General features: G+C 40.0%; 1 protein-coding gene and 1 long non-coding RNA gene across 6 annotated transcripts; one reads left to right on the plus strand and one right to left on the minus strand.

Annotated features, from left to right (window-relative positions):
* Positions 1-16,746: 16,746 nt before the first annotated feature.
* Mboat1 (membrane bound glycerophospholipid O-acyltransferase 1) lies at positions 16,747-202,922 on the minus strand. Of its 4 annotated transcripts, XR_002395974.2 has the most exons (14): positions 202,760-202,922; positions 140,505-140,650; positions 138,995-139,072; positions 133,867-133,962; positions 114,048-114,103; positions 111,070-111,124; positions 109,467-109,650; positions 108,010-108,202; positions 102,296-102,399; positions 99,364-99,428; positions 97,766-97,898; positions 94,735-94,886; positions 68,015-68,211; positions 16,747-16,947 (listed from the first exon to the last, which is right to left on the minus strand). XR_002395974.2 is itself a non-coding variant. In XM_021260574.2 (13 exons), the coding sequence occupies exons 1-13, from the start codon at positions 202,856-202,858 to the stop codon at positions 16,941-16,943; spliced, it is 1,368 nt and encodes a 455-aa protein (XP_021116233.1). In that variant the 5' UTR covers positions 202,859-202,922; the 3' UTR covers positions 16,750-16,940. The 4 variants fall into 4 exon arrangements, 3 of the variants coding, with proteins under 3 accessions (XP_021116233.1, XP_004847676.1, XP_087037937.1); XM_021260574.2 differs by lacking the exon at positions 68,015-68,211 and having other exon boundaries at positions 16,750-16,947; XM_004847619.4 differs by lacking the exons at positions 16,747-16,947; positions 68,015-68,211 and adding an exon at positions 88,163-88,674 and having other exon boundaries at positions 202,760-202,921.
* LOC110349760 (uncharacterized) lies at positions 178,439-183,115 on the plus strand. 2 transcript variants are annotated; one of them, XR_002395976.2, is made up of 5 exons: positions 178,439-178,501; positions 178,739-178,800; positions 179,817-180,028; positions 182,284-182,442; positions 183,058-183,115. It is a non-coding gene; the product is annotated as an uncharacterized LOC110349760 (long non-coding RNA). The 2 variants fall into 2 exon arrangements; XR_002395975.2 differs by having other exon boundaries at positions 182,284-183,104.
* Positions 202,923-288,358: the final 85,436 nt, after the last annotated feature.

The raw sequence follows: 288,358 nt of genomic DNA on the forward strand, positions 1-288,358 counted from the left end.
CCGGGGATAGGTCTCCCTTTCCTGATCCACTGCCCACACAACTTTTCTTCTCTCCAAGAACATGGCATAGGGTCTCTAAGCCTACATCAGATGTCAACATGGAGGTGCTTTCTCATCTGTGCTCATGACAGTTGCTCCCTTTGTCCCATCAGCATTTCTGGACTTGGCATGAACACTGTTTCTCTAATTCCCCATGAGCCACAGTACCCGTTGTTACTTATAGGGACCAATTGTCAGGTTCAATATAACCTGTCCTTGTGCCTCCCCTGGGCTTGTCAGGCAAGCCCAAACTCAGCCAATGTGCCAGTTACACCTCTAGACATGCCTGGACACATCCAAAGCCATAGCAGCTGCCCAGCCTGGCCTTGGCATCATGTCTTTCTAGCCGCAATCATACTTGTAGATACAGAAATTTTATTTTCTCCTGTGGCCATGTGAGCAAGATTCCTTCCCATGTTCTGGATAACAAGACAGAACCATGGAGGGTGTAGTGACTTTACCAAACTCACCTAACCTATAAGTTACAGGCAACTGCTGGAACCCACACCTCTATCTCCAGAATCTTGCTCTTGCCACTAAGCTCCTCTTAGTCCTCTGAAATAAAGTACAGTGACCACAGAAAGCATTACCAAAGTGAAGGCACTAAAACATTAGCACAGCTGCAAGAGCATTCAGGAGATTCAGGGCTGTGTTGTTCTGTAACAAGAAGAAAGGGGGTTGGCAGCTTCCACCAACAATAAGTATGTTTAATGGTTCTCCCTTCCTTGGTGCACTTAAATCTCAACTGAGAGAAAGTTAAGTAGAGGCACTATAATGCTTTTCTACTTGAAATATTTATCAGTACTAAATAATCAGTACAACAAAGTATATCTTCGTGCTTCTTTCCATTGACATCCATGGTGCACAAAAATATCTAAGTGTAACCAAAGCTGCTATTCCCCTGTATGACAGATTAAAAGTGACTCCTCAAGCTACTGCCAAGTGTAATTGGAGGGAATACGGGAGAAAAGGAAGAGGACCAGATTCTAATCAAAGAGACTGATATGTCCTGAATGTGTTCTTCAAAATTTAAATGTTAAAAAACTGATCCCTGGTGCCGTCGTGTTGGGAGCTGGGCCCTTGGGAGGTAGTTAGGTCAGGAGGGCTCTGCCTCACAGATGGATTAATGCCATTATTGAAAAGGGCAGAAGAAGTGGGTTTGCTCTCTTCTTACTCTTGTTCCATGAAGACACAGCATTTGACCTCCCTTTTTGCCCATACACGTGCCACAATCTGAGGACACAGCAAGAGTCGCAGACACTCAATCTACCACCACCATGATCCAGATCTTCCCAGCCACCAGAACAGTAAGAAGTAAATCTCTGTTCTTTATGGGTCTTCTTTCCAGTTGAGTCTTTGTTTTTTAGATTCTCCTGGGAGTAGTAGTGTGGGAGTGAGATTCACCTTTTAAAAAATTTTTATGCTATTTTATGTATTTACTTATTTTATTGGTACATGTGTGCAATACAGAATGATTTTATTCCTTGTAGGTCTTCAACCAAAGACTCATCAATAACTGTTCCAGCCCAGAGTCATCTCCTGTGCTATGAATTATGCCCCTGATACAGTGGAGCCCCTTAGTCTTATCATCTCTTTTGTGCTACTGTAACATGACACCTGGGACTGGGTAATGTATAAAGAACAGAGAGGTATAATATCAAACCTCAGTTCAATCCCTGGTACCAAATATATATATATATATATGAGGCTAAAGAAAACAAACAAACAAACAAAAACAATCCATGCTGTATTTTGTGTGAGTCTCCAGGAGAACAAAATATTTGTATTATTTAGAAATAAAAATGATCTGTTTAACATTTCTTTTAACAGTTGATCCTACATTTCTTGGTGTCTAATTTGTAAGGCCTGTTGCATCCCTAAGCCACCTACAGCTCCATGCAAGAGCAGTGTGGAACAGCGCGTGTGCTTTGTCATACTGGTAAGAGATGTGTTGGGTTGGGGCTGGTATCTTTTACCTCTGTACTTTAGTACATGAGTCACCATGATTTCTCGCCTTTACAATATCAAAAGACACTGTTAAGAATGAGAGGGTACTCACAGAACACTGCATTGTACAACCCTAATTTCATTGTACCCTAAAAAAACAAGATTCAGGACTTTAAAATGTATAAATTGGCACTTCCATATGAGAAAATTTTGTCTCATGGGAGTGTGTTAAATGTTTTCCCAAATAACATGCACCCTGAACAGTCATTCTTCCTGTCTCCTCTAATTGCACCTGCAGAATTAATGCACGTGTTAGACACACTTTTTGGAGTTTCCTATTTGATCTACTGGGTACCAGAAGGACAAAAATGATTCTTTCTCTCTACTCACATCCTCCTGCTCCACATCAACTCTAGGGGATTGAGTACAGCACTAATCCAAAGAAACACAGAACTAACTGGTATTGGGCAAACTGAATAAAAAAAATAGCAAAGCATAGCATTATATCCTCATCTCACACACCGAAGTATTTTCTAGACTTCTGTCTCCTAATCTTCAGTGTGATAGGAAGGTGTTATAAAATGCAGACCTGAGTTTTAGGACAAGACTTGAGGTCTGGAATTTTTAAAAATGCTCTTAGATTATGCCAATCCTACAGGTTTGTGAAACATACTTTGAGTTTTAAAGTCATAGATTTACAAATCTGTGCAACATGAGAAGAATTTAACAGAAGGTTTCTATAGTCTGGGGGTCAGAATTTCATTCTGTAGTCAATTTAACAAAAATGACAAGCAAGGCTAAATGTATAAAAAATTTAACTTCTGTACAATGAAAATTTCTATATAAAAAGATTAAGGACAGTAAAGAAACTGATAGAATACTACACTTAATCTTAGTCAAAAGGCTGAGAAGCGATTGAAACTGATAAAATGTTCTCAACATATGTAACAAAAATTCCAATCCAGAATATGTAAAGAACTGCTCCAAATCATAAAAGAGCTGTAAGTCACAAAAGAATTTCAATTTGCTAATAAGCATAAAAATGACATCAATCTTACGAGTAAGCAAGGAAATGAGAGCTGAAGCCTCATGAGATATTTCTTACCGAACTAAATGTCAAAAACTTAAAAGCAATACTATGTTAGCATTTTATGAATTACCATTGTTAGGTTTACTACAATACAGCTCTGGAAATCTCAAATAGTGCATGCTATCATAGATTCCATTTTAAAGATGAGAAAATTTATGGTTAGGTGTGAACTGATTTACTCCAAATTACTTCCTAATAATAGCTAGTCCCAAACTGTGGCCACCTAGAAGGAGGTTTGGTTTGGAAGCTAAGAGACACCAGAGTGCAAAGTTTTAATGTCATGCTATAACTCATAAAACAGCAAGACCTATCATACTATTCCATTTATCCTTGTCTGTAATGGTGTCCATGCATTATGCCATATAATAGCTGATGAAAATGTAGAATTCTATTTTGTTTTGATCATACTTTCTTTTGATGTATATTAATAGCATATTTATGTCTACATATAAGTAATTGTGACCACATTGTGAAGTAACTGTACAAAATATTACATAAAACTGTGTATAAGCATTGTATAAAAACAGTTTCACTTAAAAGTACAATCTAAATAATTTCTGAATAGTTTAGCATATGACGGGCTATGCCACAACTTATTCAACAAGTCTCCAACATTGGACATTTTATTGGTTCTCCTTTTCCTTTCTCACACTGTTCTAAATACCATTTGACAAATAAATCAATGTTAAGTTGGATATTATTTCTTTAGGATGCACACAGAAAAGTACAATGTGAATCAAAGAATGCAAATACTTTTAAGTCTTTTGAGAAACATGCACACATATGACATACACATGTGTATGTATGGAAATACAATATATATATATGACCATAAATCCCCTACCAGAATGGTCATGCCAACTCAGGTATACACCATCAATGTCTGAGCATTGCTGTTTTTAAAATGAATAATGTGACTGCTGAAAATTTCACTATTTAAACTATTAGCAAGATTAAACATTTCATAAGTTCATTAACCCACTGGTATTTTCCCTATGTGAAATTTCCAGACTTCCTCTGTCTGTACTTCTTTTGGGATCTGCATCTTTCTTTGCCTATTTGAACACATGTTTTAGATATTTAGAATACTCACTTTTGTCCAAAGAATTTGAGGCAAGTATTTTTTCTACATTTTACTTATTTTTCTTTTTCATCAAAGAACTTTTCTTAAAGACCAATATTCTGCTTTTCTGATCTGCAGCAATTTCTCCTGGCACACATTACCTTAATATTAAATCACAACGAGAGCTTTGGAAGGATCTCCTTTACTGCCTCTCCGTTCCCACATCCATCCTGCTGGATCACACCAGAGTCCCTGTCCCAAATGACTTGGAATCATTTCACGCATGAACTAGACGCCTTGCCTGCAGACAGTATAAATGCACTTGTGCTGATGAATCTGCATGTGTTTATACGGAGAATCAGTATATTTTCTAGCCTTGTCCAGATTAAGCAATAGGAACTACTTAGCTTCCTCTGGATTCTTCTATTAAGGACTCAAGCCCAAGCTATCCTCTTCCCAGGGTTCTTGTCAGTAGATTTTCCCAAAATTCTCTCCGTAATTTCAAATTCTCTTACGAGTAAGTTGGCCTGGAGGAGCTACTGGTTCCCATGCACTCACTTTAACAGAAAACCTTTTGTTTCTTTATCACTTTCCTCTCAAACAGCATGGAAAAACTGTTCCATGCTGTTCTGATCTTTTCCCAAAGCCTCGCCTCCCTCACCTCTTGGGTAGCTCAGCAGAGGCTCCCTCACCATCTTTCCTATTTTTCAGACATAGTGATCTGTGCTGCCAAACACCAGAGACACACCATCCCCTTTGGAGGGTCACCTCTAGGTCATTCTCAAGAAAGGAGGGGTCCGGCTGTAGTGAAAGTGACAGCCAGGAAGCTGGTCTCAAAATAAGAAGTGAGTCCCTGGGGTCAACTCACCAGGGTGCCTGAGAGTGTCACAGATAAAAGTTAAAAAGTCTCTTCAAGGAAAGAGATGGGTTGGCAGCAAGGGTCCTTTGGATGAGTGCCCCCTACTCTACAGGGTGTGACCTCTTCGTCTCCACAGACGGCATCTGAAAGGGTCATCACCCCTGCTTTCACTGTGGAGACTCGGACTTCTCCGGTCTCCGAGGGAATACAGCATGGGGTATGAGTTTCCTCCAAGATCAGTGCCCTGTCTTCACTCTCCCCAGCCCTTCACAATTTGGGGGTAGGTGGAGGGGGGGTGGCTAATAGATCTGAGTCATGCAGCCTTCTGAAAGTGTTAAGGAGAAAGAGAAGGGCCCCAGGAAGCATCAAAATGCTGACATGACCAGGGCTGTGTTAGAACCTGTGCAGGGCGATACGGTATATTTATCAGGCAATTTTCCAAGCCTGCTGGGTCTCCTTGAAGATGAGGCAAACACACAAGCTCCTGGATGTGGTGAATCTCACGATAATGGGAAGATGGTTTACGGCTTTAAGTTGCCTTTGCTTGCTTATCTCTTAGTGCAAGTTGTCCAAGTAGGCACAAATCTGCTTTTTTCTTTAGAGTTTGTACCTTTAGGAAGAAACAGTAGTGACAAGGTCAATAATTAGCTTTCTTTTAGTTCCTCTTTGCCTTAAGCACTTCTCTTGTGCTCTGCTCATTTCCTGCTCTCACTCCTTCTTGGTTCAAACCATTTCCTACTGTCTCACAGAATCATAGAGTATAGAATAAGGAAGGACCTTGGAAAAGGACCCAACTACTTCATTTTACAGGGAAGGAAGCAGAGGTCCAAGGAGGTGAAATGAGTTGCCTAAGATCACACTCCTGGAGAACAGCAGGTCCCTCTAACCGCAACTCCCCTGACACCATTCTTGCAACAGACCACCACACCTCGCCTGTCCACTTTCTGCTCCTCATTCTCTCAGCACCTTAAAGACCTCTAGGCCCAGACATCACCAGAACACACTAACAGGAAGGAGCCCTTCTCTGGCTGTTTCAAAAATGTCAGCAAAAACAAACTTGTACCTTGGATAGTCCTCAGAACCCTCCCTCCCTGCACTCTCGGGTTCCTAACATTTATTAGGCCTGGGGACTTAAAAGAAACCATCGGACAGGGAGTGCTTCTGTACATGGAGACTGTGAGAACTCGAAGGACGAAATGCAACCAAGTCTTTTCATACATTGTGAACAGAACTCAGTGGCAAATTATGCATATTTCTTAAAGCACTCAGAATACCTCCACTCTTAATCCTCTCTTTCGAGCAAAAAGAACAGATGCCTATATATATTTTATAGACAGTTAGGGCAGGACAAAAGTGGCTAACATCTTGGGGCCCTGCAACCAAACAGAGCAAGGTTCAAATTTTAGTTTTGATACTATATGAATGACTTCGGAGAAATTACCCTGTCTCTTGGATCTTCTTTAACTCATCCATGATCAGATGATGGCAGCCATACCTGCTTCATCAGGTTGCTAGCAAAATGTATGAAAACATGAACATGACATGTCTGTCTACACATATGTACAATCATGTAAATACATGAAAAGTGTAAGTGCTTAGTGTAGTGCCTGATGTCAACGTTCAGCAAAGTTTAATCACTATTCTACTAAATAAAAAATTCAAAATTTGCTATTCATATGTATAATTGATCTATTGAAGAGACTAACAATCCATGGGGAAAAAATGGGAGTGGCTTTTTCTTTCCCAACCACAAGTTGCAAACACACTCCTTCAGTGACACCCTGTCCGCTCCTTGAAGGCATCTGAGCTGCAAACCCCTTACTTTCTTTCCCACTCAGAAGAATCCCACTTGACAGTTAGGACTCGCTTTCTGGTGTGAGAACACTAATGCTGCTCCAGTCTCCAGACTTCCCTCTCTGCTGCCCAGCTGCCCCTTTGCTCTTGGTCCTGCACGTCTCTCTCACCTGGCTCTTCTAGGGGAATTCTCCCTTGGAGCTCCTACCTCCAAGTCCCACCACACTCCAATAGGCTGATGCTACATTGCCTCCCACAGTCCCTTCTGTCAATTCTAAGATTCTGCTTCAATGTGCTACATGAGGTGGTGGGGTAAGGGTTACTGGATGAGTCTAGTGACTCTTAACAGCCCGAAAGAAGTAATCCTGGCAGCACCCCCTTACCCACTATCCTGTTCAATTGTGATGTTCAGAACCTATAATTTTCAGTTTTAGGATATTAGACAAAAATTTAGGCAACGGGAAACATTTCATTTCATATCCTGTCACTATGTTCTATGCTTCTTCCAGGGCAATGGAATGTGTCTCTCTGAAGGTTAATACAGTTCTTTCCGGGTAACTCTCTGAAGACAGAGGCCATAACCCTTTGGTTTTCTGAGAAAGATGGCAAAGGGTAATACAAAATGTTGGGAGTTTTACTTTTTAATAGAGCCCCATCAATGTCTTACTTTGGCTGCTTTTAAAGTTTCTTCCAATCTTCCAATTATTAACCCAATACACAGGCAGAAATGTTTGAACACCTTACTAATCTGTCACAATAGCTTTGTTGGGCATTTTTGCTGGAAGTATGGAGTACGTCTTTAATCTGATGAGAAGGTTCTGTTCTACTTCTAGGCTCCTGATAGCTTTTACCATGAACAGCTGTAGAATTTAGTCCAATATTTTTTCTCCAACTAGTGACAGGATCATATGGCTTTTTTCTTTCCTCTGTTAAAATGATGACTTTTGGGGGTGGATCTTCCAATGCTGAACCAACACTGCCATCCCTATAACAAAACCACTTTCTACATCCTGCCAGATCTGACTTCTAAGAGTTTGTTTCGTCAAACAAATTTCTATCTATGTTCATACTGTTTTCTTCTATTATCTTTATCCAGTTTTAGGATTAGCACAATGTTGATTTCCTAAAATGAGGGGAGAAATGTTCCTTCTTTTTTCTGCTTTAAATGTTTGATATAATGTATCAGTTAAAATGTATACGAGCCTGTTGTTGTCATATAGGTCGGTTTTCAAGCTAGGAATATACTTTCTTTAATAGGTGCTCTTCAAATTTTATATTTCCTCCAGAGTTAGTTTCATTAATTTGTCTTCCAAGGTACTTCTTAGAAGTTGTCAAATTTATTTTAAAAAGGATTTTTGTAATATGCTTTCTATATCCTTTTAAATTCTGTAAAATCTGTGGTAATGTCTCTTAGATCTTGATATTGTAATTTTAAAAATGTATAATTGATATTGTGTAATAGGAAGTAAAGGTCTAAAGGAGCAGGGGAAGTGGGAGTGGTAGGGGAAAGGAAAGAAGGGAAAAGAAAAAATATGAGAAGAGGAAAAAAATGGAAACAAAGTCTTTGCAAATAGGGAAGGGTGGAAGGGGTGAAGGGAGAGCAGGGGAAGGGGATAGAAATAAGAACCAAGATACTCGTGTAACGGTACAAGATCCCAATGATGAATGTAACTGTACTGTATACCTAAAATGTACCAATAAACTTAATGGGAGGGGACCACAATAGCCTTGTTGGCATGTGTGAGAAGAAATGGCCTTATGTTTAACCACTCAAGTCTTTAGAACAGGTCCTTGTGTATATGAAGTACCACCACCATAGGTGTCATCTGAGCATCTCCCAAACTAAAGTGTTTCATTTACTCATTTATTCACTCAATGCATATTTATTATTTGCTATGCTAGATTTTGGGACTGAAACAGTGAAAAAGATAGGAAAATCCATGACAGAGCTCATAGAACTCCAAGCCTAGACTCAGGCAAAAAAACAAACATTGTAAATAATGATGAGGAAATACAGTGGATCCTTGACTCACAAATTCAATTTGTTCATGAGGGCTGGTTGTAAGTCAAATTGGTCAACTGAAGGTTCAGACTCCTCTACACAGCCTTCACAGTCTCTCTTCTGTATCAGGCAGATCTCAGCGTCCTTGGAGAGACACTGGCCCAGGATTTCTCAGTTAACCCCACACAGGAAAGGATGCTATAATGGTCTTTCCAGAACTCTTTAAGAGTTAAATCTGTATCTGAGACCATCTGGAAGCACAAGTGCCCAGCATGTGGGTCATAGCTCAATACTTTGGTTGTAAGTTAAAACTAACATTCTAGTTGTAACCCAAGTTGTTCGTATGTCAGGCTGGATGTAACTCAAGAGCCCACTGTAATCAAGACATTACTACTAAAGGAGTTGAGGTTAAGATCTATTTTACATGTGGCTATAGAGAATTATATCTAAGCTGAGGGAAAACAAAGAAATGGAGCCAGCCCAGAGCAGAACAGGGTGAGGGAATTCTAGGCAGAGCTTACAACATAGACAAAAGTCTGAGGAAGAGACGTGCTCAGGCTGCTGGAGAAACTGAAAGCAGAATTAAATGCCTTGATGAAATGCAATTGGAGGTATTAGGGGCTACAGAAAAGGGGAAACTGGGCAAGGATTTGCAAGTCATAAAAAGGAATTTATAATTCTAAAAGCAATTGAAAGCCAGGGCTATGCTGTGAATGGGGAATGGCTTATCTCATTTTTAGACATTATAGCCGATTGAACAGTGGCCCTCAAGAAGATATGTCTAAGTCCTAACTCAAAGAATCTGAAGGTGACCATATTGAGGAAAAGGTTCTTTGCAGATGAAATTAAATTAAGGATCTTAAGATTAGATTATGCTGGATTAACCTTGTGGGGCCTAAACCCAATACGCAGCTATTTTATAAGAACCTGAAGAGAAAACATAGACAGAGACAGTAAATGGAAGCAGAGCTCACAACTATGCCACCAGAACCTTGAAATAGCAGGGAAAAATTCTTTTTCAGAACCTTTAGAAGCTATAGATTTACCAGACTCCAGAACCATGAAACAATAAATTGCTGTTGTTTTATGACCCAGTGTCATAACTTATTGGAAAACTAATGTGGACATCTATTAAAACTGGTGGTTTCTGCTGAGCCACCTTGGAGTGCTGACGTGCCCAAGCAATTCAGATTCAACCACAGGACAGAACTGAAAACTTTAAAAAGATCTTCCTAAAGCTACAGAATGTATCTCTATTTCATCCAAATCAAGCTAAGAACTTTTAAACCATCATCTGCCTTGTGCCATACTATTGGACAGTAGAAAAGAACTCAGTTTCTCTCAAGACACTAAAAATACACACTGCATTGTACACATGTGTATGTGTGGAAATATGTGTGTGTGTGTGTGTGAACGTAGAAGTATGTGGGGCAAGTGTGTCTTTGTATGTGTGTATGTGTCTGATAGAACCCAGAGGAATCAGACCAGCATTTTCATTCACTTCCCTTACTAGAGGGAGTGTTGCCTAACAGAAATGTCTCTTTAGTTGGCTAATGGACCAGAACAAAGGAAAAATGAAGTAAGCCTGGAGCACATCCAGCTAGAAAGGTGATTCCCTGACCACCCCTTTCTCCATCAAAACAACTTTAAAAGACTCACTATCTCCACCAACTTTCTCCAGGCTTTCCCTGATGTTTTAGTTTTCTTTTCCTCTTCTGGCAACATTCAGCTTACTGGCCGACTTGAACTTGGTAGTGAAAAGTATCCAAGCAAATGAACTCAAACCACTACACAAAAGAGGAAGCTGAGGAGGGAAAGGAATGAGACCTGGGTGAGGAGGGATGTGCAGGGACAGTGCTACAGAGCAGCAGATTTGGGCTCCAACAATGTGGCTATAGGTTCTGCTATTCCCATACAGTTCTGCTGTCCTCACAAAGATGGGTTTTGCTTCTCTTGATAGTTGTTTTTGTCAGGTCTCCATCTCTGGACAAGGACTGAATGCCACAGTGGACAGAAAATGCATGCCAGAACTCAAGGATTCCCATCCTGGAAATGAATCCAAAGCTGTTGCATCCTGTGGCAAAAGCACAGAGCAGGGGAAGAAAAATGCTGCCCAGTCGACCCTTCTCATTCTGTTCAGGCCACTGGACACAGCTTCTGCCAGCTCCAAATTCACTTTTTGTCCAAAGAATCAATACACCTATTGAGAGGATGTCCAGGAATGGCCTTTTCTCTGTTTCCTTCTGGTGCTGCCAGGCAGAAAGCCCGGCAGGCTCTGTTTTGTTAGCTGAGCTCCAAGCAGGAGAACAGGACCCCACCCCCCATCTGCATTCAGCGCTTTTGCTTTGTGTCCTTGTCCTCTGCCACAATAGTGCCCTGTTTATTGAGCACCCACCTGTGCTCAGCACCCTGCTGAGTACCAAGGGAAACAGCATAAAGAGCACAGGGATTGCAAGTCACAACAGGATTTCCAGCAGCAGCATCCAGAAATCCTGCATGGATAAAAGGTTGGGTTCTAGTCACCAGGTACCACCTACAGGCATCTTTCAGAAGTGCGTCTTTTGCCTACAACCTGTAGGTAAACTGTTTTTACCTCCTAGTCTCTCAAGTGCATGAATATAAGAATTGTTTAGTGCCTACTTGTTATTTATTTGCTTGTTTGTATTTTGGGTGAATGCGCCTTTTTCATTGATTTATACCTGCTTTCACCCCTCTCTTTTCTCTAGCATCACCCTCTCCTAGTTTTCAGTGTTAAAGACACATCTTTATTCACAGTCACATAAATATATACAAGTATTAACAAGCATACATAGGGATTTTCCATCCCATACTTTTTAAAAAATGCATTTTTACTATATACATTTCTTTTTCCTTTGTAATATCACTTAACAATACATCATAAAGAGTCCCCCTTCAATAACGGACATAGTTTTAATTCATTATTTTTGATAGATGCATTATATTGCGCAGTTAGGTGCACCTAAATGTACTCTATCGCATCTCTAACAATGATCATGGAGGTCACTTTCCACTACAAATACTGCTACTAGGAATGGTGTTGTTCCAAAGTCCTCATTCACACATACTTCATTGTTGAGTGTGTGTTCCTATAGGGATGCTTCCTAGCAAAAGCATCCTTGGGTCAATCATACATTAAAGTACATGTTGTTCAAATGTTTTCCAAAATTATATATATATTTTTTTTTCCTCATTCCCATCAGCAATCAACCAAAATACCCTCTTATTCCTAGGGTTTTAGTACTATTTCTTAAGTTTTGGAAAACAGTTGAATGCATTGAAATTATATTGGCACATCAACTTGGCTTTTCCTGATGATTAGAAAAACTGTACATCTTTTCACAGGTTTATTGACCATTTGACTTTTCTATACCTTTCCTGATTTGTCCATTTTCTCTACTAAGATATTAATTTTTGTAAGTATGAGTTCTTATATATTATGGATGTTGACCCTCTAACATATTTTTCTTGGCATAGAATTTATCACTTACCTTTCCCGTGTCTTACAAGTAAGTGTAAACTTGTATATGTTTGTCTTTACTTCCATAGGTTTTAAGATTACAATCTGACTTAAAATAAGTTCCCTTCCCTCACCTTTAGCTGAATAATATTATTTTATATTTTCCTGCAAAACGTTTTGTCCTTTTAAACTTGAATATCTACTCTATTTTTAGATGTGGACATTTTCTATACAGTGTGAGGGGGTATAAATTCCTTTCCTTCTAGATATGTAATAATTTTGCCAGTACTATCCTTTAATTGCTGAATGAAACACCACTTCTGTCACATACTTTATTAGCTTTGGTCTGTTCCACCAATCTCTTTGCCTTTTCTCATGCCTAAATCACAGTATTTTGATAACTGTAAATTATTAACGCTTTTTCAATACACACTAAATGTAGTGTCTTTGTGCTCTTCTCCACAGTTTTCTTGCATATGCAAATATATAATTTATATTCCCAAACAGCATTTCTTCTAGCTATGTTTCTGTTAGGCTAAAAGTGAAGCACCTGCATATCAGAATCTAATTTTTTAGTTGGAAAGATACATTGTGTTTATATAGCAGGGTATAAAACATTTTTAGGCTGAACACCTAATTTGCAAAATTTTTCATCTTAGCCCCAAATATAATCTTTAGTCTTTGCACTTACTACAAAACTTGGAGAACATATATCTGCTCAGAACACTAACGTAAGAGTATATTATAGTACAGTGCCAGGGATTTACCTCAGTGGTTCCGCCACCAGCCTCGCAAGCACAAGGACCCGAGTTCAATCCCCGGTACCAAAAACACACAAGAGTATATTATAGTCCAGACAACACAAAAGAGAGTATTATGGGATTCAGTCAGACGGAGGCAGAGCAGAGTGGACATACATCTGGCTACCCAGTGTAGTTAAGTCTGCGGGACTGATGAGGAAGTCATTGTGGCTTCAGTTCCACCACTAACTAGCTCAGAAAGCACTTTAACAAGCAACTCAATCTGGGTTCTGTTTCTTCACTTGCATATCAAGTTAGTGTCAACTGGTAGTTTTCACATGGATTCATAATACAGTATTATGGTTAAAAGCACAGATTCTAACATCACCCAGAACCAGATATTCATCTCAGCTTAGCAAGTCCCTGAGTTGATCTGGCATTTTTATTTATTCTCGTAGTTTCCTCGTATTTCAATTTTAGAGGAAAAGAAATATCTCAGGAGGCTGTGTGAATTAGATGAACTAATGCATATAAAATAATTCCCATAGTGTTTGACAAGTAGGAAGCACATAATGAATGTTACTTATTATCATGGCTGCTCTTGTGGGTTTAGAGACATCTTCCTCACCAAGCACTACCCTTCTGTTAGTCAAAGAAAGAACTATTGAGCATTTGTCTACCAATTTGGATTCATCCCCCCAAAAGTGCCTGAAAGCTCTGGATAATCAGGAATATCAGTTTTAGCTCTAATGTGTCTCCACTGTTTATGGCCGTCAGCCCATGATAAGGTGATCTGACTTCTTTTAAAGAATCACTATAGTATCACCATAATTCACCAAAGATGGAAACTCTGGGTGGCTTGGGATATTAAATTCACTTCTGCAGTCCTAGACTTGTGCTCTGTAACTTAATGAGAGGCAGAAATGTCACATGCTTTAAAAAGGATAAATACCACTACAGTGACAACTAGCATGTACAGTATATACCACCTAATGCCACACCTCTATTCAGTGACAGAACAGAGTCTTGAATCCAAGTAATAAGGCTCCAGAACCTTCACCTCTGCATTACCCTCTCTCTGCCATGGTTTTTCCTTGGAATCAACCTTTTTTTCATTTCTGTCTTCCCCAGAATCTGGTTATGCCATCCCTCTGTGTAAGCTGCAACTGGCATTTCCAGCAGTACAGCTTTCCTGCACATGTGTGATATTCTGACACCCTTCTGCTGTGTAGTAAGGAACAATCATGCATCTTGGGTCAGGCACTGTTTAAATATGTTACACACAGTTTTCATTTATTCTCACAATATTCCTATGAAGTAAGCAATGCTATTATCACCATATTTCAGCTAAGAGAACTAAGAACAAAGTAACTAAGTACCTAAGGATACACCACTAATAAGAACAAAGAAAGTTTCAAACCTAGGTAAGCCTGGTTCCAAACACTCAGCTTCAAGCCACTATACCACATTCCCCCAGTGGGTGAACCTATAGTATACTCTGATCACCATCTATAGTAAATGTGGCACAAAGGGAGCATCTCTTCTCACAAGCTTCCATATCCAAGGGAGCAGCACTGCAGCCACATCTGCCTCCCAATCAAGAAAACTTGGACTCTTCCAGGACTTTCCACTCCCAAACTGCCATGAAATACACAATGCTTCTTCTTCCCTCTCCTCTCACAGACTCAAGCTTTGGTCCCAGAGCTGGACATGTCCACCCTGGATGGTCAAAAGCTGTGGTAGGTTTCCTGATGATTGTGCCATATGACTACTGTGGTATGGACAGGGTTTGATTGCTTGTGTCCCCTAAAGGTCATGTACTGGAAGCTTGGTCACCATTGCAGTGTTGACAGGTTGAAGAAGCTTTAAGATGTAGAGCTTAATGTAGAACATGGGGGCATCCTCATGCATGGATTCATAATACCTCAAGGAAATTCTGGCCCTTAGGAGACTAAGTCCTTTGAGAAAGAGTGGGTTGTTATAAAAGAAAAAAAAGGAGCAATGCTGGCCCTACCTCTGTTTCCTGAATCACCATGTAATCTCTTCTACCCATGCACCTGCCACTGTGATGCCATCAGCCACAGGTCCTTCACAAGAGCCAAGCAGATGCTGGCACCATGCTCTTGAATCTCCAGAACTGTGAGCTAAATAAACCCCTATTGTTTATTTTAGGTATTTTGTTATAGCTTCACAAAATGGGCTAATACAAGGATTAAGTTATAGTCATTTCCTTAGTGGCTGCTTAGACAAATGTATTCTATCTTTTCACATGTGTGATTTCCAGAAATATTATGTTTTAATTAGCAAGTCCAGGAGATAAACTCTTCTCTAGGTGAGACTGTTAAGGAAACCAATACTGTATCATCATGGATTTTTCTAGTGAGTGACTATAAGATAATTGCTGTAGTTTGGATTTGGGATGTCTCCCAAAGGGTGACCTCTTAAGAGTGTTGTTCCACAGAGTGATGCTATTGGGAGGTGGTGGAAACTTTAAGAGGTGGGGCCTAGTGAGAGGTCTTCAGGTCATTGTTGGCGTGGCCTTGAAAGGTAGAGCAGGACCCCAGCCACTTCCTCTTTGCTTTCTTTTTTTCCCCTCCTGGACATGAGGTGAGCAATTTTCTTCCCCCAGACCCTCCCCACCAAGATGTGCTGCTCATCACAAGTCCAGAGCAACAGAACTAAGTGAGCATGGACTTGGTTGGAGCATAGGCTACACAGCCATGAGCCACAACAAGCCTTTTCTCCTTATAAGTTGATTGTCATGGGTATTTATTATCATAACAGAAAGCTTAGATGAGTATTAAAAAATATAATGAATATCTGAACATCCCCTATGACTACACATTAAATGGTTTCACACTGACAACTTTAATAAAATGAAATTTATACAAATGAAAACCCACCTTCTCATCTGTATAAGTTCAACTGCTCCTAAAAATTCAACAATTCTGACTATGAGAATAATATTAATCGAAAGTGAAATTTTGGCTACATTTTCTACTTCCATAGGCTTAAAAAAAATAACTTTTCTAGTCTACTGAATTATGGCCCCATACTTTAGGTCTTGTGATGGTCAAAGAGAACATGCTTGTTTTCCTGTGAGCTTGAACATCATATGTCAGGAATAGGCTCAATGATGTCTAGGTCTTCACCTTTCTAAGTCTATTATTTTTGCATATTTATTAAGGCTAAAGACAAGTGCTAGTGAATCTCATGCTTAACAAAATAATGACTTATGTGGTCAGAATAAGCCATAACCAAACCAATAAACTTCCTGGGTTTTTCTTCACTACAAGCCTTTTAAAAATGGCACTGTGTTTGAATTTCATGTTTGAATTTTCAAGTGTCGAAGCCAAGATGAATGAACGCTTCCTTGATGGAAGCCAGTCTGCATTCTTCCTTCTAATTCTTGAATCTTCCCTATAGAACTTCCAAGTGGTGGTCTCTACCTTGAGTCCTTCTAATGATGAAAAATTTGTGATTTCATAAATTGCTGTAATTTTAATGAGCTAATATTTATTTCCTTTCTCCTTTTCCAAAGGCTAAAATACATATGTAATCTCTTTTCCATATAAAATCTTACATGAGTGGTACCAAAAGGCAGCATTTATAGCTATTGTTGAAAGAAATTCAATGGGTCTGTTTAAAGTTATTTGATAGTAATATCTTAAGAGACCAGAATAAGAGGCCATTAGTGCACAAAGAGTCACAAAAGTCCACTAAATCCACAGAGACACACATAAATTTTACCTGTCTTAAGGTGTGGCTCCTCTGGTTTATGTCACACCATGATGAATACAGATGAAGCCTCCAATCTCCTGAGTCTCTGGCTTTCTTTTTCTGTGTCTATCTTTACTTTTCCTCTGAATTCTTCTCTAAGTCCATAGTATTTTCTTCCTCTTTCTTCCTCTACTCTTTCATGACTTTTTCAGCAACTAAGATTTAAAGTTAAAGTTTTATTTTAGTTTATGGTACTTAATGAATAAATTTCACAGTTTGATCTTAATGCCTGAGTGAAATGTTTTGTTGCACTAAAATTTTTAAATGAAAAATATAAAAGCATACATTTGTATTTGTCTATAACTGCATAAAGAAATCCTAGAAATGTATCCCCTAAATAATAAGTTAAAAAGCTCACTGGCCAAGCAAATGTGAGAGGGCTTGTTGTGAGAGCTTTCACTGAATTCTTTATACTTAACTACTAAATTTGTAACTGTATTATGTGTTTAAAGAATTAAATGAAAATATTCAATTATTTCTTTGCCAAATAACCATGCTGAATTTTCCAACTCTGGGTAATGAAAAACCCAAAAGAAAATAATTCCCTAGTCCTAAGATAAATTCAGATTTTATGTTACTTGTCATTTTTGGCATTAGAGTTGAAACAGAAGAGCAATCTCTAATCTCCCTGACACTAAAATTGTTGTCTTATGTTATTTTTTCCTAGAATATTTGTCTGAGCAAAATATATTAAAATCATTTAAATATTTCCTTGATGGGAGCAATAGCTTCAGAGTTGCCTAGAAAGTAATCAGGTATTGCCTACTAAACTTTGATTGAATCATATGTAATGATTACTTTTATGTGTCGCTTTGGTAGGGTCACAAGGGCCAGACATTTGTTTCAACATCATTCTGGATGTTTGTGAGTGAATTTCTGGATAAGATTTACATGTAAATCGGTGGACTTTTGGAATAGCAGATTGCCATCCATTATGCAGGTGGGGTCCTCACCTAATTAATCGAATGCTTGAAGACAATAAAAAGAATGCCTTCCCCTGTGCAAGTGGGAATTCTGCCAGAAGATAGCCTTTAAGCTTGAACTGCAACATCAGCCCATCAGATCTTTCTGGTTCTAAAGATGGACTGCCTTCCCCATTGATTTGTCAGGGCTCTACTATCATGTAAGGCAACTCCTCTCTCTCTCGCTCTCTCGCTCTCTCTCATACATTTATATCCTGTTGGCTCTGTTAATACATCATGCAATTAAATGTACTCATTCAACAAACTAGGGTCCTCCACCGCACATGTGCCAGGTGCTGTGCTAATTGCTAGTGACACAAAGATGACTAAGACAGAGCCCCTGCAACAGGAAATCTATTAGTCATGGGGGAAGAGTTGAATAAGGCAAGGCGGTAAACTGAACTGTTACAAGTGATACCCTACTAGCAAGAGGGACCCCAAGAAAGAGTGGTCATCCTTGGATGTGGCAGTGGAGGGAGCTTTCTGGAGAAAAGGACAGCTGAAGGGATCTTTACTTGCTCCTTTCTGGTGGAAGGAGTGGGTCTGCAGTGTCCACACCTTCTGCCTGGTGACCTGGACTCACTTCCCCACTTTGTGCCTCTGGCCTGACAGTCACATAAGATAACGATGGGACCCATCTGTTGGGCTTTGAGGTAACTAGATACAAGCTTCCTATAAACACTAAGTAGGAGTAAAACGAATAAAGCATACCCATTTTTCTGTTTTTCTGATCTTCTTTCAAAGTTAGTAAATCTGATAACTATTATCTCCTTATATTTATAGAAATCCAGCTCATAGTCTATCAATGCAATATTTTAAAAATCACTCACCAGATATATATTTAAATTATCACTAAGAAGATTGATTAATTTTTGAATGGAAATAAATGGCATACTTATTATTAACTCATTTATTTATTAAAGTTCTAATATGAAAGAAAAAACTATTACCACTCTCCCTTTGCCACAATGCTCTTATAAATCTACATGCCACACAGCATGTAAAATATACACACGATTGTGTACTTTATAGGCTATTAGTTGAGATATTTATATTTTATAAGAGATACACATGATTTACATCTCTACAACTCATGAAAAAAAACAATTTTACCTAAAAAAAATCCATCTTCGGTACTCAAGACCAAAGTATTTCCTCAAATCAATATCAGATTCATTAAGGTAGAATAGGGATTTGAAAGAAAGTATGAAAATTGAAACATCTAAGTGAATACAGGCAGATATCATTAAAACTGAGGTTTTTCAATCAAAAAAACACCAAGGTTTGGAAACCAGAAAGCATAAGCTGTTTAACAGCAGGTTTTGATGCTGAATTTACAGGATGTAAATTCTGCCCAGCACATAAAGAAAATGAGAAAAAAATATTCCCTGAGCACCCCTCTGAGAGTCATAGGCAAAACAGGACTAGGAGAAAGCATAGCAGCCCCTACCAGCGCTTCTAGGAAATATGAAATAAATCATAGATGAAATAAAATATCTGTTTTCCAGCCATCTGGTTCCTGGCTCCAGACAGAGACAACTCCATGTACCCTAAAAGGCCTGGCCCCAGGCTGGTGAGAGGTGGTGGGCACCTTCAAACACGAGCATTCTTCATCCAACCTGGCTTCCATCCGGTGAGAATACACAGCACTCTGACATTGTTTTTCTGGTACTCACAACTTGGTTGAGCAGTTCGGTAGAACCAGGCAGGCACTGGAAGAGTGCTCTCTTACTGCAGGTAGACACATGGTGTTGTTATTACAACAGCTTCCCTTTCTATTAATAAGAAGTGGGGGTAAGGTGTATGTGTGCGTGTGCATGCACATGTGTGTGATGGTTTATCTTTATTCAAAACTAGATATTTCTTCTAAATTGCCAGAATGGAATCACACTTGCTGATAATGCTATAAACAAATAAAAAATTTTTACCTTTCCGTCACACATCCCAAATGATTACAATGAATATATGCAAGGTGTTCAGATTTATAATTTTTTGACCATGCAGGTATCTAGGGACTCTTCCTTCATTTTTACTTCACCCAGTTTATTACTTTTTAGACTTTAAGACAGTAATATCCATTTTTACAAGCACATGGGGACATCTCCCTCAGACTGGGTGTTTGCTGCTCTTATCCTCTCTGGACCAAATGCCCCATGAAGGCAGGGCCTTCATCTGCAAGTCTGATGCTGAGCACAGTGCTAAGAGAAAACAGTCACCTCAACGTTAGTGCAATAGTTGTGTTACCTCATTCCATACTCACAAACCCTCAAGGTAGCCATTTTTATCTCCATTTTACAAAGAAACATGCTTAAAGCACTTAGCTTCCTTACACATAGCCACACAGCTAATCAAGGGGTGATGCAGGTGACATATGTCAACCTTTAACCAAATGTCACCCTTCGAGTGAGATGAGAGTCCTTACATTACTAGTCCTCAATACAATGTAGTTTCATCGTGGAAATTAAGACAAGTGGAGAGCTTGCCCTTGGGTGATGGGTGTGGCTCTTACGAACTGTGAGCATCCTTGGGAGAGGAGTTGGTGGCCCTCACCACTGTTCTCCGGGTCCCCCTAAATCAGCTTGGTTTCATTTATTTACCGCCATCTGCCTAGAAGGCTTTGCTAGTATGAAGCACAAGCCTAGATATGAGTAAGATTTTCGGTAAGAATTTTTCTGATCCCTTTCAAACATCCAAGACCATTTGGGAAGAAATTAAGCAGACACTAACAAAAAGGATCATAGGGAAGGAAAAAGAGCAGTGAAAAGAAGGAAAAATGGTAAAGGGCCAGCACGTATGATGGCCAGATAGCTAAAGACCGCCATCTGCCAGAAGATTTTCCTGGATCAACAGAGCTTTCCTGATGTTGATCAGAGAGGTAAAAACTGGACCTTGGAGGAAAGATTAAGTGGATTATTGTACTTAAGGAAGAAAAGGCAGGGAAGTGGCATAATAGTCTTCAGGTACCCAAGGAGATGACATATTCTTCATTTCCACAGACAGCAAAAACAAAAAAGAAAGAGGCAAAACAAACGTATCCTGAAGCAAAAGGCATTCAGAGTGCCAATAAGAAAGTCTAATTTCATCAGTACCCCGGTGATTCTCAACCTGTTTGGGCTTGTCCTTCCTTGTTTTTGTTTGTTTTTATGGCAGAGTTTTGAAAATCACCCAAGGGGAAAAAAGACTGGGTGACATATGTACACGCACATTAAAATTAATGTGAATTGAAGTGAATTTTGTTGATGGTGACCCAGCCAGATTTTAATGCCAAGCTCAGGCTGATGGGACAGGCGGGCTTTACAGGGAGGAATATTTGAGATAAGGATGTCTCAACACGTTCTTGAGCGGACGTTACCACATTCATCGTGGGCCTTCTAGACAGTCACCACCGCACCCCGACAACAATTGTTGCCCAGCTTCTACTCACTTGGAGCCCTAGTATCTGTCCTTTTAGCAAACCAAAACCACCGTATGCAGATTTTGTATGGAGGCCAATTTCAGGCTGCTTCTGTGTGAGAAAAGTGACGAGGTGTTCAGGAAAGAGGCCAGACCAGGATCAGGCAGCCCTGGGTTCACATCCTGGCTCCTCCTCTTGGCTGAATGAGTTTGACCAAGTATGCAGACTCGGGTGTGTAGGGGTCACAGGTGTTAGCTACTGTCCTTTGTCCTTCTCTGGCATGGAGTCACCATGGTATAGACTGCCACTAACAGAGGGCAGTGTCTCTGTGTGTCTGGGTCTTAAAAATGGATATAAAATACCGGATCCTGATTTGCCAAGTAAAGAGAGTGAAAAACATCAGATTCTCTTCCAAAACACAGTGGTTTATGAAAAATATAAACGATCAGAAGGTTAGTAATTAAAAAGTCTTTTCATGTTGAAGTTAGGGACTGACTGGCACCACAAAGAACTCATCCGCCTCTGCAGGCAGCTTCACACAGTCCCTAAGCCACCCATTTTGGATGTCAGAGGTCCTGGGGAGAAAACCAGTCCAGGAGTTTATTCCAACTTTACTCAGGTGCATTTGTGAGGGTGGCTACTTGCAGCCTCACAGCCAACTCCGTACACACGCGTGTGCGTGCACAAGCACGCCTGTGGGTTTGCACACAAAAGCAAGGAGCTTGGGTCACAGAGACAGGCACTTCCATTATATGTGTTCCAGACATGAGTCTCAGCAATGATTAACAGCCTAAGCATTTCCCTCACTGGTTCTTTATAAATGATTCTTTTTCATCAGCCACAGCTCATCATCATGGTTGTGCCTGAGTCAGTATCCTGAGCCTTCACACCAGCATTCCAGAGTTCTTGTGAGGATGACAAGGAACCCAGACACTCACTAAATGCTGTCAACCCTGAAGATGCTGATGGCTTAATCAAGTGAGGGCTTCACATATTTTCTGAGTATGAGGCCTCCTTCTAAAATGTCAACAACCTGCAAGGACCACCTCCAGCAGAGCAGTTATACTTGCACTCTCTGTTGATTAAGACTAAATAGGACAAAAAGATATGGTACATTTACATAATCACAAAGCACCTACATACAGGTTATAAACTGGGGGAAGGATGACCTCTGTATTCCATCTATGCACAATACATAGTAAGCTCCTTTGCAGTCATTTCATCTCTTCCTAGGGGTCTGCCACCCATTGGCTGGGAACTGTTAACATAAAGTATATATAATTGTGGGTCTGCTGCTTGCTCTGTGCATTTAAAGCACAAATACAGTGTGAAATCAGTAGAAATGAAGATACCAGAAATGATATGGTCTGACCCATCCTGACCCACCTTGAAGAGATCAAGCCCCTTACCAACAGTGGTCTGAGAATGGTAAGGTAGCCTCTTGCTCACTGTGCAATGCAGGCAACACAGTATGCTTTATCAATAGGCAGAGAGAGCTTTTATATAAAAAATAAATATGCTAAATTATCAGTGGATTTGCAGTGATGTTAACCTAACGTGAACTCAGCATTTCAACTTGGTATCACTTTGACTCATATCATCTGTATTTCTAGGCACTCTAATTTGGTTTAGGTATTTATTTTTAATGTGGTTCTGAAGAGCACTATGGGATGAACGTATTTCCCCAAAGGAAACAAATGATGTTAATTCCAAGGGACTGTCACACTTTGCTACAAAGCATACTCTAGAATACAATAAATGATGAAGGAAGCTGAAAACTGATGTTCCTTTTTCTTTGCCGCTCAGTAAAAACTCACTATTGAGTGGGCTTCTGATGCTCTTCCAGGCTCATGAAGCCGTGGTCTGGACCCTGCAATCTCTGTCCTGCATCTTCCAGTGCCTGGCTGTCTGCACTCTGCCACACTGCTCTTTCACCTCCTCATTCTCAATGATCCCTCCGACCCCTGGGTATTTGAACCTACTCCTGGATCTATCTGGATGCCTTTCCTACAGCCATTTCACCAGTTAACTCCCACTCACCCTGAGAGCTCAACTCACAAGACTATGTTCTGTAAGAAGCTTTGTCAGAAATCCGCACTGTGGCCAGCTTCCCCGCTTCCTCCTTGTTACGGCTTCTCCTAGCACCTTTCTCTCTCGCCTTGAACTTCTCATAGTTTCTACCTTACATTCGTTTGGTTATTTTATTAATACAAATCTGCCTTACTGAACTGAACCCACAAGGGCAGAATGTACGTATCCGTTCATCACTGTTTCTCTAATGCCTGAGCTTTGCTCTGCACTTAGGGAGTCTCAGTAACAAGAGGAGCCTTGTTCATTTGCTGAATGAATGAATGAAACATATTCTTTTCTGTATTTGATACAAATAAAGGAAAGGGGAAGACATGACACTGAGATATCCTGGTATAGCTAGAGGTAGTATGGTCATGATGAAGAGATTGGATCTTAGAGGAGACAAATTAATGACTCAAGCACGTTTTAGCTCCGTGACCTTAAGCAAATTATTTCACCTTTCTGAGCCTCAGTTTCCCCATTTGACCAAAAATGAGAATGTTTACCTCAAAGGATGGTTGTGAAGTAAAACTAAAATACATACAAAATAAAAATTGGTCTCCTCCTCACTTATTACCTTCTTATATTTTGTTTTGTGAAAGACAAAATGTGAAGGGTACCAGCCTAACTTGTCAGTGTTTAAAGCCACCCTTCTAACCCACTCCATTTTCCCTTGCAGCAAAATGGGCAGGTTTGCAATACAGCAGGACATGAGATGAGATTGCTAAAAAACAAACATGCTTTGCGTGTTAGGGGTCACGTGCCAGGCTCCTTCCTTAAAGACACTGGAACAAGTGGTCACCACTTGTCACAAGCAACCATTTCATTTATGAACTTTTGTGGATTTCAACAGCCTGTCTTCATTTACCCTCTTGTTTCCCTCTTTCCAAGTTAGTGTGTCATTTTGTAAAAAGCTTCAAAATAGCTTTGGAGTCAAGTTTAAAATAGCATCCAGCGATTCCATTTATTTTAAGGACAAAGACTAATCTGGGCTGTTAGAATCAAGGGCTGTGTTCCCTCTATTGAGCTGGGCGCTAGTGACCTGGGTGTGCTCACCTTGTGTGATCATTCATAGAGCTTTACCTGTTAGATGTGTGCACTTTTCTGTGTGTATGTTACGGTTCATTCCACCTCTGTGGAAAATGTGTTGAGATTTGAAATCACCCTGATCCTCTGTTCAGATGGCTGTAATTTAAACAGAAGGGACCAAAGTCACCTTGTGCTACTCTCTCTCCTTCCATTCCTTTGTCTTCCTGTTCCATTCTCCACCACTGCAGGAGCACACATTCACACACACACACACACACACACACACACACACACTCCATTTACATGCAGCAGCCAGAAAGATGGCTCTAAAATGTCCACTCACCCTCTGCTATGTCCTGAATGTCTGTGTCCCCTCTCCCAGAATACCTCTGTTGATGCCATGCCCCCTCAGAGTGATTGCAAATGGAGGCAGAGACTTGGGTTGTAATTAGAGAGAGGTCTTGGATGAGGTCTTGGACTGGGGCTCCCATGATGGCATTGATGTTGTTATAAAAAGAGAAAGAAAAGAGCGAGCTTGCTCTCTCTTTCAGCCCAGTGAGGACACTAAGAGAAGATTCTGAGTACAAGAGAAAAAGATCAGAACCTGACTATGCTGGCACCCTGATCTCACACTTCCAGCCTCAGGACTATGAGAAATACACTTCTGTTTTCATAGAACCACTCTAGGCACGAAAAGACACCTCCTTTCCCTGAAATCTGGATGCCTTTCCATTTTTCTTAAAGTAAAATTGAAGCCCATTGTCATATCCAACAGATTCTTCGAGATCTGGCTTTCACCTCCTTCTCCAGCATCACCTTAGGGCTCAGAATGTGGGAGTCCTGGGTATCTTAGCTTCTACCCCACACTCTAACACTGTGTGTGGCACATAATAGGTACATAGTTGATATTTGCTGCATGAGGCAGGAACTGAATAAACATCAAACACTCTTTTATTCTTGCCTCTGCTTTTTCTCTGCAATCAAGTCCCCCACCCTGTGCCCAGTTCTTATCAGATGCTTCCCTTCCGGGGCTCTGCCCTAATCATCTACCCTGTTCCAATCCTCCCGGCTGGTCCTGCTTCACTCTGCCAGGCCAGGAGGGAGTTCTGCCCTGCTCCACCCCAGGCAGCCTCCCGTCTGCTGTGGGTCCTGCGGGGAGCTAATTCAACCCGACTGACACCCTGGCTTCCTGTGCTTCGCTCCACCCAGCCCAGCCTTGTGCTTTGCCGACACCCACCTGCTGCCTGGGCTTCTACATGCCACCTGCCTCACACTCCCCACAGCGGTCCCACCCACCTGCTTGGATGCTCCCAGTCTGCCACCAGCGGGTGTGGCCTGCAGAGTCCCCGCCAAAGAGCTCTGGGGTTCTCAGCTCCAATCAGGCCAGTGCCATCTGCCAAGCACTGCTCCCTCAGCTTCCTTCTTCTCCCTGCTCAGTCCCTACGAACCATCTAGATGACTTATAATACCTACTATAATGTAAATACCATGTAAAGGGTTATTATGCTGTTTTACTTAAGGAACAGTCTGCACATAAGCAGTACAGACACAATATTTTTTCTAAATACTTTCTACCCATGTTTTCTTGAATCCTCAGATGTGGAATCTGCAGGACCATGATGCCTGTGATTCCCAGTGGGCTTGGACCACCGAGCAGAGTCCTTCCCCGAAGGAGATGCTAAGAGGTGGAATAAAGGGATGACTTGAGTACACCCCATCTTTTCTTATATGAGAGAAAACAGAGGCCTCAACAACTTAAATGAGTTGCAAAAGTCATGAAACCACTTGGTGTACAGTCAAAGTCCAAGTCTGCCTCCCAGGCCAGGGCTCTATCACCTACATGGGATGGCTTCAGCCGTTCCTTTCCTGAAGAAGTGAGGTAATAAGCCCTATTTATTTTACCTTTGCTTTTCATTTTTTATACTGCTTTAAACAGATTCCACAATCAAAGAGCAAGTTATGCAATTCTGAGCATGAAAAATATACGTTTAGCATTTTTAAGAAGTTGATTACAAAAAACAGAGCAGGGTGCATCCACTTAGGACGCTGCTTTTGTGTTTAATTACAAAGTATGAAATAAATGCAACTGCATGTAGTGCCATCTAGCTGGGAAGAACACATACACACTTTGGTGATTTCCCATCAACTTCCCTCATTCTGCAAGGGTAACGTGAGCTAAGAAGTGCCATTTTTCCATGAGACTTCCGTATCTCTGTAATATACTATGTGGTCTGCAAAACGCACAACCATGCCTATAGTATTTTGTTAAAATATATCTAACATAAAATTTACATTTTAATCATTTTCAAGTGAAATTCAGTGGCATTTAAATTCTTTAACAATGTTGTGCAATATCACCTCAATCCATCTCCAAAATGTTTTCATCACCTAAACAGAAACTATGTTAGCTTTCCATTACTAAAAAAAAAAAGAACAAAACCAGAAATGATCAACTTATAAAGAGGAAATGTTACTTTGGCTTACAGTTTGGGAGGTTTCAGTCAACGGTGGAGTGGAGGAGTGTTACTTTTGGGCCTGTGGTGAGGAAGTATATATCCTGTTGGGAGAACATGGCAGAGGAAGCTGCTGACCTTGTAACAGGAAGCAAAAAGAGACAGAAAGGCCCAATATCCCCCTTCAAGGGCATGCTGCAGCTGACCTTCCTCTCTCCCTAAAGCTCCCACCTCTGAAAGCTTCCAATACCCCCCAACCACACCATAAGCTGGTAACCAACACATGGTCCTTCAGGGGACACCTATCCAAACTATAGCAGAAACTCTGTACTCATTTAACAAAACTTCCCATACTCCTACCCCCCACCCCTTAGCAACCATTCTACTTTCCGTTTCTATGAATTTAACCACTTTAGCACCTCATATAAATGGAATCATACACCATTTGTCCTGCTGTGCCTGGCTTATTTGACTTAGTATCATGTCCTGAAGGTTCACCCATGCTGTAGCGTGTGTCAGAATTCCCATCTTTTTGTGGCTGAATAATATTCCTTTGTGTATCCACCATTTTGTCTATCTGCTCATCTGTCAATGGACAATTAGGTTGTTCCACCTTTTGGCTATTGTGAACAATGCTGCTATGAACATAAGTGTGTAAATATCTCTTTGAGCTCATGCTTCTTATTCTTTTCTGTATTAAGCAGTGGGATGGATACCCTGGATTATATGGAAATTCTTTATTTGGCTTTTTGAGGAACTACAAAACTGTCTTCTGCAAATGCAGCACCATTTTACATTTACACCAACAATGCATGAGGGTTCCAATTTCACTACATTCTCAGCAACACTGATCATTTTGTTTTTGCTTTAATAATAGCTATCCTAATGAGTGTGCAGTGAAGTCTCATTGTGGTTTTGATTGTAGGGTGTGTGTGTGTGTTTATGTGTGTGAGTGAGGTCAGAGCAGAGCAGCTGATTCTCTTGGGACTGGAAAAGAACTCTACCATTACATCCCAAGCCCTAACCTCTCAATAAGGCCAAGACATCAGTTCCCAGGGAGAGGATATAACTCTTGATCTCAACCCAGATGCTGTAAGCAAGTTCATAAGAGTTTACAGAAGCACGTTTATCTGAGAAGCTGGAATCTTTCCATGTCTTTTCAAATTTACTTCCTGAAGATTCTTCAAAACCTTAGAGAAAAAAATAGAGGGAAGTGAGAAAAAGGTAGGAGAATTAGGGTGCACACCAGAACCCAGTGTGGTCAAGGAGAGGAACATACATTATCCAAGTACCTTTGTTAAGGAAAGGGATTAGGCTCCTCTCTCTGAGTTGCCAAAGCAAGTCCTATGAGAGTTAGAATCCATCCCAGACTCAAAGATAGAATCAGATATTAACAAGGGAGAAATTCAAAATCTGGGTATCAGGTTACCAGGAAGGTCAGAACCTCAGAGATTAGAATCTGGAGTGAAACAGAAGCAAATTAACAGGAAACAAGGTCAAAACACTGGAAGGCCTGCTTTGGACTTCTAAATTGGGATCACTTACACAGGAAATTGGGGACAGGAGAAAACTTGAGGCAACAAGGTTCACGATAACTGTGCACACCCTAGTAAGCACAGAGAAGCAGGTCACCAGCATTATAATGGGATCCCATGGCCCCGGCTACACCCAGGGGTGTGGCTTCGTACACCAAACCAACAGCCATTTCTATGGCATTATCCACTCTCTCCCAGAGAGAGACCCTCCAGGTCTTTCCAAGCAGCTGTCAAGCCAACCATACTTGTTTCCCACTTCTTCAAGGGGATGAACAGAGCAAGCAGAGAATTCAGAGCTTCCAACCCTAGATGGATCTGCCCCACTCCTAAACCAACAGGCAAAAACTTAAAGACTGCTATAGGGAGCAATGAACCCTAGACAGACATTAGTAGAGCAGAGAATCTGAGGTTCTCAGATGGCCCCCAGGATTCCTACCTCCTGATATGCAAGCCTATATGGGTATCATGACCTCCCCTTGAACACAAGGGAGCTATGAATACAAATAATATCATCCACAGGTGAAACAAAGATTCTCCAGGGGTCAACCTGACCTAATCAGAGGAGCTTTTTACAAAGATGGAGTGCCAGAAAAACATGACCACACTGTCCTGAAAACGAACTGCCACTGGGCCCACATGAGGAGGAACTGCTGCCAGCCTCCTTGAGCCAAGAAAGTTCCAAGGCCTTGAAATGTACTTGGAAGAGGACCCAGAGCTTCAAGTTAGTTCACAGCTCAGTAACACCTTGACATCAGCCCGGTGAGAGCCTGAACTGAAGACCCACCTGCATCTGGGTTTCTGATCCTCAGAGACTATGGCTATTTGTGTGGTTCTTATACAGCCATAAAAAATGAATTAACCTCACCTACCTGCTGGAGGACTTAGTCGTAAGTTTAACCTGAACCTCAGGTTTCTCCAACTTGCTCTTTGCTGTGGGAGAGTAGATAAATACACATTATAATTGCATAGATCCCTCATGAGACTTTAAAGAACGTTTGGAGAGGTGTAAGTGTATTGCTCAAAGCCACACAGCTAATTAGTAGCAAACAGAGTGACGATACTTAAACATGACCATAACTAGAAAAATATTGCAAAATGGACCTGCAGATCCAGCAACTGCAAGTGTCTTAAACACCATCTTCTTGAATGCCCCCCAAGATGAGGGCAAACTGAGACAGAGAAACTTAAAGGAGTTTGCACTGTTTTTAGCAAGTTCTGGAGCCGCATCAACATAGGTGAGGTCCTCCAACAAATAACCTCTAGCATGAACTGATTTCCAAAGACAACTCAGCACATACCCAAAACCATTCTCTCCCACTTATCCCAAAATAATCAATGGCAAATAAGATGTGTGGACAGTCCAAGAGCTCACCCAACCACCAACCAAGTTGTTCCAGCTCACACAAGACCTAGTTAGGTGGCCATTAAAATAGCCAGGTCTTTCTCCTTTACGGGAAACCTCAGCTACATAGGAGGGGAAAGTAAGAGAGCATGGAGGCAGACATAGACCGACCGGCAGGATTTCTATGCTTTTTTTAGAAGCCTAGAAACAAAAGAAAATACTGCAGCTTTGCTAGTCAAGGCCTTTTTTGTGGAGGTTGATGTGTGTCAGTCAGATGTGGGGCGTGCGTGCGTGTGTGTGTGTGTGTGTGTGTGTGTGTGTGTGTAAAACCGAGGAGCCTGTCAGAGCCTCATTTTCCAGGATGCAAGTCTCCTCCTAACTGATAACACTCTAAATAACAGGTGAGTGACTCCTGGCAGGAGGGAGATTGTCTGACCTCATTGTTTGCCTTCCCCCCCCCTTTGTTCTTCACAAATAAAGGTTTTTTAATAAACTGAAAGGTCCCCGCTCTTGCCTGATGATAAAATGAAAGGAACCAGTGAGGTATAGTACAACGTGGCAGCAAAAAAGGAGAAGCTCATCAGAAAATAACAAAGGTGCAAGTTAAAGATAAGGCAGCTGTCAGAGATTAATCCTGGCCGCCTGATTGTTTTCTTTAATACCAAAGCCTGCAATAGCAAGCGATAAGTTTGCTGAGTAATTTGGTTTTTGGTGAGGAAATAAAATTCAGGTAGGCCCCATAATTGATTTCCCTTTCTTTAGTTTTCTAAACATTAAACAACAACAACAACAGAAACCCCTGCCTCTGCTACACCTCTTTCTTCCAGCTGCACTGCCAGTCCTGTCCTCTTCGCCAGCCCCCCACTTTTTGATCTCAAAAGCTTCCAGAGGGAAAGTAGGATCAAGAAAGCAATGTTCCTTTCTCCCAGCAACACTGGGGGCAATTTAGATGAAATTCTTAAATTCAGGCCTGTTACAGATTTAATCATATCCTCCAGAAAAATAGCTCCTAATCCCCAGGACCTTGGAATGTTGCCTTATTTGGAAACGGGCTTTGTGGAGGTAGGCAAGTTCAAATGGGGTCAGTACTGTGATTCCCATGCCAATATGACTGGTGACCTTACAGAGATGGGGAACTGGACACAGATACATGCATGCAAGGAGGACGTTATGTGACGAGGAAAACAGAGACAGAGTGAAGCATCTACAAACCAAAAGCTGTCAAACACTGCTGGAAATCCCAGAAGCCATGAGAAAGGCATGAAACAGATTCACCCTCAGCAGCACCAACGGAACCAGCCCTTCTCATCACACAGGTAAGTTAAAATGAAACAACAGCATGGGCCCTAGCGCCATATCACTGCTGTTCTTATAAGAACAGGAGATTCGGACACAGACAAGGACCACATTAAGAAGAGACCACATGAAGACATGGGAATAAGCCAAGGAGAGAGGCTTCAGAAGAAACCAAAGGTGCTGACACCTTGATCTCAGACTTCCAGCTTCCAGGACGGTGAGACAATAAACTTCTGTTGTTTCAACCCGATTGGTGACACTGGGTGGTGGTGTTGCTTTGTTATAGCAATGCTAAGAAACTAATCCCAGGTCTATCTACAATATTTGCATGCAGCAAGGAACCCTCACCTCTAACATAAATATCACATTAATCCAAACTCTCATCGGTGTCTTCTAGCAGTAAGCACAAGACTAAAGAAGTCAGCCAAAAGAAAGAGAAACCTTAAGTGCTGGACCCTCTCCTTTCCTGCTGTGTGTGAGAGGATCAGAGTGCCCTCCCTCTAGGACCATGCCACAGCAGGCACGCAGAGCCCTCTGTCAGCCCTCGAGCCAAGGAGCCATGTTGTTTTTCAAAACTAAAAGCTCAGTATTCAGGATTAATCACAGTGCTGGCACTGTATAATAAATAGATGGGTTTTGGATTACAGGTTGGGCACTTGGTCTCTAAAAGGTCTGTCATCACTGCTTGAGGACATGAGGGCACTTATGGACATGGATACCGGTATCAGTGTCCTTACCATATTCACAGACTCAGCCCTACCTCCTCCTTTGTTCCTGAGCAGCAATCTGGCTGGTGGCAGTGTGTGCTGAGAGAATGGCTTAGAGGTAGGATGCTGCACCAGAAGTCCCCAGTGTCAGGCCAAAGGCTGCATCTCCAACTCCTCGTCTCCAGAGTTTACAGAATCCCTTCCACCTCCTTAAGACCAGTGCTCTGTGCTCTTCCAACTTTGATGCGCACAGGAATGGATCAATCAGAGATCTTGTAAAAGTGCTGATTCTGATTTCGAAGCGTAGGCTGGGACTGCAGAGGGCACATATCTAACAGGCACCCAAGGGGCACTGACCCTCCTAGTGTGCAGCCCACTCCCCAGGAGCAGGCTTGTAGCTCAGTGAAGGGTGAAGGTCATAGCTCACAGAGGTGTTGGGACAGTGGCATGGGAAAGGGGCTGCTCCATGGCAAAGCTTCAAGTGGCTATACAGCTCTACAGATACAGATGTTTCCGGGCTGGGTCTGAAGGAAAAACAGAAAAGGAACCACTCATGGGTATGAAGCTGGGGGCTCTCAAATGAGAAAGTGCAGCACGATCCCAAGCACTTGCGCAAACGCCAGCATCAGCACAGCCTTATTTATTGTGACAAAATGAACAGCCCCCAGGTTGCTCATCCAGCAGCTAATTTCTCATCTTATCTATTATGTGAATGAGATGGGAAAACAGTTTCCTGTTTCTCACAGATATCACTGACATGAAAGATACTGAATGAATTCCCCGGGAAGCCATCCAGTCACATCCATCCACCGGCTCACTGGTTTCAAGGGGAGGAACTGATACAACCAGGAGGTTCCCAGATGGAGAAACGGGAAAGAGACAGCTGTGCAGATGCCCCTGTGTTAATATCACCTTGGAAATGACTGAGAAGCTGGCAGATATTTTTTTGCTGTGGCAGATACTCCTTGAGGCCCAAGTGATTGGCCAGGGAGAGGTTCCTCAGCTTTGCACGGGCCTTCTCAGGGGACCTCGCTATGGGACAGGGCAAAGGCTCCCCATGAGGAAGAGAGGCCCCAGCAGCAGCCACAGCCTCCTCCTCCAACCTGCCTCCCACCTGCTCCTCAAGACCCCACCTTCCCGAAGCAGCAGCAATCACAAATCTCCCCCAGAAAGACAATGCCTCTGTTCTGGTAAAACCAAGAATGTCTGGGGAGTCACAGACCTTCATGGGCACTTGGTTCCACTTTCTCACAACGAAGAAATTGTGAGAGTAGAGGGTGGATTTGCCCAAGGTCACCTAGCAGGCAAAGGGCTGAGCATCTGGGGGGCATACAGGTATCAAGGTCTAGTAGAAAGGCAAGTCTTAGATAGGAAGCAACGTCGGGGGAAAGAGAAATCTAAAGTGAATGGGTCCCCCCCCAGCCCCCCCCAATCCTCCTGACTCTGGAGGCCCAGGATTTGGTCTGGATACACAACACATTGGAGAGCAAGTTTAGATGTGGAAAAATAGACCAGGCAAGCCCTACACCGTACGTGAGAGGCTCCCAACTTGAGCAGCTCATTAACATCACAGGGAGGAGGGTTTTTTAAATGCTGGTGCTTTGGCCACACTTCAGACCAACTGAAGCCAAATCCCTCAGACCCCCAGATTTGTGTTACTTTTGGGCCTGTGGGGGCAGAATATCATGGTAGGTAGCACAGGATGGAGCACAGCTGCTCACCTCATGACAGCTGGGAAGCAAAGAGAGACAGGAAGTGACTGTGGTCCCCACAGCCCTTCAAGGACACACCCACAGTGACCTCACTTCCTCCCACTAGGCTCTGCCTCCTCCTAAAGGTTCCTCCACCTTCTACTAGCACTTGGCAAACAAGCCTTTAACCCATGGGCCTCTGGGCAATGCTTATCCAACCACACATAGTCCCTGTGAACTTGTAGTACAGACACTTAGGCCCCAGTCAGGCCACTGAATCAGAATCTGGGTAATTGTTGTGTGTGGTAAAGTCTGAGAACCACAGCCTGACTGCACACTGAAACTATTTACTACCTGGGCCCAGGCCCTGGCCAAATGTATTGGAATCTCTGATGGAAAGATCTGTCATGGGTGATTTCTAGAAAGGTAAGGACCAGGAAGAAGAGACCAAGACACAAAGGTGAGCTCAGAGGCCTCAGTGACAAAGTAATCTGCACTCCAATTTTGCAGAGGCCCAGGTATAATAAGGAAAAGCACCTATGGGTAAAGAAATGGAAGCTGGGGAGGCCAGGTCCTGCTTCACCTCCTGCAGGTCCGCGTGTTGTGTGTCCTGGAGCAAATCACAGCTGATTCCCCTAATGCAAATCTAGTGTCTGATGACTCGATGACTCCGTGTCCACTTTGAGATGGGCAACAGCAGAAAAGTGACTGTACCAGGTAAGTAAGAGGAGTGCTGAGGTATGAATGTCTGGGTCTCCTCTTAAATTCATGTTGAAATGTAATCCCCTAAGCAACAGCAATAGACATGAGGCCCATAGGAGATGACTGGGTCACAAGAGCCCTGCTGATAAGGCATCACACACATGCAGCCTCTTTTGCCCTTTGCCTTCTGCAAGGCAGGGACACAGGTAGCATCTTGGAAGTAGAGAGAGAGCCAGCTCTCATCACACTCAGAAACTTCTAGCGCCTTGATCTTAGTCTTTCCAGTCTCCAGAACGAGAGGAATCAGCACATGCTATTTATAAATTCTCCAGTTTCCAGTAATTTGTTATAAAAGCACAAACAGATTAAGACAAAAAAGCAGGCGTGATACAAGAGATGCTTGAATCATGACTTCGTTCTAATATTTCTGCCACAGCTGATGACCTTCAGCAAATCATTTAACCTCGAAGCCTCAGTTTGCTCATCTGTTAAATGGAGAAAAGAATGGCTAATTCGCAAAGTCATTGTGACAGGTCAAAAACTGAACGCATAAAGCTCTTGATGGTTTTCTGGTACATGTGGTCTAAAACAGTAGCTATAATTAAAAGCAATTCGGTTTCAATTCCATGGTCTTCTGAAGAAGATTTTAAGTTAGTGTTAGACAGATGAGATGTGAACAATAACCTTCTCTCTGAAGGATGAAAAACTAATGTCATGGTTTATAAATAACTCTCCTGGCTCTGGAAGAACATTATCTTTGTCCCCTCTGGCAAGCCTAATTTAATCCACTGCAGTGGTTTCCCATGAATGTAAAAAGAAGAACAATGATGAAGAATATACAGGCAAACATTGGGAGGCATAAAAATCAAAAAGGCGTTAACTGACTGGGAAAAAGGAGAAAGGAACTAGGTTAAAATTATATGAAAGACCCTCTGGATAAATACCAGAGTGAAAAGACAGCTAATTGAAGAATGAGAGAGTTTTCTTAACCAGTGCTAACTGAGGAAAAATATAATTATCTTTGATTCATGAAGATTGCTACAATATGACTCATTTACCAAAACAGTTACTAGCAGAATTACATTTGTTACTGTGAGGCTACCACGTGGGAGCCAGGGCTGTAGTAAACACCAAATATGTTCCACTTTCACAATGGCACCTTGAAGGAGAGCTTTGTTTCTGCCTCTGAGAGACAACTAAGGCAGGGCCGTTTGCAGTTATCAGGAAAACAGAGAGAAAAGGCTAATGCACTGACCCCCACCAGGTTCTGGGAGTGTTAACCGGGCACAACACCACATAGGTCCCAAATGTCTCCTTTTCTCCCAAGTTTTCAGGCATATGGAGCTGATGTCATTTTCTTCAAAGACTGCACACAGACCTAGACACTGGAAGATATTCCTTGTTGTTTATTAGTTGTCTGATTGCTCTTAGAAAGGAAAACCAGCATTTTTCCAATCAAACATTTTCTCTGGAACTCAACTGTGGTGCACTAGCTGATCATTCCCACAGAACAGAGTTGTTTAAAAGTTCAAACCTTCAAGAGTCTGCACAATTATGGGAAGATGAGTTCCAGGTCAGTGCACTAAGCCAGGTGGGAGGATGGATGGGCAGAGGACTCTGTGACGGTTGGAGGGAGTCAGAGGCACCTTGGCCCAACACAGACCTAGTTCAGGGAAGGGGGGAAAATAATGGTGTGCCAGCCATGATGCGAACTGTATGTTCTCTAAAAATAAAATAAACGACACAGGGAGAGATAAAAAGATGCACTTCGCACAAGCAAAAAAAATCTGCAGGGAAAAATGTCCAGAAAACGGCAGGAGCAAAAGGTTTTGCAAACACAAGAGTAATGAAAATAAATATAGCTTACAAGCCTAATGAAGAGCATTTCAGAGCAGGTTGAGGCCCTAACCGATACAAATGAGGGTCATTATCTTCCCTAGGCTCTCCTGTCCAGTGTAGGATAAGAACCATGCAAATAGAAAGGGATGACAAGGGCCGGAATGGTAGAATTAGAACACCTCACCAGACCAAGTCTTTTCATAGGAGCCACCGTTTCATCTCCAGGCCCCAAACCACTTGAGGGCCTGAAGATCTTCAATATAGATGACATTTAGCTGCCCTCATCCATGGGTAACTAATATTTTAGAAGCCACCCACACTACTCCATGCCCCCCACCCCACCCCACACATCAGTACTTCTGTAAGGCCTGGGAGCTAAAGATGACTCCAGATAAAACTCTCTAAGGCTGAGACCAATCACTCACATATTATTTTGACGTGCCTACTGTGTGAAACATAAATGGTTTCATTCAGTCCCATGCACAAACCTACTAGGTAGCTGTTATCAATATCTCCCATTTTAAAGATAAAGATAGCTGAGGCTCAGAGAGTTTGGGTAACTTGCTCAAGGTCAAACAGTAAGTGATAATTCGGAGATTAAAACAGAAAACCAGCTCTAATAAATTGTTTTGGGGGTCAGAATCAGTGGGTGGTACGAATGAAAACGAGTAGCCTGTCACAGACAGGAAAGAATCGCTTAGGTAGAAAAAGCGCTTGATCAAGGGTCCAGAGGCAAAAAGGAGCTTGGGAGGTGTGCGAACCTTTTGGGTATCTCTTGATGACTAACCATTAGCACCCAACCTGTGGCTTACAACATTTGTTCGCACATAGTTTTGCAATTTAGAAGGGAATTTTGGGGACAGTGCATTTTCTGCTTCATGTGGTGTCAGCTGGGGCCACTCAGGTGGAATGGGATGAGCTGCTTCTAAGGTAAATCACTCACATGTCAGAAGGTGGGTGGTGGCTAGCAAATGAGGGGCCCAGCTAGGCCTTGGTTCTTGCTCACACATCCTGGCCACACAGCTGAACTTCTCAGGGAAGAGGTGGAGTTCCCTGTCCTTCTAAAGGCCAGGCCAGAACTAGAACAGGCCCACACCACTGTGTGCTGTTGATCGGTCACAAGGCCAGCCTCAGTTCAGTGTGGGAGTGACAAAAAGCAAAAGCACTAGTGTGGTGGGCGGGGGTAGGGGCCAGAGTGGACTAGAGATGGAGAAACAAGAGAGGGAAGCATCCTGGAACGTGGTGGTGATGGAGAGAGGATTTGCAAGGATTTATTGGCCATGTGAAGGAGTGTGGATTCACTCTTAGTACACTAAGAAACCTTTACTTTGAATCTACATTAGAAAACTGCACAAACCAGATACATAAGGGACTTTATCTTAACATGCAAAACTGCATGTTCATGAGATGCACCAGATTCCAGCTGATCACAAATACAAGGTATTAATACATTGACGTCTTCAAATATGAGCTGCTCCAAGATATCTCCTGTTATGGAGTGACCTGAGTAACATACAGATTCCCAAGATGCAGCCCCAATGCCTGGGTGCCTCACAGGTACCGTACCATGTGGGGAAATGACTCCTGCTTGTTTTTGTGTACACCCACAAACCTCATATACCCTATACTCCTGGAAAGAAAAAGTCAACAGTCCCTCAGTTGGTCAATCACCAGCCAGTGTATCAAAGACTCTCCTCGGGTTCAGAGAGCTCAGCTCTACCTGTGTAATTTATCTATCCACCAAGTCAAACACAAGTTCCTGGCATTTTTGTGTTTTTATGTTTAAAGAACTGTGTCCCTTGGTGGGGATTAAAGTCAAGAGATGAGATAGGAAGAAGGTATAGCTTCCCTCCATCGATAGGGTTAGAAATTCTCTGTACACCAGTGGGTGTGTTAAGATATGATGGAGATTGGAAAGATGCTGCTAAACATATATTAAATATCTTCTGTGCTGAAGTGCTGAAAAATACCAAGATAAGCCAGGCACATCTCAAGTTCTTGAGTGACTAAGTATAATGATGGGATTTATCCATTCATAGGTAGGTTTTTCAATACTGTATAATGTAGTGAGGTTAGTAATAAAGGCATCAAAAGATACAATGAGATTATAGAAGTAGAAGATCAAGCTGAGCTTTTAGGGAGGGTGAGGTAGGAGAAACTTTCAAAAGGAAATGATTTGAAGCCTGAATTTAGGCTAGGACAAGCATTTCAGGCAGAGAAAATATTAGGAAAAAGGTTCGCTCATGTGAGGCATCCAGCGACACAGGTGGATCACTGCATGCAAGTCACAGAGGGAGCGAGTGCTGCACTAAGGAACTTGGCTTTTATTCTCTATCAATGATTTTTAAAGAGGAGAATGACTCAATCAGATTTATGTTTTACATAAATTATTCTGGTAGAAATATAAAGACAGAAAATACTGAGGCAAGACTGAAGGCAACAGGAAGTACTGACCCAATTTGAAAGAGGAATCACGACAGATCTATGGCAATGGTAGTGAGAATGGAAACTATGATATAAATCTGAGAAGAATTTATGAGGCTGGGTTATCAAGATTTAGCAGTTGATTTGATATAAGAAGAGGAAAAATTTATACGACTTCTATACTTTTGAAAAACGAACGAAGAATAAGAAGATAATGGAAATCTTTTTTGATAAAAATATAAAGACTGGAGGATTTTTAACCCTTTGTACAGTATTGCAGCAAACTCTTTAAATTTGGTTGAATTCATCCAACAAACTTTCTGGGGTTCATAATATTGCACTAAATTTGTTGAACCTGTGGTAGGCACATCTCTTAGGATAAATGCAGCCAATACAGTCCACAGATTAAACTTTTAAAATGTGTTTCATTATGAAAAGACAAAATGGCATCAAAGTGACAGATACAATTGTCTTATTGTAGCAATGTGCATTGATCTCAATGAGATATGTCTATTTCTTATTCTCTTACATGAGGACATTACAGCAGGGAGAATTTAGTTTGCTTCATCATGTTAATACATGATCACAAATGTGCATGAGTGTTACTGACCTATCTGTCTTGCACAGTACTAAGTATTCCTGTAACCACTTTGTTTTTCTTGGCTGTATTGAAACTGGTTGTGTTAACCAGACAAGCAAAGTTATTCTCAAGTTATTTACTTTTTTATGTTTACTAATTCTGCTTAGTTGTTGTCGAGTATGTTCTTTTCTCAGATTATTTTCATTGTTCCGATGTTTAAAACATTTTGCATACTGTTTATCATGATAAGACTTCACGAAGTAAATAATTTTGCATATAATTGCAATAACCGCTGACTTTTGAACTGAAAAGAAGGAAAGTGTTTCTGTGCATCTCAGGTTCAAATAAGAGTCTTGTTCTGCACTGTGCTTTACTACACCATAAATGACAAAAAGAAGCCCGGTTTCATGTTTTCATTTAGTGCAAAAAGTCAGATTTCCCCAGTGTTTTGTTGTCTGTTGTACCTGCTGAAACTACAGTAGTTGAATACTGCAGTAGCATTTCAGTTCTCTTTTTTATTAAAAGTGCTCAAAATTATTTTTTAAATGTTTTCAAAAACATTTTATATTAAAAAGAAGAAGAAGACCCAAGGAAAAATGATGAGCCTAGAACAATATGCTGGATTTGAGCTTTCTAGTGGCATTACAAATTAGAGATGTGCAGTGTTCATTTGTATATTTTTATATATTTGTAACATTTTCATGATGTTACTTCAAGGTGATTTTAACTTATCTTCTTGCATATTATACCTGAACATTGATCAAATGATACTCTTTTAAAATATTAGGATTCTAAAGACCTACTCTACCATTAATTTCCGATGATGGCTTCTGAAATCTTAGTATCTGCATTTTATTACTATAAAAACTAAAATATAGAACAGTTAAGTGACTACCCAATGAACAAATGACAGTTCTAGAAATAGCACCCAATATTTTATCCTACCTATTAAATCATACTTCTTGCCAACCTAGACATGCCCCTTTCCACATTAATCTACTTTCAATTCATGACTACTGAAGTCCAGAATGCTTGCTAGTTAGGAATTACAGTTGATTAGCACCTAATAGGCTCTGTTCAGTAATTTCACTCCACCAATAAGGGGGAACTTGAAACTTATAGAACACTACTCTTAAATTTTTGAGGACAGAATAACTTCTGACATGTCATCAATAAAAGGAAGCCCTAGATTAGAACAGAGGTGGGAAAACAAATGTTCAAGAAGAATTTAGCTAGGTTTATGTATAATACGTTCATAATAAATGGCCTTATATTAAATATCTCAGTTGTCTGAGGCCCCTTCCACTTTAAATTATTCCCTTCCATAGCAATTCTTATCATCTGTCTTGTGTCTAGATCAAGGTATGCACATTTTATTTTCTCTACTAAATTCTCAAGGCAGTAATTTTGTTTCATATTTTTGTGTCCTTCAACAGTGTGCAACAAGGCTTTGCCCATGGTAATTGCTCAGTAGGTTGTTGATGAGTGGGGGGCAGAGAATATGTTGCATGATGTCACTAGGCTTTCAAGATTGATGCATAACAGAAGCAAGACTGTCAATTAGGTCTGTTCCTATCAAGGACAGGACCCCAGGTGAGATGAACTTCAGGTAAAAACCAACAGCAATTCTCAAGACCTAAAATTACAAGCCAAATGAAAAACTGTGCATTACAGAAATGCTGCTGTTATGATAAAACAGAAGGAAAAAGATAGGTGCAGATCCCTGCTGTAGCTTCCACTTTGACTGCAAAGAGGAAGATACACATATTTCTCATCAGACCAAAAATACTGACTTGATAAGAAAAAATCTCAAGTGAAAGATATTTGTTTTGTCTATATTGGAATCTCCTTTACGGTGAACTTTAGAGAAAATCTGTTTATTGTGGAATTAAGGGAAAGTCCCAAATAATTAGGGGGCATCATGTGCACCAAAAAAAATGAAGTCAATAACAGTATTCCAATGTGTGTTGTATCTAAACTAAACTACAAAAGTAGCTTTTTACCATTGCATGCAAATGATGTCTGGAAAATAGCCTAGTTTACATAATTGCACAGCTGTGGGCAGTCTGGCTTCCAAAATCCAGGATGCATCTTGATAATATGTGTCAGACCCATAAAAGGGTTAATTCTGAAAACAGCCTCTCTCGTGTACAGATGGAGGCAGAGCGTCATCATCAATGTTTAATCAATCAATAGGCATTTATTCCTATGATATAAAGTTTACATTATCTTCCATCTGGAGCAAGCGAAGGAATAAGGAAGGGGATCTGTCAAAAGCAAAATTGCTTCTTATTAGCTTTGCTCCTGTCATTTCAGTTCAGCTCAGTACATGTTAATCTTTTTTATGACTTAAATAAAGCAATAGAAAGTGATTATACTTGAACCCTCTTGTGGATTCTCAAACACTTTAATCTAAACCCAACCATTTACCCCATGCTCTGAGATGAGCTGTCAGAGCTCTGTCTCATAACATGATCAAATAATCGGCCAGTTGCGCTGTAGGTTCCATTTCCATTACCACCTACCCCAAATCCTGTAGTTCTAGATTTCTCCTGGGCCCTCTCTCTGCAGCAACTGCACCCTGTGTTCAACTTCTAAGGCTGAGAGGTAATAATGGTAGAATGCGAAGAGTGCGGACTTTAGGTACAAATAAACCATATTTAAATTCCAGTTTCCTGAAGCACCTGTGTGAGCCCCTAAATAGTATGTAACCTCTCTAAGACTCAATTTCATCCCCTGCAAAATGGTCATGCTAGCACCTGGCTCATAAACTTGTGAAGATCCAATGAAATAACACATATGAAATACGTGACACATAAAGGCTCTTTGATCCATGCCCACAGCCTCTTCCGACCCTCAGATGAGGTTTACTTGTTCTTTCTATATTTAGAATGGGAGTTTTTCAATAGTATTGCTTGTTACATTTCCTAAATGCTGGCTTATTAATTCACATGGCCAAAGCGTAGTGTAGAGGAGACAAATTTGTAATTTTTTATTTCTGAAAAAAATTGATGAATAAAAAGAAAGGTCAACCAGACAAGTGAATTTAATCACCAAGGAGACAGATAATGTATTGCTTTGACAAATTATTTTATATTATTATGTGTTACTATATGTGTGGTCATTACCATTCCGAGGACGGGAGTGGGGGCTGATCAGTAAAACTCCATGCCTTCTTCCTGACAAAATGAAGGCAGGATAAAGGGGAGAGCACAGGGCCTAAGCATGTGTACTATAGAACACACACACTTTTCCCCATCATACCTTCTTGCCCACATTTTCTTAGTAAAGGAAGAGGTGAATAGGAAGTCTCCTTCTAAACAGGCTCATCCTGTGCCACTAGGATTCTACATTCTCTCCTTCAAGATTAAAGACGTCCAAAGGAAGGGCCTTCAAGCTTTCTGCACCTTCAGTGGCAATCACCTGTTACCTGCAAAAAACTTCCAGGTAAAAAAATGCAGAATGGCTGCCGTTGTTTAACTTCCAAGATCCACTCTGAGTGATTTAGGGCAATACATAGCAACAGTTTTCACAACGCACAATTTAAAATACACAACTCATGTTTAATCCAAAGCTATGTAGGCTGCCCAAGGAAGTAGCATAAAATCAGGAGGTACTAATGAATAATGAGTAAAGCCTCCCTCCTAAACCAAGCCATCCTATGGAAAGTTTTACTTGATGTCACAATCCAAACCATTGTTCACCCACTTGTTCTGCCTCTTGCTGTCCGTATTTCCTACCCTTCTGTCTGCAGGCTCCTAAACTACTAAGTAAACTTGTCACACATAACAAGTTCAACCTGCTGCTTTCATTTGATCTATACATTGCATTACAATAAAAAATTATTTTTTTCTGTTTTAAGAACTAGAATGTGGATTCTGAATGTTCAGTAATTCTTATGTTCAGCAACTCAAGGCCTCATAAAATTGTTCACTGAGCATGCTCATGACATGAAATGAAGCCTGCCAGGGTGAAGCAGCAAGAATTTTATTTGTGCTGGGCCCTCCTGAGAGGTGCAGGAACTGGACAAAGTGTCAACAACCATTCATTGGCGCAGAGAGTCCAAGAAACACCACATTTCCTTATTTTTGTTTAAATCAATTTAAATTAAATTCCAAGTACCTCTCCCTGTGATGAATAGAAAATCAAACTCAGTCATTATCAGAGCTCCCTACTCTCTACCCACAGGCCACACAGGGTCTCAAGCAGCAACAGCCACTGACGGGGCCACACTGGTGATGAGACGCTGGGGAACACAATACCATGTTAGCACCATAGCCCCGAGATTCTGGGATATGGCAGCTCAGCTGCTCTGGCTCTATTCAGGGGCCTCAGAAAATACTTGGCAAACTGGAAGCCCCCTGCCTCTGAGGCACGTCAGGAAGCCATGCCTTCCAAGCGTGTGCCTCCCTTAGATGGCCACCACTGGGGGTACATGCTCCCCACTACCTATAAAACTCTGACTTCCTCCCAGTCCAGTATGAATGATCTTTCCCCACACTTCTCAATGTTCTCCCTCTTCCCTGGGAATATGGAATTTCACCTGAGCTTAGACTTTTCCAAAAGTAAGGCAAAGCTTCTGCTTTTGAGGCACGAGAGGGCAAGCCCCAGATTTCTGTTAGGAATGGAAGAATGAGGTAACTCAGAGAAAGAAGCAGAATTGAAATCTCAGCAAAATATGCTGTCTCATTGGTCTCATAAACAAGCAGGGGACAAGAGTTGCCCTTGACTTCTTGGCCTGGGAACAGGGTGGGACCAACTTTCCCCAGCAAGGAAGTCACAAGAGCCACAGTCAAGATGCATCAGGGACATTGGCTAAGTGTGAGAACTGAGAGACAATTATGGGTGTTTCAGGGCAGTGCCCCTATGTGCCTTCCCACACATCCCTCCGGTAATTCTGGGCATGGGTTCACAAAGCCTGGGAGTAGGAGTGAATTAAATGGAATATGAAATGAGAAAGAGTCATGCTACCAAAAGCACGGCAGAAACCTGCAAACATCCTACCTTTGAGCCTAAAGTCCAACTGGATGTTTGGAAGGACATCATCCCATCCATGGCCAGAACAATGACCAGATCGGTGCCAGCAGAGGGTACTGGGGAGGAAGAAGGGAGCTCTGTCACAGGTCAGTGCGATACCCAGAACCAGCTTGAAGGGGCTCTGAGGACCCAGTAGGACAGGAGAGCTCGTGTATACCAAAGGCTATTGAGGGCCCTGCAATGACGTACAGCAGACAAATGGCAAGGGAAGACACAGGCTAAGCCAATCTGCCCCACACTCAGGCTCTTCCAGAGACCTAAGGGCCTGCATACCCAAACATCTCCCTGCTGGAAGTTCTGCAAAAGACCCCTGTAGAAACAGACTTCTGATGGTCCCCTGTCAAGCATGTATTGCTGGGAAAACTTTGGTTCCACTTACAAACATCAGTAAAAACCACTTCATATTGTGGGAAATGTTAATCTTTGTCAACGACAAGGATTCTTGGTGTGGTCCTCTGTGATTCAACTGAGGTTGAACTTGAACAAATGTTTCTGGGCAAAGGAAACAATGATTAACACATTCATTTATTCAATTATGGCACAGGGTAGCTCCTCAATAAATGTTTGTAGTTACTGCTGTCGATGATAACTTAAATTCTGTTTATAAATGGGTTGTAATGTATAATCATTTCATAACTAAGTCCTTATGCCTTGATGAGAACTATCATTATGTGTAAACATTGACTGAGGCTGACCTTCACACATACCATTGAAATTCAAGTTTATAATCTCCTATTAACCTACAGTAAATGAACTCAACTGGGCCTTTACTACTGGTATCAACGGTGGAGGTGTAGACATCCTCCTATATCCACCTATTTTATGGTCATTTTTCCATACTTAATAGACAATCTGGGCTTAATTCACAGAATCTTTGCATGAGACTTCTGATATGTCTTCATCATTCAGTGACTTCTAGCATTCTTAATGGTGCAAGTGCTCTTTCTGATTCAACCCCTACAGCATGCCAGCAGGAGGCTGGGAGACCAAGAGCCCACCCATGAATAGGTTGGAGAGGCCACTTCCTATTCTCTGCCCAAGGGAAATTATGAATTGCAGTGAAGATACCTGAGCCAGAGGTAAGGAGCTGAAATCCCCTGAGAAGTGAAGAGTAGTAGCTCTTCCTTTAAGAGACAGTCCTATTCTGCTCATGACTGGCCATTACAAGTTTGCCCTGAAACAGAAAGGAGATATGCCAAAGAGGAAGATACACAGAGGGAGGATTCTGAGACTTTAAGTCCAAATGCTGCCCTTTCTACTAGGGGATTATGGTAAAAGGAGATAAGAAAGGCTAAGAAAGCAAGTTGCAACATCAAGGTTCTCCCAAGCACACTTAATCTTTAAGGTAAGGGTAGAATTTTGGAAATATTCAGCAAGGTATGGAACGACCAGCAAACTGCACTAATGATACCTTCCCAGGGTTCAGCAGGGTGTCATGGCCCAGGGGATGGGACAACTCTCATCAGTGGAGATGACCTGATGGGTCTGCTGACATCTCTTCTCCAGTGATGTGCAAGGAGACTCCAGAGAAGCCACATGCTTCAGTGTAGGATGGGTAAGGGGACCAGCACAGGCTGGAGTAGAATGATGATGCTCTCAGATGGGCATTAAGAAAAGGAGCAAATGGCCCAAGCCAGCAATAGGAATCAACACACCAGCCTCCCAAAAGCTAGACAGAACCAGCATTTCTAAAGGATCACAAGGGTAGGAAGCAACAAATCCCAGCTCTTCAACTCAGAAGATTGTGTAGACACAGATGGGCTTCATCTCTAGGGGCTCACATGCTAGCTAGGGTAAGAACAGAATTAAGAAAGGGAAATACAGAGACCCAAGGAGGCAGACTGAAGTGTACACCAGGCTAATTAATTGCCTACCTCCACCCACCCAGTTACTCAGCAGATAGAGGCTTATGATTACCAAAGATCCATAAATACCACTGGGCATGGGTCCAGTAGCTTCAGGAAAATTCTAAATCAGCTGTAAGTGTAGATGGAAGATTCTGAGTCTTGGAAGAAGTCGAAGTTATTAACTGCAAAAAAGATAAAATTTCACTCTTTGATCATATAGTTTTGTATTGTGGTGTGTTATACGTGTATGTATAATGCAGGTTTTTTCTATTTGAAAATTTCCAGTTTATGTGTTTAGGTGAAGAATATTTTGTCTTCTTCTGTCAAGTCTGGGTCATTTCACACATGCACCATTTCTGGAGCACAGCAAAAGAACTCTTCTGCCCCATTCAGGCATTATTCAAGGCAGAAATAGGAGATCTGCTATGTGTCAAGGCAGGCCCAGAAAGAGGAACAGAAACTCAGGAGACGGAGGGGCTGGAGGAGGTAGAGGGAGGAAGAGGAAGAATCTCCTCAGAAGGAGGTCTTTACCAGGTCCAAGAGAGAGACAGCCATGTCACAGCTACAGAAACAAAGAATGAGGCTATGAGGCTCCCATGTCTGGCATGTGGAGTCGATGGAACCATATGAATAGGTTGGAGAGGCCACTTCCTATTCTCTGCCCAAGGGAAATTATGAATTGCAGTGGAGATACCTGAGCCAGAAGTAGAGCTGAAATGCATATCCTACTGGAAACTGTGTGTGTGTGTGTGTGTGTGTGTGTGTGTTCACACAGGTGTGTTTGAGGGAGTGAGAGACTGAGAACAGTAAGACTGCCAAGTAAGAAATCTATGGGCAATGAACATACTGTCAGTCCTTCAACAAGAAAGGCATAGCCACAATCACTCCATACACAGTTTAAAATATTAATCCCATTTTTTGCCATAATTTAAAGCAATTACTATAACTAAATAATACTTAACTCAAACTTTCTTTACATTTTAAACATATTTTTATTATAACTGACACATAGTAATTGTTCATATTTATGGGATATAGTGTAATACTGCAATACCTGTAATACACAATGTGTAACGATCAGTCCAGAGTGATTTCCATATCTACCATCTTAGATATTTAGCATTTTCAAACTTTCCTTTTCAACCTTTGACTCATATACTTTCTTCAAACTAGAAAAACGAGGATATTCTATATAGACATTCTAGTTAGAAACAAATCATGGGTAAAACAATAGCAGTTCTCAAAGTTACTTTAGACCAGGCCATTTCTGTGTGTATGTGTGTCTACAACCACCACACTTTGCAAAAATTAAAACCTACTGGGAAATGGGAGAATGAGGGTAATGTGGTCTAGATGTAACCATGCCAACCTCTCCAAAGCCTGGAACAGTATTCCCCAACTTGCCATGTGCACGTTGGACTGCATCGAAGACTCAGGGTAGTCAGATCTCCCCAAGCTCCTCTGCTGTGTCATTTTCATTCATTCCCCAAGCCCAGTCAAGGGTCTTCACCCTCTTCCCTCTTACTTCTGAATCTCCGCAGCATGACAATCACTCAGAGGCAAGAGAGCCATTGCAAAGAACCATCTGGAGGATCACTGGGATTTTCAGAAAGTACAATATGTTCACAGCTGATTAATCTGATTGAACTGCCATGGGTGTAATAAACATCACACAGACACGCCCCCCTTCTCCAAAACTACTCTCCTCCAGGAGGTGGACTGAACTGGGGAGACAAATAGTCTAAAATTTCCAGCTACATAAATACATTTTGACATCTACTCATTCCAGCCTGAAAATCTTAGCGATTTAAATGTGCTCCCTTAGAGAAACTAAGAAACAATATCCTCTTTAATAAAGGGAGAGTACAGGTGTGGGGACCACACATTTTCATGCTACACCTTTAAGAAAAGAATGAAACACAATGTCCTGAGATAAATTGTCATTTTCCAGAAGCTAGCGTTTTCTCGCAAATTCTTAAGGAAATGTTGCCACCTTCTGGACAAGAGCTCAATAAGCAGCCACCACAACCTTGATAATCCAGTTGCTTATAACCTCATTTACATGGATTAATGAAGAATTTGCTTTGGCTTCTTTTCTATTATCACTATGGCACAACACTGATAGAGTAAAAAAAAAAAAATTGAGTAACTATAAAAGTACCAATCATATAGATGGCAGCATAGAAAACCCATCTTACCAATTCAGCAGGTTCTTCAAAGGAAGAAGAATCAATAACATTCAGTTTACCAGATATTTAAAAAAAAATCTCACAGACTTCCTAGCTAGTAAAAGGTGTATAGACTATTAGCTAGATTTTCTGTTTATAGTGTTTCTAACTAATATTTACTTCTGTCTTTTAAAAATAAGTCCAAGTTTGCCTAACTAGATTTGAATTTTCTTTTTATATATTTTGATAGTTTTAAAGTCATCAGTAATATTTTGAGCATTCAAAACTGACACAGCTGTACTCATCCTGATTGTTTGACTGCCAAATATACTTTCAAAAATAAGGCAGGTAAGGCGGACATGCGAGTTTATTTGAACAGCAATGTATCACAGCCCTCTGGGGAAAAAAATAAGTAGCGAAGAAGGAGCAAGCACGGTCCATCAGTAGCCATTGTCACAGCAATATGCTGCAGTCTTCTTTAGGATGTTGATGCCTGGTGTTTATGCCTCCCTGTGGAGAGGACTGTACGGCCAGGAAGTTTATTGTTGTGCTAGGGCACCTCCAGCACTACTTGCTCTACTCAGCACTGTGTAAACGTATTGTTCCTGCGATACACCCAAGTCCCTCTCACAGAGGGCAAGTGGAAGGCTGCCAATTTCTCTGAGGAACTGTCTCTGAGAGGATGTGGCTAATGGTAACTGACAACCCTGCTCACCCTGTTTGCAAGGGGGGACGTTCCATGGGGAGGGCCCATCTTGCAGTGCCTCTCCCAAACCACTAGGAGATCTGTCCTCCGTTCCCTAGCCCAGGGGGAAGTTGATCCAGAGCTCCATCACCCTGTCAAGGGTGGTAACTCACTCTGCGCTAGTCCACTGCCTCACTTTCCTCCTCATCTATCCTCTGGCTGGAGGCAGCAGTGAGTTCTGTGTGTCTGTTCCAACAAGACAGGCGCGAGGGAAGGAGACTGGCAGACAGGTTTTTTCATCATCCACCAGGCACTTGCTAACTACAGAAACTATCACCCATGAACCAGTGGCCAGGTGCTGCCCTGGGAGAGAGAGGCACTGGGCGGCTGGTGGGCTGCCTCCACGTAAACCTCCAATTACCGGCTGCACTGCTGACTTTAAAAGCACAACCTGACACACTAACCAACTAGCAGCTTTTCAGTGGCTGCAGTGTTGCCTGGGGGTCTGGAGTAGATGGGGGAAAGAGCACAATGAAAACAAAAATGGGGAAAGAGAAAAAAAACACATGCTCTTAGAAATCTTGTTTTGAATTGGGCAGTCCCTGATGCAGAAATGTCTTTGGTGCTGGTGATAATCTGAGCCCTCGAGTGCTAAATTGATTCGCTGTCCTGCAGACACCCAGGGGCGAATATCAAGGAACAAATGCATTAATCATGACAGAGCCTGCGTGTGCCAAGTGCATAAAGACACTGCTCCCAGCAGCGGCGATCGCAGAAACCTTTCTGCAGACCATGCGCTCCCAAGTAGCTCTCTGAAGTCTCACTGCTGAGTGTGTAGTGGGAGGATGCGGGTTGCATCTGACTTTCTCTGCAAAATGCATTTAGAAATAAATGTATTTACATTTAGCCTTATGTTTAAAAGAAGGGGTGGGGGGAATCCTTGGGCCAGAGTCATTACAGATGAAACAAACACAGGGGCACAAACACACACACACACACACACGTATATGCACACACATGCACAAAAGCTTTCAGGGAGAAACAGAAAATAATGTTTTGCAATTACAGTCCACAGCTGCTGCAGCTCCAATGTGCACTTGCTACACAGGTGCAGCCATTATAACAATGAATAGCACACATTAAAGGTGCCATCCATAGGGGTAATGATACTAGGGTTGAAAAGGTATTTTCATTTGCAGCCTGATGTTAGGCAGAAAATAAAATAAGGCATTTCACAGCCAGCCTGATGGCTCAGCTGCCACATGGGAGGCCTAAGCCCGAGATGAATATAGGACCCTTATGTGTTGGTTTGACAGTGGGATCCTGGCTACAGGAGAGTCCACCAAATTTCTTCTTTAGAAAATGATGGCTGGCCATTAATTGGGGAAACTGAGGCTCCCAGTAGCTCATACAGCAGCTTTAGCCTGCATGATTTCTGTTCTGCCTGGCATCTACTAGTCTCTGAGTCCTAAAAATATTGCTAGAAAAATACAACAGAGAGAGAGAGGTCTTGATGCTTGGGAAAGTGGATTGGCTCCCACAGGGAGGAAGCCAGGAGGAGGGAGTGGCTTTGAAACAGCCTCTTGGGCTGTCTCTGGGCCACAATGTCACTACTGTCCACGCCACAGCACAGAAATGTCCAGACCACTGCCCGCTGGAGAAGGATTTGCTGTGGCCAGCCCGCCCTTCAAAAAACCCATAGCCAAACTGTTTTGCTTACCTCTCCTTTTAAAAGCTCAGCAGCAGGACAAACACAGTGCCTCATTTCATTTACTTGCCATAACTTCTCAAATCACGAAACTTTTTACTCTCAGTGGAAAAAATTCATCTTCAGGCAACCTGAACATTCATGCAATATGATAGTAGCAAGAAGCTGGGCAAGAGAGACTAGGGTGGTGACAAGAGGGAGTTTGGGAATCAGAAGACAAAAGATTAGATCTCAGCATGGCCAGCTCTGTTATCCTGAGCAAATTATTCAAGTTCTCTGACCCTCTGCAAAGTGAGGTTAATAGTATTTGCTTTGTATGGTTGTGGCGAGGCTCTAAGGGGATCAAATAGGTGAAAACAACTAACACCAAGCCTGAAACACAGTAGGCACTAAACAAATGGTACTGATTATTAGAGTAGTTTCCATTTCTCCACATCCACTTCCTGGGTGGGTCTAAGTGTTCTAGGCAAGAAAATGGAAACCTGTGTCAAGAAAGAAGAAAAAAGATACAGTCAGCCTTCTACATCAAGGGTTGCACATCTGTGGACTCAACCAATCCCAAGTCAAAAATACTCCCCCCAAAATGCATCTGTCCTGAACATATAGACTTTTTTCTTGTCATGACCTCCTATACAATTGAATATAACAGCCATATACATAGCATTTACACTGTATTAGATGTAAGTAATCTAGACGTGATTTAAAGCATATGGTTATACACAAATACTACACCACTTTACATAAGGGATTTAAGCACCCAAGGATTCTGGTATCTGCAGGAGTCCTGAAATCAATCCCCCTCAGTACCAAGGAATGGCTATATTTCTTAGTACCATCGACAGCTTCAGATCAAACATTTCAGGAAGACTGTTAAAAACATTTTAGAGTTCTGCAGAATAACTCGTTTCCTATTGTCTATTTTTAACAGTGGAGAAATCAAACAAAACAAATAATGCATGTTCTGGAGTGAATTTTAAAATCTAAAGGTCCATTGGGCCCAGGTGGGTATTGGCATGGCTCTGGTGGCCTGGGCATGCTTCCCCGAAGCCCAGGTGGAGAGCCGCCCACAGCTTGGAAGGCTGGAAGGCTGCTGCCCTGGCACAGGGACGTGGGGCACACGGCCCTCACCAGGATGAAAACTGTCCTAGGGAAATGGGATAGGCCCCAGTTTAGCAAGGAAGGTGGATACGCAGGCCTTTTTAGAGGCCTTAAAAGTGAGGAGAGGATTGAAATTAATTTGAAACTTCACAGGAAGCCTGCATAATGAAAACAAAACTGGATTGCAATGCTGGCTGGCACGTTTTGGGTCTGGAAGAGCTCACACAGCAGAGCCTTGGATGGGCCAGAGCCACTGGGGAATTAACAACAACAGAACTATGGTGATTGTGATACTGATGATGGTGGTGGTAGCAAAGGAGGAAAAAATGTGTCATCATCAAGCAGTCTCAGACCCCAGAATCCTGAGGCAGTTTCATAGCATGTTCATTTATTCATTCGACAAAAGTTGTTGCCCATATAGTAATAAGTCACACTGACCTAAGTCCATTAATAAAACATGAGGGCCATACTTAAGAAGCAGAGATAGGAACATAAACACAATTTACAAGATCATGTTAAAGTATTTGACAAAGGAAGACAGAGATGTGGCAAGAAAACTTAACAGGGATACCTAATCCAGACCAGAGTGCTCTGGTCCAGTTATGTAAGAGGAGCTGATATCTAGACTGAAATTAGACAAAGAGAAGATGTGTGCAGGTAAGAATACAAGTCATTCTGCAAAACCCATCACTGTAGTTTGGAATGTAGAGTGGAAAGAAGAGGAGAGGCTGGAGTGGCAAAGTAGGCCCAGCTCTGTACGCGGTGTGGACTAAGGAGGAGCAACCCTTAGGGGAGATCTTTGGGCCAAGAGGAAACACACACACACACACACACACACACACACACAGTGGTGGCCAGATCTCAAGTTGACCTCCAGCAAGGCTCACTTTTTGGGTAGTCCTCCCCCACACTGTGCCAGAGCGTGGCTGATCATCAGAATGTGCCGGAAGTAATGGTACATCTCTTGAAATCAGGCTATAAAACATGCTGCAGTTTCATACTCTAGGATCACTTTCCCTGGAGTCTTGAAGTGACGCTGTGAGACAGCCCACGTGGCCTCATGAAAGGGCTTGGAAGCCTATGCTTCACCCCAGACACCTGTTGACATCCTGACCGACATCCTGACCAACATCCTGACTGCAGTCTCCTGAGACCCCAAGAGCCAGAACCCCCAACTACGGGGTATTCCTAACCTTCAAAAACTGTGGGAGATAAATTTTTATTCGTTAAAGCTGGTTAGCTTTGTGCTAATTTTTTATACAGCAACAGACAGATAATAAAATGAACAAAACATATATATCATTGTCCTTCAGTATCTGGGAGATTGGTTCCAGGACCCCCAAAAGATACCAAAATCCATGAGTGCTCAAGTCCTCTATATAAAAATAGCACAGTATTTGCATATAACCGACGCACATTCTCCTATACACTTTACATCTCTAAATCACCTATAATATCTAATATAAATACTATGTCAATAATTGTTATACTGTGTTATTTAAAGAATAATGACAAGAAAAATCTGTACTTGTTCAATACAGATGAAGCCATCCAAAGCCTGATGAGATTTTTGATCTGCAGTTGGTTGAATCTGCAGATAGAAACCTGCAGATACAGAGGGACGACTGTCCAGTGTACATTACTATGTGAAAAAGGTTATGAAGAAACACATGTTTAACGTGATTCTTTTTAGACATTACAGATTGATATGAATTTATAATGACAGTTTCGTTTTTATTAATCTTTATATCAAGTGAAGCGTAAAAGGAATTTCTTAAATCTAAATCTCCATAAAGTGTCAAGGAAGGCCCCAAACAGCATGAAAGCACATCATCAGATGCACTGCAAAATTAGGGGCTAATCCTCTCCAGCACTGAAAAGAAGTCCAGCCCCTCCCTTGTCCCTGCCTCAGCCGCAGGAGGGAGGGAAGCGGGTATGAGGGGAGCCCTACTATGGGTGGGAGCAAAAGGGAAGCCGGAAGCCACCTTCTCTCACCTGAGGATGTTGACCGGAAGAGCAAGGCAAAATGACGCAGGCCAGATGATTTCCAAAGCAGGTTTTTCGTAACCTGAAGAGCAGAACCCACACCCAGAAAGGCCTGAGTGATGCCAAAGAAACTAGAAGGTACTGAGCTGGCAAAGGGGGAATATGTTCCTGCTCAAGGATCCACAGGCTGGGAGAAAGCCAGCCCTTATATTATGGCCTCAGTAAGAAGAACCAGAAGTCCCAATGGCTGTGATGACACATTCTCATGTAAAGTGCCACAGCGACACCTGCAAGGGGTGGCTGAAGGTGGCCCACCATGGAACCTTTCAGATGGCATGTTGAGGCTGCGTGAGCCTGCTTACCTTCTCACGACCTTAGGCACAATGTCGCTCAGTTCGAAGTGTTTTTGAAATCTTAACACCTGTTCTTTTAAATAGTCTATATTGAAGACAGTACCCATGCTTAAGGACGTATCAGCTTTTTTTGGAGGGGGAACAAGATGTTCTTAAAGAGTACTGCTGGGCACAGTGGCCCCTGCCTGTGACCCCAGCATTATGGGAGGGTGACATGGGAAGATCATAAATTCAAGTCCTGTCTTGGCAACTCAGTGAGATCCTGTCTCAAAATTAAAGTAATGATAAGGAGTACTAGCTATAGATGTTTAAGAAACTCTCCCTGTACACACTACCTCTGAGCATCACAAAGACAGATCATCAATTCCCCAGCCTATGGATAATAAAACACATAGCTACCAATGGAGAGAACATGGGAACAAGTGGGTCTGCCATAGGATACATTGGCAGGACAAAGGTATAGCAAGCAAAGCCCCATGCTTAACTCTTCGTTGACAAAGCCCACGCACCAGTGGACACCCACATCGTTGCTGGGGGATTTGAAGGTGATTTTGAAGGACAATGTCCACAAAGGAGGAAGGGTACAGAGGGCACTTGTTTTATAAATGCTTTTTACAATCATGGAAATGCATCTCAGGAGATTTTATTAAATTCTTTCTAGTCATTGTGTTCAGAAGAAAGCTATTTTATCAAACTGACTTTGAATCAAGCTTCAACTTCAATAAGAATTTGTTGGAAAAACCAGGCACTCAACCCACTGTATGTTTCTATTTACAGGTGCTTACCTAATCCTTCCTCACCAAATGGGTCTCTATATTTTAGATATAAAGATGACATTTATTTTTACTTGTGATAGAGACATTAATGTCAGAACGTGCATACTGCTTTCTCTAGGACACTAAGAAAGCTCTTCGACTCTACAGTTTAAAGTAGAATCTACACCTACCAAGTTACTATTTTCTTTCTCAAGCAGAAGAGTTCCCATTAAGTTTTTCCCTACCTGAAAGAGTGGCTTTTGATCTTACACCCTTCATAAAACAACACAAACAGCAAAACATAGTGAAGCCACATAAAACGTAATTAAATATTCACTCAACTACTACTATCAACACAAAATATGAACTGCTGAGAGATAGGAGATTCTTAAGATAGTTTATATTGACTATTGATTTAATAGCCTTTTAAGTGAAAAAAAAAATCATTGCTTTTCCTTCACTATAAATGTGCAATTCCCTGTAATCTTTCTCTGGGATACATATCGGTACTCAACATACTTAACATTATTGTCACTGAAAATTGATGATAAAACAAGGGAACTTTGTATAGACTAATTTTCTTTACTTTTTAGAAACACCTAAAATTATTAAAATATTTGGGGATTATTCTGTTAAAGAATTTAAAGAAAGAAATATTTCTTCATTCCATCAATTGGCCAGTGGTGGAAGCTGGCATCTATCAAATGACTTTCTCATGCCCGGTCACTATGGTTGAAGTAAGAAGGCTTTCTTTGCCAGATTTCTTGACTTTAAAATCTGGATTCCATTGAAAATTCAGTATGTTTATAGTACATGACAGTGCCTCTCACACTTTCATTTTCTTTGTATAACAATGCTGTTCTCTTTCCCCTTTTTACCCACAAAACCTGTACACACACTTTTAACCTGACAATGGAGCTACTAAAGGTTTACTTTAAAAACTATCACTAGCATGCTTTGAAAACAGATTTATCTCAGTGGTGAAAAACATCAGAGTCTGGAGGACCTGGCTAGAAAGAACAAATGCTTGCTTCTTGAATCTGGCTATTTCCGGCAGGCACTGTGCAAACTGACCCTGGAGTTGTTGATGTGGAGAACAGACCCTAGTTTTGATGCTTCCTGTGGCTTCTCGGCTATAAACGATCCTTGCCAGTGACCTGTTCACCCAAGTTTGTGGACTTCTAGGAATTACTACCTCCTTGTTGTAAGGTCTGTGGCAGGTTATTAAATTTTTGCTTTAAGAAATTTATAAAAATCTTCTCTATACATAAGATTCAGCATTAGGCGCCCCTTTCCTCACCCAGTACAGCCCCCAGGAAGGTCTTTCTTGACCATTGGGATAAGCTCTCCATAGGAAGCCGCTTAGCCTACTTGCTTGCATTGGTTTGATTTATGGCCTTGATGTGATAGGCTTGTGATTTGTAATATATTTAATATTAAAACTTAACTCACTCAAATTTATTCTAATGGGAATAAAGATACTGATACTTTTACACTTTTTTTAGATGGTCTGTTTTTTAGCAACCTAGAGTTTCATGCCTAAACTTCTCCCTTATTGTGGCAAATAAAATTACATATGGATAAGCATAAAAATTTTGGATGGCAAAATAAATCACTGGTATATTGGGAAAAGCACAGATTTTATAGTCAGACAGACCAAAGTTTAAATCCTAGATCTCTTACTTATTACCTAACCTCTCTGTAGCTCTGTTTTCTATGAAACAAGGGTCTACACTCCCTGCCCACCTCCTAGGTATCACTGTGATGTTCCTCATGATGAATGGCATTTGGCTGTGGAAGAGTTTTTGAAACCAAGGACCATTATGTTATTCTGAAAGCAAGCTGGGCATATAGTTGGAGTTCAAAATGTTTGCTGATGAGAATTAAATTGATGTTGGGCTACCAGGAGGTTTTGAGTTCATTTTCTCCCACTTAAGTGACGGTGACAGATTTTCCTGCCAAGTGGACTCACAACAAACAGGACTCTAGGCTCTCAGTAGTAAAACAGAAGAAAAACAGCTCCAGAGAGGGTCCTCAGGATCATCCAAAACTGATTTCAAATTGCTACTCACAGTGTAAAATGCTAGGTTCATGTGTTTATATAAGCTTTTGCCAACTGTGAATTGGACACTCAGAAACACATATGCAAAATAATGGCACTGTGTATCTGGACAAAAGTTCCTCTCTTCTGCTAAGGGCTTTGAAACCATAACCAGCAACAGATATGTTTGTAGGGCCTTTTGCCCTGACAATGTCTGAGAATTTGAGAGCTTGAGATTCCAGCATTAATTTTTCAACCCACCAGTATGGACCATGGACGGTCAGGTCTTCTCTTTGTCATTTGCTTTTCCCATGAAGACTAATGGGGTAAGAAGTATCACTTCCATTTCCAAAAGACATTATGAAGTGATTTCTCACACTCAGAATCCCTTTTTGAATAAGGAAATGCTGTTTGGGACCTTAGGAACAGGGCAGCTATATTTAAATTTTAATTTTTAAATAAATAATACATATTCAGTGTCCAAAAACTATATATGTCATGTAAATAGACACTTCATCAAACAGCATATAAGGACAATAAATGAGCATACCACAGACCATTAAGGAAATTCAAATAAAAACTGTGATGAACTATTATAACTTGCTAAAATGGCTAAACTTTAAAGTACTGGCAGTAACAAATGCTGAGAAGAATGTGAAGCAACTGGAACTCTCATACATTATTGGAGGGGAGGAAAAAAGTACAACTACTTTGGAAGACATTTTGGTAGTTTTCTATAAAACCATACATGCATTTGCAACATAATAGGTTCTTATAAAAACATGTAAATGTTTATAAAAGCTCTATTCACAACTGCCAGTGGTAGGTAACAACCCAAACATACAACAGGTGAGTGGATGGATACGCAAACCAAGGAACATCCACACCAAGGAACCACTTGGTAAAAACAAGGACCAAACTATTGATCGGCACAACCTGGGAAACTCTCAAAAGCATCAGGTTGAGTAAAAGGTCAGCCCCCAGAAGATTATGTACAGTATGCATTTATGTGACATTCTTGAAAAGACAAAACTGTAAGATGTCACAGAGAGACAATCTCAACTGATACAGAAACCCAACCCTGCTGTGACCCAGCGTCAGCTCGGCACTGACCACCCCTCCCAGAAGTTCACTGTGACCCTACAGGCTCCCTTCTCTGCTCCTGCAGCAAATAATTTTAATCCATTATGGCTTCAATTATCTGTTTTCACATCTAAAACTGTTTCAAAACTCCAGGCCTGCTCTCCTTCATCACATCTTTGGGGAGCATTTCAGTTATAAATGTACAGATGCTGCTTGACTTAACCACAGGGTTCCAGCCTAAGAAACCTATCATACATTGAGAGTATTGTATGTGGAAAATGCATTTAGTACACCTCACTTTCCGAACATCCTAGCCCGGTAACACGGTCAGAGTACCAGTTGTTTCCATCTTGACTGTGTGGCTGACTGAAAGCTGCAGCTCGCTGCTGCTGTCTAGCATCACACAAGAAGACTGTCTTGCACATTCTTAGCCCATGCAAAGATCAAAATTCAAAGTACAGGGCCGGGGATTTAGCTCAGTGGTTCCACCACCTACCTTGCAAGCGCAAGGTCCCGAGTTCGCTCTCTGGTATCAAAAAAAACAAAAAAATTCAAAGCACAGCTTCTACTGAATATACAAACCACAAGTCAAACCACTGCTACCTTGAACAAGTCAAGAACTGTTGTCTATGTAACTGGTAACTCTGTAAGCCCTCATGCCTGGCATGGTGTCTGACTCTCACTTTAGAATTCAATCAGTATTGTTCCAGCTGCAGTGTTAGATTCTGCAAAGTGGGAACAATCAGAGATCTTTGCTCAGTGATTTCTAGAATCACTATGTCTCAGTCATAACCTGAAGTTTGAAGTTGGCACCACCTAAATAATGAGCAAAAATGTCATCAGATTATCAGAGCTTTAGGATAGTAGTCGCCTCTATTGCAACCACTGACTTCCTTTTCTTCTTCCCCCAGAATGCAAACATGGCAAACACTTTCATGAAAATTCATGAAAAACAATAAGTCCCTGTCATTGCAAGGAGGAATCTTTGCCTTCTTTGTTCTATTCATCATTTCTATGAATCCATACTCTTACTTGTAACTTTTTTACAGGACACCTTGATTTAAGAGCTCATAAAATCACAGCATTCTAGAACCTCATGGAGCTTGGGAGCTTCTGATTCAGTCTTCCACTTTAAAGAAATGCATTTAGAACTGCTTAAAACAGTGCAAATCTTACCTTTTCACTTAATTACATTTTGCAAATGCTTTGCCGGTTTCAGAACCCAGTGTGTCCTGGGTTTGTGGCGGCGGCTGATGCTGCTTCTGCTGTCTTTGTGTTATTAGCTTTGGCAGTGTCAGCACTGGCAGCTGAGAGCCTCTGATTCACAATCCTGTGCTTCACTTGCCAAGAGTAGACACAACCCAAAAGCTGGAAGCTGAAAGCCCAAAGGAAGAGGGGCTGGTCCCCCATCATTGTGTGCTTTGCAGAGAGGAAATGAGCACCCACAAGGCCAGCTCCTTCCCCTCACCCTATCTCCTGAATGCAGTTTTTCCAATAATTTAATAACATTCACAGGGATATTAGATTAATTGGATTTTAATTCCGAATGACTGTGAAAGCAGAGAAATGAGTCACCAGCTCATACTAATGAGAAGATCTATTAAGGGCTCTTTTCTGATAGACACATACAGCAGGGTTATAAATATTTCATATCCAATTAATTGAATTTTGCCCCCTGTATATGACACTGCCCTGAAACATCAATCAAACAGGACCAGAGAAAGAACAGAGGGACACAAGAAAAACTATGAGCTGCTTTGGAATGGCGACTACATGACCACCAGACTTTCCTACATCCCAGCCCTTGAAATGCCCCCCACCCCACCAGAGAACCCCTGCCATTCACACAGGACCTGCAGAGAAGAGCTGGAAGCATTTGCACCAACTGCAGCTGGTTCCACAGGGCGGGGAAATTAATGTTAATTAATCAGACAGCAGTTTTATACAGGGCTGTGTGCAGAAGGTTATTCGAATCCTGCTGCAAATAGATTTATAGGTGTAATTGCTGTGTTGAATGACCCTCTGTAAATAGGCTCATTAAACTGGCCATCAGTCAAAAAGTCTAATTGAAGCCATGCAGCAGTCTGCAATTGGGAGCATGCAGCTCTTGATAAACAGAGTTCGCCCGTGGCAGCCCACGTTCTGTGCTGTTGAGATAGGGCTGCAGGCTGTCCTTCAGGGTCCTGGCAGCTCCTGCCTCCTCGAGTGCATCATCATCGCAGGAAGCAGAAGCCCGCTTTCTACCCAGCTTTACCTTCTTCCTTGCTGTCAGCCCTCAAAGACCCCAGAGAAGCCTGTGATGGCAAGGACCAGTGGAAATCCTGTGTGAGCCAAAGGACAGAATTTTCTGCAAGGCACAATGATCATCACCTTGCTCCATTATCTTGCCAGCTCCGCCAGGGCTGGCCAGGGACAAGGGTGTGCACAGGTCCCACTGTCTGTATCCTCACACCCCCATAAAGCTCCTGTCAAATTCTCCATCCCCTTCCTTTTATTTCCCCATACTCCCATTTACAGAGAATAAATATAAATGTATTTTTCTCCATACCATGGCAAAACAAAATCAAAAAAGCTATAGTTACAATTGGGAGTTTCTGAAAGCTTTTTGTGATGAACTGTGTACAACATTGTCTACAAGAGTAAAACAAAAACCTGGATACAACCTAAATATCCACCAACAAGCATCCAGGTATCTAAATTTTGACATTTATAGAAAATCAATTACCAAACAAATATTTTAAATGATTTTATATAGAGCATTATATTTATTCATCCAGAAATCTAGATATATGTTTATATGGCCAGATAAAGCAGATTGCAAGACAAATACAATGCATTCACACATACTGTAGCTTTATCAATGGCTAGATATGTAACTTTTTTCATGGTGCTCATCTAGTTGGAAGGATTTTACAAAAAGAACTAAATTACAAATCCTCCTTAAATGTAATCCAACACGATCACGTAAACAGTCTCCTTTGCTAATACTGTTTCTTTTAGGAAAACTTTTCAGTTTCTAGGTGGCTTTCTAGGATGGTTAATTTGAGGTCAACTTGAGTGGGCCAGGACATTTAGTTAGACATTATTCTGGGTGAATCTGAAGGTGTTTCTGGATTTTTGGATTAACATTTAAATAGGTACAATGTGTTAAGAAAATAGCCCTCCCAGATGTGGGAGGGTCTCATTCCATCCACTGAAGGCCTGAATAGCACACTGTCCTTCAGCTGGGTATTGGTCTTCTCAGGCCTTCAGCTTAGACTCAGACTAGAATTTACATCATCAGTTCTCCTGCATCTCCAACTTGCCAATTGTAGATCTTGGGACTTCTCAGTCTCCATAGTCATGTGAGCCAATTCTTTACTTTATTCACATATCTCTCCAATTGGAGAATGTTGGCTGAATTTCCTCTGGAGAAACCTTGACTCATACACTCCCTTTGCTCACTTTTTTTGCCCAGGTGGTGCCCAGGTTAATAAGCTGAGAGCTCTGAGAGCTGTGCGTCATTATTGGAAGAAAAGCTAGGTATTTGGTGATCTACAGAGAAACGTCTGGTGCCTGGGCCAGGGTCCCTTGCACTTAGCTAACTTCTGTGGTCCCCAGTCTCTCTCCAAGTTTTCCCAGAGGGGAGGTTCCTTCCTAGCTGACTCTGGCTTATCTGGGCTTTATGGGCCTCAGATCCCAGGTCTCTGCCAAAGTCTCTGTCCACATTGGAGTCCCAGAGGCCCACCCAGCCTTTGCATCTTAGTCATCAGGCCCCACCTTGGAAAAGACCCAAAGTAGGTCCTCAGGACCACCATCCTTCATCTACCATCTACCTCATACAGTAACTTGGGAGATCAGGAAATAAACCTCAGATCTCCCTCCAAGTGTGGTTCTTGCTGAGGTAGTAGGGCTATGCCCAAGCTGGAGTCAGCATTTGCCAAAGGGATCTCTTCCAGGAGTCCTAAATAAAGTCAAGACAAAGGTCTCCTCTACCTTCCACATTACCCTTTCTTATGAAACATACCACCCCATCTCAGGGACTAGGGACCAGGAGACCAGGACACCAAAAAAAACCTTTTCATCTCTCTCTCTCTCTCTCTCTCTCTCTCTGAAGTTTCCTTCTCACCCTCAACCAGGGCTGTAAGAAAAGAAGTCATTTTTTACCCCCTCCTCCCACATCCTTTCCTCTTTTTGTTTACAAACTGCAAGGCTTGTGAGCCAAGTACTGGAGACTAATCCTCCAGGCCCTTGAGATGCTCAAAAAGAAGATAAATCAAGTTACTTAGGAAACTCTGTCAAAACAACGGCCCATTTACTGCCCTGCCCTCTAATCCACTTTATATGCCAGGAGCTGGAAAATGCTCTTATTCTTAGTGTGCTTCCCTTAAAAAAAATAATAATAATAACTCAACTATTCCCAAGGCAGATAAACATCTAGGGCTAACTTGGGCAAAGGTCCCGAGCCACAATAGTGACACCGAGTTAATATTAACTTGTTACATATCTGTGTATGCATAGAGTCATGTCCAGAAGAATGTTCATCAAATGATAGCATTAACTATTTATAGATAGTGGGATTAGGATGATGTTTAACTTTCCTTATTGTCCTGAGTTCAGCTTTTGTGGGATTTAGAGTCTATTCCTACATTAAAATTGAAAGATATTCCAGATTACATGGATAGGCTCATTCTGGTCCCCAGCACCTGGTGACTACCATTTTACTCTACTTCTATTTAGTTCAGTTTTTCAATACTCTATATGAGAGAATATGAACTATTCATCTTTCTGTGCCTGGCTTATTTCACTTAACATGTTGTCTTCCAGGTACATCCATGTCCCAAATTACAGGTTTTCCTTCCTTATTACAGTTGAACAGCCTCTCTCTCTCCCTCTCTCTCTCTCTCTCTCTCTCTCTCTCTCTCTCTCTGTATTGTGTATATCTCAATCACATTGCCTTTATCTATGCATCTGTTGATGGACACTTTGAATGATTCCATGTTGGCTGTTGTGACTAATGCTGAAATGAACATAGGAGTGTCGATCTCTCTTTGACACTGATTTCATTTACTTTGGATGTGTACCCATTAGTGAGATTGTTATATCATACAGAAGCTCTATTATTAAATTTTGAGAAACCCCTATACTGTTTTTCATAATAGTTGTATTAATTGACACCTAGACCAACAGTACGTAAGACTTCCCTTTTCTCCGCACCCTTGCCATCATTGTTACCAGTCATCTTTTTGATGATAGCCATTCTGACAGATACCAGGTGATATTTCACAGTGTTTTAATTTGCATTTCTCTAATAATTAGTGATGTTGAACATTTTATCATATACTTCTTGGCCATTTGTGTATTTTATTTTAAGAAACATCTATTCCATCCCGTTGTCTATTTTTAAATCAAGTTATTTGGAGTTTTTGTTGAGTTCCTTATATTTTGGATACTAATCTCTTATCATATTTATGGTCTGCAAATATTTTCTCCCATTCCATTAGTTGTCCCTTAACTACTGATTGTTTCCTTGGCTGTGCAGAAGTCTTTACTTTAATGAAATCCCATTGATCTATTTTTGCTTTTGTCTCCTGTGCTTTGGATTCATGTCAAAAAATAATTATTTCAACAAATGTAATGCTTTCTTCTAGTAGTTTTACAGTTCAAGCCCTATGCTTAAGTCTTCATTTTGAACTTCTTTATATATGATGTAAGATAAAGGTAAAATTTCATTCTTCTGCATGTAGATATTCAGTTTCCCAAGATCATTTATGAAAAGACAATCTTTCTCTCATTGTGTGCTCAATACCTTTGTAGGAAATAAACTGACCATAAGTTTATGGATTTATTTCTGGGCTCTTCATTCTGTTCCATTGGCCTATGTGTCTGTTTTTATCCCAGTAATATGCCACTTGTTCTTTTGGCTCAAGATTGCTTTAGCTATTTGGCTTTTTTTGTGGTCTCATATGAATTTTAGAATTGCTTTTTCTATTTCTATGAAAAGTGTCATTGGAATTCTGATAGGGATTACACTGAATCAACAGATCACTTTGAGATATATGCTCATTTTAACAATACTAATTGTTCTATTCCAAAGCACAGAATATATTTCAATTTATTTGTGTCTTCTTCAATTTCTTTCACCAATCTTTTTTTCTGGTGGCTATTGTAAATGGGTTATCATCTTGATCTTTTTTAAAGAAATCATTGTTAATTGTATAGAACTGCTACTGATTTTTGTATGTTGATTTTATATTCTGCAATTCTACTGAATTGATTTATTAGTTCTAACAGTTTTGGGTGCCAGAGTCTTTAGGGTTTTCTATATTTAAATTCATGTTATCTGCTAATAGGGATAACTTAACTTCTTCCTGTCCAATTGGATGTTTCACTTCTTTCTCTTGTTTAAAGTCAACTGATTAGCAACCTTAATTACCTCCACAACCTTAATCACCATTTGCCATGTAACATATTCACACATTCTGGGGAATCAAGATATGAAACTCTTTGGAGAGACCATCATAATGCATATCACCTTCCAGTGGATCAACTGGACTCGCTCCCATGAGATTTTAGAATTGACACTGCAAACTATTCACAATCTAGTTGCTGATTTGATCTAATAAAGTGTGGAGATTAAAAGAGATAACCAGGTTGAATTCTCCATAGAGTTGCAGTCCCATAGCAAATGCTCAATAAAGGTTAGTTGCTGTTGGCATCATTAATTATGCTCAGGATGGGCCTCACTGTATGTGCTCCAGTCTCTCCATTATTTAATGGATTTATTCAAATTCATTGCACTTACTAATAACATTTACTGAGTACTGTATTCACCATATGCCAGGTTATTATGTGCACTTTTATTTAATCTTAAACACATCCCTTTGAGATAATTACTGTTTTTATCTCATAATAAAAAAGAGGAAAGTGGAACATAAAAAACTAAGTCACATGTTCAAGGGCACACAATCCACAAATGGCAGAAGCAGTATCTGAATTTCAGTCTCATAACTTTACCTCCAACCTGCCCCAGTGTCTCTGACAGCACTGTGACTAAAGGAGAACCAGGAGGATGTGAAGGATGTTGTATCACCAGCTACACAATACTTACCATCTTTTTCATAGCAATGGCACATGCTTATTTTGAATGATTCCAAACAACACTGAAAACTTCAGTTTCTATTGATTCCAAGAAGCATTATCAAGTTCGGGGTCACTTAAAACAAAGGATGGGGAGTTGGGAAAAAATAAATTCTGCAGTTAACCTCACAGAGCCCAAGAGCCAAAGGGCACATGGTCTCCCTAGGAACTCAATCAACCAAACCTCAGGAAAGAATTTTAAAGGTGGAATGTATGTTCAATTTTTCAGAAAAAAAATTAGTTGCCTGTAGTCAAATTGGTCACACATGGTCATGGAGGGAGACTCTGCTAGACATTGTGGGAAAAACAAATAATTCATGGTCCCTGCTCTTGGAGAGCTCTCCATTTAGTGACCCAGGTTGCTTCTGGAGTCTCACCCTGCATCGTGTGCACACCGGGACCACACGTGGATCAGTAAGTTAGAAGGCTGCTATCCTCACTTGAGTGCTTGGCTCAGAAGCTGGGCCTGCCATGCCTGCTCCTGGGCTACTCATTTAATACATTCAAGATGCCACCATCACTGGAGGTGGTGATGCATGCATGCCTATAATCCTAGTACTCAGGAAGGCTGAAGAAGGAAGATCACAAATGTAAACCCAGTCTGGGCAACTTACACACAGTGAGACCCTGTCTCAAAATTAAAAAAAAAAAAAAATTAAAGGACTAGGGATATAGCTCTGTACAAAACCCTGGGGTTTAATCCCCAGAATCACAAAAAGATGAAAGAAATTTTAAAAGATGTCACCATCACTGCCAAAGGAAGAATTCTGTCTCTGGTCTTCTCCCAGAGATAATTGCACCAATTCTCCCAAGATATGGCATGAATAATGGAAACGACATGGCCTGTGAGTCAAGAAACCTGTTCTCTTACACAGGTTCTCCCTCTCCTTCCTAACTATGTCATATTACCTCCCTCAGCTTCTGTTTCATCCTCTAAAAAAACAAAGAAAATCTATGCTTTCTTCCTACTATACGTTCTGAGCACTCAGGGCATTGATGACCAAACACTACTTCATTTCACAGCTTTCATAGTGTTATGGTTTATATCTAAGGGTTTGTTGATCTTATTTATTCTTTTGAAGAACCAGCTCTTCGATTCATTCTTTGTATTGTTTTTTTTAAGTTTCAATATCATTAATTGTTGCTCTGATCTTTATAATTTCTTTCCTTGTATTAGCTTTCAATTTGGATTGTTCTTGTTTTTTTATGACCTTGACGTGCATCATTTGGTTACTTATTTGGACTCGCTCTGTTTTTCTGATGTGGGCACTCACAGCTACAAGCTATAAGTCCCTTTTAGGACTGCTTTCATCATGTGCCACAGGTTTTGCTATGTTGTATTGACATTATTATTTGATTCCAGGAACTAATTTCTCCCTTGATTTCTTCTGTGACCATCAATTATTTAAGAGTGTATTGTTTAATTTCCATCCATTTGCATAATTTCTGTGGTTTCTTTTGCCACTGATTTCTGGTTTCACTATGCTATGATCTGATAACATGCATGGGATAAGTTTGATTCTTTTGCATTTACCTAAGCATGCTTTATTAGCTAATATATGCTCCATTTTGGAGTAAGTTTCATGTCCTGCTGAGTAAAATGCATATCCATTGTTGATGGGTAGAACACTCTACAGATATGTATTAAGTCCATGTATTCAAGAGTTTGGTTCAATTTTGATTTTTTTGTTGATTTGATCAGTCTGTTTGTGACAATGGGGTATTGAGATCCTGCACTATAACTGTTGATGTTCATCTGATCTTTTATGTCCAACAGTGTTTGTTTTATGATGTTGGGTGCACCAATGGACTGCAGTGTTGGCAATGCAAATATTGGCATATAGAAAAATCCAATTAATCACAACAACTATGCCACTCTGACAGTAGAAATAAAATCAGCAATAATAATAGTATCAAAGACAAACTGAATATTGATGTGCCCTAAGAACCAGTAATGTACCACCCTTAACCATAAAAGAGATCTATACTCATAGTATAAACACTAAGGCAAACCAAATATTGACATACAGTAAATATCTACTAAATGCAACAACTATATCTCTCCTAACAATAGAAAAGTATTCAATAGTAATAGCATAGAGTTAACTGTCTAAAGATTAATAAAGTTTAATAGTCATACAGTGATACCTCAGTTGTCGAACGGCTCCAAGCTTGGACTTTCCACTACTTGAACATCAAAGTTTGAAAAAAGATCTGTTCAGTGTTTTTAACTTTGCTCAATAGTTGAACCAAAAATCCAACTTGAAAAAACCAGTAAGGGCTGAGAGTGAGTCATGCATCACATCTCCCCGCAGACACAAGGGAGTGACACTTTGGTATAAGTGCCATTCTCTCCAGGACAAGATACAGTGCTTGTGTAATTTTTGGGCCTCAGAACAAAATATTTGGTTTTCCATTATTTATTATGAGAAAGATATGTTCAGTTCTCGAACTTTTCAGTGTTCAAACATGAATTTAGAAGATACTGAGTTCAACAACCAAGACATCACTATTCTACTAAAAACAGAGGGAGTGGGGAATGAGAGTAAAAAAAAATAAAATTCCAAATATTAATGGAAGATGAAACAGAGGAGTGAAAATATGATAAAGGATCCTGTTAAAGAGTAAAAGGAGGGCCAGGGATTTAGCTCAGTGGTTTCACCACCTGCTGCGCAAGCGCAAGGACCCAAGTTCGATCCCCGGTACCAAAAACAAAACAAAACAAAAAGAGTAAAAGGAAATGAATAGAACTAGATTAAAGTAGCAAAAATTAATAAACAAGAAAAAGAGGGCCGGGGATTTAGCTCAGTGGTTTCGCCGCCTGCTGTGCAAGCACAAGGACCTGAGTTCAATCCCCAGTACCAAAAAAGAAAAAGAAAAACAATAGGAACAAAATAAAGGAAAAAAATTAAAAAGAAAAAGGAAAAAAGAAACCCCAAGCCCCAAAAAAACAATAAAGGAAAAAAGAGGGAGAAAAGTGATTCCAAAACAAAACAAAAATGCTTGACTTTTTGAATGAGTGGTTTCTTTCTAGGATCTGCAGCCTTAGAGTCCAGCAAGTCATAATTTTTTCTGCCTAGCTTTATGGCCTATAGATTTGTGAGGTGCCTGTACCCCACTCCAGGGGTCTTGCTGTCCATTTACCCCAGACTGTGGCAACCATCCACACTAAGGAATATCCTTACTCACATTGGTAGATGGGAAAAGCAATCAGACCACTGGTCTCTGCTTGATGTAGACAGCTGAGTGGGATTTCTAGCAGACCATTTGACAATGCCAGCACTTTCAGATCCAGCTGCTTCTGAAAGCCACACTTACCAGGCTTGGCTTCTTATTACAGAGCGCTGGGCCCTGTGTCCTTCCCAGCCTGAGTTTAAACTTCTCAGAAAGTCTACATTTGGCCCACATCTTCTCCAGAGCTGTCTCTGGTGGCTGTCTTTCACCTAAGTCACTGTGGTAAGGTAACAATGAAGATCCACAATCAGGTTGGTTGTTTAGTCAGTATCTCTGCTGTCCTGTGCAGAGGGAAAACAAAGAACATAGCAGGCTTGGATTGGAGGGTGACCACAATCAAGGTACAGAATCCACGGATGTTATGGTTTGGTTCTAGATGTCCCCCAAAAAACTCATGCAGTCATAGGTGGGGCTTTTTCAGAGGTGGTTGAATCTACAGTGTATGATGCTGGGATTAAAGTGTGTGATTACTAAATCAGTACACTGATTGGTTTGCCACAGCCCTAATCCCAATAGCCTGGATACAATAAAGGGGGCAGAAAGATGTTATTAAAGCCCCTTGTTGCTTTTTCTGTCTTCTGTGTGCAATGAACTGTTTCTCCCCTGAAACCCCCCTCTGCTATATGCCACTCTGCCTTGGAGCCAGCCAACTGTGGACTGAAACCTCTATAAACTATGAGCTAAATAAACCTTTCCCCCTTCCACTTTGGGTGTCAAGTATTTTGTCTCAGCAACAAGAGAAAAGTAACTAAGACAAAAGGCATGGAGTTGTCAAAGCCAAATGCTGTGTGTATGGGGGCTTCATCCCTAATCTTTACTCCTTTACGTTGATTACTCAGGTATTTTGTCACAGCAATCAAAACCTGACTAACAAAAGACTCATATCAGAAGATATGAGGCAATCTTAGAAACTTGATGTTATAAATATTTAGAGTAGTAGCTGACTTCTAGGTTCATGTCAGGCAGAAGTAGGTGGGTCGTGTCCTGTGCCTAATTTATAGACTAAACATTACTATAGTTATACAGGTATAGGAAAAATACATAGTATATAGAGGGTTCAGTGGTTTCAGGCAATCACTAGGGCTCTTGAAATATGTTCTCCATGGATAAGGGGGAAAATAATGTACTTGTACTCAAATCTTTAGGACAGATTCTTAGAAGATAAGATTATAACTAGTCCTACATTTGGATGCTACAACTTCTCTATTGCCTGGAAAGCACTACACATTATACAAGCACTCACAAGTGTCACAGTTCTTGTCCTCATATTCTGACTTGATCCAGAGGTACTGCTAACTGCCATCAGCAATGAATAGCAAGCAGGGAAATGTTTATGTTTAATTCTGATGCAGTAGTCAGGGAAGGATGTAGACATCCACTGTTTCTTGATCATCATATCATTGCACATTTTTCTTCTCTTCTTAATTCTCTCTTTTCTTCTTAAACACTTTTTCCCAAATTAAATTTTTCCAAGGTTGACCTTAGAAATTTTCTGTCCCAGGAAGGTTAGAAAGAACTCAAGCATAAAATATAGTCTTTTTTCAATAGTAAGTAGATCTTTGATGACCTTTATAAGTTGTTCTGTAACTATAGTTTGTCCCAGTAAAATTGGTAATTCATATTTTGCTAGAAAATTATGTTTCCTATAGTTTCAAATATGTCATAAAATTGGATATAACATCCTAATATAACTATTTTAACCACACACATACACATGGTCGCATTTCTGTTTTTACTCCCAATCCTATAATATGTTTGCTTTCCTTCTTACCCAGTCTTCAAATGTTGGGCTTTCTTAACCCGCTTCTCCGACTCACTCTTTCTTGACAGCCTCACTCATGCACATGGACTCAGCTATTACCTACATGCTAAACGGCCTCAAACTATTGCCTTCAGCCCTGACCTCTTCCTTGAGCTCTAGAACTACAAACCCACTAGCCACTCCAATAATCTGTGTGAACACTGTGAAGGTATCTTATGTATGTCTTACAAAATGGAACTCAGCAGGTTTTCCTCTAAGCCTGCATCTAGTCTATTACTTCAGCAAGCAGTATCACCATCACCCGTCAGCCCTTCACCAACTCATGTCTATTTCCTCTCCTAAGCACCTCGGGATCCCATTGCTTCTCTCTATGGTCACTGTCACCACTCAGCACCAAGCAGCTGGAAGCATTCTCTTGGCTGACTACACTGCCGGCTAAAATGGCTCCACATATTACCCTTTTGTTCTTTTCCTAATGGCTTCTCTTACTACACCCTATGCAATGTTTTCAATTTTGAAATAATTTCTGACTTATAGTAAAGTTGTAAAATTGTAAAGAATTATTTGTACCCAGATTATTTTACAGGTTTTATCTTGGCTGATTTATCATTCATCATTCTTTTATTCTCTCATTCTCCCCCCACCCCATTCAGTAGATTTTTTCCTATTTGACAATAAGTTCCATACTCTTTTACCCCTAAATATTTTGATATGTAAAGACAGGATATTTTTTTCAATAACCACAGTACAATTATAAAAATCAAAAAATGTACACTGATCTAAGATCTAATCTATAGTCCTTTTTCAAAATTTCCCAATTATCCCAGTAATGTCCTTTATAAGAAAACAGTTGATCCAGAAGCTAATACAAATCACACATTGCCATGTCTCTTTAGTTTTCTTCAACCTGAAACAGTTCTTCAATCTTTGTCTTTTATTACTTTGGTTTTTTAAAAAACTGGATGGATGACATTTATTTTGTAGAATGGCTTTCCAGTTGGGTATGTCTTACATTTTCCTATGTTGTGCTTCAATATGTGAACAAGGCATTTATCTATTGTGCATGTTGGACACAGTGAAGACTTAAATTTTGCCAGAAAGTTAATCTGTTTCTTTCAAAATTCAGAAAGTTGTCTAACCACCCCAATCATAAAACTGAAATGTCAATGATGAAAGATAGCATGTAGAATGTATATTCCTTTAGCAAGAGGTCACTCGGAACTTATTAACCAAGAAACAAAATACCACAAAGTTATAGGCCAAAAAAAAGTTAGCTCACATTAACAAACACAAGCTGGGGAGCTCACAGAAATGGACAAGTCTGTAGAGTCCAAAGGAAAAAATTATAGAATGTTTATATACACATAACCATAGAACAAATTTTAGAAGCAACTTCACTGGTCAGTTTAATTCTCACTTTTTAGAGATGAGAAAATGATATCCCAAGAATTTATTTACATGACCCCATATTACAATGACTTGTTTTCACTTTACCATCATGGAAGAAATTAGCTTAATAATTTACATTATAACCTAACTCACTTAACGCTTAACAATTATTGCTCTTACTCTACCTAAGGGGAAAAGTATTGAGAGGTTACTCACTTTCTCCACAATCATACAGCAAAGTGAGAAGCAGAAACATGCCTTACACAAAGCTCTTTTGCCTGCAACACTTCTGTTCCTTCCAGTCCACACACACCCAGATTCTTTTTGTTTCTAAAGTTAAGGAGAGGGGAGGGCCGGGAATCAATTCAGTATTTGACCCTCTAGAAACAGTCGCTGGAATGTGACATTTACTACAACAGACTAGCACTTTCTGCTCAAAAAGAAGAGCCAAGAGGTTAAAGTGGCGGTGTCCAGGTATGTAGCGTGTATCCATTTGCAGTGAATGAATGAAGCAGAAAGTGAGTATCTGACTTGGTTATTGAACATGCCAGAGCCACCCGAAATTACCTGAAATGGCCACAAGATGTCACTAGTTCACCCTATTTCAGGAAAAGCACATTCAAGTCAAAAGTTTTGGATCATTTGCAGAGGTAAGATTTACCACTCACAATTGAGAGAGTCTCCTTATTTCTCACGTGCTTTGGGATTGCTCCCTTGTTTATCTCAAGTCTATCTCAAGAGACAGTAGGAGACACTGAATGTTCCTTAAGCTAGGAAACGTTAACCATTTACCTGTTTGCCAGGCTGCTCAGCAAAAACCAAGTCGGGAGCCAAGTGAAGTGGTGGACCTTTAGTCACAACAACTCAGGAGGCTGAAGCAGGAAGACACTTGAACTCAGGAGTTGGAAACCAACTGGGGCAACATAGCAAGACCTTATTTCAAAAACCAAACCAAACAAAGTCGGCCCTGACACCTCTCCTTACTCCCGTTGCCATGCTTTCTCTGCAAAGCTTCCTCTCAGCACTTTATTGTAATTCTACCACCTTCATGGCTTTAGTCCCACGGAAACTCTGGTTCAGCAACACCCAAAAGACAGCGTGCTGTAGGGGTTTCAAATTGTGCTGTCTTCTTTCTATCACACGGTCCCTTACCAAGACTGAAGTTCGAATTACTGCTGAGAGTTTATGTATGTGTTCATGTAACTACTCAGTTCACAGCTATCCTGTGCTTACTTATCATTAGAATCCAGTTTATAAAGCCATACTTCAAGTTCTTAAAAGTGTTAAAACACCAAAATTACATTTCAGTGTTCCAACGTGTTAGATTTGGTGCTGACAAAATAAAACTTAAATTTATTTTAAATACTTTATTCATACAAAATCTACCTTGGCAAAATATATTTGTGGATTGTTGTCTTTTAAAGTTTGGAGGCTTGGTGTATTTTGTTACTGTTCCCCACTGAGATTCCTTTTCCCAATATTTTCCATTGAAATTGTTGATAAATAATTTTCGTTAGTGGCAACTTAAGTTTGATAAGCCTGAGAGGGAAGTAAGCTCACTCTGTTAATTTCTTGGTAGGTTTTGGGAAAATTATTCAGCTTTTTAGACCAAAAGAATAGTTTTTCCTTAAAGGTCCATATTTCCTATACAAATATATCCTACTTACTGAGAGAGAAAATAAACTGCTCCTTTCCATACGGAAGATCAAATGCTTCAAAGAAGCAGGCTTCAATGTCCATGGTGTGATGGACTATGATGTATCCAAAGGAATTTCTTACAAAAATAATAGTTTAAAGATCTAAGGTTTGCAACTGATTTACCTTTTAAAAATTAAATAAGCTGCTAGGCCATGTTCAAGCCAGCTCTCATTCTAGCCTCCCTCATTTTCATTTCTCAGTATGCTCACTGGAGCAGAGAAAGAGATGGGAGATTTCACGGCATTCAACATGCTCACACTGTTAAGTTAAATGAAAAATTAGAATTCCAAACACTACAGGAAGTATTAGGCTTTTGTAAAAATAAATGCCTACATAAAAGAACAACTAAAAATAAAAACAAAACTACCAAATCTAAAACTAAAATTAAAAATGTCAGCAGGCACTGGGATAATGGATTCTCTATTCTATTTACACATTTTTAAAATTTTCTAGAAGAAATACTATACTCTGTAAACAAATCCGCAACCAAGTGCCCAAGAATTAGGAAAATGTTTTCCAAATCTATGATGCATTTGCTCACAGATAATTATGCAGCCATTCAAAACAACTTTCAGGAAGTTTCTATAACAACATGGAGAAATGAGTATGATAGGATCTACTTGCAGCAAGCTGAAAACTCAGATGCAGGGCAGAGAATTTCTCAGACAAAGATGTGTCAGAAGATGACAATGGCTGCTTGCAGGAAATGGGACCAAAAAGCCAAGAGCAGGCCTAGGAAGCAGAATTACTTTTCTCTGCATGTATTTTTTTCCACACCGAGTAGACTGACAAAAATAAATAAATAAATCAATAAATAAGTAACAGTCTGCTAAGACCAAGTACCAATGTGAAATAGGACAGCTGTTATACACTGCAGGGGAGGGAAAGGTTCACATAGCCTTCCTGAGAACAAAAGCACCTAGCAGCCTGAAAATGCATTTCTTTACAGTAAGATCCTGAAATTCTGCTTCAGAATACCTACTCTACTACCCCACACCAACCCTACCATATCTCATGTGTGCTCTAAGAAATACAAAAGGCTGTTCACTGCAGCATGGTCTATTGCCTTGGAGAACAGGCCAAAAGTCTGTAAGGCCTGTGGGTCCACCCTAAATTCAGATGTTGAAGTCCTATCCCCTAGTACATGACAATGTGACTAACTTGGAGATGAAGCCTTTAAAAAGGTAAAATGACAATTTTCTGGTGAGCCTTAATCCACTATGATCAGATTCCATAGAGGAGAGATTAAACCCAGGTGCACTGGTGTACACCAGTAATCCAGCTATCTGGGAGGCTGAGGCCAGAGGAGCACAAGTTTGAGGCCAGCCTGTGCAACTTAACAAGATTCTTGTCTCAACGTAAAAAGGGTGGGGGATGTAGCTCAGTGGTAGAGCATTTGCCTCACATATGCAAAGCCATGGGTTCAATCCTAAGTACTGAAGAGGAGGAGGAAGAAGGGAAGAAGGGGAGGGAGGAGGGGGGAAGAAGAAGAGGAGGAGGAGGAGGAGGAGGACAACAAGGACACTGGGAGTGGACAGCCATTTCAGAGATAAGAAAGGCCTCAGAAGAAACCAACCCTGCTGACACCTGGACCTTGGATTTGTTGCCTCTAGGATTATGAGGCAATGATGTTTGTTGATTAAGACACTCAGCCTGTGGACCTTGGTTATGATAGTGCTACCCTAACTAACACAAAGTCCATCGTAGTGGGATAAATAAATACCAACTTGGTTATGCAAACAATGAAGCACTACACAGTTTTTAACAGGACTAACTACCCAAAGTTGTAAAAGATGAGGGTCTTAACAGTGAGGAGTCCAGGGAATGAAGAGGTCCCAGGAACAGAGTCCCACCCAAATCCTAGTGGAGAAAAGAGCTCAAAGCAGCACTATATTGAAGAAAAAGGCTGGACCCCCATGGAAGAAGTATGGAGCCACTGGCTCATTATTAGGACTATTTACAGTGCTGGTCTCTGAATGAGAGTCTCAGAACCTCACACTCAACCCACTTCTCCCAGATCTCCCTCTGCCTCAGCCCAGAAAAGCAATCCTGCCATGGTGCATGGAACTGACTCAGTTTTCATCTGTTCAACTAACACTGACCCAGAACCCCTTTAAGTCAGGGCTTTGCTAAGTATGAAGACATAAAGAAACACAACTTGGAGTTATCAGGCAGCTAGCAGTCTAGCTGGAAAAAAAACAAATCAAAACAAGTCAATACAACTCAAGGGATTATTGGGGATGAGCAGAATCCAGAGGTGAAAGGAGGAGTTCACAGGGAAAACAGCATCCAGTACAATGTATCTTCTCTGTCTGTCTAAAAATGTAGAATCCAACATTATAATGGTCCTAGTAATGAGCCAGTGACTCCATATTTCCTCTTGCCTTTTATTAGTCCATAGTTTCCTTTGGGTATAGTGCTACTTGAAGCTCTTTTTTGCTTTGGTAAGTGCCTACTCAAAGAAAAGAAAAATGAGGTCTAGGGCTGAGGTGCAACTCAGTGGTAGAGCACTTGCCTACCATGTGGAAAGGTTAGGGTTCAATCCCCAGCATTGAAAAGGCAAGTCTAATAGGGATGATGGATAGGATCGAAGTATGTTATACACATGTATGGAAATCACAATGAAATCCATTCATTTGTACAATCTAAATGTACTAACAATTAGAATAATTTTAAAGGAAGGTTTTTCAGGCGGCAGAACTAAGTCACAAGTAGCTCCAGGCTGCTGGAGAAGGGTCCACACAGGGCCAGCTGCAGGACTGAGGAACAGTGGAACCAAGGCTGGTTAAGAGAGAAGGGAAGGGCTTGGGCTTTATGCTGCAGACAGCAGGAGCTAACAGGAGATTTATGAAGAGCAATGGCCTAATGGGTCATCCAGGAAGTCCCTGGAAGCACCATGTAGGGTTGGAGGGAGGAGGTTAGTGGTAGCCAGGCAGAAAACTTGTCCTGGCATATGGGAGCTTTTCCACCCCAGTGCACACATAGACAGTTCCAACCTAGCACTGCAGCTAGGAATGCTGAAAGGTCATTTTGCCTGTGAAGCAAAGACAATAGACAGAAGTCCCAGAATGAACAGATAATTGTAACCAGCAACTGCTTAGACCATGTAAATTTGAATGTCAAAAGTGCTTACCCTGTATGAATTTTGTTTGAAAACAAAAGAGACCAATGGATCCTGAGGGCCATGTGGATCCAAAAAGGATTTTCTCTAGAAAAGTGCTACACTGTCCAGAAAGCGGTCCCCATCTGCCTCCACAGGTTGGATCAGCAGTTATGGTAAAACTACTGGTGAGGCTTCCCGAGCACTGGAGACCACCTGAGACCCAGGGAATGCAGATGTACAGGTGCTTGAAACTACCCAAACACTCACCTGTACACTCATTCTTAAGGCTAAGGGGGACACAGGAAATATAGAGGGCTCCTCTGTAACCCATTTGTTCTGAGGAAGTACAGCTGTGCTGGATGATGTTCAGAGGAAGCAACTCTATTTTTGGGAAATACACTCTAGAGGATCAAAATATGCTTTCATCTCTGCTTTAGAGATTTGTGATGACTCACGCAAGCATTAAAACCGCCATGGCTTAGTTTCCTCAGATGTAAAAAGTGATACTAAGCCAGCAGTAACTCAATTTGGGTGTGCATGAGAATTATGTGCATAGGTAATTAATGATACTGATTCTTGGGCTTAACTCCACCCCAACTAAGTCAAGGTGTCTGAGGAGTGGGATTCTGAAATCTGTTCATAACGAAGTATCTGTGAAGACATCTGTTATGGGCATATCCCCAAGGTCTCTGGCTTTATAAGATGTCTCTGTACTTAGAAATTCAAATAATGAGAAGCACAGCAGACTTCCAATTCCATGGACAATATCTTGGCCAGTTTATCTGTAGATTCCTGGAGACGACTTTGGTTACTCTGGCCACATCTTGTTTCAATCTCTAGCTCCAAGTGCACTGTCAATCTTATTCGATCTATTCTCGTCACTTCTCTTCTCCCAATGTTAAATGAAACTGTAATCAACTGTACCTTCTTCTAAAATTAAAAATATCTCTAGAGGCCTGGAAGTGTAGCTCAGGAATGACCACTTGCCTACCACACATGAGGCCCTGGGCTCAATCTTCAGTACTGCAAATATGAAAATTTGAAAATGTCTCTATAGCTAAAAGAGAAACATTATGCAACAGCCCAGCAATTAGACACCTTCCTGTCCTTAAAGGTCACTCTGACCAACCCACATACTAGGGAGTCTCCTCCTCAGACTTCAAATTTCTGCCATCTGTCTATTCTGTTCCTGAGTGATCTATGCCTAATTATCCCAAAATCCTGTTGCTATCTCTAGCAAAGCAATTTGTTCCTCACAACAAACATCAATTACCTGGAGACCCTTGCATGTCCTAAAATATGTTTAGGACCATCTTAAACAAAAAGGCTTTGAGGAACAGAAGCAATGACAGAAGGTCCAAAATACCTATTCTTTAATATGAACAATTTTGCTTGGCTTCCACTAACCAGTACAAGGGAAGTAAGTTACCATTATCCTGCATTGATATGAATTCTATTGCTCCATTTAGATGACGGAAATAGGGTCGGTCAGCATTTTTGTTTTCAACAACACATCTGTTTTCCAACTCATTGCATGTTTAGCAAGCTCCCTAGGTGGCAGGGTCAACCTGTCTGCATATGGAAAGCACTGAAGCAGGTAAGTGCTGGAGTTACTTTCAGCTTTAAAACTCTTTTCCTCTCTGAAAACAAATGTGCTTCTGCAATAGGAGGTGAAGGGAACCTTGAAGTCAGCCACACCAGGGGGCAAACTGCAGCTTTGCCACTAACTAGATGGGTGACCTTGGGCAAAGTATGTGTTAACATTTACGAGGGCCAGGAATTTAGCTCAGTGGTTTTGCCACCTGCTGCGCAAACGCAAGGATACGAGTTCAATCCCCGGTACCAAAAAAAAAAAAAAAAAAAAACATTTACGGGAGGCCACTATTTTGGACTGCGCTCTTGTACTAAACCCAGTGAGCCAGACCAAACCAGAATGCGATCACTCAAGCTAAAGAAGCAGGTACATCTCCGAAACAGACCTGTTTCCCCTGGAAACAGGAAATTCCACTCTACTTGATTTACTAAAATATGGAAAGTCCCTCAGTTTTAACCCTTACAATAAATCAATAATCTGAAATAACCCACAGTTATCCAATCAACTGCTTTTCTACCATTGTTTCCTTGTTCCTACGTTACAAACCCGCTGTCTGCCCCTGCCCATGGGTAACTCTCATTCTAATTTGTAGAAATGGTAGAAGCTGCCTGAATTAGTGAATCAAAAATAAAAGCCAACTAAATTTGTTGTAATTTCATCTTTTGACACCTGTTAGTTACAGCCTCTGAGACTTGGTTTCCACATCTGTAAGAGGAGAATACTGCCAAGTTCACAGAACTCTAAAATACCAGTGAAAGTATCAATGAATGCTAGGGGTTTTTTCCCCTTACCAAACAGTAGGTCACCTTAGATAAGATTAGGGAGTTAAGACAAAGCTCAGGTGGGCTGGGTCTTTTCCAAGAAAATATCTTTACTCATGGGCTTGTGAAGTCATTAGCTGAGTCAGGAAATTCTCTCTGTGGGCAACCATAAAACCACAAACTGCTACTCTGGTCTGCTCCTGCATTTCCTGGGGCTAACATGTTCAAGGTCAACATGCAATTTCAGGACAAGGGCAAGCTTAACTTCACCTGGACAAAGACTGCGGAGCAGTGATGCTGCTGTCCCGGGTAAACTTTAAGTATCCAGAGTCACTCTAAAGTGCAGACAAACAAGGAGAAGGTAACCAATCGCTTTCTGATGTCTGTAGGCTGGGATTCTCCTGGATAGTCCCACAGCACATGGCTGGCACTCACATCTTTCTCTGCTCACTGTGAGCTTGTCTAGGACACAGAATGTCTTCCACATCTTTCGCTTGCAGTACCCAACAGAGTGCCAGGTCCACACCAGGATATGACACATAAGATAAATCAGTGAATGCATTAATTAACAGATAGATGAATCAAAGAGGTTCAGACTATGTGAACTGGTTGAGTGATTATTTCACATAATATGCTTCCAGAATTCCCTGAAAACATAAGCCTTTATTTTGTAAACCACTTCTGAAAAGCAGAAACAATGTTTCCTGGTGCAAAAGTGGTTCAATCAAAACTGTCAAGTGCAGCGATGCATTAAACTAATTCATTCAATCCCTCATTCATTCAACAAACATTAACTAAGTCTTCATTACATGACAGGCACTATGCTAACTGCTGGAGACAAGAGAAGAACAAAGATGCAGTGCCCAGAGGGCCCAGGTATTGGTCACTTTTTAAAGCTTTCTGTGTGGTCCAATGTGCAGCAGGAGTTAATGGTCGAGGAGGAATACGCACTCGCTGCCCGGGGACCACAGTAAGGGAGAGCACAGCCCACAGTTCCAAGGAGCCACCTGCTAACTCCTCTGTTCTTGTCCCAGTTTCCTCCTCCTGCCGTTTTCTCTCCTAACCAATCTATCAGGCTGAAGTATTTTCCTTTTTGCAACTACCAAGTAATAATAATATTGTTCTTTATGGTAACATTAAAAGTAATCTTAAAAAACACTAAGTTAGAATACAGAGGTACCTTGGTTCAGGAATGGTTTTGTTTGTGAATAATTTGGTTCACAAACAGAAGCATTTGGCAAAATTTTGGTTTCATTTGCAAACTCTCCATCCTGTGATAAACATGACCCTGGCCATCTTTCCAGAATGGACATGAACGTGGCCACCTTTTCCAGAATCATGAAACGAATTAAGTTTGTGAACCGAGGTTCCACTGTATTTCGGCTTTGCCTTAAAAAATGCATTTCTTTTCAACTTAAAAATTTACAATCTAACACATCCTAAGTGCCTATTATATTTAAGACAACTCAGATTTCTAAGATAATGAAAACAGTCCCAATCTTCAGTTTAAACTCCGATCTTAAATGGAACTTTTTTCTATGGGTAAATGGTTCTCTGGGAAGGACACTAATCCCTCCTCTCTGTATTGTTCTGTTAACACCACAGAAAGCCTCACAATAAGAAGCTGGCCATGCTAGTGGTCCTTTCACTCAGTATCAAAGTTTTCTCAGAAATCAAGATACTTAAATTCAGTGATATCTGGTCATAAATCGTATTGCAAGTTCAAACTTCAATGGAATATGGATCATTTCACACACTTCATGCCAATGGTGATATTGATCACTCTCACCATTATGCAAGATGTGCGTTTTTCCTGATCTTGAATTTCCAAATGTTCCTATTGGAGAAAGTGACAAATTTTAGACACCTACATCCCCTCTCCCTACAATACAAGACCTCCTGGGGGGCTGCCTGGTAGGACTGCCCTGGATTTCCTGGTTAAACAGGAGTGTGCTCATGTACTGGCCCACACATACTTTTTTTTTTTAAAGTATGTGTTTGCAGTACCTAGGGTTTCCACTCCTTGCATGAAGTTGGTACAAGTACATAACAAATCTTTGTACCTTTTTTCATCCCTTTTCCTTCCCCTTCACCCCTCCTCCATCTCTTGGTCCCCTTCCCATTTGAGAAAAATCTATCACCTTACTTCCTACTGCCTATCTTTTCTTTGGCTCTTTATATAAAATTTGGGTGCTCATATAAAAGAAACCATGCAATACTTAAACTTGTCTGCCTGATTTATTTCATTTACTATTAGGGTCAAAAGGTGCATCCATATTCCTACAAATGACTCTAGTTTGTCCTTTGTTATGGCAGATTAGTGTAAATACCACATTTTCTTTATTCATTCGTCTGTTGATGGACATACAGGCTGCTTCCAAGATTGAGCTATTATGAATTCTGGGGCTATAAACATGGATATGCATGTATCACTGTAATATGTTGCCTTTAGCTCTTTAAGGAAGATTCCTAGAAGGGGAATAACTGGGTCAAATGGGAATTCTAGTTTTAGTTTTTTGAGAAATCTCCATACTGATTTCCATAACGGTTGTACTAGTTTGTTTCTACCATCAGTGTAGAAAGGTTCCTTCTCACCACAGCTTTGCCAGCATTTGTTATTATTTGATTTCTTGATAATGATCATTCTTTCTAGGGGAGGATGGAACTTTAGTATTGTTTTAATTTGCATTTCTCTAATGGCCAATGATGTTCAGCATTTCTTCATGTATTCATTGGCCATTTGTGCTTCTGTGAAGTTTCTATTAATTTCGCTTCCCATTTTTTGATTGGGTATCCCACAGAAAGAGGTCTAGTACAATCCAGTATCTGCTTGTCCCAGGGTTTCATTTTCCTCTTCCACTTCCCAACATCTTTCACTTCCTGTCAGCTTCTGCTAATGCTGACTTCCTGTCCCCCAGCTTCTACCAATTGAAAATTGAGGGGAGGAATTGTCTGTTCTGAAGTATTTCTTTTATTATTATTCTCTAACATAACAACTATGTATATAGCATTTCTATTGCATTAGGTGTTACAAATCATCTAAAGATGATTTAAGTGTATAGGAAGATGTCCATAGTTATATGCAAATACTGTGCCATTTTATACAAGGTACTTGATTATCCCCTGACTTTCCTATGGCAAAGGAGTCTTGGAACCGATGCCCCAGGAAAGAGAGGAGGAAGGACTGTATTCACTCCCAGCACTAGGATTGGAGAAGTGCTTTAAAAGGACAAGTCCAAACGGCTGTTGTGGCACATACCTGTAATCCCACAAATCTGGGAGGCTGAGGCAGAAAGATCCAAGTTCACAGCCCCAAAGGCCAATTTCTCAAGATCTTGTCCTGTGAACTATCCAGGCCCCCATACCTCCGCCCCCAGCACCAAGGGGGAGAGCTGCCCCCAGCGTAGAGAAGGTGAACCTTCTGAGCCACCATACCACCAACCCAGCGTCGAGGAGATGAGCCACCAGCAGCACACATCTCTTCCCCCCACCCACAATGAAATGAGAAGACACATAAACAAGTCTCAAAACCAGACTTCCAGATCAACTAAACCAACCCCAAAGGGAAACAAGATGGAACAGTCTCACACTCAACCACCTGGACTCCCTGAGCTGGCAGCAAAAGAGGATCTGGAAACAATGAACTCAGAAATAATTGCTCAGATAACAGCAGGGATTGTGCCCATACTGCAGGACATAATTAATAAATCTACAGAGGACACAGATAAAAAAAAAATGGAGAAACTGAGAAACATGATGGAATCCCAACACAGGAAACAAATGGAAACTATGAACCAGATGCAAACAGATTTCCAGGAGATTAAAAACTCCTTTGAAAGTTTACGCAGGAGAATGAGGCAATGTGAGGAAAAAAATCTCACATATAGAAGATGAGATTGCAATTGGTGACCAGGAAAAGAAAAATTTCTTTAAAATGTAAGGGACAATGAGAAATCAATCAAGCAGCTGCTAGACGATGCAAAGAAGAATAACATAAGACTGATTGGAGTCAACAAAGAAACAGGAGAGCGCAGACAACGTAAAAAAACTGTTCACAGAAGTAATGGCAGAAAACATCCCAAGCAGGGGAAAAAACTTGACATACAGATAAGTGAGGCACATAGGACTCCAACTAGCCTTGATAAAAAAAATTTACACATAGGCATATAATTGTTGAGATTCCTGAAACCCAACAGAAAAACAAAGTTCTTCAAGCAGTTAAGAGAAAAGAAACAAATCACATACAAAGGAAAGCCCATCAGAATCACAGCAGACTTCTCAACGCAAACCCTCAAGGCAAGAAGAGCTTGGAGTGATGTATTTCAAGCCCTAAAGGAAAACAACCCCCAACCCGGATTGATGTACCCTGCAAAACTATCTTTCAAAATGGATGGAGAAATAAGATACTTTCATGACAAAGAGCACCTTAGGAACTTCATGAATACCAAACCAAAACTCCAAAAATTTTACACAATATCCTAGGAGAAGGCAATGAGGATCATAACCCCAGGAAGTCCAGCAGAATGAATCCATTGGGCATGACATGACACTAAATGCTAAGAGGGAGAAGCCAACAAAAAGAAAAAGTCATGATAATGTTAAGTCAATATGTATCAGTTATAACCATCAAGGTTAATGGTCTCAATTCACCAATCAAAAGAAATAGACTGGCAGAATGGGTCAAGAAGCAAGATCCAACAAAATGCTGTATACAAGAAACACACTTAATTCAAAAAGAAACTCATAGACTGAAAGTTACAGGGTGGAAAACAAAACTCCATGCAACAGGAACCCAAAAAAAAGCAGAAGTAGCTAGCCTCTTTGCAGATCAAGTGGATTTCAAACCCACAATGATTAAGACAGAAAAAGGACACTACATCCTTGTAAAGGGAACAATCCAAGAGGAAGAGATGATAATCATAAACATATATGCCCCAAATACTAGTGCGCCCAACTATATAAAACAAATAATAACAGACATGAAAATCAAATAAGCACTAATACAATAGTAGTGGGGGACCTCAATACCCCACTGTCACAAATAGATAGATCAACCAGACAAAAAATAAGCAACAAAATACTAGAACTCCATCAAACTCTTGAACAAATGAACTTAACAGATGTTTTCAGAGTGTTCCACCCCACAAAATCAGAATAAACATACTTTTCAGCTGCACACAGGTTATTCTCCAAAATGGACCACATACTTCCTCACAGAACATGATTAAGTAAGTGCAAAGGAACTGAAGTTATCCCCTGTATATTATCAGACCATAGTGCGATGAAATTGGAGATCAATAGCAAAAGAAATCACAAGAATTTCACAAACACATAGAAATTGAACAACATTTCTGAATAACCAATGGGTCACAGAGGAAATTAAAGAAGAAATTGGACAGTTCCTACAATTAATTTACAATGACAATACAACATATTGAAATCTATGCGACACAATGAAAGCAGTCTTACGAGGAAAATTCATGCCAGTGAATACTCATATTAGGAAAACAGAGCGAGCCCATTATACAACCTCATGCTGAACCTCAAGCTTCTAGAAAAAGAAGAGCAGGACAAACCCAAAGCTCATACAAGGGAGGTAATTATAAAGATCAGGGCACAAATCAATGCAACGGAGACTAAGAGGATGACACACAAAAAATCAATGAAACCAAGAGTTGGTTCTTCGAAAGAATAAACAAAATTGACAAACCTTATCAGAAAAAGGAAACAAAAGGGCCAAATCCATGCAATTAGGAATGAAAAGGATGAAATTACAATGGACCCAGCACAAATCCAGAGGATCATCAATACCTACTTCGAGAACCTATACACCAACAAGATGGAAAACACAGAAGAAATAGACATGTATGAAATAGATATGTATGAATTACCAAAGTTGAACGGAGAAGACCTAAAGAATCTAAACAACCCAATATCAATCAATGAAACTGAAAACACAATTAAAAACCTACCAACTAAGAAAAGCCCAGGTCCTGATTGCTTCACTGGCGAATTTTACAAGACATCTAGAGAGGAACTACTGCCTTTAAACTACTGTTTAAACTCTTCAATGAAATTGAAAGGGAAGCAACACTAATGAATTCATTCCTGGAAGCAAGCATTACCTTGATCCCCAAAGCAGAAAAAGAGAACCAAAAAAGAGAACTATAGGCCAATCTCACTAATGAACATACATGCAAAAATCCTTAATAAGATACTGACAAATAGAATGCAGAAGATCATCAAGAAGATCATACACCCTGACCAAGTGGGATTCATGCCCGGGATGCAGGGATGGTTCAATATACACAAATCAATAAATGTAATACACTATATAAATAGAGCCAAAACCACAAACCATATGATCATCTCAATAGATGCAGAAAAGGCATTTGACAAAATCTAAGACACATTTATGATAAAAACCCTACAAAAATTGGAAGAGATGATCTCTACCTCAATCTGATAAAAGCCATCTATGAAAAACCAACAGCCAATATCAGACTAAATGGTCAAAAACTGAAATTCTTCACACTAAAGGAACAACACAAGGATGTCCATTATCACCACTCTTGTTCAATATAGTTTTGAAAACAGCCACAGCAATTAGACAAGAGAAAGAAATAAAAGGAATAAAGTTAGGAAACGGAGAACTCAAAATGTCATTATTTGCAGATGACATGATACTCTATATAGAAGACCCCAAGAGCTCTACCAAGTCTTCTACACATAATGACCAAATTCAGTGAAATAGAGGGATACAAGGTCAACACACAAAAATCAATAGCTTTCCTCTACACAAACAACAGACTCACTGAGAGAGAAATAGGGTAAACAATTCCTTTCACAATAGCATCCACAAAATGGAAATACGTAGGAATTAACCTAATAAAAGAAGTCAAAGCCTTCTTCTCCGAAAACTATAACACTCTGAAAAATGAGATTGAAGATATCAGAAAATGGAAAAACACCCCTTGCTCCTGGGTAGGAAGAATCAACATAGTGAAAATGGCCATACTTCCAAAACTGCTATATAGATTCAATGCAGTCTCAATTGAAATCCCAGCAGCATACTTCACAGACCTTGAGAAAACAATTCAAAAATTCATGTGGAACAAGAAGAGACCTAGAATAGCAAAAGCAATTCTAGCCAACAGAGATATGGCAGGGGGTATCACAACCCTCAACTTGAAACTGTAATACTGTGATAAAAACAGCATGGTCCTGGCAAAGAAACAGACCTGAGGACCAGTGGAACAGATTAGAAGATTCAGAAACAACTCCAGACACACTCAATTAACTCATCTTCGACAAAGGAGCCAAACACCCTCACTGGAGGAAAGATACCCTCTTTAATAAATGGTGCTGGAGAAATTGGGCTTCAACTTGCCAAAGATTAAAACTAGACCTATATCTCTCACCATGCACTAAACTAAAATAAAAATGGATCAAAGATCTAAATATTAAAACAGAAATGCTGAACCGGCTGGAACAGAGGTTAAGTAGAACTGTTGAAGAGGAAAAGATTTTATGAACAAAACCTCAGTTGCCTGTGAACTTGCACAAACAATCAACAAGTGGGATCTCTTCTGCATGGCAAGAGAAACCACCAACAGAGCGAAGAGACAACCCACAATGTGGGAAAACATTTTCATCTGCTGTGCCTCAGACAAAGGTCTACTATCTAGAATCTATAAAGAATTAAAAAAATCAGACCTCCCAAATTTAAAGACCCAATCCAAAAATGGGTATCTGAAATGAACAGACATTTCTCACACAAACAAGTAGAAATAGCAAATAAACACATGAAAAAATGTTCAACATCACTGGTCATTCGAGAGATGCAAATGAAAATAACACTGAGATTCCACCTCACCCCAGAAAGAATGGCTGCTATCATGAAATCAACCAATAACAAATGTTGGTGGGGCTATGGGAAAGAGGAACCCTGCTCCACTGCTGGTGGGAGTGTAGACTGCTGTAACCACTGTGGAAGTCAGTGTGGAGATACCTCAAATAACTAGGACTAGAGGTCCCATTTGACCCAGCTATTCCCCTGCTGGGGATCTTTCCCAAAGAATTAAAAAAATTCATACCACAGTGATATATGTGAACCCATGTTCATAGCAGCACAGTTTGTAATAGCTAAAACTTGGAAATGCCCATCAACTGGAGACTGGATAAAGAAAATGTGGTTTTTTTAATAAAATGGAGTGCCACTCAGCCATAAAAAATGAGAAATTAGAGACATTTATAGCTAAATGGATGAACATTGAGGCCACACTCTTAAGTGAAATAAATAGGACACACATGTGTAAATACCAAATAGTTTCTCTAGTGTGAGAAACTGAAAGTGTAAATAAGGACTAAAAGGTATAATAGATAATGTGAAATAGGAAGAAAGGGGGCAAAGGGGAAGGGGAAGTGGGAGGGGTAGGGGAAAGGAAAGAAGGGAATGGAATTACTGTGAGGAAATGAAAAAATGGAAACAAAGTCTTTGTAAATAGGGAGGGATGGAAGGGTTGAAGGGAAGGCAGGGGAATGGGGAAAAAATAAGAACCAGGAGAGATTATGTAAAGATGCAGATTTCCAATGATGAATGTCATTATTTTGTATACCTAAAATGTACCAATAAAATTAATTTTAAAAAGATCTTGTCTCAAAATAAAAGTGGAGGGGGCTGAGAATGTAGCTCAGTGCAAAATCCTTGGGTCTAATCCCTAGTGTTTTTTAAGGAAAAATGCATCACTTTCATATTCTACTGTCATAAGAGGAACACCTACCGGCATCTCCACCACTACCTCTGTGGCCCTTGGGCAATGAGTAGATTTCTAACTCTCAGTTCCTTCCTCTGCACAGGAAAAGAATCCTTCCTACAAAGCTGGTGATGAAGATTAGAAATAATACCAAAAAACAAAACCTTTCACATGCCTGACACAACAATTATTGAGCATGTTATACTGTTCAAATTATAGGCAGGTGAGAACTTGTTTGTGCCACATTTGTTAAATACACACACACATACACCCACACACTTCTACATATGAAGTTTGGCACAAAAAGCAACTCTTCCTTTAAGAAACATTTCTTTTTTAGAAACATACCATTTATTCAGCAAGAAACTAGCTTTTTACCATCTGATTTAAACACATTTTCTCCTCCCAAGTCATTTGATTGAGGGCACATCATTGCAGTATATATTTATTATCATTATTATTATTATCCACAACATTTAATTCCACGTTTCCTTGTCCTGCATAGAATATTCCCCCAATAAAGTTGCCAAAAGGAGCCACAGCACATTCATAACAAAGAAGACTTGCTGTTTCTGTTTTTCAATATGATGATTCAACAAAAACAAAACTGGGTTGAATCAGTTATGAAACTGGGAAAATGAAAATCAGCCCGTGTATATGTCATGGCCATGATCATTAACACCCCATGCATGAAATGGAGAAAAGAGAGAAACATTTGCTGCTTCTCAATGAACTTCTACATAACTTTAAGTTACTTTTTTGTTTCTTTAAAAGGCATTCTTCTGCCTTGATGGTGGGAATGTCTGGGTGTCTTCTCAGGCCATTCCTGGGCAAGCCAATGAAAGCAGGTGCACATGACATGGAAACAGCGGCCTCTCCCACACATAGACAGGAGCCTTTCTGATTTCCATCTTGGCTCAGTTCAGAAGAAAAAGGAAGGGTTACATTCCTAGAAAAATGTGCAGCCTCACTGCAGGCACACCAGTCCATTCAAGTGTTCGGGTTAGTCATCCTAGCTCTCAGAGCTTTCCAGTACCCTGAGAACCTCCCTCCACGATCTGTCTCCTCCTCCAGGGTCTTCTGAGTGTGGTTATTTTGTCCATAATGTCACACATCATGTCGAAGAGTTTGGAGCTTTCTGAGGAATAACCATGTGTGGGTATATTCTAATTTAAGAAATCCATGATCAATCTTCCTAAGCAATCACCTTCTAACTTCTAAAACCAATGCCTGGATTCCCAGCATCCAGATATCAGTGGCTGGAAATCATGTCAGAAAAGCAAAGACCCAGCAGCCCCAAATGAACAATCTCTGAAGCTCTGGTACATTCTCCACATCCACACCACTGAAAGGTCCTATCAAAAATTAAGACAATTAAGTGGACATGGCTGATTTAACAATGCAAAAAGGCTTTAGAAAAATACTCCCTGAAGTTCAAAAAAAAAAAAAGATGTGTGTAAACATTGCCTCTAAGTAACTAGAGAACCCTTGAGCCTTTTCATCTCGTCTTTCCAATGTTTTGCAATTTCACTTTCTCAGCTCATCTCCGAGGTATCAATCTGTTTTCTTCTTATGAACAGAATTCAGAGTCCGAGGCTGCCTTGGTGCATGGGCTTGTGGTTTGATTGGTAGAAAAAGTATTACCAGGAGACTTATGATATGTAAGTAAAAGTACATGGACCTAGGAATAAAAACACATGAAAATTATATTTTGCAGAAGGATATAAACGGAAAATGTCATATGATCGCATCACCTGCAGGAATGCTCAGTGAATCTGTACCAGGCTTGCCCTGATCTCTTCCACAGATTGGTAGGTGAGCAGACCACGGATGGACTGAAACCACAAAAGTGGGCAAAACAAACCAAACAGCTCATCTTCAGATAGATGTAGTATTATCCCACTGACATAATAAGCAGGCCAAGACAACTCCACAAAAGCCAGAAACACCCAATATTCAAAATCTAAGGATGCACAAGACCAGATTCAAACCCAATACTCTGTCTCCTAAACAGAAACACAACACATTGTCCCATACATTCTTCCTAAGTATTGAGTTCTCCTTCCTGTGTTTTATGAAACGGAAGGATCCAAATTTTGAAAATCTACTATAACCCTGAAAATAAGTTTCATGCAAACTAATTAGAAACAAGTTTTACTTTTGAGATTTATTGACTTTCATTGCAAAAGCATGGTATTTAGCATGGTGCAATGTAGAAATCCAATAAATCTCAGGCATAGTAGAAGAATAAATGTATGTAACTAGAAACAGCTTGCATCAGCATAACTGTTCTAGATCCATTTGGAAAGGCTGAACTTACACTTTCTCCAATGCTTTCTTAAGATTAAAGAAAAATAATGCTAAGAGGGGGGAGTCACAACTGATTTATGTAACACTCGTCTGCTTCTGTAATGTGTCAGGCACGTTACTCGTAGAACCAGATAACTCACATATGCCCTAAATGGCTCAATCCTTTAGCAAAAGGAATGGCTCCCTAAAAATGTCTACATAAGATTCAAGAGCACTAATATATCTTGATTCATTTATTCTTTCACTAAAAATTTATTGCTCACAATGTATAAAGAAAAGTGCTGGGGAGGTAGCTCAGAGGTAGAGTGCTTGCCTAACATGCATGAGCCCCTGGGTTCAGTCTCCAGCATTCACATACACACACACACACACACACAAACTGGACTCTTACAAAAGATGTAAGCCTCTGTCTTTTCCCTTGTGGTATGAAAACAAAACAAGTACAGTGCGCCTTTGGTATTCATAAGGGAATTGGTTCCAGGATGCCCACAGACACCAAAATGTGCAAGTGCTCAAGTCTTGGTGTAGTGTTTGCATGGCACTACATACATCCTCCCTCATACTTTAAATCATCTCTAGGTTACTTATAATCCCAAATACTGTACATTGTAAATGCTGTGAAAATAGCTATTATCCTATATTGGCTAGGGAATAACGACAATGAAAGTCTGTACATGTTCAATAAAGGCAATTTTTTTCCAAATATTTTCAGCCCTTGGGTATAGAACCTAGGGATACACATGGTCAGCTGCACATGATTAATAGTCATTAATCTAGCAAAGCAGTTAACAGTTATAGTAACTGACCATCTAATTTACTGTCAAAAGGACATCATTGAGAGTGAAAGAGGGCTCTACAGTTAAATGCTCTGGCTGAACAAGTATGAACGAGGATCCTCAAAGCAAACTCTAGCTTTCAAAGTCTACACTTCTGTTTTGACTTACCTTTCATATGTGGCCTCCTCTACATACCAGCAATTATGTTAGAATATGCCCAAATACTTTGACAATCAAGGGAAATGAATTTCAATGCCCTAATGAGATTCAGTAACCTATTCTGACTTTCCTTGTTTCTCTAAAATTTTAGGGAATCTTTTATTATGGAAAAACTCAACTCAGCTATAACCCTTACTGAATTATTCTAGGCACTGACCTAGGTGCTCCGATGCAAAGATGAATAAGGCATAGTTTGTGCTCTCAAGGAATCTGCTATTACAGAAGCTTCTGCACAAATCCTACAGTGAATTTAAGAACATGTTATCTAGTTAAAGGCAAATTACCATATTAGGATTTGGCTTTTCAAAACGAACACAAAGAGGTACCTTTCATAACACATTCCAGTATTTGTTAAACTTGAGGCTCACTGGCAAGTTAAAGGAAAAAAGGAGACATGTAAAGCTCATGTTTGAAGACAGCAAACAGATCAGACATTAAAAAGGAAGTGCATCAGAAATTCAGATGTTAAGTGGAAAACAATACACTGAGAAATGGATTTACGGTAAGTGCTGTTCACTGTAGCCCCTAGTGAGGAAAAGACCTAGAAAGAAACTAGGTTCATCTGTACTAAAGGCCAAGACAATTTACCAGATTCAATGGTTCTCTTAAGAGATTCTGAAAACATGTTGCGAGTGCCATCGATCTATAAAGGCTCTGGGCAATACGTAGCAGTTTAAAAAGTTAATTAAAATGAAATTGAAAATCCAGTTCTTCAGTCTCACTAGTCATGTATCATGTCCACATATACTGATGGGTAATGCATAGGATTTCTAAGCCACAGATTAAGAGTATTTCAGTGATTCTAGAAGCTTCTAATGAACAGAGCTGATCTCAATAGGAAATTTACACTACATTCATACTAATACTTAAATATACATAAAAGATAACATTAGGGTAAATCATCTCTAGTGGACCAAATGGGCAGAATAATTGTTTCATTTCAAGCAAAGGTGTTTTGTAAAAGTATTTGATTACTTCTAAAAAGAAGTGGAAAGTTGCTTGATAACAACTGGACTCTGCCCCTTGTTTCCCTGACTAAGTGCAGGAATTAGCATATACTTAGCTGCTTAAATGCATGTTAGCACAAACATGTATTTAACTTAGTCTGATCCACAAGCAGTAATTTGCTTCCAAAATAGCTTCTTCTAAAGAAATTTTTAGTAACTGCTTTACTAATCTTGCCATTAAAAGAACTGTGAGTCTGAAACTCAGGCCTAGCACTTACTTGCTGTGGGAGTTGTAGTCATCCTCTCTGAACCTGCGCTTCCCCGTGTGACAAGTGGGGATAAAGATACCCACTCTCTCTTCAGCCCACCACCCTCCATTATGGATTCTATGTTCCAAGCCCTGTGCTCACCCACTGCCCTCCCACACTCCATGCCTGCTTCAGTCCCACTGTGGAGGCTCCAGGACGGAGCTCAAATGCCACTCACTTTCTCCCGGGATGAGTCAGATTCCTGTTAGATAAAGCTTTGTACCATTCACTCAGAGTACAATCTTAGTGTGATAGAAATGTGTCAATTATCGCCTCTCTTTTCCATCAGGTTATCACCTCCATGGGAACAGGAAGGGTTTTTATATCTCGCTTGACAATATTTCTCCAGCTTCCAGCACAGTGCCCAGAACACTCTGGGTGTTAAATGATACTAAGTTGAATGCAAGTGTTTTGCATTAACGTGGTAAATACAATACATTCCTGAAAAAGTCTCACATGCAGTAATATGTGCATAGAATACTAGGGCTTATAGGGAAAAACCATGTTAGAAGCAGACAACTCTAAACCTATGAGACTCTGTAACCAGAGAGCTACAAACACACTTAGCTCCTATGGCAACAATGGGGACAGCCCAGGCAGACAGCTCAAAGGGCCTGGAGGCTGCTTCTGGAGGTGTTAAAAAGAAGACAACAGGGCAAATGCTGGCTTAAGGGCACTGACCAAATGGGAGTGAAGATGGAGCTTGGAAAGCAGCTGAGAGCCAGAATGAGCAGGATGGAGTGTGTGTGTGCTCTCGAGGGAATCCCAGTGAAGAATGCTCAATCCAGTTATCTTCGTTTGGAGCAGAAATAGCTCCTACCTTTGTAATGGCTGATCTGAGGGCTTCTTTATTGGCTAAAAACTGCAATTCTCTTTCTACTCTTCTGCATTCCTTGCCTAGAAAAATTGTGTATAATCCAGCACAACTTCCATGTTATGCTGCTGATATAACTTCTCAGCATCTATTATCACAGAAACACACACACAGCAGGACGGACTTTATTGATGTGTTTGTTATACAGTTCTCTCCACCTTCTTTTGCTCTAACCTGAAAATATTATCCTAATTAAAGATATTGATACATATGCTGTGTAGTAGTTTCTTGGATCCGTTCCTGACCAGTCCATCAACTAGAGTATTCTCAGCTTACAAATAAGATGTGTTTGTGTAGGTTTGTGTCTGCTGAAACAAATGGACAATGGGCAGATCAACAGGAGAAAAGGCATACAAATTCATGATGTACACAGAGTCACATAAAATCTGAAACTCAAAGAACGGTGGATGGTTGAAGCTTATTACTGTTCTTTTTAAAAAATTAATAAATATTTGTACTGTGTAATAATTATATTCCTCTTGGGGATTTGGTACATATACATATCACAGCTTCATCATTTTTACTTCCCCTTCCCCCCATCACCCTCTCATCTTCCCCTTTCTCCTGACTCCCTTCCCATCTCCACAAAGTCCACTTCCCTGTTTCCTATCATGCACCTTTTATTTTGCTCTTTATATTATTTCTATTTTGGGTCTCTCATATAAAAGAAACCATGTGATACTCAATCTTCTGTGTCTGACTTATTTCACTTAGCATTATGGACTCAAGGTCCATCCATTTTCCTAAAAAGAAATCAACTTTGTCTTTGTTTATGGCTGCATAGTACTTCATTGTGTGTGTGTGTGTGTGTGTGTGTGTATATATACATATATTTTTTTTCTTTATCCATTCATCTGTTGATGGGCCTATAGGATACTTTCCAGATTTAGCTACTATGAGTTGTGCTGCTATAAACATGGGTGGACATGTATCACTGTAATACAGTGTCTTTAACTCTTTCAGAAAGATACTCAAAGACATGCAAGTTGAAGCTTAAATATCTTCTGCATAGAGGAAAGGGATGGGGGAACTGTAGGCAATTTTAGAGGAAAAATAACAGTTTAGAGATGATGCATGAGCCTGAAGAATAACCCATGGCCTGGGACAAGGTTTCCCTGGGCTCTGGGGGTGATGCCAACTCTAGTCTTTCTTCTGCGGATTAATCTCCTGGAGGACCCAACCTTTAGGTAGGCAGAGGGACTTCAGAGAAAGCCTCTTCTTATATTTTGGGAGGAAAAGAAGGGCAAGAGAATAGGGAGGGGTGGTCAGAGAGACTTTGGTCCTCCTCTAGTTCAAAGCATTCAATATGCCAAGACATCATATTTTGAGGTGTCATTTCATGAGCCCCAGCAATAACACCATTTAGTTCTAAGTCAATTGTTAAATATATGATGTTCATAATTTAACCAAAAAAAGGCTGTGCTACCCATCAGCTAATACAAATTAGCATGTTTTGAGTGCAGGCCATGTACCAAGTGCCAGCCAAGTCCTCTACATGTTCTCCTCATTCAATTCTAACACCAAGGGCTTTGAAGTGGATTCTATTCTTAGGCACCTTTTACAGTGTGGTCATACGATCTGTTTTCAAGACTATGTGCTCAACCATTTCACAGTAGTAGAAAAATGTGACTAGTTAAACACAAGCACAAAACAATAAAAGTTAGCAATTACAGGTCAGCAGTTCCTTCCTGTGGAGCACAGGTGTTTGACTATGAGGGCCTGACAACCTTTTCCTAATGGGCCCTGGTCTGTGATGTGCACCACCTTCTCCACCCTGAATTCTGCATATTCCCCTCTACCAGGGCATCTGGGAACATAACTCCCCATATACATCCGCAGAAAGAACCTCACCTCAGGGAAGCACACAGCCTTGCAAGAGTGTATAAACAGACCCATCCAGCAGCCAGCAGCTCCCTGGATCCTGCTCTCGTTTCCATCCTGCTAGGAGAACACCCCATGACCTCCAACACAACTCAGTTCTCAGGAAGAAAAGCAAAGAGCAAGGAATTCACCCTCTGAATTTCTGATCTGGGTCCATCCTGAACATACTACCTGAGCATCTCTTATTAGCATTGTGAATGGCTTAAGAGATTCTCATCGACCTTCTTCAAAGGAACTGATATATGTGTGTTGGTACCTCTGGGATAGCCACTTCCTTTTAAATCTTCTGTGGGCCTTTTTCACACTGAAGTCACATTTAGACATCCTTAGCACAATCTCAATACATTGGTTCTACTTACTGATCCCTAAGTCAAACAGAAAACACATAAATGTACTAGACAGCACCTGAGAGCCATGGGCACTTACTTGTATAAACTGATGGTTGGTTCAACTGCCAACATAACAAAGGGTGCTGCTATGTAAGAGACAGCCAGCTGAGTGGTAGCCCAGGTCACTACGTCATAAACAACCTTCAGAGCTTTGGAAGAATGGAAGTGCTGTCTGTAGTTGTTCCTCACCTGCAAATCAAGGAAGGGAAGAGTGGGGAGAAGAGAGTAAAAAATAAAGCAACCTTTACTCTGTGCATGCAGGCAGAACACCACCAGAGCACAGGCTGCAAGAAATGAACCAACCGCCTGAGTTCTATTTTCAACTAAAGACCCCAAATGCCTTTTCTTATTAAAATAAAAAAAATTCACTGCAAAAAAAAAATGTTTTTTAAAAAAAAACTTTTTTGAACATCTCTCAAAGGAAAGTGCTGTTTAAAAACTTGGCCCATTGCCTTGATTAATTTTCTATTTATATGCATTCACATTTATATTCCTAATGGCACCAATGGATTTTTTTAGCCTGTTCTTTCATTTAGTTCTTTCATTTTTTCCATGTCAGTAAATATTAACCTCCATTATAATTTTAAGTGAATTATGGAAAAGTTAGTTTATCTTTCGACCCATTGTTTTGCTGCTATAAACAATTCTTTGAGGCATAGCCTTGTAAATAAATCTCTACTCTACTTCCTAATTATTTCCTTTAGGTAATGGTAATACAAATAATATTACTATTACTAACAATAAAAAGTTACATTCATTGGTATGTTTATGGTATGCCAAGCCTGTACCAATGCTCTACATGGATCAATAACTTATCATGGAAGCATCATTTTTACCATTTTACAGGTAAAGAAATTGTATCTCAGGTAAAGAGACAATTCATTGAAATGGAAAATGGTAGATCAAGGATATATTCCTTTTTAGGTCTTCTGACAAATGTGCCTAGATTTGCCTCCAGAAAGACACCTAATTTCTATATTTAAGAATCAAAGGCAATGCTGAAAACAATGACTAGCTTATGGGCAATTGTTACTGTTTGCATCTAGATGCCCCCCACCAATCCTCATGTGCTCATATGTGGGGTTTTTTGGAGGTAGCTGGATCTAGGGTGTGTAAACATGGATTAAGGGTGTGTGATAGCCCACTGATTTATTAGCATGATTCTGGTTGTGGCTGGATAAATTTACTACAGAGAAAATACCAACCCTGGGGTATGAGTGGAACCAACCAATACACTCACAGCCTCAATGGAATAAAGAGGGTAAGGGAGGCTTGCTGTTGCTGCTTCCTACTTTCTGTCTGCCCTGCCATGGGCTGTTTCTCCTCTGCCATGCCCTGCTGCCATGCCTCCGTGCATTGGAAGCAGCCGACTGTGGACTAAAACCTCTGCAAAATGTGAGCTAAAAGAAACCTTTCCTTGTTTAACTTGTGGGTATCGGGTATTTTGTCCTAGCAACAAGAAAAGTAACTAAGATAGCAGTTAAGCCCCAAAGCAGGAAGGGCTTCTGTGTCCAGGGCTACCTAGTAAGCTGTGGACCCATCTCCTCAGCTTTAAGTTCCTGAGGACAGAGACCAGGGGTCCATCCATCAGCAGTGTGGGTATGAGATTTTACTAGGTAACTTCCAGAGACCTAAGACTTTATGACTGTTGAGTTCATTCTTCTACGGAAAACAATGGCAGCTTTGTTCTATCAACTTACTCTCTCTATCCTCTACCTAACTTACTTGTAAAAAATATTTCCAACCTCTCCAGAAGAAACTATCTACATGAACCAAAGCCTTTATGCCAGTTTGAGACCATGGAAATAAGATATTTTAAGGAATAATATTCTGAATATATTAACAAGCAAAACTCTGACCTTTATTTCATAGTTTGTTCTGGCCACCTGTTCTTTAGTTTTCTTTCATAATCTGAGTAGGTATATGAATGAGAGAAAAGAAAATGTCTTCCCTCTTTTCTATGTGCAAATATGTACAGTATGCATTTTATTTTAGAGGTTTAAATCAGCATAGATAGCAATCAGTTATCCAGCTTGTTCACATAGAGCTTCTGACACACTTCCTCTAACTAAAATAGAAATTCCTCAGAAGAGGGAATTTTGTTCATTGTGGTAGGTAGCCCGTTACCTATAGCACTGATTGACAAAGGGTAGAGTTCTTGAAATATTCAGGGAATGAATAAATTTAAGCAAGAATGAATAGCTATACTGGAGCTCCTAAATTCTTATCTAAAATATAGTTCAACAAATGTCATTAAAAGCCCTTGGCATCTGAAATAAGGCCACAATCATGATCAAAGATTAAAATGAAATCAAATACAAAACTGCATTTGACAATGAAAGCACTTTGATTTATAATTACTTCTACACATGTCCATCTTCTTTGAAGGGAGTCATATTTTTCATTTCTTTATTATCTTGCTTTATAACAAGCAAATTGCAGGAAAAATCTAGGACAAACTAAAAGCTCTTTAAAAAAAAAACCCTGAAGAACCAAATTTATGAAACTCACAAAGCATTTTATACAAACTAAGCTGGATCAGACATGAGAACAGAAGAGGTTAGATCAGTCTCCAACAGACACAGTTCCTATGGATACTGTCTCATTGACTACTCAGTGACTTTGTGAATTATTCCCAGGTTTAAGATAATGAAATGAGAAATTAAGCAGGGTATAGACAAACTGCAGTCCTACAGAGCCGACATTAATTATCATTGGCATCTGCAATTAGTCAACTGTGTATATTCATAACCTGTAATTCATAACCTGTAATAATGTATTCATCTTCAAGGTAGTAAATATTGCTCCAAAAATTCATTTTCTTTTACAAATATCCTCTGTAAATGACATGAAGGTAAAACATTTAATCAGTTTTGTTATGTCCATAACGTAAGTTCCCATATATTGAAATATGTCTCTAATGGGAAGACTTCCATATATTGTCTGATTTTTCAAAATATTATTCCCACTGTTTCTCCCATCCCTAACTCTTGCTAGGATCTAAAGGATAACAGATATACAGGCATCAGATTAGTAAAGAAAGGATCCTACATCCAAAGGAAGCTTACCGCTCTAGCTGCTAATGTGACAAGGACTCCAGTTAAGAAGGTAAAATAGTACCCGGGATAGACACCATGCCACAGAGCAGACAGGACGAAGGTTAGCACCGTAGGGTACCATGGAGTGCGCTCATAACAAACACTGTGAATAGAGGAAAAAACAACAAACCACAGATAAAACACACCAGAAACTTCAAGCTATACCTGTTTCTCTTTGGAACAGACTGCACAGAAATCATCGGACCTATTGTTGATGGGGTGTCTGCTTCCTGAAGGATTTGCAATGAAACCTGCATAGCTCTCGCTTCCTTAGCACTAGCTGACAAGCAATTCAAAAGATTCAGATTTTGGGCCATTTTGGATTTCAGAGTGTTAGACTGGGGATGCTCAACCTCTATTGTGGTGATCTAGAAAATGTCAGCAAACAAATACCCAGGAGTTCTTTGGCTCTCTGTTTATTAAAACAGTGATAAAGGATCCCCCCACCCCCCAAAAAAACCCTCCATTGACAAATAGTCAATGGGTTTCTAAGGAATCTATCACATGGTTTATGAAATGAGGACTCAAATAAAAAACAGAAATTCAAACAGTTATTATCAATCCATCACTATACACATTGTCAAAAGCTATTGACTCACCCAAACTAGGGATTAGGGATTCATAAGAGAATATATTTGGGCAGAAAAACACAGAAGTGAGAACTTATTTTCAATATTTCTTTTTGAAATAAGAAGTAGGTACACTTTTCATTTGTTTTTTACTCTTTGATTTTTTGTATAAATGAAATATTTTATTTCTAACATTTTTAAAATATTATTTTCTTTTTTTATGTGCACACATGTATATTTAGTCATGTGAGACAGTAAACTTGTATTGGAGACTGATTCTTAATACTTTGGATTATTTGGTATAAAGAAAAAGATGTTTATGTTAAAGTTATTTGTAATATTAATTAAATGTAATGACATTTAGACCAAAATGCAAAAACTACATGTTCAGATCAATTTTCAGAACACACCACATGAGCGTACTTTAATGCTTAAGATTTTGATACTTTCTCTCCAATTGTTATGATCGGCACATTCACCAGGTACAGTTTGCTGACCTTGAGGATAGCACAGTATTAGTTCCCTAAGAAGAAATGGTTCTCGTTTTGGAACACGTAGGAAAACCAAAGGACAGAGAAACATTACCACAAATACCAATTTAAGAAGCAGATACATCTGGAGCACTAGAAAGCTTTCGATGCAAAGCATGAACACAGCATCTTCAGTGATTCCACGCGGACAGCAACCTTCCTGACAGCTGAGCCATGACTCCTCTAGGTAGCAGGCAGTGTAGTATGGAGGCCAAGCGCCTCCTAATGGAGACAAAGCATTTGGGCTTATATTTATCACTCATGAGCTGTAACTTTGGGCAAGTTACATCACCTCTCTGTGTTTTATTTTCCTCGTCTATAAAGCAGAGATAAAGACTACTGACATCCATGAGATTGACAGAAGGGATAAATAAGTGACAGAGGTACACAGTAATGGCATGTCCACTATGGATCTCATCTGAATAGGTCCCAGTGCCATGAGTAATGAGGTCATTTTTGTTTTCCTTACCATTTTAGCCAAGCTGCTGTCTGAATATTCCAGTTTTCTAAGTATATTTTGAGACTCGTGGCAGTCTAAAAAGAAGAAAATAACAGCCATCATTAGCTTTTTTTAAAGAAATAAAACAGCTCCAGGAATGGAAAGTCCTCCCCAGAACTTCCTTGGTGGCTGATTCGATGTGACATTTCAAAAATCACTACTGAAAAGGAAAAAATAAATCAGCTGTTCCATCACACACAGTAAAAATTTCCAGCGCTTCTAAGATTTTTCTTGCAACTAAAACTTGGCTTACAACATCCCAACTCTTCTCCAAATTTATTTTTCAAATTATAGGAAAGCTGAAGGAGTGTTTCTGTGGGTTTCCTTTCCATTCTGATTTTTTTTAAGAAAACTAAACACTCTAAAAGGGGATATACCACAGGAAAAGTTTAATTGTGCAAATTTAGTGCCTTAACAGAGACAGTTTAAATGTATTTGTCATCTTTGCACTACGTGGCCATGTACAAACCAGGTCAGGCTTGTGCAGTTAATTCTATAAATAGCTATGCCGGTTCAAATGCTTTAAACTGTGTCTGGAATAGATATTTTATGCATGAAGGGGTAACAATACAGAAAAGAAAATGAAGAAATATCACCCAACTAGCAAAGATGAAGTCAATCCAGCACCACGGAAGAGACATCTCAAAATAAATGGATTTTCTCATTCCAAAAAAAAAAAAGTCTTATCAAAGTGGCAATAGTGGCAATTAGGAATTGTGAGGCCCACAATTTCAAAAGAAAGCACAAAGTGGAAATGTTATTGTTTTCTAAGTTTCTTCCACCATAAGAAAAATTTGTATAGGCCACATATTGGCCTAATGTGACATCTTTAGAAGGGAAGGAGGAGAAAGGAGAGAGGGAGGCAGGAGGAAGATAGATGATAGACGACAGACAGATGGAAGATAGATAGATTTTTATATTTTAAGTTCTTATTTCAAAGCTTTAAACAGTTTTGCTTTTTTGTTTGATTGTTTGTTTTTGAGACAGGGTATTACTGTGTAGTTCGGGGTGGTCTTTGGAACTCACTATATAGCCCAGGCTATATAGATCCTCCTGCTTCCGCTTCTAGAGTGCTGGGATTATAAACGTGTCGCCATGCCCGGCTACAGATTTATCTGTATTCCTATAGCTAATAAAATGCTGTAAGCAGTTACCTTAACTAAATCAGACTTCCTTATCTTTTCAGCTCCTTGTCCAATGTCAGATAAAATGAAAACCCAACTTTATCCTTCTGCTTTTCTATCTAACTTAGTAACTTAGCCCTGGACCCTGAGCCCCCCCTGCCTGGAGCAGAAGGTCTTTAGGTGCATAGCTGGGATACACTGGTGGGCAGCCAGCTGTGGAGGGGAGCCCCTCTGAAGGACATTGACCCAGCCATAGCCTGCGACTTTGGAGAGAGAAAAGAATTTTAGTAGGGAAAAGAAGGAAAGTCATTAACATATTTAGATTCTGTGACATCATCTATATGGGAAAGAGCCCCTCACAGATGGTCTATACTGCTTTTTCAAAAACTGGGGAAGGTATTCTGAGGGCTGGAACTCATCGTCTCTGTGTCAGGGTGCTGCTTCTTGCCTTTCACAAGGCAACCAATGGGAAAATAATGATTGTTCGATCAGAACAACTTCTAGATTTTTGGCCACATTCTCACCACATTTTCCTAGGCCTTCTGCCAACAGGAAGCCATAGATCCTCTAGAATTATCAAAAAAAAATCACTATTTTACTCATAGTGGACCCTCAATTAATATAATTAATATTTGCTGAATCTGACTGACCTCAAATAGCACTATGAATTGAAGTTGAACATACAATATAATTTGGGAAGATAACAGCCTCAGTGCTCCTGCATCTTTCTCCTTGTTTGCCTTTTGGAGTAACAATGATTCAATACAAGGAGGAAGAGGAGGAAGCAAAGGAGGAGAAAAGAAAATCTAACCCAACCCACAAATCCCACCATGTTTTGTTAAGTAAGAGCAGATCACGTTTCCCAGAATGCAGAAAGCCTCGGGCAGAAGGTGGAGGTTTCACCTCGGCTCCTTTTGGCCTCATTTCCACCAGTGCATAGGCGGAAGGTGCTCGGTCTCCACACATCTTCGGCTTCCTACTCTCCATGAACAACCCTTCTGCCCAGACTCTCCAAAGACATTGTGTCTGCCCTGGGGAGGTGGAAAACCCAAACCAAAAGCCAAGATGACTCAGCTGACCAGAGAGCCAATGCTTCTGAGTGTTCTCCCCATCCAGCCGCAAGGGGCAAAAGCTCTGTGCCCAGGCATTCCTGTCCACCCAGCGCTAACAAAGCAAAAGAGACCAAGAGTGACGTGGTCCAAAGAGACCGTGTCTGACTGACAGTGAAGATACAGAGAGTCACAGTGCAAGAATAAAAACAGGGAAAGAGAAAAATCACACTATTCTAGTGGCCTAAAAAATACTGTCCATGACAATTTTTCTTAAAAGCAAACAGATTATAATTGTTTCCCAAGGAACCAGGGAAAACACTTGGAGGTTTGAAATCTAAATACAAGAGCTTCCAGTTTGTGTTCTGGGCTGAAATAAATGTGAACAAGAGAAAATGACATTTGCCCTTTCTAAGCTGAAAGAACAAGAATGTAAATAACTCAAAGATTTTTCCTGGCCAGCTATTTTTCAGACTTTAGGTGTCATTATTGAATGATCAGAAGTATCAAGAAAGTAGGTATTTTTGTTCTTAAAGAAAGAACAAAATTCTAAGATACAAGATATCCAGGAGGCTGCCAGGCCTGGTGTATCTGAGAGCAGCTTGTCTTCCCTCAGATGTTCTGATGAAGAATTTCAGCAGCACCTGAAATGCAACCCAGCTCACAATGAAAGCAAACTAGTTGCTTTAATCACTATGGAAGTCTGATTCAAAAGCATTACACACTCACCTCAATTTTCCAGATGTTTAGGTTAGAAAGCAGGTCCCAACAGGAATTTCCATTCTTATCCACTCCGCTGAACCCAAAACCAGCTGCATTATTCACTGCATCAGCTGCGGTTTTCAAAACAACACATTAGGCTATGGAACAAAAGTCATGTTGCTGCTTTAAAAGATACCAAAGACCTTCAACATTGAGAGATATGTGGTAATTCCTTAGAAAAAGAACAACAATAAAATTAAAAGACTTGGTATCAGTGTGAACCAGAAAAATATTTTTGGTTGTTCATGACTTTGATTTTTATTCATTCATTCCATAGCATTTAGTGAGCACCTGCTAAGAGGAAAGGTGCTAGATGGTTGTAGAATGGAAAAAATGAGAAAAAAATGAGAACTGGAGAAGCTAAACAAAAAGGTAAACAGTAGGATTTAGAGATCAAGTTCATATGAGGGGAGAAGGAGGCAAAAATACACCTAAGTTCAGAAGTAGACCAGAAAAAATAAAGGACTCAGTAGAAGATCAAGAGTTGTAATTGCAGATGGCAGGGCATTTTAAGAAGCAAACTAAGTTAAGAGGAGAACCAGCTCTGGAAGAATTGGAGCTGACCATGGACATTTCAGACATGAGTTGCCAGAAGGACACTGGAGCTGTCCAAGTGCAGTTGAGTAAAGTTTAAAACCCAAGACAAGGAACAGAACTAGGGCTGTGAATTTGGGCCAGGTGCAATGGAGGCCCCACGTGGACAGAATGATCAAAGCCATCTAACCCATAAAGTCATTCCAAATGCTTCTGTATCGAACATCTTTACCTTCCTCACTGACCTACATGAACAAGCCCTCACTTACAGTGACTATTTCACCTCTAATCGATTCCTCAATAAAGTGTCTTTGTAATCAAGTATCAATCTGATGAACCCAATGCACTTATGATCAAGAGGCTAATTTTCTCTTTTCATTTATCTTACTTTAAACCATTTTAGTATATTTTCTTTAAGGAAATAAGCAAACTAATTGAGTCACAGTACAGTAAAGTCTTAAGACCTGGAGGAGATTTTAGAGAAATACTTCTTCGAAGAGGTTGAGTCCAAATCAAGATGGCCTTTGAAAGAGTTAACTCTAAAATAATAACCTGTTCTGGGCTGATAGTGAGGCTCAGTGGATGGGCACTTGCCTCCTAGGTTCCATCCCCAGCACTACAAAAACAACGAAACAAAAAAGAAACAAAGACTTTGTACTATGTTTGTCTGATTTATTTTTGGCATAGTTGATGACTGAAGGTTTGCCTATCTCAGGCTTGGCCTCACTATACAGTGATCTGGTTTCTTTTAGAAGAAAGGATGATCTGGGCTTGGTAATGCATGCCCATAACCCCAGTACTAGGGAGGCTGAGGCAGGAGGACTGCCTGCTGAGTTCGAGGCCAGCCTGGGCTACATAGTGAGTTTAAGGCCGGCCTGAATTACAGAGTGAGACTCTGACTCAAACACATACAAAAAAAAATAAGAAGGAGAAGGACAAGAGGAAGAAGAGGAGGAAGAGGAGGACGAAAAGGAGGAGGAGGAAGAGGAAGAAGAAGAGAAGGAGGAAGGGGAGGAGGAGGAGAAGATGAAAAGTCCTTCTGCTTCCTTCTCCCAAGCCAAATGGAGTGAAACTCAGTAGAGAAGAGAAAGAAAAGCAAAGTGAGAGTGTGCATGTACCCAAAGGTACATATGTGGTTACATACCCAAAGGTTATGTATGTGGAACAAATTTGCAAATTGCAGAGATAAATAAACTGGGAGAGGAAGAACCCCAGAGGTCTGTGTGAACAACGCAAAGAAAAATGGACTGCCCAAGGCTGGGATCAGCATTGCCACAACATCTAGGTTCATTCTTCCACCTCCCATTTCATTCTGGCCTACCTGGTCAGACCTAAAAGAGCAGAACAATGATAACTGTGTGTGTGTGTGTGTGTGTGTGTGTGTGTGTGTGTGTGTGTCTGTGTCTGTGTTTTCACTGGTCACGCTTTTTCTAGGACTCAACACCCTACAGGCATTTCTCATTTAATCCACAATGTCAAGAGGTTGCTAAGAGTGACCTCCACAGCATGCTATATGCATGTCCATGGGATTCATCTAACTCCTAGAAACCTATTTCCTAAGTATCAAATGAATATAATGACACCACCTATTTGAGCCAGGCATGGAGAGCACACCTATAATCTCACAATTGAACAAGAGGACTGCAAGTCTGAGCCCAACCTGGACAACTTAGCATTTAGCAAGACCCTGTCTCAAAATTTTAAAAAGAGCTGGGGCTAGAGTTCAGTGGAAAGGCCCTGGATTCAATTCCCAGTGCTGGGGTGGGGGAAGCAGCTGTTTAAAGGGGCTGTTGGAAGGATTAAAAGTACTTAGCACAGGGTTGGGATGTAGTTCAGTGGTGCCGCGCCTGCCTGGCAAGCCCGAAGTCCTGAGTTTGATCCCAGTAATGCAAAAAAAAAAAAAGTGCTTAGCAGAATGCCTGAATCAAGATGACACTCAAGAAATCTTGGCTTCCATTATTATTATTATTATTATCATTATCATTATTACTGCCACCCTTAATTAGGCTATGAAGGGAACTGAGGTTAGAGATGTTAGGTAGGCATTAAGACGAGTCAAGTGGTAAAAAATGCCAGAACCAGGATACTAGAACTCTGATTCCATGATGCAACAGGTTAAGAGTCACCCTGAAAGACAAATGGGGAATGACCCTAAGTACTGACTCTCAGAATAATCAAACCCTTCACACAACCCTGGATCCCACAGTTTGTTTTTGTCCCAGAGCAGTTGGAGATTCCAAGCTCCTAGTCCAAAATTCCATGCCTTGTGCCATGAGTCTAACCTATTATTACAGATAAATTCTGGATATTCATGTGTTGGAGTTTATAATCCTTAGAACACAGCCTAGGCTACAGTTGTGTCTCTCTAGTACAAATTAGTAGCAGGGAAATAACCAGAATTATATGCTAAATCCAACGAAAATAGTTGTATTATTTCAATATAAACAGTATCTAGAGCTAGGCTAACAGAGTGTAGCTCAGCTGAGATGCATCACAAGGCCAGCTTTAAGGATTAAATTTATAATCATGTGTAATTACTACATCAATTATATGTAAATGGTGCTTTAAAGAGCTGGATAAAACAATTATTCGGTTAAGCAGTTTAAATATTCCCTGATATACTATTCATTGCTTCTTTATTCACAAATAATACAAAGGTTAATTTCAGACTAGCCCATGTAATCTAAACTGTAACAAACTTCCAATTGAGGCCATACAAATTAATGAAGCATTTCTACTGAAGCAATGAAAAGAAGATAAAGAAAAGATTTAGAAGAGTTGGAAAAGAAAACAAGCTCAGTCTACACAGAAAGGGTCGCTTGTTCACTCCAAACATCTTGGGAAACCCCAACAGGGCAGAATGGCACAGACACCCCTGTTCCTGGAGGGAGATTCATATTCTCTCTCTCTCTCTCTCTCTCTCTCTCTCTCTCTCTCTCTCTGCTGTATGCATGCACATGCACACACATGCACTCTCTCTCAGGTTAGGAAAACTACTGATTATTTGACATAGAAAAATATGCCATGTGCCAAGAAGGGTTCCAATCATAGTAGATATAAAAACTACATATAAGGCCTCACTACAAAAGAAATGATCATTTTTAAATAATAAAGCAATAGAAGAACAAAGAATAGATCAAAGGAAACTTCTGAAGCCTTCCTCAGTGGCCAGTGTGTATTTATCGCTGTCTCTGCACTGCCACCGCTGGGACAGCTCTTGGCATGTGCTGCCTGGTTACTGTGCAAGTCTGGGTTCCCACACAGTGTCACTATCTTGAGGTAGGGACAGTCTCTCACCCAGCTTTGAATTCCTACCACAAGGGCTGATTAAAAAAATATAATATTTGTTTAAATTTTAAAAATGTATTAAAGTAAAAGACACATCCATCCCCTCAAACTACTCCCCCTCACTTTGAACACACTTGTCCCATTGCTCTTGCCACTTTCTGAAGCAGTTCTGGAAGTCCTCTTTCCTGAGTGTCTTTACAAGGTGAAGTCAGAAATATGGTGAATGATGCTGCCAAATGCCATCCAACAATAAAGCAGGTTTGTAAAAACATTATAGTGTGTCTTCATCCACCTTATTCAGTGGATCTGGCACCATGAAATTTCTGGCTTTTCCCCCAAAGTCAAATGACCATGAAAGGTAAATGTTTTGAATCAATTCAGGACATCAGGGCAGCCAGGACAGCATAAATAAAGACATTGCCATAAGAGGACCTCCATAACTGCTTCAAAAAAATGACAAGAACAATAGGTTAAGTGTTCAAAGGAAGGGGAAGTATTTTCAAAGAATTAATAGCAGTATGACTTTTACTGTGATATTTTTACAATTTAAACATTTACTGTATTTTTCATACCTCCTACTACTAAGCCTGATACTCCACAAAAGCTCCTGGAATTAAGCTGAAAGTAGCCAGAACCAAGATGGTGCACATTACAAATCTTAGAACTGCTCCAAATCAGGTCTTTCTGACTAAATGTTATGTAAACATTGCATCGGGCTGAGCTTGTGCATGAACAATCTCACTGTTTAACCTGGGGAAGGGAGGGATGGGAAACCATTGGCTTAATGCGTATAGTTTCTGTACGGGGCGATGGTGCGAGATCATGAATGAACTTAATGCCACAGAATTATACATACTAAGATGGTTTAAACCACATATTTTATATTACATAGTTTATTACAGTAAAATAATACATATAGTCTATTACAGTAAAATAATAATCAAAAAAGTAATTTGGTGCCTCTAAACTTTGGTAGCTTAAAACCTGAAGCATGAGCTAAAAGAAGAATAGCATCAATTAAGTGCTTTCCCCCATTCACAGGATATTGGCTAAACATTAAGAATGGAGTTTCATAATCCATTTGACTGAAGAACCCAAGTCACTGCTCTCTGACACCCAGCACCAGCTGAGATGTTAAACTTCCTTCTCAAAAGGGCCCTGGGGTGAAACAGATACGGCTGCTATGCCTTATCAAAATCCTCCACCAGCCACAGTAGGTACACAGAGGGTTTATCGCTTGCTTTAAAGCTTTAAAACAACTCCGGTCTAAAATTGTTTAACAAGAAAGAGATAAAAGCTTAATATTGAACAAGTTCCCCCACAGGAAAAAAAAAAAAAGTGTGATAAACCAAATGAAGTTGAACTTTTTATGTTAAAAAATGAAAAGAACTTCATGTCAGTTCTTTCTAAAATGCAGTGCTTAACCAACATTTTCTTAAAGAAGTGTGACTTAAATTAGTGTGTGATGGTAAAATAAACTCAGTGTGCACCCTGTATTACATAAAATACAGGAAAATTACAAGAAAGCCTGATTATTCTGGAATTTTCACCTAACTTTCCACTGCACTCAATGGCCAAGTTTGATGAATGAGCAGAAGCTTTAAAGTTCTGCAGCTGTTAATGACATTGGGTTTAAATCACAGCCAGAATTGGTTTTCCTCTTATCACAGGTAACTGAGTTCACAGAGGGTGGAGCAGAAGAAGGCTAAGTTGTAAAGTATAAAATGAGACTAGCTCAACTGCCCCCATTATGGATTGGATTATTTTCTTTTTTTAAGTGATCCAAAATGTTCTTGCTAAGGCATTCAAAGAATAACACCGTATTCCTCATTCACTTAAGGCCACTCTATCCAACTTACCTAATGTCCATGCAAAATAATACTTGGGCTTTGCGGCTTGCATGACCACATATAAGTAGAAGAGCCGAGTCAGAAAGTCTGCTTTATGGACAAACCAGTCATCAGCAAGGCAGGTGATGGGGAATGTCTTTGTGAGTGTCAAAAACAAAAGGAGAGACACCAAGGTGACGCACAACTTTTGTATCACAGCTCTCTGGAAATGGGAGAAAATCAGTGTAACCACTCAGAAGGCTCAGAGATGACGGTGATTTGGAGACAGGCACATTAAGAACACTGTTGCTGCAACAGCAGCTACAGCATTATTCCTAGAAGGAGGAGCAACATGTATTTTTTTCTCATGACACAAAACTGATGATGATGATTAGGGCTGTATTCAGATGCAGAATAAACACTTGAGACTGAATATATCCAGAATGGAAGAAATCTTCTTTCAGCATATGCTTCCAACAAAAGATGCGACTGTTAATCTTGGCACGTCAATTTCTCCAAACTAAGAAACAACTAGCAGACTAGTAAAGCATGTTCTTAGGCATGTGTCTAGATGGAGGTACTACAATATGTCCCTCTCCCATACCTCTCTAAAACTGTTCCCCTGCTGTTTCTCAGCCAGCCTGCTGTCATTCCCTTCCTCCATGCTTCTGACTTGCAGTCAGCCAGTCTTTGACTGGACCTTCTGAGACCATGAGCTAAATTAAACCTCTCCTCCTTTAAGCTATGGTGTCAGGTAATACAAAAGGTAAGTGATTTCATTATCCAAGATGTAAGAAAAATGGCTAACAGCACAGAGTGGCAACTTTCCACCAGAAGGAAACAACCATTTCCTTCTACTCTGTGGCCAGCAGAGCCCAAAAAATAGGTTTGAGTCAGCAGCCAAGAGAGCAGAGGCTTGGGTACCAGGAACTCTGTGAAGGTGACTGAATACCAGCACATGGGGAGGTAGGGGAAAGCTTTCGTCTTCTAGGAGGGTTCATATGTTTTCTGTTCTGGGGTTAGGAGGCGCTGAGTTTTTTAATTCCTCTGGACACAGTGATTTGGCTCAGTTTCTGTAACATTCCAGGAAATGTCATTCTACAGATCTGTAACTTTCACCTTCATAAAAACAGACTTTTATTTATAATATGGCATTACAACATCCCCTTCTCAGAGGGCAAATGGAGGATTAAGTGAATGAATATTTACAAGGTACTAAAGACAGTTCCTGGCTCCCAGCTAAGTATTCCAACACAGAAAATTTTGTACTGTAAAGAAATGTCAATACTGGTATTTTAAGCAAATGCTTAAAAACTGGGGGAAAAGTTATTGGCTAAGCTTTCTTCATCTTCTTTTCTTTCTTCTTTTTTTCCTTTCTTTTTTCTATCCTGGCTTTTTAATTGGAAAAGTTATTAGTGAGAGTTAGGTCTGGCAGCAAAACTCCATTCTCTGGACCTCTGACTAAACACTTGGCACTGAACACTTACATTTGGAGATGGCTCCAGCAAGCTGTGGAAACCTTTCTGTTTCCAGTTCACACCCAGCAACTTCATGTGTGTATGTCTCCCTTCAATGAAGGCTACGTAGTCCTTGAAGTTGTTACAAGGACCAGCAATGACGCTCATGAAATTGAGAAGGTAGCTTAAGTATTCCAAAAGAGAAGGTTTCACTCTGTGAAAATAATATTTAAAAGTTGAAAACTTTTCAATCCTTAATTTTTCTTCAGAATAGGCAAGTAATTAAATCATATAAACAGCAGTTATCTCTGTATTGTATGTGATAAGACCTTCCCTTGTTCTGTTTTCTAGAAAAATCCACCTATGTACTCTTGTTGAAAGGAAAAGTTCACGAAACGGGTGGTTAGAGACACAGAGCTGTGTGGCGCCCTCTACTGGTGATGTCGGCTGTACAGGCTCAGGGCCGGGTAGGGCAGAAGCTACTCTGGAGCTGAGAAATGCTCTTTTCTCTTCCCTCTTTTTTGTCTGCGGTACACAACGAAGGTAACAAATGTAAGGCAGGGTGAAAACCTGAACTAATGTTAGCTGATCGCAATGCTTTCAAATAGGAAAACTCCCTCCTGACCACCAAAATAAATACACAACAAAGGATGAGTGGATCTAGTTTCCACTTTGCAGAGGCCATACAGCCCCACAGCAGTCCATTGTCTTGCTTTGTCAACCAGGCATTAGGCCCTGAACGAGAGACCAGCATGGTGGCAGGGAAACACTCTAGAGAGAACTGAGTGGCAGTTGGGAGCCTGTTCTAGAAGGACAGAAGTGCGAGAAAGGCTTCCAGAAGGGCCCACTGCTAACCAGCCACTGGGATTACCCCCACTATCATTTATGCTCCATAATGCTGAGCAAAGAACTTGATTCATTAGAATCTTCCAATGGTTCCTCTTTGCTTCCAAGTCTCGATTCCTTAATAAAGGAACCAGCTGGGACCCTCCTTACTTATCACAGTTGTCGCGATATTCTCCTGCAGCTGGGGCTGTATCTCCCTCCCTAGCGTGCTGCTCACAGGCCCCTTTCATTCCCAGGTAGGTGTTATTCTCTGCTACTTTAAGACACCTGGCCCTCCTTCCTCTCTAACACTGCTCAGCTTTCCAGTACACATTTACACTGGCCAACGCCCACTTCCAACTTCCCTCTATTCCCCAGAGCATTTATTTCTCCTTCTGTGCTTCCTCTCTTTTTCCAGGCGTTGGCGCTTTAACACACTGACATGCACTAGTAAGTAGCTGTTCTTGAGGGTCCCAGAAAAATTCACAATAAAAGTAACTGTGGAGTAGACATAACAACTCTGATGAAGGAGAATCTTGTAGAACTAACAGAGTTACAGATTCAATTACTCCTTGCCCTAACAATCCAGCTTCTGGGAAACTGTCCTACAGCTAGACGCAAACACAATTAACATGACTCATGCACAAGGTTACCCATCACTTACCATCTGTCAAAGCCAAGACTGGAAGACACTCCAAGTATTTATGAATAACACATTCATTAAATAACATCACAAATAATGGAATTAACCTATAGTTATCACAAAAATGAGGGAAAATCTCTAGACTGAAGTATATCATTAACTCACTTCACAGCAAGTCGGTGCTGCTCAGCAGAGAGGTCTTCAGCCCTTCGACCTAGTCCTATGAAATACAAAAAAAAAAAAAAATTTACAAATATGATGTTGGAACTGAAGTAAACAATGCTAGAAGAGTCTTACTGAATTCAACTGGCAAACAAATTATTATTGCTTTATAAATCATAAAGAATCCCTGTTTATCATTTTTTAAAAATGCCCTGGGGGTCTGGAGCATGGCTCTGAGGCAGAGTGTGTGCTTAGCATTTACAAGGCCCTGGGCTCCATCCCCTATGGGTTACGGGTTGGAGACCCTGCATCAAAGAGCTACTCATAAGTCTCAAAGGGCGTGCTCTACAGGTCCCTGTGAAAAAGGGGGGGGGGGTGTTCAAAGGTTCCTTCTATTTAATGTGCATAGCATGACATGGACCTTCCCCATCACCTCCCCTTACCACGCTATGATTTCAACAGCAGAGAGGTGAGGTTGTCTTTCACAGGCTGCACTAGTTTCAATATCTCCAGATTATGCCTGTGCAGTACCTTACACAAGCTGAGGGGACTGTGGTGGGATATAATGGGGATAAAATGAGGACTTTCCTCGTCCAAACAAGAACAATGTAACCCTGAACGCAGGAAAAGCACAAAGGAATTGTCAGATTGTTTTCTTCTTCAAATCTATCCACAGCAGATGAAATCGTATGTTCGCTTCATATAAAATTTACCCGTTAACCAGAAGTCAGAGAAACAAAAACGTTGTCTTACAAGCAATACAAGTAAGCCAACCCCAAAACTGTGCATTCAGTTACGACTAATTATGGTCCCTAACCACAAAAGAAATCCAAGATGTGCCCAAGAGAAGGCAGAGTGCTTCCGGAATTTCCTTGTTCCTCCCACACACAGGAAGAAGAGAAAAAGGCAAATAAACATTTTGCTCCATATAAAGGATGCTCCAGAAAATATGGAAAACTAAGAATACCTTGAAAAGTAAAATTTAGCAGGGCATGGTGGAACATGCCTGTAATCCCAGCACTCTGGGAGTCTGAGTCAGAAGGACTGAGAGTTGGAGCCCAGCCTGACCAACCTGGCAGTTTATTAAGTCCCTGTCTCAAAATGTAAAAAGAAAATTTCAGGATGCAGCTCAGTGGGAAAGCCTTGGGTTCAATCCCCAATACTGCTTAAAAAAAAAAAAAAAAAAAAAAAAAAAAAGACCAAATTTTTTCTTTTTTATGAAAAACCAAAATTTTTTTTTTTTTTGCTTAAATTCTTTTATTGGTACATTTTAGGTATACAATACGTTTACATTTATCATTGGGTGCTTGTACCTGTACATGATATATCTTGGTTCTTACTTTTTCCCCATTACCTGTACACCCTTCACCCCCTCCACCCCTTCCTATTTACATAGACTTTGTTTCCATTTTTTTCTTTTCTCATGATTTTTCCTTTCCCTTCTTTCCTTTCCCCTTCCCCTCCCATTTCCCCTACCCCTTTGGACCTTTTCTTCCTATTTCAAATTATCACTTATCCATTTTAATTGTCTTAAACCTTATTTAGACTTTCAGTTTCTCACACCAGAGAAACTATTCGGTATTTACACATGTGTGTCCTTTTTATTTCACTTAAGAGTATGGCCTCCATATGCATCCATTTAGCTATAAATGTCTTAGTTTCTCGTTCTTTATGGCTGAGTAGTACTCCATTTTATAAAAAAAACCCACATCTTCTTTATCCAGTTTCCAGTTGATGGGCACTTGGGCTGGTTTCAAGCTTTAGCTATTACAAACTGTGCCACTATAAACATGGGTGCACATATATCACTGTGGTATAATTCTTTTAATTCTTTTAAGACCAAATTATTTAAGCTAGAGATGGTGGAACGTGTTTGTAAACCCAGCTACTTGGGAGGTTGAAGGTCTCAACAAATAGTACATTATCTGGCCATCTTAGGAAGTAAATCAATTTTAGCTATTGGTTTATTTTGCTAATGTTAATCTACAGCCACTACCAAGTGGAGTTTCAGTATAAATAAGGCAATCAACTCACCTCCCGCCTGGGATTCTTTGACTATGGCACTGAAAAACCTCACATCCTGGGAACACCCCCAGTATTGGGCAAACCAGGATGGTTAGTTACCCTAGAAAGGCTCCATTCTTAGTATAAAATTACCCAGTTCTCTACAGAATGAAGAAAACACCAAGTATGAAGTACGGATACCCTGGGTCAAATAAAATTTAATCAGCTCCCAAGCTTTAAATAAAAACAAGAAAACTAGCTATCAGAGATAAATCTTCTCAACCTGTCCACATATAAAGAAATTTCAATAATCAGAAGAATTTGCCAGACCAGTACAAACCCACAGAATATACGTTTACTAATTGCACCTGGCTTCCGCCCAGTTGAAATAATCTTCCTCTCACCCCAGGAGCCTAGTTTTAACAGTGCAAATCACATGTTCTGGCCATTTCTAGGAAGTGCAGGAGTGAAAAATAACGTTCAGTTTTATACAAACAGAAGATCTGTCCTAGTCCCAGCTTTTCATAGGGTCAGGCTAATCTCATTAGATAATTTCCCAAGCCAAAACACTAGCATTAAAAAATGATTAAGCAGCCAGTGCTATTTCATTTTTTATTACCTTGTAAGCTTTTCAGAGATTAAACTGAAGCAAAAAAAGGAGGCCATTTTGTAACAGATTCGGAAAAGAAGGTCAGAAAGTGTCACAAATTAACTCTAAAATGTTACAAAAATAACTAGAAAACCCACTGTTCTCTGAGCAAATATTTTAGCAAATACAGAAGGCAGATTCGCATGAGAAATAGTGGGTATTCCCTGAGAAAGTAAAAGGCTATGATTAAAGAGGTCTAGAAATTCTAAAGAAGATAAAGCAGGATCTTCCTGCACTTGTCTGGACTTTGGCCTGCATATATACATAAAAGAACAACTCTCAATGTCAGGCTCACTCTGAGAACCAAAAGGAGGGTGGCCTTTCTCACCATCATGAACTTGGAAGGCCAAGGCGGTGATCTTCTGGGTGACAATCATCAGAGGCCTAGAAGGAAAACAGGGAAATCAGACTGGCCAAAAGAAAATAAAAAAAGCTACAGAAGAAAACTTTTATTCTACTTCTTTGCATGGTGTTTTTTCACCTTGAAGTTTATTAAGCAAAGTACAGAAACATTGAATTAAAAATATTCAATTTGTATTTCTCCTCCATGTCATTTTAAATAAAGATATAACAACACTGAATACTAAAACCACACTAGACAGTCTCTCTCAAGCTGTGAAGCCTCAGACCAGTGCTGTACTAGCAACAGTAGCATAGCATCACCTGGAGAAAGGCAGTCCCTCAGACTCCAATGTAGATGGGAAAACAAGGCTCTATTTTAACAAGATCATGAGGGAATTCAAATGCACATTAAAGTGTGAGAAGCCCTGGTCTGGGAGATGCCTAAGCCAGTGCCCTGGTTCCACCTGGAGAAGGGGGCAGGGGGAAACAAAGAGGACACACAGAGACAGAGAGACAAGACACACACACTCATGCACACACACATGCATGCATACGGTGTGATGAAAAACACCTGTGGTGAATGATCAAATTCTTTTTATTTTTTTTATTTTTTTATTTAAGTACTTCGAATACACTTATCCCATCATCCTTGCCAATTTCTGAAGCATCTCTGGAAGTCCTCTTTCATTGGTTCTTTACAAGATGTGACTCAAAATACAGTAAAGGGTGCTGCGGAGTGCCATCCAGTGGAAAGGCAGGCTCATAAAAAACAGTGCACTGTGTCCACATTCACCTCATTCACCAGTTCTGCCACCATGCAACTTATGGCTCTTCCCTAAAGTTCAAAATGACTATGAAAGGGAAGCAGGCAGGAGAGTGCAACTAAAGACACTCACAAAAGAGGACTTCCAGGGCCAGGGATTTAGCTCAGTGGTTCTGCCGCCTGCTTCCCAAGTGCAAGGTCCTGAGTTCGATCCCCGGTAGCAAAAAAGAGGACTTCCAGAACTGCTTCAGAAAGTGGCAAGAATGATATGTGTTTGAAGCAAGGGGGAATATTTGGGGGGGATCAACACATCCCTGCCACTGGTAGTACATACATGACTGTCCCATAATGCTCAATGGAATAGTCATACATGTACCACTGGTAGTTCAGAGCCACCCAGCAGGGAGACATACTAATTACAGCCCCGTTGTGAAAGTGTTAATAGCAATTGTCTTATGTCTTTTATACTCACGTGGTTGTGGTGATGCTCATGTAAACAAACCTGTTTAGAAATGCTTACAAATACAAATACCTACCACTAGGTTACAATTGACTACAGCACTCAGTACAGTAACATGCTGTACAAATTTGTACCCTAGGGACAATAAACAGGTTATACCTTACAGAGTAGAAATGTAGAAGGCTATACCACCTAGTTTTATGAAAATAACTTAATATATTCACACAAGGACAAAATCACATAATCATACATTTTTCAGAATGTGTTCCCAATGTTAAGTGACACATACCTGTACTGCTTGCTTCATCCAAATATGCCCTAATGTGCTTTGTTCTATCAAAGGCAATTCTTCCATGCACACATAGTAAAAGATGTATTTATAAAATTCAGCTCCCTATCAACAAACCATTTAATGACATAAATTAACACCAACCTTCAGTTCATAAAAGCCATAATATAAAATCTTGCCTCAGAAGTGCTAACCATATAAAAAATGGATTCTAGGATAGTTCACTGAGGGTAACAATAGTCTTTTTAATGAACAATGATGGGACAACTAGGTATCCCCATAAAAAGAATATAAAAATTCAAAAATGGATAAAGACTTAAATGTATTTCCTAAAGCTATAGCACTTTTAGGAAACTAGGTACTGGTTTTCTTTTGGCATAAGGACAAGCAAGAAAAGAAAATAACAGATTAAATGGATATCGTTAAAATCTAACTTTAATGATTCAAAGGACACACGCCAACAAGAAAGTAAAATGATATTTCACAGAATGTAAGAAAACATTTGAAAATCACCTGTCTGGCTACAATATATAAAGAGCTCTTATAACTTACTAGACAAATAACTCAGTTCTAGAATGGGAATAGAATTCGAGTGGATATTTCTTTAAGAGGATAAGAAAATGGCCAATAGGCATCTTTTTGTTGAAAAGATGCTCAACAGTACCTAGCCATCAGAGAAATAAAAATCAAAGCCACAATGAGATACCATTTCACAAGTACTGGGATGGTTAGAATTAAAAGGTAGGGCCGGGGATTTAGCTCAGTGGTTCCACCATTTGCCTCACAAGCGCAAGGACCCGAGTTCGATTCCCAGTACCAAAAAAAAAAAAGGTAGACTATAACAAGTGTTGGCAGGGAGGTGGAGAAACTGGAGCATTACTCACTGCCTGTGGGAATATTTAATGGTGTGCCTGCTTCAGGAACAGTGTAGCAGTTTCTAAAAAGGTTAAACATAGAGCTACCTTATGACACAGCAATTCCCCATCTAGGTATATGTCCATGAGAAATAAAAATATATCTACACAAAATGTACATGCCTGTTCAGAACAACATTACTAATAATAGCCCAAAGAAATAATCCAAATGTGTATCACCTCATGAAAAGATAAATAAAATGTCGTAAGTCTATGCAATAGAATATTACTTAGCACAAAAGGGATGAATTACTGACATGAAGGACAACATGCATGAACCTTGGAACATCATGTTAAGTGAAATAAGCCTACTGTGCAATTCCATTTATACAAGGTGTCTAGAATAGGCAAATCCATGGAAAAACAAAGATTGTAGGGAATGGGAGGAAATGAAGAAGGACGACTAATCCATATGATTTCTTTAGAGGAGTAATGAAAATGTAAAATGAATTGTAGTGATGTTGTACACTGTGAATTCACTTGCTGAATATGCTAAAAAAACTATCGAACTGTACACTTTAAATAATTTACCATATGTGAATTGTATTATCAATAAAGCTGTAATAAAAACATTTAAAAATTGAGCAACATACAGTGTTGCGTGCCTGTAGTCCAAGGTACTTGAGAGGCTGAAACAGAAAAAAATCACTTGACCCCAGGAGTTCAAGACCATGTCTCAAAAAAATTTTTTCCCATTCCTCTCCCTCTCTTCAGCCCCTCTTCCCCTCCTTATTTATAAGAGCTTTGGGCCGGGGATTTAGCTCAGTGGTTCCAGTGCCTGCCTTGCAAGCGCAAGGTCCCGAGTTCGATCCCCAGTACCAAAAAACAAACAAACAAACTGTAAGAGCTTTGTTTCCATTTTCTCTTTCTTTTTGTGTTTTTCTTCCTTTTCCCTTTCTTTCTTTCTCCCTCCCCCCTTCCTAGTGCCCCTTCCCATTTGCACATTTTCTTCCTATTTCACAATTTGGTCCTTATTTACATTTTCAGTTCCTCACACCAGAGAAACAATACAATACTTAACATGTGTGTCCGATTTATTTCACTTAAGAGTATGGTCTCAAGGTGCATCTATTTACCTAGAAATGTCTCAAGTTTATCTTTCTTTATGGCTGAGTAGTACTCCACTATATAAAAAAGCCACATCTTCTTTATCCCTTGATCAGTTGATGGGCATTTGGGTTGTCTCCAAGATTTAGCTATTACAAACTATTCTGTTATAAACATGAGTGTGAATATATTATTGTGGTATAATGCTTTTAAGTCTTTCAGGAAGATACCAAGAAGGGGAATGACTAGGTAAAATGGAACCTACAGTCTTTTTGAGAAATCTCCATACTGATTTACAATTTTTTGAGAAATCTCCACACTGATTTCCACAGTAGTTGCATCAGTTGATATGCCTACCAACATTGGAGAAGTGTTCCTTTTTCCCCACAGCCCCTCCAGCGTTGTTACTGGTTGATTTCTTGATAATATCCATTCTTGCTGAAGTGAGATGGAATCTCAGTGTTGTTTTAATTTGTATCTCTCAAATGACCAGTGATGTTGAACATCTTTTCATGTTTTTATTTGCTGTTTGTACTTCTTCATCTGAGAAGTGTGTATTCATGTCAGATGCTCATTTCTGGACTGGGTCTTTAAATTTGAAGGGTTTGGGTTTTTTTTCAGTTCTTTACATATTCTAGATATTAGTCTTTCATCTGAGGGAACAGCTGGCAAAAATTTTTTCCCACTTTTTTGGTTGTCTCTCCATTCTGTTGGTGATTTTTTGCTGTCCAAAAGCTTTTTAATAAGGTGAGATCCTATTGCTGATTCATTGTAATTTTTTTCTGTGCTATCAAGGTTTTGTTCACAAAGTTTTGGCCTACTTCTCTGTCTTCAACAGTTCTACCTATTCTCTATTCCAGCACATTTAGTGTTTCTGTTTTAAAATTTAAGTCTTTGCTCCACTTTGATTTTAGATTAGTGCATGGTGAGAGACATGGGTCTAGTTTTAGACTTCACCATGTGGACAGTCAGTTTTTCTAGCACCATTTATTAAAGGACCTTTCTTCCAGTGAAGGTGTTTAGTCCCTTTGTCAGAGATAAGGTAGCTCAGTGTGTTTGGAGTTGTTTCTGCATCTTCTAATCTGATCCACTGATCCTCAGGTCAGTTTTTTTGCCAGTACCACAATGTTATCACAGAAGCTCGGCAGTATAATTTCAAGTCAGGGATTGTGATGGCCCCTGCCTTGCCTTTGTTGCTATTCTAGGTCTCTTTTTGTTCTAAATGAATTTTAGGAATGTTTTCTCTAGTTCTGTGAGGTATGCTACTGGTATTATGATTGGGATTGCATACAATTTTAGGACTATGACCATTTTTGCTATGTTAGCTCTTCCTACTCATGAGCAATTTTCTGATAACCTGTTCAATCTCTTTTTTCAGAGTACTGTAGTTTTCAATGCAAAGATCTTTTACTTCTTTGGTTAGACTGATTCCTAAGTATTCCATTTTTTTTATGTTATTGTGAAAGGCATAATTTCCTTAATTTGTCTCCCAGTAAGTTTATCATTTGTGTACAAGAATGTTACTAATTTTTGAGTGTTGAGTTTGTATGTAACTTTGTTATGTAACTGAATTGGGTTACTAAATCAAGAAGTCTATTGGTGGAGTTTTTGGGGGGTCTTCTTTGTAGAGTATCATGTCATCCACAAATAACGATAATTTAACTTCTTCCTTTCCTATCTTTATTCCTTTTCTTTCTCGTCTAATTGCTCTAGCTAATGTTTCCAGAACTATATTGAACAGGAGTGGTGATAGTGGACATCCTTGTCTTGTTCCTGACTTTAGAGTGAAAGCTTTCAGTTTTTGTCCATTTAGAATGATGTTGGGGATTTAGCTCAGTGGTTTCACCGCCTGCTGCGCAAGCACAAGGACCCGAGTTCGATCCCCGGTACCAAAAAAATAAATAAATAAAAGTAGCAATAGAATGATGTTGGCTGTTGGTTTGTCATAGATGATTTTTATCAGATTGAGATAAAGACTATCTGTTCCAATTTTCTGTAGGGTTTTTATCATGAATGGATGTCGGACTTTGCCAAACACTTTTTTAAATCTGTTGAGATGATCATATGGGTTTTGTCATTGGCTGTATTAATATACAGTTACATTTATGGATTTCCCTATGTTGAACTATCTTTGCAACCCTGAGATGAATCCTACTTGGTCATGATGTATAATCTTCTTGATGATTTGCTACATTCTGTTTGCTAGTATCTTACTAAGGATTTTTGTGTCTATGTTCTTTAGGGTTGACCTGTTGTGCTCTTTTTTGGTTGGATCCTTCTCTGGTTTTGGTATCAAGGTACCACTTACTTCCAGGAATAACTTTGGGAGAATTGCTTCCTTTTCAATTTCATTAAAGACTTTGAAGAGTAGTGGCATTAGATCTTCTCTAAATTTTCTGTAGAATGCAGCTGTGAATCTAACAGGACCTGGACCTTTTTTGTTGATAGATTTTTAACTGTATCTTCAATTTCATTGACTGAAACTGGGTTATTTACAATTTTTTTGTCTCGATTTAGCTTTGGGAATTTGTATGTATCTAGGAATCTTTCCATTTCTTCTGTGTTTTCCATCTTAATAGAATAAAGGCTCTCAAAGCAGGTATTGATGATCTTCTGAACTTCTGCAGGATCTGTTGTGATTTCACCCTTTTCATTACTAATCAGATGGATTTGAGTCTTTTCTTTCCTTTTCCTGATAAGGTGGGCTAAGGGTTTATCAATTTTACTTAATCTTTCAAAGAATCAACTATTTGATTCAATGATTTTTTGTACTGTTTTCTTTAGTCTTGAGTGCATCAATTTCTGTTCTAATCTTTATAATTTCCTCCCTCGTATGAGCTTTGGGTTTGACTTGTTCTTCTTTTTCTAGAAGTTTGAGGTTTAACATTAGGTTGTTTATTTGTGCTGACTGTGTTTTCCTGGCATGAGAGTTCACTGACATAAATTTCCCTCATAGGAATGCTTTCATTGCATCCCATAAGTTCCAGCATGTTGTTGCAGTATTATCATTTAATTCTAGAAACTGTCTAATTTCTTCTTCAATTTCATCTGTGACCTATTGGTTGTTCAGGGGGTTGTTGTTTAATTTCCATGTGTTTATGTAGCTTTTGTAGTTTCTTTTGCCACTGATTTCTAGTTTCATTACACTATGGTCTGATAATATGTATGGAATAATTTCAATTCCTTTGCATTTAGTTAAGCATGTTCTATGAGCTAGTATGTGGTTTATTTTGGAGAATATACCATGCACAGCTAAGAATGTGTATTCTGATATTGAGGGGTGGAACACTCTGTAGACATCTACTAAGTCCATTTGTTCACAGATTTGGTTCAATTCTGGTATTTTTTTTTTGCTGATTTGTTTGTCTAGTATATCTTTCTGTATGTGACAGTGGGGCATTGAGATCTCTCATTATAATTGTTTTAGAGCTTATTTGATTTTTCATTTGTTAATATTTGTTTTATATACTTGGGTGCACTGGTATTTGGTCCATATATATTTATGATTGTTATCGGTTCTTCTTGGAGTTTTCCCTTAACAAGTATATAGTGACCCTCTTTGTCTCTTTTGATCAGTCTTGGCTTGAAGTTCATTTGCCTACCCCTGCTTTTTTCCAGGTTCCTGTCATATGAAGTATTGTTTTTCAACCTTTGACTTTCAGTCTATGAATTTTGTTTTGTTAGATGTGTTTCCTGTATGCAGCAAATTGTTGGATCTTGTTTCTTGATCTATTCTGTCACTCTGTTTCGATTGGTGAATTGAGGCCATTTACACTGACAGTTATAACTGATATATATTGGCTTATCCTTGTCATATTAATTTTCCTGTTGTTGGTTCCTGTTGTTTGCCTCTGTTTAATTGCTTGCCTTGCCTGGTGGCACCTTTCTATTGGTGTTCTTGGAATTGTGGTCTTTGTTATCTCTTTCTAAAATATTCTTCAGAACATTTTATATAGCTCATTTGGTGGTCATGAATTTCTTCAGTTGTTCTTTATCTTGGAAGTATCTTATTTCTCCATTGATTCTGAAAGATAGTTTTGTAGGATACATCAATCTGGGTTGGAAGTTATTTTTCTTTCAGGACTTGAAATACTTCACTCCAAGCTCTCCTTGACTTAACGGTTTGTGTTAAGAAGTCTGCTGTGATTCTGATGGGCTTTCCTTTATAGGTTATTTGTTTTTCTCTAACAGCTTTTAACATTCTGTTCTTTTGCTGAATTTCTGGAATCTTTATTATTATATGCCTTGATGTAGATTTATTTTGGTCATGGCTAATTGGAGTTCTATATGCCTCACTTATTTGTATGTCAAATTCTTTTTCCATGCTTGGGAAGCTTTCTGCCATTACTTCTGTGAACAGGTTGTTTTTTATGTTTTTTGCAGTGACTCGTGCTTTTTCATTGATTCCAATCAATCTTATGTTGTTCTTTGCATCATCTTGCAACTGTTGGATTGATTTTTCATGGTCTCTTGCTATTTTTAAGAGACCTTTCTTTTTGTGATAACTAACTGCAATCCTGTCTTCTAGATTTGATATTCTGTCCTCACTTTCATTCATTTGGCTTTGGAAACTTTCAGTGGAATTTTTAATCTCCTGGATATCTGTTTGGATCTGTTTCATGGATTCCATTTCTTTCCTATGTTGGGCATTCATGGTTTCCATCATTTTCCTAACCTCCTCTATTTTTTAAATTTATATCTACTCTAGATTCACTGAGCAAGTCCTTCATTATGATCATCTTTTTTTACCTGAGATATTATTCTTATTTGATTTTCTCTACAGCCTCATTCATCTGTTTATTTACTTCTGCTGCTATCATTTCAGGAAATTGGGGTGGGTAGCTTCTGATTTCCTCTATCTCCTGGATTTGTCCTCAGTGGGCTAGAGGTCTGGGGGTGCATTTTGCTTGTGTTTTGTCATTTTCTACTTTTTATTCTAATTTGTTTTCAGTGTTGATGCTTGCAAGTTTCTTATGGTAGGTAGCTTTATCACTAGTATTGAGGCTTCCCTAGGAAATATTTATTCCTTAGATATGTCTTCTAGGTGTAGCTGGATCTCAGCCTTTGTGTCTGTCCCAAGATCCTACCTTCCCAATTTATTAGGGATGAGAAGTTGCTATCTATTTGTCTCAGCACCCAGTCCTTTGGTACTGGACTATGGTGACAATTATGACCCCAGACAATCACAGTGTTGTCATACAAGGGAGAACAACTGATTACAAAGGTATGGCATCCTGGCTAAAGTTGTACAATTAGCAATAACAATAGCATCAAGCACAGCCTAGAAACTGACAAACTGTGGTAACTATTATTTCGGTACCTTTAACTATAAGAGCAAGATCTATGGCTTTATTGCAAAATCCAACATAAACCAGGAACTTGTATGCAGTGAGTTTCTCTTTGGTAAAGTGATTTTACCCTGTGAGGGGGAAATTTAAGAGTAACGGGACAAAACAGCAAGGTAAGCAAGGAGAAATATAGTAGGAGCAAGGCTGATGGACAAAGGAAGATCACCCAAGCTTTGGGAAACTGGAGAAGAGGACTGGAGAGAAAGAATGATGGAGAAAGCAAAAGAGTATCAAAGCGAACCAGAAAGCCTAAAGATAATGTTCACTCACATGAAAATATCAAAATATCAAGACACAAGGAAAGAGAAATAGGATGGTCCTAACTAAACAAACAATAAAAGTAAAAAACTAAACAACCAAGAAAAAAAGAACATACAGAAAAAGGAAAATGAAACAAAGAAAGATCAAAAAAAAAAGGAAACAATAAAATTCCTCTGGTGCCCACAGTTGTGTGGTAGTGTCTAAGTTAAAGCCCAAATCTCTGCTGGGTAACCCTGCCAAGTCTGAGTAGGATTAGTGCTTGGTGCAGGGCTGATCTTGGCCTCTGGATATGGGGGCTGGGGCCAGTCTTCAGCCAGCAGCTTTCTGGACAGCCCATCCACATCTCTTTACACTGTTTGACTGCGATGCTCTCCCAGTTGCTGCGGTGTCCTCAGACAGAGGCAGGCCAAGGCTGCTCCCAGTCCCATGTATAGTTGGCCCCTCCCCAACTTTGCACAGCCTCCTCTGTTCCTCTCACACGGCTGGTCACAGGGTGGACGAGTGCTGACTTCACTTCCCACTCTTGGCCCGCTGGCTCCAGGCTACTTGAACCCATGATGGTGATCCAAGTCCCTCTCTCTCTCCCACTGGTCACTAGGCAGGAGGGGTCATGCTGTTCCACTCACTACCCTCATCATCGCCCCAGTCCCTAACCTTGTTGTCGCTAGACGTTTCAGTTAGTTAGTATCTTTAATACCTCTATTCTTGTCTATTCTTGTTTATCTAAGTTCATTCAAGCTGCCATAACAAAATACCCAGAATTAGGTGGCTTACATTTAACTTTGATAGAAATTTTCTTACATTAGTGGAAGCTGGAAACTCGGCAGTCAAGGTGTTGGGAGATTCAGTGCTTAGTTGAGGACTTGCTTTCAAGATGGCTATCTTTTTATAACCACATTGGTGGAGGGGTAAAGGTGCTTTCTGGGGCTGCTTCTGTAAGACCACTAATCCCATTTGTGAGGGCTCAAACCTCATGATCTGATCTAATCACCTCCCAAAGGCTCCACCTCCTAATATCACAACCTTAAGGATGCAGCTAACATAAGAATTTTGAACAGGACATAAAATTTGGACTTTAGCACTGTTCAACAAGTCAAGATAAAATCCCACTGCTCTACCATATTTTCCTTGAAGTCTAAGTCTCGCCTAAGATTTTCTGGCCTCTATTCTTGTGATTTTTTTACATAATTTACAGCCTTTGAGCCCAACAGATTGATAGCTTATTTATTTACAAGGCTGAGGCTTGATTCAGGTCTTATGACAGCATCACAGGGTCATCTGGGTGCCACACAGCCCCTAAGCCCTGTGCTCAGGCCAGACGCAGCACACAGGAAGACAAGGGCAGACACAAAACATCTTTTGGCCACATCTGACATTTATCATACTCATCTACTTCACTCTGAGTCCCCTTTCTTATCCAAATTTTTCTCATCCTATAACACTTGTAAATTTTAAACCATAATTATATACTTAAACAATAAACTATTTTAAAGAAAGTATCAACAACTACCCTTTGAAATTTTCACACCTATGCCTAACTTTATATCTCATTTGCAAAAGCCCAGTGGTCAATGGCCATCACTTAAAACAGGATTCCTGACACTGTGCAAGAAGCCAAGACAAGGGGAAATGGGCCTGACTGTAGAAGAAGAAAAGGGTGTCTGGGCACTGCCAGAACCAGTGAGAATAACTGCAGCAAACAAGGCCACCACGCCACCAAGTGTAGCACGACATGACCACTGCTGATACTCATTTAGACCATGCCCTTTTATATTGAAAAAATAATTGCTCTTCCAGAGCACCGAAGTTTTGGTCCTAGAAATAAGGGCTACAGTATATCAAAGCTTTTTCATAAGACTACCTTGATCTTACAACCCAATATAACATTATAGCTCACCCTCTTGATTTTCAAAGAGACCTCTGACCAACAATATGTAACAGAGGCCAACAGCTCTTTTCTTAACAGGGTTCACTCACATCACATCAAGGTATTTTCCAAATATGGCTATTAAAGCATAATAGTTTTCTCCCCAAAGACTTTTGTCTTCTTGTTTTGTGTCTGGAAGTTTGAAAACCTTAGGAACCACCCTTCTTATGCAAAGCCCAGCATATCATGTTTTAACTGTAAGGCACACTCTCTGGTGACCACATTATCTGCAAATCATGTAAGTTCCTACAATGTATTTAACTCACAACTTTATACTAGGACCTTAAAATACAGTGAATACCTCAGTAAAGAGACAGAATGTATCATAGACTTAGCTTGCCTTTCTGGCTCTGTAGAAATACATTTGTTTTCCTCTAACTTCTGTTAAATATATTCCATGACTGGGCATTGTTCAGCAAACTATTTAGTAGTCTAATATTCACATATCTGACTGTCATGAGATTGCACCTATCACACCTGCTGCTAGGGGAGGTCCCAGCCCCAGCTGCTGTGTTCTGATCTCACTCACATGTTCAGGCAGAAGCCATGGACCCTTAGGCTGCTCCCAGCCAATGACTGGGCACAGCAGAAATATGCTTCAGAAGGCCACTTCTGTACAGCCATCCAACAACTCTCTTCCTTCTTTCTTTCCCTCTCTTCTTCTCTGAAGTCAAACCTGCATTTCAGTCAGAAGGCTGTCTCAGTCTCATCCATCTCCCCTTCACCCATTTCCCCTGGCCAGCAGGGAATATATCTTACCCCAAAAATCTTTTACACATTTGTTCCCATTTTGGCATCTTCTTCTCAGAAGATCCAGATTTGGGCAACACATAATAATGGACAGCCACAGCAGCATGAATAACTACTGATTCAGTAAGAAATATGTACCACAAGGTCTATGTAAGAAGCATGTGTTGTCATGCCCTAGAGAAGACATCCTACTTTGGAAAAAAAAAAATACTAAGAACCTATGGCTCCAGTATTGTTGCATCATGACTATACTTTCAACAACATACTGCTTGTGTTTTACATATCAAAAGAAGTTTCCAGCAACTTAAGAAACAACTCACACATGCAACCATGGCTTTAAAAAGCACAATGTACAAGTAAGCTGTGCTAAAGCCAACTGAAACGCCACAAACTAGAAGTAGAACCTGTTCACTAAAAGGAAAATAAGTTTAGCATCCTCCTACGTACTTACTTTTCTGTGGGTATAAGGAAAATCTGCATAACATCTGGCTCAGAGCACTGCCACTCAGAATACTTTTTAATTAGTAAATTTCATTAACCTTGTGGATAGGTCAAATTAAAAAAATTTAGATTCAGAAGTTACTAAGACTGAAGAATCAAATCCTTAGAGCTACTGACTTAGGATAAAACTTAAATTCCATCCACATTGCATTTCAATTGAAATGTGACATAAACACATTTGTTGGTTTATAACTTGAATTTATGTTCCTTTTTGGCAAAAACACAAAGCTCATACGCAAGCACATACAATAAGCGCAAAGAACAAAATCAAGGGGAGTCTCAGAAATAGCTCCTTCACGCAGGGGAAGAATTTTCTGAAGACAATGAGGCCTTCAAAGTTAACCTGCATTCAGATTATGCCCCTCCTACCCCACACCCCACCCTCTGACCTGTATACACCTGTCAACCTCAGGCCCTGCCCCTGGGTCCCCGGAACCATCTCCCCAATCTGAAATCATGCCATTTCGCCCTTTCCCTTTTGTCCTATGATTTCTTTCTTCATGATTAAAGAAAAGCCAAACAAAACCATATTTTTCTTCTTGAACCTAACATTACTAGTATAATTTGTTAAAAAAATAATAATATATATATATGGAGAAATGAAGTAAAAAAAAGACATGCAGATGAATATATTTTTGGAATAGAAAGATAGAACAAGGTCAATCCCACAACACACACACACACACACACACACACACACACACACACAACCATTTCAAAGATTTAACTCCTAAGCCAGGCATAGTGATAACATGCTTGTAATTGCAGAACTCTTTGAGAGGCTAAGGCAGGAGGATCTCAAGTTCAAGACAAGCCCAGCAACTCAGTGACTTAGCAAGACCATGTCTCAAAAAAAAGGGGATAGAGGTGTAGCTCAGCAAAAAGGCCCTGAGATCAATCCCCAGTACCACTAAATAAATAAATAAATGTAATCTCTATACTTTGGTATGCAACTACAACAAAATCATCAATTCTTTATTTAATGACACAAACCAAAAATATTTGGTATAACTTTACTGCAGAGTTAAAGTCCAGGTGACTGTGCTAATTGAAAAGCTGACACTGGCCTGAAGAGAAATGTGAAATAGGTAAATTTTGAAATCTGTTTGCAAATACCTTTTTTTCCGTATTCTATAACCCAATTATTTGAACATACTGGGCTGGTCAGGTGGGGTGACTAGGATGTTACAAAGCCACAGAGGAAAACATTTCGCTTGGAACAACAGGATAGATGATGTCTGTCCATCACCAGCGGGGACAGGTAAAGAACATTTCTTCTATTATGCTTCAATAAGATAAAGAGAATTCAAATGGCCATCTTCCAATAATCACACTGGCTGTAGTACACCATAACTTTTTAGGATGCATGCAAATACATTTAAATAACATTCCAGATTCCTCATTATGACAGCAACATAAATAAGGAAAATGACCATAATCATGAGTAATACACCCCAGACAGAACCTCTGGATTAACATTGTCATTATTTCCTCCCACTCTTTTTCTACACATGTCCACATTCAAAGAAAAACTTCAGTCTTGACAAATACATGGGTATTTGTCTTGTGATTTTTATAATCTTTGAAAACATCATTTTCAGTGGAGGCATATTAGCACCCTGATTTGATCATTTACCTCTTTTAGATGAATTAAGAGGCTACCAGGTTTTCACTATTATTGACAACAGTTGAATATCCTATGAATAAATTTTATTTCCTTACAGTAATTTGACTCCTACAAATTTAGTATTCTATGGGAAAATTCTTACTTGAAATTTATAGCAAAATTGCCTTCCAGAAAGGTTATACCAATTTATACTTCTACCAGCAGTGCATAAGAGTTTGCATTTCATGTTTTCAAAGACACACCGGCAACCTGAATTGTGAACATGATGCGAGAGCAATTATTTGCCTGAATCTGGCCTAGACTGGAAAAAAGAAGTAAGAAGTCTTGCTGCTGCCCTCAAAGAAAACTCAATTTGTACCCTTCTGTGAGCAAAGGAAAAGAATCAGCTCAGTATCACAAACCTAAAAGGAATCAAGTGTCAGGTTTGTTACAATTGTTGAGCTTCCCCCCAGGAAAAAAAGTGTTCTAATGCTTTTCATAGCCCAAATTCACACCAAAAAACATAAAGAACACTCACCACTACAGGTATTGATATAAACTGTATTACCAGCACTAGGAAAAGTGTATTTGGTGTGTTACCTTTACCATTAACGCCAGTCCAGCCCATGGAAACCTGATCACTTAGAATTTCAAGTCCTGGAATTACCTAAAGTGCAAGTTTATGTGTTCTCAGAAAGTAAAAGCATATACAGATGTTCTTTGACACAAACACTAATCACACTCAACCCCCTTCAATTCCTATCTGGGCTTATTCTAAGGGCAATGATAAAGTGTGTTCTGCACTTTAGAACTGCACACATGCTCACCAGAGAAGTTACCTCATCAGGCTGATTTACAACACCAGGTTCAAATTCAAAACACCATCTCTTCACAAAATTCTACACAGTATGTCAACTGAAATAAGTAGCAGAGTTAAATCACTTCCATTCTGAAAGAGAACATGTGGTCGTTTCCATGACTGAAATGAGACTAGACACTTGTAAAGAATCTCTAATTAACAATTTTTGATGTAAAACATCTTGTCAATTTCAGGTTGGTATGTACCCCTCACTTATGTTGACTGGCCTCTCCAAGAACAAGGGTTTATGTCAGTGAGGCACTGTGGATTTACAATGACAGGAGAAAATAATACCGTTTAATAATGATCTATTAAAGCAAAAACCAGTAACAGACCTTCTAAGAACTGGACAATATGGCCATTCAGCAATCAGGGAAGTAAATCATGTGTGACATTCAGGTAACAGACACATTCTCTTTATATTCCTTACTTAAAAACAGTGTCCTTTCTAGTTCAAACATTCTGCAGTTTTTGTTTATAATGTCATATTTCGTAATTTGAGGAGATCCAAAAGAAATGCCACAGAATAAACATTACTTGAGGAAATTTATCAAGATGCTGCTGGTACAAGTGAAGCTGACAAAAACTGACAGCCATTCTCCTCAGCTGTCAGATCCCAAATCCAACACATTTCACAAGCACATGGTTATTTCCCCCAAACGCTCACTATATTGCCCTACTTTGGTAACTTTCCACAATTTTGATTATACTAAAAATGATGTGAAAAACTATTCAAGAGTTTATGGTTTTAAATATAGCAAAAGGAAGAGGCACAAGGAGCAACCACAGACATGGACAGTAGAGGTGCTCTTACCCCACACAATCAGGAACGCGAGACAGCTGTTAATTCATCCAAGGTACAGAATCATAAAACAATGGATGTGAGTTTCTAATTTATCACAAGCCTGGTGGCTTACAACAGGATTTATTTTCCCTCACAGCTCTGGAGAAGTCACAGAGTCTTAGAAGTCACAGCTCTTAGAAGTCCAAGACTAAGATGTCAGTAGGGTTGGCTCCTTCTGGAGGCTCTAAGGGAATCTGCTCCATGCTTCTTCCTAGCTTTGCATAGCTGACGGCAACCCCTGCCACTCCTCGACATTTCTTGGCTCACAGCTACATCTCTCCACTTTGTGCCTCCATCTTCACATGACCATCTTCCCTCTGGGTGTCTATGTCTGCCTTCCATGACCTTCTGCCTATGACACTTGTCATTCTGGATCTAAAGTTCACTCTACTCCAGTATGACCTCATCTTAACTAATTACAACTGCAAAGACCCCATTTCCAATTTAGGACACAGGTTATGGATGGACATGAATTTTGGGAGGACACTACTAAGCTCAGTATACAATGGTATGGTCATGTTTTAATTTTTTACACACTCATTCTGCAGTCTTTGCTCACTCCTCTCTCTTGTAACCATGCCTCATATATACAGGGTTCCCAGTCAGTGTCTGTTAATGAAACAATGAATGTTTGATACAGAGCGAAACCCTTCCTTGCAGTATGGATCTGCTGAATGAGGGCATCTCTCTTAACAAACCCACCCACCATTCTTGTCATTTCTTCTAGCACACACTAAAAAAGTAAAGAAAGATGGATACCTGAAAAGCTATCTGAGCAAAGAATGCTTATAATGCATTATTCTTTAGGTTCCTCATCCACATTTCATTCAACGGCAATTATTAATATACTAATTTGCTTTGATGGCTTTCCAAAGGACCCACCTTAGTTATAGAGAAACCGTCATCTCTCCTCTCACATCCATATACAATCAGCTCATGCAGAAGCTACAGTGGTAAATTTATGTGTCATTTTAACCGGGTTAAGGGATGCCCAGACCACTAGTAAAGCACTATTCCTGGGTATTGTGAGAGTGTTTGAATTAGTAGAGTGAGTAAAGAATATCTACCCTCACTAATGTGGCATCGTCCAGTCCATTGAGGGCCTGGATAGAACAAAAAGGCAGAGGAAGGGTGAATTCCTCCCTCTTTTTGAGCTAGAACATCCATCTTCCCCTGCCTTCAGACATCTGAACTCCATGCTCCCAGGCCTTAGACTCAAAGACACCTGCAGTCCCCACCCCAGATTCCAGGCCCTTAGCCTCAGACTGGGGGTCACATCATCAGCCTCTCTGGTTCTCCAGCTTGCATGACATCGTGTCCTCCACAATCACATGAGACAATTCTCACAACAAATCTCTTTATACATACACACAAACACACACACAGTTGTATTTGTTCAGTTTCTCTGGGAGCCCTTGCACAAACACACAAGTACAGTTGGAATCAAGTCTGGAAATAAACACATATGATGCTAGATAAGCAAACTACACAAATAATGGGAGCGATGCCATGGGTGCCAGCTACCTGGGTATCAGCTCCACACCCCAGGGAGCTGATGACAATGACTGACAAGCCACAACAGCACTGACCAGTGAAAGCCAGGTGAGAGACTTCCTGCCACCCCATGTCCAAAATGCATGACTCCAGGGCAGAGAGGACAGGGTGTAGTAATAAGGAAGGCTTTGTAAAGATGAGATCTTTGAATTATATTTTTTTAAATGAAGTGAGAGATTTCCAGGTTGGCAGAGATGGGAAAGGATTTTCTGTTCAGGGCATAGACGTGTGAACTTACCCAGAGAGTGTGGACCATGAACTCCACATCGAGCAAGGGGAGTAGGAGGTGGCAGGAGAGGAGGCAGAGAGTTGGGCAGGTGCAGATTAGCATCTGCTCTGTAGTTTGGAACCTCATTCTCACAGGTAATGGGACAGAGGGGCAAGGTGGAGGGAAGGACAGCCAGATCAGCAGGTGCTGGACACTATGATTCAGGATGGTGGCAGCAGGCATGAGAAGCAGTGGATGGAGTCTAGTGACAGCCAGGCTGCTGGCCTGATAGCACCTGGTGACACAGGGATGGAGGTGATAGAAGAGAGGGAGGTAACTTTCTGAGACCTCAAGGGTACCTGTGTCACATTTGTGTGCCCCAGCAGAGCCATTTCCTCTGCCTGGAATACCCCTCCTGCTGCCTACAATGCACAGTGCCTCTGGCAGCTGGTATTGTGCCTAGCATATCAGCAGCTCAAAAACTGTTGCAGAAATGAACAAACACTTCTAGCCCTAAAAAGACAGGATGATATGTATCAGAAACACATAACAATGTCTTAAAGACTAAAGTCAAAAGATTTTTGTTTAAGTGGGTGTGGTGTCACATGCCTGTGATCCCAGGACTCTGGAAGGCTGAGGCAAGAGAATTGCAAGTTAGAGTCCTGCCTCAGCAACTTAGCAAGATCTTGTCTCAAAAAATATAAAGGGCTGGAGATTTAGATCAGTGTGAAGGCCTGGGGTTCAAGCCACAGTACAACCAAAAAGACAAAAAATAATCTTTTGTTCAATATCCTAACAAATATGGTTTATAAGGGAAGTTTGATAATAAGAATGGGTCTCCTGGAAACAGCAAAGGCGGGGGGGGGGGGGCTGGCAAATACCAGAGTATTTATTGTACCACTTATTGGCCACCTATTAAGTGCCAAGAATTCTTTTAAATATGGTAGAGCTTTGGGGTGAAACCAAACCAAAAAGTTCGTTGATTAAACACTATGGGGACTTGTTAATGCTGTAATGTCCTGGCTTTGCTGCTCCCACATTTTCCATGTTTTACTAACACTATAGAAAACTTTAAAATAGCATTTATGAACTCTTTTCAGAAAATCTGAAGAAGTATGCTTCATGATGTTGAGGGAGGGACACATGGCTGGAAGAAAAACATATAAAATCCAAAATGCACGCCGGGCCTGATGACACACACTTATAATCCCAGCATTCTGGGAGGCTGAGGGTGGATGATGACAGCAAGGTCAAGCTCAGCCTGGGCAAATTAGTGACTTATCGAGATCTTGTCTCAAATAAAAAATAAATAAAGGGCTTAAGATTTAGCTCAGTGCAAAGGCCCTGGGTTCAATCCCTGTACTGCAAAAATTAAAATTAAAAAACTGTTTAAATCCCAGAAGCCTACAGGTAAGAACTGTTACATGAAAGACCATCTGAGACCAAACCACAGTTGTGCAGATTTAAATGTTACCTCAAAACAATACTCTTTTGCCTTTGTGAGCCTTCTTCTGGTGGGACAGCTTAGTTGCACAATTTATGAAGTTCACAGATAGGAACTGTGAGTTGTAACCATTTCTTCCTCTGCCTATGCACCAACAGACCACTGAATCAGATGCAACTAACCTCAGGAAGATCTCAGGTTCTCCCTGACCACAGGCTGCTGCAGAGAACAGACCAAGCTCCTCAGGAAGTAATGTGGCTAATACACCTGTCACCAGGAACAACCCTGCTTTAGTGTTCATTCCTCAAGATTCCTAAGAAGTTGTTCCCAAACTAAACTCAACAGAATACAGAAGTTTCACTGATCCAGCCAAGTGATCATGGCCCACCAACTTAAGGCTCTAGTGATGGACAAGATTTTATAATCGCATGGTGCCCTCTTACGCTGCACCAAGCATTACCCTTGTAGTTGCTGGAGGTCAAGGGGGTTAAGGGGAGGGGCCAGGGCAGCCAGGGGACACCCAAAGGGGTCAGGGTACCAGCTATCTATCTAAGCTAGCATGGAAGAATTTCTGTATTATTAACTAAGAGATGAGTGTCAGCCCTGTGTTACAGACCTTAGACTAGGAATTAGCAAAATTTCTGTAAAGAGCCAAGTCGTAAATATTTTAGGCTCTGCAATCCCTATTTTCCATTATAACTAACTCAGCTCTGCATTGTAGTGCAAAAGCAGCCAGATAAAAGATATAAATAAAATCTGTTTGTGTTTCAATAAAAATGTAAAAAAAAAACCAAAAAACAAAAAAATAGGCAGTGGGACAGATGTGAATAGGGTGTAGTCTGTGACCTTTACCCTACAACACAGTATAGCTAATAACCCTACAGAACAATCAAATATTCAGTCTCACCCTCATTACACAGTATCTTACCAACTGGTTTTACCCGGCATGATGATTCTTACAACCTTCACGTTTATAGACCCTGAGAGGCTGAGTCAACAGTCACCCTCCCCCACAAATTAAGATACTCACCCAGAAAAATCTGTAGTGAGAATTCCATAGTGGAAGATGTATATTCGGCTGATGTGGCATATTGTAAGGTATCCCATGGCTACAAAAAAGGTGTATCTAAAACCAAAAGCACAGATGACTGGATTATTATGCATGACAATAATGCACTCAATACATGTTCCCTTCTTTCTCTCCTTCACCCGCTACATACATATGGTCACAAGACTTCTCTGCCCAACGACATCACAGTCCATCCCCTCCTCACTCTCCAACCCATGCTTCTCACCTGGACCACACTGGATGCTCTCAGCCTTAACAGCATAAAGGAATCACCCAGGCAGCCTCACAAACTACAGTTGCCAGGGGCTTTTCCCAGACATCCTGGTTTAATTGGTAGTAGGTGCACCAGGCAGGTGTATTCCAGTTGGCACCCAGGACTGGGAACCACAGACCTGTAAGGTCTGGCACGTGATTCTCCTCTTCACAAATCATCACATTTTACACGATGATCCTCACAAAATACAAATCAGCACCCAACTGTTGATCCCTTCTCTTGACTTCCATTCCCTTTGTTTTCTTACCACCTCTCTGGATAATTCTTCCAGAGCTCATTGTTCAGCTTACCTTCCTCCACCTATTCCTTCAGTGTGAAATGCTCTACTCAGGATCCTCCCCACCCATGCCTCAGGCTTCAATTACCACTTACTAATTAGCATTCCCTGGCTTCCTTCAGAGAGGTAGCCCAGACCTCTACATTGTATGAAGTAGTAATACCCAAATAAGCAACACACAGGTACTTACATGCACACTTTTATCATTTATAACATTTATCAAATTGCAGTTACAAATATATGTGGTGATCTGTGCAATGGACTGATGTGTCCCCCTTCCCCCTCTAAAAAAACTGAAATGTTGAACCCCCAATGCAATGGTATCAAGAGGCAGAGTTCTTGGGAGGTTGAGGGTGGAGTCCTAGTGAATGGGATTAGCTCCCTAATAAAAGGGATCCCAGAGAGGCCTTCCCACCCTCTTTCTGCCATGTGAGGCTACAATGAGAACTTGGCCATCAGACATGCAGAAGAAAGCCCTCACCAGAACCCAACCATGCCAGCTAACCTGAGTTCCATTCTCTAAAGAAATGAGAAACACTCTCTGTTGTTTACAGGACACCCTGCTATAGGGCACTGCCACAGCAGCACAAGCAGACCAAGGCGCTCTCTCTTTCCTGACTGTGAGCTCCATGAAGGCAGAGGTGGCCAAGCGCATTTTGTTAGCCATGGTAAGTGAATGCTACTCTTATTACAAGTCTCCAGCAGATCCTACTGTCTTGCCAAATTAAAACTCCTGAACTCGGTGCCATGCACAGTGCTTCCCAAGCTCTACCTCACCTTTCTAAACTCATCTCTAGTCCTGCTTCAGGTCCACCTGACATTCAAATAACTTGGATCACTCATGTTCCACAATTGCATCCTGTATTTTCAAACCAGATTTCTTCCTGCATGCTTCTTCTTCTGCTTGCAATTCCTTTCTCCATCCTATAGCCCATCTGGAAACTGTCTACCACATAAGGCTCAGCTCAGTGTCACTCCTTACTGTCACTTGGCTTGTCTTGCTCCATCCATCCCAACCCATCTCCTGCTCCCCCCACTCCCAGCACAATTCATTACCCCAATGTCTGCATCTTTCTAGTGCCTCATGATAACTCATGTAATTGTAGTATTAAAAATTATCTACATAGACATCTGTTTCCCCAACTCACTGTGACCTTGAGCATACCAACCATTGGCTTAACACATAGGACAGGTTCAGTTACATTAGTAGAAATAAACTGAAATGAACACATATATTAAACATTTTAAATGATTCAGGAGCACATCAATGCAGACATAAATTAGGAAGGTCTAACTTTTAACATGTATCATAAAACAGGGAAGATGAGGGCCGGGGATTTAGCTCAGTGGTTCTGCCACCTGCCTCACAAGCACAAGGACCCGAGTTCAATCCCCAGTACCCCCCCCCAAAAAAACAGGGAAGATGAATATCTTGATATTAGATTATATTGAAATTCATATATTCACATTAAAATAACACATGAAGACTAAGTCAATTCAAGGAATGGTATAATAAGGAAATAAAAATTCTTTCCATAGCAAGAGATATTCAGATAACAAGCATGAAAGAGTTCTATAAACTCTAAAGCACTATATAACCTTAAGTTTTCTTTACCATTATTTAGGATGATGTTTGCTATAATTTAAATATGAAGTGTCCCCCAGTGACTTCTGTATCGAGGGCTTGAGCCCCATGCAGCAATGTTCAGAGGTGGGATGGACTGATGCATTGATAAGTTCCTGAGTGAATGGGCTATTAGGAGGTGGGACCCAGCTAGAAGAACTAAGATGCTAGGGCAGGGGGCCTTTGAAGAGTACATTTTGTCCACAGCCCCTTCTTCTCTGGCTCTTTCCCTCTTTTTCTGCTTCTTGGCTGCCCTTAGCTGAGCAGCTTTCCTCCACCACACCCTTCCTCCAAACAAAGGTCTAAGAAGAACTCCCTTAAGAGCTGAAGCAGTAGAACAGAACTAGACCTTGTTGCCTCCAGCAACCCTTCCCTTTCTCCACCCATTGCATCAGCTCCAGGAAGCAGCAAGGGGCAGATTCTTCCCACCAGGTGAGATGCAGCCAGGCCTGCTACTTCCCTTTGTCCACAACAGGAGTCCACCCAGACCTTCCCCTGCTCTGAGGGGAAAGCAGGGTTGATTCAATTGTTGTAATTAGATCCCAGCTGTCAAGAGTGCAGCAGAGTGCTGAATCCTCATGCAATAGGGCAATGCATTCATGCCCTGGCCAGACCTGAAAATCTCAGGAAACCAGGAGTGGCTGAGGAAATACGTATTCCACAGACAGACTAACAGGAGCTCAAACCCCAGCACTGGACAAGTAAACCATGGTGTGAGAAGTTGAAAGAGTGGTTATTTCAGAAAGAGGGTGCAGCAGAGATCAGTACAGGAGGGATGGTAATATTCTATTGACCTGGGGCTGGTTACATGGGTGTGTTCATTTGGTGAAAATTTCACCCAACAGTGTATTTATTCACCTCTCTGAGCTCTCATTTCCTCATCTCAGGGAGAAAAAAATTACATTTCATAGAGTCGTCTTAGGGACAATATATTTGAAATAATAAAATGAAATAGTAAATGATGTACTAAATAATGAAATACATTAAAAAGAGTCTGGCCTATGACTTGTTATAAAGCAGAAACTCCAGAATGGATAACTGCACCACTAAGCTCTCACACCTGCTCCAGGTGCTTCACGCATGGTAAACTGAGGCCTGTGAGGCCCGTAAAACATAATTGCAAGGATGAGAACACAGGTGATAGACACCCTCGAGAACTCTCTAAAAAATCCTGAGAAACAATCAGTTCAGAAATGGTTTAGTTGCATATGGCAACAAATACTAATTCTCCCCTCCTCCTCCCAGCCATATGACAGAACTCTTACTCCTGGCTCAGGGGAGTAAAAAGAATAACTCACAAAGAATCAGGAAATCACAATCTTGAAGATAACTTGCATCCAAACTAGTATAAATCCCAACTTGTGTATAGAGAACCTGTGTGACCTGTCAAGGTGTCCTAACTCTAGTCTAGTGCTTTTTCTCTGAATCAATAGAGTAACTTTGGATATTTTTTAAAATTTACACTGAGACCATCCATTGGGAACTGTGACCCACTCCCTCCCCCTGCAATGCTGTCAACCACACAACCAAACAAAAGGGGAGGGACTTGGCACCTTTCCTTCTTAACTGTTATGGAAGAGCCCTCTGCTACCACAGTATTACTGTGATGAAATGGCCATTGCCTGCTGTGAACAGCTCAGCTCTGCCAAGGCTGGAAAATTCAATTCCCAGTCACCAAAGACTGGGGTCTGCCATGGAACAGGTATGTGTGCAATTTCCTGATCCTCTGAAAAATGGGCCACACCCATCAGAATAACACAGGTAAAGGAAGAGCTGAGAAATTAGAATATGTAGATATTAGGAATCAGTTAGCAAGATGCAGTAGTTATTAATTATTTAATTTTTAAAGCTTTAAAGCTTTTATCAGCATTGTGTCATATGTAAAACACACCAAAACCTATTCTTTTTAGATTAACAAGACAGATTTCCTATTTCCTTTCTGGAAGGAATGATACTATCCTTTTCAAGGATGGCACTGAGAAGAGAGATGATTAAAATTCAAATGTTCAGAACTCATTCGGATTCTAAGTTGAATGAATGTAAAGCTTAAAAGCATGCAAAAATATTTTCCTATGAAAATCATAAACTTATAACAAATAACCATAAAATTATAGCCCAAAGTTAAATGTCGATGTTTTTAAGAAAGAAAACTATTGTGTGGACGGTCTTATTAATCAAAGAGCTTTTCTGAAGAAAAAAAAAAAAAGGCAAAAGGCATCTGCTTTTGAGAGAAGCCATCAGAAAAGGGTAAGTGCCTTTTGAAAGCAATTTATTCATTCCATAAATACTTATGGAGCCCTTACTTGTGCCAGGTATTGTTCTAGGTTTTGAGGATGCAACAGTAAGCAAAAGAGAAAGCATTTGTTCTCATAGGACTTACATTCCAGTATCCCCAGAAGGCAGAGTCAGCACTGAGTTCCGAGTAAGACTCTGGGAAACAGACAAAGCAAAGCAGATACCCCGGGCATCTCAGTGGAGAATCCAAGCACGGAGCCTTCTGGGTAAAGTAAATTACTACTGTACTTTAAAATCAAAACATCATAGCAGAAGTTTCTTTTTTCCAGTACTGGGAATCGAACTCAGGACCATGCACTTGCCAGGCAGAACAGTGCTGCTGAGCTACATCCCCGGCAGCAGAAATCATTCTTTCTTTTTAAATACTTTATTGTAGAGTCTTGAAGTACACAACTTATTAAGTTTGGATATATGTAGTCACCCATAAAACCAGCCCCAAATTCAAGACCCTATGCAACACTTCCTAGAAGGTTTCTGGTGAAGAACCATGAGGACATATCCTAGAGAAGCTAAGATTTACTACTTGTGGAAAATGGTAAAAGAACACCTTCCCCTTGGAAATACATTTCAAAAATCACACACGTAAAAAAATCTCACTTTGCATTGTTCAAGGTCTTACCTGTGAATATTGGATACACTTGTGGTGACCATAATTCCATAACACAATAACACCAGCACAAAAAGATGTATAGAATACCTTTAAGACATGAGGAAAGGAAGGGATGCTGAGTGTATTTCATGCTAATATACCTACTGGCTACTCCACCTCCACCCCTAGCCCCACCAAAAAGCAAGTGATCAGTTTATTCATATTGATGTAAAGAAATAAACCAAATATTGTTGTATGTAACTAAGATAATTATATCTTGAAGTGACACCAGGACATCATGACCTAGTTTGCCAAATGTAGCACTAATAATTCAGGAACCCATAAATGGAATGCTTCTACCTTTCTCCATATCTATATACAACTGGGGAGCCAGAGAAGGAGTTCTTTCTTTGGGACTATATTTTTTCAAAAGTACCAATACCAAAACCAGGCTTTGCCAGGTACCAAGACTTTTACCCAGTGGTTGATTCAAAAGACTCACCTTTTCTCAAATGTTTGTTGAAGACTTAGGAGCAGTATTCTAGGGCCCTGAATAAATTCACAAATTTCCTGAAGATATACTTCTAGACATATTGCTTTCTAAAGCTTCTCCCCTAAGAAGTGCCATCCCAGGGTATTTGCCCAGCTTAACCTAGCAGAGAAAAGTCCAATCTACCATCTTTAACATTCTCTAAAGAAAAACTCTAAGTCCCTAAAACCTGCACTAAAACCAGGGTTCTACTAGAAATGCAGGACTGGCACCAATGTCTTCAGCAGGAATACCACAAATACACCAATGTGTGCAAAGGTCAGGAAAGGTTCCTTCTTGGAAAAAATTAAATGTTAAGGCATCCCACTTGCATGATCTGTGGAAGTCCACTCTTTTTTCTTTGGGAAAATTGACTATTTTTAGTAGTATGTGTTTGCAATATATTCATCATGTGGAATTACTACATATATATAGCACATTTTAAACCTTTTTAGTTCCTTTTGTCTTTTCCTTCCCCTGTCCTTTCCTCATCCTATTCCCAGATCTCCTTCTAATTTCCACAAAATCTACCTCCATGTTTCCTATCATCTATCTTTTGTTTTTTTTCTTTAAATTATTTATACATTGGGTTTCTCCTATAAGAGAAACCATGCAATATTTAAAGTTCTGTGTCTGGTTCATTTCACTTAATATTATAGTCTCAAGGTGCATCTACCTACAAACAACCCAAATTTATCCTTCTTTATGGCTGAGTAGTACTCCATTGTGTATATACACCATTATTTCTTTATCCATTCATAGGCTGATGGACTTACTGGCCACCTCCAAGATTCAGCCATTATGACTAATTTTAAGAAAAAAATCACTGACTTCTACTGACTAGTCAGTTTATTGTTTCAATTTTCTTAAATAAGTATTTCATAATTCATATTCAATTCACATCTCATAACATGGTATCTTATAATACTATATTATATTTCTTACCTTAGTTCAATGCCAAGAATATTGCCAAAAAACACTACCACTAGAGTTTACAAGATTCATACTCACCAGCCAAAGCAAAAAATGACAAAATAAATGCCCAGAATGGTGGCAATTGCATGTCGGACCTCGGAACTTGTTTTCCCAGGATGTAAGTAGATGCGAAACCAAAAAGCAGCAAACAAGGCAAAGAGCTGGCAGGCCACGAAGTTAACCTATGGGGAAACAGAGCAGAGACCTTTACTGCCTTGCCTCTCTGTGAATTCACCTTCATGTTCTCAGGGTGCCACCTGGAGAAGTAAGTCCAGGTGGGGATGCACCCACAGTGGCAAGTGCCTGCCGAGCCTGCAACAGGCCCCGGTTCCAACCCAACATCACAAAAGTGACTTTCTCACACTTCCGTTTGGTGAGAGACAAGAAAGATCATCATTCCTCATATGGTGTAATAAATTATGGGCTAACAGTTTCTTCTCAGCCCCTTGAAGCTGGGCCAAGGCTATTTTCCCTTCCACAAGCAAGGAGCTTTAAATATAAAGGGCCTAAGCTGTGAGGTCTGTTGCTAGGTGTCATTCCCCATCTCAAACACTGTCCTAAGAGAAAGAACGGCAAGAGAGTTCTCTTGTTTGGTCCCTAAGAAGTTGAAGTCTTTTCCAAGATGTTTTCTGATTTCAAATTGGCACCAACTAAGCAAAAGAATTCCTCGAATTCAAGCTGTGACACAAAAAGAGACACAGCCCTCCAATAAACTTCCAGATCCAAGCCCAGTCAACTATGCAAAGTAGATACCAAATTTCCTTAGAAAAAAAAATCTGTGCTATATCTCTCAAGAATATTTAGCCTGGGAGGGGGGGTTAAAGCTGTGTGGTTAAGTGCTTGCCTAGCAAGCACAAGGCTTTGAGTTTAATCTGCAACACTGAGGAAAAAAGAAAATTTTACTTAAAAGTAAAAAGAAAGCAATTCCCTAGAGCCTATAGGAGTTTTTAAAAAGAACAAACAGCCAGGCATGGTGGCACACTCATGAAATCTCAGCATTCTGAAAGGCTGAGGCAGGAAGACTGCCAAATTCAAAGCCAGCCTGGGCAAATTTACAAGACCCTGTTTCAAAATAAAAGAGGGCTAGGGGCCAGGGATTTAGCTCAGTGTTTAGGCTGCCTGCCTTGCAAGCACAAGGACCCAAGTTCAGTCCCCGGTACAAAAAAAAAAATGAGGGCTGAGGTTGTAGCACAGTGTGAAGGCCATGCATTCAATTTCCAGTACGATATTTAAAAATCAAAAAAAGAGAACAAACAAACAAGTATCTTTGCAGGTTGAATTTACACAAATCAGATTCCAAATACCGAGAGGAGGTGAGCCACTCCCAGCACCCAGGAGGAGGCTTCCAGGCCGCCGTACCACCCTACCAAGCTCAGAGGAGGTGAACTGCTCCTAGTGCCCAGGACAAGGTTTCCAGGCCACCAAACCACCAACACCAACACCACGACCACCCCCAGTGCAGAGGAGATGAGCTGCTCCCAGAGCCCAGGAGGTGGCTTCCAGGCCGCAGTACGACTCCCCCCCACCAGCAAAGGAAGTGAGCCATAAGGGCTCCAGCAGCACCACCCCCCATCAAAATGAGAAGACATGTAAACAAGCCTCAAAACCAGACTTCCAGATCACCTAAAGCAACCCGAAAGGGAAACGAGATGGAACACTCTGATATGCAACCATCTGGACTCCCTGAACTAGCAACAAAAGAGGATCTGGAAAAAAAATGAAATCAGAAATAATTGCTCAGATAACGGCAGAGATTGTGCCCATACTGCAAGATATGATTAATAAATCTAGAGAGGACACAGATTAAAAAAATGGAGGAACTGAGGAACATGATGGAATCCCAACATAGGAAACAAATGGAATCAATAAAATGGATGCAAACAGATTTCCAGGAGATTAAAAACTCCAATGAAAGCTTATGCACCAGAATGAGCCAATGTAAGGACAGAATTTCAGATATAGAAGATAAGGTTGCAATTAGTGACCAGGAAAAGAAAAATTTCTTTAAAGTATTAAGGGACCACGAGAAATCAATCCAGCAGCTGCTAGACGATGCAAAGAAGAATAACATAAGACTTATTGGAGTCAATGAAGAAAGAGGAGAGAGTGCAGATGATATAAAAATAAACTGTTCACAGAAGTAATGACAGAAAACTTCCCAAGCAGGGGAAAAGAATTTAATATACAGATAAGTAAGGAATATAGAACTCCAACTATGCCTGATCAAAAAGATAATCTACACATAGGCATATAATAGTTAAGATTCCAGAAACTCAACAGAAAAACAAAATTCAACAAGCAGTTAGAGAAAAGAAACAAATCGCATACAAGGAAAAGCCCATCAGAATCAAAGCAGACTTCTCTAAACAAACCCTCAAGGCAAAAAGAGCTTGGAGTGATGTATTTCAAGCCCTAAAGGAAAACAACCTCCAACCCAGACTGATGTAGCCTGCAAAACTGTCTTTCAAAACTGATGGAGAAATAAGATACTTTCATGACAAAGAGCATCTTAGGAACTTCATGAATACCAAACCAGCACTCCGAAAAATTTTAGACAATATCCTAGGAAAAGACAATGAGGATCACAATCTCAGGAAGCCCAGCAGAATGAATCCGTCAGGAATGACACAACACTAAATGCAAAGAGGAAGAACCCAACAAAAAGAAAAAGTCATGACAATGATAAGTCAATATGTATCAATAATAACCATCAATGTTGATGGTCTCAATTCACTAATCAAAAGAAATAGACTGGCAGAATGGGTCAAGAAGCAAGATCCAACAATATGCTACATACAAGAAACACACTTAATTCAAAAAGAAACTCATAGACTGAAAGTTAAAGGGTGGAAAACAATACTCCAAGTGACAGGGACCTGGAAAAAAGCAGGAGTAGCTATCCTCTTTGCAGATCAAGTGGATTTCAAACCAAAATATGAAACACTTCTGGTCCCAAGAATTTCAGATAAGGGATAGTGAATTTGTACATACAAATCTATTGCGAACATGTGTTATCATTCCTCTTAAGTAAAAACTTAAGAACAGAACTGTTGGTTCTTAACAGTAATACAAGAAATTTCTATATTGTTTTCCAAAATGGTTTTATCATTTTACATTCACATTAGCAGTATTACAGTTCTAACAGGTTCACACCTAAGCTGACATTTGTTCTTCTAAAACTTTTAAGTTCATCTCCCTAATGAGTGTATAATATGATCTTGTTATTATACTGATTAGTATTTTTCTGATTCTAGTGTTGCACACCTTTCCTTCTGGTGTACAGGCTATTTATCATATTCTTCTGTCTACTTCTTAATTGGGTTGTCTATTAATGAGCTGTAAGAGTTCTTTATATATTCTGGCCATAGGTTGTACATATTATAAATATGGTCTGTTTAATGACTTCTTTTCATTTTAATGATGTCATTTAAAGTTCTAAATATTGATGGAATCTCATTTATCATTTTTTTCTTTTATATATCATGTTTTTAATATCCTAGGAAACTCTTGCCTACTCCGAATTCATTAACATTTTCCCTTATAATTGCTTCTTAAAGTTTTATAGTTTTAGTCTTTCATATCCAGGTTCATAGATCCTTTCAAGTTATTTTTATGTATGGAAATAAAAGGTTGAGGTTAATTTTTAACATACGGATACCAGGTGTTCTAGTACTATTTGCTGAAAACACTATCTTTTCCTCTGCTCTTGAGTTGAGTTTACATTCTATAAAATGTTAATGTTAAATAATCTTTCAAAACTCAGTGGACTATATATGTGTGGTTCTATTTCCAGATTTTCTGTTTTATTCCAATGATCTATTTGTCTTTCCTTATGCCAACACTGCCTTGATTACTGTAGCTTTAGAAGAACTCTTAAAATTAGGTACTAAATGTCTTCCAACACTGTTCTTTTTTTCTTTTTACTTTTCTAGGTCCTTTGTACTCCTACATAACTTTTAAATTTCAATATCCAATTCTTCATTTATAGCAAGTATACATAGACTTGAATTTTTATATATACCTTGTGTTTTCTAATCCTGCTAAATTCAAGTACAAGTTTTAGGGGCTCCTAGAGATTTCTTAGTATTTTCTCTGTAGATGATCATTTCATCTACATACAAAGATTTTACTTCTATCTTGCCAATCCTATGCTAATTGTGTCTTTTTATTGCCAGACTATTTTGGTTTGGGCCTACGTTTCAAAGTTTAATGGACAGAAGAAAAGTACGCATATCTGCCCTTGTTCCCCACCTTAGGGAGAAAGCATTGTATCTTTTCCATTCATATAAGGCATTTTTGCTGGAAGTAGGCAGTACATGTCTTATCTGTTGAGAAGGTTCTGTTCTACTTCTAGTCTCCTGATAGCTTTTACCATGAACAGCTGTAGAATTTAGTCCAATACTTTTTCTCCAACTAGTGACAGGATCATATGGCTTTTGCCTTTCCTCTGTTAAAATGATGACTTATGGGGGTAGATCTTCCAATACTAAACCTCTGCCATCCCTATAACAAAACCACTTTCTACATACTGCCAGATCTGACTTCTAAGAGTTCATTTTGTTAAAAAAATTTTTTATCTATGTTCATACTTTTTTCTTCTATTATCTTTATCCAGTTTTAGTATTAGCAAAATGTTGATTTCCTAAAATGAGGAGAGAAGTGTTCCTTCTCTTTTCTGCTTTAAATGTTTGATATAATTTATCAGTTAAAATGTATATGTGCCTGTTGTTGTCATATATGTAGGTTTTCAAGCTATGAATATACTTTCTTTAATAGTTGCTATTCAAAGTTTGTATATCCTCCAGAATTAGTTTCATTAAGTTGTCTTCCAAGGTACTTCTTACAAGTTGTCAAATTTATTTCAAAAAAGATTTTTGTAATATGCTTTCTATATCCTTTTAAATTCTGTACAATCTGTGGTAATGTCCTCTAAATTTTGATACTGTAATTTTAAAATGTATAATTGATATTATTTAATAGGAAGAAAAGGTCCAAAGGAGTAGGGAAAGTGGGAGAGGTAGGGGAAAGGAAAGAAGGGAGAAGAAAAAATATGATAAAAGGAAAAAAAATGGAAACAAAGTCTTCGGAAATAAGGGAAGGGTGGAGTTGGTGAAGGGAGGGCAGGGGAAGGGGAAAAAAATAAGAACCAAGATACTCATGTAATGGTACATGATCCCAATGATGAATGTTACTGTATTTTGTACCTAAAATGTACCAATAAACTTAATGAAAAAGAATTCCAAATACATTAAGTGGCCTAACCATTAATAGAGAAGTAACTCAAACTCTTTAAAATATTCAGAATGAAAAGTTCAGCATCAATCCATTTGTAGAAAGCAATTAATAAAAAAAAAAGATTGAAGATATGAATAAACCCTCAACATTGGCATCAGTGGCTTTTCATGCTACAGTAAGCTGCAGCTGTTAGTGAAATTCATTAGGGCTGGACCGAAAGGTGGGGGTAGCAACACCAGCTCCAGAGAGGCTCATTTTGTCTTCCCAGTAAAATGCAACAAAAATTCAGACCCCTATAACTTTTGGAAAATACAACTTTCAGAGAATTTTTATTTAGTTTTCAAAAGTTGACTGTTTTGAATTTCCTCTCTATTTGAAATTTTGCCTTGCCAATCTTCCCAAAACTCTGTTCCCAATATAGCTCACCTTTACTTTTTCCCTTAAAAGATTTGGCGAAAGTGACTTATGAGCTTTTCTTGCAAGATTTTGTCATTAAACAACCAACAACTATCATTCACACACACACAGAAATAATCATCTTTTAAAATGTAAAGGAATCAGCAAATGGAAGATCAAAAGACTGATTATCTGTTGGTGATCAATCACATGTTTTTCCATTCTCTCAGCTCAGGGCCCAGCCCTTGGCCAGGGTGGCCATGGAGTAATGGGCTCCATTCTTATGGGTCTGGCCAGGAATTATTGAGAACCTGTACTTAAGGAATGTTTGAGGGAAATGACAGTGGTTTGTAAGTGTGTAGTTCCTGGGTCAGCAACATCAGCACCATCTAAACCCCTGTTAGAAATACAAATTTTCAGCCAGGCACAGTCACCCCTCTCTATAATCCCAGCACTCTGGGAGCCTGAGGCAGGAGGATCATAAGTTCAACTCCAGCCTGAGTAACTTAGCTAGACCCTCGCTCAAAATTAAAAACTTAAAAGGGGCTGGGGATACACCTTGATGCAAAGCCTCTGGATTCAATCCCCAGCACCACAGAAGAAAAAAAAAGAGAGAAGAAAGGGAGGGGACGGGAGAAGTGGAGATGGGAGGAGAGGAGAGGCCTTCATGTCTGGAATCAATTCAAAATACTTACCCTTCATGGTCATTTTGACTTTAGAGAAGACCCCAGGAGTCGCATGGTGCTAGTTCTGGTGAATGAGGTGGATGGGGACACACTGGAATGTTTTTAGGACTGTGCCTTTTCATTGGATGGCACTCAGCAGGAGCTCCCACCTTTTTTGATCACACTTTGTAAAGACATAAAGGAGGGCTTCCAGAACTGCTTCAGAAAGTGGCAGGAATGATAAGACAAGTGTGTTGAAAGTGAAGGGAACTATTTTGAGGGGAATTAATGACAATGTGTCTTTTACTATAGTATATTTTTAAAAATTGAAACATTCACCAAAGGTTTTGATTGCATGTCATATAGGATCATTTGAAACAGGGCCAGAGCTGGTGAGGATCCCCGGGGCATGACCGCTACTGCCCAGGGAGCCCCAAGGGCAGAGCCCCACAGGCAGAGTGCCCTGGGCTGACTGAGCCCAGCTCTGTCCAGCAGGCCATGCCCACTTGCAAAGAGGGCCCGGCCACGGCCACTTGCTACCAAGAGCCAGTGATGATCCCCATCCCGGGCACGCCCACCAGCCGGCTGCAATGGCGCCTACAACAAAACAGCACTGCCTCTCCCCACCTTCTGGCCTCTTGGCTGTGCAGCTAACTGCTTCCGTAATACAGAGGCACAGGGGGACATAAAGGCCATTGTCCTGAGCTGCAGAAGTGAACAACAGAGAGAGGGCCTCCCTCAGGCTCCCTGAGGAAAACTGAAGCCCACTGGAAAAGTGAAGAGAATCCCTGCAATAAAGGCACACGGGACCACCGTACTTGGTAAGTTGGAGGGATCATCACTTCCCATTTGAACCTGGACTATCTTCAGGGGAAAGGCAGCTAGGACCTGCAATAGAACCTTGCAGAGTTCAACCCTTCAGGAGGACAGGGAGCTCAACTTGGGACTTGCAGCCAGAAATCTGCCTGAATCTCATGGGTCTGGGACTGGCTTACTGAGACTCATTGACTTATAACTGTACACTGCTGGCCGTGTTGTCTATTGTGACAGCAGAGACATACCCTGAAGGAGGCCCTTCACTTTTATCTTTTATTTGTTATTTTTAAACTTACCACTATTTTTTTTGCTCATATTTTTAATTTTTTTTCTTCTTTTTCTACTCTTTTAAAATTTTTATTTTTCTCTTTTTTCTTCCTTTTTTCTTTCTCTTTCTCTCTCCCTTGCTCCCTTGCTATCCCACATTGTTCTTCATCTCCCTTTGTGTTCCTGTTTTGGCCATAATTTGGACTGTTTCTTTATTTTTCTTTTCTTCTCTTTCCTTCTCACGCCTGTGCCCTCTGGCCTCACTGCTAACCTTCCCCTATCCTTCTACCTATCCCTCCCTCCCCAACTCCTTCTAACTCCCCATCCCAAAGGGTAAAGTTGCTATATTGAAGAGTTTATTCACTATAAACATATGTGGGGTTGGTCCTTGATATTTATTTCATTCACACAGTTAAAGTTGATAGATTAATAACTACCACAAATTGTCATTTTCTAAGAGGTACTTGATGCTATTGTATTGCTGATTGTATCACTTGGGCTAAGGTGTTGTGATTGATCTAATCAGTTATCCTTCCTGGTATAATGAAAATGAGACAGCCTCAGAGTCATTAAAGACTCAAAACCTAAAGACCAGCTATATCTGGAAGACACCTCTGAGAAGCAATCATTCCATAAGGGTTCTAATTACATCAACAAAGATACTTATAATAAGCAACTTCAAAGTATCAACCCAGGAACTAAACCAAGGACAGTACAAAAAAAAAATATTTAAGTAAGGCACAAACTCAGACTTCCACCCCACAAAAGGCAAATTCTGGGGTAAACAAGGTGGAAAAGTCTGATAATCAACCACCTCGATACCCTGAACTGATAGCACAGGAAGTAACAGAACAGATGAATGAGGCTCTAGAAAAATTCAAAACAGAAATAATCTCCCAGATAACTACAGGGATGGTGAACAGAGAGAAAGACATGATTAGAGGCTCTAGAACAGAAGCAGATAAAAAAATAGATGAGCTCAGAAACATGCTGGAAGCCATGATTGCCCAGCATAAGAAAGAAATGGAAACCATGATTGCCCAACATAAGAAAGAAATGGAATCCATGAAACAGATTCAAACAGATATTCAGGAGATTAAAAACTCCACTGAAAGCATTCAGAGCAGAGTAAGAGAATCTGAAGATAGACTATCAGATATAGAAGACAGGATTGCGGTTAAGGACCATGAAAACAGAGATTTCTTAAAGATAGTAAGGGACCACGAGAAATCAATCCACCAGCTGCTAGATGATGCAAAGAAGAATAACATAAGACTGATAGGGGGCCAGGGATTTAGCTCAGTGGTTCCGCTGCTTCCCTTGCAAGCGCAAGGACCGGAGTTTGATCCCTGGTACAAAAAAAAAAAAAAAAGACTGATAGGAGTCCACAAAAAAACAGGAGAAAGTACAATTGACATAAAAAAAAACTGTTCACAGGAGTAGTAGTAGAAAACTTCCCTGACAGAAGTAAAGAATTGGGCATACAGATAAGTGACTCCAACTAGCCATGATAAAAAAAAAATCTATACATGGACATTTAATAGTTAAGATCCCAAAAACCCAGCAGAAGACCAAAATCCTACACGCAGTTAGAGAAAAGGCACAAATCAACTACAAAGGAAAGCCCATCAGAATCACGGCAGACTTCTCAACACAAACCCTCAAATCAAGGAGAGCCTGGAGTGAAGTATTTCAAGCCCTAAAAGAAAATAACTCCCAACCTAGACTGTGTATGCTGCAAAACTATCTTTCAAACTCAGTGGGGAAATTAGATACTTCCACGACAAAGAACACCTGAGAAATTTCATGAACAACAAACCAGCACTACAAACAATTCTAAGCAATATCCTTAAAAAACACAATGAAGGTCACAACTCCATGAGGCCCAACAGAGGGAAGGCACCAGACAAGGCAAGAAACTAAAGGGAAAGGGGGAAAAAAATAAGAAATAAAAGAGCCAACAACAGCAAAACAGCGTGACAAGGATGAGTCAATATCTATCAATTATAACTATCAATGTCAATGGCCTCAATTCACCAATCAAAAGAAAGAGACTGAAAGAATGAATTAAGAAGCAAAATTCAGCAATACGATATATACAAGAAACACATCTAACTGAAAAGGAAATTCATACACTGAAAGTAAAAGGATGGAAAACAGTTCTCCACGCAACAGGAACCCAGAAAAAAGTAGGGGTAGCAATCTTATTTGCAGACAAAGTAGATTTCAAACCAAAACTAATTAAGAGAGACAAAGATGGTCACTACATCCTTGTGAAGGGAACAATCCAAGAGGAAGAGATGATAATCCTAAATACATATGCACCAAGTACAAATCCCCCCAACTATACAAAACAAATATTAATGGACATGAAAAATCAAATAAGCACTAATACAATCATAGTGGGGGAACTCAATACCTCACTATTACAAATAGACAGATCATCTAGACAAAAAATTAACAACAAAATTCTAGAACTGAACCAAGCTATTGAACAAATGGATTTAATAAATGTTTACAGAGTGTTCCACCCCACAAAATCAGAATACACATTTTTTTCAGCTGCACATGGGTCATTCTCCAAAATAGATCACATGCTAGCTCATAGGACATGTTTAAGAAATTGTAAAAGAATTGGTTACCCCCTGTATATTATCAGACCATAGTGCAATAAAATTGGAGGTCAATAACATAAGAAACCACAAAACTCCCCAAAACACATGGAAATTGAATAACACCCTCTTGAACAACTAATGGGTCACAGAGGAAATTAAGAAATTAGACAGTTTCTACAAGTAAATGATAATGCCAGTACAACATACAGGAATCTATGGGACACAATGAAAGCAGTTCTACGTGGAAAATTCATAGCAGTGAATGCCCATATTAGGAAAACAGAGAGAACTCAGATAAATAACCTAATGCAGAACACCAAGCTCCTAGAAAAAGAAGAGCATGACAAATCCAAAGCTCATACAAGAGAGGAAATTATAAGGATCAGAGCAGAAATCAATGCAATGGAGACTAAGAGAACAATACAAAAAAAATCAATGAATGAGTTGGTTTTTCGAAAGAATAAATAAAATCAATAAACCTTTACCCAACCTTATCAAAAAAAGGAAAGAAAAGGCTCAAATTCATTTAATTAAGAATGAAAAAGGTGAAGTCACAACAGACCCAGCAGAAATCCAGAGGATCATCAATACCTATTTTGAGAACCTGTACTCTAATAAAATGGAAAACACAGAAGAAATGGACAGATTCCTAGATACATATGAATTGCCAAAGTTAAATGAAGAAGATATAGACATTCTAAACACTCCAATTACAATGAGTGAAATTGAAAATGTAATAAAAAATTTACCAACAAAGAAAAGCCCAGGTCCTGAGGCTTCACTGCTGAATTCTACAACACATTTAAAGAAGAACTATCACCATTACTCTTTAAACTCATCAAGGAACTTGAAAGGGAAGCAAGCCTTCCAAATTCATTCCTGGAAGCAAATGTTACTTTGATTCCAAAACCGGGGAAAGACACAACCCAAAAGGAGAACTATAGGCCAATCTCCCTAATGAACATAGATGCAAAAATCCTCAACGAGATACTGGCAAACAGAATACAGAGGGTCATCAAGAAGATCATACACCCTGACCAAGTCAGATTTATCCCAGGGATGCAAGGATGGTTCAACATTCATAAATCAATAAATGTAATACACTATATTAACAGAGTCAAGGACAAAAACCATATGATCATCTCAATAGATGCAGAAAAGGCATTTGACAAAATCCAACACCGATTCATGATAAAAACTCTACAGAAAATTGGAATAGAAGGTCTTTATCTCAACCTGATTAAGGCCATCTATGAAAAACCAACAGCCAACATCATACTAAATGGTCAAAAACTGAAAACTTTCATGCTAAAATCAGGAACAAGACAAGGATGCCCACTATCATCACTCCTGTTCAATATAGTTCTGGAAACATTAGCCACAGCAATTAGAAAAGAGAAAGAAATACAAGGAATAAAGATAGGAAAGGAAGAAGTTAAACTGTCATTATTTGCTGATGATATATTTTATATAGAAGACTAAAAACACTCCGCCAAAAGACTTCTAGACTTAATTGACAGATTCAGTAGAGTAGCTGGATACAAAGTCAACACTCAAAAAACAATAGCCTTCTTGGGCCAGGGATTTAGCTCAGTGGTTCTGCCGCCTGCCTCACAAGCACAAGGTCCCAAGTTTGGTCCCCGGTGCCAAAAAAAAAAAAAAAATGGCCTGTTATACACAAATAGTAGACTCACTGAGAGAGAAATTAGGGAAACAATTCCTTTTACAATAGCATCCAAAAAAATGAAATATCTAGGAATCAATTTAACAAAGAAAGCAAAATTCCTCTACACTGAAAACTACAGCCCTCCAAAAAAGGAGATCGAGGAGAATATAAGAAAATGGAAAGATATCCCTTGTTCCTGGGTAGGGAGAACCAATATAGTGAAAATGGCCATACTTCCAAAACTACTATAGAGATTTAATGCAATTCTGATTGAAATTCCAACAATATACTTCACAGAACTAGAGAAAGCAATCCAAAAATTTATTTGGAAGCAGAAGAGACCTAGAATAGCAAAAGCAATTCCAGGCAACAGAGACATGGCAAGGGGTATCACAATCCGCAACTTGAAACTACTACAAAGCTACTGTGATAAAAAACAGCATGGTAGTGGCAAAGAAATAGATCCGAGGATCAGTGGAATAGATTAGAAGATGCAGAAACAACTCCATACATACTAAGCCATCCCATCTTTGACGAAGGAGCCAATCGCCCTCATTGGAGGAAAGATAGCCTGTTCAATAAATGGTGTTGGAAGAACTGGATTTCAACCTGCCAAAGATTAAAACTAGACCCATACCTATCATCGTGCACTAAACTAAGATCGAAGTGGATTAAAGAGCTAAATATCAAGACAGAAACAGTAAACTTGCTGGAAGATAAGTTAGGTAGAACTCTCAATGATGCTGGCATAGAAAAAGACTTTGTGAACAAAACTTCAGCAGCATGGGAATTAGCACAAAGAATCAACAACTGGGACTTCATCTTATTAAAAAGCTTCTGCACTGCAAGAGAAACTACCAAGACAGCTAAGAGACAACCTACAATATGGGAAGAAATTTTTAGCAACTGTACCTCAGACAAAGGTCTACTATCTAGAATATATAAAGAATTGAAAAAAAAATCAGACCCCCCCAAATTCAAAGACCCAATTCAAAAATGGGCATCCAAAATGAACAGACATTCCTCAGACAAAGAAGTAAAAACAGCAAATAAATATATGAAAAAATGTTCAACATCACTGGTCATTCGAAAGATGCAGATGAAAACAACAGTGAGATTCCACCTCACCCCAGAAAGAATGGCTGCTATCAAGAAATCAACAAATAACAAATGATGGAGAGGGTATGGGGAGAAATGAACCCTTCTCCATTGTTGGTGGGAGTGCAGACTGGTACAACTACTGTGGACATCAGTATGGAGATACCTCAAAGAACTAGGGCTAGAGGTCCCATTTGACCCAGCTATTCCCCTGCTGGGGATCTTCCCAAAAGAAGTAAAAGAATCATACCACAGTGATATATGTGCACCCATGTTTATAGTGGCACAGTTTGTAATAGCTAAAGCTGGGAAACAGCCCAAGTGCCCATCAACTGGAAACTGGATAAAGAAGATGGGGGTTTTTTAATAAAATGGAGTACTACTCAGCCATAAAGAATGAGAAACTAGAGACATTTATAGCTAAATGGATGCATATTGAGGACATACTCTTAAGTGAAATAAATAGGACACACATGTGTAAATACCAAATAGTTTCTCTAGTGTGAGAAACTGAAAATGTAAATAAGAATTAAAATGATTAAAATGAATAATTGATCATTTGAAATAGGAAAAGGTCCAAAGGGGTAGGGGTGGTGGGAAGGGAAGAGGAAAGGAAAAATTATGAGAAAATTTAAAAAATGGAAACAAAGTCTATGTAAATAGGGAAGGGTGGAAGGGGTGAAGGGCGCACAAGTAATGGGGAAAAAAATAAGAACCAAGATGCATCATGTACAGGTACAAGCACCCAATGATAAATGTAAATGTATTGTTTACCTAAAATGTACCAATAAAAGAATTTAAGGAAAAAAAAAAAGAAACAGTGCCTGGCACTATTAAATTCTTCTACATCTGTGAAATTAACACTTGCACAAAGTGTGCGTAGAATAAGTTAAATACGTAGTTAACTACTGTGGAGCTGTTAAAAATCTGTTTTCCCAGCCTCCTCCCTGCTTGCCTCAAACTAAGTTCATCTCCCACCAAAATTGGGCATCTAATTTGGACAGAAATTAATATGCAGTCACAGAAGGATGGGGCTCTCAAGGAACTCAGTGAAAAATAAAGACATCAGAATTGAGGCTGAAGGCGCATCTGAAGAAGGCCAGGCTTCAAGATGAAGACACAATGGCCAGGCCTACATGCCTCCAAAGGATAAGCAGTGACTTGGAATTCTACTGTAATTAGCACCACCTGGTCCAGGAAGCCCAGAAAGGCATCAGTCAACCAGGTAGATGACCAGAGCATTAGATTCATCCCTTTCCAAAAAGTCCTTTTGCTCATTCCACGTACCCTTGCTACAGGACCAGTTTCCCTATTGGATCAATATTAGCTAAGTGGCTATACTTGTAGTCTATAGGTTGATGGCAGTTTGATCCGTGCTATACCCACATTTTGACTTTGCTATATAAATAACCCCTGACAGAGGGCCTCGGTGGCCACCCCATTGTGGACCCTATTCCAGAAGCTATTCTTCTCTCCTCATTTCCAGTTAAACTCCCCTAACTTCTTCCTTTGGTTCTCGCTTCATTCCTTGATGTTGTGGGATCATGAACTTGGCACATGTGACATCTAACAGGTCAGGAGTTGTATTTCTCCTACATCAAGCCTGAGTCTTCTGCATCAACTCTTCTACAAGAAGATGCAATATAACCTAAGACAGAGTCAATCTCTGGATTTTCAGCTCCTAAGTAGAGTTTTATAAACCTAAAGCTGAAAAAAATCTGAAAATCAAAGTAGTTTCCAGAAAAAGAATAGGGAAAGATAATATTTCCTTTTAATTCTAAAAGCCTGTCTTCATAAATCAAAAGCAAAGCTAAAAAAAAAAATTAAGTTTCTATTATAATTGTGGAAGGAAGAAAAACTCTGAATGACAGAAAGGCTATTTTTCTGCACAAAATCAAGCATTTGGTCAGCAGGCTTCGGTGGGGGGGCCCTAGTCTCAGGGCACACAGAACTGACACTGAGAAAGTGGGTAAGAACCAAGACCACAGAAACTAATGGGATGCCTGGACACATCTGGAGACATGATGGAGACTAGCCAGTTGCCTGGCTTCTTGGAGAGCAGCCAAAGGAGGCGGCAAGCCCTGAGGGGCAACACTACTTCCAGGAGACTGAGTGGGTATGAAGCACAGACCTCCACACCACAGGGTCCCCTTCCAGGCTCTGGGAAAAGAAGAGAGCAGGGTGAGGGCTGGCAGACCTGACAAGGTCTTGTCCTGCAGTTGAGACCACTGACTGTGAACCTGCCATCCAAAGCTACTGAAAAGGGCTGCAGGCAGCAGCATCTGCAGCAACGAAGAGCCCAACAAGACCACAGGCTGAGCTGCACCTGTGCAGAGGAGGTAAGAACAGATGCCCTCAGAAAATCCGCCCACCCTCAGGGCTCCAGCTGATGCCATGGACAACCCTTCAAGGTAACCAGGCTTCCACTGGAAGCAAACTGCCTAAAACTGGCAACTGTAGCTTGGGAGCTACATACCCTAAATTCAGTGAGAGAAATTAAAAAGTTATTACATTTTTGGCATATCTGTGTCTGTGGCTGTACATTTTAAACCCAATACTATTACCACTATTAAAATGTGCACAAAAATTTTGCATGAAAAACATTCACCTTAACATTATCTCTAGTAGCAAAACGAAGGAGACTAAAAGTTCAACAGTTATAAAGATGCTGCTCAGAATAAGAAACAACTAAAGGAAGTGCCTGCACTACCATCCTTTTCAAAAGGAATATTGTGGATTTGCTACCAGACATAACTTTTGACTAATTCTTGTAAATTTATTCATTAGATGATAAAGAGCAAAATGCTCCCCAAAAATACTGAGGCATTATTTACAGAGAAAAATTAAGTAAAAGCTACCTAAATTGAAGATAACAGCAGGATAGTAACCAGTGGTAAATCTTCTGGATATGATAGTATGCCATCATTAAAATTGATTATTATAAAGCAGCTATAAAATGAAAAACATTTACTATAACTAGCAAAAAGTATAAAATATAAAACTGAATATATAAGTACAGAATATAAAACTGTATGTATAGTTACAACTATGTTTAAAAACCCAACAGTAACATATGGAAAAAAGCAAAGTTAATATATAAAGTTGAATGACAATTATGTCAGAGTAACAGGAATCTAGGAAATTTTTAAATAAATTTTTTTTATAATTTGGAACTGTAAAATCCACATGAAATTTCTCATACATACACAAACACAACTGGGCCACTCTGAAAGGCTCATCATGCCTATGACTGATATTCAAATCTATCTTCTACACATAAAAATTCCTCATTTGATTCTATTTACTCTATCCTCAGGAATGCTGTTTTAAAATCCACCATAGATAAAGATTAGAGGACTTGGCCATAAATGGAAGAAGTCAACCTGCAAAATATTTCATCTTGAAGAAAAACACATTACATACAGGCAGCAAAATACCAAGAGTAGCAATGTGGGTGGCCAAAGGGAATGAGAAGTTCTGCAGCATGATATTCTTTAATAAACCCTTCACATTTAAAAGGAACATGTGCAAAGTTTTTACTTTTCTACAGCTCCCCTGCCTCCAGAACAGCAAAGAAAGCTGTACTTTCATTCAGGATCTCCAACAATATGCCGTCCACAATTAAAGTATTGTGTGGGCCTTTCTGCATAAAGAAACAGTAGACCACAGCTGTTTCCAACACATTCCTCAACACAAGCAACACTGGCGGAATTCAGATTCAGCAGGAGCTCAATTTCCACAGCTCTTGCAAGATTTCAAAGTCACTGCAAGGAAATAAAAAGCATCCCCAAATGTTTGCCTTCTTGTTCCACCAACCCCAATTAAACTGTGCTGCAGATTTCAAACATGAGCCTTAAATCTTTCTACTCTCATGTGCTGCTACAAAGGCATTATTGGGAGACTATGGAATTCCTGGCTTCCAAAAAACTTTGTCAGGAGGTAAAAATATCACCTTGCTCCTAATGAAGAGATGTAAACATGCTATTTTTAACAAATAGCAAATATTAACAGGCCAAAATTATTTCTCCTCCTAAGAAGTTTACCAGTGGCTCACCAGTGAGGTGCAGGCAACTGTCCAGGCCTGGAAAGTTTTTCTCAGCAACACTGCCTTATATGTGCCAAAACAAAACCAAACTAATTAAACAATTCCTTATTTAAAGGCAAGCTATTTTTTCAACACAAGGAGTAATCCTTTGTATTGCCCCCACTGCTAAGTGTAATTAGGGAAGAATACAAAAATGTTATTCCCTTCTGTACCACAGAACAATAAGGGTTTGTACCATACTCCACTTTCAAAGAGGTCCTTGTTTTACTTTCATTCCAAACTCCTTGGAATGTCAGCAAGACATGTTTTTAAATCTGTAATAAGGCCTTTTTTTTTTTTTTTGCCAAGCTTGTGGATAAACAAATGTTATTTAAGATGGATAATCAGTGCACATAACATAACCGAACAAACTTCTAATTGATATTTCATCTCATCATAACCATACATGTCTTTTATTGAGTGCTTAACTTGTGTGGTACACAGGGTTAAATCTTTACTACATGACTCTACTGAAGCCTTATGAAGTGGCTTGCTCCCATGCTACACGGAAAGACAATGCAAAACATTCTAAAGGCACAAAATTTGTAAGTGGCTGGGGTTCGACACCCAGCCTGAGTTCTTACCCATACTTCTGTACTGCCTCCTCTCAACTCCCAGCATTCTCCCCACAAATCCCACCACTCAGGGAGAAGTTAGCAGCTGCCTATATTACTTTTCTAAAACTGCCATAACAAAGTACCACAAACTGGTGGCTAAAACAACAGAAATTTATTGTCTCGAGATTCTGGAGGCTGGAAATCTGAGCTCATGGCATCAACAGGGATGGCTTCCACTAAGGCCCTTTCGCTTTGGCTTGCCATGTACACACATGCTCCTCTGTCTGTGTGTATGTGTGACCTAATCTCTTCCTCTTATAAGGACACCAGTCATACTGGAAACTGGGCCATCATAATGATCTCACTTTCATTGCCTCTTTGAAGACCCCATCTCCAAATATAGTCACATTCTCAGGTCCTAGGGCTTAGGCCTTCAACATGTGAATCTAGCCCATAACACTGCCCAATAAAAATCCTCTATTCAACCACATGAAATGAAACAGACTTCACTGCCCTTCTCCCACTGGTAGAAAGTGAGCAGGGCCCAAACCATAGGCCGTGTGGGACGCTGGGCGGAAGCTGGAGCCAACTGCCTGGAGGTGCCACAACCAAAACCCAGCTGCTGAGAGAGGCCTCCAGCCACTGCCCCTGTACCACCAGAAGCTTGTGAGCCTATGATGAGTTAAGCATCTGGGAAGAGCTCATTATCTTCTGGCATCTGTCTCAAACACACAAGTTCTAAAGCAGAGATGACCGGCATCTATTGAGCATGTATTATGTGCCAAAGCCTTGACAAACACTGGCAGATATTCTAATGCTTCATATCTCTCATCTCATTTAATCTTCTCAACAACCCTTATTGTCCTGTGAGAATCTAAGTGTCTAAGCCCTCAAACAGTTGTAGGGAAGCATCCTGAGTCCAACTGAGGCACAGAATGTGTGGTGTGACCGTCTCTCAAGGTCTGTTTTATATAAAGGCAGATTGAAGTGACCTGGCCAGGACTAAAGTGATGGTTCTTTGAGAGTCATTCTCTCTCCCCTCCCTTTATCTATTTCTCACATACCAAGCCGCCTCCTCCACCAGTTCCAAGTAAGTCATCAAGTCCCTTTGGAAGGGGTAATCCCTCTTACCTTGGTTAGAGTTTCAGTTGCAGAGAAAGACTTCTGGCTTTCTTTATCCTGTAAATTCTGTGCCATGTATATGAGTTATGATTTAGAATGAAAACACTTTAAGTACTGATTTCAATGGATGGGGGGAGGGGTTATGCTGTCTTGTTAGCCATGATAAGGAAAAATCTTAAAATACGTAGGCAATCGGGCCAGGGATTTAGCTCAGTGGTGCCGCCACCTGCCTCGCAAGTACAAGGTCCAGGGTTCGATCCCCGGTACCAACAACAAAAGAAAGAAAGCAAAAATATATGTAGGCAATATATTCTTAGAATCACCTCCAGCTTGCTTCTCACCTAGAAATCGTATCCTTATAATCCTCTGCCCAGCAGACAGGGAAGACTGAATAAAATTCAGGGCCATATAAGAGACACAAAATTCAGAACCATGTAGGAAAACTTGTTCACTAACATGTCCACTCATCTCCACTGGAAACAAAATTCCTCCATTAGAATCAATTCCATTGGTAGCCAGTTAATAATAAAAATAGCTAGAATTTATGGTCAGGAACTGACCTAAATCCTTTTGCTTATATAACTTCTTTCATCTTCACAACTCTGAGGTTCTTTGAGGTATTCATTTTATAAATAAGGAAATTAAGTCACAAAGGGATATAAAAATGTATCCAAGAATCACACCCTTAGTGGCAACAATAGGATTTAAACTCAGAATCCTGGTTCCTCAGCCCCTCTGCTTGCCATGAAGCGAGCATTCATTTAATTCAATCTTCCTATCCAATTCCAACATCTCATTTTCCTGCCAAAGAAACTGGAATCCTAAGATACTAAGTGACTTGGCCTTAAGCATACAAAATGGAAGCTGTGTCCTGTATGTTAGTCAGTTTCCTGCTGCTATCACAAATACCTAAGATAAACATCCTAAAGGAGGAAAGGTTTCTTTTGGCTCAGTTTCAGTGGTTCCAGTCTATAGTTGCTTAGCACTGTTGCTCCGGGCCTGTAGTAGTGCTGCGCATCAAGGTAGGAGGTAATGGTGGATGAGGCCTGTTCTCCCCATGGTGACCAGGAAACAAAGGGAGAGGAAGGCCCAGCGGCCAGTACTCCCCTCAAGGGCACACCCTCAGTGACCTACCTTCCTCTACTTAGCCCCCACCTCCTAAAGGTTCCACTGCCTTTCAACAGTACCAAAGGCCTGGGACCAAACTTTGAGCCTCTGGGAGACAATTTAGATCAAAACAACAGCATCCTGACAGGTCTAACATGCATTCCAGGGGCTCTCCACCATCCCTGGATATGGGGTGAAAGTAAAACAAGGTGCAAGAGTCAGTGGGGACCATCTAGAAATAAGGGTCTGAGTGAAGAACCCAGGAGCTCCAGAGGGAGCGAGGGTTTCATACCACTGATGAGGAAGTGGAATGTTTGGGGACAACTTTATCATCCTGACTGGTGCTTAGAAGTATCAATTTTATACCCAGAAAGAGATCACCAGCAACAGCAGGTATGTATGCATATGTGTGCATAATATACATGTTTGTAATATTTATACTACACTTAATGAAATATAAATATGTATATATCTAATACATTTCAATGTATGTGTATGAAATTATTCTGTTTCATATATGATATATATATGCATAGGTGTGTGTTTTATGTATATATGTGTAAAAATCCAGACATTTTTCTGGTGACCACGTCCACCCAGCTTAGCTTGGAGTCACCTTCTTTTGATCCTCGGGGCTGCTACTACTTTCAAGATTATGTAGGACAATATATCCACAAGATTGTAGTGGGCATTAAATGGAATGCGAAAGTACTCTGTAAACCATAAAGCTCCACAAATACTACCTTAACCACAAACTCTAAAGTCAACTAACTAATAAGACCACTCTAAGACGATGGCTCCCTCAACACTGAACACTAGAATCAACTAGGGTGCTCTATTTAAAAACTGAAATAAACTTTAATAACTGACATTAATCAGGTTTTGTTTTTTGAAAGGACTGATGTTGCCAGGGATTTAGCTCAGTGGTTTCGCCGCCTGCTCGCAAACACAAAAACCCGAGTTCAATCCCCGGTACCAAAAAAAAAAAAAAAAAAAAAAACAAACAATGAAAGGACTGATGTTAGCACCATTAGGTGCTGGAGTCCCACTCTGATCATTTCTTACAAGTTCCCCAGGTGACACCACTAGGCAGCCAGGGCTGAGACCACAGCTGCAATTCACCACCCCACTAACCAGGGAGTAAGAGACAGTCTGGGGTGTGTGTGTATGTTACAGCAATTAAAGGCATAAAATGAAATAAAGATGTGAGAATCTTAGACTATTAGTAATTATCCTGCCTATGCCTTCATCTGTGGATAAGGACCTGGTCCATAGACAGAAACAGTTACCATGGTGGGGATCTCCTGACTCTATGGATGGATCTGTTTCTGCTTTTGCATTATAGACTCAAAACTAAATCATCAATGTGAACTATGACTTTATTGATCAACAAGCTGGGACTGCCATCAGGCTAACATTCCCTTCCCACTCCATCCAACCTGTTTCATGAATCGGCAGAGGGCTACAAGAAAGGTTCAGCTAGAGCAAAATAAAAAAGATGGTAAGTGTCTTCCTTACTTTTTCTCGTTGCTGAGACAAAATTCCTCACACCTAAAGTTAAAGGAGGAAAAGTTTATTTAGTTCACAGCTCGTATAAGTTTCCGTCCATAGCTGGCTGGCTCCAAGGCAGGGTGGCACAGCAAAGGGCCACAGCAGAAGAGAAACAGACCATGGCAAAGCAGTGCAGGCAGAAGGCAATAAGTAGCATGGTAGCAAGCAACAAGTGACCAGCGACAAGTCTCTTTATGTCCCTTATATCTTATCTGGATACCACCCTTAGGGTGGGTGGTACTCACGTTCTTAGTCCTACCATTGCATCCTTGATTCCAGCATCACACACTCTATATCCAGCCACCTCTGAAAAGCCTCATTTGTGACTGCATGTATTTAGGGGACATCTAAATACAAACTGTAACAGTAGGAAACTGGGGGACAAACTCTGTGGAGATGGAAAGGTGATCTGGAGAAGGCGGGAGGGGGAAGGAGGGGATGGGGAGGAGTAAAAAATGATTGAGATGCAATATGTAAATGTACTAATTCACCAAGATGATTACAATTATTATGTATCACAACACATACTAAAAGGTCTTTTTTAAAGAATATTAAACCTTCCAGATGGGAAGGAGGGAAGAAAGGGAGGAAGGGAGGGAAGGTTAGGTTAGTTATCATTTAAAAAGGAATAGGGAAGCTAGGCATGGTGATTCATGCCTATAATCCCAGCACTTGGGAGGATAATCCAGGAGGATCATCATGAGTTCAAGACCAGCCTGAGTTTCACAGTAAGTTCGAGGCCAGTCTGAACCACACAGCAGTGAGACCTTGTCTCAAAAACACAAAAAAAGGAATAGGAAAACCAATTGGTCCATATAGAATGGGCAAACACCATCCAGGCTAATCAAACTAATATCCTATATTCCAGGACTATGAATGAAACACTATAAGAACTTCAGATCCTTCTTCCATACATCTAGTAAAAATACACCTAAATGAAGTCAACAAGAAGCCGCATAGTTTATTTTCTCATCTAATTTCATTATAAAACAAACACCCACTCTAAAAGTGAAGAATACACAGATGTACTGTGTACTGAGATGAAAAAAGCTCAGTCACCCTTCCCCAACCTTCTACACCCACCAACCTTCCTTCTTGGGAGATCAGATACTTTTTTTCACATTTGTAAAAAAAACCAAAAATATACTCAGATACTCTGGTTTCTCTTTCAGTTTAATATAACCATAGTATAAAAACTATCCTGTCCTTAGATTTTTCATTCAACTAAAAAGATGGACATCTTTCTGAGTCAACTCATACTGAGCTAACTTGTACTTTTAAAAACTGCTTAGTATTCCACCCTGTCAGGCTGGGGTATATGAACATTCCTCAGTCCTTTGACTTTCATCCAGAACAGGTAATTTCCACTTCATTTCTTAGGAATGAAAGTATGGAAGGACTATTTCCACCCTCTGTCCATCCCCCCTCAGGAAAAGAGTGACTTTCCCCTGGGAGTCTGTGAAGCTGCTCAGCGGCACCAGGAACTGAGTGGATAACGCAGCCTTACTGAGAGATAGGAAACCGACTGCAGCCAGGCAGCCTCATTACTAAAGGTAGTATTTTCATGTCCCTCTGTCTGTTTCCTGGGTCTTATTTCCAAATCGGTTCCATACCAAGGAGTGAAAGCAGGGTGGTATTTATTAGTTCTCAGAACTCTGACAGTATGGATATGACACAACTTACCTATCCATTCTATAACTTCCAAGTCTTTCCCAGTTTTTATTACAAACAGCACCATAAAAACATCCTTGGACCAATATCCTTATGTACTTATGTACTTATGAGTTTATGTCTGTGAGATAACTTCCTAACTCTGTCAAATAGTCTATGTATTTAAAATTGTAATGAATATCGCCAGTGACGTTTCCCAGAAGTTGGAGCCATTTTTCTCTCCCGCCAGTCACATATCAGAGTGTGCTGCCCTAACCCTTGCCAACACTGGAAGTGTGAGTCTGCTTTATTATTTCAGTCAGATGGTAAAAAATGATATTGCACTGATTTCAATTTGCATGTGTCTGACTACTGGTTGAGCACCTTTTCATTTAGTATTGGCCTTTGGCCAAAGAGTTTATTGGCCACTAAAATAACATTCTCATGCATTTACTATAAAAGGGATGAGTTTCTCAGATGAACAAAACATAGATTTTTTTTTTTTTTTTTTGGGTACCGGGGATCAAACTCAGTACCTTGTGTTTCCAAGGCAGGCAGCGGCACCACTGAGCTAAATCCCTGGCCCCAAAACACAGATTTTAACCAACAGTAACTGAGAGTTAGTCACGAGTTAGAACACAAGCTATAAAATCAGACTGCTTGAGAAGGAATCCCACCCAAACTGCTAACTGTGTGATCTTAGCCAAGGGATTTAGCCTGTGTCCCTGACTCTTCTATTAAATGAGAATAATACAGCTACACTCACAGAATTAAGTGAGTTAACATGTCCAATGATCAGCCTGGTGCCTGTCACAGCATTAAATGTGGAAACGCACACTAGATACTATTATTATCACCACCTTTGTTTCATCAAACTGTTTACCCCACACAGTGTGTAGGGTAAAAGCTCAATGGCACTACACAGAGTTGATCAATCTCCCTGCACATCCTCCGGTGGAAAGAATATCAAAGATGAAAAAAATCCTTCCCCCAAATCAGATAGCCTAACAAAATAATGAGCTCACCATGACAAAATACCTGAAACTAACAACTTAGAGGAGGAAAACTTTATTTTGGTTCAGTTTCAGAGACTTCAGTCCATAGTCAGCTGGTTCCACTACTGTGGGCCTGCAGGGAGGCACAACATCATGGCGGCTGGGCATGGTGGAGGAAGGCTGCTCACCTCCTCAAGCCAGGAAGCAGAGAGGGAGGAGCCAGCGCTAGAGAAGAAGGGACCTGGGATGAGATACAGTCCTCAAGGTCACAGCCCATAATCCACTCCTTCACCTAGGGCCACATCCTGTTTCCATCACCTCCCAACAATACCATTCAATTATGATCTCATCATGGACTAATCCACTTGATTAAATCAGAGCCCTCCAATGCAATAACTTTCTAAAAAGCCCCAATAACTTTCTAAAAAGCTCATAAGCTGGCCACCAAGTCTTCAGCATGTGAATTTGGGGGGCGATTTCAAAGTCAAAGCATAACAAGCTCCTGCACAGCCAAGGAATTGGCATATCCTAAATATAAAAAGGCAACTGGTCCAAATGAGATTTTGGTTAACAATGGTGCTTTAAAGGGACCATATTTATTAATCTTATTATTTGTTTTAAAATTCTTAAACATTTACATCTACATTTGATACAGGAAAGTAAATCAAAAATAACCCCGATCAGCACCAATCAATTATACTATGATAATACAATGTCATATTTCTTATTTTAACACCCCCCCCAAACATATATAATGTATTTGGTTGTTTCGTATCACTGAAGAGGTAGTAAGTACAAATATCATCAGCGTTTTCCCAGTGGGTAAAATGAAGAGGTTAAATAGGTTATTTAAAGAGGAGAAAGACAAAGGGAAACAAATTCCCAAGTCATTTGTTTCCCCAACAATCTATTTTGTCTCCTAAACAAAAACAAAACAAACTCCAACTTAAACAGTTTCTTTCTTGGTGTACTTGAGTAAAGCCTTTATCATTCCAAAAAAAGTGCTTTCCATAGTTATACACACTCTCCTCTTTCCAGCTCTATTGTTTTCTATTTAAGATATCTCTATGAGTGAGATCTTTGGGGACAATGGAAAATACAGAACCAGGGCTATATTTTCTTATGCAACACCCCAGGGTGTAACCAATTATCTTAGTATGTTGCAAAATTCTCAAAAGTCTCAAAACAAAATTAATTTCAACTTAGTTTAATTTGAAAATAAAACACACTGTCATTTAGCTCTTACAAATCAGAGATTTTTGGGGGGCTAGCTGGGATACAGCCCAAATGTCATAGCTCCAAGAGTAAAGGTACCCAAAGTCCTGTGGCCATTCTGGAATGAGGGATTGAGATTCTGGCTGGTCCCTAGGAACTAAGGAACACCTATTATGTAATCACCTTCTCCAAAATACGTGTGTATAACAAAAAGGAAATCCGATGTAAACCAAGAGTCAAAGTAACTGCACATCCATTTCACCTTACCCTACTCAACAGCAAAGCTGCTGACAGTTTTCAAAGACGGGGAACAAGTGCCAGGCATGGTGGCTCATGCCTGAAATCCCAACGCTCAGGAGGCTGAGGCAGGAGGATCGTGCTAAGTTCAAGGCCAACCTGGGCAACATGGTGCATTCAAGAGCAGCCTGAACTACATAGTGAGATCATGTCTCAAAAAAATTAAAAAAATAAAAAAAGATAGGAAACAAGTTACCAACTATAGGTTAAAAATTGCTTTTAAATAATAACCAAGGGTTTTTTTGTTGTTTTTTTTGTTTTGTTTTGCGGTACCAAGGATCGAACTCAGGACCTTGCACTTGTGAGGCAGGCATGGTGCCACTGAGCTAAATCCTCGGCCCACTAACCAAGTTTTCTATTGGTGCTTATTAATTACCCCACTTCCCATCTATCTACAAAAATCCTCCCACCTTCCATCTCTCTATAACAGTGGTGGGAAACCTATGGCACATGTGCCAAAGCAGACTGTTTGTATCATTGAAAGCTCTGCTCTACAGAGTTACAGGCAAAGGAGAAAGATTTGGATTCTTAAAATTCAACTCCAAAAGATCTCTAAAATCATAGTTCCAAGCTTATACTAGGAATTCAAAAAACCTACACTGGAAGGCTGATGTGTTAGCATGGAATGTTTTGGAGCCATAGGTGACTTTATCAAGAGTGGTCATCTCTAAGTACAGGTGTCACTTTTTAAATTATTAAAGTCACCAAAGCATGGTGATGCACATCTATAATCCCACCACTTGGGAGGCTGAGGCAGGAGGATCACAAGTTCGAGTATCATCTAGGCAACTTAAGGAGACCCTGTCCCAAAATGAAAAGAGGGGCAGGGGGACTAGAGATGTAGCTTAGTATGGAAGCCCTAGGTTCAATTCAAAAAACATAATGAAAAAAATATATATCCAGTTATTTCATGTACATCTGTTTAGATGTAATTAATACAAAATAAAGCTGATGATCTCTTTCAGATCAAATCCACACTCCCAACTTAAATGGAAAACATCATAGCTAACCCCATTAATACAACCTAGGTAGTATTACTGAGAGCAGAAAATTCTTTTCCAACTTTAATGAAGGAAAATAAAAGACAATTCATTAATTATGCAGTGGAATAAGCTTCTATTTAAAAAAAACCAAAAAAACCTGATTCCTAGGGCTGGCTAAATTTCACAGACTATACCCATCAAATCCAAAGGGGGTCTGCTGCCTGTTCTCTCAACTCTTGCTCTCAAAAGCAACCAGAATGGGACCTGGGATTTAGCTCAGTGGTTTTGCTGCCTGCTGCACAAGCGCAAGGACCAGAGTTCGATCCCCGGTACCAAAAAAAAGCAACCAGAATGTGAAGTGAGCCTTTCTGCCTCTCCAGTTTCATCATTAGAAGGATCTTAAGTTTTTGTTCCAAGAAAACTCAAAAAAAAACTTACAAGGAAAAATCACATAAAATATGTATGTGTATATAACACTGATCATTAGTATAGTTGATAATTAACAGTATATTTAATATCAGTAATATATTTAATAGTAAATATATGTGTGTTTCAACATAATAAGAAAACATAGCACAGGAAAAAAAGACAAAAAGGGCAGAAACATGTGAAAGTTCTGTTTCCCTGGATGAATTCCATAAAGAAAAGGTGAGTTCTCAACCACCTCACATAAAATTGAGATTTTTGTGGCTTCTACATAATAGAAACCATTATTTTCTAGACAGCTGCTTCAATAAAAGAGAAAAAAAACTTCTGGAAGTAAAGCTAGGATTTAAATTTCAAAATTCCACAAAATAATCAGAGAGTTACAGAGGTTTTTAAAAGATAGCAAAATTTAATGGAAATATTTCATCAGAAATGATTAATGACTCATTTTGGAAAATACTTGAAATAGAGTCAAAATACATGTGGCTATTTGTGAATAGAAGGGTACAAAAGAGAATTAGAATGATATTTGACTTAAAGAGATGTAGACCAGACAACTTTTTAAATCTGAGTACTACAGGCAGGGCTAGCCAGTGCAGGTGAGTGTTTAGGAACGGTGGATTTAAAGCATGGAGAAAAGAGAAAGACAAAAAGGATGTGGTAATGGTCACTTCTTCACAAGACAGTTATAAAGCTCAGCTGAGATCTTAGTGTGGATACCACAGTGTAAATAATAAAAACTCTACACAACGTCTAATTGCGTTTCCAATAAAATATGAAAGTCTCATTCATAGGAACCTAGTAGCTTATTACTCCTTGGATCCTCAGCACACCATACAGTGTCTGACACATAGTAAGTATTTAATATCTAGAGAGTGAATGAATGCATGCGTAAAGAAAGCCCGGGAGAAAAAGCTGGAGTACTTAGATGATCACAACAGATACTACACATTGGCATTCGTAACCACTTGTTCCAAAGATGAATCCCAACTACCCCTTCTCCTTTCTTTGCTTTCCCTTAAGTCACACCCTAGGCGAGTAAAGACAGCATTAAACTCAGGTATTCTTCTTCACTCACGGGAAGACTCTTCAGCAGCTCCCCCAGTCCCATGGGCCAAGCTCACAGGACACAGGCAGCCCCAGCTATGGGACCTCTGTGGACTCAAGAAAAATGGGACTGACAATAACATCAGGTTTTCTGCAGAGTTTATGTCTTTTAAATAAAATGAGAGGATTTGAAAGAACCTTAAAAATGATGGTACTATGAACCTGAAAAATGATGGAACCTTAAAAATAACTCCTGTGGTGTGCTCTGGATTTATCCTGCCCTGAAACGGGTGGACACACACAGCAAGGCATCAAGGCAAATTTTTTGAAAGGCGCATTACGGGGGGTATGCCATGTCCATGGTTTTTTTTTTTAAAGTATTTCTATTTATGAACTATTAATTTAATTTTATCAGTTTTATTACATTAAACAATGTATACTTAACAGGAAAATAAAATATCAATAAAATATTAAATTAATATGTAATGAGTGTTTAGAACAAACATCAACATTTTCAACATCAATTGTTTACTTGCTTACAAAATATAAAAAATAACAGCACAAATTCTCATGTGAACTACAATGAAAATATAAACAAAACTCTACCACAGAAATCCCTTGCTTCAATTATCACACCTAACACAGTCTTCAGACTTGACAACAGCATATTCCATAGACAAGTCTCCCCTGCACTGACGCACATGTGCTTAGCTTTCTTTTCCTTTTTGGCAGGCCATACTTGTTGCTTCTCTTGTCTTCCTCTTTTGTCAGGAGCTTCCTATTATACTGGACAATGCACACTTAGCAGGAAAATAAAATATTAAATTTTTAATATGTAATGAGTGCTTAGAACAAACATCAACATTTCCAACATTAACTGTTTACTTACTAAATCCAAAAAATAGCAGCAGAAATAAATTCTTATGTGAACCTATGATGAAAGTACAAATAAAATTCTACCACAAAAATAATCTTTACTTCAATTATTACACGGAAGGCAGTTTTCACACATGAACACAGCATGTTCCATATACAAGTATCACTTACACTGATAGCACGTGTGTTTTGTTGTCCTGTCTTCTTTGGTAGGACATACTTGACATCTTGCTGGTCCTCCTGTTTTCTTCGGAGTTTCTTGTGATGTTTCACCTGTTGGTTCACCGGTCTGCTCCAGAATTCTTTTGCAGAGTTATTTGGGCAGATATATATTGTTCTTCCTCTATGAAACTGATCATTTATCAATTCTGGTCCCAGTCCTCTAAGTAAATTTCTCCATGATATTTTGTGCTTGTTATTTTCTTTATAAACTACGAAACTATTTATGCCTGACATGTTTAGAATAGAATAAAACACAACCATTGGCCAATGCTTTCTGTCTCAAGTGACATCATAGCTGCTGCATAACTCATCGACAACATCTACTCTGCCTTCTGCTTTGTTGTAAATGTGACCGTTTCTGGCTTCATTTTTGTTGAGGATTCACTACCAATCTTTTTTGTTTGGTTGGTTGGGTTTTTTGAGTCAGAGTCTTGCCATGTAGTCCAGGCTAGCCTTGAACTCTCTATGTACCACAGGCTGACCTTGAATTCACAGGATCCTCCACCCTCAGCCTCTTGGGTGCTGAGATTACAGGTGTGCAACACCACACTTGCCTTCACTACCAATCTTATCATCATGGTGTAACAATGACAGTATCAACACTATTTTGGTTTTCCTCCCCATAAGGTACTCCAGGCTAGCCTGGATCTATGTAGCACAGGCTGACTTGGAACTTACAGGATCCTCCTGCCTTAGCTGCCCACCCCTCAGTGCTGGGATTACAGGCCTACATTGTCATGCCTAGCTTCATTATCAATCTTACTATCATGGTGTAATGTTTACAATATCCATACTACTTTGTTTTTCTTTGCCTTATAAGGGACCAATGTTATGTCTTTATGAAATCCAAAAATCTACCATACATTTCTCTATTGTGAAATTGCAACTTTTTGGGGGGAATCTCTGCTTTGTTCTTACAGTTTCTGTGCTGGTCAACTGGTGTTCTTTTAGCAAATGTAACATCAATGGGTAACTAGTGTACCAGTTTTCTAAAGTAACATTTGGGTGACTTTTCTTTTTTTTTCCGGTACCCACAATCGAATTCAGAACCTTCCACTTGCAAGGTAGGCACAGCGCCACTGAGCTAAATCCCTGGCCCTTGGGTTACTTTTTAAACAGGTACAAGTCTGTTCATAATGTCATATGGTTTCTTACTGCACGAATAAAGGTCTGGTGGCTGAGTTCCAGGATAAATTTCTAAATTCAAGGTGTAAAATGTCTTTGCATCCACCAGGGCATATATTTTTTGTACCGTATTTGGAAAGTTCACTTGGCACATATTACCAAAAGCTTCAACAACCACCAAATGATGCAAGTTGTTCATCCACTGTCATGTATTTGGACAGTGGATAAAATACTTGGCAGTTAGAAACAAAGCTTTCAAAAAATGAGCAAATAGCAGCCAAATTGTTGGATTTTTTTTTTTCTTTCTTGACAGGTCTTTTTGTCGTCAAAATATAGGCAGTTTTGAAGGAAACTAAATCCCTTGAGTTGTCATTATTGTTCTAAAAATCTTCATGCCACCTCTGTCACTTCATAAATCCTTTAGATTCGGATGATTAGAATGATAAAATCCTGCTATGAAGGCTTTTAGTTCAGATAGTGAGGTGTCTTGATAAATATATTTGAGTTTCATTATTGGTGCATTTAGAACATTTTATTTGTATCATTATTACTGTATTTCAAAACATCTTGCAGCATGATGCCCCTTAAAATGGAGTGAATCCTTTGCTCACCTTCCAGAGAGTGGGGCTGCATTTGCTCTCCCAGCATAAAAATTAAGCCTATCATATAGGTATCACCATGGTTCAGATGCAGTTTGCTCCCCAAAGTTCATGTGCTGGAAGCATGCTTGCCAGTGTGGCGCTGCTGGGTTGTCTTAGTCACTTTCCCAATGCTGAGACACAACACCAGACACCCACAACTTGGGCAGAAAAGGTTATTTTGGCTCACAGTTTACAGCAATGTCCCCAGCCCATTACCTTATTCATCTGTAAAACAGACATATTCCCCACCCCATCCAGATAGATACATGCAGTTTTCATAAATTAAGATATGTAAGATATTATCCATGTTTTCCAAAAAGTAAGACCTAATGGAGAATAATCAGCCTTGAAAACTAGAGATCAAAAATGACAGCCCCAATCAGCCTGTCCTTGCCTTACTGCCATTACCGAGTAGCCAAGCAAGGCAGGGAAGGAAAGAAAAAGGTAAATAAAGCCAGCAAGGATACTATTTTTGACAGTGATGATTTTACTTTGGAAATGGCTACTTTGTTAAAGCTATGACTTTAAACAGTCCCAAAATAAGAGGATGACTTGTACTACTCATTTTTATTCCATTTCAAAGATTATAAAGAGGTCTAGCTTCATAATTATGAATTAGAATGACAGAACTTGACAGTTTACAAAGATGTTTTATACATATAAGAAACTCCCAAATTTTTAAACAATCAAACCTACCCATCAAGAGTTACTATCACTACTCTGAATAGAACAGGGATAAAGACCCTACAAAGGTGAGGTTTCAACAATGAAAAACAGGCCAGTACTGAGTCACCTTCTGCCAGCAAACTGGCCTTTGATCTTCAGGAAATGACATTTGTTCCTGCTTTATATTCTTATGAAGCAAACAGAAGTGCTCCAACTTACCTTGGGAATGCTGTGATAGCAAACACGCCTATTTCAAACACCCCTCCAAGAAATGCAGATACAGACAGCAAAGGGAAGAGCAGTACTGTGTCTTCTCGTGAAACCTAACAAATGCTGCTGAGGCAATCTCCTGAAACAGCATTCTCTAACATTTTTCTCTTTTTGTTCTTTCACTTTTGTTCCTTTCCCCAAAGTTCAGTCTGTCTGCTGCTCCCCCACAGCCGCATTTCCTCCTTCCTCTTATTCTGATGACAATTTCTCTGAAGCCCTGATGGCAGAACACAAGATAACTGGGCAAAAATATACACTGAATATTCCATTTTTTAAAAAAATCTTAATACAGAAAAAGATACCTTGGCATTAATCCACCTCAAAATACTCTCTTTGGCTTTGAATACACTTACCCCATCGTTCTTGCCACTTTCTGAAGCAGTTCCGGGAGTCCTCTTTGCTGAGTCTTTATGAAATGTGATCAAAACTGCAGTGAATGCTGCTACTAAGTGCCATCCAAAAGGCAGGTTCATAAAAACATTACATTGTGTCCTCCTTCACCTTATTCACCAGATTCAGCACCTTTCAATTTCTGGCTCTGCCCCAAAGTCACAATGATCATGAAAGGGAAATATTCTGAAAGGATTCAGAACATCAAGGCATCCTCCACAGCACAATAAAAGACACTCACAAAAGAGGACTTCCAGAACTGCCTCGGAAAGTGGCAACAACAATGGGATACGTGTGTTCAAAGCAAGAGGAAGTATTTTGAAGGGGATTAATAGCAATGCTTTTACTGTAATAAATTTTTAATTCAAATATTTACCTTACTTTTCAATGAAACCTTGCACAATTAATTTTCTCAATGGTGTAAACCCTAAATAAAAGTTTCCCTGGGAACTCTGCTAAGCCAAAATGCAACTTCCTGTGTTCTATTGTGGCTTTCCTATTTCTGTTTTATAGTTAAATTGGACCATTCCACAATATAAGCAGAAGTGAGCGTCTGCTACTACTAGTTAGGTCCTAGGAATGTACATTCTATGAGAAGCAGAGGGATGAAGTGAGCAGAGGGATGCCTGCCCACAATAACACAGGACAGAAAAGTCCCTCCAAGCATGTTCAATGAATGTACTTCTAAACTGTCCCACACAAGAGCACCTCCCTAGCCGGGCATGGTGGCATACACCTGTAATCCCAGCACCCTGGGAGGCTGAGGCAGGAGGATCACAATGTGCTTAGCCTGGGCAACTTAGCAAATTAGCAAGAACCTGTCTCAAAATAAAAAATTAAAAGAGCAGGGGATGTAGCTCAATACGAAGGCCCTGAGTTCAATCCTCACTGTCACTGAAACAAAACAAAATAAAAAGACCACCTCCCTTCTGAGCACAGGCTAAGCATTCCATGGCTACCTCCTGAAATGAAGCCCCAATCCTGCCATCTTTATCAAATGGCTAAGATCCTAGAAACATTCAAGTGTCAAAAAAGTTCCCCAGAATTCTGGAAATAAATATTAGAAAATGAATACTTGCTATTGTTTTGTACATGACAGTCCTTCCAAGGGCACCTGGCATCAGAGTGAGGGTATCAGTTCCCTAATCCTGGGTCTGTCACTGAGTACCTCTGTGACAGGCAACCGTAGACTGCAGTCAGTGTCTAGTATGACTCAAGACTGCACCATGAATCGCATGCCCCAGGCATCAGGAGATCACATTCATGACTTGGAAGGTTCTTTCTAACTCAAAAATTCTTACAACTGCTTAACACTTAGGCTGGAGTCAAGGGAGTTAGCTTAAGAGAACAGGCCAGTTGCCATCTGACTACTAATGATTGATTCAGTTCATGAAAAGTCACTGATTCTCTATACAGATGGTATGTGCATAACTATATTGTCCTGGCACTCGGTATGGGAAGGGGGCAAGGCCATCCTACCAAACATCAACTCATCCTCAAAGCTCAGCTCGCCAAATACATACTGCGTGTCTAGCAGGTATTAGGGACTTCCCAATGGTTAGATTAAAAAGTAAATAAAGCAGCAACTTCCCTCCAAGACTCAGGGACAGGCAAGCAGACTTTTCCTTCCTCTTAATGATTACTGCAACTTGCTTATGCCAGCCTACTGCACCTGTGACATATGGTCCTGTGCCATAAGTATCTATCTCCCTGTGTCATCTCCATTAGCATATGGTCTCTTCCCTGGAGAGAGGAACCTTACCTGATTGCTTTTTGCATTGCCCAAACAGACACGTTCACAAGCTCTTTTCAACACACCCCTCTTGTACCTTGATCTCCAACTTGCTCAGATTTTGTTCTCATTCCTTTCTTTTTTCTTTTGGTCGGGGCGGTGGGGTTTCAAACAGGGTCTCACTGTATAGTTCAGGGTGGCCGTGAACTTACTATGTAGCCCAGGCTGGCCTCGAACTCACTCTGTAGCCCAGGCTGGCCTCAAACTCAGTGATTCTCCTGCCTCAACCTCCCAAGTGCTGGGATTTACAGGCGTGCATCACCACACCCAGCTTCCCTCTCATTCGCTTTCCAAACACTCCCACTTGCCTTCCCTACTTTCCATTTGCATACATTCTCCAGTTCTACCCATCTTTCTGCCTCATGGCCTTGCTATTTTCCACCCTTTGCTCACCCTTCCTATCTCCTGATGGCTTCCCTGGGGTGGACTCAGGCCCCACAGGCAGCCAGCTAACCCCTTTTTTGCTCCAGTACATACCATGGCTCTGGATAACTTCTGACCTCTACAGAAACAGCTGCTCCTATCCTTTACCAACTAAGCTCAAGACCCACCAATACTTAGGACCACCCAACAAAACTCCACTTTGACCTGCCCATAACATTGCTGGAATTACTAGAGCTTGAAAAAGAATTCCTGACCTCTTAAGTATGACATCAAGTCTTCTTTCTACCACTTAAAAATCAATTGCTTGTTACTTTAAAAAAAAAAAAAATTCAGAAACACATAATTTTATCCATGGGCAAATGAATTTAATTAAAACTTTGACTTAATAATGACTTCTCTTGAGGAAACTTGCAAAATGCTTTAAATTGGACCCATAGAAAGGCTTAATTCGAATTTAAAATTTAAGAATTAAAGAAAGTGAAATGCCCAGAAACCAGTCTGATGTAGCCCAAACTGAGTTTAATGAGACATATAATTAAAATAGAAATACTAGCAAATGATTACCTTGAACCGATCAGTTTTAGGCAGTGCTAATGATAGGGTAAAGTAGGAACTGGATGATTTCGTCTTGCCTGCTTCTCAGCTGCCAAAAGACTTGCCTGTTGAGGGCTTTTCCCGGTTTGGCAGCTGCAGCTGGAAGGGATGAATTATGAATGACAATCTGGCCACAAGAGAGGCCACCGTGGCTGCTGCTGAGGCGATACCCTGCTCCCAAGTACCACCACAGGACAAGTCAGAAGGATGGGACCACTCCATGACACAGCAGCAAGCCCAGCACCCTGCCCATGCCTCGGCCTAGTGCAAGACCCTTCCTTTCTTCCTTCTTTTCAGATTCCTTTTCTTTTTCATTTTATTACCATCTCCTTTCTACCTTCCTCTTTCTCCTGCCCCCACTTATTGAATTCTCTCCGGCTGGCCCTTTCTCTCAACTGTTTTCTTCTTTCTTGAATTCTAAAGCAGAGGAACAGCAGTTACATATTTATTCAATTACATCAATATTCCCAGAGAGGCAGTCTCTGGCTTCAGGCACTGCACTACACAGCACTAGACTTACCAAAGTGGCAGAAGCTTGGGTATCCACCTTCTAGAGAAAGCCATAAAACAACAACACACACATGAGATACAGACCCCGTGGCTGTTACCCGGGACAGCTCCCATCTGCAGTGAGCAGATGATCGCGGAGGGACTAGGTGACATGGAGAATGTGTTTGCCAAAACAGAGCACTTGGAAAGGGCATGGGTGTATGGATTTATGGTTGAAAGCTTCTGATTACTGCAAGATTATTTTACCTCTATAATGAACTTAAAGGAGGGATGCTGGCACATCCAATTTCTCACAGACGGGACGGCCTGGGCTTGGGAGTCAGGGATTTGGGTTTAAGTCCTTGTTTACCTAGATAGATGGCTGGTGACCTTGGGTAAATTGCGCAAACTCCTTAGTTATAAAACAGGAGCATGAATGCTTACTTACTTCCAGAGTTAAGAGAACCTGAGTAACACGTGGAAAGTGCTTGACATCTATCTTAGCCCATCTGTGCTACTACTAAAGACAACATTTTAGACTGGGTAATTGATAAACATCAGAAATTTATGGTCCAGAATCTGGAGGCTGGGAAGTCCACAATTAAGTGGGCTCATGTCAGGGGACAGCTCATTCCTCATAGATGGTGCCTTCTATGTGTCCTGAAATGGCAGAAGGGACAAACAAGCAGAGCATTCATGACCTAATGACTTCCCAAAGGCCCATCTCTTAATACTACTGCATTGGGGATTAGGTTTCAATATACAAACTTGGGGCCAGGGCGGCTGCAGACATCAGAACATAGCAGTATCTAGCAGGCTGTCACCTTTTCTCCTGTGTCTGTACATAAAGAAGGACTTCTCTTTCTAGAACACCCAAAAGTAATCTTCCTCCCTCTGTTCTTCCCTCTTCTTGTCTCACACTGCCCAAGGAAGAGAGGAAGATGCTTCCATCCTCTGGGCAGAGCAGCAATGTGGTGAGGATCCACTCTCTGTCCCTCATTCCTGCTGCCTGCCTGCAGATGTGTGGAACCTTAGCTAAGACCTGTGTGTCCTTCTTCACTGATGAACAGCCCACATGAGGGGAACAGGGCAACCTTCAAACCCTGACAATTATCATAACCATGGACAATGACAGAAAACTTTTCACTGCTGGAGAAATTTCAGAAAAGAATTAGCATTATATTTATATAAAGAATAAGTGACTACGTAGTGCTCTTTAGACATGAAATTCCCCTGGCTTTAGTTTCCTCTCTTCCAACAACAGGTAAGACTGTGGCCAAGGAGAACTTACCATCCTCTGCTTACCTTTGTTACTGTCTCACTCAAGGTGACTGGCAGGCTGCCCTGTGCTCAAGTCCAGAATGGAACTAAAATAAACTGTTAACTAATCCACAGTAGAATCTACCTGGAAACAACAATATGCTCACAGAAGAAAGAGGTCTACAAGGGTTCCAACTAGAACTATAAAATAAAAAGCTAGTAACTAAGGCTATGGAATGATGCCCCCAATGCCATAATTGAACAGGTGCCACAACCAGCTGAACCAGATACAGCCACTCGATGCCCTTGGGTCCATCCAGCTCAGCACATCATTATGACCAATGCACCCACCCAGCTAGCTCCCTTTGCTCCTGATTAATCCTGAAATTTTCTGAGAAAGTCTTTTACAAGTGGTGATTGAAATAGATAGTAGATGCTTAAATTTAAAAAGTCATTACAGTAAAGGACACATTGCCATTAACTCTCTCAAAATACCCCCCTCACTTCAAACACACTTATCCCATCATTCTTGCCACTTGCTGAAGCAGTTTTGAAGATCTTTGTTATGAGAGTCATGATAAAAAATGTGGTGAATGCTGCTACGTCCCATCCAACAGAAAGACAGACTTGTAAATACATGATGGTGTGTCCTTATCCACTTTATTCACCAGATCTGTCACTGTGCAACTTCTAGGTCTTCCCCAAAGTCAAACGATCGTAAAAGGTAAACATTTTGAATTGATTGAGAACATCAAGGCATTCACAGCAGCACAACTAAAGATACAAAAGAGAAATTCCAGGACTGCTTCAGAAAGTGACAAGAATTATGGGATGAAGGTGTTTGAAGCAAAGGGAAGTATTTTGGGGACTAACAGCAATGTGTCTTTTACTGTATTAATTTTTTTAAACATTCACTGTGTGTTTAGAACAGAACTCACATATATGCTAGAAATGCAATGACCAACTAACATCATTCAACATCTTCATCCTGCTTATCAGTTGTCTTAGTCACAGGAATTGACTAAAATAGCACTCTGTTGGGTCGATGTCCACCCCTGAGCCCTGGCAAGTGTAAGCCTACCAACAACAATCAGACTAAGAAACAGCTTAAGACGGGGACTCGGACAACTGTGATTCCATCAAAGTATTCTGTTCATAATACTCTGGCCCCAAAGACTCAACACTCAGCTCCAAAACATCATTCTCATCTCCTCTACTAAAATTTAGCAGTATTTTAGGACTCTTTTTAGCTTTGGACCAGTAATTAACAGCAAGATGGGCCCAAAAGAGGCAAGGTCCTTCGTGAGCCCTACACAAGAGCATGTCAGGGAACTGTCCGAGTGGTGGTGTTGACAGGGAAGTCCAGCCTGGTCCTGATGATCACAATACCCCTGGTCCAATGCAGATGGGGATAGAGGGTCAGGCAGAGGATGGGACACTGTCTACTGTGATGTCATATCATGGTAGCTGGGTGGAGAAGACCTGGTGATAATCCAGTATAGACCATGCTGGAAGGCCACATTGGCAAACAGGTAGGCATGCGTAAGGTAGTGAGCAGGACCTGGTACTAAGACAAGATAGAGGGTTAGGACTCCATCCCTGGATGGATGACTGGCCCCTGTGTGTTTATAAGACTCTTCAAATTTTGGGGTGATCACTTAGTCTGTACCTCCCCAAATCACCCTCCACCAACTGAATTATGGTGAACACAGGCCCAGCAATGTCTCTTCCAGGCTGAAAGCCTTCAGGTTCACCCCTATTTTCCACAGAAAGAAGCCAACTCCTCTTCACCCTACTCCATCTCTACCAGGAAGGATTTCCCTCATTCTCGGTATGCCTCGTTCTACCTCTACAGTACCTATGAATCTAGCATTTTAATTGTAGTGTGTGTGTGTGTGTGTGTGTGTGTGTGTGTGTGTGTGTTAGCAAAGTTTAACTTCTCTATAGGCAGGGAATAAGTTTTATTCATCTTTGGAAATGTGGTGGTTAATTTTATGTGTCACTTTGGCTGGGTCAGGATATACAGATATGTGGTACATCATTATTCTAGAAGTTTCTGAGTAGAGTTTTGGGATTTTTTTTTTTAAATAAGATTAACATTTAAATTGGTAGGCACTGAGTGAAGCAAATTATCCTTATAATATGAGTGGGTTTCATCTGCTCAATAGAATAACTTATTAGAATAAGACTGACCTCCTCCAAAGAGGAGAATTCTGCCAACAAGATGGCCTTCGAACTTGAACTGCAACCTTTTCCCAGGGTCTGCACCAGGCCAGCCCACCTGCTGTCTTAGAACCTGCCAAACCTCCACAGTCATTTGAGTCAATTGCTTAAAATAAATCCATCTAGATAGATAAATAATCAGATAGGTTACTGTTCTCACACATCTTGTTGGTTCTATTCCTCTGAAGAACCCTAAGACAGTAAGTGTAGTGCCTAGGACAATGCTTAGTACATGGTAATAGGAATTAATGTTATTCTTTAGGATCTAATCACTTTCAATATTTTTTCATTCGATCCCTTTAACAAAACTATGAGACTGGTGTTACTATCTCCACTGAACAGATAAAAAGACTAAAACTTATAGAGGCTCAGTAACTTGCCCAGCCCTGGTCTATCTGACTTGCTGCCCCACATCAGTAAGTGACTGGAAGGAAGGAAGTGCGCTACATTTTGCTGACAGTACAATCTTGCTTGTGTGAGGAGAAGAAAGGTGAACAGAGAGGCCGTGGCTTCACCTGCTATGGATGCCATTATCAAGCATACATCTTGTGTGGCCATGGCCTGGGTCTTATCTCTCTACTCTGCAGCACTTGAAAACCCTGAGCTTCCTCACTTTTCCTGCAGGCTGGGATGAGAGCCTGAGAAACAGAGAAGGAGCAATTGAGCACTGTGGAATGGAGAAGAAGATGCTGGCTGGAACCAAACTCACCAGCAGGGGCTTCCCTGGCTGGCTTTGGGTCTCTGGGTCTGGAGGGACTGCAGTGAGGTGGGCCTGAAACGCTGTCAGTCCCTGCAGAACCTCTGAAGCAGCACACAAATGGCTCCCCTTGTGCAAGGTAAAGGGTAAAAACTGTAGCTGCCTCTAGGGCTTATCCAGAAAGAAAATAAACTAACAAGAAATTCAGAAGAAAAACCATAGGACCTTGGGTCAATCCCCGCGATCAGTTCAAGTTCATTTAACAGGTTCCTTGCTCTGACATACAGACAGCAAAGCATAAGCCCTTGGGCACCTTGAGCTGTTCAGCTTTAAGCAAAGCAGTCTGTAAATATGGTTACAAAGCTATTTACCAAGTCAGTTGGAAACGGTTATTGCAAATTTCAACATTTTTGGAATTAAAAATAACCTTGAACACTTATTCTAAAACATCTCTGACTACCACAACTTGCTCATTCAGACATTAATATAAAGTCCTCCCAAGGACTTGAGAGAGAATTCCTAAACTTCCAGGAATGTTTAAGCACCAAACAACAACTCCATTTGCACTAACCTAATTCAGATGTCTAGCCTTCCCAAGGAATTGAACCCAGGGAATTCTGAATGACATCCCTAGTCCCCTTTTATAAACTCTGTAAGACAGGGTATTATAGTTAAGATCTAAAATATCCCCCACATTTCATGTGTTCAGAGGTGGGGCTTTTGGAAAGTCACTGGATCTTGGGGGAGCTATGTTTACTAGTGGATTCATCCATTGAAAAGTTCACAGCTGAATGTACTATTAGGAGGCAGCCCTGTTAGAGGAGGTGGGTCACTGGGGGCATGTGTTTGGAGGGCATATTTCTTACTGTGACTCTTCCTTCTCTTTCTGATTCCTGGCTGCCATGAGTTGGGCAGCTCTCCTCCACCATGTCCTTTCTACCATGTCATTTCTACCTTGGAGCCAGCTGACCATGGACTGAATCCTCTAGAACTGTGAGCCAAAATAAACCTCTCCTCCTTAAGTTGTGGACGTCTGGTGTTTGTCCCAGAAACAGCAAAGTGACTATTACAAAGGGTCTCAAAAAGTTGCCTCACACTTGCAATCCTCCTGTCTCAGCCTCCAGAGTAGCTGGGATTATAGGTGTGCACTTCTAGTCTTAAGTGTACCCAGCCTATAGCCTTATTAAATGGTCACATTTTAGTGACTCTGAAGAAATGAGCACAGTACTAAGTATGCTAAATTGGAAAGAAAGTGGACTTTGCTGTCAGATACCAGTTCTGCCAGTAGCCAGCTGGGTGTCCTTGGGCAAACAATCAAATGTCATTAAGCCTAGGTCTTATCTGTGAAAGGAGGAAGGGAATAAGATTATTGTTAGGATAATTCTTAAAATTCCCTAATGAACTACACACATCACATCTGGCACAAGCATCAAAATGGCTCCTCCGCACTCACTTAATAGGAAGTGTTCACCAGGGCGAGCCTCTCACAGAATTCACTTTGTTCTTCCCACTTCTCTTCTGAAAATAGTTTAAATTATTATTTCACAGATATAAAACAACTGACAAAACCAGAAGAGATTTAACTGTCTCCGCTTTCAACAAAGAGAAGTCACTAAGCACGAGTCTCTGGATTAACTAATATGAAAGAATGAGCATAAAAAGAATAAAGCCCATTGGTCAGGTCAAGGAAAAAACTTAACAGAAGGAAGGTTCTTCTTCTTAGGATTAAAAGTAAAACTGAAACGCTGTATGGGGCATAAAAGGTAACTAGAAACTGGAAAATCAGCTCAATGGCTGGATTAAAGGCTGTTCAGAGATGCCCCAAGTCTTGGGAGGAATAGAAAAGTTAAGGACAGTGAATAACAAAACACATATCCAAACTCACAGAGGCTGCCTCAGCTTGGAAAGTTGGCTGATCACCATGGGAGACATGAAATTCCTGAGTAAAAACATAGAACAAATCCCTAAAGGAAATCAGTGCTAACCCCTCACACAATATTCAGAGTATGTGTACCCTGGAAAATTGTGCTTCCTCTTGAAGGCCCTTAGCACATCTTAGTTTATTCTGAAGGGCACATTAATTGTTTAGATTCACTAAGATTCTGACTCAGAAAGACCGGGGACAGGGCCCAGGGATCCATGTGTTTAAAAGCTGCCCAGGTGACTCTGGAGGTGATCAGAGTCTAACAATCAGGTCTGTAAGCCGTGGACATTCTGAGTGCCCTGAGGAGCCCTTAGGTCCTGGAGACTTTATCTGATCCCTTCCATTTACTTGGCTCTATCTAAAGAATAAATATACACAAACTAATTTTCACCCAGCACTCCTCACTTGAATGAAAAACCAAAGGCAGGGCCATTAAGCAGGAACTTCACACTTCTTGTCTCTCCCTGCAGGTGCTGTCAGCTCACAATCAACTTTCCAGAGGAAGCAACCCTCTCCCAGGCCCTCTGGGACCAAGTTCTGGATCGCATGCCCTTTCACATACAAAACTTTCCTTGGTCCTCCCTACCATCGCCTCTACTTCTCTTTTTCAAGACCACCAGATTTCCCTGGTGAGCAGTCTACACAGACAGCTGCTTCCCCACGCCTCCTAAACACTCTGCAGTCTGTCTTCACTGCTTTCTACAACTTTCTTCTCCAAAACTTCAACACCCTCCTCTCAGGGCCAGGAACACCCTCTCACCCCACCCCGCCCTTGCTGCGTTCTCAGTGGCCTGGAACTTCGGCCCTCTGTCCCGGGCTCCTCCACTCACACAAACTGCACAGGGAGTGTCCCCAGGGGAGTCTCTCCAAGGTCTCAGCATTCCTTTCTCTGGAGCTTATCGCCTTTCCTGGTTTCACCTGCCCTTGGGGACCAAAGATCCCTCAAGACTCTCACTGCCAGCCAGGGATTTCTCTCTTCCTCACAGGGCTCAAGCAGAAGCCATATTTCATCTCCCTATCAATCTCTGTTTCCAGTCCCCCTGCTCCTTTCCAAAGTATTCCCACTCTCCAGGACATTCAGGACTCCAAATTCCTGTCACTTCTGTCCCCTCCATCTACTCATACCTGTAGCTTTATTGGCTTCAAGACTGGAATGCCCCCCCCAAACCCACCACACTGTCTGCTGTCCTGCACCATTTCTTCATTCCTTAGCGTCCTAACGCTCTTTCTTTTCTTTATTCCAGTTGATACCATTCAAGCTTTCTCCCCACCTCAGTAAAATTAAAATAAATGCTACAGTCCTACTGATTCGGGGCCAGGACATTTTTATTTTTATTTATTTATTTTAAAGATTTTAATTGACCAAAATTTATATGTATTTATCATATATAACATGTTTTGAAGTAGGTATACAATGAAGAATGAGTAAATCAAGCTAACTGACATATATTTTACTTCACACTTATTTTTCTGTATAAAGTAAAAACACTTAAAATGTACTCTCTGCAGTTTTCAAGAATACAGTACATGGTTATTAACTAGGGTTGCCATGTTGTACAAGAGATCTCTTACACTATTTTTCCTGTTTAAATAAACCTTTGTGTCCTTTGACCAATTTCTGCCTCCCACTTTCCCTCCTCCAGCTTCTGGTAACCACCATTATACCTCCCACTTCTCTGAGCTCAACTTCTCAGATGTCACATATATGTGATATCATGCAATGTTCATCTTTCTGTTTGCTGGCTTATTTTACTTAGCACAATATCCTCTAGTTTCATCCATATTGTTGCAAATGACAGGATTTCCTTATCTTGAATGGCTGAATAGCAGTCCATTATGTACCACGTTTATCCACTGATAGCTTTGATGAACTCTGTGCATTGGCTTTTAGGAAAGGCTTACCTTAAATCTTTAAATGTGAAGATTCTGTGCTTGCTTAAAACAATATGGATATAGGCATGGTGGCAGTACATGCCTGTAATCCCAGCACTCAGGAGGCTAAGACAGGAGAATCAGGAGTTCAAGGATAACCTAGGCTACATGGCAAGCTCTAGGCTGGCCTGGACTACACAGTGAGATCCTATCTCAAGAAAAAGAAAGGAAGGGGGAGGAAGGGAAAGAAGCCAGGAAGGGAGGGGTGGAAGGAAGGAAAATTTAAAAGTAAGTTTCTTTCACCTTCTCCAATCATATGGGTGATTGAGAGGTTCAAGCTCACTGTGACTTCTGTCTACAGTTTGGTGACTATCATTCCAGAACTAGATAGACAGACAGACAGACAGACAAAGTATTCTTACCTTTTTAATTTAAATGGGACATGGGGGCTGGGGATTTAGCTCAGTGGTGCCGCCGCCTGCCCCACAAGTGCAAGGACCCAAGTTCAATCCCCAGGACCAAAAAAATAAATGGGACATGGGATCATAATGTCCACACTGTTCTACAATGTACTCTTTTATTGAGTATGATGGACCCCTGTCAATCTCATTTTCCCTGACACTCTGACTCCAGAACTTGAATATACCATAATGTAATCTAACTCTGGCTCTACTAAACATTTAGGAATCTTTCATCCTCAAACTCGTTGAGAAGTTACCCCTTACGTCACTGACTTGCTTCTCGCAGTTAATACTAAAACATCCATCACTGTGGCCTGGCAGCTGGATAAGGAGAACTCGGGCAGGCAGGCAGGGATGTCGTGAAGAAAGGAGGTAGTTAGCAGTGGTGGCAGTCCTCACCACACAGCCTCTTCTGTCACACCACCAGGGATGCGGGACTCCCAACTCCAAGGGGATCACAACTCTCCTTAATAACGCCACTGTATGGTGGGCTCCAGCCGTGGGTATTTAATTTGCTGAGGACACAGCATAATTATTCTCTCCAACTGCTATCAAATGGTATCTAAGCCCTAGGGCTGCATTTTTTCTTTATTTCTTTTTTCTTTTTTAGACCAGGTCTTGCTGTGCTGCCCAGGCTGGCCTCAAGGCCCTAAGATCAAGTGACCCTCCTGCCTCAGCCTCCTGACTATGAGGGATTACAGGCACATGGCACCATGGTTGGCCACTTGCTCCAGCTATCCCTCCTCATGAAATAGTTGTGTTCAAGGCCACACACTTTCCTGCTCACCTTCCTTCAGCTACCACTTAGTTTGCTAACGTCCTTCCTTAAAAGTTGACACCCAGCTTTAAGCCACGAAACACCTGGAGAGAGCTGTAACTTGACCTGCATAGAGGGGACTGTGGTGGCCACCTGCCCTGCTGCTGTATCACCTGCTATGGACAAGAAAGCAAAACGAGTCCCCTGGGTCATTTCACCACACTGGACAAGCCAAATGGGACAGTTGCAAAACTGCTTAGTCACCTGACTCATTCCCAACATTTACTCAGATATCCTCTGAGTCATCTCTGCTTTCAGGCTGTTCCTACTGTACTTAGGCATACATGCTAGAGTAGGTAAGAGGCCAGGGTTGGAACTCAGATTGCCGGATCCAAATCCAGACTCTACTGCTGACCAGCCATGGATCCCACACCAGTCACTTACTTCCCAGGGGAAGGGAGGAGTTTTATGAAAAAAACGTTATTTCCCACCACACACAGTTGCTATGTGCCTTAGATGAGATAATCCATGTAGCGTAGTTAGCACAATAGAATAACATAGGAAATATAAAAGTATTAAAACCTCTATTAGCACTATGACCAAAAGGTAAAGACAGAAATACTCCCACATGATAGAGTAAAATAAGGATGCCTACAGCCCCTGCTTCTCCGGGAGCAAAGCTGTATTTTTCTTTTCATTGGAAGAGACAGAAAGAAGTTACATCTTTTATATATCCAAACTGTTGGGAAGTAGTTAAAAAATAATGGCATAGGCTCTGTTTTAGAATACAGCAGCTTTTTTTTAGAATTCCCACAGGCAAAGCTACTCTGGTGGCTATGAACACATCAAACTAACAAACCCAGCAATCAGTGATAAGAAGTAATCTTTACCTGATTAAAAGGACCATTCCTTTAAAAGGTTCTTTCATGCCTCGGTATATATTACACTTACATTTCAGATTAGATTTCCACCTTCCCATTTCACTACAATCAAAGGAATTATTCTTTCCATCTTTCCCCCTTATCTTCACTCACCACCTTCTTCTGTCCCATCTTTTCTGCCTTCAGGCACCTTAAATCCCCTCATCCTTCATTATCCCCCAAGTCCAGGCTTCTTTCTCCTTCTAGATATCAACTGAAAAACCAAACTTTTCCTCCAAACACCACCCACACCCACCTCTCTGTCCAGGCATCCTTTCCCTACATTAAGGCAACCCCAAGGATACACGAAATCCTAAGTGGTTCAGTGGAGTAAGACCATGGTCCAACCTAGACCATTAAAAAATAAACGCCTGAAAGACAAGAAACCTGTGTTTCCTAAGTTTAGTGCCATGATAATATGAAGGCTTTTTCTCTATTAGCTTCAAAAATATCATGAGTGGACAACAGAGAAATAACAGCAAACATTATCTATATGGTGACTAAGCAACCCATTCACTATAACCTTTCCCATGGATCACCTCTCTCATTTGATTGTCACAGCAACCCTGCAATTTGGGTATTATCAGCTCATTTACAGATAAGAAATCAAGCTCTGAGAGTTTAAACAGCTCACTCAAGGTCACATGCCTAATAAAAACTGGCTCTAGGCCAAGCATCAAGCTCTTCACAGTTCTATTCCAGTTATTCCCACTACCACAGAGCAAAGCAAATTCACACAACACATCTCAGGAGGAAACTCAAATGTCTATTGCACAGCCTGAGTCTAAAGTTTTGTCTACTTTTATTCAACAGTTACTCCATTAGTCCTTGTTTTGGAAAAACTCAATCCTAGTATATGAGAACCAGTCACAAAAACCAGAAGGCTTCCTGAGACCAAAGACAGAGGCAAATTTCTTTTGGATCCACAACTGCACAAAGTATCATTTATTAAAGATTTCCAAATGGAAGTGTGTCAGAGATGGCAGCAAAACAGGAGAGAAAGAGGTTTGTGTGCTAAGCTTGACCCAGGAAGGCCAAGGCCAACTGGAATGTTCGTGATTTCTCTCAAAAACTACTGCCACATCTAATGTCCGTTAAGCAACAGTCTGGGTATCAGTGGCTTGTATGAAACACTTGGCTGCCTATCTTAAGGACTTTGTTTGTCTCACTGGGTTTGAGACATTTGCCAGGGTCACCTGGCAGGCAATATGGCAGTTACAACCAAGATGGCTGCAGTTACATCAGGTTGGATCCATACATTCCTTATGAGCAGATTCGGCATGTATTCTCCTGGCTTAAACAATATGTACTAGAATGGTTCTGTAATAAGGACAGACTAAACAGAGAACTGAGAGGCAGAAGAGCATTCTGAGGTCAAAACTCAATGAGGGAATGGATATCTCAGTGAGCAATCGCAAATGTATGAAAGGTTTTATTTGGGTATATTTCTGCGGTTTGATATCATGGAGAGAGAAGTGTTTCACTTATTAAGCAACTAGTCACTCATGAAAATTACCCAACAAGTAGCCTGAAGATTTAAAACAAAAGAAGACTACTTTACATCTTTACTGAAATCATTTAGTATGTATGCAAACATTTTAATGAAGCCAACTTTTTAAAAAAGTAAATAAATCTAAGTATAAACATATACCAACATAAGTGGATGCTAACTTTCCATTCTTCTGACTAAAAAATTCTCTTAAAAAAAAAATACTGGAGACTGAGGCAGGAGGATCACTGTGAGTTCCAGGCCAGCCTGGGCTACACAGTGAGTTCAAGGCCAGCCTGAACTACACACCAAGACCCTGTCTCATAAAAGAAAACAACAACAAAAAAGAAATACTGATCCTAACTTCCATTTCCAACAATACAGCAAGCCGGATGTTCTCAGACACAGCACAAATAATGATGCTAGGTTAGAAATAAAAATCATCATTTTTTTAGATAAACTTTTTAATAATAGTTTTAGATTTACAGAAAATACATGGCAATAGTACAGAGAGTTCCCATACACTCAGCTTACGCTATTAGCATCTTGCATTAGTATAGTGCACTTATCACAGTCTATGAACTGGACTGATACATCATCATCATCATCATCATCATCATCATCATGACTGTTATTTAAAATTTACAGGAAGCCATTGTTTTGGATGAGGATCCTAAAGTGGGTACCAAAACACCAAGCTAAAAGTCAAAGTGGAATCACTCATATAAGTGACTGAAGACCTCTCCCAGCACCAGGCCAATTTCAATTGGCATGATACTGAAGTTTATCCTCTGCTTTAATTCTCATACAAAAAAATCTGAAATAACTTGATGTTGATTAACCAGTTATTTTCCTATTACTCTGTTTAATAGTACTGAGGACTGAACCCAAGGCCTCTGGACTGAGCTACATCCCCCGTCTTTTTTATTTTTCATTTTGAGACAGGTTCTCAAGGAGTCACTAAGTTGCCCATACTGGGCTCGAATTTGCAATCCACCTGCCTCAGCTTCCCAGAGTGCTGGGATTAGAGGTATATGCTAACATCCCCAGTTTCCCATTATTCTACCTGCTGCACTTTGGATCTTAAATGTCACCCAAAAGGCCCATGTGCTAATGGCCTGTGGCACTACTGATAGGTGGTAGAACCCTTAGGAGGTCACTGGGAGTTTGTCCTTGAAGGGGATTGTGGGACCCTCCAGCCTCCCCTCCCTGTTTCCCAGCTACATGGGGTTAGCAGGCCTCCTCCAACATGCACTCCCACTGTGGTATGTGTGGCAATGGCCCCAAAGCAACACAACCAAGAGACCTGTGAAACCATGACTCAATAAATCTTTCCCCTTTGTAAGTTGCATATCTCAGGTACTTTGTCACAGCAAAAGAAACCTAGCTAACACACTAGCTCCTTGTTTCTACCTTAAAAGAAAAATATTGAAAATGACTGACAGGCTTAGTGTTTCTGCTTTTTTCATGTCTGCTCTGTGTAAAGCCAACCTCTCTGACTCAAGTATTTCCCTATTCTAGAATTGAAAATAAAGCCAGAAATAAATAAATAATAGGAAAAAATTTTTAAAGCACGCACATTTTTTTAAAGTCAATACAATCCCTAAGTACATTGTTGTATTGTTATTCTCTGACATTATTAACCAAAGGCCACCCTTTATCAGGTGTCCTTTGTTTTTATTTAATGTTCCTTTCCTCTTCCAGGGTCCATCTGGGACTCCACATCACAATCATGTCTCCTTAGGCTCTTCTTGTTGTGACAAATTTCTTGGACTTTCCTTTCTTTTGATGACCTTAGCAGGTTTCTTTCTTGCGTATTAAGTTCCTTCCATGTATACTACACACTTAATGTGACTAATGTTTACCTCTTAAGATAAAGGTTTATCTCCTAAGGTTAGAGAGCTGGAGGTACAACACCATACTGTGTTTACATGTTATATAGTTTGTGGGACAGAACACTCTCTTGTCCTTTTCTCCACAAATTTTTAACTTTTTATTTTGTAGTAATTTTAGGCCTATGGGAAAGCGGCAAAAAATAGTACAGCGTTCCTACATATTCCTTACTCAACTTCGCCTACTAATATTAACACCTTAGATGACCATTGTCAAAACCAAAAATTAACATTGGCACAATATTTTCTTCTAATTTAAAAAAAAATTAAATATATTTTATTAGTGTCTATTCATTCTATAAAATATTGGGTTTCAATGTGGTATTTTCATACACGCATATATTTTGATCACATCCATCCCACATAGACCCTCTCTCCCTCTTCTTCCCCTCCTCCTATCTAATTACAGTCTACCTCTACTAAATGCACATTCCACATATTAGGGAAGTCATGTGATACTTGTCTGAGTCTGGTATATTTCACTTAACATAATGATCTCCAGTTCTATCCATCTTCCTGCAAATGGCATAACTCTTCTTCTTTATGGCTAAATATTACTCTGCTACACATACATACCACATTTTTTTCTTTATTCATTCATCTATTGATGACACCTAGGCTACACACAGCAATATTTTTACATTTTTGAGGGGTTTTCTTAGTTTTTATTCTTAATTAACACATAATAAGTGTACATATATGTGGGGTACAGTGTAATGTTTCAATACATGAATATATGTATAATGATTAACTCAAGTAATAAGCACATCCATCACTTCAAATATTTTTAACCTGTCTGTAGCAGGAATATTTAAAATCCACTCTTCTCCTATTTTGAAATATACAATATACTGTTACTTGACCTAGACAATTTTAAAAGGTATTGGTCAAGTATTTTGTAGAAATTCTTGGTTAGGATTTGTCTAGTATTTTTCTCATAATTAGACAAGGGTGTATGGTTTTTGCAAGGAAGGTTACAGAGGTACACCCAGGGCCTCAGGCAGGCTAGGCAAGGCTTCTTCCACTGAGCTACGTCCCTACCCCTCCATTCCCACCATATCCTATTAAAGGTGGCATACTGTCAAGCTGGCTACCACTGCTGATGTTGACCTTGAGCACTGGGCTGAGGAACAGTTTGCTAGGTTTCTCCACTCTCCCCACCCACTCTCCATACTGTTCTCTGGGGAAGGAAGTCACTGTGACATCTAAGGAATGGAGAGTACGTTCAACTTCCTTAAGAAGACAGTGTCTACATAACTTACTTGGAATTCTGCAGAGAGATCTGTCTAGTCTCTTTCATTTATTTACCTATTCAATCATTTATTTCTATCAGTATATACACATAGAATGCTTATTTTATACTTTGAGTTATAATCTAAAACTTTTATAATCTGTATGTTATAGATCTATAATCTTTCTTTCTTTAAGCTATACTCCCGTAATCCTTATTTATATGGTTGCCTGAAGTGTTCTAGCTTTGTCCAGTTTCAATTGGTCCTATGTCCACCTGACACACCATTTATCATTTATGACTTTATTTTTGTTTTGTCTTTTAGGACTTCCATACTTTCTGGTAGGCTCATCTTGTACATTTCCCAGCCCAGTCCTAGAATTGGCTATTTCTTCAAGGAGCCCTGGTTTCTTTTATTAGAGATGGCATTCGGAACCAAGACCTAGGCTTATATGTACCCACTGTTCACTGGGTGCCACTTCTTGTAGATCCCTCAGCTACGGAGCAAAGGAATATAAGTGTGTGCCCTTGGGCCCACATGTATCTATAAATATATGTAACCACCTGTATTTATATTAAGATAATCCCAAGTTAATACCAATGTTCTGATCATTCCCGTGCACAAATGAACTGGTAAGAAAGAAGAGAATTCCCCAGAAGTCAGACACACAAGAAAGAGAAATCAGAGTCAAGCCCTCAGTGTCAGTGTTTGACCTGGATCATTTCTTTCCCAGGCCTAGAGCTTCCAGAGAAAGTTCTAGATGGAGGCTGTGCATACAAAAAGCATGTCTTAGAGCCAGGACCCTTCCTCAACCTCTAGAAGGAAACATATCATGGGGAAAAGCTGGCTCTTCCCAGAGGGGGCCTGCAGATGTGTGTTTATTCAGGCCACACTGAGCAGAGGGGCCGAGGTACCAAGGCTCCTATAGGATCTAGGGGACGGGAGGCCTAAGTTTACATGCCCTGTACAGCCAAAAATAAGGTCCAAAGCAGGAAATGAAGTGTAAGTGACTCTGGATTGAGAGAGTGCCAGGTACCTGGCAGAAGTAAACCCGTATTCCTTCAAAAGGATTGCACCTTAACCCAGTTCTCAAAGTCTTCCCACAGGTGAACTAAAACAAAGCATAAGCACCCAACCGAAAAATCACAAAAAGACTCCTGGAAATGAGAGAAGCCAGTCACAAAGACCATGCATTGCATGAGGCCGTTTATATGCGATGTCCAGAACAGGCAAAGTTATAAGGAGAAAATGTACGTTAGTGGCTGCTGGGACAGGGAAGCAAGAGAGGGGTAGAGAGAGACAGAATCTGGAAGAAAGTGGCACTGCTAATGGGATGAGGCTTCTTTTCAGAGGACAGAAAGGTAGTTAAATGGTTGTACACCCTTGTGACTATACTTAAAATGCTAATTTTAGAGTTTCAGTAGGTGAACCATAAGGCATGGGATCCTCATTGAGAAATTGATAATTCAAAAAGGCTGGAGTTTAATAGTTTATGTAATAATGTTTTGTTTTGTTTTGAGTTTTTACAAGCCTGCTCTGGTGATATGAGAACTTTCCCTTGCTCTAAAGAGAGTTCATTAAAAATTAACAGAACAAGGCAGTTCTCCTGGGCCATCAAGTTCAGGGTTGATGTCTTCAGGAAATGAGACACATTAGTGTCCCACCCATCCACAGGCGCCTCACCAGCATTCTGAGGTCTGCATGTGGCTTCTGCCCTTCTTAGTCATTTTTTCACTTATTTAATTTCATTTCCTTTTGTTTAGCAATCTTCAGCCTCATTGTTGTCCTTCTAACTATTTTCCTGGCTCCTTTCTAACTTCCCCAATTCTAAAAACTGCAACCAGGACATGAAGCTAGATACATAACTACTCCAATAAATGTTTGAAGGTTGCCAGGTACACAGAGGTAGCTTTTCCACTCTCATAAAAAGTCATAAGTCATCCATTTACAATCCACAACCCTCCTCCAAGCTGTCCCTGCAATTTTAACTAGCTCAACACACAGCCATAATTCATTTTTTGTTATGATGAAACAGTCCCGCCCTGTGTCTTGGTGAAATGATTGTCTTTAGTGTACAGCCTATCTTTTAAACAAAGATAACAGAACTGGCAATGAGATAAAGATATACCTAAGACACTTCAGATAGGTTAGTGGAAAGATAAAACATCAATTTAAATTTGGCCACTTAGTAAAACCTAACTATAAAATTTAGTAATCATTAACTCAGCCTGAAAATAACAAGATAAAATAAGATCGACATCTTCATCTCTTTGTAAACCATCGCAGGCCCAAAAAAAATTTTTTTTAATTTTTTAGAAAATATTTTTGTTTTCCCCTCACAATTTACATAAAATTGTTCTATGAATATAAGGCTAGCTTTGCGGATTTTTTTTTTTTTTTTGTGGTACCAGGGATCGAACTCAGGACCTTGCGCTTTCAAGGCAGGCGCAGTGCCACTGAGCTAAATCCCAGGCCCTGAATATAAGTCTGTATCAATGTTGATCTGATTCTCTTTTGTTAAGTAACCTGCAGGTAAATGAATGCTTATTTTCAGAGACAATGGATAATTTTCTTCCAGAATGAAAGAAGGAAACCAAGCACCTCCACCTCCCTAAGGGACAAGAAAGAAAGGACCCTCTCTACCAATCTTCCTCCCAGAGTGACATACAAGTCCCTAAGGCATCCTAGCTTTACCTTGATAAGGAGGTGAATGAAGAGAGAAGATTTCAGATACATTTCATTTGGAGAAACTTTTTAAAAAGTAAAATTTACAAGCACAATCCTTTTAACTAAATTCACTGACAAATGGCGTAACAGTCTTGGTTCCTGGCCTTTACCCTGAAAAACTGTTTATTGTTAAAACCAACCCTTTCTTGCTACTATTGAAGGTCTTGAAGTCACAGAGTTGGTCTGGTCTGGTTCACTCTGGTCTGGTCTGGTCTGGTTTGCTTTGTTTTGTTTTTTGAGACAGGGTCTCCCTATGTAGCCCAGGCTGGCTCGAACTCGCCTCAGCCATGGAGCGCAGGGATTACAGGACTGTGCCACCATGGCCAGCTTAGAGCTGAACTGGTCTTAAAGAGAATCTTTTCCAGCATCTGAGGACACAAGGAACTTCCAAGAAGGGCTTTGGTGACCCGGCTAGTTAAGGGCAGAACCGTTTCTATCCCTGAAGGGCGGACAGGTGGTGTCCAGAGTCACTGCCCTCCATCTGCAGAGACACTGGAAACAAAACAGTCTTCTGCCTCCCTGAGCTCACTGTTGTCCTCTCACAGGTCCCAGGGGAAGGGGCACTCAGCTAGGTGAGCACAGGCCCCTTCCCAACCCTATCACCCCCAACACCAGCACGTTCAGTGAGTACTCCTGGGAGGTCAGAAACCGCCTTCAGAAAGGGAGTCAGATGTCTCTAGAGCTCTGTGTGTGCAGGTATGAATCAATCCCGATGAGCCATGGTAAGCCAAAAAACAAAACAAAAAACAGCAAGAGGTGGAAGAAACATAAACCATCACTAGTGTCAGAAAACAGAGATTCTGGGTATCAGTAGCTATAGCCTATCACTGAAAAAATGTAACTAGAGCTGCCATGGGGGTAGGAAACTGTCCAGCCAGGAAAATGGGGGCCAGACAGGGCGAGAGACTGATCTTTCATTATTTATCCTGTGACTTTGACGTTAAGCATGTATGCTACCAAGTCAGAGGATTTCCTAATCTTCAGCTGTACAAAATAAAAAACAAACCAAAAAAATAGATAAAACATAAAAATTTTTAATGTAATAAAGAGAGCAAAAATTAATACTATGGGGGGAGTCTCACAAACAAAGACATCTTGGACCAGGGAAACTCACAATTAAAACAATTCATGAAATTTCCCAAAATGACTATGGAATTTAGCAACTTCCTCTAGTGCTTGGCAAACCTTCGCTGCATACCTCTGCCAATTCAACTGCCTCAGGTCAGAGTTATGAAATCACAAATGAGACAAAGTATAGAGGAAAAAGAAAAAAAAAACTGCATTTTAAAATTTTTAATTAAATTCCTTGTTTGAAATAAGAGTTTAGAACTTCAGCATGAATTATTCCAAGATCACCTACTTGGGCTCTGTGTTGAGATTTGGTAAATAAACCTAAGAACTGAATATGTATGGTTAACATGATGGTTGGGGGAATCCCCAGAAATATTAGATCAGAAATCTTGATTCAAGATTTTTTAAATGTTTTAAGGTTACTGTGGACTTTTAAAACCATACCTCAACCCAGATGGATATCATTAATAAGAGAAAATTAACCACCAATAACTTTAAAAAGTTACAGAGTTCTACCATTACAAGGAAGTTGGTAAGTGATTCACCAAGAGTACATTTTTTTGGATAACTAACAAAAACAATACAAAATAGGTTAATAAGTTCATCATGTTGGGATAGTGATCTTTTAATAAAGCATGTTTTTAACCAACTTCTACTACTTGAAGTTACTTTTTCCACTGAGTACTCTCTATTCTGCTCCTGGCAAAACTACTAGAAATTGTTAATAAGACTGCAGCAAATTTTCCTTTTATCTTGTTTACTAAAAGGGCTGGCTGGCTTAAAATAGAAGGTCTCAGGAGCACACAGCCACTGTTACTAAAAGACACATCCTGAATTCTTCTTACAAGCTACTTTGGTACAAAAAATATATATATATTCCCAGCTTATATCTCTGTAGATACAATCTTTTCATGAGATTTTTCCTCATAAATGTAATCCAGAGCCCATATTACAGAACACTGAGAGTACCCTATAATGTGTGACTTGGCTTTGGATTGCTAAAGGAAATTTCTCCATGTTGTTCACACAAATCTGAGACAACTGGAACAAAAATGATAGTAACGTCTACACTTATAATTGCCAGTAATGACTATTTCAACTGCACACAATGAAATGGGAATGGAGTAAGTTATAATTAAGCAACCTCAGATTAACATTTAATTATCAGCAATTGAGCCATAAATTAACTTTCAAATTAGAAACAGGCCTATTCAAGCTGCGCACAGTGGTGCACACCTGTCATCCTAGGTATTCAAAAGGCTGAGGCAGGAGAACTTCAAGTTCAAGGCCAGCCTGAGCAGTTTAGTGAGAACCTGGCTCAAATAAATTCAAAAGTGCTGGAGATATAGCTCAGTGTTAGAGGGCTTGGGGTAGCACAGGTGAGGCCCTGAGTTTATTCCAGTATGAAAGAAAGAAAAGAAAAGAAGAGAAAGAGCAGGCACAACTGTACTCCCGGCACTCTAAGAGCCTGAGCCAGAAGGATCACAAGTTCAAGCCTAGCTTGGACAACTTAATAACTTAGTGAGACCCTATCTCAAAATTTAAAAGTCAAAAGTTAAAGAGCTGGGGATGTAGCTCAGGGTGAAGGTCCTGGGTTCAATCTCCAGTGCAATAAATAAGTAAATAAGGCTGGGGATGCAGCTCAGCACTGCCTCAGTTTACCCTCCAATCCTGGGGGGTGGGGAGGGGGTGCTGTTCAACTTGAAGTTAAGGCTCCAAATAATAAACAGGCCTAACTCTGTTGATAGAAAGAATAGGCTCCCAATTTCATTGTAACTTATTCATTCCAAACCAAGAATGTAAATAAAATTCCTTTTCTATTCAACAAACAAGTATTTGGTTCTTACTCTGTCCTAAGCATACAGAGGAGCCTCACCTTCACTCTCCGTGGTGTTAAGTAAGAGTTATGGGCGGCCACAGTTTTGGTCTGAGGTCCAGCACTAGGCCCAGTAGACTAGACCAAACCAGGATGGAGTCACTGGTTCCAGGTACCACATAAACAGAACGAACCTGAAAATGGGCCAGTTTTCAAAGATTCACAGCCATCAACAGAAAGAGGCCCAGACAGCTGGGGCTGGCACTGCACACCTGTAATCCCAGCACTCTGGGAGGCTGAGACAGGAGGATCGCAAATTCAATCTCAGCCTGGGCAACCTAGTGACTTAACCCTGTATCAAAATAAAACATAAAGGGCCGGGATTTAGCTCAGTGGCGCCACCCCTGCCTGGTAAGCACAAGGTCCTGAGTTTGATCCCCGTTACCAAAAATAAAATAAAATTAAATAAATAAAAAATACAAGGCCCTAGGTTCAATCCCTAGAATAAGAAAAGAAAAACATAAAGGCGGGAGGGAGGGCAAGAGCCCCAGTGGACCCTTGCCCCCAGGTTAAGAAAATCCAATCATTTTAGTCCCACAAGTAAACTGACTGAAACGAACACTCGGCTTTTTGTTTCTCATTTCTGCTTCCTGTGCCAAAGCTCACCTCCTCAGCACAGCTCAGCAGAGCACCTTTCTGTTTTGTAAATAGAATGCAGCCCAAACCATGAATCGGTCATGAAAGACAATCCAATTTTTACACTGGATTCCTTAACATTTTCTTCTTTGGTAATGGTCACTACCACAAGGAAAGGTACCCTTTTCTGGAGTCTCTGTGCTTGTGCATAGACAGTTTCCTCCTGGGATACTACTCTAAGTCTCTAAGTGCTCCCCCGGGTCCCGCCCTACACAGCCCCCTCCATCCCCCCCACCCAGGCAGCCATTCCCAGAGATTCCTGTACCCTTCTCAGAGGCCCTGAGGTGCCCGGTCCCCTGTCCTCAGGCAGAGGTGTGGCACTCTATCTTCCCTGGAGTGCTGGGATTGCTGCATTATAAGGGTTTCTGCTCAGGACAAAAAGTTAAGTGCTTCCAGGTTTACAGATCCTCAGTAAGCCCAATGTCCCCATTCTGGTCCAATATCCTACACACAGCACTCAAAAAGTAACTACTGAAAGGAGACTTCCAGACTCAGGCAGGGCCTGAAGACCAAGAAATAAACATCTAAGGCATAAGCAAAGCGACACAATAATACAGCAAGGATAGGGAGCTGTGACGAGTGGAAAGACTGGGCTGTAGTTTACAAATCAGAAATTTCAAGGGGAAATGGTGCCAGATGTTTACCTTCTGTAACTTTGGTATAATGTTTATAAGCTATGAGGAGCCATTATAAAAGTGCTGGCTATTTGTTATGAATGCCAATAAAATGTTCACTATGGGCAGCAAGAATGTACATTTTCTTTCTAGAAATCCAAAAGTACTTTCAACACAAATGCAACTATTTAAAGGACAGTTTCATCTGCCTTCTTCCTTGTATAAGACCAGGTTCTCACTCAAATTTGATCTTCTTTCAAACTACAGGAAGATGCTGTGCTGAATACCCCTCAGCTGCCTGTATAATACAGTTTTCAGATTTCAAAATAAAGTTAACTATAGCAATCACAAAAGGAAGAACTAAGGGAAAAACAAAGGGCTCCCTTTGAAGGAGACGGAAGGTCAGGGTGACAGGCAGCAGACAGGACAAGATGATCACAGGGCCCAAGGATGAACACTCCCGAGAGGAGAAAGTGTGTAGGCGGAGGCTGGAAGGTGTGGAAGACACATCCTGGGGATTGAGCCCAGGGGCCTGGTCCAGAGCTACAGCCCCAGCCCTTTTTATTTTTATTTTGAGGCACTGGCTCGCGAAATTGTCCAAGCTGACCACAAATTTTCAATCCTCCTGCCTCAGCTTCCCGATTACAGGTGGGTAGCACCATGCCTGGCTCACACGCACACCACAGGTAAGGGAGCAGCAATGGGCGAGGAACCCAGCCGCAGAGGCAGCTCTGGGTCCGTCCTGCCCCTGCCTCTTCCCAGCTGCAGTCTGCAGACAGGTCCCGTAACCCAGGGCGGGTGCTCCTGAACTGGAAATTTGGAGAATAACTCTTAGCTGTATCTTACAGGTTCACTGAGATGAACACACAGGAGCTGGCTAAGTGCCAATGGCACAAGCATTCGATATACGAGGTTGATGGTGTCTGTAAGTCAGACAGGTAAACTGAGGCATGTGGTGAAGACCAGCTGTTGTTCACAGCAGGAAGGTTAAAGCCACAGGGCACACTGGGCCTCTGCTTTAAATACCGGGGAGCACATGGCCACATCAGCACTCTGTGTCCTCCCTTCAATTACTGTCCAGTCAGGCCGCCAGGCTGTGACACTGGCCAGTACTGTCCAGACTCGGAGGCTGTGTGTGGGCTGGACGAGTGGGGGTCTGGGCTGACGGACACCCCAACTCCATCATCCCTGCCCCTGCAGCTGTGTCACAGTCTTGCCTGCAATACATCCACAGCCAAGCTCTCCGAAAGCTGCCTTTCACCTCCCGAAGGTCTTCAGAGCCACAGGTTTTCCACCACATTAATATGCAGCTCCGGGAAAGCCTCAAACTCAAAATCGGTCAGTGGGACCGGGGGGCGGGGGGCATCTCTGCCCACAGAGACTTTTCCGCTCATCCCCAGCCCGCAGGCCCAAGGCCAGCTCTGCTTCTCACAGTGCAGCCATGCGCTGCTCTCAGCTTCCTGTCCTGCGTGTCTCATCTCAACCCGCCTTCCTCCCGCCCACCGCTGACCTCCCTTTGCTCCAGTTTAACACGGTGACAGCAGTCCAGGTCAGAAGGAAAGGGTCAGAGCTTTCCAGAACCCCACTGCTGCCTCAGGCCACTTTCATCTACTATCCTCCTCCTAAACCTTTCCTCCCTCCAGACTCTGCCCACCCTCCTCACATTAAATGCGATAATGTGAGCAGAAGGACAGGCTGAGGGCCTGATCACAGAGCATGTCACATGCTCTCTGGACCTGCTGCCAGAAGCCGCCCATGTTCCTGGTGATTTTAGGTGCCTCACAGTCTTCTCCACCTCCATCCAGCCTCCAAATGCACGCGGCAGCTCCAAGGTGCATCCGGCAGACACGCCAGCCCCTCGGCTCGCTAAGCTGTTGCGACACTCACCCCTCTCTCGTGCTCACACCCTGGCTGTCACCATCACTCAGAAGAGCATCACCAGAAATCTTTCCTGGGAAATCCCAGCCCTCAGTTCTCTCACCAACTCTGCACCTGTTCCTCTAAGCCCTCATCTCTAGATGTTTCCCTTTTCGCTGTTATCACTTCCAACTACTTGTCAGCATCTTTCAACACCAGGCTTAACTCTCCCACAGCCTTGTCTGAAAAGTTCCAACTGTCTGCTTCACTTTTGCTCCTGGAAGATGCTGAGAGAGAAAAGGCAGACATGGGCACATATTCATGCCTCTGAAATGGATGCTTCTCAGCGGCTGGCATATACTCAGGGACCCATTATATGTCGCCTGCTCAGCTCCTTCTGCAATCCTCTCCACCACTACTCTAAACCCAGCTTGGTGACACACAGCTATAATCCCAGCACAGGACACAAGTTCGATCCTAGTGTAGGCAACTTAGTGACTTAGCAAGACCCTGTCTCAAAAAAAAAAGGGAAGGGGAGCTGGGGATATAGCTCAGTGCAAACAAAGGCCCTGGGTACAATGCTCCAAACCAAAAAAAACCAAAACCGAAAAACTAAACTTGTACTCATCCTCAAAATCCCTGCTACCTCCCCCCTGGTCTACAGAATAAGTCTGCAAACTTTAGCCTTCAGGCCAAATCCAGCCCTCTGCTGTTTTAATGTGGCCTGCATGTTACAAATGTTTTATAGCTTTAAAGGACTGGAAAAAAATCAAAACAAGAAAATTTTATGACATCATAAAAATTCATGAAATTCAAATTTGGGTGTCCGTAAGTAAAGTTTCATAGGAACATTGCTATACCCTATACCCGTTTACACATTACCTAGGGCTGTTCCCATGCTACCAAAGGCAGAAGTAAGCAGATGTAACAAAGACTGTGTGGGCCACAAGGCCTAAAATGTTTACCTATCTGTATAGATCCATGAGAATGCACCATTTGTATACTTACATGGGCCTCTCATCTCCTCCCCTAGTATATAAACTCTTCCACAGTAAGAACCTGGGTTTGGTTTTTTTTTTAATCCTTCTATTTCTACCACACGGCCAGGTACCTGGTACTAATAGGATTAAATAAATACTTAATTGATCTAATAATGACTTGCAATGTGAGCTGGGCTTTCAACAAAGGGCAAGACTGAGATAAGAAGTGGAGGTTGGCTTTCCAAGCATGGCCAAGGGAACCAACCAAGTGACCTGCACTTGGGTAGAGAAACCGAGGCCACAGGCATCCACAGAATAATCACAGCCCACTGCTGGTGTCACCATCTGTTCTAAGTGCCAGGTCTATAAAGCTGGTCTTTACTCACACAAAATTTGGGGTGCTGCTAGGTAAAGATATCCTTGGCACCCAAAATTCCCCACCACCAAATCAGAAGTCCCTTAAAACCTGGACAGTTTCCTTTTCAGGTAACTGAAATATCCTTTGAGCACCCTGGTTCGTGAGTAAAGAACTTACTATCTCCCACCTGAGTCTTCTTATTATGAGCACCCTTAGATCGGGATTCCTGTGTACAATCAGGTCTATAATGCGGATGTGAAATCCTCTTCTCTTATTAGGGACAAATGGAGCACAGCGATTCGATACAGAGTTTAGGAAATGGATGAAGAATGGGCTGCGCCTACAGGTGCCGCATAGAGAAGTCTGCGGAAACCAGCATTTGGAAGCAAGTCCTTGTCCACTGAGCAGACACAGAGCTCCCTCGGTTAGTCAGACATTTCAGATACAACGCTTCACTTAGCCAGGATGAATTAGGCAAGAGCTTTCCTTTCCCATTCACAGAGGATGAAATTTGTCCCTAATCATCTTCTCATGCCTTCTCTACTTTATTATGATCGCAGAGTGTGTCTGTAGGGAACTGTTTACCAGAAAGAGAAGAGGACTTCACATCCGCGTTATAGACCTGATTGTACACAGGAATCCCGATCTAAGGGTGCTCAGAAGTTACGAGAATACATAAGAAGACTCAGGTGGAAGATAGTAAGTTCTTTACTCACAAACCAGGGTGCTCAAAGGATATTTCAGTTTTTGCAGGTAACAAACAGCTTGACAGAGGCCAACCCAGAAGCTAAAATGCCTTAGCATCTGATACCACTCCCAAGTTCCTGATTTTCTGGATTTTGCAACTGATGAGAAGGCAGTAGTCAGATCCCCGGGGTAAGCCGGGCACGGGGTGGGGGCGCAGTAAACAGTAGCTGAATAAGGCAGATGCCCAGGCCTCACTTCCTCATTGCTGGAAGGATGTGAGTGGAAAGGGCAGCAGGTACACTCTTGTTAGAAGAAAAGGAAAATGAGTTGTGACAGGAAAGGGAAATAAGCCAGGCAGAAACTCAGCAGGAGACAAAAGCTCTTGCAGGGTGAGCCCTCCTCCTCCTCTGGTGCGTCCTGCCCGGCCTGCTTCAATCCACACCCATAAGTACACACCTGATCTAGCCTGAGGCAAAACAAAAAGGAAGCCAGCCTAAACCTGAGGAAGATTTCTTACTGGACTGCTGCAGCCATCTGTAAACTTTGCTTGTTTTTGGTTGTTTTGTTTGGCTTTCTCCATATTAGAGACTGAACCCAGGGCATTTAGCATTGAGCTACATTTTTCTTTTTGAGGCAGGTTTCACTAAGTTTTCTGGGATGGATTGGGCTGAGCTTGAACTTTGAATCCTCCTGCCTCAGCCTCCCGGAGTGCTGGGATTACAGGTGTTTGCCAGCACCCCTGGCTGCCATGTGTAATTACAGTCGTACCAGATAATTCCTGCACAGTGCCAGTAACTCCTCCAGGGCTGCCCTTCACCACTAAGCTGTTCTGCTCCTAAGGCTCAGCCTCAAGAATACAGACTAAATAAACCAGGCCCCCAGAAAACCACAGGATCCTGTGTGTGGCTCCTCCCTTTCTGAAGGGCATCACAGTGGTTAGAAAATAACTGTCACCCGACTGGACAGCTCTCACATCTTAAGTCTAAAACCCTGGTGTCTCCTTCATAAAGCTCTGGATGACAGTCAATATATTAATCGGGTCTATATTTAAAGTTGGATCACTCAAGTTAAAAGTAACCACGACTCCCCGATGGAAGAAACACTTAATTCATTTAACAGACTACTTCAGAATTTGATTATAAAACAAAACCAAATTTAAAAAAAAATTCAGGCCAGCGGGGCATGGTGTGCAGGCATGTAATCCCAGCACTCTGGAGGCTGAGGCAGCAGGATCGAAAGAAAGCTCAAGTCCACTCAGGACAACTTGGCAAGGGCCTGTCTCAAAATTAAAAACTAAAAGGGGAGGGGGCGTAGCTCAGTGAGAAGGCCGAGTTTCAGGGGAAAAAAAGTTGCAGAGAACTTGCTGCAGGGTGTACGAATATCTTTCACAGTCACAGAAGAAAGACACTAAGCGTTCAGTCGTGCACAGCTGGCAGCTGTGACAAACGCAGGCCGGGGGTGACGCCCCCCACCCCGACCTCACCCCCGACCGCCCGGCGGGCAGGCCCTGCGGTTACCTGGTCCAGCGGGATGCGCAGGAGCTCGCTGAGCGGGTGTAGACAGGTGGAGCCCGTGGTGCGCGGGGACAGACCGGCCGGCGGCGCCTCCGCAGCCATCCCGCATCTTCGGAGCGGCTGCCCGGCCCGGCCCCGCCACAGCTCGGCGCTCCCGGCCGCGAAGGGGCGCGCTCTCGGACGGGGAGGGCGGGGCCGCGCCTTCCCGCTCGGCTACACTCGCCGCCCATTGGCCGGGCAGTGGGCGGGGGAGGAGCCAGTCTCGGCCACGCCCCGTGCTCCGGCACCGCCCTGCTCTCCGCGCCCGAGGTCCGCTGCTCCCCGCCCGGGTGCGTCAGCCTCCGGCCAGCACCTCGAGGGTCACGCCCTGTGTCGCACCAGCCGGTGCTGGGCTCTGCTAGCCTCTGATCCCTTCGGATGGAGATTATTGACCCCTCCTAGAGACGGCTTTTCCTGGTTTACCGTGAGCACGCACGGTGGCGCGTTACTTCCTGCCACGGGGCCTGGACGAGGGTTCTGGGCCCCTTCGCTGCGCCTGCTCTGCTCACAAACACCGTTGTGGCTCTGTACTTGGGAAAGCTTTTCAATTATTCAGAGATTTTAAGAAACATAAAAAGCTTAAATCGGGCGTGGGGGTGCGCCCTTGTAGTCCCACCTAACTCGGAAGGCTGAGGCAGGAGGATGTCACGAGCCCAACAGTTTCTTCTGATCAATCTAGATAACATAGTGATAGTTTAAAAAAAAATTCTGAGGGCTGAGGATTTAGCTCAGTGGTTCTGCTGCTTGCCTCGCAAGCTCAAGGTCCAGAGTTCGATCCCCGGTACCAAAAAATAAATACATAGTCATTTCAATTAAAAAAAAAAATTCTGAAGATCTCTTTCCAGGAAGTGCTGGATGAAGAAGTTTTCAGGTAAGCATTACCCTGGAATAATGGGTAGAAAGCCAAAGTAACGTGTGCTCCTTGCCTGTAAGGCTGGCATTCTGGGAGGCTGAGGCAGGAGGATCGCAAGTTCAAGCCCAGCCTGCGTAACCTAGAAAGACCCTGTCTCAAAATAAATAAAAAAGGGTTGGGGAAAATCTGTGCCAAGAATCCGGATCCAGTCCTCAGGACTACAAAAGAGAAAGAGAAGGAGGGAGGGGAAAGAAACAGCTTCTGTGGCCGCCAGACTCTGCTGGGAAACATCTGGAAGCTGCCTCTGAGTCAGGGCAGTGACTTGGGACAGACTTAGGAATGTGGCCGCCGGCTTCAAACTGAACTTCAGGCTGTCAAACACTGGCAGCCACTTCCTCTCCACAGCGGGGCTCTCCGGGTTCCTTCACCAGAGCTGCCCGAGTAGTGTAGCGCCGGCCAGGCTTCTCGGCCCCTGCCAAGGAGCAAGGGAAGGAAAACACCCGGAAAGCAGGCCACAACCTCTGCTTCGCTGCTCACAAGCCAACCTCATCCATACACACACCTGCACGCACGCACACACACACAGGCACAGAGAGAAGACTAACCTACACACTCAAACACATAATCCTGGAAAATGAACAGAGTTAAAGCAAAGTGCATCTTACATTGTGCAAGATCACAGCTTCGGTGAGGTATTTGACATCAGAAGGGACTTGAAAGCCATTTTCACAGAGAGAGAGAGAGAGAATATCAAAAGTATGCACTTACAGTCCCAGCTACTTGGGAGGCCAAGGCAGGAAGATCACTTGAGCCCCAGAAGTCTGAATCCAGCCTGGACAACATAGCAAGACCCCCAATTCAAAAAAGAAAGAAGGGGAGGGAAGGAGGAAAGGAGGGAGGAGAAAGGAAAGAAAGAACACTTAGATGTGAATGGCTAGGAAACAGAAATAGACAAGTAGTTTGGGTACTGTTATCTGAAGCAATGCTTCAAACCATTCATATTTTCCAGAAACAGGATTAGCCTCTTTAGACTTCAAAGAATGATCTTTGCAAAGGCATAGATTTTTTTTTTTAAAGAATTAGTCCTGAACAAGTTTTTTTCTCTCTCCAACAAAGCAAAGACTATAATCAACTTTCAAATTGTTCTTTTAAAATGCAGTAAGAGCTGGGCCTGGTAGTATACACCTATGATCTCAGCATTCTGGAGGCTGAGGCAGAAGGATTGCAAATTCAAGGCCAGGACTATATAGCAAGTTCAAGGCCAACCTGGACTACATACCAATATCCTGTCTCAAAAAAAATCCAGTAATGGTTCTGCTGCTTGCCTTGCAAGCGCAAGGACCCGAGTTCGATCCCTGGTTCCCCCCCCCCCAAAAAAATAAATCCAGTAAAACTATGTATGCTTAGATTTTTACAAATAAAAGAACATATAACTCAAAACTTAATAGTTCTGTTGATACTATTTGTTATGGCTTGTGTCTAGATGTCCCCCCGAGCCTTACGCAGTCATACGTGGACTTTTCAGAGGTGGCTAAATCTGGAGTGTGTGGTTCTGGGATTAAGAGGGTGGATAATGGAAGGCCCACCCTGGATGTAGTGAACCCTGGATGGCATATGAAAGGAGGCTTCTGGTGCTGTGGCTGCCTCTGCCACTTTTTGCTTGCACACTACTTTGCTGCTTTGCTACCTTCCTGCCTTCTACCCACCATGAACTGTTTCCCCTCTGCCAAGGCACTCTGCCTTGGAGCCAGCCAACTATGAACTGAAACCTCTACAAACTGTCAGCTACAATAAACCTTTCCCTTCTTAACTTTGGGTATCTTGTATTTGGTTTCAGTAAAGAGAAAATTAACTGAGACATTATCGTACAATGAAAGCTAAAATGACTATGAGAAGACATAGACCGGAGAGGGGAGAAGTTACACTATGGATTAACAAGAGTTTTTTGTTAGTAGAAGTTTGGAGTACATGATGTTTATATTCATCTTAGAGAGTGAGTATACATACTGAACATATCTTAATTCTTTTTATTCCCCTTCCCCTCCTTACTGATCTCCTTCTTCTCTAGATCCCCTTTCCCCATTTTCATTACTACTATTACTATTCCTTTCAGTTCATGTTTGAGACATATAAAGATTTCATTCATTGTGAGTAGTTGGTATTTAAGCTTGGGTGTCTGATTTATTTCATTTAACATTATGTTTTCTAGTTATATCCATTTTCCTACAAATGTCTCTTGTTTATCCTTCTTTAGAGCCAAGTAGCTCCAATACATATAGATACCACATTTTCTATATCCATTCATCTGTTAAGGAACATATAGGCCACTTCCAAGATTTAGCTATTATGAATTGTGCTGCTATAAACATGGGTGTACATATATCTCTGTAACATGAAGTCTTTAATTCTTTTGGGAAGATACCTAGAAAGGGAAATAACTGAGTCAAATGGAGAAATTTCCATATTTTTTATAGTAGTTATACTAGTTTACATTCCCACCAGTGGTCCAGAAGGGTTCCTTTTTCCCTGCAGTCTCTCTAGCATTTGTTATTATTTGACTTCTTCATGACAGCCATTCTTTCTGAGGTAAAATGACATTTCAGTGTTGTCTTGATTTGCATTTCTCTTGTGGTTGTGATGTTAAGCATTTTTCATGTATTTATTGGCCATTTGTAGTTCTTTTATGAAGTGTCCGTTCATTTCATTTGCCCGTTTTTCATTTGAGGCTTTATTTTGGGGATCTAATTATTTTGAGTTCTTTATATATTCTAGATATGAGTCCTCCTTCTAAGGAATCAATGGAAAATAAATTTTTCCCATTCTATAAGTTGTCTTTTCCCTCAGTTGGTTGCTTCTTTTGTTGTACAGAAGATTTTTAATTTAATATAACCCCATTTGTTGATTCTCAGAACTATTTCTTGTGCAAATGGGATTTTGTTCAGAAAGTCCTGGCCTATTCCTGTATGACTTCAAGAGTTTTACCTGTCTTGTCTTCCAGAGAGTTGTTTCTGCTTTAACATTCAGTTCTTCGATCCATTTTGGTTTTATTTTAATTCGTGGTGAGAGATATGGGTGTAGATTCAATCTTCTGCATGTGGATAGCCAGTTTTCCCAGTAACATTTATTAAAGAGGCGATCTTTCCTCCAGAGTGTATTTTTGGCCCTGTTCTCAAAGATCATATAGTTGAATGTACTTGGAGTTGTTTCTGCATCCTGTATTCTGTTCCACCGATCCTCATGTCTATTTTTGTGTGCCAGTACCATGCCTTTTTTTTTTAATCATTGTAGCTTTGTAATATAACTTCAAGTCTGAGGTTGTGATGCTTCTCACTTTGCTCTTTTCACCCAGGATTGCTTTTGCTATTCTGGGTCTCTTCTGGTTTTATATAAATTTTAAGATTTTTTTTTCTAGTTCTGTGAAGAATGCTGTTGGAATTTTGATTTGCTAAGTCCATATATCAAGTTTGATTTGCTAAGTCTGTATATCAAGTTTGGAAGTATGGCCATTTGACTATATTAGTTTTGCCTATCAGGAATGAGATATGGTCCCATTTTCTGATATCCTCTTAGAGTTCCTTTTTCATAGTACTGTACTGTAGGGTACATCCCAAAGGTCTTTCACTTCCTTAGTTAGATTAACTACTAAGTATTTAATTTTTCTTGGTGCTATTTTAAATGATATTTTCTCCTAATTTCTTACTCAGTCTGTTCATTATTAGTGTTCAGGAGTGCTAGTGATTTTTGTGTGTTGATTTTTGTATCCTGCTATATTACTGAATTTGGTCATTAATTGTAAGCATCTTTTGGTGGATTTGGGGGGATCTATGTAGAGGATTATGTTATCTACAAATTCCTTTTTCTTTTCTAACTGCTTTAATGTGAGTCTTTTCTCTCTTCTTTTTGGTAAATTTGGTTAAGGATTTATCTATTTTTTTATTCTTTTCAAAGAATCAGCTCCAATTTGTTGATTCTTTATATTGTTTATTTAGTCTCAATTTCATTACTTTCTTCCCTGATATTTATGATGTCCTCCCTTAAACTTGATTTGGGTTTGGATTCCTGTTGCTTTCTAAGTATCTTGAGGTTCATCATCATGTTATTTATTTGAGTTCACTCTGTTTTTCTAATGTGAGTATTAACTGCAATGAGCTTCCTTCTTAGGACTGCTTTCATTGTGTCCTGTAGGTTCTGATGTGTTGTACTGGCATTGTCATTTGCTTCCAAATATTGTTAATTTTCCTTTGATTTCTTCTGTAACCCATTGAGTGTTCAGCAGTGTGATATTAAGTTTCCAGGTGTTTCTAAGTTTTTGGTGGTTTTTGCTGTGATTGACTTCTAGTTTCAATGCACACCAGTCTAATAGTAAACATATGGTTTTGATCCTTTTGTATTTATTTAAGCAGGGTTTGAATGCTAGTATGAGTTCTACTTTGGAGAAAGTTTCATGTGCTACTGAAAAGAATGTGTATTCTGTTGTTCTGAGATGAAACACTCTATAGATATCTATTAAGCCTATTTGTTAAAAGGTGTTGTTCTACTCTGATATTTCTTTGTTAATAATTTGTTTTGCTGCTCTGCCTCTTTGTTAAAGTGGGCTATTGAAATAATCTAGTATGATTGTATTAGTGTTTATTCAGTCTTTTATGTTCCACAGTATTTGTTTTATGAAAGTAGGTGTTCCAGTGCTTGGTGCATATATATTTAAAAGTGTTATCTCTTCCTGCTGGATTATTGCCTTAACTAGTATGTAATGACCTTCTTTGCCTCTTCTAATCAGTTTTAACTTGAAGTTTGCTTTATCTGAGAATAACATTGCTACCCCTTCTTGCTTTTCAGGTGCTCATGCATGAAATAATATATTTTTTGTTAGCTGGGTTTCTTGAATGTAACAAACTGTTGGATTCTATTTTTTGATGCAGTCTGCCAATCTGTGTCTTTTAATAGTGGAATTAAGGCCATTAACATTGAGAGTTATTACTGAATAGTGCTGACTTATTCCTGTCATTGTATTCTTTTTGCGATGACTGCTTCATTTTTCTTTCTTATTCTTATTCTTCTGGTTTTTTTCTTTTTTGTCTATTTGCCTTGCTTGATGTATTCATTCCATCTAAATTTTAGGCTCTGTTGGCTTCATTTCTCTAGAATATCCTTGAGTATTTTCTGGAGAGCTGGTTTGGAGTTTATGGATCTCTAAAGTTGTTCTTTTTCATGGAAGGTCCTTATTTCTTCATATATTTTTAACGAAAGTTTTGTAGGATATGTAAATCTGGGTTGGAAGTTGGCTGCTCCTAGGACTTGAAATACATCACTTCAAGGTTTCCTGCCCTCTAAAGTTGGTGTTGAGAAGTCTGCTGTAATCCTAATGAGTTTATCTTTATATAGGTTTTGTTGTTGTTATGTTTTTTGTTTGTTTGTTTTTTGTTGTTGTTTTTTGGTACCGGGGATCAAACTCGGGACCTTGTGCTTTCAGGGCAAGCAGCGGCACTACTGAGCTAAATCCCCGCCCCTTGTTTGTTTGGGTTTTGCTTTTGAGATTCTATTTGTTTGTTAGACACCTGGAATTTGACTAAGATGTGTCACAAGGAGCTTCTTTTCTCATCACAGTTGGTTGAGGTTCTGTATGTTGAAGCCTTCTTTATACTTGGAAAAGTTTTTTTATGATTTCTGTAAAGAGATTTTTTTATTCCGTGTGTGCTGTTTTCTAGTTTCTCCCTAACTGCAATTAGCCTTAAATTGGTCTTCTCAGAGCTGTGTAATAGCAGTTGAGTAAATTTTTCTTGTTCTCTTATCATTTTTAAACCGTCTCTAAGTGATTTGTCATAATTTACCATTTTTGCTCTCAATTTCCAAAACCTTGTCTTCACATTGGTCATTTCTGCAATTTATAAATTCTCTACAATATTCTTATTTCTGTTATTTCTGTGGAATCTCTATATTTGGTAAAGTTGTCATTCATGTTTTGTACTATTTTGGTCAGTGCTTGCAAATTTTACTTGTTTCTCTCTGTCCACATTGGTTATTTTGTGTGATAATTCCATGAAGTTTTGGGTCATGTCATCTTTGAACTCACCAAGTTTCTTTACCTCTTCTTTAATCAGTTTGTAAAACCCTGCTACCTGATTTTTGCTTTTCTCTCCACTAGGGCCCCTGGATTTGCCTTGGGAGAGTTGGGACAGCTTGGAGGAGGTCTTTTGTTGCCTTATTTTCCCTTGTTCCCATTATTGAGTAGAGCGAGGAGAAATTATAGTTTTATAGTTGATATGAAGATCTTTGTAGTTAGATATTGCTTTCCAGTGTTAATTTTTAGCTTCATTTGTCCAGAGAGCGTGTTCACCCCTTCTGATATTTAATTTAAATGGTTTGTACCCTGTCACTGTGTTTTGAGGAAAGAATTATTACTGATTATAACAGCAGCAACAAATCCAATCATACATCACTTATATGTGTTAATCCTAGCATTTACACTTCACCCTTTATCAGTACCCTTTATAGCACATTCTCTGTTGGTATTAGCTGTTAGTCTATTGAGTGGAAGAAAGGAAGGGCAGAGATGGAGGGGTGAGTGAAAGGAGTGTAAGTTAGTAGAAGAAAGGGTAGATAGGAGAAAATAGGTAAAAACTTAGATAAGGGCTCAGGTTCTGCGGCAGGTTTTTTATAGTTGGAATGAAGTGCTAGTGTTGAGGGTTTTAAGAAGATATTTGTGAGGGTGAGGATGGGATGTAGGAGGAGGGAGGTGTAATTCGGTTTTGAGGAAAGCTACAGTGTTGCAGTAACCTGTTGATATATTTGTGCACCTATAAAGTGGAAAAGAAGCAAGGGAAGACAAGGAGCTAGGTAAGATAAGGAAGAGCAAGAAGAACAGAATAAAGAGAACAGAAGGTTAACACGAGAAAAGGCAGGTGTGCCTGAGAGGGTGCAGAATATAGGGGAAAACTTGAAGAATTTTAAAAGTGGGAGAAACAGATGGAAAATAAGGAAATGCTGTTGCTACCGAAGCTAGAGTTGAAGAAACAGGGAGATGAAATGAGCAGAGGGAAAGAAAATTAAACCAAAAGCTGACGGGAACCCAGATCAAACACTACAATGAGAAAACGTACGTGCAAGTCCCCCATGGCTACTGTACCCCATGGCTGCTCCCCGCTAGCTTGTTGATCCTCTCTCTGCTCAGAGTTGGGGAGCTTCGCTTGCCAACTGTGAGTGCTGGTGAGGGTGTCAGCAGGCTGCACACATCCCGCTGTTTGGGGTTGCGGGGCGTGATGGGGAGAAGGGGCCGCTGTGTGCAGAGTCTGCGGGAGGACTCCAGTCTCTGCAGCGCTCACAGGACAAATAGGCTTCTGTGGACAGCTGTACCCTGGACACATTGCTCTGTTTTCCTTCATCTGTATTTCTGTTTCCATCCTTTGTCAATTGTGGATTCCCAATGATAATTATAATATTTTAGATGTAACTTTTATAAAGTCATTTCATGTATCATTGGTGATAATCCATGTGGTAATTATGATGATGTCTGTTACAGATAAGAAACCAGGTTTAGAGAATTTAAGTAACTTGGTTGTATTTAATGAAGTTAATTAAGTAAAACACATCTGATTCCAAAGCCTGGGCTCCTCGCCATTATATGTTGCCTCCTCTGAAACAAAGCATTTCTTTCTCTGTCAAGGGGCCCACGTACATATCTGATACAGGCTTGTCATTCCTGTGAAACAGGCAAAACGCTCACTGTCCAAAAATGAGAGTCTGAGGGAGATGCTGCAGGGATGGTGTCCTGTCTGCTTCTCTCCACGAGAGAGTGACGTGTGATATCAGCCAGACATGGTGGTATATGCCTGATGTCACAACTACTGGGAAGGCTGAGGCAGGCTGGACAGTTTAGCAAGACCCTGTCCTAGTTCAGTGGTACAGCACTTGCCTATCAGGCATGAAGCTCTGGGTTCCACCTTCTACGCCAAGAAATAAATAAAGAATTAGGCTTGATATTAACATCAGTTTTTGTATTCTCCTTTATGGAGCCAGCTCAAATGGACATTCTCTAGCAGATCCACTGCACATCCTGATGGAATTAAAGGCCAGACACAGAAAACTCTGAAAAACATTTTGGCACATTCAGGAAGGCTACATGTAACCCTAGACTAATAAAAAGCCACACCAGTCACATGCCAATACAGACCCAGCCAGAGACAATCAAACAACAAATGTGAATCAAGACCATGTTCAACATTTACAGAGGTTTAAACTCTCAAGGAGATAAAATTTTAATGATACATTCAGTCAAGATTCAATCAAAGATAATCACCAACAAAACTGAATTAAAACTATGTTAGTGGTAGCACATGTAAAAATAAAATTGTCTTTTTTTTTTTTTGATACTGGGGATCGAACTCAGGACCTTGAGCTTGCCAGGAAGGTGGAGGCACCACTGAGCTAAATCCCTGGCCCTAAAATTGTCATTTTAATGATGTATTTATGTAATGCTACCCATATTCACAGTGCAAATTTGTTTGTATCATTTCAACTACTCTTTGAGGTTGGGAGGGTGGATAACACTGCCAGTTACCACTTTTATTATTATATCGTCATCTCTGTTTTATGCAGAAGAATATTAAATTCCTGGTCACTTGTGGCTAGCTTTTTCAGCAAAAGTAAAATTCAAATTTTGGTATTACACTGTCATTTTTTAAAAATTTTTATTAATTTTATTGATACATTCAATGTATACAATATAATGACATTCATCATTGGAAATTTACACCTTTACATAATCCACCTTGGTTCTTATTTTTCCCCCATTCCTCTACTCTCTCTTCAACCCCTCCACCCCTCCCTATCTATTTTTTCTTTTTTGTTTCTATTTTTTCTTTTTCTCATATTAATTCCATTCCCTTCTTTCTTTTCCCCTACCCCTCCCACTTCCCCTTCTCCTTTGTACCTTTTCTTCCTATTTCACATTATCTATTGTACCATGCTGTCATTTTTAGTTATACAGAATCTTTTTATTACACTAAAGTCCACCTTCAGGAAAATGACAGAAATTGTTGGTAGCATAGGACATTAAACCCTAGGCTTGACATTTGACACCTGATCTGTAAAATGGTCAAAATGGGCCCAAAGGAAGATCATCTTTGTTTTTTGAGCAGTTTCTTTACACATTATCCACAAAAATTTAGGGGATTTAGATTTTGTAATCAGTGCTCCGTTTCTTTGTGTTTTAGCTCACTTATCTGTGATTACATGGAACACAGACTGCTGCCTACATGTCAAACATATTTTCCAAACTTGGGGTCACAGCTAAACATTGTTTGTATATTGTCACATATTCAGAAAATGGAGAAACTAATCTAACTGAACAGCTACCAATTTTAACTACGATTGCAACGTTACTACATTCCCCCGCCCTTATGAATACTGAATCATTGAGTCATTTGAGATAAATCAGCATAAATTATCTTACTCAAGAGGGGCTGATATGTCCAAAGACAGAATTTGCAATAATATCCCAACCTCAGAAAGAAAACAGCCATGAGGAATGCATAATAGAAATTAGTTAAGGATACTTAGATGCAGAAAGAGTCTGCTAACAACTCCATTAATAAAAATGCTCAGAACAATATTTATCATATGATTTTGTGCAATTTCTGAGTGGTCAGTACTTGAGCCTAAAAGTTAGACTAGGGGCAGATAATGAAAACTCCAAACACCCAATCTCTAGAGCAAAACATAACTGATTCTAAAAATAAGTACTGCCTTTTTCTAGTATTGTGACTTTGAGCAAATCAATTAACTTCCTCCTCTATAGCATCTTTTTTTTGGTACCGGTTATTGAACTCGGATCCTTGCGCTTGGGCGGCAGGCGGCAAAACCACTGAGCTAAATCCCCAGCCCTACTTCCTCCTCTATAAAAAGGGAATAAATATAACCATCTCTTTTGGCTGGTGTAAGAACTGAAGGAAAGATAATATGCGAAATAACTTGTCACAAGGTAATTGATTTAAAAAATAACTGGCTGAAGGTTACCCTTTGTGAGCTCACATTTTATGTTTAACTTTAGCCTTTGGGGAAGGAGGGATTCCTAAAGTGCATTTCACATGCCCTGGCATCCATAAACAGTGATCATAACTGAGTTATTCTTGATGAGTCTGGTGTTGCTGTGAACATGAATTCCTGCAATTCACTGCTCTCTTGGATGCCATTGACCCATCAAGTCCATCCTTGCACTCAACTTCATCCAGAGAGGTAAGTTTCTCAATTACTGTGTCTATTTTCTAGTCTTTCCAGATCATTTGTCACTTCCATTCCTGCTGCTTTGGTTCTCCTATGACCTGGGGACCTCTACGGATTGCCTGAGAATCAATAGACTTCAGCAGAGCACCTCAAGAGCTCTGGAAGAAATGAAGTCTGGTACTTCAATTTTAAAATGATAAACTTTATGCCATTCTACACTGGGCATTCAGAGGCTTTCTATTTTTTTCTTACTACTTGCTTCTTTGGCTAGGTTCCAAATACTTACTATTGCCAAAGAAATGTCCTGTGAATAATAAAATGTGATCAAAGATAATGTCTGAGAATGTAGAGATAGACAAAAGCCGACTCTGTGAGGATTCCATGGTTGGCTGCAGTAAAAGAAAAAAGAAATCCCAGCTGCAGCCTCTCCTAATGCCCCTGGAGCCTAAGATGCTCTGGGCCCTAAGGTGCTGGGACCTCAGTCTCCTCCTCTCCCACCCGGTCCCGCCATGGGGGTTGTTGCTGAGGCCCTGTTGTCTCAGGCTGCAGGGAGCGCCATAGTGTTGGCACTTCAACTTCCTTCAGTCTTGTACTTTGACCTTACTCCTCCCTCTCTCTTCTGCAGCACCATGCCCTGTGCCTGTGACAGTACCGAATGCAACAGTGCTTTGGAATCAGTGGACGGATGGTTTCCTGGCCATCAATGCAGGCAGCCAGACTCGAGGCTGTCTCCTCTATTTTTCACCAGAGTCCTCATGACCCAGCTTATTGTTCTGAGCCTGTCTAGCTATCAGTCAACACACTAGCCTGGCTAATCCTTAATGCTGAGTATACTGGGAAATTTGTTATTTATAGGACTAAAGCAGGTATTTTCCCCTATTCACCAGACTCTTCTCACATACTCTGCCTTTCAGGTCATTTCTAAACTTTTTTCAGTAGTTATTGGTCAATGCTGCCAAAGCATCCTATAAAGCAAGTGTTGATGTCCATAGAGATCACAAAGCTATCCTAGTGGGTACTCGTCAATTTCCAAGAGGACCCAAACTCAGCTGATCACAGGACTTATTTTGGGACTGTCCTTCAGAATTGGCCTTCCCCAGATTACAGGCTTTCCTTTGTGAAGAAGATTCAACACTCAGCAAAAGTTCATTGAAGGGCTGTTATTTATAAAGCACTATTCTAGGTGTTCAGCTTATATATCAATTGACAGACCAAATCCCTCCCCTCTTCAAACCTACACTCTGCCAGGGGAAGAGATAAACAAAAATTAATATTATGTCAGATGATAATAAGTGCATAGGGAAAAAAAGGATAGTAGAATAGAGAGGCTGATGAGGCCAGGGTAAATATGTTACAGTATTTAACAGGGTAGTCAGAGTTGTCTCATTAAGATGATCACATTTAAACAAAGACCTGAAAGAGTTAACCAACTAGATTTTTATGTAAAGAGGATTCTAGAAAGAAGAATTATCTAAAGCAAAGGCCCTAAGACAGGAAAAGGCCTGGCAGTGGGGAGAAATAGCAGTCTGGCCAATAATGCTGGAACAGAGTGAGTGAGAAAGGAAAGAAATGAGCCAGCGAGACAGGGAGAGGGGGCCTGTGGGGATCTTGGAGCCCACTGTAATGACCTTGCATTTCCTCTGACTGCCATGAGGAGCTACTGCAGGGATCGGAGCTGAGGAGTAAAATAATCTGGTTTCTATTTATAAAAATCACTCAGGAAATAGACACTGAAGGAGGCAAGGATAGAACAAGGAAACTAGTTAAAAGGCTATTGCAGGACTCCAGACAAGAGACCAGTGTAGAATTGAGGGGCTGGTAACAGGACAGGTGAGAAGTGATTAAATTCTCCATACAAATCTTGGGAGATCATGCTACTATAACAATACACCCTAGACCAAGTAATTTATAAGCAACAGAAAATGCTCACCATTCTGGAGGCTAAATCCAAGAATCAGGTGCCAGCAGATTTGACCTAACCACTTCCCAAAGCCCCACAACCAAATACCATCATATTACAGACTATGTCAAACATGAATTTTGGGGGCACATATTCAGATCAGAACATACTGCTTCATATGACATTGAAATTAACACCAAAAACAGAAAGCAGCCAATCCACTTTGGGTTCTCATTTTTTTTTTGGCACCCAGGAGTGAACTCAAGACCTTGTGCTTTCGAGGCAGGCAATGGAACCACTGAGCTAAATCCCTGGCCCATCTCATTATTTTTTATAACCACATATTAAAAGAAATGATAGGGAGGAAAACAATCACTTATACCCTTTTGAGCTTATACTTTGCAAGTTATTTGCATTAGTATTAAACACAGTAAAAAAGCATTTAACAATTTATACCTAGCAAGAATTCACAGCACTTCCAAGCATGTTAACTTGCCAGCATCTTTGTTTAGCATATTCATGTATTAAGTTGAAGTTGACAGAATCATATCATGCATATGCTTGTGCAGACACATATGGATCGTAAATCTAACCAAAATCTGTCTTATGGAATTCAGATAAATCAACCCAAGCCTAAGATTACATATTCTGTGCAAAGTCCTATGAAAGCTCATTTTAATTACTTTCTCATCCCTGAGACACAATACCTGACTTGAACAACTGTAAGGAGGAAAGGATTATTTTGGCTCATAGTCTGTTGAGGGTTCAGTCCGTAGTTGGCTGGCTCCAAGGCAGGGCAGAAAGGCAGAGGAACATGGTAGAAGAGAAACAGCTCATGGCATGGACATGGGAAACAGAGAGAAATCAAGGAAGGAGGAAGGGATATAGGTGCAGGCCATGCACCAATGACCCACCTCCTTAGACCAGAATTCTCTTCCCAAATCACATTTAGTTATAAACACAGCAGTGGACTAATCTACTGATGAGTATCTTACCCCATCATTCAATCACCTCTCCAAAACTCTACCTATGAGTAGAGTACCTATGGGGGGAGGGGAGCATCTAGGCATAAACCATAATGTAGCTGTAAGATTTCGCCAATTTATGGAAATTTCTCTAATCTCAGCCCTTGTTCCTTATCTTCCTGGTTCCCACTCTTTCACCATCCACATTTAGCATCTGTTTGTGTCCATTTGCTAAAGACGTAAAAGCACCAGAAAATCCATGGTGCAGATGTTCAGAAGCCTTAATATTAAATATCTGACATCACTATTTTTCAAAGATCTTTCAGCACCCCTTCCACCAGCAAATTTTGCATAGTACTCCTTTCTCTACAGATGCAGCCCCAGTTCCCTCTCTTACTTTTCTCCTTCCCACCTCTTTCATATTTTCCCTCTATACCTGAACTCCTTCTCCCTCTCCTACTCCTGCTCCAACTCCTCCTCCTCCTTCTGTGTGATGGGGATAGAGAACTGCATGATAGGCATTTGCTCCAAATTAAACCTCTCCTCCTTCAAGTTGTGGGTGTTTGATATTGTATCTCAGCAACAGAAAGATAACTAATACAGAAAATTGGTACCAGAGTACTAGGGCTGTTGCTATGACTCTACCTGACTGTGTGGTTTAGAAGCCTGTGGAACTGGTTTTTGGGAAGAATTTAGAAAGGTTTGGAGATGCTAGCTAGAGAAGCCCTAGAATACTATTATCAGAGCTTGAAAGATGACTGTGAGGGCTGGGGATTTAGCTCAGTGTTTCTGCTGCCTGCCTCACAAGCAGAAGGACCCGAGTTTGATCCTTGGTATGAAAGAAAGAAAGAAAGGAAGGAAGGAAGGAAGGAAGGAAGAAAGAAAGAAAGAAAGAAAGAAAGAAAGAAAGAAAGAAAGAAAGAAAGAAAGAAAGAAAGGTGACTGTGATCAGAGTTCAGAAGAATAGAACGCTGATAGGAAAAATAGAATGATGAAACTCCTGAGCCTGGACAACAAAGGCCAGGCTCAGGAGGTTTCACAAACACTCTATTGGCAATTGGAATAGACGTCATATGTGTTATGCTATGGCAGAAAATTTGTCTAATTTGCCCATATCCTGATACTTTGTAGGAGACTGAAATTAAGGATGGTGGACTAATTGATCTGGCAGAGGAAATTTTGAGGCAACTCAACATTCAGGCTGTGGCATGGATACTGCTGCTGTTTTTAGCCAGACTTATAGTGAGAATTGGGAGCAAAAGATGACCATAAAAATTTGAAAAACTTGAATTTTGGCCCGGAAGGAACCTGATGTAAATTTGGGGCCAAGAGAAATGTGGTTGCTGAAGAAATTAGCACCATTAAAAACAAACCAAGTGGGCCAGGGATCTAGCTCAGTAGTGCCGCCACCTGCCTCACAAGTTTGATCCCCAGTACCAAAAGAAAAGAAAAAAGAACCCAAGTACTTTGTTCAAGAACAGCAAGAAAGATGCCTCAAAGTACCTCAGAAATTAGCAAGATGCCACCCATCACAGACTTAATGGTGCAAAATTATAAACCTTTCATTTGAGAAATGAACCCTTGGGACCTCTGTTTGAGAAGGGTCGCCTACAGAAATGATTCCCTGGGGTTCATTTCACCATACTCAGTCATCCAGGCACTCAGAGGCTGTTGTAGCTGTAGTTCAAAGAGGCCTAGACACTGATCCTACTAACAAAAGACCTTTGTGGCATCCACTTGATACTGGACTTCCAGGCACACAGAATCCAAGAGTTGTAGGGTCAAGGAGGCTTCCAATCAGATCTTAAAGGAAGTCCTGGGATGTCAGGCAGGGACCTTCTAAGGGAACAATGTGTGAAGCTCTGAGAATAAAGTCAAAGATGCAGCAGAGACCACAGAAAGTCAGAGATTCCAGGAACATAGAACATCTACCAAGGACAACTGCAGCCTAAGAGCCTGAGACAGAGGCCATGTGAGTTGCAACTGGCAAGACCATAGGGGTAGGGCTACCCAAGCTTTTGGAACTCACATTTTACCACCATGTGCCAGGACTTAATGTTTGCTCTACTAAATTTTCATCTTAATTTGATCTGATTCTTTTCTATCTCCCTACTCCTTCCCTTTGGAATGGGAATATTTATCCTGCGCCATTGTACCTTGGCATTATGTAACTTGTTTTTAATTTTTACAAGGGCTAACAGCTAAGAGTCTCAGAAAGAGTTTGCCTTGAGTCTCAGACTTAGACTTTTCAGTAATGCTGAAGCTATTAAGACTTTGGCAATTCTTAGAGCCGAACTAATTGCATTTTACATAATGAAGTAGACATGAGCCTTTTGGAATATTGTGGTTTATACTTAAAATGTCCCCCAAAAGTTTCATGTGTTCAGAGATGGGGCTTTAGGGAGGTGACTGCATTACGGTGAGCTATACTCATCAGTGGATTGATCCATTGATGAGTTGAAGAATTCATAGCTAAATGAGCTTCTATAAGGTAGGACCTGGTTGGAAGAAGTATGTCACTGGGGGTGTACATTTGGAGGTATATCTCCCTTCCTGGTTCCTCCTTTTTCTGCCTGTTTCATGGCTGCCATGAAATGAGCAACTTTCCTCAACCATACCCTTCCACCTTGATGTTTCCACCTTGGAGCTAGCCAGCCATGACTGAATCCTCTGAACTGTAAGCCAAATTAAACCTCTCCATTTTTAAATTATGGAAGTCAGACACTGTGACGCATCAACAGGAAGGTGATTAATACACCATAATAACTTTGTTCTCTTCCTTCCCTAGCCAGTTTTTGACATACTCCTGCATCAGCCTCTCAAGTAGGTGACCCTACAGGTGCATGACACTGCATCTAGCCCCCAACTCACTTTCAAAACCTGAGGAAACATACTGGGAAAGCTATATAAAAGTACATGAGTAAGAAATATTCAGCACTAAAAGCTTGGGTTTTTCTTCAGGTACTAAAATAGAAACATACCTCTTCAGTTTGGCTAAATACTCTCTTCTTGGTTGTGTCTTTTACTGAAAATAAGAATATCTTGGTCAGCTGAAGCAGAATAGGCAAGTGATTCTGACTCTTTAGAGTAACTGAAATATTTTCAGGGCTTGCCAAGATTTTCAAGTTGACATTGGGTAAAACCCAAAGGTAAAAGTTGTATGAGATTTCTTTCAATTCTGGTATCCGATATTAAATGTAGTAGTAAAACCCTGTCTTATCATTTATATTATAAAATTTTTATAGTTACAGTGATTCCTTATCTTATTCTACACTATAAAATGCTAACTATTTTTATCTCCTATTAATAAAAAATTTAGGTGGGGTTTAGGAGAGGTGATTGGATCATGGGGGTGTGATACTCATCAATAGATCAGTTCACTAATGAGTTATAGTTAAATGTGATTTGGGAGGTGAAGCCTGGTTGGAGGAGGTGGTTCCCTTGAAGTATGGCCTAGAATGGTCTATTTCTTTCCTTCTTCCCTTGACTCCTTTCTCTGTTTCCTGCTTATCTTGCCATGAGCGATCTCTTCTCTGCTGTGCCCCTTTTCCATGCCACTTTGCCTTGGAGCCAGCTGACTATGGACTGAACCCCTACAAATTGTGAGCCAAAATGAATTTTTCCTCCTTTAAGTTGTAAGTATCAGGTTTTGGGTCTCAGCAATGAGAAAGTAACTAAGACACTTGGTAACCAGGTAAAAGAATATCTCTGTAGTGTATATTCAGGACTGAATATTCTTGGGGTCATAAGCTGAATATACATCCATCATTACCAGATAAAACCAAATTGTTTTTCCAAAGTGACTGTTTACAAATTATCCCCCACAACAGTAGTGTGTCAAATGCCAAATGCTCCATGTCCTCGCTAAGACTTGGTATTGTTGGTCTGTAATTTTCACCACTCAGAGAAGGTGATGTGTTTTTATTATTTTTTGTTGGCAGTTATGAAGTTGAGTATCTTTTAATTTGTCTCTCGTTCATGTGTCCTCTTCTCTGAAATGTTTATTACTTTTTGCCTATTTTCTATAATTTCATTTGTGTTTTATCTTTTTTCTCAATTTTAGGAATATTTTATGCTGTGGATACTAATATTGAACATTTATCTGTCATAATTTTTACAAATATCTTCTCCCAGCTTGTAGCACATTTCATTCTCTTCTTGAGGTTTTCAATAAATAGTCTTAATTTAAATTTATTTACACTTACTCATCTCTTCTATTAGTGCTGTGTTATAATTAAGAATCTTTCAGCCATATTTGTGGCATACATCAGTAACCACAGACCTCTGGTAGGCTGAGGCAGGTAGATCATAAGTTTAAGCCTGGCCTTGGCAGTTTAGCAATTTGGCAAAACCCTGTCTCAAAAATTAAAAAGTAAAAAAGGGCTAGAAATGCAACCCAGTGCAAAGGCCCTGAGTTCCATCCCCAGTACTGGCAGGAAAACAAAAGAAACTGAGCTTCCAGTTTGTACAATGTGCACTGTGGGATTTTCCAGCATCCATTAACACATAACCCAATCCCTCATAATAAATCCCTGTCTATCTATCTATCATCTATCTATCTATCTATCTATCTATCTATCTATCTATCTATTCATCCATCCAATTGGTTCCATTTCTCTACAGAACCCTGAATAAACCAGGCATAGTGGTGCACGCCTATAATCTCAGAACTCTGGGAGACTGAGGCAAGAGGATCACACGTCTGAGCCCACACTGAGCAATGTAGCAACTTAATAAGACCATGACTCAAAATAAAAAGAATAAAAAGAACAGGAGATACAGCTCAGGTGGGAGGCCCTGTGTTCAATCTCCAATACCACTAAACAAATAACCCTGGACAAAATAGTTGCTTATTTTAAATTTAGATCCAAATTTAAATTCTTATCTCATCTGTACTTAATTCTTGGGTATGGTGTGAGCTAGAAATCACATTTCTTTTTTATTTTCTACATTGATAATCAGATTTCCAGAACCTTTTAGTAACTTCTCCTTATTCCCACCAATCTGCAATTCCAGCTCTATCATATATCAAGTGGTATTTATACATTGATCTGTTTCTAAGTTCAATATTTTATCCCACTGGTTTTCTTGTCTCTCTCTTTTTTTCTTCTTCTCGGTACCGGGGATCAAGCTCAGGACTTTGAGCTTGCCAAGCAGGCACAGCGCCACTGCTACATCCCCTGCCCTCTTACTTATCTACCCTGGGCCAATATTACAGCGTTGTCATTACTACAGATATGTTCTCAGTTTTGGTGTCTGGTAGGGATGCTCTCTGATATAACTCTTCAGGAGCATATTGACTAATTTGGGACTTTCCTTTTCCATACATATATATTTTAGAACCAGTTCATTGGTCCCTTGGGATCTGTTTGAAGTTGTGTTTAATTTATTTCTCAATTGGAGAATTTGAATCTTTATGATATATGTAGCCTTCTTTTTCATGAGTATGATATTTCTTTTCACTTATTCAAATTGTTTTAAGTCTTTGAATAAAATAATCATTTTCTTCATGAATGCTTTCATCATGTTTATTAGATTTGTTCCAGTCATTTATATTTTTGTTGCAATTATAATTTTTTAAACCTTACATGTTCTGTTTGAAATTGGTATTGAGGCAGGAGATTATGGCATGGCAGGCTGGAAGACAGGATGTAACCTGTCAATTACAAAGATCTGCTGCCGAGGACATGACAACAGGATGTGACCTGTCAATCATGGCCAGGATGCATGGGCAGAACAACTTGCAATGGACTGGATCTGGGACAGTAGAAAAGATGGCACCCATTGATTTCGCAGCCACTGTGACCTTCATGTTTTGCTGTCTTCCTGTCTCTGCAGCAGTCCTTCCTGTGTGCAGGACATACTTTCAACTCTCCTTGCCTTGTTTGCTCTTTTTTATTTACTTCTTCCCTTTTTCTTTCTTTACTTTAAATAAAAGTTTCATTTGCCTGTTCATCAATTGTCCCAGCCATTTCTTTGGGCAGGACAGAAAGAGACTGGGCTCACTGGACATCTCAACTTTAGGCAACAGTATCATCTTATGTGTAGCAATATTTTACATCCTTATTTCTAATTTCATTTATTTGATTTGTATATAGATTCTTAGTGGTTTTCTTTTACTTTTTTTCCTTCTTTTCTTTGTTTCCCCTCCAATACTACGTGTTGAATTCAGGGCCTACACACTGAGCTATTTCCCCAGCCTTCTTTTGTATTTCAAGATAGTCCCTTGCTAAGTTGATAAATTGCCCAAACGGGGTTCAAACCTGTGACCCTCCTGCCTTAGTATCTCAGAGTGTTGGGATTACAAGCCTGTGCCACCACACCTGCTTGCTTTTGTGTTTTCTATAAAGACAATCATAATCTTCTTTTAAAATGTTGTAATTTACTCCTTCTTTTCTAATCCTTCTTTTCCTATTTCTTTTTCTCATCCTATTGAGCTGGCTGGGACCTCCAGTATTTCATATGGAGTTTGGTAAGACGTGGTACTTCTCAGGGTGCTTTATTGGAGAGAATGAATACATCAATATGATACAGTATGATGGGTTATGATAATATTTGTATAAAGTATATGGAAACTAAATAAAGTAACATTTAATTCCTTCTTAGAAGGTAACAATCAGGCCTAGCCATGTGTGTATCATGTAGATTAAAAGTACCCAGGTACTAAAAGTAGGTTAAAAGTAGTTCAGTGGTAGAGTGCTTGCCTAGGTAATGCCATAGGTAATGCCTTGGGTTCCATCAACAACATCACAAAAAAGTGTAAATTAACATTTTACTATAAGCATTCATAGCATCTATTGAACATGTATTTATAGCACCCCTACCTGGCATTGTCCCAAGCCCTACAAATTCAATACAATATAATACACACACTGTTCCTGCTCTCAGTTATTAATTGAGTGACAGGAAGGGGAGCCTATTTCAAGAGTGAAACATTTTTGTGTCAACTGGACTCTCCAAGAAAATAACCAACATATGGAATTCATATGTAACCCATGACAGATACCGTGAAAAGAGTACATTGGTTGAAATTTTTGAGCATATTGATTTAAAACTTACCTTTTAGAAATTCGTAAACACTATTCTTAGTTTTGCCAAAGGAGAAAAATAATAAAATATATTTTCTTCCAATGGATAGAACTTAACCACTTAATACGCCCCGTGTCACTCAGGCAGTGTTTGCGTATGTGCTGACTATTCCGAGTATTGCTTGGGCAGGTGGCATTTCAACCAGTCAATTCTTGTACTGAATACATTTGATAAAATTGTTTTTATATTTTCTGTTATCTTATAAAAATTAATGAAACAAAATATGCAATTTTTGGTCATCGTGTATTTAAATAATTGGACTGATAAGTGATAAAAGCATGTGAAAAAAAACCCTGCCAAGATTCTACATTCCTTGCCTTAACTTCTGTTCTTTCTATAATAGTATAAGATTCCATATCAACCTAGCCATCCTCTCACTCATATTGTTTGTCCCTCTCTTAAAAACCATTATACAAAACTGGAAATAACCCCTAAAGTGAGAAATGACCTGTGTAGAAAGGATGGAGTTTATCATCAGCTGTTTTGAGAAGTTAGAAATATTCCTTTCATACACAAGTAAATTTACACTGTTTCATTTCATTCCTCCAACCTACTGTTATATATTTTAAGAAATCAGATCTCAGCTTACTATGAGTAAGAATTTCTACTCAAGAGTCTACTAGGTTCTGTCAGTCCTGTACTTATCAATTAGCTCTTTGGTCATGTTTTCATCATTTATTTTAGTTATATACAAATGACAGAAAAACCAATTCAAGTATCCTTAGGCAAGTAAAAAACAAAAAACAAAACAAGGAGACTTACTGACTCACTCACTGAATCTTAAGTGATTAGTCAGACACTGAAAAACCCAAGGGTATGCACACTCCAGACACATCGACATTTCAGGGCCTCAGAGTTTTCAGGATTGGTCTTCCACCATCTTGAGCTCTTGCTTTCCTCACAATGGCTCCATTCTCTTGCAACATACCCTCTAAGAGGGCAAGATGGCTACCTACAGCTTCAGGGCAGCCTCCCATCCTCTCAGCAACCAGAGGTCTCTATTCTCCCTCAGAAATCCCAGGATGGAATCTCATTGGCTCTGGGTGGGTCATGTGTTCCTCTCTGACCCTAGCAAGGCATGCACCACTCTGACCTAGCCTGTACCACATGTCTGTCTGTGAAGCTGGAGGTTGAATTAGTTCATCCTCATCCTTTCAGACTGAAAGGCAGGGAAGGGTAGCTTTCCAAGAAAAAAAATAGGGTTCTCCTACCAAAAGGAGAAATCAGTGTCAGCCTATCAACAAAAACAGATGTCCGCTTCAGCTCTAAATTTTGAATATATTAATCCCTGTTAGTTGAGCCCATTTTTCTAATTCTGATGTCAATGTCTTCACTAGCTCTCTCTCTCTCTCTCTCTCTCTCTCTCTCTCTCTCTCTGGTTCCGGTCAAATCACTTAATCTTTTTGAATTAATTTACTCAGTGTAAAATGAAGGAGAGAAAAAGGTAAAATATTCACTAAAGGTATTTCCACGCTTAATTTTTTCATTCTGCTGTATATGTGTTAAATGAGTGGAGGAAAACAAGACTTTAAATTTATTGCTCAATTGAAAGCAAAGACAAAATTAAAACTCCTGAGGCTGAGGGTTTGTCAAGTATACAAGCTCCCTGGGCATCTAAATTAAATTCTAGCAATTGTCATTGAGTACCAGTGATCAACTATTGTGCAAGTATTCTTAAAATGGAAAAAGGCTTTGTGGAAGTATTCAAGAGATGAATTCTTATTTCATATTTGCAAATGATCATCAAAAAAAGATGGGGTCTAAAGAAATAGTTTTAATTGCAGCCTCTCCTTTTTTTTTTTTTTTTTGGTACTGGGGATCGAACTCGGGTCCTTGAGCTTGCTCAGCAGGTGGCGAAACCACTGAACTAAATCCCCCGCCCTATCCTCTCCTTAACTTTCTCTCTCTCTCTCTCTCTCTCTCTCTCTCTCTCTCTCTCTCTCTCTCTCTCTCTCTCTCTCTCTGCTGGGCCTGGTGCAGACAAGTACTCTATCACTGAGCTACACATTCAGTCCAGCTCAGATTTTTAAAAATGATATTCAGGAAAGGTTGAAGAATGGGAAAAAATAAGTTCAAGCAAAACAAGTAAAGAAAGATATTGATCTATAAGATATTCTCTTGATATCACAAATGTATGAAATTAAAAAGATAGGAATTAGATAACAGCTGGCATCCAATAGCATCTCCCACTATCTAGTTATGTCATCTTTTGTTTGTTTGCTTTGTTTTTTGGTACCGGGGATTGAACTCGGGACCTTGCGCTTGTGAGGCAGGTGGTGGAACCACTGAGCTAAATCCCTGGCCCTAGTTATGTCATCTTGACAGCCCTTAAACAAGTTTTTGTCAGTGTTGGAGAGCAATCCCAGGGCCTTGCACATGCTAGGCAAATGCTCTACCACTCACCTATATCCCCAGCCCTCCGAAAATGTTTTAAACTGTAAAGCACTGTATAGACCAGTATTCATTGTGGAGGTGCCACACTGAAGTGTCCAGGTTAGGTGGTGCGTGTATGCTGGCACCATTTCCTTCATAGACATCATAAATTTATGTATCTGGTGCAACAGTTTCAGATCGGTGGCAACAAAATGCCTTATCCTACAAAATCGCTGCATTGCAACCATTTCCCACAGGAGCTATCTTGAAAAATGAGAGACTTTTTCTTTCTTATTTTCACAAAAACCCCCTTATAAGCTAGCAGGGTTCCTGTGGTCGTTTATTTCAATTAACTCCAAAACACAGAATATACTAGTACATAGAAACTATAGAGAAGTGTGTTTGTAAGAATCAAGGCTCTGCAAACAGAATGGACAGAGGAATCCCCCTGTTCCTCCAGGAATTCAGGCAAAGGCTGCTAACATTAGTGAAGGATACTATACTACAAATCCCTGGATCAAGTACAAAATTCGAATTGATCATCTCTACAAGAAAGTTAATGTTTTCTCAGCACCAATGAGGTGCTAGGTAATCCTTCCACTTGCTTCTCACACTGCTATCTTACTAAATCCTGATGAGAGTCCTTCAAAGTTCAGTTTTTGCATTTGCCACTTGAAGGATGAAAAGATCAAGCAGCTACCAAAATTTATATAAAGCCAGTAAGTGGCAGCAAGTGGACTGTCAGAACCATTTTCTGACAGCTGCTAAAAAAGAGTACCACAAACTTAGTAAAAATTTAATGGCATTATAATCCTACAATTCTGTAGGTCAGAAGTGTGAGGCAAATTTCACTGGGTCAAGATCAAGGGATCCATTCCTGTCTGGAGAATGTGTTTTTTGCCTTTCCATCTTCTGAAGGCCACCTGCAATCCTTGGCTCCTAGCCACGTCCATCTTCACAGTCAGAAATGGCCAGCCAAGTCTTTCTCACATCTCCTTACTTTAACACTGACTCTTCTGCCTGCCTCTTACATCCTTTAAGGACTTCAGTGCTTATATCAGGTCCACCTGGGTGATATCCCCAGTGCAGGTCCACTGATTAACAATCTTCATTCTTTCTGCTACCTTCATCCTCCCTTGCCGGGTAACCTAACATACCCCCAGGTTTCAGAGATTAGGATGTGGATCCCCAGAGTCTATTGTTTGATCCACACAGACTCTAAAGCCCGTATTCTTTGCTTTATCTCATACTCTCTCCTCACATTACTTCTTAAGTCCTTGCCAATTCTAGATGAAGATTCTGGGAGAAAAATAAAAGACAAGGTCCCTGCTCTTAAGGAGCTTCCAGTGAAGTTGGCAGCAAGGCTGCCTTGTGCAAACCTAGGGCTCAGTGCAGCTATGTAAGTAAGCAAACAGGCCACACTCAACCCACAGCGGCTCCTGGATTTTCTTTGGGGTGGGGGTGGGGGTACTGGGAATCAAACTCAGTACTTTGTGCTTGCCAGGCAGGCACAGTGACACTGAGCTACATCCCCAGCCAAGTGGCTCCTGGATTTACAAAATCCTGGGCTATGGAACCTCCAGATAGTTACCCATCACTTGATGAGGCTGTATTCTGAGAAATGTGTCATTAGGTGATTTGTCATTGTGCAAACATCATGGAGTATCCTTGGGCAAACTAAGATGGCTACACCATCAATGGACAATATGAAGTCATGCATGTGGTCCATCATTAACAAAAACATTATACAGCTCATGACTGTATAATTTTTAGTCCTATCACTCCTGGAGTCATAAAGACAGTAATTTTTTTTTTTTAGGTACTTGGGACTGAACCCAGCACATTAACACTGAGCTATATACCCAATCCTTTTTTCTATTTTTTTAAAACAGGGTCTAAGTCCATAAGTTTGCCCAGGCTGGGCTGAAACTTGCAACCCTCCTGCCTCAGCCTCCCAGAATGCTAGAATCACAGGTGTTTGCCACCATGCCAAGAAAGTAACTTTCTAACATTGCAAACACAAATGGAGAAGGCACAGAGCTGACTTGAGGCTGGGCAGGAGAGGGAAATGATGGCCCAGAGCAGGGAAGAAGGGGCAGGTGTTGAGGGGCAGTGGCAGAGTGAAGTCACACAGGCAGGAAGGTCCTGGAAGGTGGCTGAAAACAAAGGACAGCAGAGGCAGCAGAAAGGATCAGGTCAGAGCTGAGAAGCCCTCTTGGGGTTTCCAACTGGAAGCCCTCAGAATGCTTCCACTGTGTCCTGGTGATGGCAGCAAGTGTAGAAAAGACTGAGCCTTAGAGACTGAGAAATCAAATTTTCGGTGAAGTGATGAAGACTGTAAGGTTTTTCTTTTAATTGGCGTATAATAGCTGTACATAAAATAAGCAAGAACACTTTAAAAGAAAAAAGAGGCTTTTGAGTACAGCTGGCTTGAGGCGGCAGTGCCAGCTTAAAGAAGCCCAAAGCTGGAAGTCTTCAGAGAGGGGTTCTCCTGTTATCTATCGGCCCTCTCACATGGAATGCTCTTCTTTCCCTCTCAACAACAAATATCCTCCCTAATTAGAAAATTGCATTGATTTGGGTTCTCTCTCTCTCTCTCCTTTCGTTAGATTGGCTAAGAGTTTTTCTATTTTGTTTATTCTGTCATAAACCAACTCTGATTCATTGATTCTCTGTATTGATTTTTTGGTCTCAATTTCAATGATTTGTGCTCTGATCTTTATAATTTCCTTCTCTGTATTAGCCTTGGGTTTGGATGGTTCCTGTTTTCTCAGACTTCAAGGTTAATTATTAGGTTATTTACTTGGTTTGCTCGGTTTTTGTGATATGGACCTTCACAGCTATAAACGTCCCTCTTTGGACTGCTCTCATTGTGTCCCATAAGTTCTGGTGTGTTGTACTGGCATTATCCTTTAGTTATCTAGAAGCTGCCTTATTGCTTTCTTGATTTCTTCTGTAGTTCATTGTTTAAGAATGTATGGTTTAGTTTCCATGCATTTGCATAATTTCTGTGGTTTCTTTTTCATTGATTTCTAGTTTCACTGCATTATGATCTGACGATATGCATGATATAATTTCCATTCTTTTCTGCCCTCTTAAGCAGGCTTTATTGGCTAGTATGAGGTCTTTTTTGGAGAAAGTTCCATGTGCTGATGAGATGCATGTGCATTCTGTTGTTGTTGGGTGGCACACTCTGGAGATACCTACTAACTCCAGTTTTTCAAAGATTGTATTCAACTCTGATATTCCTGTGTTGATTTTTTTCTATTTGATCTATTTCTGATAGTGGAGTATTGAGGTCCCCCAATATAATTGTGTTTACATTTATCTGCTTTTTTATATATAGTAGTACTTTTTTATGAAGTTGCATTTGCTGTTGTTTGGTGTATATGTCTTTATAATTGTCATCTCTTCCTGTTGTGTTGTTCCCTTAACTAATATGTAGTGAATTCCTTTGCTTCTTTTGATCCGTTTTGGATTGAAGTCCATTTTCTCCAAATACAGGAAAGCTACACCTACTTTTTAGGGGGTTCCTGTTGCAAGGAATATTGTTTTCCATCATTTGACTTTTAATCTTTTAGTTTCTTTTTTAGGTTAAATGCATATCTTATATATGGCATACCATTGGATTTTGTTTCCTGATCCATCCTGCCAATCTGTGTCTTTTGATTGCAACATTGACACCATTCATATTGAGAGTTATTACTAACAGGTATTTATGTATTCCAAGCATTGCCTTATTTCCATTTTGCTGATTCCCAAACTTCTTCTACTTAACTTCTCACCTTACCTAGTGCATGCATTCTATTATACATTTTTTCATTATTACCTTCTTTGTCTCTTTCTAGGATATCCTTCTGAATTTTTGGAGTGCTGGTTTGGTAGTCATGAATTTCTTTAAGTGCTCTTTATCATGAAAATAATTTACTTCCCCATCATATTTAAGATAGTGTGCAGGATATATCAGCCTTGGTTGGAAATTATTTTCTTTCAGGGGTTGAAAAACTTGAATTCAAGCCCTCCTGGCCTTTAGGTTTATCTTGAGAGGTCTGCTATAATTCTAATGGGTTTACCGTTACAAAGAATTTGTTGCTTTTCTCTAACTCCATTTATGATTCTGTTATTGCGTTGAAAGTCCAGGATTTGGGATATGATGTGTCTCAGATGGATATTTTTCTCATGGCTATTTCAGGTACTATATGCCTCACTTATTGTATGTTAATTTCTTTCCCTTTATTTGGAAAATTTTCTGCTGTTATTTCAGTAAGCTGGTCTTTCATGCTAGTTTTGCTATCTTCTGACTTTCCACTAATTCCAACTAATCTAGAGTAGTCTTCTTTGTGTAATTTTTCATGTTCTTTTGTTCTTTTTAAGCCATCTCTCAACAATTGGTCATCAACAACAGCCCTGTCTTCTAGTTCTGACACTCCGTCCTTACATCGATCCCTCTGCTGTCCAGACTTTTGATAGAAATTTTAATTGCTTGAATTTCCACTTCGAGCCTTTTTAAGGATTCTAATTATTTTCTATGCTGCTCATTCATATTTTGCATCATTTTGTTTAGCTCTACTAGCTTTTTATTAGTATCTTCTGTAGATTTGCTGATCATTTTATTTACTTAGCACAATATCTATTTACTTATATCTTCTGTAAGCTTGACAAATGCCTTGTTGGTCTGTTTTGGTATCTCCTCTGACATCATTTCAAATAATTTTGGAGTGTAGCTTTTGTTTTCCTCCCCTTTAATGCCCCTTGGGTCAGCTTTGGGGGTGTTGGGAGTTCTTGGAAGCATTTTCTTGGCTTGTCTTCTTGTATTTCAATTTTTTTGTTTGTGTTGAGGCTTGCAGGTAAATTGTAGTGGAAGTTTTGTTTCTAATATGGAAATCTCTTTAGTTAATGTGTACTTTTCAGTGGTATCCCCTGGATGTGGCTAACTATTGGCCTTTGCCTCTGTCCCAGAAACTAACTATTTCCATTTACTTGGGATGGGAAGTTGCAGCATATTTGACTCACTATCCAGTTCTTAAAAAATGAGCCACAATATTTTTACTGACCACCAGGCAGTTAACATATTGGCATCCCCAAAGAACAAATTAATACCAACAGCTACATCACCTTGGGTATAGTAATAAAATCAGCATCAATTATACCACCAAATACAAACCGAGTATTGAAAAATCCGAAGGACCAATAATGTACCACCCTTAACCACGGAAAAGAGATCTATAATTCTAGTATGAATACTAAGACAAACCAAGTATTGGCCCACTATTGATCTGCACTGAATAACTATTAAATGAAACAACTCTACCTTTGCTAATAATAGAACAGTATTCAACAGCAATAGCATAAAGATAACTAGCTATGTGGAAATTCATGAGTCTTGGTAGTTATGCTGGTAAAGATAGAGGGGAACCTGAAAATGAAAAAAGCAAAATTTGAGAAATTAACCAACAGGATATGAGAAGGCAGAGAGAAAAATGAGATGTGGGTCCTTTTGAGGAGTGAAAGGAAATTAACAGAGAACAGTTGCAGGAAAGAATGGACAAGGCAAGAAGAAAAATGATTAACTGAGAGAAAAACACAGGAAATAAAAGAAAGATAAAAAGGAAGAGAATAAAAGTTGAAAGAGGAAAATGAAAAAAAAACTAAAAAAGGAGGAAAAGGGGGAAAACCCTAAACCCCTAAAATACCTGAGGCAGGAAAGATAAAAATAATAAAAATTTTAAAGTTAAAAAAAAAGATTGAATCAAAGAAAAAATTCCAGTGTTTTTGAGTGAGTGGTTGCTGTCTAAGATCTGCAGTCTTGAGATCAGCCAAGTCATGGGGTTTTTTTGTTTTTGTTTTTTAATTCTTTTATTGGTACATTTTAGGTATACAATATGTTTACATTTATCATTGGGTTCTTGTACCTGTACATGACGTATCTTGGTTCTTATTTTTTTTCCCATTACCTGTGCACCCTTCACTCCCCCCACCTTCCCTATGTACATAGATTTCGTTTCCATTTTGTTCTTTCTCATAATTTTTCCTTTCCCTTCTTTCCTTTCCCCTTCCCCTCCCACCACCACTACACTTTTGGACCTTTTCCTATTTCAAATTATCAATTATTCATTTTAATCTTATTTACACTTTCAGTTTGTCACACTAGAGAAACTATTCAGTATTTACACGTATGTCCTATTTATTTTGCTTAAGAGTATGACCTCAATGTGCATCCATTTAGCTATAAATGTCTCTAGTTTGTCATTCTTTATGGCTGAGTAGTACTCCATTTTATAAAAAAACCACATCTTCTTTATCCAGTTGCCAGTTGATGGGCACTTGGGCTGCTTCCAAGCTTTAGCTGTTACAAACTGTGCCACCATAAACATGAGTCATGTTTTTATTGCCTAGATTTAGGGACATTGGGTTATTGAGGGTCCCTTCCTGCACCAGAGGGTTCCCTGTCCGTTCGCCCCAGACTGTGGTTACCATTCAAGACAAGCCATGGCCTTGCTCCCATTGGTAGACGGGAAATGTGATCAACCCTCTGGTCTCTGCTAGATGTCAGCCATGGAGCAGGGGTTCAACGGACTGCTGGAGTTAATGTTGACAGCCATGGGCTCTGGTTGCTCCCTTTTCTTCCCAGATTTTGTCCTCATCCAGGAGCAAGTCATCTGGTTAGTCCTCACCTCTGCTGCCCCATACCAGAGAGAAGCAAAATGTAGAGCTGGCTTGGAGTTGATGGATGGTCTCACCCATGTAAGTGGGGGGGGGGGGTGTTGTATGCCCAGCGTGGACTTGCTTGCTCAAATGGAGGAGGGTCAGTGAGCATTCAGAGTTAGCCTCTAAAAGCTTCCTTGTCCTAACTGGCTCCCTACTATCTCAGACACTACCTGTGTCAGAATCATCCCAAGGGATTGCTAAAGATGTGGATTTGGATGGGCCGGGGATTTAGCTCAGTGGTTCCGCCGCCTGCCTTGCAAGCGGAAGGACCCGAGTTCGATCGCCGGTACCAAAGAAAAAAAAAAAAAATAGAAGATGTGGATTTGGATGAGGAGTGAGAATCTTCATGTCTAAATCAGAATAGCTGAACTTGAGGACCAGGAATCTTTCTTTTAAATAAGATTCTCCAGGGAAATGAAGTTGGGAGGCCCCATGGCATATTTTCTTCACTGAGAGGTTGGGAAAAATTAAGTTGCACCTCACCATCAGGTGATGAGCAAGGCCAGGTGGGGTTGCTCCACTTGCCTGGTATGCACAGGGCCCTGGGTTCCATCCCCAGTGACACAAGCAAACAATGAAAAACAGGTGAAAAGCAATGAAAAAGGAGTAAGAGGAAGAAAATGGAAGGAAAAAATAATTGTTGATTTCTAGTATCAGACAACAAAATTACAACAATTTGGTTTAAATGTCTTAATTGACTTTATCTGCAATTCTAGAATCAAACAATATTTTATTCCATGAAATAGAACAAGTGTTGCAAAGGGCTGAACAAAGAAGGTTGGTTTTACAGGCAGAGAAGGGCTGAACAAAGCAGAAACAATGATGCAGAAGGCAGATTCGTCATTAGTTTTCATTGTATGCCAGTGACAGCAACACAGAACAAGAGAATAAGGGTTAACATCAGGTTGTTTCAGGTTACCTTCACTGCATAAGGACTAAGGGAGAAGGAACTTCATTAGCATATCAACTGAAACTGGTCTGTTTTGGAAATTGGCTGTTATCTCTGTAATCCTCATTTCTCAGAAATTCTGGAGCAAGCAAGTTAGTTTCGGCTTGGTGATGGCAAAAATTGGCATGAGTAACTCCATTTTAATATTTAACCCTGACATTCTAGTAGGAACGTTGAAAAAACCATCTCCTATAATTTTTATTAAACTTGGGCAATGTGGTAGTGCAAACTGAAGTCGTGAGAACATTAAATGTGGTTGCTAATGTCACTGTAAAAGATAAGCTAAGGTACATGGAGTATAAAAACGCAGAGTTTATTTGAGCCAAAGGAAGCATGACCACTCAGGTAAATACAAATTCTAGTTGTTTAGAATAAGTACTCTTAGCTGGCATGGTAAATCTACTACTCAAGAGGCTGAGGCAAGAGGATTGAGAATTTAGGTCTAGCCTGGACTACACAAAAAATTCAAGGCTAACCTGGGTTGTACAATGATTCCCTGTCTCAAAAACCAAATTTAAATCCCCTCCAAAAAAATGCTCCTAAAATTATATCCAAGGGATCTGGTTTTATAGATTAAGGTGAGAAAAAAACACCAAGAAAGAGGTCACAGCAAACTAATGATTACAATTACATTGGTGTACAAGAATAGCTCAGGGTATGGATTGATCGTTGGTCACTTATATTACACATTCCAGGTAAAATACAGTGACAAACAGAAGCAAGGAATTCTCCAAGTTATTTGCTTCTCTAGTAGAGGAGGTACTGCTACAAAGAACTAAGTTAAAATGGTTAAGGATTAAATTAAGCAGATTATGAGACTGGAATCCAGGAGGGAAGGGCTGTTGTCATACAACCCATGTCTGCCAGCCTGAGAAGTCTTCAGATCTGCTTTCTTTATGCCCTCACTAATAAACATTCTGGCCTCCCTACACTGTCTGCTTTCAGACCTAAACTTTTTTTGCCACCAACTGTGTAATAAGCTATTGGTGATAAGGACAGAATTGTATTTTGTTCATTTAAATGACATTAATTTAATCATTGCCCTCTAGCTATAGTAAGGATATATATTGATTGCAGTGGGAACAAGAACTACTAACAGCAATTAAAGAGCACATATATTCCCTCAACCATATCTTTACCTATGCCTTTGTGGCTGGTATTATTTTTAGGCAAATCATTAGAAAAGTGGGGCTGGGGAAATAGCTCAGTGGTAGACCATTTGCTTAGCATGTGCAAGGCCCTGGGTCCTATCCCCAGCACCAACCTCCCAAAGAGCACTACATGGATGCACATTGGACACAATCAAAAAGTTTTTCAGCTGAGAGAGAGAAAATGAGAATAACAAATGTGTTGTCACATTTGCCATTACTGTTGTTATTCCAGGCTCTGAATGTGGTTCAGGATTCAAAACCTCTTGACAAAAGTAGGAATGCTTTCATATTTCCAACTTGCACCACAGCTACCTAGTATATTTTAGTGTATTTTATAATAAGTGTGGCCATTCCCTTGTGTGCTCCTTTGTGTGTGCTCAAGCCAAGTGAGAATTCTGTGCTGGAAATCAATTCTTTTCACTTTTTGCAAACTTCCCTAAGTGATATAATTGAGCTATCTAATTCACAAAATTTGTTATATATCTTATAATGAACTAGAAAAGTGTGAAGGTTTCCAAAACAAAAAAAACAACAACTGTTTAAGGAGCTAAAATGCTAATTGACTTGATTGGAACATTACACATTGTATACATGTATGAAGATGTAAGCAGCTCTCGCCCTCTCTGGATTCTTGCTCTGAGGTGAGGAAGAAAGACACAACAGAACAGCAAGAGGTGGGGAACAGACTGGGGTGTGGTTTATTAAAAAGAGCAGAGAAAGGCTTTCACGAGACAAGGAGGGCAGTAGGACACCAAGGAAGCACCTCAGTCTAAGAGCTTGTATACAGCTCTTTGACACACTCAAGAGGACGGAGGACTTGTGAAACTGCAGGTTTGACACTGTTTCCTGCTGTTGCTTGCCAGACTTCTTATCGCCAGTAGGTTCCATCAGTTCTTTGTCATTTGTACTCTAATTTTCCTCAAGGCTTATCTCACCTTCCCTTAGTTTACTTAGTTTATTTACTTTGTTCAGGTCTTTGCCCTTTGTCTCTTTATTACTTGGTCTCAAAATTATCACATGGTACTGCTTAAATATGTACAATTATATGTCAATTTAAAATATAGGGGAGAAGGAAGAGGGCAATGTGCAGTGAGGCAGCATTTCACAATCTCTTAGGAACTGGACTTGGAACACCTGGAAAATAACAACTTAGTGAAGACAAAAGGAAGGAAAACTCCAGAAATTTAAAAAGTGACAGGAAAACTAAAAATCACACAGAAACTGGAGAAACTGAAGATGATGCAGGGAGAAGAAGGAAGCAGTCTGGAACACTAACTACAGCTCCTTGGAAGGAGAACTTGTCTCCATAAACATAAGATAAGCCTAGAGTGGGTAGGTAGTCCCAGCAAGAAATAACAGACTGGCTGGCAGTACTAGCCCCAAGGAAAGCATACAGTGATTACAAACTGCAAAAACAGTGTGGGGATTTTATTCTGAAAGTAACTCCTTCTGCATGACAGGTTAGAGTTGAAGAAGAGATTCATTGCAGCATACACCAAGTTTGAGAGTGATTAAGTGGGAGCCATTTTGGGAAAGGGTTAATTGTTTAAGACTGAGCTTCTCCAGGAATCAGAAACCACAGAACAACTACACTTCAGGGTTCCTGAGGTTACCCTACCACAGTGACTGGGTGGGAGACAGTCACAAGACACAGTTGCAGCAAGGACAGAGGCTAGACATAGGCCCGCTGAGAAATTTAACTTCAGGTCAGGAAAGATGTGGGGCTCCCACTCTCTGTGGCGAGAAGCCAGGCCAGTTGCATATGGTTTCAGAGGAGCTTGGGTCTGAAAGTGCTGACATCACAGAGCTCAAGGGTCTGTTTGCTTTCATGATTGTCAACATGATTAGGGATATGCCTCAGCTTGGACAGTCACCACAGTCTTGGGTGTATGGCCAGAGGAGCCTCTAGAGTGGGAAGGAACATCTCACAAACCTACAGGCTCTAAAGCTAGGTGGAGAAAAGAGTGACTTAATTTATATAGAGGAACATGGAACTTGGCAGTGGCTGCAGTGAATACAGCCCAAGGGCAAGCACCATTGAACATGCTCAGCAGGAAAAGCAGGGCAGAATTCAACATTCACACACACACAAACACACACACACACACACACACACACACAGAGTGTGGAAACAAAATAGAACTTAATAGTGATTTTGTTTTTTTGTTTTTGATTGGATCCTTTATCTCACTTTCTCTCTTACTTGTATTCATATTCTTTTTCAAATTTTGCTTCTTTTATTTTCCACTTACTTCCTTCATTTTTATTATTACTAATATTAAGCATTATGAATTTTCAGATATTTAGCTGGCTGTATGCTGTTATTATTGAATTCTTTTCTATTGTAATGGTGGTATAGTTGCTGCATTTAGTAGATGTTCACTGTACATCAGTGTTTGGTTTGCCTTTATGTCTAGATTATTGCAGATCTCTTTTCTATTTTTAAGGATGACAGAGTGGTAGCTTTTATTCATTCTTATGGTATGTCAATATCCACTTTCCTTTGACTCTATTATTGTTGCTGATTCCTTTGCTACTGCCAGTGGTGGCAAAGTTGTTACTCTTCATTGGTTAATATTGTATTCTGATATCTGGTTTGTATTTGTGTCATCAACATTACACTGATTTGTTTCCGAAAAACTAAGTACTGGGCCAATTTCTCCTCCTTCAAAATTAATGGAGGTGGTTGGGTCTTGGAACAGAGACCTATAGTTAGCCATGCCTAGAGTGCATCACTGAAAAGCAGAATGTAACTAAAGAGATCTCCATATTGGCAATAAATTCTTTCTACTATTATCACCAACAAACCTCAGCATGCACAGGCATGTACAGACACACAATACATGAAAAAATAAGGTAACAAAATGACTCTATAAACTTCCAGTTCCCCCAAAGCTGACCCATGGAGCATCAATAGGAAGGAAATCAAAAGTCAAATGACTGAATTATGTGAAATGATAAAATAAGAGATTAAAAAAAAATAAGATCATTATGGTATTCAGTAAGCTCAAAGAAGATATAATTAAATAGATAATGAACATAATAAGCAAAATGATCAGCAAGTGTACAAAAGAAGCTAATAAAAGCTGAGCTACAGCTGGGAATTTACCTCAGTGGTGCTCCACCTGCTTCTCAAGCACAAGGTCCTGAGTTCAATCACCAGTACTAGGGGGGAAAAAAAGCTGACTTAAACAAAACAATTTAAAAAAACTGAGGTGATCAGCCCGCTGCAGACAGGCAGGTCTGCGCATGCCCTACTGAGGTCACGAGTTGCATGGAACACGCTGAATCAGCCCGCACCCTGGCAACAATCCACTGGACACCCCCCTACTGCTCCTCTGTACAGCCACCTGGTTCCACACTACAAAGACGCAGAGGACACTGGACCACCAGACCATGGTACTGAGTCCCACCACTCCTGTCCCAGAGGAAGGGGATTCTGGGCCACCATCCCTCCTGCCACTCCTGTCCCAGAGCTAAGGGCTTCTGAGCCACCATCCCACTGCCCCTGGTCCAGAGGAAGGGGCTTCCCGGCCACCATCCCTCCCACTGCTCCAAGCCCACAGGAAAGGGCTCTTGGGCCACCATCCCTACCACTGCTCCTGGCCCCTGTCCCACCTCTCCCAACTCAGAGGAGGTTATCCATGCAGGTGCCAACAGCTCCCCCCCCACACAGTCAAAATGAGAACATACATGAATAAGTCTCAAAACCAGACTTCCAGATCACCTACAGCAACCCCAAAGGGAAATGAGATGGAACACTCTGATACTCAACAACCTGGACCCACTGAACTGGCAACAAAAGGGGATCTGGAAAAAATGAAATCAGAAATAATTTCTCAGATAACAGGAGAAATTGTGCTCCTAGTGCAAGACATGATTAATAAATCTAGAGAGGAGCTGAGGAACATGACGGAATCCCAACATAGGAAACCAGTGGAACCCATAAAGCAGATGCAAATAGATTTCCAGGAGATGAAAACCTCCACTGAAAGTCTACACAGCAGAATGAGCCAATGTGAGGACAGAACCTCAGATATAGAAGATAAGATTGCAATTAGTGACCAGGAAAAGAAAAATTTCTTTAAAATAGTAAGGGACTATGAGAAATCAATCCAGTAGCTGCTAGATGATGGAAAGAAGAATAACATAAGACTGATTGGAGTCAATGAACAGGAGAGAGTGCAGATGACATAAAATCTTCTTCACAGAAGTAATGGCAGAAAACTTCCCAAGCAGGGGAAAAGAGCTTGACATACAGATAAGTGAGGCATATAGGACTCCAAATAGCCTTCATCAAAAAAATCTACACATAGGCATATAATTGTTAAGATTCCAGAAACTCAACAGAAGAACAAAGTTCTACAAGCAATTTGAGAAAAGAAACAAATCACATACAAAGGAAAGCCCATCAGAATCACAGCAGATTTCTCAATACAAACCATCAAGGCAAGAAGAGCTTGGAGCGACATATTCCAAGCCCTAAAAGAAAACAGCCTCCAACTCAGATTGATGTACCCTGCAAAACTATCTTTCAAAATGGATGGAGAAATAAGATACTTTCATGACAAAGAACACCTTAGGAACTTCGTGAATACCAAACCAGCATTCCAAAGAATTTTACACAATATCCTAGGAACAGACATTGAGGATCACAACCCCAGGAAGCAAAGTAGAATGAACCCATCTGGCATGACAAAAAAATTAAATGTAAAGGGGGAGAACCTAACAAAAAGAAAAGGTCATGGCAATGACAAGTCAATATGTTTCAGTTATCACCATCAACATTAATGGTCTCAATTCACCAATCAAAAGAAATACACTGGCAGAATGGGTCAAGAAGCAAAATCCAACAATATGCTTCATACAAGAAACACATTTAATTCAAAAGGGAACTCATAGACTGAAAGTTGAAGGGTGGAAAACAATACTCCATGTGACGGGAACCTGAAAAAAAGCAGGAGTAGCTATCCTCTTGGCAGATCAAGTGGATTTCAAACCAACACTGATTAAGAGAGATAAAGAAGGACACTACATCCTTGTAAAGGGAAGAATCCAAGAGGAAGAAATGACAATCATAAATATCTATGCACCAAACACTAGTGTGCCCAACTATATAAAACAAATACTAACAGACATGAAAAGTCATATATGCACTAATACAATTGTAGTGGGAGACCTCAACACCCCACTGTCACAAATAGATAGATCAACAACTACACAAAAAATAAGTAATGAAATACTAGAACTCAATCGAACTCTTGAACAAATGAACTTAACAGATGTTTAGAGAGTCTTCCATCCCACAAAATCAGAATGCACATTCTTCTCAGCTGCACATGGGTCATTCTCAAAAATAGACCACATACTCACACATAGAACATGTTTAAGTAAGCGCAAAGGAATTGAAGTTATCCTCTGTATATTATCAGACCATAGTGTGATGAAATTGGAGATCCATAGCAAAAGAAACTCAAAAAATTTCATAAATATGTGGAAATTGAACAACACACTTCTGAATAACCAATGGGTCACAGAGGAAATTAAAGAAGAAATCAGACAGTTCCTTCAATTAAATGACAATGACAATACAACATATTGGAATCTATGGGACACAATGAAAGCAGTCTTACGAGGGAAATTCATAGCAGTGAATACGCATATTAGGAAAACAGAATGAGCTCAATTAAACAACCTGATGCTGGACTTCACGTTTCTAGAAAAAGAAGAGCAGGACAACCCCAGAGCTCATACAAGGGAGGAAATAATAAAGATCAGAGCAGAAATCAAAGCAATGGAGACTAAGAGAATGATACAAAAAAATCAATGAAGCCAAGAGTTGGTTCTTCGAAAGAAACAACAAAATTGACAAACCCTTAGCCAACCTTGTCAGAAAAAGGAAAGAAAAGGCCCAAATCCATGCAATTAGGAATGAAAAGGGTGAAATGACAACAGACCCAGCAGAAATCCAGAGGATCATCAATACCTACTTCCAGAACCTATACACCAATAAGATGGACAACACAGAAGAACTGGGCAGATTCCTAGATACATATGAATTACCAAAGTTGAACGAAGAAGACCTAAAAATTCTAAACAACCCAATATCAACCAATGAAATTGAAAATGTAATTAAAAACTTATCAACTAAGAAAATCCTGGGCCCTGATGGCTTCACTGCTGAATTCTACAAGACATTTAGAGAGGAACTGCTGTCACTACTGTTTAAACTCTTCAGTGAAATTGAAAGGGAAGCAATACTCCCAAATTCATTTCTGGAAGCAAGCATCACCTTGATCCCCAAAGGAGAGAAAGACCCAACCGAAAAGGAGAACTATAGGCCTATCTCACTAATGAACATAGATGCAAAAATCCTTAATAAGACACTGGCAAACAGAATGCAGAAGATCATCGAGAAGATCATATACCCTAATCAAGTGGGATTCATCCCAGGGATGCAGGGCTGCTTCAATATATGCAAATCAACCAATGTAATACACTACATCAATAGAGCCAAGGACAAAAACCATACGATTATCTCCATAGATGCAGAAAAAGCATTTGACAAAATCCAACATGCATTTATGATAAAAACCCTACAAAAATTGGAATAGATGGTCTCCACCTCAAACTGATAGAAGCCATCTATGAAAAACCAACAGCTAAGATCATACCAAATGGTCAAAAATTCAAATCCTTCACACTAAAATCAGGAACAAGACAAGTATGTCCACTATCACCACTCTTGTTCACTGTAGTTCTGGAAACATTAGCCACAGCAATTAGACAAGAGAAAGAAATAAAAGGAATAAAGATAGGTAATGAAGAAGTCAAATTGTCATTATTTGCAGATGACATGATACTCTATATAGAAGACCCCAAGAACTCCACCAAAAGTCTTCTAGACTTAATAACCAAATTCAGTCAAGTAGCTGGTTACAAGGTCATCACACAAAAATCAATAACTTTCCTTTACATGAATGACAGACTCACTGAGAGAGAAATAGGGCAAATAATTCCTTTCACAATAGCATCCAAAAAACTGAAATACCTAGGAATCAATTTAACGAAAGAAATCAAAGACCTCTTCTCTGAAAACTATGGCACTCTGAAAAGAGAGATTGAAGATGATATCAGAAAATGGACAGACATCCCTTGCTCCTGGGTAGGAAGGATTAATATAGTGAAAATGGTCATCCTTCCCAAACTGCTATATAGATTTAATGCAATTCCAATTGAGAACCCAGCAGCATACTTCATAGACCTTGAGAAAACGATCCCAAAATTCATTTGGAACAAGAAGAGACCCAGAATAGCAAAAGCAACTCTAGGTAACAGAGACATGGCAGGGGGTATCACAATCCCCAACCTGCAACTCTACTACAAAGCTACTGTGATAAAAACAGCATGGTACTGGCAAAGAAACAGACCAGAGGACCAGTGGAACAGATTAGAAGATGCAGAAACAATGCCAGACACACTCAGTCATCTCATCTTCAACAAAGGAGCCAAACACCCTCACTGGAGGAAAGATAGCCTCTTTAATAAATGGTGCTGGAGAAATTGGGCTTCAACTTGCCAAAGATTAAAACTAGACCTATATCTCTCACCATGCACTAAACTAAAATCAAAATGGATTAAAGATCTAAATTTTAAAATAGAAACTCTGAACCAGTTGGAACAGAGGTTAGGTAGAACTCTTGAAGGCATCGGTGTAGGAAAAGATTTTATGAACAAAACCTCAGTTGCCCGTGAACTAGCACAAACAATCAACAAGTGGGATCTCTTCTTATTAAAAGGCTTCTGCACACCAAGAGAAACCACCAGCAGTGTGAAGAGACAACCCACAAGGTGGGAAAAATCTTCACCTGCTCTTCCTCAGACAAAGGTCTACTATCTCAAATCTATAAAGAACTTAAAAAGATCAGACCTCCCAAATTTAAAGACCCAATCTGAAAATGGGCATCTAAAATGAACAGACATTTCTCAGACAAAGAAGTAGAAATAGCAAATAAATACATGAAAAAATGTTCAACATCACTGGTCATTCGAGAGATGCAAATGAAAACAACAGTGAGATTCCACCTCACTCCAGAAAGAATGGCTGCTATCATGAAATCAACCAATAACAAATGCTGGCGGGGCTGTGGGGAAAGAGGAACCCTGCTCCACTGCTGGTGGGAGTGTAGACTGGTGCAACCACTGTGGAAATCAGTATGGAGATACCTCAAAGAACTAGGACTAGAAGCCCCATTTGGCCCAGTTCTTCCCCTGCTGGGGATCTTCCCCAAAGAATTAAAAGAATCATACCACAGTGATATATGTGCACCCATGTTCATATCTGCACAGTTTGTAATAGCTAAAACTTGGAAACAGCCCAAATGCCCATCAACTGGAGACTGGATAAAGAAAATGTGGGGTTTTTAAATAAAATGGAGTACTACTCAGCCATAAAAAATGAGAAATTAGAGACATTTATAGCTAAATGGATGCACATTGAGGTGATACTCTTAAGTGAAATACATAGGACACACATGTATAAATAATGAATAGTTTTTCTAGTGTGAGGAACTGAAAGTGTAAATAAGGACTAAAAGGTATAGTGGATAATGTGAAATAGGAAGAAAAGGGGCAAAGGGGAAGGGTAAGTGGGAGGGGTAGGGGAAAGGAAAGAAGGGAATGGAATTAATATGAGAAAATGAAAACATGGAAACAAAGTCTGTGTAAACAGGGAGGGATGGAGGGGTTGAAGGGAGGGCAGGGGAACTGGGAAAGAATGAGATCCAGGAGAGATTATGTAAAGGTGCAAATTTCCAATGATGAATGTCATTATATTGTATCCCTAAAATGTACCACTAAAATTAATTTTAAAAAAAAGAATGATCAGTTTAGCAAAGGATTAGAGTCCATGAAAACATGTCAAATAGAAATCTAGAAGGCCAAATTTCTATTGAAAGTATGGACAGCAGAAAGTGACCAATGTGAGGAGGGATTATCTTAACTAGAAGATAGGGCTGTTTTAGGTGACTATATCCTCAGAGATCATAGAAAATAGATCCAACGGCTTCCAGATGATGAAAAAAAGACTAATCTAAGATTAATAGAATTAATAAAAAATCAGAAGAGAGCACCAATGACAAAAATAAATTCCTTCATACAGAAATTATAGCTCAAAGCCTTCCAAATACGGTGAAAGGATTTCACATACAGGCATATTTAAATTCAAATAGCTATAATCAGAAAAAAACTTCTCCACAACATATCATGGTCAAAATCCTAGAAGTCCAACATAAGGACAGAATCTTAAAAGCTGTTGCAAAAAAGCAACAAATCATTTATAAAGGTAAACCCATTCAAATTACAGCAGTGTTTTCAACACAATCCTGAAAGCCCAAGATAGCTTGGGGTGAAGTGTTTCAAGGCCTAAAAGAAACCCATTTCCAGCACAGACTAATAATTCCTACAAAACTATCTTTCAAAACTGATTGAGAAATAATGTCTTTCCATGGCAAAGAGCATTTTAAGAAGTTCATAACCCGGCCGGGGATTTAGCTTGGTGGTTCCAGCGCTTGCTGCGAAAGCACAATGTCCCGAGTTCGATCTCTGGTGCCAAAAAAAAAAGAAATTTATAACCGACACCCCAGTGCTCCACAAAATTATCAAGGATATCCTTGAGACAAAGAAGTTAATGATGCCAAAAGGTCTGGTGGGATGAACACAACAGGTATGATAAGCAGTTAAGGAGGAGGGGGCAGGACACACACACACAACAACAGGAAAATAACATAATGACAAGAATAAGTCAATACAGACTGGCAAATTGGATCAAATAACAAAACACAATATTATTCTGTATACAAGAAGAATATTTAATCCAAAAAATTTGTAGATTAAAAATCAAGAGATGGAAAATATTCCATGTAATAGAAGCCCTAAAACAAGCAGGAGTAGCTTTGATTGCTTCTACCTGTGTTTGGGTGAATAAAGGTAAGATGAGCCAGACACTGGGGGTTTCTCTCCCAACTAGGGCAGAGCCTCCTGGCTGCCTGCATGTTAAACTGACTCTGTGTCTCTTTGTGATTCATCCTCATTCACCCCCCAGTCAGGGAGAACAAAGTAGTGGGGTGAGGTCCCCTATAAATAAATACATCAAAAACTGGTCAACATTGCTGGCCATCAGTGAAATGCAAATTAAAACAATATTGGCATTTCATCTTATTCCAGAAAAAAAATGATTATCATCAAGAAAGCAAATAATAGGAAATGCTGGCAAAGCCTCAGGGAAAAAAGAATCCTTCTACATTGTTGGCAGGAATGTAAACTAGTACAATCACTGTGGAAATCGGTGTGGAGATTCTTCAAAAAACTAAAAGTAGATATTCCATTTGACTCAACTATACCCCTTATAGGTATCTTCCCCAACTATTCCCCAAGTACAAGTATTCCCCAAATATATCATATTACAGTGATATATGCACACCCATGTTTATGGAAGCACAACTCATAATAGCTAAATCCTGAAAGTGACCTATATGTCAGCACATCATGGATAAAGATGAGATTGGGCATGTTCAGGGTGGTATGACCATAGACAAGATGAATAGATAAAGAAAATGTGGAGTTTATATACAATATTATATTTATATACAATAAATTTGAGTCATTTGTAGGAAAATGGATACACATTGAGACAATGATCTAAGTGAAATAAATCAGACACATGAGCTTAAATATCACATTATTTCTCTTATATCAGAATCCCAAAGTATAAATGAGGAGCAAAATAAAAGATAAATAATAGAAAGCAGGGAAATAGATCTTTTGTAAATTGCAAAGGGACCAAGAGATAGAGAAAAGGAAGGAAGGGGAGGCAAAGGGGAAGTAAAAAGAATTAGGATGTATTATGTACATGTACCAACTCCCTACAATGAATGTATCCATTATGTACTGTAAATGTGTACTAATAAAAAATTTAAAAATCAGTTCTATGCTCAGCAGTGCATGTACATAACTTCAGTATTCTAAGAGGCTGAGGCAGGAGGACTTCATGTTTGAGCACAGCCTGGGCAAATTAACAAGTTAATGAGACCCTGTCTCAAAATAAAAAATAAAAAGGGGCTGGGATCTAGCTCAGTGTGAAGGCCCTGGCTTCAATCACCTGTAGCAAAATAATAACAATAATAATAATAAAACATTAGAATAAAAGATTTGTTGAGCTACTTTTTCAAACGTAGGTGGGCTCCTCCTATATGTATGGACTAGAGAGAAATTGCTATTGCTCTCCATCTTTCACTATTTTAACTTTTGTATCATTGTTTATTTTTTTAGTCAATCCTACCTATCCCCCCCCCCCATTCTCAAAACATTCAACCCTTGAGTCACTTATTCTCCAAGGGCAATTTCTGTCTCAGTGTGTGTTGCTTTAAACCAAAGTTCACAGTGTTGGCTATGGGCAGGGAGCTTTTTAAAAAATACTAATGCCAATGCTCTATTCTAGGCCAATTAAATAAAAATCTCCTAGGGTGATCCCCACCAAGATATAGACAAGCTTATTCTAAAAATCATATTTCAAATTCAAATGACCTCAGATAGCTAAGACAATTCTGAAAAGAAGAATAAAGTAAAAGCTAAGACAATTTTGAAAAGAGGAATAAGTTGAAGCAGTCATCCCACCTGCTTGTAAGGCTCATGTGGCTAAAATAATGAAGACAGTATGGGACTGACGGAGAGACAGACAAGCAGACACATACATGGATAGGAGCAGAATAGAGAATTGAGAGCTAGACCCACACAAACACGCCCACTGATGCTGGACACAGGTGTAAGAGCGATTCATTTGAAAAATGAACCTATCCTCTTTTTATCCTGCAAATTGAACCTGGGTCCTTCATTGAATTCCCTGAAAATTTTTTATTTATTATTTAGAGACAAGGTCTCTCTAAGCCACTAAGTTGCCCTGGTGAGGCTTAAACTTGTGATTGTCCTGACTCAGCCTCCCAGAATGCTGGGATTACAGGCATGTGCTACTGTCTCTGGCTAAAATGGGCTTTTTCAATAAGTGATGTTGTGGACAGTTAGACTTTCATAGGCAAGAAATGAACCTCACGCTAAACCTCATACCTAGTACAAAAACTGAAAATGTATCACAGGCCTGCCTACAAAATATAAAACTACTAATCTTATAGAAAAAAAATGGGAAAAATTCTCAGGTTCCAAAGTACCATCCATTTTCACTCATAACACTAAATTATGGGGTTTTGTACACCACTTATTCAACTCTCCAGATACCAACTGGTCCAACAACTTGGTTCAATTTTATAGGTAAGGGGCTCCATCCTACAACACTGCCCCCACTTTAGATGCCAACTGTTGCTGTATTTCTAACTAGCTATGAATCAGAAATTTCTCTGAACCCTTCCTCCAGTTTGATGATTTATTAAAATAGCTCACCAGCTTTTTATAAAATGAAACACTCACCTTACAAAACAGCAACTCTACACTTGGGAATTTATGCCACATAAATGGAAACTTGTATTCACACAAAAACCTATACACTCAGGTTTGAAACAGCTGCATGGATAGCAGTCTCAAACCTGAAACAGTCCCAATAGCTTTCAGGGAGTGCATGATTAAACAAATGCATACATTCACAACTTAGAATACTATGTAGTAATTAAAAGGAACTGGGTGTTGATACATGCCACAACTTGGATGGATTTCAGATACATTTTGCTTAGTGGAAAAAGTTTATATCAAAATATTACATACGCCAAAAAATAATTACATATAGTATGATTCCATTCACTAAAGGTTCTTAAAATAATAAAATCAACAGATTAATGTTTGCAAGGAATTAGTATGAGGGCACATGTGAAGGCACAATTCTATATGCTGTTGTAGTGGTGATTTGTTATGGCTTGTATCTAGATATCCCCCCATAGCCTCAAGCACTAAGAGATGGGGCTTTTCTGAGGTGGCTGAACCTAGGATGTGTGATACTCAGATTAAAGGAGTATGATAACTAAATTGGGTTAGCATAGTTCTAGATGTGGATAATTGAGGCCCACCCTGGGTGTGGGTGGCACCAATCAATACTCATAGTCTGGATGAACCACAAAGGGAGGCTTGCTGCTGCTGCTGGCTGCTTTTTTATGCCTACCCTGCCATGGACTGTTTCTCCTCTGCCATGTACCTTTGCCATGCTGCCCTGACTCGGAGCCAGCCAACTATGGACTGAAACCTCTACAAACTGGGAGCTAAAATAAACCTTTCCTTCTTTAACTTTGGGTATCAGCTATTTCTGTCTCTGCAGCAATAAAAGTAACCAAGACATAATTACACAAATCTACATGTGTGATAAAACTGCTTACCACTAAACACATGCACACACACAAACACGACCATTTGTAAAACTACTGAGATCTGAATAAGCTCTGTGGACAGTACCAATACTACTTTCCTACAATTGACACTGTATTAGAGTTATGATGCAAGATTTTCATTAAGGGAAACTGGATGAAAGGTACAAAGGTTCTACCTCTCTATGAATTTATTCTCTTGTAAGAAATATTCATATTTTTCTTCCATTTACTTATTTATTCAATCATTCATTTACATCCATCATGGACTCATACCAATTTTACACTTTCAATTCTAATTTGGTATTTTGTTATTTAATTTATTGCACAGAATTTTACTAAAGCCTCCAAAACTTGTTATAAAGGATGGAGAGTGTGTTAGTCAGCTTTCTATCACTGTAACAAAACACCTGACTAACTTTTCTTTCTGCAGGGGATTGAACTCAGTCCAATGCATGTTAGACAAGCACTCTATGACTGAACTACATAGCTACCCCATGAGGCAATTAACTTATAAACAGAAAAGTTTTTATTTTGACCCATAATTTTGGAGATTTCAGTTCATGATAGATTTGTCCCATTGTCTTGGGCCTCTCATACACATCATGGGAGGAACATGTGGTAGGGCAAACTGCTCATCTCATTAGTGAGGAAGTAAAGAAGGGAAGAGGAAGAGACCAGGGTCCCATAATCCTCTCTGAGGGCACCCCCTCCCTCAGTGAATGAAGGACTTCCCACTCGCCTGATCTCTTAAAGGTTCTACTGTCTTCCAATAGCACCATCCTGGGGACCACACCTCTAACACACAGATCTTCGAGGGACATACAACATCCAAACTATAGCAGGGAAGAGATACATGGGATATCCTAAAAAAGAGATTTTAAAAAAGACATCAGACATACCTGAGTTCAAAACCTGGCTCTGCCATTTACCAAGTAACTTTTTGTCAAGTTATTTGTACTTTGTTTGGTGGCGGGGGGGGGGGGGCGGTGCTGAGGATCAAATCTAGGGCCTTTGTGCATGTAAAGAGCACACTTTACCACTGAGCTATAACCCTAATCATATATGAACTTCTGAGGCTCAGTTTCTTCACAATTTAAGTGTAGGGTGAGAACTAAGTAATATAATGCACACAAAGAAAAGCTTAGCACAGTATCTCTCATTAGAAGCACTCAATTGTGTGAAATATCAAGAACACTCCACAACTACTTTATGAATTTACTGATGCTATATCTGGTAGCTATCAGGAACCTCAGGTCTATGATATAACAAACTGTACTGAGAAGACCTGCCAAGTCACAGAACATTAGTGGTGGAGTAAATGCCTCATGGGAGATTCAGACATTTCTAATGTGCTTTCCCTTAACCATCATCTGCCCTCACATCAAAACCATACTGTGAGACAAAAGGACCACAAAATAAAATAAAAAGATGGTCAGGTATCCTAATTCAGTATCTTACATTTGTCCTTTTTTCCTATACATTTGGCTTTTCATTTTTGTATCTCTGACAATCTAACCTTGATGTGACATTTTGCAAAGCCACAGGTTCCCACCAAAGGTACCAAAGGTTTTGGTACCTTTCCTAGGCCTTAGAAAGGCATTCTTCAACACTGTGGTAGCCCAATTACTTGAGAAGTAGCCAATGCCCCGCAGTGAAGGACCCTGCTCTGAGGGGCTACTGTCTCACCTGCCTCTCTGCCCTGCCCCACCATGCACCTGATCACGACTCCATCAACAAGCTTTGGAATGCTTAAGAGAAGTTCTGCAGTTCCAAAATTCCCTCTCCTTCCACTACTCACTTTTTCTACCTCCACTAATTGGCTGGAAGTTCTGGCCACTCTTTATTGCCATTTTTTGTGGTGTAATTTCCCCAGCAGTTAATCAAAACCATGATACAAGAGTGGGTGTGAAGAATGACTTGATGACTTATAAAAACGACTGAGCCTTCAGAGAGCCTGTGCAGGTGTTTTATTATGAGGCATTTCAAGTAGACAATAAAGTAGGGAGAAGAAAATAACAGGATCTTAGTCACCTCTATCTAGTTTTAACAATTATTCTAATTTCTCCATGTTTGCTTCAGATGTTTTGGAGGAAATAAAATACCACAGATAAAGTCGAGGTCTTCTATCAGCTGTTCTTGAAATTGCAGTTGCTATTATTTTTTATTTTAAAACTTTAAACTTAAATACCTGGGAGGGCACAAGAGTCATAAATCTGAAAACAGCATTCCAAGGCAAAATGAAATCCTTTCCATGGTCTATGGGCTTTAATTTAGCTAGTCATAGGACCACTTTTCCTTCTCATTTATGAGATTTTTTTCAAAGATCTCAAAATTGAAATTAGAATGTTGTACTCAGTATGCTATTACGTTATGACAAAAGATCTAAACTTGCTTCGATGTTCCTACCTGCTTGCATTCTAATTTCTTAAAAATTTAAAATACCCAAAGACATCATGGAGGCCTATGTAACTGTACAAGTTAAGATACTTGAGTTTATATTTTATTTCCTTGAAGAGTAGCCAGTTAGAGCTGCAAACTAGCTAAAGGCTAAAAACAAACAAAAAAACCAACAGCAAAAAACAAAAACAAATATCTGTTGATGTTGCTTGTGCTCAATTGAACTGCTTCCTATTCAACTCATTTTTATTTTTCACCAAAATCTGAGTGCTCAATTATCTACTGATTCATTCAAATTTACATAACTCAGGGTGAGACCTGAGCAAATTTAATAACTATGTGTTTTTGTCACTAACATAATTTTAGTAAGCATCTGACATTTTGCAGCCTATAAAACTGGCTAGAAATTTAGAACTTTTTATCATTTTCCAAAGACCCATTTGGAAAGTCTAGACTTCCCATTAAGTTCACTAACTCAAATTATTCTTTGAGAAAGAAAAGGTATCCAAGTTGCACTGGAGATTAAACCCAGAGCCCTCATACTGAGCTACATCCCTTTTTTTCCCCTCCCTAGGCTCCAATCTGTGATCCCCCTGCCTCAGCCTCCTAGAATACTGGGAAAATAGGCATGTGCCACCACACCTGGCTTATACCATGCCATTTTATTCAGAGACGAGCAACCATGGGTTTTGATATCCATGGTGGTCCTGGAACCAAGATGGATGCTCAAAAATTGTTAGAACTAATAAATCAATTCAATAAAGTTACAGGATACGAAATCAAAGTACAGAATAAGCAGTGATTCTATACACTAACAATGAACTATCTTAAATAAAAAGAAAATAGCAGGCCGGGGATTTAGCTCAGTGGTTCTGCCACCTGCCTTGCAAGCACAAGGACCCGAGTTCGATACCCAGTACCAAAAACAAAAAAAACAAAAAAAAAGAAAAGAAAAGAAAAGAAAATAGCCACTTACAATAGCCACAAAAATAAAATATTTAAGGAAAAATTTAACCAAGGAGGTGAGAGACCTGTACATTGAAACCTATAAAATGTTAATGAAAGAAATAGATGAAGATAAATAAATGGAAAGATATCTCATGTTCATAGACCAAGAGTTAATATTGTTAAAATGTTCATACTACAGATTCAATGCAATCCACATTAAAATTCCAATGACATTTTTCACAGAAATAGAAAAAGCAATCCTAAAATTAATATGGAACCCCAAAACAAAAAGTAAAACAAAATGCAAACAAAAATAGCCAAGGCAATCTTGAGCAAAAAGAACAAAGTTAGAAGCATCACATGATCTGATTTCAAACTATGTTACAAAGCTATAATAATTAAAATAGCATAGTAATGGCATAAAACTCTACACTTATACCAATGGAACAGATCAGAGAACCTAGACATAAAATCTACACATTTAATAAATGTCAACTGGTTTTTGACAAAAGTGCTGAGAATGAACAATGGGAGAAAGGATAATCTGTTCAATAAAGGATATTCAGAAAACTGGATAACCATATAAAAAAGAATGAAACTGGACCCTTATATCATATACAAAAATCAATTTACAATGGGTTAAAGACTTAAATGTAAGACTTGAAATTATAAAACTGCTAGAAGAAAACAGGAGAAACTATATAACATTGGTCTCGCCAGTGGTAGCGAAACTATAGCATTTGTGTTATTTGTTTTTCTTTTAAGACAAAAGATGTTAATGTATGATTTGTTTTTTTCTAAACTAAAGCTTCATTATTCAGATTTAATTTGCAGTATTGGTACTCTGCAATAAATAAGTGGGTTTTGGGTTGCCATTTAGGCACTCATCTCTAAAGGGTTCACCATCACTGATCTAGGCAATGATTTTTTAAAATTTGACCCCTAAAGTTCAGGCAACAGAAGGAAAAATAGACAGAAGGAAACACACTAAAGAGTTTCTACATAGCAAAAGAAAGAATGGACAGAATGAAAACACAACCTATGGGCTGAGAGAAAATATTTGCAAGTCATACATCTGGTAATATCCAAATTATATGAACAATTCTAACAACTTAATAATAAGATAAGTAACCTGATCCTACAATGGGCAAAGGACCTGAATAAACATTGGTCAAAAATTATTTACAAATTCCCAACAGGTATATAAAAAATTCTCAGTACCAGAAGTCATTAGGGAAATGTACCTTAAAACCACAATAAAGTTTGGCCTCACATTTGTCAGGATGACTATTATCAAAAAGATAAAACATAAATGTGGGCAAGGATGTGGAGAAAAGGAAACTCTCTTTACACTATTAGTGGAAATGCAAATCAACACATCCATTATAGAAAACTATATGAGGGTTCCTCAAAAACTAAAAATAGGGGCTGTGTGTGTAGCTTCCTGGTTATCCAACTATAGAAATTATCCCTGAAAATACAGCCTTAGCTTCCTGGTTACCATGCATGAGAGCCTAGTTTCAATCCCTAGAACACACACCTAAAAAATAGGATTACATATGATCCAGAAATCCTACTTGTAAGTATTTATCAAAAAAATTTGAAATCAATATGTTGAAGAGATAGCTGCACTCCCATGTTCATTACTGCACTATTCACAACAACAAAGTTAGGGAGTCCGTTTAGTGTTCATCAGTGAATAAATGGATAAAGAAAATGTAATATATCTACACAATGGAATCCTATTCAGTCTTTAAAGAGAAAGAAATTTTGTCATTTGCAATGACATGTATGAACCTGGAAGACCTTATTCTTAGCTTTTAAATAAGCCAGGCACAGAAAGACAAATACATGTTCTCACTTACATATATGTGGAATGTAAAACAAAGTTATAGAAGCAAAAAGTAGAATTGTAGTTACCAGTTGCTTAGGAAAGGACAAACAAAGCTAAAGGGCACAAAGTTTCAGATAGACAGAAGGAATTGTTTTGAGATCTAATGCACATCTTGGTGACAATAGTTAATAATACCGCAGTTTACAATTCAAAGTTGCTGAGAGTAAATTTCAAATGTTTTTATCACAGAAAATAAGTATCTGAGGGCCCAGGATTTAGCTCAGTGGTTCCACCTCCTGCTTCGAAAGTGCAAGGTCCTGAGTTAGATCCCTGGTTCCAATAAAAAAAGAAAATAAGTATCTGAGGTGCTGGATATGTTAATTAGCTTGATTTCATAATCTTACATTGCATATATACAGCATAACATCACTTTGAATCTCATAAATCCACACTGTTATTATTTGTCAATATGTAATACAATTTTTAAATTGTAAATTTAAAATTTAAAATTTAAATTTTCAAAAACAAACTTATTCTGATAAAGCATTGTGGCCTCTAAGAAGGAAATCACCATGAGCATGTAATCTCTTTCTCCACCTAGAGGTCAAAGAGTAAAACTCTTAATCTCTCCAAGATATTTCCCAGGGTTCTTAAATCTTCTAAACTGTACAAAATATTCTATTTTCCTCCATACTGTAATTCTTATAACACTTTGTTCTTCTTTTAATTTGTCATTTCTGTCTATCTTCTATGATAGTTATTTGTGGAGAAGTCCCACATCCCCTTCCAGTCCCTGAGTATCTGAGAGACAGTTATATGTCTCACCCTCCCCACTCCCACTGTTTATTTTTGTCTTCCATAGTCCCAAACTCAAAAGTTTCACACCAAGGAAAATGAAGGAAAGAATGGTTGGATGAACGAATGCTAATTTGAAGATTTTTTCTCAATCCTCCCCCTTTGTTCTTGGTTGTTTAAGAAAGGACGGTGATCATGAAAGGACATTCTTGGGAGGTGGTCCAAGGCAAAGTGGTGGGGACAGATGGAAAGAATGCGACCTTGGAGATCTGATTCTTGCCTTTCCCAATTCTAGTTTCACCACTAGCCAGTCAGGAAATCTTTGATAAGTGGCTTACTTTTTCTTAACCTTGTTTTCCCTTTCTCTTAAGTAAAAATAACAATATCTATCATGCCAAGGTGGGTGAATATTATGTCATATGGCATAAGAGAAAGCACCTTGCTTTCATAGCAGATAAAAAAGAATGATAGTGATTGTTCCTGAGGAAAGCACTTGCTCACAGAAAGAAGGAAAATCCAAACTCCTGGCCTAGCTCTGTCACAGGCTGATCTGCTGTGCAACTTTGAGCAAGTCATTTCCCCTCTCTAGGCTTCCCTTTTCTCATTTGCAAAACTGAAAACTTGTGTGTATAATCTTTGCAGACTTTTCCAGCTCTGTGATTTAGAAAATAAATGTTTAACATATCAATGCATTGCCATTGTACGTTGAGGTTGAAGAACTCCATAATTTCTCTTGTTCTTTTTAATAACAGCACAGTTGACACATTTATAGTAACCACTACTTCTGAGAGTTGTTTCACTCCATAAAAAACAAGAATCCAATTTTTTAAAAAATCTACCAATTTTTTAAAAAATATGATACCACTCATTAAACATGTCTTCAACATACTTTTGCTGAATGAATGAATGAATGAATAATGCTTTAGTAGATGTTTGCCAAAAGTTCCAAGAATAATAATTCACATTCCTTTCTAGGTTGGATTCCTTATAAACAGCTAGCTTAGCATTTTTTTCTACCAAAATCAGCTTTGAGTCACTGATATGATTCATAACTTTAAAAAACAGATTGAACCTGAAATTACCCTGGCAGGAAATGAGCTAAGGAGCACAGATCAAGTGAAAACGACAGGCCTTCTGTCAAAAAAACAACAACAAAAAAAGAAAATTCTTCATTTCATTTTCTAGTTTCTGACATGAAATGAGGAAATGTCAACAAGCAGCTTTCTTCTCATGTCTCTGATTATGTTGGCTGAAGTAGAAAAAGCAAACCCAAAGTATGGAGCTATTAAAACCCCAGGATCCCAAAGGCACATTTTCAGGTGTGGCTGGCCTCCACACTTCACCCCCAGATGAATCACCCCCCAAAGCTCACAGAGGAGGATAAGTTGACATTCCCTGGGTGGGTGAGAAAGGTACCTACCTACCGGGGAGTCAGGTCCGCCTTGACCCACACACACAATCATTAGTGTCAGTTGGAGACAGACTGAGATGACATCAGAGGGGAGAAGATGAGCCAGCACAACCAGCCGTGCTGGTGTTCTTTAAAAATGGGGCAGTGGTAGAGGAACGAGAGTCGAAGGCAGCATGGGGAGGGGCACCTGACCAATGGAAGAAGATGAAGGCCTGTTTGAAGAAGGATCCCCAAAGGTAAGAAAGAGTGGTGTCAGTTCCCTGCTTTCAATATTCTCTCTGCAGCCCAAGCTTCTGGTGATATCTGATGCACTGCTGGTGTTGTGGCTGGTGTCTAGATGTCCCCTCAAAGGCTCACCAAGTCTTTTTTTGGAGATGGTTGAATCTTGGATTGTGTGTTGCTGGGATTAAGGGTGTGTGATTACTAAACCACTACATGGTAATGACTGACTTGGCCCCACCCTAATCCCAGTAGTCTGGATGGGATAAAAGGGGCAGAAAGGCGCTGTTAAGGTCTCTCTTACTGCTTTTGCTGCCTTTCTCCACCATGAACTCTTGGCCCTCTGCCACCCTGCCTCAGAGCCAGCTGATTAGGGACTGAAACCTCCATGAACTGTAAGCCAAATAAAGCCTTCCCCTTCAGCTTTGGATGTCAGGTGAGTATTTTGTCTCAGCAACAAGAGAAAAGTAACCAAGACAGTTGGGAAGCCACTTTACCTTTTCCTGAGCTATGTTCCTATGAATAATGGCATATCCTTGTATTGGTTCATAAGTCCATAAAATAATCAATCTAGGAAAGTAGAGAAGATACTCTGGGAAAAATAGAACATGAATAAATAGGAGGGGTTAGTTTCAGCCCTCAGTTAATACAAGGAAGTTTCCTGGCGCCTACCCTACAGTGTGGGTAAGAAAGTTTCCTCCCTGGCACTCAGGCTCTAGGTAGTTCACTCTCACTCCTCTCTGGCTACCCCTGAAGGGCAAAACTGTTTGGAGTTCCTGCCCTCCTTCTAGATCACACTTCTGGTGCCCAAAAATTCCCTTTCCAAATGGCCCCAAGTAATCTTGGAGGCCCGCATTAGTCTCCTCTCTGGCTCTGGCAGACTGAGCAGCTAGAGTGCCCACCTCACCCTGAGATCGTGTGGTGTGGGGGGATAAGCAGCTGTTGGGAGGTGGTGGAAGAAGGATAGAGTTTGCCTCTGCAAAGGTAGGGTATCCCCACATGTCCCGTGTCCCACAAGGCCTCTACAGTGTGTGATGGAACCCATGGTAAGAAGAGTGTGGCCAGAGGTGGGGTGAGGACTAGAGCAACACTCTTCATGTTACCACATGTCAGTGGGTAGTCAGATAGATAGATAGATAGATAGATAGAGCAAGATAGTAGATAAACAGGAAGTAAAGAGATCTTTTTTAAATGAGACGAGAGAACAAGAGATGAAGGAAGACATGAGAAAGGAAGGGGAGAGAAAGGGGATGAAAAAAGAAGAGAATTTTTTGTTCTCTTTTTCCTATTAAGTTTATTGGTACATTTTCAGTATAAAATACAGTTACATTCATCATTGGGATCTTGTACCTTTACATGAGTATCTTGGTTCCTATATGTTCCCCTTCCCTTGCCCTCCCTTCACCCCCTCCACCCTTCCCTATTTGCAAAGACCTTGTTTCCATTTTTTTTCCTCTTTTCATATTTTTTTCTTTCCCTTTTCTCCGGTCCTCTACCCCTCACAATTCCCCTGCTCTTTTAGACCTTTTCTTCCTGTTACACAATATCAGTTACACATTTTTTAAATTACAATATTAAGATCTAGGAGACATTACCACAGAATTTACAGAATTTAAAAGGATATAGAAAGCATATTACAAAAATCTTTTTTGAAATAAATTTGACAACTTCTAAGAAGTACCTTGGAAGACAAATTAATGAAACTAACTCTGGAGGAAATATAAAATTTGAATAGCCCCGATTAAAGAAAGTATATTCCTAGCTTGAAAACCTACCTATATGACAATAGCAGGCTCATAAACATTTTAACTGATAAATTATATCAAACAATTAAAGCAGAAAAAAGAAGGAACACTTCTCCCCTCATTTTAGGAAATCAACATTGTGCTAATCCTAAAACTGGATAAAGATAATAGAAGAAAAAAGTATGAACATAGGTAGAAATTTGTTTAACAAAACAAACTATTGGAAGTCAGATCTGGCAGGACATAGAAAGTGGTTTTGTTATAGGGATGGCAGTGTTGGTTCAGCATTGGAAGATCCACCCCCAAAAGTCAACATTTTAACAGAGGAAAGGCAAAAGCCATATGATCCTGTCACTAGTTGGAGAAAGAGTATTGGACTAAATTCTACAGCTGTTCATGGTAAAAGCTATCAGGAGACTAGAAGTAGAACAGAACCTTCTCAACAGATTAAAGACATGTACTCCATACTTCCAGCCAGAATGCCTTATATAAATGGAGAAGATACAATTCTTTCTCCTTAAGGTGGGGAACAAGGGCAGATATGCTTACTCTTTATCTGTCCATTAAACCCTAGTCCCCACCAAAATAGTCTGGCAATAAAATGACACAACTAGGGTAGGATTGGCATGGCAGAAGCAAAATCTTTATATATAGATGAAATGATCATCTACAGAGAAAATACTAAGAAATCTCTAGGAGACCCTAGAACTTGTACTTGAATTTAGCAGGATTAGAAAACACAAGGTACATATAAAAATTCAGGTCTGTGTATACTTGCTATAAATGAAGAATTGGATATTGAAATTTAAAAGTTATGTAGGAGTACAAAGGACCTAGAAAAGTTAAAAACAAAAACAAAAACAAAAACAGTGTTGGAAGACATTTAGTACCTAATTGTAAGACTTCTTCTAAAGCTACAGTAATCAAGGCAGTGGTGGTGTAAGGAAAGACATATAGATCATTTGAATAAAACAGAGAATCTAGAAATAGAACCACACATATATGGTACACTGAGTTTTGAAAGATTATTTAACATTAGCATTTTATAGAATATAAACTCAATTCAAGAGCCAAGGAAGAGACAGTGTCTTCACCAAACGGTACTAGAACACCTGGTATCCGTATATAAAAAATTAACCTCAACCCTTTTTTTCCACACATGAAAATAACTTGAAGGGATCTATGAACCTAAGTAAGAAAGCCTAAAAGTATAAAACTTTAAGAAGAAATTATAAGGAAAAATATTTATGAATTCACAGTAGGCAAGAACTACCTAGGATACAAAAAACATGATGTATAAAAGAAAAAATTGATAAATGAGATTCCATCAACATTTAGAACTTTAAATGACATCATTAAAATGAAAAGTAGTCCTTAAACAGACCATATTTACAATGCATATAACCTATGACCAGAATATATAAAGAATTCTTAGAGCTCATTAATAGACAACCCAATTAAAATGTAGACATAAGAAGATGATAAATAGCCAGTATAGCACAAGGAATGTTGTGCAACTCTAGAATCAGAAAAATACTAATCAGTACAATAATAAGATTGAATTATACACTCATTAGGGAGATGAAGTTAAAAGTTTTAAAAGCCTTGTCATGACTTTCTTTTTGTTGGATTCTCCCCCTTTGTGTTTAATTTGTCACGCCCAATGGATTCATTCTGCTGGGTTTCCTGGGGTTGTGATCCTCATTGTCTTTTCCTAGGGTATTGTCTAAAATTTTTTTGAGTGCCGGTTTGGTATTCATGAAGGTCCTGAGGTGCTCTTTGTCATGAAAGTGTCTTATTTCTCCATCAATTTTGAAAGATAGTTTTGCAGGGTACATCAATCTGGGTTGGAGGCTGTTTTGCTTTAGGGCTTGAAATACATCACTCCAAGCTCTTCTTGCCTTGAGGGTTTGCGTTGAGAAGTCTGCTGTGATTCTGATGGGCTTTCCTTTGTATGTGATTTGTTTCTTTTCTCTCACTGCTTGTAGAATTCTGTTCTTCTGTTGAGTTTCTGGAATCCTAACTATTATATGCCTATGTGTAGATTTTTTTTGATTAAGGCTAGCTGGAGTTCTATATGCCTCCCTTATCTGTATGTCAAGTTCTTTTCCCCTGCTTGGGAAGTTTTCTGCCATCACTTCTATGAACAGTTTTTTAATGTCATCTGCACTCTCTCCTCTTTCTTCATTGACTCCAATCAGTCTTATGTTATTCTTCTTTGCATTGTCTAGCAGCTGCTGGATTGATTTCTTGTGGTCCCTTACAATTTTAAAGCAATTTTTCTTTTCCTCCTCTCTGATTGCAATCTTATCTTCTATATGTGAAATTCTATCCTCACTTTGGTTCATTATGCTGCTCAGACTTTCGATGGAGTTTTTAATCTCTTGGAAATCTGTTTGCTTCTGTTTTATGTATTCCATTTGTTTCCTATGTTGGGATTCCATCATGTTCCTCAGCTCCTCTCTAGATTTGTTAATCATGTCTTGCACCATGAGCAAAATCTTTGCTGTTATCTGAGTAATTATTTCTGATTTCATTTTTCACAGATCCTCTTTTGTTGCCAGTTCAGAGACTCCAGGTGGCTGAGTATCAGATTGTTACCATCTCATTTCCCTTTGGGGTTGCTATAGGTGATCCAGAAGTCTGTTTTTGAGACTTGTTTATGTGTCTTCTCATTTCCATGGGAGGGGGTGCTTCTGGCACCCATGCGGCTCAGCTTCTCTGCCCTAGGAGCTTGGGATGGCAGTGGGGGAGCTTCCTTCTGGGTGCTGGGACCGGCTGAGCATCTCTCAAAAAAGAAAAGAATTTAAAGGGAAACATGATGAAAATAAAGCTCTTGCAAATGGGAAGTGTACCAAGAGCTAGAAGGAGAAAGGAGGGAGAGAGAGGTAGGGAAAGAAAAAGGAAGAGAAAAAAAGAATTAAAATATTGTATGTACATGCACCAACTCCCCACAGTAATTGTAATCATTATGTACTGCAAACAGGTAATAGTAAAATGACAAATAAATAAAAACATTAAGTAATCTATGAATTCTAAACTGGACCTTGCTTTCCAAGTACATTGAAATTATTCTTGTCGGAAGACTCCGAATCACCCTGCTGCAGACAGGCAGGTTTGCCCATGCCCTACTGAGGTCCTGAGTTGCACAGAACACGCCGAATCAGCCCGCTGCAGACAGGCAGGTCTGTGCACATCCTACCAAGGTCCCCAGTTGCACAGAATATGCCAAGTCAACCCACTGCAAACAGGCAGCCACCTGGTTCCACACTACAAAGACCCAGAGGACACCAGACCACCAGACCACTGAGTCCCGCTGTTCCTGGCCCAGAGGTAGGGGCTTCCCAGTCACCATCCCTCCCTGTGCTACCAGCCCAGAGGAAAGGGCTTTTGGGCCACATTCTGTCCGGCTGCTCCTGGCCCAGAGGAAGGGGCTTCCAGGTCACCATCCCTCCCACCGCTCCCGGCCCAGAGGGAGGGGCTTCTGAGCCACCATCCCACTGCTCCTGGTCTAGAGGAAGGGGCTTCCTGGCCACCATCCCTCTGGCTGCTCCCAGCCCACAAGAAAGGGCTTTTGGGTCACCATCCCTACCGCTGCTCCCGGCCCCTGTCCCACCTCACCCAGCTCAGAGAAGGCAATCCGTGCAGGCGCAAAAAGCCCCCTGCCCCAGTCAAAATGAAAAAACATGTAAATAAGTCTCAAAAACAGACTTCCAGATCACCTACAGCAACCCCAAAGGGAAATGAGTTGGAACACTCTGATACTCAACCACCTGGACCCACTGAACTGGCAACAAAAGGGGATCTGGAAAAAATGAAATCAGAAATAATTTCTCAGATAACAGGAGAAATTGTGCCCTTAGTGCAAGACATGATTAATAAATCTAGAGAGGAGCTCAGGAACATGATGGAATCCCAACATAAGAAACAAATGGAATCCATAAAACAGATGCAGATAGATTTCCAGGACATGAAAAACTTCATTGAAAGTCTACACAGCAGAATGAGCCAATGTGAGGACAGAATCTCAGATATAGAAAATAAGATTGCAATTAGTGACCAGGAAAAGAAAAATTGCTTCAAAATTATAAGGGAACATGAGAAATCAATCCAGCAGCTGCTAGATGATGGAAAGAAGAAAAACATAAGACTGATTAGAGTCAAAGAAGAAACAGGAGAGAGTGGAGATGACATAAAAAAATCCCTTCACAGAAATAATGGCAGAAAACTTCCCAAGCAGGGGAAAAGAGCTTGACATACAGATAAGTGAGGCATATAGGACTCCAACTAGCCTTGATCAAAAAAAAATCTACACGTAGGCATAAAATTGTTAAGATTCCAGAAACACAACAGAAGAACAAACTTCTCCAAGCAGTCAGGGAAAAGAAACAAATCATAAATGAAGGAAAGGCCATAAGAATCACAGCAGACTTCTCAACACAAGCCATCAAGGCAAGAAGAGCTTGGAGTGACATATTCTAAGGCCTAAAAGAAAACAGCCTCCAACTCAGATTGATGTACCCTGCAAAACTATCTTTCAAAATGGATGGAGAAATAAGATACTTTCATGACAAAGAGCACTTTAGGAACTTCGTGAATACCAAACCAGCACTCCAAAGAATTTTACAAAATATCCTAGGAACAGACATTGAGGATCACAACCCCAGGAAGCAAAGCAGAATGAACCCATCTGGCATGACAAGAAATTAAATGGAAAGGGGGAGAACCCAACAAAAAGAAAAAGTCATGGCAATGACAAGTCAATAGGTTTCAGTTATAACCATCAATGTTAATGGCCTCAATTCACCAATCAAAAGAAATAGACTGGCAGAATGGGTCAAGAAGCAAAATCCAACAATATGCTGCATACAAGAAACACACTTCATTCAAAAGGAAACTCATAGACTGAAAGTTAAAGGGTGGAAAACAATACTCCATGTGACAGGAACCTGAAAAAAAAAGCAGGAGTAGCTATCCTCTTGGCAGATCAAGTAGATTTCAAACCAACACTGATTAAGAGAGACGAAGAAGGACACTACATCCTTGCAAAGGGAAGAATCCAAGAGGAAGAGATGACAATCATAAAAATCTGTGCACCCAACTATATAAAACAAATACTAACAGACATGAAAAGTCATATATGCACTAATACAATTGTAGTGGGGGACCTCAACACCCCACTGTCACAAATAAATAGATCAACTAGACTAAAAATAACTAATGAAACACTAGAACTCAATTGGACTCTTGAACAAATGAAATTAACAGATGTTTACAGAGTCTTCCACCCCACAAAATCAGAATACACATTCTTCTCAGCTGCACATGGGTCATTCTCAAAAATAGACCACATACTCACACATAGAACATGTTTAAGTAAGTGCAAAGGAATTGAAGTTATCCCCTGTATATTATCAGACCATAGTGTGATGAAATTGGAGATCCATAGCAAAAGAAACTCAAAAAATTTCATAAATATGTGGAAATTGAACAACACACTTCTGAATAACCAATGGGTCACAGAGGAAATTAAAGAAGAAATCAGATAGTTCCTTCAATTAAATGACAATGACAATACAACATATCGGAATCTATGGGACACAATGAAAGCAGTCTTATGAGGGAAATTCATAGCAGTGAATATGCATATCAGGAAAATGGAACGAGCCCAATTAAACAACCTGATGCTGAACCTCAAGCTTCTAGAAAAAGAGGAGCAGGACAATCCCAAAGGTCATACAAGGGAGGAAATTATAAAGATCAGAGGAGAAATCAATGCAATGGAGACTAAGAGAACAATACAAAAAATCAATGAAGCCAAGAGTTAGTTCTTTGAAAGAATCAACAAAATTGACAAACCTTTAGCCAACCTTGTCAGAAAAAGGAAAGAAAAGGCCCAAATCCATGCAATTAGGAATGAAAAGGATGAAATTACAACAGATCCAGCAGAAATCCAGAGGATCATCAATACCTACTTCCAGAACCTATATGCCAATAAGAAGGAGAACACAGAAGAAATGGACAGATTCCTAGACACGTATGAATTACCAAAGTTGAATGAAGAAGACCTAAAAATTCTGAACAACCCAATATCAACCAATGAAATTGAAAATGTAATTAAAAACTTACCAACTAAGAAGAGCCTGGGCCCTGATGGTTCATTGCTGAATTCTACAAGACATTTAGAGAGGAACTGCTGTCACTACTGTTTAAACTCTTCAATGAAATTGAAAGGGAAGCAATACTCCCAAATTCATTTCTGGAAGCAAGCATCACCTTGATCCCCAAAGGAGAGAAAGACCCAACCGAAAAGGAGAACTATATGTCAATCTCACTAATGAACATAGATGCAAAAATCCTTAGTAAGATAATGGCAAACAGAATGCAGAAGATCATCGAGAAGATCATGCACCCTGATCAAGTGGGATTCATCCCAGGGAGGCAGGGCTGGTTCAATATATGAAAATCAATCAATGTAATACACTATATCTACAGAACCAAGGACAAAAACCATATGATTATCTCCATAGATACAGAAAAAGTATTTGACAAAATCCAACATGCATTTATGATAAAAACCCTACAAAAATTGGAATAGATGGTCTCTACCTCAAACTGATAGAAGCCATCTATGAAAAACCAACAGCCAATATCATACTAAATGGTCAAAACCTGAAATCCTTCACACTAAAATCAAGAACAAGACAAGGATGTCCACTATCACCACTCTTGTTCAATATAGTTCTGGAAACATTAGCCGCAGCAATTAGACAAGAGAAAGAAATAAAAGGAATAAAGATAGGTAATGAAGAAGTCAAATTGTCATTATTTGCAGATGACATGATACTCTATATAGAAGACCCCAAGAACTCCACCAAAAGTCTTCTAGACTTAATAACCAAATTCAGTCAAGTAGCTGGTTACAAGATCAACACACAAAAATCAATAGCTTTCCTCTACACCAATGACAGACTCACTGAGAGAGAAATAGGGCAAATAATTCCTTTCACAATAGCATCCAAAAAACTGAAATACCTAGGAATCATCCTAACAAAAGAAATCAAAGACCTCTTCTCTGAAAACTATGGCACTCTGAAAAGAGAGATTGAAGATGATATCAGAAAATGGACAGACATCCCTTGCTCCTGGGTAGGAAGGATTAATATAGTGAAAATGGCCATACTTCCAAAACTGCTATATAGATTTAATGCAATTCCAATTGAGATCCCAGCAGCATACTTCATAGACCTTGAGAAAACAATTCAAAAATTCATTTGGAACAAGAAGAGACCCAGAATAGCAAAAGCAATTCTAGATAACAGAGACATGGCAGGGGGTATCACAATCCCCAACCTGCAACTCTACTACAAAGCTACTGTGATAAAAACAGCATGGTGCTGGCAAAGAAACAGACCAGAGGGCCAGTGGAACAGATTAGAAGATGCAGAAACAACGCCAGACACACTCAGCCATCTCATCTTCGACAAAGGAGCCAAACACCCTCACTGGAGGAAAGATAGCCTCTTTAATAAATGGTGCTGGAGAAATTGGGCTTCAACTTGCCAAAGATTAAAACTAGACCTATATCTCTCACCCTGCACTAAACTAAAATCAAAATGGATTAAAGATCTAAATATTAAAACAGAAATGCTGAACGGGCTGGAACAGAAGTCAGGTAGAACTGTTGAAGACATTGGTGTAGGAAAAGATTTTATGAACAAAACCTCAGTTGCCTGTGAACTTGAACAAACAAACAACAAGTGGGATCTCTTCTTATTAAAAAGCTTCTGCACACCAAGAGAAACCATCAACAGTGTGAAGAGACAACCCACTATGTGGGAAAAAATTTTTACCTGCTGTTTCTCAGACAAAGGTCTACTATCTGGAATCTATAAAGAACCTAAAAAACTCAGACCTCCCAAATTTAAAGACCCAATCCAAAAATGGGCATCTGAAATGAACAAACATTTCTCAGACAAAGAAGTAGAAATATCAAATAAACATATGAAAACATGTTCAACATCACCGGTCATTTGAGAGAGATGCAAATGAAAACAAGCTGAGATTCCACTTCACTCCAGAAAGAATGGCTGCTATCATGAAATCAACCAATAACAAATGCTGGTGGGGCTGTGGGGAAAGAGGAACCCTGCCCCACTGCTGGTGGGAGTGTAGACTGGTGCAACCACTGTGGAAATCAGTATGGAGATACCTCAAACAACTAGGACTGGAAGTCCCATTTGACCCCACTATTCCCGTGCTGGGGATCTTCCCCAAAGAATTAAAAGAATCATACCACAGTGATATATGTGCACCCATGTTCATAGCAGCGCAGTTTGTGATAGCTAAAACTTGGAAACAGCCCAAATGCCCATCAACTGGAGACTGGATAAAGAAAATGTGGTTTTTTAATAAAATGGAGTACTACTCAGCCATAAAAAATGAGAAATTAGAGACATTTATAGCTAAATGGATGCACATTGAGGCGATACTCTTAAGTGAAATAAATAGGACACACATGTGTAAATACCAAATAGTTTCTCTGGTGTGAGAAACTGAAAGTGTAAATAAGGACTAAATGTATAATAGGTAATGTGAAATAGGAAGAAAAGGGGCAAAGGGGAAGGAAGTGGGAGGGATAGGGGAAAACATAGAAGGGAATGGGATTAATATGAGATAATGGAAAAATAGGAACAAAATCTTTGTAAATAAGGAGGACTGGAGGGGTTGAAGGGAGGGCTGGAGAGCCAAGAAAAATAAGAACCAAGAGAAACTATGTAAAGGTGCAAATTTCCAATGATGAATGTCATTATATTGTATACCTAAAATGTACCAATGATTAGAATGAATAATTGATAATGTGAAATAGGAAGAAAAGGTCCAAAGGGGTAGGGGTAGTAGGAGGGGCAGGGGAAAGGAAAGAAGGGAAAGGAAAAATGATGAGAAATGGAAAAAATGGAAATAAAGTCTTTGTAAATAGGGAAGGGTGGAGGGCGTGAAGGGAGGGCTAGGAATCGGGAAAAAATAAGAACCAAGATGCATTATGTAAAGGTACAATTCCCAATGAGAAATGTAATTGTGTTGTATACCTACAATGTACTAATGAAAGAATTTAATACAAAAAACAAGAAAGTATTCTTGTCAACATAAGAGAAAAGATCATATTTTATTTAACAAGTTGTTAGCTTGGTTTATAATTTTCAGACCTATGTCATGTGAGGTTCCATTTGTACTCTTGCCTGGGCCCTGAAAATGTTGGAAGTGGGCGGACACATCACACATTTCTATCCAGGATTGGTTATTTATTGCTTTGATGGTGACAGAGTGATCTGAATTTGGTCAGTGGTGAAGGATTGTTTATTTGCTACATACCTATTTTTCAGTCTGTCAAACAGATTGTTATGCTCTATATCCCAGACTGATATTTAACCTAGTGTCAATAATTCATGACAATACCAGAAGAGAGGCTATGGTTTTCGGTATAAAGGAAAATGAAGGTGTCAGATTGGATTATGATTTCAGGAAATCACTCTAGTGACAGCTTCCCATTTAAAAAAAATGTTTAGATACTCTACTTAAGTGTCTTTATTGAAGGGCTTTATGAGGTTGTATATTTAGAAAATTATGAATTTTTTGTGCTTCAGTTTATTTGAGAGAACACTATCAAATATTTAAACAATCTAATTCTAAAAAATATTTTAATGGATCTCAAAATGTGCACTACTTATTACTATAGCAACAATCTGAGCTGCTAAACTCACTTGTCTTAGTGCTCTACAAATCATCGAAGTACCAAGTCAACACCAAAGTCTTATTAAACACACCCAGAGGACACAGTACTACACAGAATTCTGTTTTGCAGTCTGGCTATAACACTGAGGAAGGGGCTCAGTTGCCAGGGAACCACATGGTCAAAGCCTATGACTAGTAGTCTGGTCCTGATAGCAACCAGGAAAGACAGTATCACTGCAGAATGCCAGTTCCCATGGATAAAAATGTTTTCAAAGATTGTGTTCAAATGAGGCAGAATAACTTTTTCTTTTTGGTAGCCTCACAAGCCATATTTACTTAGGCTTTGTGCATTCAGTGAATGATTCTGAGATACCACACTCCATTGCCATTGGTTGGGTCCTGCAAGGCACAGTGGTAAAAGAATATACTAAAGGGACTATGAGTTTCACTCACTACCAGATGAGACTCAACACATCAAGATTGTTCTTTTTCAGTGATAAACATTCTAGCCCAATCCACAGTCTCCACAAGAAAGGACCACTCTCATCCTTAAGGAATACACGTATCCCAGTTGTCACTACACATGCATGCAGGCCAATGATGTCCTGCACCCTGACCCCTACTAGGCATCACTGATTTCACCACACTGGCTCTGTTTGCCCTTTATAGCATTAGTTCTTTGAGGAAGCTAAGAAAAAAGGGACATCTACCCACTACAGATCCTGGACAATTAGTCAGGGCAAACAACCATCCATCCATCCATCCATCCAGAAGGGCTGGACAGTTTTGTTAACGTCCTCTGCTTAGCAGGGTATCATTTCAACTCCTCCAGGATACTCTATGCATCTTATAAGAGTCTCATCAAAATATTTGTCTGTATCTCTTTGTGTTTTTCCACGAGCACTAAGAGGACAGCAATTGTAGCTACTTTGCAAATGACAAATGAAATGAGCCTGCCACTCCATGAGAGCTATACAAATACACACACACACACACACACACACACATTTTGTATTCATATATACGCTTAGGACAACAGCTGCACAGGCTTCCTTTTGACACAATGGTCAGGGCCTTCTTCCCCAGTCCTCACTTCCCTTCCTTGCCCAACAGTCTCATTGTGTTCTCCAGCTCTGACCTCCCAGAGAATATGTAAGCTCTTTTGGTTGTTGGACTGCATGTTAGTCTTGGTGGCTATGATTTTAATACAATTAAATATTAAAAACATGATCAGAAGAGGAGGAAGCCCACTGTTGTTAGAGTGTAGGAAGGAACATAGCATTCACTCCTTGCTCTGGAAGCCATTCTTTTCATTTTAAGGGCTTTAGCCTTCCATGGCCCCATGGCATTCCCTCACCTATCTGTGTCATGAAAATGGTATCAGGAAAATTGAATACTGTAGAAATGGAATAAAAGAATAGGACATGGAAGAAGGATGCTTATGTGTTCATTCTTCTATTTTGATAAAGTCATAATTAACTAAATTATAACTTTTGATCCTTTAATTCTAACTTTCCTTCTGGCATTTGGATTTGTAGGCAATATTATCCCAAACAGTTCTTCTGAATGGAATGTGACCTGCCAAGGCAAGTTGAATGATCTTACTATTCTGAGTAGATGTAAAGATTATTGGTTGCTTTGGAGCCAAAGTTGCCATTTGCAGAATTGTCACAACTGTTATAAATCAACCTATTTGACAGGAACACTTTGTGAGCCTTTAACACAGAAAGTTAAAAGATCTAGTCCCTGGTCTCAGATAGCTAATAACCATTAATGTGGGAGAAAGATTCAAGTAAGTTAGTAATCACAGCAAGGTTATTTCACAAGTGTTGTGATGGAGTTTTCTTGGATACAGAGGAATATTTGAAGTACAAATAATAAACGACACCCAATCAGACCAAGGGAGGAGGTATCAAAACAATGTTTCCAACATTCATGCTTCCACTAAATCTTGAAGGTCCATAGTGATCTGGAGGAGAGGAGAAGGGGAAGAAAGCAAGGCATCCTGGGGAGAGGAATTAGTGGCTCAGAATAATGAAAAATTGATGGGTCCAGGGTCTGCAAATTTAGCAGGTAAGCAGCAGTGGGAGGTCAGACACACAAATGGTCTGGCAATTGCCCCTTGTCTCTGGAGGTTTTGTGTCTATTTACTAAGTGCTGTGGTTTGGATAAGTGTCCCTGAAAGGTACATTTGTCCCCTACTGGGAGGCAGCAGAACCTGTAGGAGGGGAGACCTAGTGTGAGGTCCTTAGGTCTTTGGCACCATGGCCTCCACGGGGATGGTGGGACTCCAGTCTCTTCCTTTTCTCTGCTTCCTGGTTTGTGATATGTGGTTTGTTCCGCAACATGTTCCTGCTGTGAAGTGCTGCCTGCACCAGAGGCTGATAGTGATATTCCCACTCCATCTTGGACTGGTATCTCCAGACCCATGAGTCAAAAGAAGCCTTTTCTCTTTATAAGTTAATTGCCTCAGGCGACTCATCATAGCGAAAGGCAGCTAATTCCCTAAGTGTTTTTATGATTTTCTACTAGCTTTTGATGAATTCATCTCTCTATTTAATGTCATTAAATCATTCCTTCTGAGAGAAAGTACAAAATCCTTAGCATGAAACTTGGGGACCTCTCCAATCTGTGATCCACACTCCCAGCTTTCCCTCACACACAGGCCTGCCCGAGTGCCTCTCTGAGTTCCCCACCTCCCCCTGAACATTCCGTACTCTTTCAAAACACTGTAGCCTTTGCACAGGTTTCCTCTTCCCTTCCTGGAAGGCCCTTCCTCTGTTCCTTACCTTCTCATTCAACCATCAATCCCTTGAGAGTGGTGAGTTCTGAGCTCACTCAAAGCAGTCTTGTATTTCTTCCTCTTTGCCTGACTTCATAGGTTTGCCCGTGGTATTGCCCTCTCCTTGTTAGGGTTTGAATCTAAATGTCCTCCAAAGTCTCATGTGTTTGGAAGGTGATTGGGTCATGGGGGCACAAAGGTACAAGAAGCCACACTCAGGTGGGAATAAGCCCTTTTCATGTATTTGTCTGTCCCTAAATTATTTTTTACCATCTTTGGCAACAAATTAAAAACCATAAATGTTGATGAGCATGTTTGACTCAGATCTATCATTAAAAGTATTCAAAGGAATTACTTCAAAACTGAAAACTTTATAAATTCAACAAAAAAGATGAATTAACAAGATTGAACCCACACTATGGAATGAACAATATATAATTCATTACCTACAGACCCACAGGTAGATGACAGTCTGGTATCTACAACCCCTTCCTGATTCAAACTTGCTCTCACACAAAAAGATTTATTTTTAAAATACATTTTCAACAAGTAAGAGAGGTTCATTTCGAAGTATATGAAAGTTATTACTCCCTGGGTCAAGGAAACTTAGAAAAAGAGATAATTAGAGACTATAAAAAGAAAAAAAGGAAGTAAGATAAATGATACCAAGCACAATACTCAGGATAGAGTAGAATCTCAAACAGAACTTGATAAACTGAGTTAGAACCACATGGAAACATAGATGTTTGTGTAATGAAGCAAACACGAAAAACACTTGAAGCTCAGGGAAAGTAAGCCTAAGAATTATGAAAGTACTGCAGAATATATTAGGGATGTGAGGGCTATGATAAGTGGCCTGGTGGGGTGGCACACATCTGTAATCCCAGCACTCTGGAAGGCTGAGGCAGGATCATAGTCTTGGCAACTTAATGAGACCTTTGTCTCAAAATTAAAAACAAAAGTGGGCTGGAGTTGTAGCTCAGTACAGAGGCCCTAGGCTCAATCCCCAACAATACCCATGTATGTGTACACACATGCACACACCCACACACACATGTGAGGGTCTGGCAGTGAGTAGATGGACATGGAGCCTCCCAGGACATGGAAGAGCCATTGCTGTGCAGTGGAGGGAGGTTGCTCAGAAACAGACTTGGAGGTCAGGCGTGTACAGCTTTGTCTACTGTGAGCATCCGTGTGAGACTGCATCGCTGGGGCCTTCGAAACCCTGACTCTGAGGAATAGATTGTTTTACATCACAAAATGAGAAAGATACTCACTCAGGGGAGGAGGCCCAGAATGATGGAGGGTAGCCTCAGAGAGCACAGACAACTTCTCATGGTCACCAGGCAGCACTGAACACACATGACCTAGGCTTGTCCTTATTTAATGAGTTGTCTTTACAGTTTTGTTTTAGGGATTTGTATGTTAGTAACAGCAATAGTTGACCTTTCATATTCCATGCTTATTCTAAGAGTTTTATGTATAATAAGTCATTTATCCCTATTAACAACCCCTTGAAGTTAGTACTGTTATTATTTTCATTTTATAAACAGGGAAAGTGAGACATAGAAAGTTGCATAAAGTGATAGAGTAGCAATTTGAACCTAGTCACTCTGATTCTCTCTCTCTCTCTCTCTCTCTCTCTCTGTCTCTCTCTGCAAAGACCTCACAGAACTGTCCATTTCTCCTCCATTTAGGATGATGACAGTGGTGGCTGGCAGGACCCCATCACAAGGGCTAACAAATTCAAACCAAACCACCAGTTGTCCTGTCTATGTAAAGCCTCTCCTGATACAGAACCTGCCCACTCTAGCCCAAAGAAGGGACCAGGACCCAGGCCGCTTATCCATCAGACACTTGTGTCTTAAACAAAATGTTTGGTCATATGAAATGTGTTTAGTATGGGTGCACTCCCCACCATACTGGCCCAAGAGATGGGCATAAGAATCCTATGTGGACAGTCTGAGCCCTTCCCCAGGATCTTTCCATCTAGGGCTGAGAGAAAAATCTTTTCATGTCTAGTTACTGATCTTTCAGGAAAAGACTTTGATAACTGCTGAAGGCTACTTTTCCTGCTGGGCATCTCTGTTAGCCAAAAAGGAGCAGAGGAGAGAGAGAGAGAGAGAGAGAGAGAGAGAGAGAGAGAGAGAGAGAGAGAGACAGAGAGAGGGAGAGGGAGAGGGAGAGGGAGAGAGAGAGAGAGAGGGAGAGGGAGAGGGAGAGGGAGAGAGAGAGAGAGAGAGATATCAAATAGAGGGAAATGAAAGGAAGGGAGGGGGAGGAGAATGAAGTAGAGGAAAAAGGAAGAGAGAGAGCACTGCAAGGGTCAGGTACCTGGTATCAGTTCCCGAAACCCAGAGTGGCTCTGAACTCTGGTGATGATCTTTGAGTTCCCTCTGTGTTCTTAAGGTAAATCACTCTTCCACTTTAACTTTGATTGGGTTGGTTTTCTGTTGTTCATTTGCTGCCCAGGGCCTCGTCTACACTTTCCTCTCATCGTGCAGCTCCTCAGTCCCTGCCCTTTTCTGAGGCACCTGCTCAGGTGCTCCTGCCTCTCCCACAGACCACCTGCCATTCCATCTACATCCCATGCCCCCTACATCTGCCCACACCACACCTTTCTGTTCTGTGTACTGAAGAAGTGACTTCAGTCATTTGTACCTGCAATCCTCAGTAGTGTAGGTTTCAGGCATATCTACTTATAGTTATCTTGCCATTGCTGTAGATATCTCCGTTGTAATTGCTGTTGCACAAGTCTGCATGCAGGACAACAGAAAGTACTACAAAGTCCAGGCACTTTTTCTTTCCTATGATGGAAAACTTGCCCTTGTCCTTCAATAGAATATTAGTAACTTGTAGGTAAGATACAGGCTGGAAAACTTCCTAGGGTGCCTATTTCTGATTGATTGTTTCTGGTTGTGAAAACTGAAATTAAAAATTAACTGCTTATCTTCTTCTCTGCTGTTTTATTTTTTAATGTTTAATCTCTGTTATATGTGAGCCACAATATGACCAAACATTTTGGCTAAAGGACAGATGACTGAGAGATAAGCAGGTCTTTTCTCTATTCTAGCAGACAACATGGTCTCTAAATATGTACACAAAAATTGTAGCACTTGAAAATATGAATTAATGATTTGTTGAAGTTAAAGATGGCAACCAATAAAAGTTGAGATTTAACCAACTTGTATTATGTCTTGCCCACATTTTGCCTACATTTTGAATTAAAACTAAGCCTTGGATTCCAGCCAAGTTCCATCTCAGTTTTGCCTTTTTCTTGTGTGGCTTTAGAATCTATAGCAGCTTTTACCTTACATAGACCACATTTCCAGGGCTGGGATGTGACTCTATAGGAGAACACTTGCCTAGCATACGTGGGGTCCTTGATTCATCGCCTGTGATCAGTCTCCAGAGCTCCACCCACAAGCACAGGAAATGCATGAGCCTTCTCTCCCCTGGGAGCTCTGGGACAAAACTAACCAGCCAAGCAATCTGGAAAGAGATTTTGTTTTCTGAGTCATGTAGGAGAAATCCTCTTATAATGACTTAATTAAGCTGTCAGTCAAGAAATATTTATTGAGAGCCTTTTGGGGACTTTAGGAAGGAAACTGATGCCAAAGACAACAGAGGAGAGTAGTGCCAAGGCCAAGGCCATTGGCTGCCCCAGTGGCTATAAATAAAATTGCAAAATAGGAAAGCTCTATCTGTTCTCTTCCTTCCCTTGGTCAATTGCTCCTTCTACCCCTTTGCTTTTCCTAATCTAACCAGTTTTTATGCTGTCCCACCCCAGCTCCTTGACCTGGTATTCATTTATTCCTTGTGAACACACTTTTTTATTCAATAAATAGATATGAGGAACCTACAATAACCTGGACAATGGTGATCTACCAGTGAATAGAAAAAGTTTTTGACCCTCAAGGACAGTACACTCTAAAGGCAGTAGATAGAAATAAATACTTAATAAATGCTAAGGGCTGACCAGTTGATAATGGCCATGAAGAAAAAGAAAGTAGACTGAAGGAAACAGGAGGTAGAAAAGAGTGTGCTATTTTTTGCAGATTAGTCAAACAAAGCTATACTAGTCAGCTTCTGTTATGGTAACACCTGAGATAACTGACTTAAAAAGAGAAAAGCTTATTTGGCTCATAGTTTTGGATGTTGTAGTCCATAGTCAGTTGGTTTTGTTATTTTTGGGTCTGTGGCAAGGCAGAACATGGTGGTGGCAACACATCATGGCAGAAGCTGCTGATCTGTGTCTCACAATCCCATTCAATGGAACCCAGTGACGTGGAACCTTCTACTAGGCCCCACCTCTTAAAGGTGTCCACAACCTTGTGATAGCACCAAGAGGAGGACTAAGCCTTTAGCACATGAGTTTTTGGCAACAATCTAGATCCAAACCATATCCAAGACCTGGCTGGAAATGTGATATTTGAGCAGAGACACAAAGAAAGTGATGAGATCAGTGCATGTGGATATAGTATCTCAAGGTAAGAGAGGTCAGCCAGAGGAATTCACCAATGCCAAGAGTAGAGGCAGGAGAGTGCTTGGAATGTTATAGAAACTACAGGGAACCTAAGGGGGAGGGAGAAAAGGGCCAGGCCAGATTCTGAGGCACAGATGGAAAGATTAAGGCCTCTGCTTTATGTGAGATGGGAGCCCCTGGAGGGTTTGTTTGTTTTCCGGTACTGGGGATTAAACTCAGGACCTTGTACTTGCCAGGCAGGGACAGCACCACTGAGCTACATCCCCAGCCCCTCCCTGGAGGGTTTTGAGAAGAAGAGTAATAGGAAATGACTCACATTTTAGGAGAATCACAATTGCTGTTGTGTTGAGAATAGATTGGCTAAAGGTGACAGATCAAGGAAAGGAAGAAGAAGGCCATGACATAATCCAGACAAAGAATGGAGGCAGTTTCAAAGATCTTAAGGAGTAGCCAGATTTGGGTTATATTTTAAAGATAGAGCCAAGGGGATTGGCTGAGGGAGGAGAAAACCATAAATGAATGATTCTATTAAGATAATGACTGAGAGTGCTCACCTCTGTGTTCTGAGCTTTTGGGAGAGGGCCAAGAATATACAAGGTGCTCAATAAATGTAGGTTGAATTGAATTTAGTTTGAAAAGGAGGAAAAGACTTCACAGAGGAGAGTGTTTCTGAGCTGAGAAGGGTAAGAGAAGCCTTCTAAATGACAATGACCCATGTACTAAATTTATCAACCATACAGACACCTCTCCCTACTCTGAAAATAAAATGATCTTTCCTTATTTAGTATAACCTGGGGATGAGGAGGAGGCTTAAATCATAAATTTCTAAGTCCTGAGATTTTTATATCAGACATGTGTTAAAAGAAATGAGAGAATGTGTTTTTTGACTTCAGGGTTAGGCAAAAGTCCATAAACAAAACCCAAAAGTATAAATAATAAAGAAAAAAACTGATTAAATCTCTTGGATACATTAAACAAGGTGATGTAACACCAAAGGGGAAAATTATAATTGAAAAGTGTTATACAAAGATTTCAAAGAAATCAATGAGAAATATGTAACTTCACATAAAATGGACAAAGGATAAAACTGTCAATACCTCAAAAAGGAATCACAAATAACAAATAAACATGAAAGAGGTGATGGATTATTAGCAATCAGGCAGATGCAAATTAAAATAATAGGCAAATGCCATTTCCTAGCAATCATATAAGCCAATAGTAACTTAATGTTACCAAGTATTGGCAAGAATTCCAGCAAGTTGTTCCTTGTTACCAATAACTTGTTATGAGCATTTTGGAGCCCAATTTGGCAATCTCTAGTAAAGCTGAACATGCCATTCTCTGATCCAGCAAGCTTACTGTTAATTATATTATGTAGAAAATTTCTATAAATATTTGTATGGAGAGACAAGACCAGTAATGTTTATAACAATATAAAAAAGAAATTAATTTGAAACACCCTAAATTTCCATTAATAATTCAATATATAGATCAATTACAGGTTCTATTTATAGCAGGATAGCTGTCTAGATATTCTAAATAGTCACCTCACTGAAAAACACCCAGATATGAGATTAATTACCAAAAAAATACTGTACTTTTAAGATGTGTTGTTATAAAAAGTAAAAGCAATTCCTAATGGCACATCTTACTCCCTACAGCAGAAAATACAGTGTACAAATTTCTGAAACCAGAGTGGCATGTGGATACAAGCTAGGACTTCTCTGGGGGAAAGTGCCAATTCCAGAAATGTAAAAGCTTTGAAGATCATAGCCAGCTCCCATAGCCCCTCAAAAGGTAATGTAAGGGAGTACTGAGCCTGAGATACCCACCTGCACATGAATCTGAGGCCCTCAAAGAGCCTTGTTCAGAAAAGCTCTCTGACTATACAGAGAAGAGAGCAAGCAAGAATGTATCTCTACCAATGAAACAGGCTTAGAGGAGACCCTCTCATGAGAATTTGTGTCATTAAGTTTATCTACATATGGATGTCGGCTTTGAATTTAAATATTTATGTGGCTGCTAAGTCCCCATATTTAGAAATTAAATTAAAGTAGTTTCAGGTTCTTGGTACCACCTAGGGCCAAAATCAAACACATGAAAATCCTCTTCAGAGGAAACAGTCTCACAGATGAAGTTCTGCCAAATATGAGTTCACAATCAAAATGTATGAAGCATCTGAGGCAGAAAAAAACCCTAAGAATTAGTGGAAATAATAAACAAAGGAGGAGTTACTATCAATTTCATAGACATAAAAAGGATTTTAAATAAATGCTATGACCAATTTTATGGAAATAAATTGTGTAATTTATATGAAAGAGGCAAATTCCTAGGAAGTCACAACTACTGAAGCTAACTGATGAAGAAATACACAATCTGAATACACACATAACAAATAAAGAGATTGAATTACAATTTTTTAAAAAACTATTCACAAAGCAAAGCCCAGGCCCAATTATTTAGGGAATTCATACCAATCAAACTCATCAAACATTTGAGGAATTAATACCAATTCATCAAACATTTAGGAACTAATAACAATTTTTCATAAACTTAAAAAAATAAAAGTGGAAGGAATACCTTCTAACTCACTCTACGAGTCTAGTATCAATCTGATACCAAAACCAGATAAAACATCATAAGTAAAGAAAATTAAAGATCATTATCTCATGAATATGATGCAAAAATCCTCAACAAAATACTACCAAACTAAATCCAGCAATATGGGGAAGGAATGATACACTACAATCCAGTGAGATTTAGCCCAGCAAAACAAACGGTTTAACATCTAAAAGTCAATTAAACACATCACTAGACTGAAAAGCAAAATCCACAAAATCATCTCAATAGATGCAGAAATGTTTGACCAAATCACGAGTTAAAAACACTCAACAAATTAGGAATAGAAGAAAATTTGCTCAATCAGACAAAGGTCTCTACAAAAACTCACAGATAAAACTACATTTACTGATGAAAGACTAGAAGCATTCCTTCTAAAATCTGGAAGAGGACAAGATATTCTTACCTCTTCTGTTCAACATAGAGTAGCTATGGAAATGAGGCAAGGAAGAAAAAATCATTCAGATTGGAAAGGAAGAAGTAAAACTATCGCTTTTCATAGATGGCATGATCTACTAGCATGTATACAAAAAATCATGACTTCACTAAAAACTATTATAACTAATAAATGAGTTCAACAAGTTCCAGGATATAAGATCAATATAAAAAAATAAATTTTATTTATATACACTTTTAGTAAATAATCTAAAAATGTAATTAAGAAAACAATTCCATTTACAATAGCATCAACAAGAATAAAATAATTTGGAATAAATTCAACCAAAAAGTGCTATATATATATATATATATATATATATATATATGCTCTGAAACTATAAAACATTGTTAAAAAATTAAAGAAGATGTAAATAACAGAAAGAGCATTTGATATACTTGGATTAAAAGACTTAAAATTGTTTAGTTGGCAATATTCCCCAAATTGACCAATAGACTCACTGAAATTTCTATTAGTAACCTAGCTGACTCCTTTGTAAAAATGGATTCAAAAATTCATATGGAATTACAAATGACCCAGAATAGCTAAACAATCTTGAAAAAGCACAACAAAGTTGCCAGGCTCACATTTCCTGATTTCAAAACTTACTACAAAGTGACAGTAATCAAAACACAGTGTGCTACTGGACTAAAGTTAGACATGTATATTAATGAAATAAAATTAAGGATACAGTGTCTATGGCCAAAGGATATTTAAAAGGGTTCCAGGATCATTCAGTAATGTTTGTTTGTTTGGTTTTTGCTGAATAGTGGCTATTACTACCTTAAAAAAATTCATTAGTATATGTTTGCAGTACATGAAATTTACATTCATTTTAGGGAGTAGGTAAATGTACATGGCACAGCTTGATTCTTTTTTAATACCCTTCCAGTCTTTCCAGCAAATGATGTAGAGACTATTATATACATACTAATAAAAATGGAATCCTTACCTCACACCATACACAAAAGCTGACTAAAAATTAATAGATATAAATGTTATGCATTTTACAGCTAAAGAATCTGAAATTAAGTCTTCTTGGCCTCAGATTTGGCAGTGGATTTTATAAGAAACACCAAAATCATAGGCAACTGAGAAAATACAAATAAACTAGAGCTCATAAATATTAAAAACTTTGCTTCAAAGGACCAAATCAAGAAACTGAAAAGACAACTAACAGAATGGAAGAAAACATTTGAAAAATCATATATCTGCTGAGGGAATACATCTGAAATACAGAAATAATATAATTCCAAAATTGAGCAAAGGCTCAAAATAGATATTTCTCTAAGGAAGATCTGCAAGTGCCCAATATGCACAAGACAAGATGCTCAACATTTGTCATCAAAGAAATGCAAATCAAAACCACTATAAGCTATCACTTTATATCCATTACGATGGTTAGAGTCCAAAAGTCCGGTAATAACACATGTTGACAAGGATATGTACAAGCTGGACCCCTCATAAACTGCTGGTAGTAAAGTAAAGTGGTGAATCCACTTTGAAAAACAGTCTGGAGCTCCTCAAATCATTAAAGAGTTTTCATGTGACTCAGCAATTCTAGCCCTAGCTGTATATCTAAGAAAAATAAAAACCTGTCCACAGAAAATCTTGTAAACAAATATTTATGACAGCATTATCATAATAGCCAAAATGTAGATACAACACAATTGTCAACCAACTGACAAATAGATAAGCAAAATGTAATATATCCTTTCATGGAATATTTGGCCATAAAAATAAATGATATACTGATACAATGTACAGGATGAGTGAACTTTGAAAGCACCTGCTAGCTAAACTAATGAAGCCAGATATAAAAAGCCATATATCCTATGACTCTATTTGTAGGAGATGTCTAGAATATGTAAATTCATAGGGATACAAAGTAGATTAAGAGCTGCTAGTGGCCAAAGGAAAGGGGGAGTAGGAATTGTATTAGTTTCCTAGGGCCATGATTGAAAAAAAAAAAAAAACACTACCAACAGTGTAGCTTAAAACAAGAAATATTTATTGTCTTATATTAGTACCAAATCTAGAATTTCAAAATTTAAGGTATTAGGAGAACCCGGAAGGAAGCTCCCCACCTCCATCCCAGGCTCTTAGGGCAGAGAAGCTCAGCCAGTCCCAGAACCCAGAAGGAAGCTCCCCACCTCCATCCCAGGCTCCTAGGTCAGAGAAGTTCAGCTGGTCCCAAAACCCAGAAGGAAGCTCCCCACCTCCATCCCAGGCTCCTAGGGCAGAGAAGCTCAGTCAGTCCCAGAACCTGGAAGGAAGCACCCCACGTCCATCCCGGGCTCCTAGGGCAGAGAAGCTCAGCTGGTCCCAGCATCTGGAAGGAAGCTCCTCGCCTCCATCCCAGGCTCCTAGGGCAGAGAAGCTGAGCCGGCCCCAGCACCAGGAAGGAAGCTCCCCCGCTGCCATCCCAAGCTCCTAGGGCAGAGAAGGTGAGCTGCATGGGCACCAGAAGCACCCCCTCCTGTGGAAATGAGGAGACACATAAACAAGTCTCAAAAACAGACTTCCGGATCACCTACAGCAACCCCAAAGGGAAACGAGATGGAATACTCTGATACTCAACCACCTGGACTCTCTGAACTGGCAACAAAAGAGGATCTGTGAAAAATGAAATCAGAAATAATTACTCAGATAACAGCAAAGATTTTGCTCATGGTGGAAGACATGATTAATAAATCTAGAGAGGATACAGATAAAAAAATAGAGGATCTGAGGAACATGATGGAATCCCAACATAGGAAACAAATGGAATACATAAAACAGATACAGACAGATTTCCAAGAGATTGAAACTCCATCGAAAGTCTGCACAGCAGAATGAACCAATGTGAGGATTGAATTTCACATATAGAAGATAAGATTGCAATCAGAGAGGAGGAAAAGAAAAATTGCTTTAAAATTGTAAGAGAACACGAGAAATCAATCCAGCAGCTGCTAGACGATGCAAAGAAGAATAACATAAGACTGATTGGAGTCAATGAAGAAAGAGGAGAGAGTGCAGATGACATTAAAAAACTGTTCACAGAAGTGATGGCAGAAAACTTCCCAAGCAGGGGAAAAGAACTTGACATACAGATAAGGGAGGCATATAGGACTCCAGCTAGCCTTAATCAAAAAAAAATCTACACATAGGCATATAATAGTTAGGATTCCAGAAACTCAACAGAAGAACAGAATTCTACAAGCAGTGAGAGAAAAGAAACAAATCACATACAAAGGAAAGCCCATCAGAATCACAGCAGACTTCTCAACGCAAACCCTCAAGGCAAGAAGAGCTTGGAGTGATGTATTTCAAGCCCTAAAGCAAAACAGCCTCCAACCCAGATTGATGTACCCTGCAAAACTATCTTTCAAAATTGATGGAGAAATAAGACACTTTCATGACAAAGAGCACCTCAGGAACTTCATGAATACCAAACCGGCACTCAAAAAAATTTTAGACAATACCCTAGGAAAAGACAATGAGGATCACAACCCCAGGAAACTCAGCTGAATGAATCCACTGGGCGTGACAAATTAAACACAGAGGAGGAGAATCCAACAAAAAGAAAAAGTCATTACAAGGCTTCTAAAACTTTTAATTTCATCTCCCTAATGAGTGTATAATTCAATCTTATTATTGTACTGATTAGTATTTTTCTGATTCTAGAGTTGCACAACATTCCTTGTGCTATACTGGCTATTTATCATCTTCTTATGTCTACATTTTAATTGGGTTGTCTATTAATGAGCTCTAAGAATTCTTTATATATTCTGGTCATAGGTTATATGCATTGTAAATATGGTCTGTTTAAGGACTACTTTTCATTTTAATGATGTCATTTAAAGTTCTAAATGTTGATGGAATCTCATTTATCAATTTTTTTCTTTTATACATCATTTTTTTTTATCCTAGATAGTTCTTGCCTACTGTGAGTTCATAAATATTTTTCCTTATAATTTCTTCTTAAAGTTTTATACTTTTAGGCTTTCTTATTTAGGCTCATAGATCCCTTCAAGTTATTTTCATGTATGGAAAAAAAGGGTTGAGGTTAATTTTTTATATATGGATACCAGGTATTCTAGTGCCATTTGGTGAAGACACTGTCTCTTCCTCGGCTCTTGAATTGAGTTTATATTCTATAAAATGCTAATGTTAAATAATCTTTCAAAACTCAGTGTACCATATATGTGTGGTTCTATTTCTAGATTCTCTGTTTTATTCAAATGATCTATATGTCTTTCCTTACACCAACACTGCCTTGATTACTGTAACTTTAGAAGAAGTCTTACAATTAGGTACTAAACGTCTTCCAACACTGTTTTTGTTTTTGTTTTTGTTTTTAACTTCTCTAGGTCCTTTGTACTCCTACATAACTTTTAAATTTCAATATCCAATTCTTCATTTATAGCAAGTATACACAGACCTGAATTTTTATATGTACCTTGTGTTTTCTAATCCTGCTAAATTCAAGTACAAGTTCTAGGGTCTCCTAGAGATTTCTTAGTATTTTCTCTGTAGATGATCATTTCATCTATATATAAAGATTTTGCTTCTGCCATGCCAATCCTATCTTAGTTGTGTCGTTTTATTGCCAGACTATTTTGGTGGGGACTAGGTTTCAAAGTTTAATGGACAGATAAAGAGTAAGCATATCTGCCCTTGTTCCCCACCTTAAGGAGAAAGCATTGTATCTTCTCCGTTTATATAAGGCATTCTCGCTGGAAGTATGGAGTACATGTCTTTAATCTGTTGAGAAGGTTCTGTTCTACTTCTAGTCTCCTGATAGCTTTTACCATGAACAGCTGTAGAATTTAGTCCAATACTCTTTCTCCAGCTAGTGACTGGATCATATGGCTTTTGCCTTTCCTCTGTTAAAATGTTGACTTTTGGGGGTGGATCTTCCAATGCTGAACCAACACTGCCATCCCTATAACAAAACCACTTTCTATGTCCTGCCAGATCTGACTTCCAATAGTTTGTTTTGTTAAACAAATTTCTACCTATGTTCATACTTTTTTCTTCTATTATCTTTATCCAGTTTTAGGATTAGCACAATGTTGAGTTCCTAAAATGAGGGGAGAAGTGTTCCTTCTTTTTTCTGCTTTAATTGTTTGATATAATTTATCAGTTAAAATGTTTATGAGCCTGCTATTGTCATATAGGTAGGTTTTCAAGCTAGGAATATACTTTCTTTAATAGGTGGTATTCAAATTTTATATTTCCTCCAGAGATAGTTTCATTAATTTGTCTTCCAAGATACTTCTTAGAAGTTGTCAAATTTATTTCAAAAAAGATTTTTGTAATATGCTTTCTATATCCTTTTAAATTCTGTGAAATCTGTGGTAATGTCTCCCAGATCTTAATATTGTAATTTAAAAAATGTATAACTGATATTGTGTAACAGGAAGAAAAGGTCTAAAAGAGCAGGGGAATTGTGAGGGGTAGGGGAATGAAAAAAGGGAAAGGAAAAAATATGAAAAGAGGAAAAAAAATGGAAACAAGGTCTTTGCAAATAGGGAAGGGTGGAGGGGGTGAAGGGAGGGCAAGGGAAGGGAAAAAAATAAGAACCAAGATACTCATGTAAAGGTACAAGATCCCAATGATGAATGTAACTGTATTTTATACTGAAAATGTACCAATAAACTTAATGGGAAAAAAAATTTAATGTATTAGCCAGGTCATCCTCTCTCTGAAGTTTCTGAAGAAGACTCTTCCTTTCCTCCCAGAAGCCTTTGGCCTTCTTTCGTTTGTAGCAGCATCACTCCAATTTCTGTCTCTTTTCAAGTAGCCTTCTCTGAATGTCCTCCTCTGTTCTAATAAAGACACCACTCATTGGCCTTAGAACCTATGCTAATGCAATGTGACCTCATCTTAACCAATGACAGAGGCAAAAACTTTATTTCCAAATACAGTCACATTCTGAGGTTCCAGGTAGACATGGATTTAGGGGGACACTTTTCAACCTACTACAGGGAGCAACTGCTACCAAATACAGGGTTTCTTTATGAGGTCACAAAAATGTCCTAAAATTGACTGTGATTGTGATAACACTTATCTGTGAATATACTAAAAACTACTTCATCATAGGCTTTTGATGGGAAAGCTGTCTAAAAATGAATAATTAAGATTCAACAAACCCCCAGCAAAAGAACTAAAAAATATACATGGAGAAGGAAAATGACCCCAGAGGAAGAGCTGAAAATAAGAAGGAATCGTTAATATGAGCTGAAAAGTAAGCCCTTGAGTGTTAAGGACTTCATTTTGCCCACTGCTGCATGCTAAGGACTACAGAAGATATTCACAAAATACATGTTGGATAAGTTGTTGATAAGCAGACAAGTTGGAAAATAGAGACAAAAAACTAAATAAAGATTTTCAGTAAATAATAATGTCTAATTTTTCAGTTAAAACAAGATAAAACTAAAATAGCAGACAATAGCATGAAAGCTGCCAGAAAGCATAGCTGGAGTTAGAGAAAGAGAGTAACTTGGAAGTTTTCAGGTAGAGTTAATGACATTGGTTGATTTTGGACTTTGTAAGGGAAATCTGCAAGGATATACTACTTCGAAAGTAAGCATAGGTGAATAAAGAGGGTGCAACTTGCCAGGTCATGGAGCAAAGACTTGGGAAGGAAAGAGAAAGAGAAGAGCAGTCAAGCCAGGAAACTGGGAAAGGGGGAAAGTATAGATAAGGTGGGATATTAGAAAGCAAAAAATGAAAAACAGAAAAGAAATCAAATGCATCAGAAATAGATTTAAGTAGACTAAATGTTCTATTGAAAACACAGTTTGTTATACTAATGAGACGCAAATCCAGCTACATGCTACTTAAAGATATGCATCTAAAACATAAGAACACAGAAAAAATAGAAAGAACCTAGGAACACATTGGGAAAAGTATGAGAGAATGGACAAGAAAGAGAAGACAAGAGAGCACTCTTTTTTTTCTAAACTAATTTTCTGGGTACATTTTAGGTATACAATATAATGACATTCATCATTGGAAATTTGCACCTTTACATCATCTCTCCTGGTTTTTATTTTTCCCCTTCCCCTGCCCTCCCTTCACCCCCTCCACCCCTCCCTATTTACAAAGACTTTCTTTCCATTTTTTCATTTCCCCCATATTAATTCCATTCCCTTTTTCCCTTTTTCCCACTCCTCCTATTTCCCCTTCCCCTTTGACCCTTTTCTTCCTATTTCACATTATCTATTATACCTTTTAGTCCTTATTTACACTTTCAGTTTCTCACACTAGAGAAACTATTCGGTATTTACACATATGTGTCCTATGTATTTCACTTAAGATTATTGCCTCAATGTGCATCCATTTAGCTATAAATGTCTCTAATTTTTCATTTTTGATGGCTGAGTAGTATTAGATTTTATACAAAAAAACCCCACATTTTCTTTATCCAGTCTCCAGTTGAAGGGCAATTGGGCTGCTTCCAAGTTTTAGCTATTACAAATTGTACTTCTATGAACATGGGTGCACATATATCACTGTGGTCTGATTCTTTTAATTCTTTGGGGAAGATACCCAGCAGGGGAATAGCTGTGTTAAATGGGACTTCCAGTCCTAGTTCTTTGAGGTATCTCCATACTGATTTCCACAGTGGTTGCATGAATCTACATTCCCACCAGCAGTGCAGCAGTGTTCCTCTTTCCCCACGGCACTGCCAGCATTTGTTATTGGTTGATTTCATGATAGCAGCCATTCTTTCTGGAGTGAGGTGGAATCTCAGCATTGTTTTAATTTGCATCTATCGAATGACCAGTGATGTTGAACATGTTTTCGTATGTTTATTTGATATTTCTACTTCTTTAGAAATGTCTGTTCATTTCAGATGCCCATTTTTGGATTGGGTCTTTAAATTTGGGAGGTCTGATTTTTTTCAAGTTCTTTATAGATTCTAGATAGTAGAACTTTGTCTGAGGAAGAGCAGATGAAAATGTTTTCCCACATTGTGGGTTGTCTCTTCACACTGCTGGTGGTTTCTCTTGGTGTGCAGAAGCTTTTTAATAAGAAGAGATCCCACTTGTTGATTGTTTGTGCTAGTTCACGGGCAATTGAGGTTTTGTTCATAAAATCTTTTCCTACACCAATGTCTTCAAGAGTTCTACCTAACCTCTGTTCCAGCTGGTTCAATGTTTTTGTTTTAATATTTAGACCTTTAATCCATTTTGATTTTAGTTTAATGCATAGTGAGAGATATAGGTCTAGTTTTAATCTTCGGCAAGTTGAAGCCCAATTTTTCCAGCACCATTTATTAAAGAGGCTATCTTTCCTCCAGTGAGGGTGTTTGGCTCCTTTGTCAAAGATGAGGTGGCTGAGTGTGTCTGGAGTTGTGTTTGCATCTTCTAATCTGTTTCACTGGTCCTCAGGTCTATTTCTTTGCCATTACCATAGTGTTTTTATCACAGTAGCTTTGTAGTATAGTTTCAAGTTGGGGGTTGTGATACCCCTGCCATATCTCTGTTGGCTAGAATTGCTTTTGCTATTCTAGGTCTCTTCTTGTTCCACATGAATTTTTGAATTGTTTTCTCAAGGTCTGTGAAGTATGATCCTGGCATTTCAATTGGGATTGCATTGAATCTATACAGCAGTTTTGGAAGTATGACCATTTTTACTAAGTTGATTCTTCCTACCCAGGAGCAAAAGATATCTTTCCATTTTCTGATATCATCTTCAATCTCTCTTTTCAGAGTCCTATAGTTTTCAGAGAAGAAGTCTTTGATTTCTTTTGTTAGGTTGATTCCTAGGTATTTCAGTTTTTTGGATGCTATTGTGAAAGGAATTGTTTGCCATGCTTCTCTTCCAGTGAGTCTGTTGTTCATGTAGAGGAAAGCTATTGGTTTTTGTGTGTTGACCTTGTATCCAGCTACTTTACTGAATTTGGTTATTAAGTCTAGAAGACTTCTGGTGGAGTTCTTGGGGTCTTCTATATAGAGTATCATGTCATCTGCAAATAATGACAATTTGACTTCTTCATTTCCTTTCTTTATTCCTTTTATTTCTTTCTCTGGTCTAATTGCTGTGGCTAATGTTTCCAAACTATATTGAACAGGAGTGGTGATAGTGGACATCCTTATCTTGTTTCTGATTTTAGTGAGAAGGATTTCAGTTTTTGACCATTTAGTATGATATTGGCTGTTGATTTTTCATTGGTGGCTTTTATCACATTGAGGTAGAGACCATCTATTCCAATATTTTGTAAGGTTTTTATCATAAATGCATGTTGGATATTGTCAAATGCTTTTTCTGCATCTATTGAGATGATCATATGGTTTTTGTCCTTGGCTCTATTGATATAATGTATTACACTTATTGATTTGCATATGTTTAACCATCTCTGCATCCATGGGATGAATCCCACTTGGTCAGGGTGTATGATCTTCTTGACGATCTTCTGCATTCTATTTGTCAGTATCTTATTAAGGATTTTTGCATCTATGTTGATTAGTGAGATTGGCCTATAGTTCTCTTTTTCAGTTGGGTCTTTCTCTGCTTTGGGGATCAAGGTGATGCTTGCTTCCAGGAATGAATTTGGGAGTATTGCTTCCCTTTCAATTTCATTGAAGAGTTTAAACAGTAGTTGCAATAGTTCCTCTCTAAATGTCTTGTAGAATTTGGTGGTGAAGCCATCAGGGCCTGGAGATTTCTTAGTTGGCAAAGTTTTAATTATGTTTTCAATTTCATTGATTGATATTGGGTTGTTTAGAATTTTTAGGTCTTCTTCGTTCAACTTTGGTAATTCATACTTATCTAGGAATCTGTCCATTTCTTCTGTGTTTTCCATCTTATTGATGAATAGGTTCTCCAAGTATTTACTGATGATTCTCTGGATTTCTGCTGGGTTCGTTGTAATTTCTACTTCGTTCCTAATTGGGCCTTTTCTTTCCTTTTTCTAATAAGGTTGGCTAAGGGTCTGCCAATTTTGTTTATTCTTTCAAAGAACCAATTTTTGGCTTCATTGATTTTTTGAATGGTTCTCTCAGTCTTCATTGCATTGATTTCTGCTCTGATCTTTATAATTTCCTGCCTTGTATGACCTTTGGGTTTGTCCTGCTCTTCTTTTTCTAGAAGCTTGAGGTTCAGCATCAGGTTGTTTAATTGGGCTCACTCTGTTTTCCTAATATGCATATTCACTGCTATGAATTTCCCTCATAAGACTGCTTTCAATGTGTCCCATAGATTCCTATATGTTGTACTGTCATTGTCATTTAATTGAAGGAACTATCTGATTTCTTCTTTAATTTCCTCTGTGACCCATTAGTTATTCGGAAGTGTGTTGTTCAATTTCCATGTGTTTATAAAATTCTTGCAGTTTCTTTTGTTATTTATCTCCAATAACATCGCACTATGGTCTGATAATATACAGGGGATAACTTCAAGTTCTTTGCACTTACTTAAACATGTTCTACAAGCAAATATGTGGTCTATTTTGGAGAACAACGTGTGTGCAGCTGAAAAGATTGTGATTCTGATTTTGTGGGGTGGAAGACTCTGTAAACATCTGTTAAGTTCATTTGTTCAACTGTGTCATGGAGTTCTGGTATTTCCTTGTTTATTTTTTGTCTGGTTGGTCTACC

The sequence above is a fragment of the Heterocephalus glaber genome, unplaced genomic scaffold (genome assembly GCF_053883595.1).
Source record: "Heterocephalus glaber isolate CG9 unplaced genomic scaffold, H.glaber_assembly_v1.0 deba00001472, whole genome shotgun sequence".
Taxonomy (NCBI): Eukaryota; Metazoa; Chordata; class Mammalia; order Rodentia; family Bathyergidae; genus Heterocephalus; species Heterocephalus glaber.

Excerpts from the sequence above, each read along its gene's own strand:
- Mboat1 (XM_004847619.4), bottom strand. The coding sequence starts at position 202,858 with ATGGCTGCGGAGGCGCCGCCGGCCGGTCTGTCCCCGCGCACCACGGGC. Across the intron at positions 114,104-133,866 it reads CTCACTACAGATTTTTCTGG|GCCTCTGATGATTGTCACCC; the intron begins GTGAGTATCTTA and ends TTTTCCTTCTAG. Across the intron at positions 94,887-97,765 it reads TCACATTAGCAGCTAGAGCG|GTGAGGAACAACTACAGACA; the intron begins GTAAGCTTCCTT and ends CTTGATTTGCAG.